The sequence below is a fragment of the Nematostella vectensis genome, chromosome 12 (genome assembly GCF_932526225.1).
Source record: "Nematostella vectensis chromosome 12, jaNemVect1.1, whole genome shotgun sequence".
NCBI classification, from domain to species: domain Eukaryota; kingdom Metazoa; phylum Cnidaria; class Anthozoa; order Actiniaria; family Edwardsiidae; genus Nematostella; species Nematostella vectensis.
The window spans coordinates 4,646,484-4,913,497 of NC_064045.1; the positions used below are offsets into that span (position 1 = coordinate 4,646,484).

The 267,014-nt window shown below is 40.6% G+C and overlaps 29 protein-coding genes and 5 long non-coding RNA genes across 45 annotated transcripts in view; 18 read left to right on the forward strand and 16 right to left on the reverse strand.

Annotated features, from left to right (window-relative positions):
* The first annotated feature begins 7,242 nt into the window (after positions 1-7,242).
* On the forward strand, positions 7,243-14,768 carry LOC5509635 (dual specificity mitogen-activated protein kinase kinase 6). Of its 2 annotated transcripts, XM_048720325.1 has the most exons (13): positions 7,243-7,306; positions 7,393-7,556; positions 8,817-8,886; positions 9,794-9,848; positions 10,539-10,652; positions 11,058-11,177; positions 11,790-11,909; positions 11,986-12,037; positions 12,250-12,377; positions 12,681-12,758; positions 12,990-13,129; positions 13,422-13,467; positions 13,770-14,768. In XM_048720325.1, the coding sequence occupies exons 2-13, from the start codon at positions 7,535-7,537 to the stop codon at positions 13,860-13,862; spliced, it is 1,038 nt and encodes a 345-aa protein (XP_048576282.1). In that variant the 5' UTR covers positions 7,243-7,306; positions 7,393-7,534; the 3' UTR covers positions 13,863-14,768. The 2 variants fall into 2 exon arrangements, with proteins under 2 accessions (XP_048576282.1, XP_048576281.1); XM_048720324.1 differs by having other exon boundaries at positions 7,250-7,556.
* Positions 14,769-15,574: 806 nt separating this feature from the next.
* Positions 15,575-19,147, reverse strand: LOC5509636 (tubulin alpha-8 chain). Its single transcript, XM_048720323.1, has 3 exons — positions 19,006-19,147; positions 16,820-16,968; positions 15,575-16,680 (listed from the first exon to the last, which is right to left on the reverse strand). The coding sequence occupies exons 1-3, from the start codon at positions 19,049-19,051 to the stop codon at positions 15,691-15,693; spliced, it is 1,185 nt and encodes a 394-aa protein (XP_048576280.1). The 5' UTR covers positions 19,052-19,147; the 3' UTR covers positions 15,575-15,690.
* A 998-nt stretch (positions 19,148-20,145) lies between these two features.
* LOC5499944 (dual specificity mitogen-activated protein kinase kinase 6) lies at positions 20,146-21,638 on the forward strand. Its single transcript, XM_001621430.3, has 5 exons — positions 20,146-20,151; positions 20,452-20,529; positions 20,761-20,900; positions 21,191-21,236; positions 21,546-21,638. The coding sequence occupies exons 1-5, from the start codon at positions 20,146-20,148 to the stop codon at positions 21,636-21,638; spliced, it is 363 nt and encodes a 120-aa protein (XP_001621480.3).
* Positions 21,639-23,474: 1,836 nt separating this feature from the next.
* On the reverse strand, positions 23,475-29,289 carry LOC5509656 (tubulin alpha-1A chain). Of its 3 annotated transcripts, none has more exons than XM_048720321.1 (4): positions 29,131-29,289; positions 28,743-28,965; positions 24,719-24,867; positions 23,475-24,579 (listed from the first exon to the last, which is right to left on the reverse strand). In XM_048720321.1, the coding sequence occupies exons 1-4, from the start codon at positions 29,131-29,133 to the stop codon at positions 23,596-23,598; spliced, it is 1,359 nt and encodes a 452-aa protein (XP_048576278.1). In that variant the 5' UTR covers positions 29,134-29,289; the 3' UTR covers positions 23,475-23,595. The 3 variants fall into 3 exon arrangements, with proteins under 3 accessions (XP_048576278.1, XP_048576279.1, XP_001630154.1); XM_048720322.1 differs by lacking the exon at positions 24,719-24,867 and adding an exon at positions 28,113-28,261; XM_001630104.3 differs by lacking the exons at positions 23,475-24,579; positions 24,719-24,867 and adding exons at positions 26,893-27,945; positions 28,113-28,261 and having other exon boundaries at positions 29,131-29,288.
* Positions 29,290-29,418: 129 nt separating this feature from the next.
* LOC5509637 (kelch-like protein diablo) lies at positions 29,419-33,900 on the forward strand. The gene is made up of 3 exons (XM_001630078.3): positions 29,419-30,486; positions 31,957-32,297; positions 32,665-33,900. The coding sequence occupies exons 1-3, from the start codon at positions 29,543-29,545 to the stop codon at positions 33,111-33,113; spliced, it is 1,734 nt and encodes a 577-aa protein (XP_001630128.2). The 5' UTR covers positions 29,419-29,542; the 3' UTR covers positions 33,114-33,900.
* A 6,614-nt stretch (positions 33,901-40,514) lies between these two features.
* On the forward strand, positions 40,515-42,886 carry LOC5509657 (tubulin alpha-1A chain). The gene is made up of 4 exons (XM_001630079.3): positions 40,515-40,675; positions 40,830-41,052; positions 41,473-41,621; positions 41,828-42,886. Exons 1-4 carry the CDS (start codon positions 40,673-40,675, stop codon positions 42,806-42,808), a joined length of 1,356 nt encoding a protein of 451 aa, XP_001630129.1. The 5' UTR covers positions 40,515-40,672; the 3' UTR covers positions 42,809-42,886.
* Positions 42,887-43,665: 779 nt separating this feature from the next.
* On the forward strand, positions 43,666-44,945 carry LOC125557596. The gene is made up of 2 exons (XR_007305333.1): positions 43,666-43,976; positions 44,432-44,945. It is a non-coding gene; the product is annotated as an uncharacterized LOC125557596 (long non-coding RNA).
* Positions 44,946-47,650: 2,705 nt separating this feature from the next.
* On the forward strand, positions 47,651-49,953 carry LOC5509638 (tubulin alpha-1A chain). Its single transcript, XM_001630080.3, has 4 exons — positions 47,651-47,806; positions 47,960-48,182; positions 48,525-48,673; positions 48,813-49,953. The coding sequence occupies exons 1-4, from the start codon at positions 47,804-47,806 to the stop codon at positions 49,791-49,793; spliced, it is 1,356 nt and encodes a 451-aa protein (XP_001630130.1). The 5' UTR covers positions 47,651-47,803; the 3' UTR covers positions 49,794-49,953.
* A 310-nt stretch (positions 49,954-50,263) lies between these two features.
* On the forward strand, positions 50,264-54,301 carry LOC5509639 (bifunctional arginine demethylase and lysyl-hydroxylase JMJD6). The gene is made up of 4 exons (XM_001630081.3): positions 50,264-50,974; positions 52,454-52,589; positions 53,346-53,475; positions 53,962-54,301. The coding sequence occupies exons 1-4, from the start codon at positions 50,358-50,360 to the stop codon at positions 54,045-54,047; spliced, it is 969 nt and encodes a 322-aa protein (XP_001630131.3). The 5' UTR covers positions 50,264-50,357; the 3' UTR covers positions 54,048-54,301.
* A 314-nt stretch (positions 54,302-54,615) lies between these two features.
* Positions 54,616-60,098, reverse strand: LOC5509658 (glucose-induced degradation protein 4 homolog). Its single transcript, XM_001630105.3, has 6 exons — positions 59,892-60,098; positions 59,749-59,808; positions 56,935-57,009; positions 56,410-56,442; positions 56,074-56,175; positions 54,616-55,665 (listed from the first exon to the last, which is right to left on the reverse strand). The coding sequence occupies exons 1-6, from the start codon at positions 60,033-60,035 to the stop codon at positions 55,471-55,473; spliced, it is 609 nt and encodes a 202-aa protein (XP_001630155.1). The 5' UTR covers positions 60,036-60,098; the 3' UTR covers positions 54,616-55,470.
* A 4,007-nt stretch (positions 60,099-64,105) lies between these two features.
* Positions 64,106-73,884, reverse strand: LOC5509659 (GTP-binding protein 1). Its single transcript, XM_048720326.1, has 13 exons — positions 73,623-73,884; positions 71,982-72,184; positions 71,159-71,267; positions 70,353-70,533; positions 69,345-69,553; positions 68,818-68,861; positions 68,422-68,517; positions 67,848-67,884; positions 66,628-66,829; positions 65,962-66,106; positions 65,579-65,761; positions 65,255-65,390; positions 64,106-64,722 (listed from the first exon to the last, which is right to left on the reverse strand). The coding sequence occupies exons 2-13, from the start codon at positions 72,147-72,149 to the stop codon at positions 64,418-64,420; spliced, it is 1,815 nt and encodes a 604-aa protein (XP_048576283.1). The 5' UTR covers positions 72,150-72,184; positions 73,623-73,884; the 3' UTR covers positions 64,106-64,417.
* A 235-nt stretch (positions 73,885-74,119) lies between these two features.
* Positions 74,120-75,485, forward strand: LOC5509641 (josephin-like protein). Its single transcript, XM_001630082.3, has 2 exons — positions 74,120-74,452; positions 75,010-75,485. The coding sequence occupies exons 1-2, from the start codon at positions 74,202-74,204 to the stop codon at positions 75,311-75,313; spliced, it is 555 nt and encodes a 184-aa protein (XP_001630132.3). The 5' UTR covers positions 74,120-74,201; the 3' UTR covers positions 75,314-75,485.
* A 1,045-nt stretch (positions 75,486-76,530) lies between these two features.
* LOC5509660 (kinesin-like protein KIF19) lies at positions 76,531-91,766 on the forward strand. Its single transcript, XM_048720026.1, has 22 exons — positions 76,531-76,914; positions 77,000-77,083; positions 77,681-77,791; positions 78,251-78,475; positions 78,882-79,004; positions 79,490-79,582; positions 79,747-79,854; positions 80,415-80,493; positions 81,175-81,233; positions 81,836-81,958; positions 82,258-82,408; positions 83,929-84,097; positions 85,591-85,799; positions 85,865-86,106; positions 87,138-87,369; positions 87,703-87,842; positions 87,999-88,050; positions 88,265-88,415; positions 88,783-89,215; positions 89,340-89,502; positions 90,504-90,734; positions 90,949-91,766. Exons 1-22 carry the CDS (start codon positions 76,876-76,878, stop codon positions 91,209-91,211), a joined length of 3,480 nt encoding a protein of 1,159 aa, XP_048575983.1. The 5' UTR covers positions 76,531-76,875; the 3' UTR covers positions 91,212-91,766.
* A 2,926-nt stretch (positions 91,767-94,692) lies between these two features.
* On the reverse strand, positions 94,693-100,788 carry LOC5509661 (protein BTN1). Its single transcript, XM_001630108.3, has 2 exons — positions 100,248-100,788; positions 94,693-95,806 (listed from the first exon to the last, which is right to left on the reverse strand). Exons 1-2 carry the CDS (start codon positions 100,696-100,698, stop codon positions 94,974-94,976), a joined length of 1,284 nt encoding a protein of 427 aa, XP_001630158.2. The 5' UTR covers positions 100,699-100,788; the 3' UTR covers positions 94,693-94,973.
* Positions 100,789-101,981: 1,193 nt separating this feature from the next.
* On the reverse strand, positions 101,982-113,633 carry LOC116616608 (protein BTN1). The gene is made up of 2 exons (XM_032378587.2): positions 113,010-113,633; positions 101,982-103,168 (listed from the first exon to the last, which is right to left on the reverse strand). Exons 1-2 carry the CDS (start codon positions 113,554-113,556, stop codon positions 102,357-102,359), a joined length of 1,359 nt encoding a protein of 452 aa, XP_032234478.1. The 5' UTR covers positions 113,557-113,633; the 3' UTR covers positions 101,982-102,356.
* Positions 113,634-114,583: 950 nt separating this feature from the next.
* Positions 114,584-123,206, reverse strand: LOC5509663 (PRKCA-binding protein). The gene is made up of 12 exons (XM_001630110.3): positions 123,071-123,206; positions 122,742-122,982; positions 121,505-121,661; positions 120,912-120,965; positions 120,765-120,827; positions 120,009-120,096; positions 119,596-119,674; positions 119,362-119,421; positions 119,193-119,243; positions 118,630-118,679; positions 117,795-117,889; positions 114,584-116,967 (listed from the first exon to the last, which is right to left on the reverse strand). The coding sequence occupies exons 1-12, from the start codon at positions 123,100-123,102 to the stop codon at positions 116,822-116,824; spliced, it is 1,116 nt and encodes a 371-aa protein (XP_001630160.1). The 5' UTR covers positions 123,103-123,206; the 3' UTR covers positions 114,584-116,821.
* Positions 123,207-123,255: 49 nt separating this feature from the next.
* Positions 123,256-133,233, forward strand: LOC5509664 (dynein regulatory complex subunit 3). The gene is made up of 11 exons (XM_048720194.1): positions 123,256-123,715; positions 124,053-124,169; positions 124,478-124,644; positions 124,749-125,015; positions 125,887-125,999; positions 126,244-126,418; positions 126,819-126,950; positions 128,399-128,469; positions 128,972-129,095; positions 132,010-132,087; positions 132,673-133,233. Exons 1-11 carry the CDS (start codon positions 123,556-123,558, stop codon positions 132,835-132,837), a joined length of 1,569 nt encoding a protein of 522 aa, XP_048576151.1. The 5' UTR covers positions 123,256-123,555; the 3' UTR covers positions 132,838-133,233.
* Positions 133,234-155,514: 22,281 nt separating this feature from the next.
* On the reverse strand, positions 155,515-160,493 carry LOC5509643 (potassium channel subfamily K member 16). 2 transcript variants are annotated; one of them, XM_001630112.3, is made up of 3 exons: positions 159,991-160,493; positions 158,877-159,070; positions 155,515-158,624 (listed from the first exon to the last, which is right to left on the reverse strand). In XM_001630112.3, the coding sequence occupies exons 1-3, from the start codon at positions 160,286-160,288 to the stop codon at positions 158,472-158,474; spliced, it is 645 nt and encodes a 214-aa protein (XP_001630162.3). In that variant the 5' UTR covers positions 160,289-160,493; the 3' UTR covers positions 155,515-158,471. The 2 variants fall into 2 exon arrangements, with proteins under 2 accessions (XP_001630162.3, XP_032234506.2); XM_032378615.2 differs by having other exon boundaries at positions 155,515-159,070.
* Positions 159,065-173,367, forward strand: LOC125557445. The gene is made up of 2 exons (XR_007305280.1): positions 159,065-159,259; positions 173,188-173,367. It is a non-coding gene; the product is annotated as an uncharacterized LOC125557445 (long non-coding RNA).
* On the reverse strand, positions 165,155-171,615 carry LOC5509644 (potassium channel subfamily K member 15). The gene is made up of 2 exons (XM_032378617.2): positions 171,256-171,615; positions 165,155-166,307 (listed from the first exon to the last, which is right to left on the reverse strand). The coding sequence occupies exons 1-2, from the start codon at positions 171,548-171,550 to the stop codon at positions 165,706-165,708; spliced, it is 897 nt and encodes a 298-aa protein (XP_032234508.1). The 5' UTR covers positions 171,551-171,615; the 3' UTR covers positions 165,155-165,705.
* LOC5509645 (potassium channel subfamily K member 3) lies at positions 171,903-177,040 on the reverse strand. The gene is made up of 2 exons (XM_048720059.1): positions 176,707-177,040; positions 171,903-173,605 (listed from the first exon to the last, which is right to left on the reverse strand). Exons 1-2 carry the CDS (start codon positions 176,999-177,001, stop codon positions 173,001-173,003), a joined length of 900 nt encoding a protein of 299 aa, XP_048576016.1. The 5' UTR covers positions 177,002-177,040; the 3' UTR covers positions 171,903-173,000.
* A 3,502-nt stretch (positions 177,041-180,542) lies between these two features.
* Positions 180,543-184,124, reverse strand: LOC116616611. 3 transcript variants are annotated; one of them, XM_048720291.1, is made up of 2 exons: positions 182,019-184,124; positions 180,543-181,248 (listed from the first exon to the last, which is right to left on the reverse strand). In XM_048720291.1, the coding sequence occupies exon 1, from the start codon at positions 183,419-183,421 to the stop codon at positions 182,465-182,467; it is 957 nt and encodes a 318-aa protein (XP_048576248.1). In that variant the 5' UTR covers positions 183,422-184,124; the 3' UTR covers positions 180,543-181,248; positions 182,019-182,464. The 3 variants fall into 3 exon arrangements, with proteins under 3 accessions (XP_048576248.1, XP_048576247.1, XP_048576246.1); XM_048720290.1 differs by having other exon boundaries at positions 180,543-181,626; XM_048720289.1 differs by having other exon boundaries at positions 180,543-181,684.
* Positions 184,125-184,887: 763 nt separating this feature from the next.
* Positions 184,888-195,505, reverse strand: LOC5509665 (ATP synthase mitochondrial F1 complex assembly factor 2). The gene is made up of 8 exons (XM_001630116.3): positions 195,269-195,505; positions 194,253-194,297; positions 193,848-193,993; positions 193,296-193,393; positions 192,944-193,024; positions 192,194-192,306; positions 186,244-186,359; positions 184,888-185,456 (listed from the first exon to the last, which is right to left on the reverse strand). Exons 1-8 carry the CDS (start codon positions 195,393-195,395, stop codon positions 185,343-185,345), a joined length of 840 nt encoding a protein of 279 aa, XP_001630166.3. The 5' UTR covers positions 195,396-195,505; the 3' UTR covers positions 184,888-185,342.
* Positions 185,548-189,091, forward strand: LOC125557449. The gene is made up of 2 exons (XR_007305282.1): positions 185,548-185,743; positions 188,090-189,091. It is a non-coding gene; the product is annotated as an uncharacterized LOC125557449 (long non-coding RNA).
* A 2,729-nt stretch (positions 195,506-198,234) lies between the features above and the next one.
* On the forward strand, positions 198,235-198,667 carry LOC125557588. Its single transcript, XR_007305329.1, has 2 exons — positions 198,235-198,359; positions 198,545-198,667. It is a non-coding gene; the product is annotated as an uncharacterized LOC125557588 (long non-coding RNA).
* A 2,414-nt stretch (positions 198,668-201,081) lies between these two features.
* LOC5508102 lies at positions 201,082-204,092 on the forward strand. Its single transcript, XM_048720210.1, has 2 exons — positions 201,082-201,893; positions 202,126-204,092. The coding sequence occupies exons 1-2, from the start codon at positions 201,497-201,499 to the stop codon at positions 203,085-203,087; spliced, it is 1,359 nt and encodes a 452-aa protein (XP_048576167.1). The 5' UTR covers positions 201,082-201,496; the 3' UTR covers positions 203,088-204,092.
* Positions 204,093-205,178: 1,086 nt separating this feature from the next.
* Positions 205,179-206,420, forward strand: LOC5509666 (potassium channel subfamily K member 15). The gene is made up of 2 exons (XM_032378595.2): positions 205,179-205,386; positions 205,784-206,420. The coding sequence occupies exons 1-2, from the start codon at positions 205,239-205,241 to the stop codon at positions 206,392-206,394; spliced, it is 759 nt and encodes a 252-aa protein (XP_032234486.2). The 5' UTR covers positions 205,179-205,238; the 3' UTR covers positions 206,395-206,420.
* Positions 206,421-209,261: 2,841 nt separating this feature from the next.
* LOC116616605 lies at positions 209,262-211,380 on the reverse strand. The gene is made up of 2 exons (XR_007305240.1): positions 211,279-211,380; positions 209,262-210,001 (listed from the first exon to the last, which is right to left on the reverse strand). It is a non-coding gene; the product is annotated as an uncharacterized LOC116616605 (long non-coding RNA).
* Positions 211,381-212,436: 1,056 nt separating this feature from the next.
* LOC5509648 (potassium channel subfamily K member 3) lies at positions 212,437-218,099 on the forward strand. Its single transcript, XM_032378585.2, has 2 exons — positions 212,437-212,520; positions 217,361-218,099. Exon 2 carries the CDS (start codon positions 217,489-217,491, stop codon positions 217,963-217,965), a length of 477 nt encoding a protein of 158 aa, XP_032234476.2. The 5' UTR covers positions 212,437-212,520; positions 217,361-217,488; the 3' UTR covers positions 217,966-218,099.
* A 1,494-nt stretch (positions 218,100-219,593) lies between these two features.
* LOC5509649 (dynactin subunit 5) lies at positions 219,594-222,294 on the reverse strand. Its single transcript, XM_001630117.3, has 6 exons — positions 222,136-222,294; positions 221,943-222,011; positions 221,724-221,842; positions 220,733-220,844; positions 220,115-220,217; positions 219,594-219,983 (listed from the first exon to the last, which is right to left on the reverse strand). Exons 1-6 carry the CDS (start codon positions 222,181-222,183, stop codon positions 219,853-219,855), a joined length of 582 nt encoding a protein of 193 aa, XP_001630167.1. The 5' UTR covers positions 222,184-222,294; the 3' UTR covers positions 219,594-219,852.
* A 203-nt stretch (positions 222,295-222,497) lies between these two features.
* On the forward strand, positions 222,498-227,628 carry LOC5509650 (programmed cell death protein 6). Its single transcript, XM_001630088.3, has 7 exons — positions 222,498-222,654; positions 223,582-223,737; positions 223,996-224,123; positions 224,734-224,808; positions 225,341-225,415; positions 225,518-225,686; positions 226,132-227,628. The coding sequence occupies exons 1-7, from the start codon at positions 222,604-222,606 to the stop codon at positions 226,171-226,173; spliced, it is 696 nt and encodes a 231-aa protein (XP_001630138.3). The 5' UTR covers positions 222,498-222,603; the 3' UTR covers positions 226,174-227,628.
* A 425-nt stretch (positions 227,629-228,053) lies between these two features.
* Positions 228,054-243,452, reverse strand: LOC116616607 (FAD-dependent oxidoreductase domain-containing protein 2). Of its 2 annotated transcripts, XM_048719876.1 has the most exons (23): positions 243,201-243,452; positions 242,648-242,719; positions 242,141-242,203; positions 241,463-241,578; positions 240,802-240,956; positions 239,740-239,797; positions 239,144-239,210; positions 238,662-238,728; positions 237,833-237,880; positions 237,393-237,451; positions 237,098-237,172; positions 236,873-236,931; positions 236,526-236,646; positions 235,563-235,634; positions 235,115-235,230; positions 234,867-234,912; positions 234,500-234,562; positions 233,485-233,557; positions 233,109-233,218; positions 231,801-231,885; positions 231,011-231,107; positions 230,488-230,542; positions 228,054-229,877 (listed from the first exon to the last, which is right to left on the reverse strand). In XM_048719876.1, the coding sequence occupies exons 1-23, from the start codon at positions 243,313-243,315 to the stop codon at positions 229,813-229,815; spliced, it is 1,857 nt and encodes a 618-aa protein (XP_048575833.1). In that variant the 5' UTR covers positions 243,316-243,452; the 3' UTR covers positions 228,054-229,812. The 2 variants fall into 2 exon arrangements, with proteins under 2 accessions (XP_048575833.1, XP_048575834.1); XM_048719877.1 differs by lacking the exon at positions 237,833-237,880.
* A 2,959-nt stretch (positions 243,453-246,411) lies between these two features.
* LOC5509668 (ubiquitin-conjugating enzyme E2 S) lies at positions 246,412-252,121 on the reverse strand. Its single transcript, XM_001630118.3, has 5 exons — positions 251,963-252,121; positions 251,722-251,872; positions 250,468-250,545; positions 249,239-249,351; positions 246,412-247,547 (listed from the first exon to the last, which is right to left on the reverse strand). Exons 1-5 carry the CDS (start codon positions 251,969-251,971, stop codon positions 247,284-247,286), a joined length of 615 nt encoding a protein of 204 aa, XP_001630168.1. The 5' UTR covers positions 251,972-252,121; the 3' UTR covers positions 246,412-247,283.
* A 221-nt stretch (positions 252,122-252,342) lies between these two features.
* The window catches only part of LOC116616629, a 36,851-nt gene continuing 22,179 nt past the window's right edge, over positions 252,343-267,014 (forward strand). For 4 of the 5 annotated variants that reach the window (XM_048719383.1, XM_048719386.1, XM_032378619.2 and 1 more), the window contains exons 1-8: positions 257,274-257,427; positions 261,030-261,410; positions 261,927-262,178; positions 263,836-263,875; positions 265,001-265,095; positions 265,410-265,647; positions 266,280-266,368; positions 267,013-267,014. The exon at positions 267,013-267,014 is cut by the window's right edge and continues 251 nt beyond it. In XM_048719383.1, the coding sequence (XP_048575340.1) occupies positions 261,060-261,410; positions 261,927-262,178; positions 263,836-263,875; positions 265,001-265,095; positions 265,410-265,647; positions 266,280-266,368; positions 267,013-267,014 (1,067 nt within the window). In that variant the 5' untranslated portion in view covers positions 257,274-257,427; positions 261,030-261,059. Of the gene's footprint in view, positions 252,434-257,273; positions 257,428-261,029; positions 261,411-261,926; positions 262,179-263,835; positions 263,876-265,000; positions 265,096-265,409; positions 265,648-266,279; positions 266,369-267,012 lie in introns of those variants that run through there. The other variant, XM_048719384.1, reaches the window with a different exon arrangement.

Below are 267,014 nucleotides of genomic sequence, written 5' to 3' on the forward strand. Positions count from 1 at the left end.
GTCTACTTTAATATCTATAGACGGTGTTATCAAACTACTTCAAAATGTTAACCCGAAGAAAGCTAATGGCCCTGATTTAATCCCCTGTAAAATTTTACAAGAAGCTGCCCATGAAATCGCCCCAGCTCTGACGTTCTTGTTCACACAATCTTTAGAGACCGGTACTCTCCCGAATGACTGGCTCAGTGCAAATGTGACCCCAGTGTTCAAAAAGGGAAATAAGAATATCCCTTCCAACTACCGTCCTATTTCACTGACTGCTGTACCTTGTAAAATACTTGAGCACATTATTTTCCATGACATAATGAATCATATTGATACCCATAATATCCTCGTCAAGTTCCAACATGGTTTTCGCAGGTTCTTTTCCTGTGAAACGCAATTAATAACCACCCTAGAGGATGTGGGGAAAGCTCTAGATCTCGGCAGACAAACTGATCTGATCATCATGGATTTTAGTAAAGCCTTTGATATTGTTCCCCACCAGCGGCTTATTTCCAAGCTCGATTTTTATGGAATTCGGGGTCTCCTAAAGACCTGGCTTACAACCTGGTTAACACATAGGGAACAATCCGTTCTTGTTGATGGAGTCTCATCTGCCCCTATAAGTGTGTCATCTGGTGTGCCCCAGGGGACCGTTCTCGGCCCACTGATGTTTTTACTCTACATAAATGACATCGGCAATGATTGTAAATCTTCTACCATAAGATTGTTTGCTGATGATACTCTTTTATACAGTGTCATCGAGGCAACTTCTGATGCACATCAGCTCCAGTCTGATCTTACCTCCATCGAGAAATGGGCAGAGAAATGGCTCATGTCCTTTAACCCAACAAAATGTTTTGTCATGAGAGTCACGAGAAATAGGGAACCTATAGTATTTAACTACACATTGATGAACCACATCCTTAAACCAGTTGAACACCATCCATACCTAGGCGTCGAGCTCTCGAACACACTTGACTGGAGCTGGCATATAAACAACAAAGTGTCCAAAGCCAACCAGACCTTAGGTTTTCTTAGGCGCAACCTAAGCAACTGCCCAGATAACATTAAGGAAGCTGCTTATAAATCGCTCGTTCTTCCGCACTTAGAGTATGCCAGCTCTGCCTGGGATCCATGGTTGAAGAAACACGTCAAACAGATTGAGAAGGTTCAAAGGAGGGCGGGTCGTTTTGTTAAAAATTGCTGGGATAGGACTTCTGGCACAGTCACAAACATCCTAAACGATTTGGAGTGGCCCCCTCTCTCTAAAAGGCGCCAGGATGCCAGGCTTACATTATTTTACAAGGCTGTTAACAAGAAATCAGCACTTGAGATACCAGACAATATTGATAGACGCACCCGCCAATTACGCAGCTCTCATCCAGATAAATTTATTGAGTTATGTCCAAGAACAGAAGCTTACAAGAACTCGTTTTTCTGTAGGACAATAAAAGAATGGAACAAGCTGCCCCGCCTTACACTGGATTCCACTAGTGCAGATATTTTTAGAGAACGAATAAAATTAAATTAAATCAATAAAATTATATTAATACCAATAATGCTGTTTAAACGATTTTTATCTTTTTACTTTATTTAATCTTTTTTTTATTCTGCCTTATTATTATTTTTATTCTGCCTTATTATTATTTGTATTATTATTTATTTTTTATTTATTATTATTATTATTATTATTATTATTATTATTATTATTATTATTATTATTATTATTATTATTTCTATTATTATTTTATTTTATGTTTTTTATTTTTTTATTTTTTTTTATTTATTTATTTTTTTTTTATTTTTTTAAATTAATTAATTTTTTTTAAATTTATTTTAGTTAATTAATTAATTAATGTATTTATTTATACAATTAATTTATATCCACAGTGATGGTAACCCCTTTGTGGATTAACAATGTAGATGTAGATGTAGATGTAGACATCTGGGCAGGCGAGTTTCTTCAATGTAAATATCGCTCAGTTGGACTCGAAGAAAATGTTACAAAAATTTTTGGTAAACTTAGATCAGCTAATTCCAGAAGAATATGCTGCAAAACCTGTAAACGGAAGATTAACTCGTTAGTCAAAAGAGAGAAAATTCTGATAAGGCATTGAATGGCTACTTTTATAATTCGTCGCGTGATATTTCTACCGAGGACGCCGTTTCGAATGCGGGCTTATTATCCCGCAGCGGATATACGCTTCACGCATGCTCTAGTCATTGTGGGCTCAAATAGTGGCCAGTAATTAATTAACGGAGCATGCGCGGACGGCGGTTTGATCAAACGAACTTGCGACCCATGGCAGAGGTATCTTTTCCTCGCAAACGCCAGCCCAGCGAAATACAGAGAAAAGAGGCCTCTGCTAGCAGGGAATTCTGAATTGAGATGTTTTTTTTTAAATAACTTAGCGAGCGCACCATTTCCATACGCACGTGGTAAAATTATCGAATGGTTTCATACTGGTCTGATTTGGTATAAAGAAATATCACCATACAGGTTTTATCACGAAAAAAGAAGCCTCTATCCATACAACAGGCTTTAGTTGGTAACTAGTTAATTCTCACTCACATAATGTATTTATGCTCAATTATTTCCCGCTATTTTTCGGTAAAACGATCTTCTCAAATGCTGACAATATCCTCTCTCGATCCATCTTTTCAAGTATTCTAATCAACTCTTTTTACCTAACCATGAAAGCAAGAAACTAGTTAAGGCTCTGGGATTAACTTCCCCAGTAAAAGTTTTCACTGCTGATTCGCAAATTATAAAACAAAAATCAATCATAAATCTGTGTTTACAAAACACAATTCTCTTCCAATTCCCTTTTAATGAAAAAGATACATCGAGAACTTTTAATACCCTTATATTCACATCGATATTGTGGTTATTAAGACAGGTATTTCACAAATAAAAGATTTCAAGTCTTTATAATGAAGTAAATCTTATTCCAGTGACAAGGGTTTCTTGAGCGACATGATTTCTGAACATTTGCGTGAAGAATTAAAGTTCATTCATCTGAAAATATTGTAAATCAAAGAAAATATAGGCCTTCTTGTATTAAAATACATAACATAGATTCTGAGAATGCCTAGGTATTCTATCTCACCGAATTGCAGAGAACAAGAACTTTTTAGGAGTCAGCACGATGCATCTTGAATGAACTCCAAATTCACCGTCTACACGACGTCTTCCCGTTCAATTATTTATATAACATTTAGATAACTGAACATTAGATAACTTAACAGATAACAGGACACCACCATATGAGTAGTATTGTGATCATGAGCCTTGAAGAGCAGCTAAAAGGATAAAAACAGGTAGCGAACGAAGTAAAGAAGTGCAGAGGGAAAAAAAATTGTTGTGAAATTGTACTAGCTCGTGGTGCCCATAACCAAATATGGCGCGACGAACCATGTATGGATGCTATGATTGACAAGCTCGCGCAATCTAAAAATAGCTTTCATGGACGACATCATGGGCCACGGGGATTCGTTCTCTTATATCTTGGTCTCTTGATACTTAGGTTCTGATAAAAAATGAAAAGTAGGCATTGGGAAGAAGTTTTAAGTCTAAGTTTTTCAGGTTGGGGGGGGGGGGGGTCCCTTCACGTTTCACGAGTTTCAAAAATCGGAAATCACGTTTAAAAGGTTCAATCTTTACTTGGAAATCATAATTTTTAAAGAGCTTCTAAGTGTTCGTTCGATGGATAGGACCAGTTTGATGCTGTGCGGCATGACCAAATTCTCCGCTACTCGCTACTATCTATCCGGTGATAAAGAGCCTGTTAACGTTGTTCTGAATACTGGTGTTTTTATCAAATATTTTGACAATATATAGATTTAGGCACTGGCTAAAAGCGGAGCCAGCATAAACACCTTTTGTGTTGACTGATCAAAGGTATTATTGGGGGATCTAGGATCCTGCTCTCTACTGAGATTTATTTATTGTACCAACCAAATGGATCCAGGCCTTATTCAATAATTTAAATTATGCAGTACATCAAAGTTAACAAACACAATTCCTGGTGTGAATATGGCTGTCAAAGTTGTCAAGAGTCTAATGGTAAATTCTTATGTCCCATCATAGAAGTTCCATTATGAATATCTTTTTTTACAAGCTTTGCCCTGCAGAAAATGTCATGGATGTAACAGCATTCCAAAGATTCAAAATAATATATTTAGACTGTTTAGATGCCATACTGTGATTTTTATGTATTGATTTAGTGGCAATTCTCTCCTTCATTGGACCGAATATTCAGAAAAATATCTGGAAATTAAAATCCAAAAATATATCTCCTTTCATGCATTACATATTGGTGCACCCCACTTTACCATATAGTGGCCTTGTTGTTGGTGGCCTACTCCCATGCGTACTTCCATTCTATTTAAAAATAGAAATTTGATATATGAAATGTTGGTATATGGCTCGTGTTTGACTCGTAAAGCAACACAACAATACAAGACAGTACTGTGCAGATGAATGGGTTCCATGTTGAGGTTTATTTGATGAAGCAAAGAAATATTCTCACAAAATATTTTGAAAAAAAATATAGGACCCTCCCTTAAGAGATGTGAAAAAAAATATGACCCTTCCTTTTAAGAGATCAAGAACCTCCCTTTAGACATACGGAAAAAAAATTAGGCCCCCCCCCCTCGGCTAAATAATGACACGTCTCTAATTACTGTGCTTGCTCAACATACGCAGGCTAACTAGTCAACCGGATATGTAACAAATTAGTCAACCGGATTTGTAACAAAAATCAACCGGATTTGTAACAACATTTAACAACCGGATTTGTAACAACCTAATGGATTTGTCATATCGTTTGAATACAAACTCAATTTATAACAAGGTGAAACATTCTGAGACTTCGTTGGTTCTAAAGTAGGTCGGGGGGGGGGGGGGGGGGGAATCGAGCGACGACGTCATCAAAATACCGTTCGGTGCATATCGTTTAGCAGATACATTGTTAGAAGGTCAAACTTGGTTGTCCTGTCCACGGAGGCATAAGGGGTGCACCCGTTGATTGTTGTTACAAATCCGGTTGTTGTTACATATCTGGTTGATTTTTGTTACAAATCCGGTTGTTGTTACATATCTGGTTGATTGTTGTTACAAACCCGGTTGTTGTTACATATTCCGTTGATTGTTACAAATCCGCGTGATACAACAGTAAATCGATGAATAAGTTTTCTCCACGCGAAAAGCCTGATTTTGAGATTTCGAGACATAGAAGAAAATAAAGATAAAAAATTTGGAGCAGCCCTTTTAACCGACATGTCCACTCCTATAAAAATTAGGTACTTTGAGCTGGGACAAAATATTCAAGGGAAAATGGTCAGCTGAATAGGTAAACAAATGGAAGCTCAAATTTCTTGCCTTCGGCCTGTAACCGCGATCTGTTCTTTGTGTATATTTAGTACAAAAGAAAATCCTATATGTGGGGAAGTTCTCGCAAAGCAATCGACAAAATTGGGAATTTTACCTTTCGACATAATGCCTAAAGGAGCATTCAGAGCATGCATCCATTTTGTCATTTCACTGTAGAGCCTAAGGGATCTTTTAAAGTTAAAACTAGGAAATTCTATAAAAGTGTCTTGAGTCCCTTAGGGGATTTAATGAATACTTTAATGAACATTACATCAGATGTTCCTGTGATACTGAAATTGATGTTCCTGTGATACCGAGATTGAAGCGTTTTTTTTTATTACATTTCGCTCTTCTTAATTGTAATGCTGTGTGATGGGTTGTGATGGTGTGTGATGGAGTATTATGGTGTGTGATGGAGTGTGATGCGGTGTGATGGTGTGTGATGGGTTGTGATGGAGTGTGAGGGGTTGTGATGGTGTGTGAGGGGTTGTGATGGAGTGTGAGGGGTTGTGATGGAGTGTGAGGGGTTGTGATGGAGTGTGAGGGGTTGTGATGGTGTGTGATGGGTTGTGATGGTGTGTGAGGGGTTATGATGGTGTGTGATGGGTTGTGATGGAGTGTGAGGGGTTGTGATGGTGTGTGATGGAGTGCGAGGGATTGTGATGGAGTGTCAGGGGTTGTGATAGAGTGTGAGGGGTTGTGATGGTGTGTGATGGAGTGTGATGGGTTGTGATGGAGTGTGAGGGGTTGTGATGGTGTGTGATGGAGTGTGAGGGGTTGTGATGGTGTGTGATGGGTTTTGATGGAGTGTGAGGGGTTGTGATGGTGTGTGAGGGGTTGTGATGGTGTGTGATGGAGTGTGAGGGGCTGTGATGGAGTGTGAGGGGTTGTTATGGTGTGTGATGGTGTGTGATGTAGTGTGATGGTGTTTGATGGAGTGTGAGGGGTTGTGATGGTGTGTGAGGGGTTGTGATGGTGTGTGAGGGGTTGTGATGGAATGCGATGGGTTGTGATGGAATGTGATTGGGTGTGATGGTTTGTGATGGGGTGTGATGGAGTGTGATTGGTTGTGGTAGGGTGTGATGGGGTATACTGTTGCATTTTCTGATGGCATTGATTCACTCGTACATCTGAGCAAACTATCTGAGCAAAGAAATTGTGAGCTGTGATGCATCACAAAAAACTATGCTTTTCCCAAAAAAATATATCGTGCATGGTATAAGGAAACAGACGCGCGCTTTCCATTGTTCTCTGGTCTGCTCGTTTATTTACCCCTTACTTGACAAGTTACTAGGGACAGTGATGATGGATCTATCCTACGTGTAGCCGCTGAGGATATTTCGCGAGTCAGCGGGTACACGTAGGCTATGATGGATCTGACCTTTTCAAAACAAATCCAACCACCAACATCCCCAGCTGGGACTGCTTTGGACTTGTCACACAGGAACGCGCCGCTGGGGGTCGAGTTATCTCACCATGTGGCGGCGGCGGCTACAAAGCGCGTTGTTTGAAAGGTCGCAAGTTCGTAGGGACAGAGCCCAGGGGGGGTTCTTTGGAATAAAAGGGGTAGGGGTGACCGTCGAAAACTTGGTTTAAAAAATAAAAGTACCTCGCTTTCTTAGACCCTTAAAAATACCATGTTTTATTTATTTTCGATAGGCTTTGCTTCAAAGATATCAGGTTGAAGTAGGGATACGTGCTTTATTCAACACTAACAAGACATCATTTAGGAGTCAAATTATCCTATAGCCCGTGAGTCACTGGCTTCCGGACTATTCTCGCTTATCAAAAGTACGAAACCATGATGATGGTCTTGCGCTTATTTAGTCCCCGCGGATTGTATCATCCGGGCTACCAGGCTACGGCGAACCGCTGACCAGTCTTTACCGCATTTTCCGCATTCCATCCATTTCGAACGATGAGTCGTTCGACAGGAAAAGAGGTGATGTAAGTTACGAAAAAAGACTATGATATGTAAAAATCACGGCGTTTATTGCTTCGTCTAAACTACTCACTATCACCCCCTTGTATAGGGGCATCTGATAGTTTGGAACTTCCGGCCTTTGGAGAATATTAACGCCGGGAAGCGAGATCAAATCAGCGTGTTGTCCCAACCAAGGGAGAAGTTATTTTTGTTAGAACTCCTTAAAACCCAGTTCTTCTTCTGTTGAAATAATGTCGGGATCACCAAAAGGCGGTAAGAACACCCACTGTTTTCGGTCTTTGAATGTTTCTGATTTGTAACGGGGTAATTTTGAAGACTTGTCGCCCACTTGTTTACTAGCGAACACCAAAATGAAAATCGTAAAACAGAACGAAATAGACTCAATTTGAAGTTTACTTTCTGTTTCATTCATTTTTCTAGCTGTAAAAAATTCCGGTCGTGTATTGTGTGGGTTTAGTTGGGTAGTTTCTGTCGTATTTTCTGTCCAGACTTTTAGTCAAACTAGTGTTTAACCTTGACACAAATTTGCGGAGCTCAGCTAGATCATAATAATTACCCAATTGGCGTGTAATTAATGATTGTACTTGATTATTCCTTGGTTTATAGCTAAATAAGACTCATCAAACTTCACCAATACTTTCTTCAAGACTTGATTTAATTTTTATAGATATAGTAATGGCTTTTTTAGCTATCCATGTTATTATTAATTGATATAATTGCTGAAAGAATTAGATTAAATCAAGAGGTCTCAAAAAGAAATTTTATTTCGATTTGCTGAAAAAGTTTTTAAAGCTCTCCCTCTAAATAAGCACTTCCTCCATGATACGCACCCCCCCTTCTCTGCTTGACATTAAACTCTTTTACTGTCGAATCTGTTGTATTGCGACACTACATTTTAAAAACATCAATTTGTTTTTGTCTGGGATTTTCCGTTATGTTTTATGTTCCGTTCTGGCTTTCTGTTGCGGCACTGTCTGGTTTTCGTCTAGAGGATAGCCAGGGAAGTGCACATAGCGAGACTTTGATTGGCTCAGAATGGTTTTACTGACAGAAAAGAAAACCAAAACAAACTGTATTTTGAAAACACTGGTTGTGATGAAACAGATTTGACAGTAAGCCCCTGATCCCAAACAAAACAAACTTGACTTTAGTACTCTTATTGTGTAAATCTTTATTTTATTATCTTGCATTAATACTCCCACATTACAAAAGAGGTCTAATTATTATCTCTTCTTCATATAAATGCAAAGCTCTTTAATAGGTGTTATTTCTACTTCTAACAAAGTGTCCCCTTTAATGAAAACCAAAGAAAATTGATAAGAGTAGAGTTATTATTTGCATAGTAGTGCAAGTGATTGGCAAATACTTTGATGAGAAATGTGTGTTTGATCACCAGGGAAAAAACACAAGAAAAACAGGTCAAAGAAAATTGATAAGAGTAGAGTTATTATTTGCATAGTAGTGCAAGTGATTGGCAAAGACTTTGATGAGAAATGTGTGTTTGATCACCAGGAAAAAAACACAAGAAAAACAGGCCAAAGTTTGACTTCTCCAAAGTTACAGCTCCTCCTCCTGTCCCACTGTGAGTAATAGCTCTTTGCACCAGGAGTATACCTGAACCCACTTTTCTTGTATTTTGTTCTCATTTTTTTTTTTTTTTGTCTTGTTGTTGTTGTTTTTTTCTGCAAGGTATGAAAAGTGAGGCCCTGCCTTGTTCTGTGAAGCCTAAATGCTGATTTAGACATCATGATTTAGTCGTAAAGACATGTCTTAGCCCTGATGACAGTGCTGAATAACGTATGCGCATGCGCGTGTTCTGGCGAAAACAAACAAAATCTCAGTGTTGAATCGTTTGAGTAAAGGTACGAAAGGCTCACTTCGGTCGCTGTTTTGACTTACTGTACAGCATTAAAACCATACTGTACAAAAGATGACAGATTTGTTTGATAATAAGGGAGTCATAAAAAAAAGAAAATTATAGCCTTAGGTTTTGTCTAGTTTTCTTAGCATTCGTCGAAATGTGACAGTTCGCCGGTAAAACGCTGCCATTTCTAAACAAAAAGGCTGGTTTAACCGTGCGGTACTGGAACTAGTCTTGCGTTTTTCAGCACTGTCAGCCCTGATTAACACATTACCGCTTTTGTAGTCGAGCATCCTAGCAGAGTCATAGGCTGATTTTCACTGTACAACTCAAGTTGTAGAAGTGTTGAATACAGCTAAATCTTGCTAGCTAAATCAGCCTTAACTTGATGAAATCTGAATCTGATATGAATCCAAAGGTTATAACTTTCTTCTGCAAGTGGCACACTGGTGCACACTGGTGTACATAATCAATTGCTTTAGTGATCTATGGCATAAGGAGTTTCAATTGAGCCAGACAAGGATTTCTGAATAAGAAGTGAAGACTGAAAGTGGGTCTTTTAAAACTTATCATTTGTGTATAAATGGAATACAAACGAAAAAGAACATGATATTTATCTATGGTTCAGGAATACCCCACCCAGGAATTTATCAGACAAGACTACCATTACTGTTGGGGGACAGGTTAGTGTGGATTTATATTCAGGGTTCAGAATAGTGGCCGGCTGCCGGCGATAGGCGGCTGTTCTCTGGTTTTTGCCAGCTCTTTTTTTCTGTATCCTCTTCTCATTTTTTAATATGCAGGCATTTTTCCCACCAAAATCCACAAAGCCGGCAAAATCTAGAAGATTAAAAAAATATTTTGAACCCTGATATTACTCCAATTATGTATATAAAGGACAAGACAGGAAGTTGAAATGCTTTATAGAAAATATTTTTTCACCATATAATGTTGACGCCATATCAAATGTGTATGTTAAGAGCACTAAGCTTAGAAATTGTTAAGAACTGGGTAAGTAGCTGCTTCTCCATGTGAGTAACATAAAAATACAAAACAAAATATTATTTTTGTGATATCATTACAATTGATTGACTAAAGAGTATTTGCAGTTTGAAAAATTGAAGTGGACCACTTAGAAATGCAAACAAGTGCATTAAGTGCCCCAATAAAGCTAATGTCCTGAAGGCATTTAGCTACTTCTTAGTAACTTCCCAACAAACATGAAAACTTAGTCCAATTTTTTTTTTACTTTCTTTTTATTTCCTGTATGGCTATAAATTCCTGATGCTTATTGGACCTTTTAAATGCAATGCTTTGATGATTATAGCTGCTAGTTTGACTGTCAAAATTGAAGAGATGTTATTTTTGTTTAGGAGTTCCACTGCCAGGCAGATGACCTTCAAGAGATCAGGGAACTAGGGCACGGTGCATATGGATATGTGTATGAGATGTTGCATGTTCCTACTTCGACTGTCATGGCTGTCAAGGCATGTTACTGTCATGCGGTCAAAAAGCTGACAGTTATTATGTTTTTCGAGGCATATTATTTTTGCTGATATGTTGAATTTTGACCGTTCATAAGGGTTCTTGTAAATATGTAAAAAAATCCAAAAAATAAAGAAAACTTAAGAGGGGTGGATTCAAGGGCCAACTTTGAAAAAAATGGAAAAAAATGATGATCTAAAATTATTTGAAGATATAAGAATAAAAGCTGTGAATATCATATTCTATGGTGTCGAATTCTGTCTACCAGTATATTTGGATGGTAATTTAAAAAAATGGATAGGGGGTTGTAACCTCCATCCATTTTTTCTCAATTTTTTTTTTCAATTTTACTACATTCCAAGAATTTCTTTATTCTTTGTCAGCTAACCAAATCCTATTCTTTACAGAAAATTCGAGCAAATGTCAATTCCACAGAACAGAAAAGACTGTTGATGGACCTTGACATTTCAATGCGTGTCAGTGATTACCCGTACACAGTCCATTTCTATGGAGCTTTATTTAGAGAGGTCAGTAGGTTTGAACTATTTCATATAGAATTTGTATTAGTTTGTCTTGCATTGTGCCTCAGGATCTTCTCATCATATAAAGTAATGCTCCAGGGTTCATATTTCAACATAGCATATTTTATTGGGGGAGGGGAGGGGGCAGAATATTTGGGAGGTTGATGATGAGTAGTCCATGGTCTTTAAACTTGATTTGTGATTTGTTGTTTTTGGGTATATAGTGATGTATGGTAATTTATTTATTTGGGAATAAATCCTTGGTAATTATTTTTTGTGGGTTGGTAATTACTTACCTGCCCCATTTATAGAAATTGATCGTCTGATACTGTAAACTAGACCACTTTACAAAGTTTGAAGTGTGCTGGAAAATGCAACAATAGCTGAGATTCTGTTTACTTCATGGGGTAGAATGTTTCCATGCTTGGCAGCCCTAAAAGCAAAGTTTTCTAGTTGTCAGAAGCTCTCCCTGTCATGTTTATAGCTCAGTACAGAACACTCTGGACTTCACCTTTTCAAGTTCTTGGCAGTGTGGTAGACCAAGAGAACATGCCCTCCCCCTTCTTTTAAATGTTACCTTTTGTTGGACTCTTTGTTTGACTGTTTATATTCTTTCAGGGAGATGTGTGGATATGCATGGAGCTTATGAAGACATCTTTGTATGATTTGTACAAACAAGTCTTTTCTAAACCAGACAGAAGAATTCCTGAAGAAGTTCTAGGAAAAATTGCAGTGTCTGTAAGTTTGTCTTTCATTTTTAACTGGTCAAACAATGCAAACCTGTTTTTCTAACCAAATGTATCTCTTGTTTCAGGTCGTTAGTGCTCTTGAGTACCTCCATTCTAATCTTAAAGTAATCCATAGAGGTATGGTTAGGTGAATTTTTATTAGCTTTTATTGATGCACTAGTATTATGTTGTTGGCTCTAAATTTTACCTCAAACAATAAAATGTTATTTATCTGATGTTGACACTCACTTAAGTTTCTTACATAATATCCAATGCCTTACTATTAGGCAGTAAATTTATAAAGAGAGGAGAATCTCATTGACCTTCTCACTTCTTTTGATGGCTGTTAGATGTTAAGCCCTCTAATATCCTTGTTGATGAGAGGGGGAATTTCAAACTCTGCGACTTTGGAATCAGTGGACAACTAGTGGACTCTCTTGCCAAGACGGTAGATGCTGGATGTAAACCGTATATGGCAGTAAGTATCTTGTGATTTGGATAGATCGAATTGTTCGAAGCTCCTTGTATATAAGCCAAGCTGTGCCAAAATGTTTTTGTAATTTCTGGAATATTTCATAGAAGAAAAACTAATATCTGAGGAATTAATGACAAAGACACAGAAGACTAGTTTAATTGCAGATAAGTTCCTAATTCATAACTTGCACCATTATGGTAAAATTGTACCACATAAATCAAAGAATTGTCTGTATTTATAGGAAAATAAACATTAAAATTTGAGCGATGTGATGCTATACATTGAGTTGCTGTTTTGTTGTTTTAGCCAGAGAGAATTAATCCTGACAGAGACATGAAGGGATACGACATCCGCTCTGACATCTGGAGCCTTGGAATCACAATGGTGAGGATATTTTGGTTATTATCTAAATCTATTAAACTTTGTAAACTTCCATAAACTTTGTGACAAAAGAGGGATTGCACCAAAAAGTTAAAAACATTTTATTTTTTCCCTTTTTAATGACATTTGTGTATATAGCACCCCTTTTATCATATCTTGAAACCCCTCTTGACAAAAAGGACAAACAATCATAGAAAAGTTATAAATCCCTCATGGTTTTCTATTGTCTTTTAGATTGAACTAGCTACAGGAAAATTTCCATACACTCAATGGAAAACACCCTTTGAACAGCTGAAACAAGTTGTCCATGAACCGTCTCCTTCATTACCTGAAGGGCCATTTTCATTGAACTTCAGGGATTTTGTCACAAAAAGGTAACAAGAGCTGCAAAGACCAAATAACATTTTTCAGTGTTTTGAAGAAGTATTGGGTTTAATATCAAAGAAAGATGGAGTTTTGTCAAAAATTAATAGTGAGCTTTGCCGACAGCTGGCCATCGTTTCTATTCTCGCACATATGCTCCATTTCTGATTCTGCCATAGCTCCCTTAATTGATTTAATACATGAGATGTGTTACCTTACCATATGGAGGGGGGGAGGGGGGTGTTTGCACCCCTTAGGTAGACTTTTTACATATCATTGATAATGATGTTTTCTATCTTCCAGTCTCATAAAGAACTACAAAGAAAGGCCAAATTATAATCAACTCCTGGTAAGCCAAATGTAACTATTTATGTGTTTGGAGCAGGAGGGTCTGTCCCTTACGGAATTGTAAAGTTCGAATATAGGTGCTAATGAGGCAATGGTGACTCCCAAGCTATGTGCTTAAAGAGTTCGGAGGGAGGCTAAGTGCAATCTGAGGGAGGCGTAATGGCTGTCCATTGGCTGTTGGAGGCAAAGGAGTAGTGTTTCTCTTATGGGGGGGCTGGGAAGGAAGGGAGGTTACGATTGACCCCCAGTTTATCAACCTAGAATAATTGTACCAATTCTTTATAATTTCTTATCTCTTTCCAGGAACATCCATTCATCAAGGTCCATATGGGTAGAAATGTTGATGTTGCTAGCTGGCTAGCCCCATTCCTCATTGAGCTCAAGCCTCCCAGTTGATGATACCACCTTCAATACATTTTCTTAGAGATTTTATAAAGATATCACATATCTACCCACCTCCTAACCTAAGGGACAAACCAATGGCATATTTTAGATATGGGGGGTGGGGGTGTGAAAGAGTCCCAGGTTGGCAGGGGGATGACTTTCCCTAACAAAGCTACATATTTTTAGGGGCATGGCCAGCCCAGCCCCCCCTTCTAGCAGGCAAATAAAAACAGTAAATGTGTCGGACATTTTCTAAGAAAACAGGAGAAAATGCCTTGAATGGGCCTTTTGGGTCCACTCCTGTTAAAAATTCTGGCTACATTGCTGTATGCTTGCACAAGTGCTATTACTTTGGGCCCTTTCATGGTCTGCTATCTCTTAAGGTAGTTGTTTATTGATAACACAACATCATTTTTTGCACTGTATTCCAACAGCATGATTTTAAGTCCTTTCTTACTATGCTTTGCTATGTACCACAGTCATTTTTTATCACTTAAAATTTATTTAAGTATGAGAATTTGTGATTTTTTTTTTGGGAAAAAGATATTTGTGGCCAGATTTCCTGTTTAAAGTAAAATATCCAATAGTCCACAACATTTCTTTCGTGTTCTATTTGCCTCAAGTGTTTAGATTTTCAACATTAATTTTTCAAGAACGTCTTTCTCTATGAATGGGTAAAGCTCATTTTTCATATATGAATTGCACAGATTAAAGTTGTACGTCTGTCTGTCTAATCTTCTTTCCTTAGGGGAAGGGTATTTTTGACATGATAAAGTTTTGTATAAACTATTTGTATTGTTTTGTAAACATAAGACTGAAATTGTAAATCTTTATTAGATGATGATAGTCTGAACACATTTTCATAGTTGACATTTTGTAGTGTGCGTATGTGAATAAAACTTATGAAGTTTTCTTTTATCAATGCCTTATTAGGTAGTGATCATAAAATACCCACGATTTGATATCCTTGGGGTTGCGAAGCTTGGAGCCTCTGGTACCCAGGGTGACTCAAGACACACTGGTCAAAATTTCAGAGCCCGCATGGCATTCATTGTACATACGTTTTTCAGTACCCCCCCTTCAAAATGTCAGAACTCAAAAAGGGTATTAAAGCCGCATTGTCACCAGTTTACTTCCGGTCGATTACGTAACAATATCTGATGATTTCTAACAGAAAAATATTTCAAAATATTGAAAGCAGTGTTTATTGGAAGTTTCTTTGAGGATGTGATTGTGATTGATGACAGCTGATGGCCTGTTTAATATCTCGGATTTTAATAGATTCTTTTGTCTTTTAACGGTTGAGGTTTCCGTCAGACCTCACGAAGTAAACTAGTGACAATGCGGCTTTAATGAGCACCCTTATTATTTGGGTATTTTCATGACTGTAGCCAGAGATCCTATGCTTTACTGGAGGTCCGCTTGAATGAGGGAAAATTCACCTTCCCCCAGCTCAAAATCCTGGCACTAGTTTATAGCCACTCTTTTGGAACCAGATACCCTAGGCACTTCCTGCTAGCAGAGGCCTCTTTTTTCTGAATTTCGCTTGGCTGGCGTCCGCAGCGAAATACAGAGAAAACAGGCCTCTGCTGGCAGGGAACCTAGGCACCTCACCTATCGGTATATCTTATCAGTCAAAACTTATTGAAGCTTTTAACAGTATACATGTAGTTGCATCTCTTTGCTAGCCCAAGAAGATGAATGCTAGATGAACAACACCAATCTTTCATTAGCCTTTTATTGTGATTGATAGAAAAGTAACAATGTGTTTGCTCAATTCTGTTTAAAAAAATCAATTTGGGTACGATTTACAATTTTGAGTTCATGAAATTCCTTGAAATTAGTATTCCTCTCCCTCCTCTTCTTCACCTTCCCCCTCAACACTGTCAACACCGACCTCGACCTCCTCGTAATCCTTCTCAAGAGCTGCCAGATCCTCACGAGCCTCAGAGAACTCTCCTTCCTCCATACCCTCACCCACATACCAGTGGACAAAGGCACGCTTTGCGTACATCAGATCGAACTTGTGATCCAGACGAGCCCAGGCCTCGGCAATGGCTGTGGTGTTGCTCAACATGCACACAGCACGCTGCACCTTGGCCAGGTCACCGCCAGGGACAACAGTAGGTGGCTGGTAGTTGATGCCGACCTTGAATCCAGTGGGGCACCAGTCAACGAACTGGATGGTTCTCTTGGTCTTGATTGTGGCAATGGCAGCATTGACATCCTTGGGGACGACATCACCACGGTAAAGCATACAGCAGGCCATGTACTTGCCGTGACGTGGATCACATTTCACCATCTGGTTGGCAGGCTCAAAGCAGGCATTGGTGATCTCAGCAACGCTCAGTTGCTCGTGGTAGGCCTTCTCAGCAGAGATGACTGGGGCATATGTGGCTAGAGGGAAGTGGATACGAGGGTAGGGCACCAAGTTGGTTTGGAACTCAGTCAGATCCACATTCAGGGCACCATCGAAGCGCAGGGAGGCAGTGATTGAGGACACAATCTGACCCATAAGACGGTTCAGGTTGGTGTAGGTGGGTCTCTCGATGTCCAGGTTACGGCGGCAGATGTCATAGATGGCCTCGTTGTCTACCATGAAGGCACAGTCAGAGTGCTCCAGGGTTGTGTGGGTGGTCAGGATGGAGTTGTAGGGCTCAACCACAGCGGTGGAGATCTGAGGAGCTGGGTAGATGGCAAACTCCAGCTTGGATTTCTTGCCGTAGTCAACAGACAGACGTTCCATCAAAAGTGAGGAGAATCCAGATCCCGTGCCACCACCGAAAGAATGGAAGATTAAAAAACCTTGGAGACCAGTACATTGATCGGCCTGAAATAACACAAAAACATGGTTAAAATTTGATTCACTAAAATCTGGTTACATTACCAAAAAAGTCACCATAGCTACAAGCGTCAACACAGCGTTTCAACAATGTGACGATACTTCTTTTCAAACAAAAGAATCTTACCAGTTTACGGATTCTGTCAAGCACCAGATCGATCAACTCTTTTCCGACAGTGTAATGTCCACGGGCATAGTTGTTAGCAGCATCCTCTTTGCCAGTGATAAGTTGCTCAGGGTGGAAAAGCTGGCGGTAAGTTCCAGTGCGAACCTCATCTGTAAGAGAGACAATTAATTCTCATCATTGGCAACACAAAAATATCGCTGGAAATTGTTATCGATAGGGTATGATATGTGTGTGTGTGTGGGGGGGGGGGGGGGGGAAACGGAAACAGTGATATCTATTTTCATCTAATACCCGTATAACCACGAGCGCTATCCCCTCATAACCCCTCACTTCGCTACATACGGAATACCTGCAAGACAGACAATCCAAGCCCCGCGAATACACATCTCGGGTATGTACACCCTCCTTCCCACACATCCTACATGCTAGCTAAGACACCCGCATTCTCTCCCCTTCCCGCTACATGCATAAGTTCCCACACTTATTTATCGTTCAATCCACCACATACAGCCACTAGCCAGGACCACCACATGCACCATTTTATCCACTACACACTCCCCCCTCCTAGCTCAGCCTCTATCCTTTTTTTCTCTTTACCTCATTCCCCTGCGCGCTACTTTTTACTTTTCAGACCAAGCCATGTACTCAGGCGAAGCCAGGCGATACACAGGTTTGACAATTACACGCACCACGCTTCACTAGAGGCATTACTAACGAGCGTGTAGGGGCGGGTGATGAGGGCCTTATCATTCGAAACACGTTTCATATACGAATCATCTCCCTAGTTTTTTCCCCTTTTACTCCCACCATCATCGCCGGTTTTCCCCTAGCTTTCCCCTAAGTCCCCCCGCTTTCATCTCTAGGTTCGTATATGACCAACCAATAGACCTCGCCTCCTGAAGAGAAGTCTTGGTTGGCGTTATATGCCTTTAGTTCTACATTTCGCAGAGCTCTTTGAAATGACCTACACACTTTTTTCTTATTGGTTTATTTTGTTATGTCCATTTTACATATACATGCCGGTTGTTTTCTTCGTGCCTTTGCCTTTTCCCCTTATCTCTTACCACCGATTATCGCTTCATCTGGGGAAAACTATCCTTCCTGTCTTGTTAACGTTTCAGCGTCATCTCCACTCTCACCACGCTCCCTTTGTCGCCTCCCGCGCCCCTACTTCATCTTCTTCTCGCCGTTTTACTAGCATCAATTTCCATTGTCCGCAATACACCCTTTCACCGCTACAGAATTTTTTATCTTTTCTAGGCGTTTTCGCAACACTCATTCGGTCTCTGTTGTTGTTTAATTTCGCCTGTCAGTCATACCATTTACACACTTCATTAGATACATACCTCCACGCATACCTCACCCTCCCCATTACCGCTCACCATCTCCTCCCCACAATCCAAACACTTTTCTTTCTCTTATCCTACACATTACTTTCCCACCCTACACACAACACACTTTCCCATAAACACTACACAGTCTTTTCACAATATCCCTGCTTATCATTCTGTTCACACTCACATTATCCCCCTTTATCAGATTTTATTAATGCCGCCATCACCCCTTCACATCCGCTACACAACACTAGCAACAAGCTTCCGATTTTAACTGTTTTAATCTCCACATAATACCATATTTACTAACCACCTTCTCTACTAAACAAAAAATACCCTTTATTCATAACTCTCATGTCGTTTTATTATCAACCCCATCTCTCATAACAACCTTAACCCGTAGTCTCATAACCCATAATCTTAACCACCCGAACATAACCTTACACAATAACTTCTCCGTTTATTACAATCGTTTAAGATTTGATTTACATTCTTTCCTGTAGAATGATTTTGTTCCGATACACAACTTTAAGCTGGTTTCCGCTTTGTTAATTGCTTCACTTACAATTTATTCATCGAGTCGGGCACGAGGCCACTCGAGTTTTAGCAAACAATTATCTCCGTTCCTATAACACATACGACCTCATTATGAATGGGGGAGATCTGTTAGATCTGTTTTACATTCTTTTCTGTAGAATGATTTTGTTCTTATACACAACTCCAAGCTAGTTTCTTCTTTGTGAATTGCTTTACTAACAGTTCACTCATCGGGTCAGGCACGGGGTCACTCGAGTTTAAACAAGCAATTATCCCCGTTCCTATAACACGTACGACCTCATTTAACACTCTAACCTTTTGCCATCGCTGTTAGAACCCTTTGTCTTTCATGTAACCCCATCAATACACATATTTTCCGTGCAAATTCGCATCATTCACGTGAACTAATCTATTTCATAGTAACACATCGGCTTGTGTCAAAGCTTTCGTTCGTTCTTAATTTGGTCGCATAATTAACTTACCTTATATGCATAAGTGCTACGTCACTTCCGTTCTATTCTTTACCCATAAAAGTTAGTTTCCTTTGTTTTCTTTAGTCTCATTATATTATTTCTTATAATATTTCTGCGCTACAATTTATTTTACAATTACTTTCGCTGTAACAGACACTATTCTATTATTTTTGGTGGATTTTTCGACACCTTTTGGACATATTTCCTGTTCATTTTTTACATCATTTAGACATTATATTCATACTCCATATTGTCATAGTAACGATCATGATATACTATTTCATACCTAATAGTTCCCACAACTACACCTACTCCACATCTCCCTCACCACCACTCTTACCTATACACCATACCAATTTTCCCCCCACCAACACAGCCATTAGCCATCTCCATACCACACCATATTATTACTAATTTTTTCTTTTTCACCTACCCACCACACACTACCACAACCTATTCTATAGTCCCACTTTATCTTTCCACCACCCTCCAACACCTACTAGTCCAACCTATCCACCTCCCCACCGTAATTACCTTACTACCATCTCCACTCCACATTACCTTACTAGCCATCCCTCACCATCACCCTCCAACATCACCATACCATACGATTACACCCACCTCACTACCACACCACTTTAGGCCCCTACGTCTTGGTACGAATACCCGATCCAAACCAAAAAAACACTAGTATTATGTTGTTGGCTCTAAATTTTACCTCAAACAATAAAATGTTATTTATCTGATGTTGACACTCACTTAAGTTTCTTACATAACATCCAATGCCTTACTATTAGGCAGTAAATTTATAAAGAGAGGAGAATCTCATTGACCTTCTCACTTCTTTTGATGGCTGTTAGATGTTAAGCCCTCTAATATCCTTGTTGATGAGAGTGGGAATTTCAAACTCTGCGACTTTGGAATCAGTGGACAACTAGTGGACTCTCTTGCCAAGACGGTAGATGCTGGATGTAAACCGTATATGGCAGTAAGTATCTTGTGATTTGGATAGATCGAATTGTTCGAAGCTCCTTGTATATAAGCCAAGCTGTGCCAAAATGTTTTTGTAATTTCTGGAATATTTCATAGAAGAAAAACTAATATCTGAGGAATTAATGACAAAGACACAGAAGACTAGTTTAATTGCAGATAAGTTCCTAATTCATAACTTGCACCATTATGGTAAAATTGTACCACATAAATCAAAGAATTGTCTGTATTTATAGGAAAATAAACATTAAAATTTGAGCGATGTGGTGCTATACATTGAGTTGCTGTTTTGTTTTAGCCAGAGAGAATTAATCCTGACAGAGACATGAAGGGATACGACATCCGCTCTGACATCTGGAGCCTTGGAATCACAATGGTGAGGATATTTTGGTTATTATCTAAATCTATTAAACTTTGTAAACTTCCATAAACTTTGTGACAAAAGAGGGATTGCACCAAAAAGTTAAAAACATTTTATTTTTTCCCTTTTTAATGACATTTGTGTATATAGCACCCCTTTTATCATATCTTGAAACCCCTCTTGACAAAAAGGACAAACAACCATAGAAAAGTTATAAATCCCTCATGGTTTTCTATTGTCTTTTAGATTGAACTAGCTACAGGAAAATTTCCATACACTCAATGGAAAACACCCTTTGAACAGCTGAAACAAGTTGTCCATGAACCATCTCCTTCATTACCTGAAGGGCCATTTTCATTGAACTTCAGGGATTTTGTCACAAAAAGGTAACAAGAGCTGCAAAGACCAAATAACATTTTTCAGTGTTTTGAAGAAGTATTGGGTTTAATATCAAAGAAAGATGGAGTTTTGTCAAAAATAAATAGTGAGCTTTGCCAACAGCTGGCCATCGTTTCTATTCTCGCACATATGCTCCATTTCTGATTCTGCCATAGCTCCCTTAATTGATTTAATACATGAGATGTGTTACCTTACCATATGGAGGGGGAAGGGGTGTTTGCACCCCTTAGGTAGACTTTTTACATATTGATAATGATGATGTTTTTCTATCTTCCAGTCTCATAAAGAACTACAAAGAAAGGCCAAATTATAATCAACTCCTGGTAAGCCAAATGTAACTATTTATGTGTTTGGAGCAGGAGGGTCTGTCCCTTACGGAATTGTAAAGTTCGAATATAGGTGCTAATGAGGCAATGGTGACTCCCAAGCTATGTGCTTAAAGAGTTCGGAGGGAGGCTAAGTGCAATCTGAGGGAGGCGTAATGGCTGTCCATTGGCTGTTGGAGGCAAAGGAGTAGTGTTTCTCTTATGGGGGGGCTGGGAAGGAAGGGAGGTTACGATTGACCCCCAGTTTATCAACCTAGAATAATTGTACCATCTTGCAGTTCTTTATAATTTCTTATCTCTTTCCAGGAACATCCATTCATCAAGGTCCATATGGGTAGAAATGTTGATGTTGCTAGCTGGCTAGCCCCATTCCTCATTGAGCTCAAGCCTCCCAGTTGATGATACCACCTTCAATACATTTTCTTAGAGATTTTATAAAGATATCACATATCTACCCACCTTCTAACCTTGACTCCTAAGGGACAAACCAATGGCATATTTAGATATGGGGGGCGGGGGGATGGGGGTGTGAAAGAGTCCCAGGTTGGCAGGGGGATGACTTTCCCTAACAAAGCTACATATTTTTAGGGGCATGGCCAACCCAGCCCCCCCTTCTAGCAGGCAAATGAAAACAGTAAATGTGTCGGACATTTTCTAAGAAAACAGGAGAAAATGCCTTGAATGGGCCTTTTGGGTCCCCTCCTGTTAAAAATTCTGGCTACATTGCTGTATGCTTGCACAAGTGCTGTTACTTTGGGCCCTTTCATGGTCTGCTATCTCTTAAGGTAGTTGTTTATTGATGACACAACATCATTTTTTGCACTGTATTCCAATAGCATGATTTTAAGTCCTTTCTTACTATGCTTTGCTATGTACCACAGTCATTTTTTTATCACTTAAAATTTATTTAAGTATGAGAATTTGTGATTTTCTTTTTGGGAAAAAGATATTTGTGGCCAGATTTCCTGTTTAAAGTAAAATATCCAACAGTCCACAACATTTCTTTCGTGTTCTATTTGCCTCAAGTGTTTAGATTTTCAACATAAATTTTCAAGAACGTCTTTCTCTATGGATGGGTAAAGCTCATTTTTCATATATGAATTGCACAGATTAAAGTTGTACGTCTGTCTGTCTAATCGTCTTTCCTTAGGGGAAGGGTATTTTTGACATGATAAAGTTTTGTATAAACTATTTGTATTGTTTTGTAAACATAAGACTGAAATTGTAAATCTTTATTAGATGATGATAGTCTGAACACATTTTCATAGTTGACATTTTGTAGTGTGCGTATGTGAATAAAACTTATGAAGTTTTCTTTTATCAATGCCTTATTAGGTAGTGATCATAAAATACCCACGATTTGATATCCTTGGGGTTGCGAAGCTTGGAGCCTCTGGTACCCAGGGTGACTCAAGACACACTGGTCAAAATTTCAGAGCCCGCATGGCATTCATTGTACATACGTTTTTCAGTAACCCCCCCCCCCCCCCTCCTTCAAAATGTCAGAACTAAAAAAGGGTATTAAAGCCGCATTGTCACCAGTTTACTTCCGGTCGATTACGTAACAATATCTGATGATTTTAACCGAAAAATATTCCAAAATATTGAAAGCAGTGTGTTTATTGGAAGTTTCTCTGAGGATGTGATTGATAACTTAGAGCTGATGGCCTGTTTAATATCTCGGATTTTAATAGATTCTTTTGTCTTTTAACGGTTGAGGTTTCCGTCGGACCTCACGAAGTTAACTGGTGACAATGCGGCTTTAATGAGCACCCTTATTATTTGGGTATTTTCATCACTGTAGCCAGGGGTTGAGATCCTCTGCTTTACTGGAGGTCCGCTTCCCTGCTAGCAGAGGCCTCTTTTCTCTGTATTTCGCTGGGCTGGAGTTCGAAATACAGAGAAAAGAGGCCTCTGCTAGCAGGGAAGAGGTCCGCTCGAATGAGGGAAAATTCCCCGTCCCCCAGCTCAAAATCCTGGCACTAGTTTATAGCCACACTCTTTTGGAACCAGATACCCAAGGCACTTCCTGCTAGCAGAGGCCTCTTCTCTGAATTTCGCTTGGCTGGCGTTCGCAGCGAAATACAGAGAAAACAGGCCTCTGCTGGCAGGGAACCTAGGCACCTCACCTATCAGTATATCTTATCAGTCAAAACTTATTGAAGCTTTTAACATTATACATGTAGTTGCATCTCTTTGCTAGCCCAATAAGATGAATGCTAGATGAACAACACCAATGTTTTATTAGCCTTTTATTGTGATTGATAGAAAAGTAACAATGTGTTTGCTCAATTCTGTTTAAAAAAAATCAATTTGGGTACGATTTACAATTTTGAGTTCATGAGATTCCTTGGAATTAGTATTCCTCTCCCTCCTCTTCTTCACCTTCACCCTCAACACTGTCAACACCGACCTCCTCGTAATCCTTCTCAAGAGCTGCCAGATCCTCACGAGCCTCAGAGAACTCTCCTTCCTCCATACCCTCACCCACATACCAGTGGACAAAGGCACGCTTGGCGTACATCAGATCAAACTTGTGATCCAGACGAGCCCAGGCCTCAGCAATGGCTGTGGTGTTGCTCAACATGCACACAGCACGCTGCACCTTGGCCAGGTCACCGCCAGGGACAACAGTAGGTGGCTGGTAGTTGATGCCGACCTTGAATCCAGTGGGGCACCAGTCAACGAACTGGATGGTTCTCTTGGTCTTGATTGTGGCAATGGCAGCATTGACATCCTTGGGGACAACATCACCACGGTAAAGCATACAGCAGGCCATGTACTTGCCGTGACGTGGATCACATTTCACCATCTGGTTAGCAGGCTCAAAACAGGCATTGGTGATCTCAGCAACACTAAGCTGCTCGTGGTAGGCCTTCTCAGCAGAGATGACTGGGGCATAGGTGGCTAGAGGGAAGTGGATACGAGGGTAGGGCACCAAGTTGGTCTGGAACTCAGTCAGATCCACATTCAGGGCACCATCGAAGCGCAGGGAGGCAGTGATGGAGGACACAATCTGACCCATAAGACGGTTCAGGTTGGTGTAGGTGGGTCTCTCTATGTCAAGGTTGCGACGGCAGATGTCATAGATGGCCTCGTTGTCTACCATGAAGGCACAGTCAGAGTGCTCCAGGGTTGTGTGGGTGGTCAGGATGGAGTTGTAGGGCTCAACCACAGCGGTGGAGATCTGAGGAGCTGGGTAGATGGCAAACTCCAGCTTGGATTTCTTGCCGTAGTCAACAGACAGACGTTCCATCAAAAGTGAGGAGAATCCAGATCCCGTGCCACCACCGAAAGAATGGAAGATCAAAAAACCTTGGAGACCAGTACATTGATCGGCCTGAAATAACACAAAAACATGGTTAAAATTTGATTCACTAAAATCTGGTTACATTACCAAAAAAGTCACCATAGCTACAAGCGTCAACACAGCGTTTCAACAATGTGACGATACTTCTTTTCAAACAAAAGAATCTTACCAGTTTACGGATTCTGTCAAGCACCAGATCGATCAACTCTTTTCCGACAGTGTAATGTCCACGGGCATAGTTGTTAGCAGCATCCTCTTTGCCAGTGATAAGTTGCTCAGGATGAAAAAGCTGGCGGTAAGTTCCAGTGCGAACCTCATCTGTAAGAGAGACAATTAATTCTCATCATTGGCAACACAAAAATATCGCTGGAAATTGTTATCGATAGGGTATGATATGTGTGTGTGTGTGTGTGGGGGGGGGGGGGGGGGGGGAGTACTAAGCCTGTGGTTGGGTATAGGAGTGTCACCAAGGGTCTAACCAAGACCCTTGAAAACATTTGAAATAACCTACACTAAACAATCTTCATACCCAGTCAAGAAGAAAAGACAAACGATTGCAGAAAACATGAATACCCCACAAACCATGGAATGCCGTCTTGTGTTTACATTTAATGTGAAAGCAAATATAATAAAATTGGAGCCATGTACTTGAGAGGCTTGAAATATATAGCCATTCTAGAACAGAAAAGATAAAAAACTACCCTATTAAGCGCAAATCACTTTCAAGTGAAAATATACTTTTCTGGGTATTCTTATATTTATTCAAACTGTCAGGCAAAGGATCCAATAATAGGCCAGGACAGGGCTGCTTGACCAACCTTTAGATCTGCACATGATACTGTGTTCAGGCTTGGATTAAACAACTTGCTGTGCCTTCCAAATATCTAAATATTTTTATTACACTGTTTTGAGTTTTATGAACCTTGCTTTGGATCCACATTGTTTGAATGGTTTGTTAGATCACATCGCCATGAGGCTTGGGTGGTTATTAATTGTTTTTTTGCATCTTAATCAAACGAGGTCAAGCGTGCCCCCTTATAACTGATTATTGAGTTCATTAGTCGAAATTTCATTTGAGTAATTGCCAAGAAGTTTCCATTCTTGAGACAAGTTTCCCACCTGAGAAATGTCTATTAGAGACCAAAATTGCACAAAACAATAACTTACCTCAGAAAGTAAAGGCTTTCCCGGGTCATAAACACAGGAAGGCATTTCTTGCCCCCAGTTTGAACATGACTTTGCATTAAGGTAATTCCCTTGAAATTGTTCTACAACCCAGAATTTTTCAAAACTTGGCATAAACAATATTGAAGTTAAGGGCTTTCAAAAAATGTAATTAAAAAATGGGGGTACCGACCTCGTTTTCACAACAGAGGGGCCTAGAGTTGACGCGTTTTTACTGATCGTGCAAGGAAAAATCCCAACAATTAGTTTTCAAAAATAGTGCCTATAGTCTTTAGAAAATTAAGTTCTGTTTGTCGAGCTGCCAAAATCACATCTTCTAAACGATAACCCGTAGTAGCTAATGTTCAAAACAAATCACATATTTAATAGATCCCACTAAGACATTGTTTTCGCCACTATTCATACGGTAAAAAGCGCCATTTTGAAGTATTTTTACAGCTTTTACTTTTTTTTCTTCTTTCAGTATATCATTTTTCCGTATATATTTAACTATTTGAGCAGATAAAAATGGGGGTAACCGACTTCGTTTTTCTGTCAAAGCGATTTTAAGTAAAAAATGCGGGCCGTTTGCTGTGTTTTCTTGTACAACTGTGACGCACGCGCGCACTTAATACCGGAAAATTCGAACAAACAGCGTGCGCCACTATGCGCAGTGCAATTGAGGGAATTACCTTAAAGGTTTGAAAACTTGTTTCAAGATTGGAAAATTTACAGTAAATGATCAAACAACCTGATTTGACTGACCAAAAGAAATAGTAGAGGATTTATTAGCTCAACTTATTTTCAAATCAGTCGCATTCAGGCAAGTTAACTGTGGTTTTTGTAATCAAAACTTATACAACTGTAAATGGGTAAGACAAAAGCAGTGTTCTGTGGTACTTCAAAAAGGATTTCCTTCTATGGGCCTTGCCAAATTATGATATGGTTACAAAATTCAGTAGAATCATACGATACAAAATTCGTTGTTTAGGTTCTAAGGGTTTTTTACTGTAGCTTTAAAAAATTTGGGAAAATAATTTGATGATAAAAAAGTTTTGGACTCTTTGGGTATGTGTGGTTTACACAGTTGGGGAAGAGTTTTTTTAGGAGATTGGGATCAGGATTCAGCTATAGTAGCTAAGTAGACAATGTCAGGGTTAAGTCAACACAGAACAGATAGGCGATTCATTCTATGTCTTTATTTCTTTAAATTTACAACAACAAATAAACAGAAAACAAAAGTCCAGGAGTCTAGTACTCCTCTCCCTCCTCTTCACCTTCACCCTCAACACTGTCAACACCGACCTCCTCGTAATCCTTCTCAAGAGCTGCCAGATCCTCACGAGCCTCAGAGAACTCTCCTTCCTCCATACCCTCACCCACATACCAGTGGACAAAGGCACGCTTGGCGTACATCAGATCAAACTTGTGATCCAGACGAGCCCAGGCCTCAGCGATGGCTGTGGTGTTGCTCAACATGCACACAGCACGCTGCACCTTGGCCAGGTCACCGCCAGGGACAACAGTAGGTGGCTGGTAGTTGATGCCGACCTTGAATCCAGTGGGGCACCAGTCAACGAACTGGATGGTTCTCTTGGTCTTGATGGTGGCAATGGCAGCATTGACATCCTTGGGGACGACATCACCACGGTAAAGCAGACAGCAGGCCATGTACTTGCCGTGACGTGGGTCACACTTCACCATCTGGTTGGCAGGCTCAAAGCAGGCATTGGTGATCTCAGCAACACTAAGCTGCTCGTGGTAGGCCTTCTCAGCAGAGATGACTGGGGCATAGGTAGCCAGAGGGAAGTGGATGCGAGGGTAGGGCACCAAGTTGGTCTGGAACTCAGTCAGATCCACATTCAGGGCACCATCGAAGCGCAGGGAGGCAGTGATGGAGGACACGATCTGGCCAATCAGGCGGTTCAGGTTGGTGTAGGTGGGTCTCTCTATGTCGAGGTTGCGACGGCAGATGTCATAGATGGCCTCGTTGTCTACCATGAAGGCACAGTCAGAGTGCTCCAGGGTTGTGTGGGTGGTCAGGATGGAGTTGTAGGGCTCGACCACAGCCGTAGAAACCTGAGGAGCTGGGTAGATGGCAAATTCCAGCTTGGATTTCTTGCCGTAGTCAACAGACAGACGTTCCATCAACAGTGAGGAGAATCCAGATCCCGTGCCACCACCAAAAGAATGGAAGATCAAGAAACCTTGAAGACCAGTACATTGATCAGCCTGAAATAACACAAAAACATGGTTGAAATTTGACTCACTAACATTTGGTTATATTACCACAAAAGTCACCATGGCTACAAGTCTACAAGTGTAACAGAGCGAGTTTTAACAACGTAACGATAATTCTGCATAAATCTTTAATAAGTTTTCAAACAAAAGAATCTTACCAGTTTACGGATTCTGTCAAGCACCAGATCGATCAACTCCTTTCCGACAGTGTAATGTCCACGGGCATAGTTGTTAGCAGCATCCTCTTTGCCAGTGATCAGTTGCTCAGGATGAAAAAGCTGGCGGTAAGTTCCAGTACGAACCTCATCTGTAAACGAACCACGCGAATTGAGGAGACGGACAACTCAATTATTTATGCCCTGGAGGCGTCACTCGCTCTGTTGATCCCAACAGACACGTAGCAACGAAAAAGTCTTGCTAGGAATATTCCAATGTTTTGGTCCAGTACTCGTAGAAAAAGGTTTTTGGAGTAGTTTTGGGGAAAGGTTTGTAGATTACCAATGTCGCAGCCAAATTCTTCCCTAGACTTGTGTTGCGAAACTTTGACTTTTTAGTTCAAAAACAGGAATGTTAGTTACAAGATACTTACCAACTACCTTATTCAGAGATAAAACCACTTATAAGGGGAATGGCCTTTTAAAGGATTTTGCGGCTTTTTTTTCTATTCTATCGCGTGGCAAAATTACAATTTACTTAACTTATTTCGCTGCGACTGCGAAACCACGCGGGGTGACTATTTATAATTTTACGAATCTTGCACCATAAAATTACTCTTATTGTTTATTTACCGACTACAGTTGGCTCCAAGTCGACAAAGACTGCTCTGGGGACGTGCTTTCCAGCGCCGGTCTCGCTGAAGAAAGTGTTGAACGAGTCATCGCCGCCACCGATCGTCTTGTCGCTCGGCATCTGGCCATCGGGCTGAATTCCGTGTTCCAAGCAGTACAACTCCCAACAGGCGTTGCCAATCTGCACACCGGCTTGTCCAACGTGGATAGAGATACACTCACGCTAGAAAGAAATCATAGAAGTTGAGTTTTTGTATGTGTAAAAAAGGCGGGAAGCGTGTCGGTTACAACGAAGACTGAGCAACCGCTTCGAACTCCCTCGCTTTTCTAGAATGAATTCCAATTTAACTGGAAGAAATTCTAAATAGACTTGTTCTTTAAAACCTACCATGTTGAATTGATAGTCTAAAAGAGGGCTTTTGTGGGAAGACGAAAGGAATTTCTCGTTTCACTCAACCGGAGTTACGTCAGTTTGGTCAAGTAAAGAACTGGCAAAAATACCAACGGGTTCGAACTTTATACCATTCAATGACACCCTCGTGATGCATACGAAATTGTGAACTCTGATTGGGTAAATTTTCAATTACGTCAGAAAATTTATTATCCCTTTTGTTAGGTTGGCATAACAACATTCAAAATATTGAAAGATGTCTTTCAAGAGGAAGTGGTTTGTTGATTGACAAGCATTCCTTCATGCGTTACGATAGCAACAAGCTCTCATACTCAGCCTCTCCGCGCCGCGTGCACATCAAATTCCTCGTCCCAGTTTCCCGCGATGAGCACGCAAAAGTATAAACAACATGGAACCTTCGGAAAAGGGGGTTGTTTTTGAGCAACCTAATGCTCCTACTGCCTCGGTTTTTGATGTTCCAACTCATTGTTGTCGGGTACTACAATTAATGAACGATCAACGAAAAGAAAGTACGAAGCTTTGCGATGTAGTACTTAGAATTGACGAGCAATCCTACGCCGGTCACAGAGCTGTGTTAGCGTCTTGCAGTGCATATTTCTATGCCATGTTCAATGGGGAATTAGCCGAAAGCAAGCAGAAAATTATCACTATGAAAGACATACTGCCTGATTACATGCAAGTCTTAGTTGAATTTGCCTACACCGGAAGAGTTGAAATCACCGTGGAAAATGTTCAGAATTTATTAGCTACTGCGTCTTTGCTACAGTTTCACGAAGTGAAGGATCTGTGTTGTCAGTTTTTGGAGTCCCAACTCGATCCATCGAACTGTCTAGGGATTCGAAAATTCACCGAATCTCATGGTTGCTGCAAGTTTTTAGAAGTGATCGATAAATATGTGCTTGAGAACTTTAAACAAGTCATGAAGTCAGAAGAGTATGCTCTTCTTCCAAGTGAGCTATTGGTGAAAGTGATTTCAAGTGACGATTTGAACATTATCGAAGAGGAAGAGGTTTTCGAAGCAGTAATGAACTGGATTCGGCACGATTTGAACACACGAGTCGCTAAACTTCCCTCCTTGATTCGCTATGTGAGAATGCCTTTGATCTCGAAACATTACTTGTTGAATCGCATCGACACTGATAGTTTGATTCGTTCCAATCTTACGTGTCGCGATCTGCTGGACGAAGCGAAGAACTATCATCTCCTGCCCGATCAAAGAGCGCGCTTCAGATCAGATCGCATGAGACCGAGAAAATCAATGATGGGGACTATGTTTGCGATCGGAGGCAAAGAAGCTGGGGAGACAATTTCCAATACAACTGAATGTTACAGGTATCCTTTCATGGTGGTTTATTCTATGTTGGGGTTATAATGTGAACAATGCGTGAGACACAAATTTGAAGACCCCTTGGCTTCTACCTGCGGAAGCTTTGATATTTCCGATTAGGATTTTAAAAGGGAATGGAATATCCAAAGAATAATACTCAGATGGCAGATAATGGTACATTGTTTGATTTTAAAAGCCGCATTGTTTAGCGATACTTTTATGTCACCGTTGTTGTGACATGTAAAGAGTAGCGATCATTGACCCCCTTCAATTTTTGGAGCCTTTGCTGCTTTTGTTTTGGCTTATGCATTTTTCCCAAAGTAGGGAATGTAATCAAAAGATAGTATTTCTGGTGTTCACTTTTACTGTCAAATCCGTTGTATCGCGACCCGCGTTTTCAAAACACAATTTGTTTTTGGTTTTCTGTTTCGTCAGTAAAACCATTCTGAGCCAATCAGAGTCTCGCTTTGTGCACTTCCCTGGCTATCCTGTGGACGAAAACCAGACAGTGTCGCGACAGAAAGCCAGGCAACTGCACTAGGCAAGAAATGGCAAGAATCTGATTGGCTTAGAATAATTTGACTGGCGGAAAGAAAATCCCAAAAGACAAAAACAAATCGATGTTTTGAAAACATGGGTCGCGAGGTGTGAACATTTTTTCAGGAGGGGGGGGGGGTGGAGACTCTCCAGAAAAAAAGATGGGGTGAATGCCATCTGCCATCCCTTAGGGGGTGTTGATGGATCTTTCTGATTCTGCTATCTCTTAGGGTAAAAAAAATCATCCAACTGCAACTGTTTAGGGGGTGTTTAATGGTTTTTCTGATCCTGAAATCCTCTAGGGTTGAAAATTGGGCATAAGGATTTCTATTGACCACATACAAAGTGCTATCCATCAGGGTTAAAATTGATTTTGCCAACAATCACCTCGTCTGTTTTTATCAGAGTCCCCTGCTGGGGGTAAATTACAGAGAGCTGTTAAGCCACATTGTCACCAGTTTACTTCCGGAGGTCCGACGGAAACCTCAACCGTTAAAAGACAAAAGAATCTATTAAAATCCGTGATATTAAACAGGCCATCAGCTCTAAATTATCAATCACATCCTCAAAGAAACTTTCAATAAACACACTGCTTTCGATATTTTGAAATATTTTTTTGCGTTTTCCGTTAAAAATCCCCGGAAATTGTTACGTAATCGACCGGAAGTAAAATGGTGACAATGCGGCTTTAATGATGCTGGCTTCACTTCACAAGCCAGAAGTCTCAGGTTTGAGTCTGGGTCAAGTCGGCTTAGGTTTTTTCTTCAGAGTTTTAAAAACCAATCTCTACTTTTGGGACTGTGAATTCTCATATTCTCTAATAAGGTCATTAAACTGGAGGTCCCCTCTCTAGTAACACAGACACTACTCATATTCTCCGTTTGTGATTATAGACTTAAATTTAAATACTTTCTACCCTCTTATGAAATTCCTGTTAGTCTTCAGACAAACACATGGCAGAGTTCTGCCCCTCTGATTGTACCACGACAACAACTTGGTGTTGGGAATATTGGCAACCGGCTGTATGCAGTAGGGGGCTCAAATGGTTATACACGACTGAGTACAGTGGAAATGTTCACACCAGAGTCAAACAAATGGACATACTGCAAATCACTGAACACCAGTCGTTCTGGAGTGGGGCTTGGTGTTCTCGGTGAGACACTTTATGCCCTCGGGGGCTATGATGGGAGGACATGTCTAAAGACTGTGGAGCGGTATGACCCGCAAGTGGATTGTTGGAGCAGTGTTGCCTCAACAACTGTAACAAGAAGCTTCCCAGGTAACCATCAGTTAAAAAAAAATACATTTTTGATCATATTGCAGTTACTGAGGCAGTGTGCTTTTGAAACAACATGCAGTGATGCACAAACTATATTGCATTTAAAGCCAATGTCTAGTAACCAATGAGAAAGCCCCAAAATGCCACAGCTTAAAATAGCAGACAAGAGAAACATGCATTTTATAATCTAAGATAAAAACAAGTTTATTGAAATTGAAAGTGAGATACCATTGGGTTTTATTTTTGGGGTCTTGTCTTGAATTTTCCTCTGTGAGAGGGAGGAGAATAATTAAAATAATAATTAAAATCATAGACAAATGTAAAAGTCTTTTTTTGTATTATGTATATATATGTTCTCTCTCTCTAGGTGTTGCTGAGCTTGGAGGACGCCTTTTTGTCATTGGTGGAAATGATGGAGCCTCATTTTTAAACTCTGTTGAGTGTTATGACCCCCTATCCAATAAATGGACCACTTTACCATCTATGTGTCGGCCAAGAGCAGGAATAGGTGCAGGTGCTATTGATGGATTACTGTTTGCTATTGGTGGGTTCGACGGTATGTTAAGATTAGACATTGTGGAAATGTTTGAGTCACGTATGAACACTTGGACCCAAGTTTCACCCTTGAAATCATGCCGAGATGGAGTTTGTGTTGCGGCCTATGGCTGCTGGATTTATGCAGTCGGTGGAATAGATGGGCCTTCATACCTGAACACGGTGGAGGCTTATGACCCCAAGACAGACTTGTGGGAAACTATGCCTTCAATGTCCAGATGCCGAGCAGCAGCTGGGGTTGTTGTGCTTCCTCCTATATGAGGACTATAAATTGAATAGTTATGCATGGGCCAGCTAGGGAGTGGCTTAAGCCTCCCCACAGGTTATGCAATATTTTTATATACCGTAATATTTTTTATCCCCAACACACACATTGTATAATTTTAGGGTGTGCTGTGACCCAATTCATATAGTATTTAACAAGCATAAAAGTAGACAGGGTGATTGTCCTGTCTTTTAGGATATAAAGTTCTACTCCTTAGTAGTTTTTTTTTTACCCCCATTTGTTTTTCATGGGGAACCCCCTTCCCCGGGGCTTTTGATCCTTTTCCTATTCGTTAACTAAGAAAAAGAGAGGTTTCAGATTTCTCAGGAAGAAAGAAAGAAATGTTATTCAAGTTGTAGACATTTTTATTGGTGAGGTAATTTGGTTTTGTTCACTCAATTTTGATAATAGCGGACTTGCACTAAGAGATCACGTGACTGTTTGTGTGGCAAACTAGCATGCACTCAGACTTTCAGAGGCAAAATAACAGCATCAAATAGCAACTTTTTCAGTGCTTATGAAAAGGCTAGAACTATTTTCTTTCAGAAAGGGTTTAGTTTCATTAAAAAATTTTTTTTTGTCATTCTTTGGTGTGACGGGCGCTGTTATTTCTGATTTTTTTGTTTGATTTTTTTTTCAATAAGTCCCCTATTAAGCTCGTAACTTTTAGTGTATGCAGGGAAATGAAATAAAATGCAGGTAACAATGTGTATTCTCCAATTAAAATGCATCGGGCAGTGTGACTGTCTGTCACCAAGAAATATAGATAAGATATCTTTTAAATTTTGTGCATTTACTTGTTCTGGCCGGTTTCCCTCTATTATGCCAGTAAGTATTTGGCTGTCCAATAAGTATTCTCCTTATTCTGTTACAAAAGCAGCCTTTTGCGACTTAGGGAAAGGTCATTATTTAACAGGGGGGAGGGCTGCTATGTTTGGGGGGAGGGCTCCTTTTTTTTTAGCGTTGATTTGGGAGAGGGCCTCAAATTTCGATACAGGGTTTAGGAGAGTGCTTTATTTTTTTAACACATTGACCCCTCAACCGGCCTGTACCGGCTTTGGGAAGTACCCACAACCCAAAAAATTCATAAATTCAAAATAAACACAACAAGACGAAGATACTCAGGCATCAGTCTAAGGGATAAATGGTCTTGCAGATATGCATCCAACCAAGGTGTTGGCATCTACTCTTAAGCCAAATAATAGCACAGGTTCTTTGACAAATCTCAAATCGAACAAGGAGAGAAAAGCAGAATCACCCCTCTCAATAAAACGCTCAAAATACCACACAAGGGAGAAAGATCAGCAAACACAGCTCAAGACACAAATAGATACCTTTATTCTGATCCTCCAGGTACATTTCCTTGGCCTCAAAACACAATGCCCATTCCTTGAAGGATTGTACAACCACGAAAATATGTTTACGTATTGCAAAGCATTCTGGGAGATCCAGGGGAAAATTCACGAGGGGAGGGCCAGTCAACACTCCTCTCCCCAAAGTCAGATGGTTTTTTATAAGTCTTTTCACCCCGAAGCCAAACAAATCAATTCCAGGTCATACAGACCCAGAATAGCAGTGTAAACAATTTTGGAATCAATTTGGTTTCAGAAAAGACACCATTTAGGAGAGCTGTGGTGATTCATTAGAAAATTATTATCTCATCCGGGCAAAGCCAAACAAGAAAAAATCATCATGAATCCACCTTTGCTTGCAAATATCCATAAGCAAAGCACTCAATTATGCCCCAAAAGACTTCATGATGTCCTGAGACACTCTCCTAATATGCTCATAGCTGTATTTTTGATGAAAAATACAAGCAACCATCAACTTGTGCTGGCTTCAGCACATCGACGAGGGATTAAAAGTGGGGACCGCAAAGCACTGTTGGAAAGCTTGGATACCGCTGACTAGGTGCAGCTGTGTTTGACTTTGACGGGCTGTATAAAACTCAGAATAGGGGGGGAGGTATCTGTTTTCAGTCTGTTTTTTGTAAATTCAGCTCCAAAAAAGCCAGGAGTCAATGGGTTAATCAACCACCCCTAGATTTTAATCAAAATAACTAGACCTTTTTAGACTTGTGCTGTGACATACACCAGTGGATTGGATCACATATATGCCATTTCTAGCAAGTGAATATCTTTAACCTAGAAAATAGAATTTTTTTTACTTGGACATGACTGGACTCATTGATAGGGATGATATGCATAGCTTTTTTAGAAAAAAATGCCCAAGAAAACATCAGATTCAGGCAAGGTTTTGTTATAAGATTACTTTGACGGTGAATATACAGGAAAAGTACCAAAAGTGGGTTGACACTGCTGCTTTGAATTTATAAAGGCAAATATTTTTATAGAATTTGGGCTCCCTGTGGTTTCCCTAATGGTTTTAACATAAGAATTATCTGTTAGAATATCAGCCATAACTTAAAGGAGGCTTGTTTGTATATCAAGCAGAATTTGCCTACACTGTTGTATGCACCTAAGCTTGCGAAAAATGCATTGTTCTCAGGCAGTGAGGCAAGCATGATTTTTAGGGTGTGTTGGTAAACACATTGACCCCTCAACCGGCCTGTACCGGCTTTGGGAAGTACCCACAACCCAAAAAATTCATAAATTCAAAATAAACACAACAAGACGAAGATACTCAGGCATCAGTCTAAGGGATAAATGGTCTTGCAGATATGCATCCAACCAAGGTGTTGGCATCTACTCTTAAGCCAAATAATAGCACAGGTTCTTTGACAAATCTCAAATCGAACAAGGAGAGAAAAGCAGAATCACCCCTCTCAATAAAACGCTCAAAATACCACACAAGGGAGAAAGATCAGCAAACACAGCTCAAGACACAAATAGATACCTTTATTCTGATCCTCCAGGTACATTTCCTTGGCCTCAAAACACAATGCCCATTCCTTGAAGGATTGTACAACCACGAAAATATGTTTACGTATTGCAAAGCATTCTGGGAGATCCAGGGGAAAATTCACGAGGGGAGGGCCAGTCAACACTCCTCTCCCCAAAGTCAGATGGTTTTTTATAAGTCTTTTCACCCCGAAGCCAAACAAATCAATTCCAGGTCATACAGACCCAGAATAGCAGTGTAAACAATTTTGGAATCAATTTGGTTTCAGAAAAGACACCATTTAGGAGAGCTGTGGTGATTCATTAGAAAATTATTATCTCATCCGGGCAAAGCCAAACAAGAAAAAATCATCATGAATCCACCTTTGCTTGCAAATATCCATAAGCAAAGCACTCAATTATGCCCCAAAAGACTTCATGATGTCCTGAGACACTCTCCTAAATATGCTCATAGCTGTATTTTTGATGAAAAAGGTATTCTGATCAATTTCCGTACCTCCTAAAAGTCTGGAATTTCAATTGTTTTCTGGAGAGAAACCCAGACCCCCTACAAAATAGAGAAATCAATGTGATGTGTATTAACATTCTATCACTGAATTTACGAATTTCGATTCATGTCAAAGTCCCCCCTAATAACTTTTTAGATTCTTGGTATGAGAAGATGTTTAAATAAGATTTCAGTTTGGAAGGAGCTAATAATGCTATTTTCTATTTAGGTTTTAACAACAATTAGCATATAATAGATTTGAAATAGGCAAAATTGTTATGAGGGATTATGCCCCCAGACCCCTTATACAATATTATTTACACCCCAAAAAGTGGGCTCTAATTCAACTGTTCTCCCGGCTTAGGTGGTGTTAAGGAAAGTTCTGCCGCCCCTTTATGGGAATGTATAAGTCAGTGCCCCAGCTGCAAATTTTTGGGCGTCCGGCCTAGGGGGGGTCACGATTTTTTGGGCTTGGATTTAAGGGGGGGACAAAATTTTTGAGCCCAGGGTTTTGCAAAATTGCCGCCCACCCCCCACCCCCCAGTAATTAATTACCATTCCCTTATATATAGTGTAAACTAAAATGTTTCTACATATTTTATTCACTTTTTAAAAAACAAATAATTGAGGTTTATGTTCCTAGGATGTAAGTTTGATTAAGCACGACGCAAGTTATTTTCCAATTGACCCTGGAATTCAAGGCCAAGAATGCGCAATTGCTTGATTACTAGGTCATGTTTGGAGTGCAAGTTTGAACTTTCATGAGCAGTTTTACAGATGATCCAATTTAAGCTTTTAAATATGTTCAAACTCTTACCTACCAAAGACTCGGTTTTATGCTCAAATTCGATCATCTGGAAAAAGGTATCATTACATCGAAATGCCTGTAACATTTATTGAAAAAACGCGGTCAACACCACAGGGAACCCAAACTCACAGAGTGTACTTCTTTTCTCATGAATTTCTTTTCACAATAATAAACTGTTAAAGATACCAATGGGTTCCCTTAATAATGCATGCTATCTTTCTCGGTTAAAAAAAATATTTACGTTTATTTAAGTTTACGCCGACCGACAATTTCCTAGTCTGCTTAGCAGCCGCTTTTAGTGTCTAAAATCGGATGCTAAGCAGACTAACGCTTTCCCTGACCGAATCTTCCATATCCACACCAATTCCTGGTGTGGATATGGCTGTCAAAGTTGTCAAGAGTCTAATGGTAAATTCTTATGTCCCATCATAGAAGTTCCATTATGAATATCTTTTTTTTAATAAAAACAATACTCCCACAAGCTTTGCTGTGCAGAAAATGTCATGGATGTAACAGCATTCCAAAGATTCAAAACAATATATTTAGACTGTTTAGATGCCATACTGTGATTTTTATGTATTGATTTAGTGGTGATTCTCTCCTTCATTGGACCGAATATTCAGAAAAATGTCTGGAAATTAAAATCCAAAAATATATCTCCTTTCATGCATTACATATTGGTGCACCCCACTTTACCATATAGTGGATTTGTTGTTGGTGGCCTACTCCCAAATGAATGCAATGAAGAAAAAAACAGATTGAAAATGCTAACTTCTAATTTCAAACCAAACCCTTTCATTGATCTATGTTTGGGGTAGAGAGGAATCAAAGAATATCAATTGACTAAAAAATAATCAACGGGAGAGGAGATATAAAGTGAATTGACTCAACTTGAAAGGTTTGGTGAAAAAAATATAACAGTAATGAAAATAATTTGATTGAGCATTTCTTGACATTTCCCCTTTCCCATTATCTTAACCCTTTCACCACCACAGGCCTCTAAAGAGGCCATGTCTTTGCTATCCAAGCTATGTGAACAGAATTCTATTATTGAAAAAGAACAAGGTTGTTGCTAGTGTTATAAAGTTTAAGTATCTTGCCCTAAAAAACCCTTCCCCTTAATAAAAGATCCATTAATGTACATTTGTAAAGCTACATTCTGACAAGCTTTGTTCTTGCGAAGAACAATGGATGAAACAGGATTTCAAAGATGGAATATAGTGTCAGACACAATTTTAGATAAGATGCAATGCTGAAGATTTAATGTACCATTTTAAGTGGTGATTTTCCATCCCCATGGGAATTAATATCTACAAATATACATCCAGTAATGCATTATATTTTGGTGTTTTGAGAAACCCTGGATCTAACTATTCCAATGAAATAAATCTAAACATCTAACATAAATGTAATGGGCAAGAGACTTGGAAAAAAAATCCTAAAGAGAAAATATAAGTGAAAGTAATAAATGAAAATTTCTAATTTAAAAATCAAATCTGTTCATTAATTTATTTTTGGTGTAGAGGGGAAATAGCAAAGAGCATCAATTGCATAAAAATAGTCAACAGGGAGAAGAAAAAGGAAGAAATATGACTCTTCCTTAAATGTTTGAAAAGAAAATATAATAACAATAATGTGATAATTATATTCAGCACTTTTCTCAAATATCCCATTATCTTTAGGTTGATAGAAAACTGTTTTCTTTACAGATTTATTATTTAAAAATCAAAAGTTTGTTTTTAGTTTTATATTATATAAGTATCTTGTTCTAAAAAAACCTATGAGTGTGTACTGCTGAATCACATAGTAATGAACTAGTCATTTGCGCCCCCCTCCCTTATGGTCCCACAGAAGTCAGGGGTTAATGTGGGGTTTTAGACCACTTTTTAACCAGAATATGTCAAGAGGGGTGGTGGTATTGACTGTTTTTGACTCTTAACTTGGAAACAGGCTTTTATTAAAGTTTAATCCCCGGGGACCATGAGTGTGGGGGTATCAAATGACTAGTGAATAAGAACATCCTACTGTTCTCTTCAAGACATGATTTTTAATTCTCATGTCTTCCAGTCTTTAGCATTCATCTTGGCCCTCAGGTAGTTCCTGGTTCATAAAAGAGTGAAAACAATTATTTATTATTTCTTTCAAAACAATCTTTTTATCAAGCCATTTATAATCTAACTAATTTTCCACAACTATTTGAAAAAAAAATAAACACATGAGATGCAGACAATAACAACAATACATATTGAAAATAGGGTTTTTTTTTTATCCTCAGTAAGGAAAATTTCTCTTGTAAGTTAAAAAAGCTGCTGTATCTTCTAAGGATATGTATCTTCTTAGGACTAAGAGCACAGGATATAAAGACAAGAAAGGTCTTCTTTAGCAATATTTGACAAATGCAACACGATATTGGTTAGCCTTTATGAAATATCTCAACACAATCAATTCCAGTTTTTGTTGTATTGTATTTTATTCAACACAATCAAGAATATAGATAAAACGAAGAATGTCAAAACAAAACCTGTTATGCTCAAATAATTTGATTACTAAGTTAAGTACTCGCATTCTCAAAGCATACAAAAAGGACAACAAAAAGCCTAATAACTGTCATATCCTCAATAGACAATACAAATCGTCGTCCGAAACTCACCTTGCATTGTTTTTTTTGGTCGCTTTCTTGTGGTTCTGTTCGCTTTTTAATGTGAACTGTTACTTGCTTAAATTTACTAGCTAAAACCAGATAAATCTTGGCGTGAATGAATGTTAGTAGATCTCCTCTAGTTGACTTAATCCTTAAGTCACAAAATTTGAAGCAAAATAAATAATCATCGCATAATCGACAAGAACTTTTTCCCTTGTTCCGTGCTTGTATTTAGTCGCCATTTTGGGGCCGAGTGGGGCCTGGGAGTCGCGCGGCTGACTGACTGGCTGGATGGCTGGCGAGTGACACCACAGGGTACCCGCGCGATGACCACAAAAACCAAGTCGCATACCTATACCATATTTCCATGCCTATGGGGCTACGCGCGCGGCCTGCGGCCGCACTTGGCTCCGCTATCACGCGTACTAGAATACAAGAGTGCTTGTGTTACCTGTGCTTCTGTTTTTGGGATTTTCCCTTCTAGTGGGCTTCCTGTAGAAATCATACGTCAATGTCAAAACTGTCAATTTTTTAAAACTCAGCAGCCAATCAGAGTTCGAGCTCCTAGTCAAAAACTTGTTTGAAACAGGTTTGAAAAGCATACGCAAGAGGCTACGACATCAATCACGAATCCCGCGTAACGACTGCACCTTTCAAGTAGGACTTCGCTTGCTGTGGACGTGACTTCAGCAGTTCTGCAAATTTCAAATTTTAACTTGAAAAATCTCTAAAAAATACTATATTCTAGTTAAGTCAAGATGGTAAGCGACAACTAATTCATTTGTAGTCGCTAAAAGTTCAATTTTGAGGAAGTTTCGAGAACTTTACAGAGAACAAAGAGAAGTAAAATCCGATGATGATAGCGACAGAGCTTTCAGAATCTCACCAGATATCCATTTTGCTTTTACTTTACAGCGTGAATGTATTTCAGTACATGTTGGACAAGCCGGTGTGCAGATTGGCAACGCCTGTTGGGAGTTGTACTGCCTCGAACACGGAATTCAGCCCGATGGCCAGATGCCGAGCGACAAGACGATCGGTGGCGGCGATGACTCGTTCAACACTTTCTTCAGCGAGACCGGCGCTGGAAAGCACGTTCCCAGAGCAGTCTTTGTCGACTTGGAGCCAACTGTAGTCGGTAAATACTCTTATTTTTGGTCGATATCATATTTAAAGAGTGGATAAGGCGAGACTTTATGTTTTGCAAACCAAACAACAAGCTTTTGACGAGAGCGACAATCAAAAGCAAAGCGTGTAGTATGACTTAGATTTCTTATCTCTTATCTTTTCCCTTCTTTCTGTTCATAAAGCAAAACAAATAAAACATTATGGAACTTATCATGGCTAGTAAGGTTAATTTATTTCTCTCTCAGATGAGGTTTGTGGGGTATTCATGTTTTCTGCAATCGTTTGTCTTTTCTTCTTGACCGGGTATGAAGATTTTTTAGTGTAGGTTATTTCAGATGTTTTGTTTTGTTTTGTTTTGTTTTGTTTCGATAACAATTTCCAGCATTATTTTTGTGTTGCCAATGATGAGAATTCATTGTCTCTCTTACAGATGAGGTTCGTACTGGAACTTACCGCCAGCTTTTTCATCCTGAGCAACTTATCACTGGCAAAGAGGATGCTGCTAACAACTATGCCCGTGGACATTACACCATTGGGAAGGAGATCGTCGATCTAGTTCTAGACCGGATAAGGAAACTGGTGAGCAAACTCTTTTTGAGGAGTAAATAAAAAAAATATTCACATTTATTTATTTGTTTGTTTGTTTGTTTGTTTGTTTGTTTGTTTGTTTGTTTGTTTGTTTGTTTGTTTATTTATTTATTTATTTATTTAATTATTTATTTATTTATTTATTTATTTATTTATTTATTTATTTATTTATTTATTTATTTATTTATTTATTTTAGGCCGATCAATGTACTGGTCTTCAAGGTTTCTTGATCTTCCATTCTTTTGGTGGTGGCACGGGATCTGGATTCTCCTCACTGTTGATGGAACGTCTGTCTGTTGACTACGGCAAGAAATCCAAGCTGGAGTTTGCCATCTACCCAGCTCCTCAGATCTCCACCGCTGTGGTTGAGCCCTACAACTCCATCCTGACCACCCACACAACCCTGGAGCACTCTGACTGTGCCTTCATGGTGGACAACGAGGCCATCTATGACATCTGCCGTCGCAACCTCGACATAGAGAGACCCACCTACACCAACCTGAACCGTCTTATGGGCCAGATCGTGTCCTCCATCACTGCCTCCCTGCGCTTCGATGGTGCCCTGAATGTGGATCTGACTGAGTTCCAGACCAACTTGGTGCCCTACCCTCGCATCCACTTCCCTCTGGCTACCTATGCCCCAGTCATCTCTGCTGAGAAGGCCTATCACGAGCAGCTGAGCGTTGCTGAGATCACCAATGCCTGTTTTGAGCCTGCTAACCAGATGGTGAAATGTGATCCACGTCACGGCAAGTACATGGCCTGCTGTATGCTTTACCGTGGTGATGTTGTCCCCAAGGATGTCAATGCTGCCATTGCCACCATCAAGACCAAAAGAACCATCCAGTTCGTTGACTGGTGCCCCACTGGATTCAAGGTCGGCATCAACTACCAGCCACCTACTGTTGTCCCTGGCGGTGACCTGGCCAAGGTGCAGCGTGCCGTGTGCATGTTGAGCAACACCACAGCCATCGCTGAGGCCTGGGCTCGTCTGGATCACAAGTTCGATCTGATGTACGCCAAGCGTGCCTTTGTCCACTGGTATGTGGGTGAGGGTATGGAGGAAGGAGAGTTCTCTGAGGCTCGTGAGGATCTGGCAGCCCTTGAGAAGGATTACGAGGAGGTCGGTGTTGACAGTGTTGAGGAGGAAGGCGAAGAGGAGGGAGAGGAATACTAAACTGTCTGAATTATCTTAACTTTTTAACTTTTCTGTAATATTTCTCCGAAAATGCAATAAAACAACTGAACCTTGAAATGTCTTGATCAGTGTCTATGCGTGTTTGTAAATAGGCAATAAGGGGCCGTAACAGACCTCGAAATGTTTTGATAAGTTGGAGGTGGACAGCCACGCCCCTACTTGCCATTTTGGAGTGTGGTAGACAAGGGGAGCAACGCCTAAAACATATAGCTCTCATTTACTCAATCCATAAATCGTAAACCGGTAGTCGCTCATCTATACCGACTTGCGACAAACGCCCTATAATGTAATGTCTAGTGCACACTAGCAAAAATATATTTTTCTCTTATGCCAAACAAGTTTTTTCTCTTATGCCAAGTACACACTAGCGAAATAACGACATTGGCGCGCGCACTCTTATCTTCGACATAGAGAGAAACATGTCATTATGTCCATGTCGTTATGTCGGGCTAAACATAGTGCGCGCGCCCATGTCGTTATGTCGATATGTCGCTAGTGTGCACTAGGCATAACAGGCAATCGACAAAATATACTAAAAACTGGTGGCTAACAACATGACGGAAAAAGGTTCCAATAAGCTCATTTTATAACAAATAAGGCTTCGAATTTCTCAAGTTTTTAGCGGGTAATAATAAACAAAATCTCAAGTGCGACCTTTTGATTGCGCATTATCTTCCCTGATGTGGCCTAGGAGGATACCCTACTCTGTACAAATCTCGAGAGAGGTGGCCTGCAGAACTTTGTACATATCTGTAAAGCCACTGGTGGCCACAGATCACAAATACAACTGAAGATCTGGTTCGCCTGGTTATACGATAGGTTCATAACTAATTGCTCGAGCGAGCGCAGCGAGCGAGAGCAACACTAATTTCGGTCATCGTGTCGATTTGGGTTTCCTGTGGAACAAACCGCCGCCATCTTGGAAACGAAATCTCACGTCCCCTCCCCTCATCGTCAATTAGTAGTCTATGCGTTGCCTTTCCAGCTTAGATTTGGACGGACTCTGTGAAAACCAAGATTTGGTCTACCTTTGGCAGTCCACGATTCACCAGCATTTTTCGCACTTGCCTTGTGTTTCCGATAATGGTTGAAAGCTCCGTCTTCGATTTATACCGCGAATACGATGGAGATATCCAAGAATTATTTGGTAAGTAAGACGACTTATGATCCGATGTTTTACGGGGTTTGCTTATCATGGCTTTCGAAGTTTGTCATTTGATAATAAAAGAACTCGGATAATCAAACTAGCGTCTCACCTAAGGGCCCTAAGGGCAAAGCGAAATGTTGAATACCTAACAGCCCAAATCCCATTGTCTGAGGATTGTACTGTAGTTTATAAATGCAACTGAGCGAAATAACTTTATAAAGGGAAGACAAACCAACCAAATTCTTAGAATGACGGGTAAATAATAAGCATTCAGTGAGATCTCTGTGTTATTTGATGAGACTTGTGTATAAAGGGAAATGTAAAATCAATCCGAATAATCTCGGCTCTGCCCCGCTTCTCGGCCCTTCTAATATCAGACATAAAATTGTTTTTTTTTTTTTTTTATTTGATACTGGGTTTGCAGTATTTTATATTCTGAGTCTATTTTTCCACAGCAATGTCCAGTCCAGAACTATAACTATGATTGCAAATTATTGCCCAAGAAATAAAACAAAGTTGATTGCTACAAGCCACAGAGGAGACACAGAGATTCTTTAGAAATCAGTGGGCTTCAGTGAATACTGCTGTGTACTTACATGCAGAAGCTATTGTTAGGGAGAAGCAGGAAATCATAAATTCTGTATAGTTCACTATATGTTAATACATGAGCAGTAATCTTTTCAGTAGCTATTATCATGGCCACCATTTAGACCAAAATAGCTTACTGGGTATGTACAGGCATGCAGCTCGGGGTGGACACACGGGTTGTGCCCCTCCCACTCAACCACCAAAAAGTAGTCTTTTTTTTAATATACTTACTTTCCATAATATCTATGACTGCACATCCCCTCCACAGCTAATTAGATTGCTTGTTATGGTTATCAGACTTCGCCTTTCCTTTTCTTGACATACAATGCCTTTAATTAAATAATTTCTTTTGTTTAAAAAATAAAGACTACAAACAATTTGTTTTTGTTCTATTTCTTTTATAAAACAAACAGAGAAACCATGAAACAAAGGGTTAATGATCAGCCAAGAAAGTGGCTGCAAAGAAAAGGGGGTCTTACATAAATCTGGCTTATGGAAAATGTGCAAACTGCCCCACACAAATCTAAAAGAATATAGATTTAACCCTTGCAATTGAATGACCAACCAATCTATGAGCTCGAGCACTTCACTTCTCCACGAGAACTTCTAGTATATTAATGACTATTGTGTATTATTGTTATTATTAGTCTCTATATTACTGTTGCTGACAACCTGTAATTCAGTAGAAGACTGTAATAGGTTATTAAAAAGGATTGATTGATTGACAAATATCTCGATTATTTAGGATAAAAAAAAACATAACAAAAACAAAATTCAAGTACCTTATTGGCTACGGATAGGATTCGCGCCTGTCGAGCCATTCTCTATTTCCTTGCTAAGAAAACTACTAAGAAAAATACGATTTTTGAGCAAACTTCCAAAGTCAAGGTTATTTAAACATGGATCTTTTGAGACAACCAAATCAAGGGTTCAAGCGACGCGTATTCGTCATGGATTTTATGTCTTGAACCATGCGCACGCATACCTATCAACTCTCCCGCATTAGGCGGGAGTCTCAAGATTTTGGACCCCTTTTCCCGCTCTCCCGCATTGAGCACCAAATCTCCCGCTTTTTAGCGATATTTTTATCGCTTCCGAAAAATTATTCTATAGAAAATCGTCATTTTGCTTATTTTCTATAAAAATATTTGAAACAATAATTCCCTTGTGTAGCGCATTATATCTAACGCCCTCGTGAGTGGATTTGTTCGCGAGAGCTTTGTATACGGCAAACGCAAGCAAGGCTAAACCCACCGTTCCCCCTAAAAAATGAAGATACCCCGACCCTTCCCCCCCAAAATTCTCAAGCCTTGAGATTTTAGGAGGTTGAGAGGTATGCGCATGTGTATTACGAAATCACTACCATGGTGACTGATCGAGACCCCAAGAGACCCAGTGCGCCCAAGTAGAACTCGATATATTTTTCACTCTGCGTCACAGCGAGCTGTGCGTGGCGGTGTTGGGGCAGGAATCTCTAGCTTAGCCGTTAAGCATTATCTGCCATAACGGTAATTCAGCGCATAATTCTTTTTGGTCGGGCACGTTTCGGCTAATGCGTCGGGCACTGTTCGCGCGCCTCGGGTTAGTAGCTCGGATTACGCAACGAAACTTGACCGGGTTTTTTTTATCAAACACTAGATGGAAATTCGTGGTTTGTTATTAGAATTTAGCCCAACAACTGGTCCTACCGCCCTTGCGCACGTCTGGATGTTATCAGTTATGTATGGTCTATATATATATATACGTTTACAGGAATATTATTATCCTGTGTACCAGAGACTCCAGACTTCTCTCGTCCAGTGACGCTCAGCCAAAATGCCGCGACAAAGGCTCTGGTACCCAGGGTAGAATACCAGGTGATCCAGGGCAAAAGGCATATTGTTTTCATCAAGCAACTTATTTATTTATTTATTTTTTGCACGCAGATTTATGTACAAGAGTTCCTTGGAGTATTTCCTTACAAGATTTTTGAGCATGGCCTTTGCCTGTTTGCAGCATTGTCATATCCATTTTATTGGTATGTTTTTGGCCTGGTGCGCGCATCCTCCTGTGTATGCGCATGGGTTTTGATTTCCATTTTATCGGTTTCTTATATTGTTCTGCTATAAAACAACTTATTTTGCCCTTTTATTGGAGCTCCGTCATTTGTCTCAGCTCTTCGCGCAACGCGCTAGTCTCATCGCCACAGAGTCCCGTACGTCATTGTTTCTTTTCTGATCCTTTGCGGAAAAAGAGCTGGAGACAGTACCAGCGCGCTTGGAGAGAATGGATCGGCAAGCCTTCTCCCTCATCATTCGCGCCTCGTTTCGTATCTCTTACTTCCCCCAACCCTTTGGGCTTCCTTCGTAGGCTAGGGCAAAAGCTATGCCGGCGGAGAAGGCTTTATTTCTCCTGTGAATACAGGAACTCAAAAAGCGCAAAGAAGTTCGAGCTCTCAATCCATTTTTCGGCCAAAACAGAGCTGAAACCCACCGAAAGAAGCTTGCTTCGCATAAGACGCAGGCTGAGGCTTTTAGTCTTCATTCCAAAAGTACTGTGTAAAAACAATGTGTTTAGATTTTTTATTTTCGATAGTGTATGTTGGCACAGTAGTAAGTTTACTTCTATTATTGTCCTATTTGGAGAACAAAACTATTGTTTATTTGTAAACACTTTTTCTCCTTGGTCACACACTATTTGCTATGTTGTGTATCGTAAACTTTGCCTGGTATTGTCACGCATGAGTAACGCGTTATCAGGCTACATTTGTTTACAATTTACCCCTTCTGTAACCATTTTATCGTTCTATAGTAATAAACACTAACAGTGCTGATAAAGTAAATACTACTAAAATGTTTGTTCCTGCTATAATAAATCATTTTGAAGAGCGCAATTGCAATTTGGTCCTTTTATTGAGTTATAAAAACGCGGGATTTTGTTCGCGCTGCTGTTTGCTCTAGACGGTAGAATGTAACCGGAAAATCAGGTTTTGAAATTCACTCTTCAAATTTCCATGACAACGTCAAGACGCTTCAATCCAAATATTTAGTGTCAGCTTGAATTAACCAATTAGAGCGTCGTAATAGTGGACAAAGAACAATTAGCATAACGAATCATATTTATACGCACCCAGTCACGAGGTGAGTCATTTCAGCTTGCGACCCAATACTGTAGAGAGATCGTAACTTCTACTACAGTTCGGAGCACTTCCATTACAGTTTATATCCAAATCTCCTTCGAAATCAACCAACTAATACAAAATGGTAAGTACATTTATAGTATGTTCTTTCTAAAAATGATCGACTTTAACTCTTTTTACAGCTCGAAATCACCCTTCTCCAGAAGTTCGTTGACGAGGCTCTCTCGCGCGCTTTTTTCGGTTACTTCCAATTCTTGACCATGAACGTTCTTTTTAGCGTGAGTGTATCTCTATCCACGTTGGACAAGCCGGTGTGCAGATTGGCAACGCCTGTTGGGAGTTGTACTGCCTCGAACACGGAATTCAGCCCGATGGCCAGATGCCGAGCGACAAGACGATCGGTGGCGGCGATGACTCGTTCAACACTTTCTTTAGCGAGACCGGCGCTGGAAAGCACGTCCCCAGAGCTGTCTTTGTTGATTTAGAGCCAACAGTAGTCGGTAAGTGAACAATAAGAGTAATTTTATGGTTCAACATCCGTTAAATTGATAGAATAGCGACCCCCACTGTTTCGCAATAGGTGACGAGCACGACGTTAACCAAGCGCAACGTCTGAAAAATGTTCGAATTACAAAATTCGAACCCTCTTCTTCAAGCTGATTGTTTTCCATGGGGAGATTTTACAAATTACATTATTGTAGGCCAGCAAAATGACCGTAACCGTGTTGCTATGTTATCTGTTTTAATCAACAAAAGATTTCGAAACTATGCATGCATAATTTTTTATGATTAGGTTTCAACTGGCGAATAATTCTAATGTCATCTTTTTATTCCTTCTACAGATGAGGTTCGCACTGGAACCTACCGCCAGCTTTTCCACCCTGAGCAACTTATCACTGGCAAAGAGGATGCTGCTAACAACTACGCCCGTGGACACTACACTGTCGGAAAAGAGTTGATCGATCTGGTGCTTGACAGAATCCGTAAACTGGTAAGATTCTTTTGTTTGAAAAGAAGTATCGTCACATTGTTGAAACGCTGTGTTGACGCTTGTAGCTATGGTGACTTTTTTGGTAATGTAACCAGATTTTATTGAATCAAATTTCAACCATGTTTTTGTGTTATTTCAGGCCGATCAATGTACTGGTCTTCAAGGTTTCTTGATCTTCCATTCTTTCGGTGGTGGCACGGGATCTGGATTCTCCTCACTGTTGATGGAACGTCTGTCTGTTGACTACGGCAAGAAATCCAAGCTGGAGTTTGCCATCTACCCAGCTCCTCAGATCTCCACCGCTGTGGTTGAGCCCTACAACTCCATCCTGACCACCCACACAACCCTGGAGCACTCTGACTGTGCCTTCATGGTAGACAACGAGGCCATCTATGACATCTGCCGTCGCAACCTGGACATAGAAAGACCCACCTACACCAACCTGAACCGCCTGATTGGCCAGATCGTGTCCTCCATCACTGCCTCCCTGCGCTTTGATGGTGCCCTGAATGTGGATCTGACTGAGTTCCAGACCAACTTGGTGCCCTACCCTCGTATCCACTTCCCTCTAGCCACCTATGCCCCAGTCATCTCTGCTGAGAAGGCCTACCACGAGCAACTGAGTGTTGCTGAGATCACCAATGCCTGCTTTGAGCCCGCCAACCAGATGGTGAAATGTGACCCACGTCATGGCAAGTACATGGCCTGCTGTCTGCTTTACCGTGGTGATGTTGTCCCCAAGGATGTCAATGCTGCCATTGCCACCATCAAGACCAAGAGAACCATCCAGTTCGTTGACTGGTGCCCCACTGGATTCAAGGTCGGCATCAACTACCAGCCACCTACTGTTGTCCCTGGCGGTGACCTGGCCAAGGTGCAGCGTGCCGTGTGCATGTTGAGTAACACCACAGCCATCGCTGAGGCCTGGGCTCGTCTGGATCACAAGTTTGATCTGATGTACGCCAAGCGTGCCTTTGTCCACTGGTATGTGGGTGAGGGTATGGAGGAAGGAGAGTTCTCAGAGGCTCGTGAGGATCTGGCAGCTCTTGAGAAGGATTACGAGGAGGTCGGTGTTGACAGTGTTGAGGAGGAGGGCGAAGAGGAGGGAGAGGAATACTAAATGATGGACATTAGTACAAATGAGCAGTTTTAGTTTTCAGCTGTAAGCTGTACACAAATGAAACATGTTGTGTTCAGCTTACTAGTCAAGCGTTTGATTTAGGCTAGACATAACTAGAATGTAATGTCGGTTCTGCATCAATAAATGACAAGTTCCTTAACATCTGTTTGCAATCATAACTTGAGACTGGTTGTCATACTGCATTTCACTTCTATTATCTTCCCTCAACTGAAAAGTCAAAATCCTCTTAGATATACAGGAAGCAAATATCCAGTTCCTACATTTAGACAATGTCATGCTCAAAATCAAAAGTCTTCCCCAAATGGCCTAATGATTTATCTAGGAGACAATATAAAAATACTGATTTATGATAATTATGCTCTGAGGTAGTTTCTTTTGTATAGCCGTTTTTGCGCCTTTGGCGTGGAAATCCAGGTGTCGTACCCACCCCTCCCTAGGTACGAAACTCTTGATAACAAGTGACCGAGGCTAACAAGTGCACACATCACATGTTTGTTCGCGAACTGTTGTCTGGTTTGAACGTGCACTGTATCGTGTGTGAAAATGAGCTCACAAAATCTCGACGAATTGACTAATCTCTTCAGCGAACTACGCAAAAAAGCCCGCAAAGAAGGAGAGGATGATGAAATTATTCGCAAGGAATTGTTAAACAGTGTAAAATCTAGTCGGGCGAGAAATTCCAAAGGTCTACTAGTAAAGTTTGTTGTGTTTTTTATCGTGCCTCTAATCCTTGGTGTGGGCAGCTATTATGGAGCTAAAGAATACATCAAACGATGGAAAGATGAAGGCCCTTGCCTGGTCGAGGTGAATGAGCTATTTGGCGAAATGACACGTAAACCGAGCGACTGTGCAATGATGTGTGAAGGACTCGAAGCTGTGCCGAAAGTATCGGGTTTGACAAGGGAAGAATTCATAGAGAAGTACGCATACAAAGGGAGGCCTGTTGTGGTTACCGATGCCGCCCAAAATTGGTCTGCCCTGGACACTTTTAACTTTACTTTTTTGAAGAAGCTCTACGACAGCAGTAAAAATTCTTACAAAATCACTGAAGAAGAGTGTCAATTTTTCCCCTACAAAACCGAGTTCTTGACGCTAAAGGATGCCTTCCACATGCCGAAAGAGCGGGCAGAATTCAAGGGAAAGCCTTGGTATATTGGCTGGTAGGTACAAAACGGCTCCAGAAAGCCTCTCGATAAATGTAGTCCTTAGCCTTTTTGTTTCTATAAAATGTTAGAGACAGTGAGGGTGGGCGGAAAACCAGCTGTATACTATCTCCGTATTTCCTCTAAAGCGGTGCTAAGCTCTTTATCTGTGAACTTTTATGCAGATATTTATCTAGGATTCGCGGTTTAAAGCTAAATTTAATACATTAAAGGGCAAATCTGTTGTTATAATGCCATATATTGGTGATTATATTTTGTCGAAACGCTGCATGAACCTCCGACTAAAATAGCATCCTTTCATTAGCATAATGCTGTTTAAGTGAAGTAAATCTCTTGACTCTCAATACAATTAGAGACTAGCTGCTTCCGATTAGATTGACGTTCTAGTCTAAATAAACTGAAAGTGTAGGAAATGCATATTTGTAGGGCCTTTCTTCAAGTGAAATGTTAAACATTAAAAATGGGAATCCAATCTAGACCCAACTTTGACCTAATTATGCCGAAATATGTAATCGATCCATTAAGCAAACACAATTGAAATGAAATTTGAATAAAGGATAGCATTAGAATGGGTTTTTTTTAGGAAAACAAAGAGAAAAGAATTATTCGGTATCATAACGTCTTGAAGGAAACAAAATTGGAGAAAACATGCTACTTAGACTCTAAATTGTATTAGAGGTTAAATTAACAATAAAGTTATTCAATGCATCACTGGTATACACCTGTTTCAAATAAGATTGCAGTATGAGAATCCATGTATCATAACTCATTGTACTTTATGATTACAAAATAAAAAAGCAAATTAGTTAAAATAATAACAAATCCAGGCTTCAAAGGTTCTAGCATTCTTGTCCATCTGAGCTTTCATATTGCTTTCATATACCTTGATTCAGCCCTTTTTATGCATCCCATAAAGCCTTGCAGGTTTCAAATATTAATTTTTTAGGCTGTCAACACGTATCCTTAAAAAATTGTTTCAGCAAACATTTTTTTTGCAGATGCAAAAATTTCTGCATCCACACATAGGGTATTCGAATCATTTTCAGCAGTCCACACGTATCTGGAAATTTATGAAAACCCAATTTTTTTTTTACAAATTTGGCTCTTGTCCACATGCATCAAGCGTAATTTTCTGCCACATCCAACAGAATGACGTAAGCGTATTCAAATTTTTTTGATATAACAGTCCACATGTATTCGTATTCGTGTCGGATAAAAAAAACACTGGAGAGCGTTTTTCAAAAAAAATTTCGGATACACCCGTAAATTACGTTGGATACGTGTGGACTGGATTCGTAATTTATATGTGTTTTCACAAGTTTGGAAAACACGTGGATGGGGCCTTAGTGCAGCCTTATTTGAAATAGCTGCATGTACTCTGATCTTGATATGAGATTTTCCATCTTGGACAATTTGGCATAGCTTGTCACCCTAAAAAAGTTTCACTGTTTACTAATCGGCCATTTGTTTATATAGGAGTAACTGTGACCCTGTGGTCCGTGAGAAGTTAAGACAGCATTACCAACGTCCATACTTCCTACCGGCAGAGTCAGAGACAAGTCAACAAGATTGGCTCTTCATGGGGGGCCCAGGACTCGGAGCACAGATCCATGTAAGTCTCGCCACAGGTAGCCCAAGCTCTTTCTTGGACTACCTGTGGTCTTGCTAAACTAAAACTATCCAGACAAATGAGTTCCTATCATAACAGGAGCCAGGTTAACTCTATCATACTGGAGTAGAATTGAGTAAACAGATTGATATTTTACCCTAAAGCTCTGTCTTACCTATTTCTTTTATCCTTTTTTCTTGCAACTCTTCTGGAAGAAAGAAAAAACAAGTTATCCATTTTTTTTACAACTTGCAATCTCTCTCTCAAGTTGCAAAAAGAGTGGAGTGCTCTCCTAATTTTCGCAGAAAAAAAAAGTTGAAGCAAAAACTGTTCACATGAAATGGCACTTGCAGGAAAATGCGAGAAGGGATTTTTCAAGCATGTAAATTATGTAGAATTTTATTTCTTAGTATTGTTCCCAACCCCTAACTATTTTACCTAAGGTAAATTAAAGCTGCATTGTTACCAGTTTACTTGCAGACATCGGATGGAAACCTCAACTGTTAAAAGACAATAAAATCTATTAGAATACTTGCTATTTAACAGGCCATCTGCTCTAAATGATCAATCATATCCTCAAAAAAACTTTCAATAGACACACTGCTTTCACAATTTTGAAATATTTTTCGCATTTTCGTTAAAAAATCATCTGACATTGTTATGTAATCCACTGGAAGTAAACTGGTGACAATGCGGCTTTAACAATCAGCTATATGAAGCATATAATTTGCAATGACCTGCAGCGTTTTGGCTTGACAGATTGATAGTGTTGAGCGTCCTTCATGGCAAGCACAGCTTTCTGGCACCAAGGTCTGGACACTTATCCCCCCGCCCGAATGCGAGCATGTCTGTCACTCCATGAAAGTTCCAATCAACAAAGGAGAAGTCAGTAAGTACAATAATAAACAAAGTCTCACATATAACTGGGTAATAGTATCTTTCTTTGAATTACACCTTTGTTTGGGAAGATCATCTCTTCCATTAACACCATATAGGTATAGCCAGAGGATCCTGGAACAAGTGACTTTTTGCCTGGAAACTATCTTTTTACTTTTGAAAATGATGCTGATTGGTTTAGTGAGTCAACTGAGTTTAAAATAATGGGAAAGGAATGCATGTCCTTATTAAGCAGCAGCCTTCACCAGAGCTCGATCGCTGCCTAGCATGGTGAGTCCAGAACGGCTTCAAGGGAGACTACCAAAAAGGAATAGCAGTTGTTGGAATTTTATACCCTGAAAGATACAGGCCTGAAGATAGGATGGTCATCCCCATCTGCTTCTTTAGGGGTCCCCATTTTTTCCCCGGCCTGCACACAGTACTTCCTGCAGTTCCAAAATCATAGTTACTTCTGCTAACTTTTATTTTTCTTCTTCAGTTGTTATTGACACAAACCAGTGGTTCCACAAGACGGAGGTCATGCCAGGAAACATCAGTATCACAATTGGTGCAGAATTTGACTGATGTTCTTTAAATCGAAATTATAATCAAGCCTTTCCCATAAAAGCTTGTGATTTGGATATTTTTGTAAATTTTCCACAAATAAAAGTAAAAGTAGTGTGATGGTATGGCATGTAAGTGTGGCTAAAATTGATATTTTTAACAAAATGCCATATTACCATCAAAAGATAGAAATTATATTCTTTTTTGTAAATTATTGCAATATTTATTGCCATAGAACTAAGTTGTGTAAACAATAAAATCTTGTATAAACAAGAGTTAAGATGTCATTTTTCTTTTTGAATACATTTTCCAGCAACAAGGCCTACCGTAATCCAGAAAAATGAAAACGATGAAACTAGGGGGGCAAGAATACAGGTTGGGAACCATAGCCTGAGATCACAGAGGATGGTGAATATTTATCACCCCTATTTTGTTAATGTTTTTGTATTGTGCCCCTATTAATTTTCTGATCTGATAAAGCTCTGTACAAAGCTATACCCTGCGAAACCATGGAAACAATTTTGGTACACAATTTGGGGGGCTTCTAAAAGTTTACTATTGAATTATTTCTCAAATAATCGTGGTACTCTTTAAAAAAACTCATATCATTTTATTCTATGCCTTGATGTTTCTCTCTTGATATAAAATACATTTTTACACTAAAAGCTAGCTGATTTTCTTCACTAGAAGATAGGTGCTCATAGATCCACTTGAAAAAGAATCAAAATACATAAATGTTATTATAGCTGAAGCAATAGAATTGAATCTTTTGCAATTAAAGCATTTTACTTGCTACAATGTCCTAATAATTTGACTTGACTCAATCAAATGCATGGTATGTAAAAAAACTGAGATCCATAATAATGCAATCCACTTAAATGCAGTAGTTTTACTTTTTTTCTAATTTTCATCAAACTTTCATTTCCTGGTGGTACATATCTAACATGAATTTTTGTTATAATGACAACTTATTCTGTTGTTAATATTTGCAATAAATGCAATATAGTTGTTTTCTTATTACAAGCCTAAGAATGCCAGGCCATTTTTTATTCTCTAAAAACACCGGACACAAGACAATAGACTAGTGACATCACTCGTACCATCAAAGCATTCCACCTGGTTTTTGAGTCCTACTTTCTGCTAGTTCTATTTTCGTTCTTTTGCAGGTGAGCTTTATCTATTTCAACCTGTGCCTTAAATATATTCATACATTTCTTTTAGTTGTTCTCTAACAGTATAATATTTGCAACCTAAATACAATTTTGTATTGTAATAATCAAACCACTAGAATTTCATATTCTCCACAGGTTGGTGATGCTTACATCCATTGTGTGAGGTTTAAATGAGTGTCCATTTTCTCATTTGATATTTGTGTGTGCAAAGGAAGCGACACCACTATTGGCCATCATCAATGGCATTTTAGGGATACTACGTGTAGCTTTCGTTATCTAAACTCATAGATGGGTTGACTGTGGTCAGGGACATGAGTCAAATTAAGGGACTGGAACCATTCTGAGCTGCGATGGTAGTAATACCCCTCAACTGTGGCTGCCGATTTTTGCAGACAGATGTAGTAGAACCCCGCAAAGGATGCCCCATTGATATCGCGGATCTTATGATCAGGGACCAGAAATTGTTCCTGTATATGAGAGAAAACACATCACATCAAATTCATCAGCATGATTAGTTTTAATTACAATTATCATCACTATCAACATCATAAGCTGACAAGGAACAATGAATTCTGTTTTTGTCGAAATCTTCTATTTTGTTAAAATCTGTGTAAAAATGTGTAAATATCAGACAGCAACTGGCTAAACTGTTAGCACCCAAAATATGCGTGGAACACTTGATCAATTCGGCTCTGCTTTATTGAATTATTCAAATGGATGTAGTGACCTTTTATGGGAGCTAAGGATGCCTTTTTGATCTAAACTGTTCCCTGAAGTCAGTGAATTCCTGCTCTGGACCCTACGCCATGCTTTTCTCTATCAAAGCCCTTCTCTCCCTGTTTCGCTCAATTAGTACTGCCCGAGGTTAAACTCACCTTCCATCTCATAAATACAAAGTCCAGGTTATCAAGCTGGCTGTAGTCAAAGGTGTCAGAATTGAACGTCTTGGCGAACTGGTAGAATGCTAAGAACTTGCTCTGTAAATGTTAATAGAATAAGATTATCCTAATAATATGGTAGTTGTTTAGGTAAAAAAAAAGAACAAGACTTGTAACTGAGATCTCTTTAAGAGGAATTTTTATTTGACTTTGATCCTAAACATGGTGCAAAGTTCTTGAAATACAAACAATGTGAAACTCTAGATTTACATGAAAATTTACATTAAGATCTAAAATAAAAAAGATTTTTTGGGTAAGTAAAATGTAACTCACCCAGTGCTTCTTGTCAACATCTTCATCTGCATCCTGAAAAAATTAAAAATAGAAAACACAATGTGTCAACTTTATAGCACAAATTATCATAAATAACAAATCATGTGACTTTATGGATGCCAACTTGCACACGCTCCACCTTTTAGTCGCAAAAAACAACAACAAAAACAAAAAGCAACTTATTGTTTACTTACGAATAAGGCAGACAGTGTCTTTACCCGAAAGGACTTTTTTCCTTCCTTTAAAACACATAATTTTGGTTGACTGGAGCAGGTTTTTTTTTGTGTATATCATGGCTTGAATTTAACACTCAAAAAGTCATGTAACTTTGGCCAGAGCCATTTTTCACAGTAATTCATGTAGATCTATTTTAGTGAAAGATAACAATCCATGATGACAATTACAACATCCCTGATAAATTGATTTTTTGCAGCATTAAAACATTAACCACAAGTAGGTTACACATTAACCAAGTAGGTTAGACCACAAGAAAATACCACAATGTGAGGTTGATAACCGACTTACCCATTTTCTTGTTAAGAATGGATGCTTCCTTCCTATGATTTCCCCATCAAAGTACGTTGTAAGGGTTGGATATTCCTAAGGGATAAAAGCATACTTTGAGCACTAACCATATCCACTCACTTAATGACAGAGATTTTCTTTCACTTCTCAAAATTCAGCTGTGCTTTTCTAGCAATGGTTTTTATTCAAGGGCAGCGACTGCTCAGATAAGCCAAGCACATTGCACCGTCTCAAGAACTTAGGCTAATGAAAGCTGATTTTATTGGTGAAAGATGACTGAGCTTAATATCCAATTCTCAAAGGGGCGACCCATGGAATCAACTTTCATTGTTACTTGGTGTTTCGGTTTGGCCTGCAAACGATCATCCAGGAACTTCCCCTTTTCAGGTGGGAAAATCAAATGGAGGGAAAACAATTTATGTGCACGTCATTTTTAGCATCGAAAACAAACGCCCGAATCAGGCGAGAAAAATAGAATAAATAGCAAATTTTGTAAAACAAAAATAGGCAAGCATGATTTTCCACCTACGGCACCTAATTAGCAACTTGAAGTGCTGATTTTAGCAAGAAAATGTTGCAATGGAAATTTCACTGTTAAAAAGCGGGAGAAAAGTCAAATTTTGGTAACAGAATTCTATCACAACTTTCGCATTAGTAACCAGGCTTTATCACAATATTGCGCATGCGTAGATAATTCTTCTTCTGGTTTGAGTTTCCAACTCTATAATCTTTGCGAAAAACGGATGCAACTTGATTTTTTTAGGCAGAGAAGATTCACCTAGTTGTGCTCTACAAAACTACGTATTGATTTTACGATATTTTAAAAATTAATGATATTTTAAAATAAGAGTTGAAAACTAAAAAGTAAAGATGTGCGAAAATTTTATTTTTTGGCAGAATCCAAAACGCATATGTAACTTTGTAGGCTCCCTCACAAATAATGTTAAGCTACATTTATCTTTGCAGATCCTTCAACAGCTAAGATTATAGACTTTTTCTACTGTGACGTCATCACATGACATCATCACCTGAAACATCAACAAAATTTGAATATTTATAAACAGTTTTTTCATGCCTAAATTTATTCAATTTCACAAATGTTTGGCAGATTTATAGCTCCTGGAAGTTTTCATATCAACAGCCCCAAGAGAAATATACCCTTGACAACACCCTTGAACATGAGCGTGCACTATAAAAATGATAGCTTCACCCCCTTTTTCGTAAGCTTTTGCGCAAAATGTCACCATTCACAACTGTACTTAATTGAGTGCATTTCTCTGAAACTGCCAGGAGAAACAAAGCGAAAAGTAAAGCCATACAACATAATACGACAACTTTAAAGTACAAAAGAACTATAAAGGCATATTTGGGAATGTGTTTGGAGTCAATTACCTACAAAAACATGAACAAAATTTGTCATTGAGAAATAAAACACAGTGCGAGCTCATTTGAGTTGAAAAATAAAATCTAAAATGGCGTCATTCAGGTGTGCAGAAGGACAAACAACAAATTTGCAAAATTCATCACCTCAAAACCTATCTAATCCCCCCTGATTTTTTGTTTTGTTATTAGAAAAGGCCAACAGATAGACTGTTTACTTAAATGACACGTTTTCGGTCAATCTTGAGCTCTATTATAGCTTTCTGGCTTCTCTCTATGGAGCTCTGCACTCAGTTAAGTCAAATAATGAATGAAAGCTTGCCTAAGGCAAGTCCCTTTTATAGCATGAGTTCATATTTAAAGCTATTTAAGGGTAGTGGATACATACTGTATCATGTGGCATTCTGTGTTGAAAACAGCTGAAAAAAAGTTTTTTATTCTATTATTCTGTATCAAAGCAATAATTCCAAAAAGCCAGGCACATTGTTTTTCGCTGGTATGTGCTGATTGATATTGTGCTGTCTAATGAATCAAAAATAGAAAATGGAAGTGGTTTATCATGGATTAAATGCCTAATACAGTCAATATCAAATTAATTCACTTGCTTATCAATATAAAAACAATTAATTATTATCTGCACTTATTCAGCTTTCCAGCAATCATAGTTTGCAGTGATATGCATGTCTTTGTGCTTAAACTACATACACTTAAATAGAACTTAGATAGAACCTCCATATAATGGATTTTCACTTTTTCACGCTGAATTGGATTTGTCGCGTCAGCGAAGTCAAGCAGGCGAAGGGAAATGGACAGTCAAGTGCCTCAGACCTGTCACTCAGACATTTATTTTCTTCAAATAGTGACTTTTCGATTTTTTCTATTAAAAAAGGGGGGGGGGTGAACATCCACCCAATCCACCCCCACTGTATGCGCCCCTGGTACAACACCAATTCAAATGTCAAGCTTCTGATGTGCCAATTCAAATACCATCATTTTTCGTTTTGTGCAACAGAAACTCAGCACATATTAAACTTTTACTACTCGCAACCTATTGAGCGTGACTTTCGATACAAATAGACAATTAGATTTGGCACGGCCAAATCGGCATGTATGAACCGGCCCTAAGTTACCTTACATACAATGTAACTTTAGTGTAGTGGTAAGTATACAGAATACAAACTTCTCCCACATACAACATGGAATTTAGAGAATTGTAACCCGGTTCAAACAGTATTATACCAAATTAACTTAAGCCCTTATAGAACGGGTAAACTGTTTATTTAGCTAAGACTAATACTATAAAAAGTAAGTTATCTAGGTAAGTTACCACAAACCATCTAAATCTGGCGGTTTTTAAAGGCGGTTATTTTACTAACACTACTCAGGTTTTACAACCTATTCATTCAATCATCGAGTATTCACATCCGTACTCACCTCAGTTAAGCCTTTAATTTTCAAGTAGCCGCATAGAAAAGCACTTTCTTCATCAACATGCTGTAAAGAAACCGGAAAAGTCAATCAAATACACAATTCACTACACGCTAAATCTACGACTTTTTATTTGATATCGAACGAACCTGTAATACAACTTCTACGTCGTAGCGGTTTCCCTTGCTCTTCTGGTGTCCTTGGAACCGCGACCCACTGTAGAGGAGTGACTGGGCGAGTCCTGGTTGTTTTGTGCTCGGTGGAAGGGGATTTGCGGCCACTTTTCCCGGCATTTTTAGGCCCCCTTTTACTTCTTTTCCTTACAAACTGACATTGCACCATTGCATCATGGGTAAGGTAAAGGTCACGTGACAGCTTCATTGGGCACACGCGACCGCGCAGCGAATGCAGAAATACATTTGTGGAAAAAATATTTGAAATAGAAATAAACCATGAACAAGTTGCTTTATTTCGATACTGAAATTGTGTCTTTAACCATTTTTGGCCAATGACCTTTGGAATTTTCTGATTCAGACTAGTATTTTCAAATTTGTTTTGTCATTTGCGACTCGGGTACCCTGTGGTTTTTGGAATATAGAAATATTGGAAAAATTATATTAATCAGGGGCAATTTGCTTTGTTTTGATATCCAAACATTGTCTTTAATCAACTTTGACCAATGGCCTTTTAGTTTTGGTATTGATTTAGACGTGTATTTTTTTTTCCGTTTTAACGACGCGGGTACCCTGTGGTTTTGTTACGAAATGGAAAAATCACATATTTCAAGATGTTCCACCAAAGGGATTTTTGGGGTCTTTTAGTATGTTAACTAGGTTGTATCACTTGCTCAAAGTCCGCTGAGAGAAATTCCATTGCAATAAGTTCCACCTGGGCCATAAAAATTTCATAGATTGACTGGACTACTTGAAATAAACAAGCTATAAAATAAAACGTGTAAAAAAAAGAAAAGAAAGGAAAATGTATAAAAAATATCGTCCATGTACAAGCTACGAAATTGAAGTGCCAGAGACCATACAGAGGCAAAGTTGCCAGAATGCCTCATGGTGTCTTGTACAAAATAGGGTTTGTTTCGGTGATACTAGTGATGGTCATGAAGATGGTGTTGATTATGATGTTGGATTATGATGATAATCATCATAATGATGGTGGTGACAATATGATGACGATGGTGATAATCATGATGGTCTTATGATTATGATGATGAAGATGAAGCTGGTGCTGGGTTATATTGATGGATTATGATAATGGTGATGTTTGTGGTTGTGAAACTACGACGACGACGGTGATGATAATGGAGATTGTTTTGACGATGATTAATGAAGATGATATCATAATTATGCATGTAGATCAAAATGTGGTGCGCTTGTTTGCATGGCCTGGGTGCTATTGCTTGCTATACACCCCCCCCCCCCCCCCCCCCCCCCGCATCAGTAAGAACCACAACATCTGTAAAAGTCATTTTTAATCTTTAATCTTTAATCTTTAATAGTTATACTCCTAAAAAACAGTTAAGACTATACTAGGAGTTGAAAAAGAAAATACAATATGTAAATACAAAAGAAAAATATAATAATAATAATTATCGGCCATCGGAAAAATAATTTAGGTTAAATTGAAAATGAAGCATAAATATATATTACTTGAAAATTATTGAAATTAGATATTTGATAAAATTAAATAATTAATTATATATACATGAAATTAAAATTATCATCAATAGAGTGAATGCCATAAATGCATGAAACAGCCAACCAACAAGAATCAACCCAAGCGCGAAACAAAGAATCTTTGCCTCACCCTTGAGCCAACTCCCGCTTTATTTGTTACACAATAACATCTCACCTATAACATCTAATATAGATTTCACTATTACTCAATTAACAAATCTCAGCCCCTTACTTCCTTTATTTACCATAGCAATGACATAAGCTCGGGTTCGGATTATTATACCCTGTCTGGACTCAGGTGATTTAAGGCATGGCTCTCGAGAATATACATAAACTGGCGTAATATTTATGTGAATTTACGTCATACGGCCCCTTTAAGGGTTTTAGGCATAAATGCATGAAACTTGTCAAGTAAGTTTGTCTTGTGAAACGGAACAAGAACTATGTATTTTGTAGGCCACGGAAACTAAGGTCACGTGACTTAAAAGGCGGCCATCTTGGGTTTTTTTTATAAATTGCTCCAGCCTCCAACCTTGAACTCACCAAATGCTACGAAAATTGTATTAATTTATAGGTATTAGCTGACTGCATAAGACTGCAACTAGAAAATTGGGATAAGCTTAGAAAAAAACTTGGTTTAAAAAAGAAGAAGAAAACACAAAATTTCGATTTTTTCTAAATTTACCCCGATTTTTAAATTGCAGCCATGTACTGACTGCTAATATCTACAAATTGGTACAATTTTCGTCGCATTTAGAGGCAGGAGCAAATTATAAAAAAATCCAAGATGGCCGCCTTTTAGTCACGTGACCTTGGTTTCCATGGTTACACGTCCCACAAGATAAACTCAACAAGTTTCATGCATTTTTGTTAAAACCCCATAAAGATACGTTATTTTGTGTGATTTTCCCGTATGAAAGATTCGAGAACCCGAATCTTCGATTCGAGCTGGATGTATACAATGTACATGGATGTAACATCCAGCTTTAACGCGCTCACAGCGATGCCGGTATCAAATGCTCTATTGCTCTTAACTCAACCGTGCCTAAAATTTGCTTCCCTGGTCCTAGCATCACGTTACTTTACCAGTTTACAACTAGCCATGAGAGCAAAGTGACCTGCACGCCATCCTAGTCCCTGCCTCCCTGGCGTTTCTTTGTGGGAGGCAGATAGACTTTGTTAATCCAACCAAGAGAAGGGAATAGGAGAAAAGTGGGAGAGTAGAGCTTTTCGCGGGGAGGGTTTCGGGCGAGGTCACATCATTTACCACAGGAAACTCAAAATACCACAGAAAACCCGAAAAGGCTAAATGTCTAGAATATTCTCATACCTTTAGGTACGTGTAGATAGGCTCTCCTTTCTCCCCCATTTAAGACCACTTTTCTAAGAATCGGAAACTTTGGCGAGAATCCGTTCCCTGGACTGACGTACATAAGCGCGGTACGCAGCTGCGCTGCGCTCCTCGCCGGCTCCTTGAATCCGATTTGATTAGACGGGAATGCAAGTACAATAAGTCCGCATTTACCTTCCTTGTTACCGGGAACTTCATCCATGAGCTTGTTTAGGTCATTGTACTGGTCGGCGAAACGTGAGAAAGTTGCCACATTCACCACGAGCACGACATGATCGCGGTAGACGTTCAGAGGATGAACCTTTGCGTCCAAGTCTTTAGACGTGTAGTTAGGCCATATCGGGAGAGATACAGGACGAACTCGCACGGCTTGAGGAATTGGAAATCACACCTGCAGTAAGAGGAAGCAAAAGGAAAATTCCCGACGCAACAAGGCTGAGCATATCTAAAAGCGTGCTTCCAAAGATTTTAAAAATGCAAGCTCTGGTAATATTTCTTGTATAAATTGGGATAGTTGTCCTCTCTGGGTCGAGGTCGACGTGTGGATAATTCTATTGGTGGAGGTTTGGAAAGTTGCGTCGATAATCAGGTCACGTGAGCGGGTGGGGGACACTTGTTTCATCGCATCAGCGTGCAACATGTCGGACGCAGTTGATCCCTACTGACCATACAACCGCAGGCTCTAGAAGCGATATTTAAGTATTCTAATACTATCTCAATAATATTGCAGCCATTTTGGGGAGAATTTGGTTGGTGTTTTTGTATATTGACATTTCCAATAATTATCACAAAATTAACACAAGCGACAATCTCTCGTCTTGTAGGTTCCATGTCTTTGGGAATGTCAATACTTATCTTTCAAGGCTTTTTTGTTACATTTTTAACATATTATGTCTTCCCTAGCATAGTCCTTGGAATTCTATTCAGGATTCCTGTGGATAGTTATTTGGTAAGAAGGGCTGGGACAGACGTCATCACCACAGGAAACCCGACAAAAAAAAACACCAAGGGCTAGAGTGGCACCAGGGCTGACTCTCTTCACTTTGGCGCCTGGGATCCAGAGGAAGGATAGCCCTTGTGATGCATTAATCCACCTACACGCACAACCATTTAAAATACCTTAAAAAGTTTTGGATTGGTTTGGCTATTTCTTCTCCGGTCCACGTGGAGATCCTAGGATGTGTTGGTGTAAACTGATAGGCTACACCCGTCTTTGCCCGCTCCTCCGAATGTATAATCAGTTCGTGCTTTCTCTTGGAGTTATAGCCCGATATTCCCCACACTCCTCCCCCTGCAGCCCTGCTTTTTGGTAAACGCTGCACACTCGAGTTTTTCCATAGGTTTATTTGATTTGGATATCATCTCTGTCTACTCCAACCTACCAGTTTGCTTCTCTGTTCCACAGTTTAGCGAGAAAATCGAAGGTAGAGAAAGTACCTGTCCGTTATAAAGATAACACGCAGACAACAAATGAAATAGGATATAATTTAATGAGAGCTTTGTTTCGGGCTCCCGGTGGCCACTGCGCTCATCTGCGCGATTGATTTACTCCGAGAAAATAACGTAATGGACGGTGGGGAAGAAAGGATTATCGCCCTACCGCCTTATCGCGTGATTACGGGAATATATCCAAGATTTACTTTTTCGTCCTCTGAGCGTCAGCGGTTGAACCAGACACATGCGCATTGGCGCCGTGTCTACCGGGCCCCCTGTGTTTGAGTTTGCCTGCGATCTGAGGGGGAGGGTGTGCGTCGGGGTCTATCCTAAGAATCGTCCCGACAGCCTTTGTTCGCCCTTCGCGGAAGATCATTCTTGAGTCGGGTTTGAGATATTCCGGCTGTTTGATGAAGCGGAATTTTACAACAGCTTTGTCCGCAGTACGTAGATGCTCCTTGCTCATTTCAACGATGGTTGCAGTTTGCCGCAGGGGACCGCAGTGGACTGGGAACAAAAATATACATATTTGTACAGGAAAATTTTAGAGGAAGGAATCATCAATCTCCACCCCCCATGCGTGCTCTAATATTCCACCATGGCCTGATATTCGTGTTTGTAGTTTGTTATAAGTGTTTGTGGTAGGATTCTCCTCAACCCCTCCCCCCCCTTTCTCGTTACCTGTTTCCTAGTATTTGAGGCTGATAGTTGTATGCTACCAAGCTCCCACACTACAACCCTGTTTGCTTGTGGACTCTGGTTGTGTGCATTGGACATGCAATGGGTATCAGGCGATATCCAGGATTGCCTGAGGGAGGGGGGGGGGGGGGTGCACAGTCATAGGTAAATGGAAAAAAAGTATTTGAAGATTCCTTTATAAGAAATGACCCACTTTTTGGCCGCCAAGGGTGGTGTGCGCGCACCCCCCTATTTACGCACCTGGGTATTGGCAGCTTGTGTCTGTATAGTAGCGTCTCTACCACCTCACACCTCAAAAGGTTCAAGCCCATCCTATTCCCCTGCTTGCTCTGGTACTTACTCATTGCCTGGTATTTGCAGCTAATGGTTGTAGGGTGGTGAAGAATGAGTACTTCCGCTTCGAACTCCCAGCAAGCCTGAGGTTTCAGTCTCTTGTCCAGCATCACCATTCCTTTACGGATCTGAGAACGCTTGATCTAAACAACAAAACATCGAGGAACAAATATATTACCCTAAAAGTACAATATTCAAAAGATCATAATTTAAAATAAAGTACAGTGGTATCATTGTCAAGCAGTCACCTGAAACTTGGCCATGGGTACATCGTCAACCACAGGGATCCTGAAATAACACAGGAATCCCAATTACAGGGTCGTAAGTTTACCTTCTTGAGTGAGAACGAGGCTGTCTGTCCTCCCCGCACTTCCTTGACGGGCATTCGCTTGCGGTGAATACTTCTGATGGCGACCGGCTGAAACTGACCGAGAGGATCTGGGCCGAGCAGCAGAGTGTCGTTCAGTCGGATGATTCCTTTCATGCATGTCCCAGAGATCACAGTGCCGACGCCCTGCCAAGAGCAAACGAAAAACTCTCGAGTGAGCCACGGTCATTCATAGTAACAGTAATGCTTCATGTGAGAGTATGCGAGACAAGTGAACAAAAGGCAATTTATTGTAATACGAATTGGTACCGAGGCATTCATGAGAGGTTACTAAAACACAACAAGTGACATTTTCCCGCCAAAACCACAGGATGCCCGGGTCTTACCGGTACAGAGTAGGTGTCGTCTATCTGGAATTCCGTCGGCTCCTCGTCTTTACTCTCCACTCGGACACTCAACAGATTAAGGAACATCTTCAGTAGGTCTAGATTCTCCCCGGTCACGTTGGACACTTGGAAGATCGGACACACCCTTCGATAAAGAAACATACGATCATCAAAATATTTAAACCCCACACAACATTCAATTTGATCAAACTTGCAAGGGCGCTAGAAACAGAGGCACGTCGGGGAGTAACGCGGATTATGCAACGTAAGATGACCGGGTTTTCTAGTCAAACACGGAAAGCGCCTCGCAAACAAGGCACAATTCATTCGTGGTTTATTATCAGAATATAACCTAACAGCTCCGATCCTACCGCCCTTGTTTGTGTTTGTAATAGGCGAATTGCACTAAAAAAATCACGCGGCAAACTCGCGCGCGCTTATGTTAGAAAGTTTCTTTGTCAGAAAGGGCTTATTCTTACTGAAGTATCCTTTTTTTTATCGCTCTCTGGGGTAAAGGGCGCTGTCCTTTCTTTTTTCTTTTTGCTTTAATTGGCAACTCAAAAGCATGTGATTTCTTAGAGCAAGCCGCCTCTCGAGCTCTGTTGCTTCCCTAGGTTGTCGAATTATCGGGGAGTTCAGTGTGGTGAACTTAAAGTCTTGGATTACCTTTCTGATATAAAGTTAGTGGCCGAGACCACCACGTCGTCTTTGTTCTGAACCACGACTGGGATCTTACGGCAGCCAGGTGACTTGAGAATACGAGCAAGGAGCTTCATTGTCTCTTGTAGTACATTTGGTGGGCACATGTCTATTTTTGTGACGACCACAAACACTGGTACATTCAGGGCGAGAGCGAGGCCAAGGTGCTCTAAAGGAGAGATGAGATGGTTAACAATGGTAAATACAGGGTGAGGGCGAGACCAAGGTGCTCTAAAGGAGAGATGAGATGGTTAACAATGGTAAATACAGGGTGAGGGCGAGACCAAGGTGCTCTAAAGGAGAGATGAGATGGTTAAGAATGGTAAATACAGGGTTCGACCAAGGGGCTCTAGAAAGGGAAGCACAAAGCCTTTATCAAAACCCTAGTACATTCATGGGCGGGAGCTAGGTGCTCTATAGCAGCGATACAAAGTTCTTATTAAAACTCAGTGTGTGTGTGTGTGTGGGGGGGGGGGGGATGGGGTCTGTTGGATGAAAGTAAATATAGAATGGGAATTGGGGATTTGCGCTAAGATATCACGTGACTGTTTGGGTGGCCAACTAGCGCGTACTCAGTCTTTTAGAGGCAAAATAACAGCAACAAAAATCAACTTTAAAACTTATGGAAAAAAGCCAGAATCCTTTCTTTCCTGAAAAGGTTTAGTTTCATTTAAAATTTTATTTTTTTGTCCTTCTCTGGTGTGACGGGTGCAGTAATTTCTGATTTTTTTGTTTGATTGTTTTGTTTTTCATTTGCCACCCAGAAAGGTCACGTGATCTCTTAGCCCGAGTCCCCTATTGCTTAAAAGCGGTAGTATGGTTTTCTTATAAACTGTTTGTAAGCAGGGCCATGACAGTTAGTGGGCCCCTGGGGGCATGTGCCCCCTCCCAAATATTTTTAAAAATTATAAGGAAATGACCAGTAGGTCATTATCCAATATTTCGAGACTGCTACAGGAGTTGTGAAAAAAGTGCACTAATGGCCAATTATAGAGATAAAACTCCTAGATGGTGGTGGGATATGGGATACAGGCGTGTTCCTAGGATTGGCCAAGGGCAGTCATAGGTATCATATAGATAAAGCATAGTATTTGAAGATTCCTTAATAAGAAATGACCCACTTTTTGTCCGCCAAGGAGGGGTGGTGCGCACGCACCACCCTGTGTACGTGCATGGGGTATTTTTACCTTTGGTCATGCCAATGATTCCAGCATTAGAGCCTACCTATTAACCAATAACAATACAGCATGATGTCGAAGTAAGGGAGACAAACAAAGATGGTACACAGATTGAAACAACAATGAAAACTTCATTGAATGATCATGAATGACTTTATAGTGATGTAAACAGACTCTACATCCCAACAATTCTCATATAAGAAAGAAATACAATAAGAAGCAGACCTGGGATTTCTACCAGAGTGAAGCTGAGAGGGGATTTAAAATACATATAAGTGGAGGTAAATTTGAGGTACTATTTTATACTTTTTTTGCTTTTTTACCAAGCACAAACAAAATTAACAACCTATGATGAAACATAAAAGCTGTTTTTGAAAACTGTCAGCTTTCCTGACAGCATTTACTTAGGAAAGTGTGGAAATGTTACATAATTTCCAAAATTTATTCAAAAGGAGAGGTACCTCTTGGTCTTCCATTAATTATTTATTAAATAATAATTAGATTAATTAATTAAATTAATGAAATTTAATTATATTTATTTATTATTTATTTATCAATTAAATAGTGAGAGCACTATACTCACCATAAGCATGGCAAAGTCTGGTACGTGACCGGTCATACCAAATATGGTTGTCTTAAGGTATCTCTCGTGGCCGGCAAGGTCAATGAATGTAATGACCTGAAGTGATAAAAAATGGATTCAGTGACATGCTAGGGAAAGCTGTTTCCTTATATTACTGAAAATCCAGGAGATTTTAGGCTTCAAAGACGTGTTCTATTCTTAGTAGGCTTAAAATGCAAAGTTGTTTCAATTTGAAGGCCAAAACCCAGATTATCTGGGGCAATTGATTGGTATTTGGTCTTTTTCACAACACATAAAACAAAAACAAGCATATAGAAATGATCTGTCATTTCATTCTTTTAATTCTTACAGTGGCTACCTTTTAAATTCCCTCAGGTTGTTGAGAACAAAATTTACCTTGGAAGATTCTTTACATATCTTGGCCCAGTCAACATTTGCCCCTGATGTCAACACAATAATATCAATCATGCAAACTTGATATCAACAAAACATCTTCTGAAATACACAAAACTAGTCAGGACTGCATAAAAGGGTAAAACAATGAGGAAATAAATCAAACATAGGTTGGATTTTTATGTGAAACTTCTGAAAATAAAGTAGAAAATGTTTTAAGGCATCCTTTTTAATCTCTGGATCTAATAAAAGCTGGTCCGTGCTTTAAACATTGGCAAACTGCAACTTATTGTTCATTAATTTCATAATTTCTATATAGTATCTCTGGCTGTAACACGTGAAAAATATATAAATAAAAATCTTGTTGTTTCCTTTTAGCATTAACCCCTCTATCAGTTCCTCCAATGAAAGCAAACACAGTGCTCATTTATTCCCCTTCTTAATTCCTTGCTAATTGCAGGGTTGCAACACATAAAAACAAACAAATAAACAACAAAAGTTGAATGTTGACGAGTGTTGTGTCATCTCACCATGCTGTTCTGCCTTGTTGACAACTTGTCCAGTGTTATCAAACCCAAGGATGTCATTGCCCACACTGCTCGTTCTCCCTGACTCCATTTCATGCTTGTGTCTGAACAGCCTCTGACGAGCAGTGCCACGCCCATTGTCGAGCTCCCCATGCGTCAGTACTCCTAGTAGGGTGCTTTTTCCTGCATCGACATTACCCACAACAGCCACCCTACCAGGGAAATATACAAGAGTAAAGAAAGTTTAAAAAATTTTATCCATGACTTCTAGCCAGGACCAACCTGTAGATACTAGTGCTGCAGGTATGATCTTGTTTAATGACTTAACCAAGGAGCCAGAAAGACTGTACCCATAACTGTCCATCTCTGCAGCTAAAACAATGAGGCAAACAAAAAGGCTTAATGCCTTTTTTTTATTATTTTGTGATTTTGCTGCCAGCAATCAAAGTTTTTACCCCAGTATATATTCAATATTTTCTGGTCTTATTTATTCACATCTGCCTGTTAGATTTATGTGGTCTAAAGCTTTAAGCATGGGAATTAGGATACTTTGTCAGCGATTTCTTTATAAAATAAACAAAATAAATTCCCAGTTTGGGTTATGTCGGATACTGAACTCAGCAAATAAAATATTTCCAACCTTATAATCCAAAATGTCTCCTGCCTTCTGAGATAGCGAAATCCTTTTAGTTGCCTCTTGTTATATTTTCTATTTCTCTGGTCTAAAAACCCTAGCAATCGTTGTTTTCAAGTCTCAAACAATGGTACTGTGTAACCATAGCCTCTTTAGTGTTGGTGACAAGCCCGAGTCCTCTCCGAACCCAACTTCATATCTAGGTTCTATATAAAATAAGAAGGGAGTGAAACAACGCTCGATTCCATTGTTCAAAACCTGCCTAGTTACGGCCAAGTTTGTGATGTTGGTATGAGACATGATTGATTGACAGCTCACCTTCTAGATACAAAGTTATATACTGACTGCTTTTCTACCCTAGCCCCATAAAACTGTACCTGACTTCCATAAAGTCGTTCTCATCCATCCGCACTCTCACAAGGTACTCCCCCACTGTCCCTAGCTCTGCCGTCTTTTCCCTTAGCAGCATGGCATCCGCATTACAGGCCTCTGCAAGGGTCTTAAGGGTGGCAACTGATGCATGAAGATCCTCAGGGTCTAGACCGCTACTAGTGCCATCTGTTGGGGTGGGCAAATCTCATTTCAGTAGGACATCATATTTGAACACTTCTAACAGGCTAGAAAGAACATTGTTTTTAAAAAGGTTCAAGTGGGGTGGGTGTATGCAAAAACACCACTGAAAATGACAGGTGGTAAACCATCCAATCCATTTCCATTCACTCATTCCCACCCACGCATTCCCACATAGCTGTCAACCCAACTTGGACAGAAATCTTGTGAAATCAGGTGAAATACAGTAAATATGTAAAAAAACAAAACAAGGTAGACAATGTGGGTGAATACAGATAAATGCATGAACATTCTAAAAAAATTGGCTTGTGATGAGGTTTAAAATCTTGTGACACCAGCATAATCCAGGTGAGTTGACAGCTATGACTCGACCGTGTCTCGTTGCATACTTTATTGTTCATGACATGCTATGACATCATCTGTGCATGTATTAGAGGACAGATGCATGCAAAAATTAGATCTATTTGTTAATTTTAAGCTCTGGGTCCACTGCTTTCTACCTTAGTTTATATGAGAGTTTCCGGATATTATCCTTGGTTTATATGAGATAAAAGATACTCGTCACCTCATGCAGCCATTTCTGGATTACGCTGGCCTATTATAACAGACTTACCACCTACGCCAACCTCATATATTGTCTCCCCATGCCCTATGCTCAAGCGCTGCTTCAGTCTGCTCAGGAGAACATCAAACCCAAGCTCATCTGGGCTGACAAGAGCAAGCTGCCAATGGAAGAAGATGAGACTAAGTATAGTGGAACCTGGCTAACAGCAAAGGAATGTTTGCTAGGACAGAATGTTGAATAAAGAACATCTACGAATAGAATGATTAAATCCATTTCTATATTTGTTACTTCAACAAATATGTCACATATCTATTTTCCACGGGTCACATATCTTTTCTCCATAAATATATGCCAGATATGTATCAAAATTCTGATATAGGGTATATTTCCCTGACAGATATGTCACATTAAGTTGCAACCTCTGAAAATCTCAAGGCTTGAGAATTTATTGGGGGAAGGGGTGGGGTATATTCATTTTTTGGGGGAGGGGTGGGTTCGGAATTCCCTTGCTGGCTTTTGCCATATAGAAGGCTCTTGTGCACAAATCCACAAGGGTTTTAGATAAATTGCTCTCGTAAGGGAATTTTTTTTAATTATTCAAATAGAAAATGGACAAAAGGTGGATTGCTAAAAAGCGGTAGATCTGGTGCTCAATGTGGGAGGGAGGGTCTAAAATCTTGAGACTCCCGCCTTATGCGGGAGAGTTGACAGGTATGTAAGACATATGTGGCATATACCACTACCACATATTTCTGTTTAGTAAGGGCCCACCCATCCCCTTCTCCTCTGAGGTCCCAAAGTCTGATGGCTCTCTCGGTATCAAGTAATTCTTCCAGATAATAAATATTAGACACTTAAATAGCTAGCATACCCGAGGATCTCCCAGATCATGCTGCCCATTGACGTCCTCCTCCTCAAACAGTTCATTATCTGTATCAGGCGCAAAGAGGTTTGTTGCGCCATTAGTGGTCGCGCTGGGATCATGCACTGTCGAAGGAAGTTTTTCCTGAACATTGATGTTTTCTGTTGCTGCACTCATGATGGATGGCAATCTTTGTTTTTCAAAGAAAATATCTGTAAAAAATTACAAATAAAAAAATAAAACAGCTGCTGTTGTTGGTTATGGTTATCATTATTTACAGCAATCTCCATGTTGGTCAATGAGAGTAGATGGCTTTAAATCTACGGAAGCTGTAACTTAATTTCTAAGCAAGACTTCACAGAATTTTTAAATGGTTTTTAAAAATGTTTAGTGTAAATTTATAGAGAACTCTTAATTCAAAATGTGCTTGTCATATCTATGTAGGTTTTAAGGATTGGGGTTGTTTTTGATTGAAAGGTTGCTATCAAAGGCCTTACATACATATTATCTTGTAGAACATTTTTTGTAAATAATTTTTAGATTTTAAAATAGCATATTATTTGTACATTACGCAATTCAGCTATTTGGTTGCCATGTAATTATTACTAAACAATCTATCTATCTATCCATCTATTTATCTTACAGCATCAAGCTTAATGCCTCAACTTCACTTCTTTGTAAGCATGTACACTATTGCCTCCTCTTACAAGAATCACAAACCTTTGGCAGATCTAAATCACAGTTAAAATGGAACAAACAGCCCAAAACAAGCAAAAACAAAATAAAATATTCTTATGTACCTAAACTATGAAAAAAGGTAGAAAGCTGAGCAACAGAATAATTACGCAAATAAATTAAGAAAGATTTATACAAACCTCTAAGATTCTCCTCTCTATTTAAAATATTCATCAAACATTAAACTCTATTTTGAATATCGTCATACTAATCACATACTGATATTAAGTCTTAGCTATGTTTAATGTTTGTTTATATACTTGCTCAAATTACAAAGGATTGCATCAGTTGGTATGTGAGAGGGACTGAACACTAGGCCTGGCCTTATTAGCCATCATTGCATCATTGACCAGCCCACTTGTTCCCATGGTAACCAAAGAAAAATACCCAGACCAGTCGCTGTATACAAGCACTGAATGCTCCAAAACAACCGAATATTGTAATTCAGACACAGCGAAGTGGGGAAACAACTAGCTCAACACACAACAAAACAAAAATTTAATCCCAAACTCTGTGGTGAGAGACAAAGGCACTACATAATGGCGCTCTACCAACTGCAACACCCCCTCCCCCCCTTAAAATTAAACTTAAATCAGCAGCTAGAACATCACAAGACATTCATATCTCATGGCTTCTATATGGCTTCTATTATACTAAGCAATTGGTAAACATATGAACCCTTGAAGCAAATTCTGATATGGTGCTGCCTTAATATTAGTTTACGCTTAACATAGAAGAAATTACACAGAGATTTGAATTATTATTTTTTTTTCAGACAATAGAATTAGCATGTTTTTAAACAGCTTATAAAAGTATACTTATCGTAGCTTGGTTAAATATCGTGTCATAAGTACCACACCTAGCAAAACTTGTAAGCATACGCCAAATACAAAGAAAATAAGTTAGAACGCTTACTTCGGCAATTTAGAACACGTCCATTGATGCTCGCGTCCCGGATCTGCGCGGGAGGACAAAGAGGCGATCTCTTTAGCTTGTATGTGGGCTTCTAACGATTATAAATGGTCACCAATACACACCATGTAGCCAGAGAAGCTAATGCAACTTGGCGGGCTGTGATGTAATAGCCAAATCCAAACAAAAACAAAACAATTTCCTCGGTAATTTCAACAAGATTTCATCACTTCAGCTTTTTTGAGCCTAGCGGGCGCGGGGGAGCCTGGGGACTAATTACCCCTTGTTTCCAGTCTCTCGAGGTTAGAGATGGATATTCGATTTTCGGCCTTCAAATTTGCGCATTTATCAGTTCAGATACGACTGAGTTATCCGATAACGCTCTTAAAAAATAATGGAACACATCTCTGGTTTAAAATTTTCTGGTCTTTGTTAAAAGTTTAAATTAATTTCGCGCGGCCCCAACTCACAGCGTACAAAATTTGTCAGCGGTTTTCAATCTACAATGACATAGCAAGAAATCTTTTGAGCGGGTATTTTCTGGCATATTTTATTTGGATGTTCCTGCTGATTTGAATTGTTATGGAGAATGGTTCAATTTATCACGAGAAACAAAACCTTATGTTGTGCGCCGTCCATGCGCTGAACAACCTTTTCCAAGACCCCAATGCGTTTAGCAAAAGAAGTCTTGATGATATTTGCTATTTACTTGACCCAAACTCCACTATCAATGCCCACAAGAATCCTTTGGGCCTCGGGAACTATGACGTCAATGTTGTCATGGCAGCTGTCAATCAAAAGGGTTGCGAAGCTGTCTGGTTTGATAGAAGGATGTAAGTAGTTATTGAATTTGGGTGAGAGGGTAGAGCTGGGGAACAATACAAGGAACATTCAGTGTGGTAAAGGGGGTTATAGATCACATTTCATTGACTGAAAAATGTCCTTTTAAATTGTTATATCACATTTCACAGACGTCGAAATGGACAACTTCATGTTTCTCGAAAAATGGCCTGGCCAAATCTCATTTCACGAAAGTACCCTTCACCACCCTGAACATTAAGATAATGGTACAGCCATGCCCCTAATGGTCATTTACTTATAATTTTAGAAAAAAAAGACTGGGAAAGGAAAGTAGTGACCGTGATCTCTATTTGGTTAAAAAAAATCACGGGCCCATTCAGAACATAGAGGATAAGGACATAGGCCCCTTAGCAAGGGAGAAGAGATGTGATTCAAATACAGCCAAAACATAAACATGGCCTCTGTATGACTCCATGTGATAGGTTTCTGAAAAGTCCCCAAGCTTTATATCTTATTAAGCTCCTGAAAATGCATTTATATAGGTTCATACATATGTATAATTTCCTGGGTCTCCATCTGTTTTTCATAGGAATCCTGATTGTCTTGATTTAGACAACATCTTCGGCTTCATAATCAACACACCATCTGGTATGAATATAGCTGGGATTGGCCTTCCTATCAAACGGCCCCATTGGTATGGAGTAAGAAAGATTGGAACATGTTACTATAACCTGGATTCTAAACTTCCCTGCCCCAAGGATCTTGGAGATAATAATCAGATGATCCATTTCTTGAATGTCCTGTTGGCAACAGAGGAAAAGGCTCAGGTCCTGATTGTTGTAGAGAAAAAAATCTTTGAGAGCAGAAATTGGAAAAAAAGTCAGGGAGAATAGTTATTTTGAGTATGCAAATTTTAAATATACAAATATGTAGCCTAAAGATCAGAGAGATTTCATTATTTTTTACCATCCTTGTTAAAGAATGCTTATTTGCTTTGCCTTAATTTGTTATTGTCTACAATTGATAATACAACAGTATGTCTGTTAGGCAACGTCCGGAAAATTACCTGATGAAAGTGGACTTTTTTTAAACTCCATATTACATATTGACATCGTTACTGCAGCAGCGGCAGCAGAACAGTCCCAAAAGCTGGGGGGGGGGGGGGGGAGTGGCTGGAGGGCTGGAGGGAGAGGTTTAAGTTGGCAAGGGGGGATGGCTGGGGAGGGGGTACCTGGGTTTGACATAGAATACAGATAAAAATGATACATACAGTTAAAAAAAACATTTTAGTATTTCTTTTTTCAAGCAATCGATATATACATGTAACACTACTTTGGAACATGTTCAAACAAAAGGTTCATGCAAAAAATACATCCCCTCAGAAAAGTGTGTGTTTTTGTGGCCCCCATGAACTTGCCTGTCTACTGCCCCTGGGATGTCCGACCACATACTTTATATGTATAAAATCCAGGGTATAATATTGCAGTCATAAATACCCATATGGCCTAAACACCAGCACAAATATCAAAGTCAAATACTTGAGCATGGAATTTATGAAAGGAGTGACTACCAGTCTGTGATATTTATATGACCTATATAATTTTTAGTTCAGAGTTGTCTCGGCTGCTATGGCAACTGGAGAATACCCTTGACTGCTAATACATCTTCTATAGACTTAAAGCCGCATTGTCAACAGTTTACTATGTTATATTGGATATAAATGAATAGAAATTGATGCCATCTGCTTCAAAGGCCAATTGATAAATAACACCTTTATTCATTTTCTAACCACAACTACAATAGATCCTGATTAAGTTATGATATTTGGTGTATGTACACTTTTATTAAAACCTGGAAATTCAAAAAAAAATCCTATAAATATCGCTTCCTTAAATAACTGAAACTTAAAATAATCTTATTTTTCCCAAGAAATATTTACATTTAACGCTATTGATAATTAAAATCAATAACTGAAAAGCAAAATTTTTTCTTGTTTGGAACACGCGGCGCGCGTATGGCGCGCGGCTTGTTTGACCAAGGGAAAATGTTAGACTGTTGCTATGGAAACCACGCTATTATCCTTGGGTCGATTTGCGCACGCGCGCGCCAAAGATTCGATCGAACAGTTTGTTTTTCAGAGATTTGGCCTGCATCATTATTACTCAGATTTGAAGAGACATGTAATTACGCTTTGATCCTTGGATCCCGAGTGTGGCTTTTTGGCAAAATGTGACATGGGGTTGCCACTCTAGTGAAGAAATTTCCCTCTGGGCGACAATACCAAACAGCAAAGGCTGTTTAAAAAGAAAGGTTGTCTTCACGATGAAGACGGAAGCTCATTGGAGGCTGCTGATGGCCGTCCTAGTTCTTCAGTCAATAAACTCCAAAGATATACTAAAGCAAACTTCGGATCAGCTGAAATCAGCGTTTAATAGTATAAAACTCTGCGTCTGAGATGCCAGACAAGGAAGCCAGTCAAGTGCAGAGTTTAGTGGTTCGTATACTTTTCGAAGTCGAAATTGGTGTGTGTATGTTTGGCAAAGTTTATTGGCGCATTTTGATCTCGATATTTCTTCTAGGTTGCACTACGTGTAAGACCAATCAATGCCACGGAGCTGAATGTTTTAGGGTCCAGCGAAATCATTCACTGTTTGGACGAAAATGTAAGTTTTTAATTTCGTTAGCGCCGATGTGTGACAATGGTTCTAGACGCAGTGTGAACTATTTGCCTGTGGTCTTGTTTACTCAACTCTCGGGTATCGAGAACAAACCGTGGCCGTATATATGCGAAATGAAATTTTCATTATAAAAAGTAAATATTGCTGGCATTACTTTTATACTGATTTGCCTCAAACACAGAGATAAAGCTAGAAAATAATCGGGGTTTGTACCATTGTTTATCAAGATTTCGCACATTGTTTCGTATTGAAGTATGAGAAGTTCTCTTATACGCTAAGTGTCATTTCTCCTTTCCGGACTTGTTTCGAATTAACAGCTCATCTAGGAAGTTGCTGGCGATGCGAACAGCCCTATTTTTCGGCGACATACAAGTGTGATAAAAAGAATCCAAAGCATGATTTGGCGAATCTTCAATAAGAAAGGACACATTTTTTTTGGCTAATGCATAACCTAAGCCCCCATCTTGAAAAGCTATACCCTCCAGTGTCGAAGAAAAAGTTAAAAAAAAAACAAACATATCCAAACCAGACAACAGCATGACATGGATTCAAGTAAGAAAATCATATTTACTTATTTTTCAGCTTGTTGTCTTGCGAGACCCCAATGAAGATACAGATGATATCCTGAGGGTGAACCGGTCACGTGAGAAGCAGTATGTGTTTGATCATGCATTCGGGCCTACTGCCAGCCAGGTATTCATTATAAAAAGTAGGGGATCGAGGTGGGGGAGAAGGCTACAGACTTAATTTTTTAAAGAATTCTTATACAAGAGGAAAGTAAAATTCATGGCTTTTTCTCCAGTCATATGTTTTATGAAGGGGTGTGAAAATGACAAGAAATTGAGCAGACAAAAAAAAAAATAAGATAAGGTATCATATAAAATAGGACAGATAGGTATCATATGGAAAAGCATAGTATTTGAAGATTCCTAAATAAGATATGACTTACTTTTTGGCCGCCAAAGGAATGGGGTTGCATACACACCCTGTGCACCCCCTGTGTATGTGTCTGTAGACAAGGCATCTGCGATATCAGTTTACATAAAAAGGGCTGTTATCTTAGTCCGAAGATGTAGTTATGATCCTTATCTTAAATACTTGAGAAAGCTTATAAACCATGTCTGCCATATGTCTGTGATTTGTCATCTTTAGGTGGAAGTGTTTAGCAAGACCACTAAGCCACTGATTGATGGCGTCGTATCTGGCTACAATGCCACAGTGTTTGCATATGGCGCTACTGGTGCAGGAAAGACCTACACCATGCTTGGGACGGACAGTGAGATAGGGATCATGGGCTTGACCCTCAACAATCTTTTCTCCCAGATGGATGAGACGAATGATGACATGGCTTACAAAGTGACAATGTCATATTTAGAGGTACATCTCATATATTAAGTAATTATTAATTATATTGATATATTTTTTAAAGTAATGATTAATTATTAATAATTTGAAATGCTGTTAAGTTAGTCCAAAGCAGAACGATTCCTTAAGGGCATGGAGAGCGAAGGGTGTGGGTGGGAAAGGGGGGGAAACCCCTCCCCCCATCCACATACACAAGAGTCTCCTTCCACTCTCTCTACCATTTCTTCTGGGTACTCTGCGGATTAAGATTTCCAAGTGGTTCAGTGGCTTATGTGATTTAAAAAAAATTACTCTATCCTAAGGTTATATTTCTGTTATCTATTCTTAAGCATTTTGACTTTTTTGATACGTGATAAAGATGATGATAAGTTATGAGTTGTGTAACTTCTTTAGACTCATGGCAGTTGTTTGTTTATAGATTTATAACGAGATGATACGTGACTTGCTCAACCCATCATCAGGATACCTTGAACTCAGGGAGGATGGTAAAGGTGTTAACGTTGCAGGGATTTCCGAGGTGGAGGCAAAGACAACAAGCGAGGTAAGATATGGTGATGCCCTATATTCTACATGACAGCTTTAATGATGATAATACCTATGATAGTGATGATGATGAGATGATTTTACCCCAACACCCTGCGAGGTGGCGACATTTGGTTTATTCACACCGGGGGGGGGGGAGGGGGACAAGGGTGATCGTCCCACCTTTTAGGGTATAAAATTTAACCAATCTCTATTCCTAAGGGGGTGTTTAATTGTTTTTCGATAAAATTGACTAATTTCTATTCCTAAGGGGATGTTTAATGGCTTTTTCCTATTTTGCTATATCTCTTAAGGTTTAAAATTCCTTTGGCCAAACCCGATTTGTTATCTCTTAAGTGTCGGAATTCTGTTGACTACACCCAAAGTGCCATCCTTTAGGGGTTAGATCCATTTTGCCACGATCACCCCTGTCTGGTTTCATCGTAGCCTCCCCCCCTGGAAATTCATATTTCCACTGACAACTTGGGTATTTTCCTATAACAGGTATTAGGGATGTTACACATGGGAAACAAACAAAGAACATCAGAACCAACGGCTGCCAACAAGACGTCATCCAGATCACATGCTATATTACAGGTATGTATAGGGAGTCCTGCCGAGTCAAAAGAGGCAATCTCACAAGATAGCCAAGATTTGGGGTGGGGAGGTTGTAAACAACTCTGTGTGGGCTTTAACAGCATGAGACCAAATGCAGTTCTTGGCATTTGTTTTTTTTCTTAATTACTCGTTTTGATGTGCAGGTGACAGTAACTCAAGAAAGCCGAGTGAAGAACATCATCCGCGAGATGAGAGTAGGCAAGCTGTTCATGATTGATTTGGCCGGCTCTGAGAGAGCCGCACAAACAAAGGTCTGTACTGCAATCTTGCTTGATAATGGTTATCATGATGGGATTTTTTTTTTCGCAGTAAAGAAAATCTTTTTAATATTAAAAATCATGAGGGTGAAGATTGTTCTGATGTTGATGGTGAAGGTGATGATTATTGTGATGTTGATGTTTATGATGATGATGATGATGGTGGTGGTGGTTATGATGGTGAAGTTGTTGATGATTGTGATGGTGATGGTGAAGGCGAAATCTGACCTCCCATTTTTAATAATATTGCAGTACCTCCACGGCCAGTTATTATCGGATCTAGCTACAAAAAAAGTTTGACTATCAGGTTTATTATTAATGTACCTAGAATAGTATGACTTAGAATAGTTTTGTCTACTAATTGCAAGATTTTGCGAACCGAAATGGACTTACCGCTGTTGTGGGGGTTGCGAACACACCCCCTGCACCCCCCCCCCCCCCCCTGGGTATGCTCCTGTCATAATAAAGATAAGGATTGTCATTGCTGATTGCGGTATGGCGATGATGATAAATGATAATAATGATGATTATGATGGCTGTAATTTTCTATTCAGAACCGCGGCAAGAGAATGATTGAGGGGGCTCACATTAACCGCTCTCTTCTTGCTCTGGGGAACTGCATCAATGCTCTAAGTAAGTAATGTGAGATTTTATGGTAACCGAATAGCTCAGCTACATACACAAAGGCTATCTACCTATTTTCTATCATGACTATTTCCATTCTATTCCCTGACAGACTTGTTGCAAGTGATATCTAAAAAGATATATGTGCCCATACCATTCCACCCAACAAATTCAGGCTATCCATAGATACATAACGTAAATTGAATTATGTCATGAAGAGCATCGTGGAGTAAAGCTTTATTTTTTTTTCTCTGGGAAAAAAATGCTCTGTGAATAAGGTAATGGTGTCACTTTTTCTAATATAGCCACATTGGCACCAACATAATTTTGTTTACTCCTACCCGGGGGTGGGGGGGGGGGGGGTGGGGGTCTAATTACCACAATACCGCAGCAAAAATTGGAAATATTGCATACCGCACAGAAGGACGAAGGACGACTGCAACACCGCCGTTTAAAAAGCAAAATCTTGCATCTTGCAATGTTTTGAAATACCCCCACCACAACATGTTTTTTTGTGCTTTTACCGCAATCTCTTACAAAAAAGGGCCAATACCACAAGACCCAACGTCCCCACACTACTCACCCTGGCCTTTCTACCAGCCTCAAACAGTGCCCACAATAAAAGAAGTCTGACGTAGTCTACTTTTGAAGTTCACAGGATTTAAAGTATATCATCATATTTTTGTTTAGGTGAAAACAGAGGACACTATGTGAACTATCGAGACAGCAAACTCACTCGTTTACTCAAGGTAACATTATTCACTTCTGTACATAAGTTCAAATAATTGCGTTTATCATCAGGATTGGCTGAGGGGGTGCACCGTAAAAGGTATCATATGGAATAAAGGATACAGGCCCGTTACCCACGGTTTTTCTTGGAGGGGTGCGACATACGAAAAAGTGGGCCTTATTTTCCGGAGGGTGGGGGTGGGGGTTGAAACCTGAGTGTCTCTGATAAAAATCTGACCGCCAAATAAAATAGCAAAAATAGATTTTTTTACGCCTTGCAGTATCTCCACGGGACGTTTATTGTCGGATTTGGCTAAACACCAGAGTGATCTAGCTTATGCTTTAATATAGTTTTGTCTACAAATAGCACGTCTATTGAGAACCAAAAGTGGACCTTCGGCCGTTGTGTGTGTGTGTGTGTGGGGGGGGACCCCTCCCTGGGTACGGGCATGGGATAGTATTTTACAATCCTTTAAAAAGGGGGGTTGGCAGGCGCCCCCTGTGAACGCGCCTGATGCTGCCTGCACATGACCGGTTTCTCCACCACTTTATCATATGATAGTTCAGTGGTACAGGCATCGCTTCTAAAGCAAGAGAGCAACTCTTTACTTCCTTTACTCAGGACTCCCTTGGTGGAAATTGCCACACAGTGATGATTGCGCATGTCAGCCCAGCGAGCCGGATGTTTGAGGAGAGTCGTAATACCCTTCTGTACGCTGATAGAGCAAAGAGCATCAAAACTAAGGTACTAGTCATTAGAAGCTTAAACATTTTGCAAAGTGCTGACAGGTCGTGTTATAGTGGTGGATGTATTGTGTTATTCCAGAATTTTTTTTTCCTCAGGGTTCCTTACCTGAAACTTTATTTACTCATGGGAACTTGCCAAAATGATTGTGGAATAACGGGTTTTTCAGTCTCCTCCCCTCTCCCTGAAAATCCGCATTGAAAAACCCCCAACCACTCAGAATTTTCAGTCCCCCGTTTTCATTACACCTGAAGGATATAGGTACAGAGCCAACAGTTTCCATTACGCGCCTGTTACAGGTCAAAAGAAATCAATTTAATGTGTCGTACCACATCGCTCAATACACAAACATTATCGCGGATCTGCGCAAAGAGATTTTCCGCCTCAAGACCAAGATAGCAGACCAAGATATCAACGAGTTGACGGAGGGCAAAGCTGCCTCTAAGCGAAGTACGTATAGCTACCCTACCTTTTTTTTTGTGCTACATCCGAACGACATGACGGAAAAACATGACGTGACGCTTCAAATAAGCCCATTTCACATCGAATAAGACGGAGAATTTCTCTGAGTACTTATTAACTTATAGCAAACAAAATATCAAGTGCGACCTTTTTTAAATTGATGCGAATTTTTGTAAAGGGTCGTTGAAATTTGAGTTTTTCTTCCCTGAACTGATACACAGGGCAATGATGATCAATGAAAAATTATCTTAAAAAGCCAAAATCTGGTTATGTGCACTTCGGCCTCACGTTATTTGTGTTTTGAAAATCAGTCCGTAATACAAGGAACCTTTAGCCATTAAGAAATTTTGTCTTCTCTCTTTCTGGAATTGCGCGTTTTCCAGTTTTTTCCGTCATGTCCATCCGAACACGTTTGAAAGAAATTATACCGTCTAAGCATGGAGTTTACTGTCGAATTCGTTGTATCGCGACCCGCGTTTTCGAAATACGATTTGTTATGGTTTTCTGTTCCGTCAGTAAAACCATTCTGAGCCAATCAATATCTCGCTTTGTGCACTTCCCTGGCTATTCTTGGGACGAAATCCAGACAGTGTCGCGACAGAAAGCCAGGCAACTGCACTAGATGAGAGATGGCAAGAATCTGATTGGCTAAGAATAATTTCACTGGCGGAACAGAAAATCCCAAAAGACAAAAGCAATTCAATGTTTTGGAAATCGGGTTCGCGATACAACGGATTCGACAGTAAAGGTTTTTTTGTGGCACTGATGCTTTGGTTTTATTTCAATATTGAATATCAGTTAATTTGGGATATATCATTAACCATTCAGATTTTTTTATTATTATAGGGTGGGTTGAGTTTTCCAGCTTTGGCCTTTTAGTGATTCAAGTCCGCTCCTGAAATATGCATTACATTTGCGTTTATTTCCTCTCGCCCTGTAAAAGATTTGTCACTATAAGTGAGTCTAGCTAATCCGGTCTTTTAGGCTTAAACTTTCAAGGCTTGAGCGTGAACATTTGTAACAGCGCAAAATGTATGCGTGGGGTTATTTCTTTTTGACATTTTTACTGGACAGAGCAAAAAAAAAGGCATGAAATTTTCCAATTCTCAATGTATAAGCTCAAGATTCCGCATAAGGAGTTTCTCTGACCAAAAGCTTAATTCCAAATTTTAAAAAAATTTAGAAGGTATGAAATTTAGATATAAGCGAGCAAAGTTGGCTTCATTTCTGAACAGAGCCTAACTTCTCCCAAAAAAACGGGGAGAATTCATACTTTGAGCATTTGAAAATTGCACTTCAAACCTCATTCTCGAAGACGAATCCATAAGAAAAAATACTTTTTGATATTTGGTTTACATAACATAAGGAATCTCTATGCAAAAATTTAAGCTTACCGAAGTTAACCAGACCTTATTTTGGGAAACTTGCCATTTTTTGCTCTGTCTTTTTACTGTATGGTCACTCATTTTTTGTCATGCCCTGATCCACCCTTTCCTCCTATTCATCAGAGTCGTCCAGAAGGAAAGATAAGGACCACGCCGAGATGACCAAACTACGCAGCGAACTTGTCAGTACTTTCCGGGAACAGATGGAAATCAGACGCAAACTGATGGACCTGGAGGATACGGCCATGCAGATAGCACTAGACACGAACCGCTATATGCTGAGTATTGACGAGTAAGAAATAACACCTGGTTATATAGGCCATGCAGATAGAACTAGACACCAACCGCTATATGCTGACTATTGATGTGTAATAGCATCTGGTTATATAGGCCATGCAGATAGAACTAGACACCAACCGCTATATGCTGAGTATTGACGAGTAAGTAATAACACCTGGTTATATAGGCCATGCAGATAGAACTAGACATGAACCGCTATATGCTGACTATTGACGAGTAAGAAATAACACCTGGTTATATAGGCCATGCAGATAGAAATAGACACCAACCGCTATATGCTGAGTATTGACGAGTAAGTAATAACACCTGGTTATATAGGCCATGCAGATAGAAATAGACACCAACCGCTATATGCTGAGTATTGACGAGTAAGTAATAACACGTGGTTAAATAGGCCATGCAGATAGAAATAGACACCAACCGCTATATGCTGAGTATTGACGAGTAAGTAATAACACGTGGTTAAATAGGCCATGCAGATAGAAATAGACACCAACCGCTATATGCTGAGTATTGACGAGTAAGTAATAACACATGGTTAAATAGGCCATGCAGATAGAAATAGACACCAACCGCTATATGCTGAGTAGTGACGAGTAAGTAATAACACCTGGTTATATAGGCCATGCAGATAGAACTAGACATGAACCGCTATATGCTGACTATTGACGAGTAAGAAATAGCACCTGGTTATATAGGCCATGCAGATAGCACTAGACACGAACCGCTATATGCTGACTATTGATGAGTAAGTAATAACACCTGGTTATATAGGCCATGCAGATAGAACTAGACACCAACCGCTATATGCTGAGTATTGATGTGTAATAGCATCTGGTTATACAAGGGCGGATCTATGGGTGGGCCGAACAACCCCCTCCCCTCCCCCCTTAAAAATAGCAAAAAATATAAGGAAGTCCACGGAAGAACAATGAATCCGCCCCCTGTCTTGAAACTCTTGCTTCGCCCCCCCCCTTTTTAAAACTCCTGGATCCGCCACTGTCATATAGACCATGCAGATTAAACTGGATACGTGTCACAAGAAGACAGATCAGACAGACTAAGGGACCGAAAGACAGACAGGCATATATAGCATGACGTGATGACATTGAGAATTAATATAGAGATACGCAGATAGACAGCACAAAAGCAAGGACAAACCATTAAAGCCGCATTGTCACCAGTTTACTTCCGGAGGTCCGACGGAAACCTCAACCGTTAAAAGACAAAAAAATCTATTTTAATCCGATATATATACCAGGCCATCCGTTCTTAATTATCAATCACATCCTCAAAGAAACTTCTGAGACACACTGCTTTCAATATTTTGAAATTTTGAAATTATTTTCGTTTTTTTCCTTTAAAAATCATCGGAGATTTTTTACGTAATCGACGGGAAGTAAACTGGTGACAATGCGGCTTTATGGCCAGACAGACGCACGGACGGTGTTTTGGACTGATACAACATCCTCTCTTTCCCTATAGGTGGGACCAGGAGAAAGCTCGGCGATCTGTCAAGAACGCTGGTTTACAGAGGGAAAAACAGGAGAGACTGGGGCTAGAAAGTAGCAGTGGCGATACCACAGGCTCTCCAGACTCCCTGGCCTCGTCAAGCCCGCTTGACAAGAACGGAAAGGCTGTGTGGAAAAAAGGGAATGCTGGGAAGAATGGATGGAACGGAGATAGTAACGATGGTAGGTTACAGCCCCCAAATCGAAAGTATATATGATAAATATTAATCCATAATTCGAATCCACAGGGATAGAAGAAGATGGGAGCTTGGAAGATGTTGAAATCAAAGACATCGGAAACGAAAAGAGTACCGAGCGCCAACCGATGAATTCCGAGCCGTTATTGAACGGAGACGGGTTCCATTCGACAGCTGAACCAGAGGAAGTGACGTTCGCTCGTGAAGAGATCAATAATTTGATAACGGAAGAGAAACGCGTGTCGGAGCTCAAGGCGGGGCTTCAAGCTCAGTTACAAGAAACTAGACAAGAGGTCAGTAATGGGTAGCCTGTGGTGAAATCATCTAGGTATGTTGCTGAACAAGCTCGTGCGACACGAGGTCAGTAATGGGTAGCCTGTGGTGAAATCATCTAGGTATGTTGCTGAACAAGCTCGTGCGACACGAGGTCAGTAATGGGTAGCCTGTGGTGAAATCATCTAGGTATGTTGCTGAACAAGCTCGTGCGACACGAGGTCAGTTATGGGTAGCCTGTTGTGAAATCATCTAGGTATGTTGCTGAACAAGCTCGTGCGACACGAGGTCAGTAATGGGTAGCCTGTGGTGAAATCATCTAGGTATGTTGCTGAACAAGCTCGTGCGACACGAGGTCAGTAATGGGTAGCCTGTGGTGAAATCATCTAGGTATGTTGCTGAACAAGCTCGTGCGACACGAGGTCAGTAATGGGTAGCCTGTGGTGAAATCATCTAGGTATGTTGCTGAACAAGCTCGTGCGACACTAACCTCTGCCACTAGTTGTCCTATCTATGTAACCAAGAGACAGAGAGAAGCAACATTGAAACCTACCAGAAATATTTTTTTGCTAGATCAACTAGAATCTGAAACTTATTAGCTGGTAGAATAGACCTGTCTTACATTGCTCTCCCTTCTTTCAAATCTGAACTATATAACTACTATTTTGCGGGTTAGAACCAATTACACTCCGGACAATCCTCGATCTTTAGATGTCCCAATTGTGCTGCATGTAATTTATATTTCATGGCCGTAGCAGGGGGTGGGGCACTGGGGGCACGTGCCCCCCCCCCAATATTTTAAAAAAAATTATAAGGAAATGACCAAAGGGCGTGTTTGTGCCCCCCAATATTTTCTCAATGTTTCTGTAATCTGCCCCCCCCCCCCACCCAATATTTTGGAGGCCTGCTACGTATTTTCGTAGTAATTTCTTTGCGTGTGTGTATATTATTGTAACTGAGCCCGCGGTAATTGGCATTGCCCCTGTCATTCTCTTATTCCTGTATATGGCAAAGCTAATAAAAAAATATTTTCCTTATCGCTTGTCAACAGGTTGAAAGACTTGAGGAACTTCTCCCCCAGAAGATCAGTAGCGAAGAGAACCGGGAGATCCTGGGTCTGATTTGCAAGGTGCACGAGCTCGAGATCAGTAACGCCGAGCTGCAATCCCAGTCCCTTCTACGGGAGAACTTGCTACGGTACAAGGACTTAGAGGTCAGCAAGCACGAGTCACGGCAGAGATTGTGTGACGAGATCATTCGACTACAACGTCACGTCATCACCGGTAAGGGAATCTGTTACCAGTAGATTGATACCCAAAATTATATGGTATTACTTTGAAGGACTACAGACAAGCTATGGAAATTACCAGGTGGTCTTCGTTGGCGTAGGGAAATCAGGAAGATAGATCAATGTTTCGCGTGACCACATGTCTTGCGTGACCTTATGTTTTTCGTGACTGGTGTCCTTTATCGCGTGACCTCATGTCTTGCATGACCTCGTGTTTTGCGTGGATACTCGCTCATGTCCTGCGTTACCTCATGTCTTGTGTGACCTCATGCTTGCGTTACCTCATGTCTTGTGTGTCCTCATGCTTGCGTAACCCGATGTCTTGCAGATGCGCAGATCAACTGCCCCGCGGAGCTCGACTCGCTCTTCGAGGTCTACATGCAGCAAATGGACGCCGACGACCGGGAAAGCCTGGGACGAGAAGGAACCCAGACCTCTCTCAGCGGCTCCACGGTCAGCTTAAACAAGGTAGCCCATCGCTAACAAATTTGAAATAAAAGATAGGATTTATCTTGGGACGCATCCTTATCTATAAAAACGTTATATTTTAAGTGACCATCTGAAAAAGTTTTTTTGATACCACGCGACATATTTTTATATTGTGTATTTATTTTTGGTTTATAGGCCGCAGTGCTTGCTGGGATAAACCGACGAATGATCTCACGTGAAAACTTATGTAAGTGAGGGTCAGGACCGAACGCATTCCGATAATAAACCGAGGTGTGCCGATGGTGAAACGAATGTACATCGATTAAGGCTTCTTAGTTTAACACTTAGTTTAACAATTTGTTTAAAAACCTTCGGAAATGAAATCATCCCAAGTTCATAATGTTATGTTTTTGGCGTTCTTTAAGTTTTTTTTAACTCACTAGGCATTTCCTTCTTGACAGTTACGTTCAGCAGTAAGCTATCACCGCTGACCGAAGAAACGCCGTCGCGGCTGGTCTCGCTGCAGAACTCGCCTGTCAAGATGATGCGCTCCACACTCTCGGCCCAGACCCTCGCCGAAAACCCCATACCCGAGAGTACCAACACAACAAGGTCCCATGAGCAATTATTCTCGGCTAAGATAATTTTGTACCCGTCCTAATTGACTTAGTGTCTATCTAATTGATATTGGTTTCGATCTAGATCAATTTTGATCTCGTTTTGATTTTATCTTGATATTATTTTACATGGATTTTGATATTGATCTTAATGTTGTTAATTTTGGTTTTGATTTCAATATCGATTGATACAACTTTCAGTCAATTTCTATTTCGATTAGTTCGACTGAATTGATCATGACCTTCTGGTCTACAAATTACACTCAGGTTGTCTATTCAACTTCCTGTTCGGAGACCTAGCAGTCCTTGTGGACGCCTTATTTCTCACTAAACTTACCTCACTTATATGTTCCTTTTCATAGAGCCCTCGCCCCTCCCCCAAGTCCTAGGCCACGCCCACAGTCCCGCACCTACTCCCCTGATGACATCAGTCTTACCCTTCAAAGCCCCACCCCACCCCTGACGGACACCAAGTCCCCTCGGACTCCAGAGGAACCGGCCCCACTTCCCACGCGGCCACAGACGCCGATTTTCTCGAAGACGCAGAAGATCGCTGACATAGCAGCTCGCAGGCGCATGATAATGGACAAGGGCGTATCCTCTAGACGCGCGAGCCTGGTGACTAATGAGGAGGCTCCACCCTCTAAGGCATCCTCGCTAACGTCGGTGCGAGAGTCACGTGACCGGGATCGGCCAATAGCGTCGAATTCCGATTCCAACGTGGTGGCAAGCAGAAAAGCGACCAATGACGTTAAGGCTTCGCTGAGTCTAGGTGACCTCTCCGTGATTGACAAGGTGGGCGGAGAGAGAGAGAGAGAGGAAGAAAAGAGAGAGAAAGAGGAAAAGAGAGAGAGAGAGAATAAAATAATAAACATTTGGCTCTGATTACTAATCTCCCTTTTCCGTTTATCGTTTTCAGCGGAGTGTCGATGGTGGCTCGGTGGAGTCTGTACCGCTGACCACTCGGCGAAAGCGCGTCACCAAAAATAATCACGTGATTGACCGTGCAAAGCATTACACACCGCCACGATCCCATAAGCGACTGCGGTCCGCGTCCCTGGACGAGACAAAGCCGATCAGAGGTAAACACGATTCTCTATTACAACCTTACGTGACACGTGACCCGTCGCTTCCCACCTTACGTGACACGTGACTCGTCGCTTCCCACCTTACGTGACTCGTCGCTTCCCACCTCACGTGACACGTGACTCGTCGCTTCCCACCTTACGTGACACGTGACTCGTCGCTTCCCACCTTACATGACACGTGACTCGTCGCTTCCCACCTTACATGACACGTGACTTGTTGCTTCCTACCTTGCGTGACACGTGACTCGTCGCTTCCCACCTTGCGTGACATGCCCTTGCGCTATAACTAACGTGAAATGTCTCTTGTTTCCCTTCAACTTACGTGACTGGGAAATTTTATGTGTTTATCTAACCGTCCCAAGTGTGTGACATGCTGACTACGTAACTATTCCCTTTTTCGGTTAGCCGGTCACTTGTTTCCCTTGCTGACTTAGGTGACAACTTACGTGACTTAACCGTTTTGAGGTTTGCGTGACCTGTCACTTTTTTCCCTTGCTGACTTAGGTGACAACTTACGTGACTTATCCGTTTTGAGGTTTGCGTGACCTGTCACTTGTTTCAACTGCTGACTTACGTGACATTACCGTATGAGGTTTGCGTGACCTGTCACTTGTTTCCCTTGCTGACTTACGTGACATTACTGTATGAAGTTTGCGTGACCTGTCACTTGTTTCCCTTGCTGACTTACGTGACATTACCGTATGAAGTTTGCGTGACCTGTCACTTGTTTCCTTTGCTGACTTAGGTGACAACTTACGTGACTTTACCGTTTTGAGGTTTGCGTGACCTGTCACTTGTTTCCCTTGCTGACTTACGTGACATTACCGTTTGAGGTTTGCGTGACCTGTCACTTGTTTCCCCTGCTGACTTACGTGACATTAGCGTTTGAGGTTTGCATGACCTGTCACTTGTTTCCCTTGCTGACTTAGGTGACAACTTACGTGCTGTGCCGTCTGAGGTTTGCGTGACATGTAACGTGTTTTTAACCATTTCAGGGAGGCCGCGGCGCACTCGTAAAGAAGAGCTTCAAGAGGCAGCGCGTCGAGGCACGGGCCAGTACCAGACCTCTCACGGCCGCGCCATATCCTTAGAGGGACGTAATCCAGCCCCCCGTAGAGTAAAGCGCTCACGTGTCCCCAAGCCCCCACCGGTACAACCAACCGAGTTGCACCGGGGCTTGGGCCGAGGGCGAGATTCTACGAAACAACGGGACAGCGATATTGAAGGTGAATAGAAATGGGACTCTATTTACTTGAGTTTGCTGTTATCCATTTTTTATGATAAAAGTTATGTATTAGAGGTCTGAAAAGGATGTGACTCAACTATTCGTATATGTCAAACACGCGAAATTATAGGGAGAAAGTATTTTCTGTTTTCTTATTTTAATTAAAGCATAATCAAACGACTCACATCACGCAAAACTGTTTTCTCGTTTCCTAGGCGACCTGTTGTCATTCACAAGCAACCCGACTCCACCTGCGACCGTCCACCAGTACAACACGCATGGCAAAGGGCTTACTATTCAAAGGAGACAACGCGTGCCCTCAGAGCTCGCGGGCTCAGACTCGAACCAGTCCACCCCTCGACTGAAGCCGCGAAGAGCTCAACCGCAAAACACAGGGAACGCGACCATTAACGAGTTGACAATAAGTGGGTTTGCCGTAAGACCCTCAAAACAGTTCGCCGGGGTGAGAAAGTTCTAGAGACGACTGGTGTCAATCAAGTAGTAAATGACGTGCTCCAGGTCCTTTGATCTGTAGTGATAACTTGGGCACCCTGTGGCCATTACATTACCTGCATTCGGTCACGTGATAAAGATGCTTTATTTTGACTCTTCAGCGAAGGACTATGAAGTCACGTGACAATTTCCCTTATTTAAACGTGTACCCGGGCACCCTTCGGCGACAATACGATCTTATGTAGACGTGTTACAAGAGTGTTTTAATCCTAAAGCAAGAACAGATTTAATAACAAGTTATCATGGTAACCATGAACTTTATTTATAAGTAGCGCCAGAATACATCTTCCCCAGATACAGCGTGATACCATAGCGTCCGCAGATGTATACCGTTACTGCCGCATATATGGACCATTGAATCCGCAGGGAGGGGGTATTTAGTCCTGTTGTATTTGTACTCCCCGTCACTCAGCCCTTCGGGAATATTACGCTTTTTGTAGTCCAATTCAGAGGTGCTACTGCGTTACAGAAGCAAATTGTACAGAAATATTTCAAGTAGTAAAAAGATGCTTAATGTTTAGTCTGCTCTTAAATGCTGGCATGCGCCGTTTTCCAGATTATGGGGAACATGTGACATACGGAAGACCCACGGAGCAAATAAAAGAAATAACCGAGGCTTGCCCTCCTGAACAAAGGTTTCTGGCTACGGCTAGTGTAAGCCTGGTACGCGGAAAGAGAGTTTCTGGAAAACCCCCCTTTTGGTGGAAGGTGATGAACCTATCGTGGCTAATATTATAAATCTAGCAGACCTCGAAATATTAGGGGTACAGCCACGCCCTTACTGGTCATTTTCTTATCATTTGTCAGGGGCGGATCTAGAAGTATAAGAGGGGCCGAAGCAAAAGCTTCAAGAAAGGGGGGGCGCACTCATTGTTCTTCCGTGGATTTCCTTTTCCTCCAATTTTTGTTACTTTTAAGCCAAATGTCTGAAAATAGGGGGGGGGGGGGGCGGAGCCCGCTCGGTTAACCCCTAGATCCGCCCCTGTTTGTCAAAAAATATTGGGGGGAGGACGTACCCCAAGCGTCCCATCCCCTGCTACGGCCCTGCGTAGAGATGCCACGATCGAGATGAGGCACTCAACTTTCGCTATTTGATTAATATATTATTTAAACCACGCCTTTCGCGTGTCCTGAATGGCTTAAAATTATTATCAATGTTCAATAGGCATGTTGATAAATCGAGATGTGTAAAAATTGCTTTAAAATTATCAGAAAAACGAGAACTTTGGACCTTTAATTTCATTTCATGGACCATTAATTTCATTCAAGTAGATTCAGTTGTCACTAAAATGTACATTTCATTTGTCTTGATTTATACAATTTATTACGGCAGTAGAAACTCTGTTACACAAGTCTTTTCCCAATATTTTTTCCCCCTCGAGATATCACCCTGAGGGGACGGAGCGCACCAGTAGCGGATCTAGGGGGAGGGTTTAGGGGCCTTTGGGCTTAGTAACAAAAACATTACCCCTTCCCCCCTTTGTCACTGAGTCTAACCCCCCCCCCCCCCCCCCCCCATTAGCGCAAAGCTAGATCTGCCCCTGCACACGCAGAGTCCTCAATTTGCGTCGAGTAATTTTGGCGAAAACTAGTCTGAACAATAAACACGACCAGCTTCATTAGATCGCCGACAAATAACATACATAAAACTAAAGGTAGTAGTCGAGCTTTTGTAACACTTTAAAACATGCCTCATAAACGAAAGTTCTGGGCCCCTGAAACTTCGAAGGAAGAGAAGAAAACTTTAAAGGAAAGCGTTGCTAGGGCTACCAGAAACTCGACAAATCGTGCCGTGGTCGTGCCAATAAAGACCTTTAAAAAACATTTCTCTTTCGAGGTTGATTTCTCGAATGTTCAGAGCCTGGATACAATTAAGTTAGTGAGTGAGTTGAAAATAGTGTGATAGCTATTCAATCTTTATATGGAAAACATGCAACATTATGTAAAGCTTCATGACGTCATGCTCTAGCCTCCTCCGCAGGCATCTCAAAGACCAGAAAAAGAAAAAAAAAGGTTTGGGTTTCCTGTGGCAAAAAAAAAGCGGAAGAAAACTCCTTCTCCCTCTCCTCGCCCCATTCCCTCTCTACTTCTCCTTAGTCTCCCTCCTCCGCAATTTCACCACAGGTAACCAATTCTTTCCGTCCTTTTCATTATGAGTTGCCTGCGGAGGAGGCTAATAATGCTCAATGTTGGTTAGTCTGCTATTCTTCTTCTATTGTACCCAAATATTTCTCTGTAGACTTTCGATTTTCTCCCCGTGCTTTAGATTTGTTGGGTGTATTGCTAGGTATAGAGCCCCTGTTAAACTATTTCAAAGAACGTTGTCAGTGCAAACGGCGGATGGTAAATTGTTGAGTGACAAAACACCTAAAGATGCTTATACCAATAAGGATCATTGCTCGCAAACATAAAGGTTAAATACGAGGTTCCGCTAAAAAAGGGAAAGCTCCTCTCACCCGATACTGCTAGCGTTGCGTTGCTCTGATTATAATTGCAAATTCGAGCCCGGGGTCGGGAGGAGCTTTCCTTTTTATAGTAAAACCCCATTTTTAAATGAGCTCCTATCGCATTTGAGACGACAGAGCCAAAAAATGGCATGAAATTTTCCAATTCTCAATATATAAGCTCAAGATTCCGCATACAAGGAGTTCCTCTGACCAAAAGCTTTATTCCAAATTTTAAAGAAATTAGATATAAAATTTAGATATTTGCGAGCAAAGCCCGACTTCTCCCTAAACACGAGAATTCATACTTTGAACATTTGAAAATTGCACTTCAAGCATCATATCTCGAAGACGAATCCATAAGAAAAAACACTTTTTGATATGTTGGTTTACATAACACAAGGAACCTGTATGCAATAATTCAAGCTTACAGAAGTTAACGAGAACATATTTTGGGATAACTTGCCATTTTTTTGCTCTGTCATTTGAGTTAGCAATCGCATGATTTGATAGCTCGGGACCGTTCGAAGGTGACTCGGAATACTCGATAAAGTTCGAATCCTTTAGTAGCTCGGGACCGTTCGGAGGTGACTCGGCAAATACTCGATAAAGTTCGAATCCTTTAGTAGCTCGGGACCGTTCGGAGGTGACTCGGCAAATACTTGATAAAGTTCGAATCCTTTAGTAGCTCGGGACCGTTCGGAGTTGACTCGGCAAATACTCGATAAAGTTCGAATCCTTTAGTAGCTCGGGACCGTTCGGAGGTGACTCGGCAAATACTCGATAAAGTTCGAATCCTTTAGTAGCTCGGGACCGTTCGGAGGTGACTCGGCAAATACTCGATAAAGTTCGAATCCTTTAGTAGCTCGGGACTGTTCGGAGGTGACTCGGCAAATACTCGATAAAGGTCGAACCTTTAGTAGCTCGGGACCGTTCGGAGGTGACTCGGCAAATACTCGATAAAATTCGAATCCTTTAGTAGCAGTATGAGGAGGCACTGACGACAACAACAAATTTAGTTAATTTTTACCAAAATAAATTACAATACAGAGGTTACATACAGTTAATTACAATTCTAATATGTATACAATACACGCGATTAATATATTTTTTTGAGAAATAGGTGACATTCGGGAGAGACTCGCTGAACAGAACAATTTGGAATTCGGAAACGGGTCGGCATCATTTGGAAGTCGGCAAAAACTTTCCATAGTAAGTGGGACGAGGTGACGTTCGGGAACGATTCGCGAACACTCGGACCGGACGTGACTCAGTCTTTTGTTCTAATATTTTCGTAGTAAGCACGACGATGTGGCATTCCAACCGTGTAATGACCTGGTGAAACAATACCCAGTGTCCTCCACGGTCGCAGCACAGTGTTCCTGCAACACTCTTTCTACCCATAATCCCATAAGAGCTGCAATAACAATCCCCAGAGTCAACGCGAATGTCAAAAAAGCGCGGGAAAACTCGCGATATCGAGGCTGCATATCTTTTCCCGCCACTGCAAACGTGTTTAAATAAAGCGCGCCTTCTGTCGCTCCGGTAACGATGACGAAAAGCATGATAATCCCAATGTGAGGTACGAATCGGTACCAGCTTGCGAGGATCAGAAAAATAAGATTAAAACTTAAAATAGAGGAGAGGATCCAAGTGTGCTTAGTGACCACCGAACAGCTCGGTTTCACCGACAGAATCGCGAGTCCGTATGACCGTCCGAACAGCTCAGCAAACCAAAACGCGAACGTGTAGTACTGGAAATGGTCGCGAGGATCGAACCGAGTGTTCTTGAATGCGAGCGTCGTGACAACAGCTTGCATTATCAGGTAATCCGCGAAAAGTCCGATTGTCAGAGGTACCGCGAGATGCAACGAGTCTTTGGCCGCCTTGAACTTTTCTGTCCAGGTTAACTTCGGGTGAATTTCCTGGTCATTTTCCTGGTCACCATCCTGACTGCTTGGTGGGGAGTCCCCAATACGTGTGTACTCGACTTCCTCGCTGACTCTTTTCCTGGCATTCCTGTTGATCATCCACGCCAGCAAGGGGTAGACCGGTACGAGTACCAGTAGAAGCAGAAGGGCTGTTTTAGGATTCAGGCAGCAAACCGTAGTTACAACTGAAAAAGAGATAAAAGTTAGGCCACTCCTAAACCGTTTCCACGCTGGGTTCCAGAGCTTCCCGCATCGCCGTAAACCCGTAATGCACTAGTCATTTGAAACCCTCACCCCCATGGTCCCGGGGAAGTGTGGGTTAACGAGAATCTGTCCCGAGTGGGTGGGGGAATTCACAGTTTTTGACTCTAAGACTTATCCCCACCGTGGGGGTTTGGGACAAGTGAAGTGTCACAAATATCATGTTAGTTTCTGGCTTGAGACTCTTTTTCTTCTGAAGCAAGCAATTCCATGTATCAGCATGTGGCATGCTGCACGGTGACATGTGCAAAAACGAATATTAAAAAAAATTCGTAATTGGTACAAATGTACTCGCTGAAGTGTACTGGCTCGCTGAAGTGTACTGGTACTACGCTTTTCGAACGGACTGAACTTCGCCGTCAATTTTTCGGGTCCAAATTTTTAATATATATCTAACTTTTTTTCTCTTCCACATATTTTTTTCTAACTTTCACATAGGCTGTATCACCACATATTGAACTGATCCTGGTGGTGTCATCAAAAAGCTAACGCTCAATTTCAGTCTCAAATAAGTGTAAAACCTGTGGTCTGACCACGCATTCCGAGGCTCTCGCTGAGGCAAATTTTGCGGTACAAATCATGGAAATAAACCGTGTTCCAGATGGATTCACGGGGCGGCGCTAATATGTAGAGTAGAAACATCCAAGATGGATCGTGTGGAGTGGAAAAACCGCCGATCGAGCGGTTATTTTTCGAAAACATTCGGTTGTAGTGTCGGTGTTCGAACATATCAGCCTGTAGCCTTTCCCACTGGTTAGAGGGAGACATCTTCGACCAACTTTTAGGCTTCCAAATCATCAAATAACAACAGGACGGGTTAAGTTAAGACTTTTATTACACGTATAACAAGTATTTTATTACGTAAAGAACCGTTGTAGAAACCTGGGGCCGGTTGCACAAAGCCTGGATAAGTTATCCGCCGGATAGGCGCTAACCGCCGGATAAAATTTCTATCCAGCGGATAGTTATCCGACAAAATAGCGTTGCAGCGTTGCAGCGTCCGCTGAATAGCCGTCATTTGCCACTAAATGGCTTCCCGTTTCCATGGTAAATATGCAAAGCGCGTGCTGTTTTTCCTTCAAACAAAATGGCGACCGTTGAAAAAGTTGCTAAAAGTGCCAGAAAAAAAAAAGTTTATCGAGGCAAAGTGCATGTAAATCATGGAATGATCACAGGGGATAGTGTTTAGCTTCTTCCTGTCTTTGGGAGTCACATTTCTCCACAGAACGGACAATATAGTTTGATTGCAGTCCTGCCAAAGCTGCATGTAAGTTCGTAGTTCATTGTAAGTTTACCAACGGTAAAAATCGTCGTTTGCATGTGTTTGAACTTTCACTGCGTCTAAAATTAATCTAAATTCTGACAACAAATTTTGAAAGCAAGACGCCATTTTGTTTTTCTTTACATTTATTCGGTGGATAAATTTATCCGACCTCTATCATCCGGATAACTTTTAACCGCTGGATAACTTTTATTCGGGCTTTGTGCAACCGAATCACGCCACTCGGATAAGTTCTATCCGCTGGATAAGGATTTAACCGGTGGATAAGACTTATCCAGGCTTTGTGCAACCGGCTCTATATGCTATATTTTTCCATGTGAAAAAGAGCTTTACAGCCAATCAGGATACAGTATAGCCTTTATCACTTGTGCGAAATATAACCAATCAGCGCAAGCGATTTAGTTGTTCAGCCAATCAGGCGTTGCACTTCAATAGCTTCTCAGACAGATCTGGCAGTTTTATGTTTTGTGGCACGTTTCCTCGGCGAAAATGGAGGAAAATAGATTTGCTGCCGTCGATTACTCAATCGAAAAATTTGTCTCGGAGCAGGAAAAGAAAAATACAGTTAGCATACAGTTAGTTATACGAGCAATAAAAAGCTCACAGCATAGAAAGTGCTTTGTACGGGATTTTATTCACGAGTGGCTTGTGGCTAAACACTCACTCGAAGACTCGCTCGTTCGTGTTTAGCCACAAGCCACTCGTGTGTTGTGCGACTATTCTACAACATTCTCATAAATGAATATTCTAGAAATCCTAGTTTCTCACCGGATCTCAATATTGACCTTTTATCACCTTTTCACCTTTCATTCTGAATACTAAGTATGCACCTGCTAGTCATACAGGTCATGCGCAGTGTGACCTATGCCAAAACCAGTTTAGCGTTTACCTTAGATAAACATTTACTTTACAGACATTTCGAACAAGCCAAACGAATCCCTCAGCCTTATGATTCTGTAATATTTTATATAATCATTATTTCTAGCCAATTGATTGTTATTCTATCATCGACGGATTCTTACTATAGCATACCTGCCAGCCCCCAGACTTGAAAAACCGGGAGATTATTTTAGGGGGGGAGGGGAGGGGAGGGGTGCGGGATGAGGGGGGGGGGGGGGTGGGGTAGTGGGATTAGCAAATCACAGAGTTTTGCTCGAAGATGTGTGTGTTCTTTTGTTCTCTTATTGTTATTGGGTACCCTATCGTAAAGCGAAAGAAAAGATGATAGGTAAAATAAGTCTGTTTCCAGAAATTCATTCAACTTTGTAACAAATATTCTGAATAATATATTCAAACGATATTACGCTTGTACAATCTCAGTTTATATTTATTTGATAAAATATGATAAAATGGTGAAAACTTTGATCGAAATTTTTGCGATGTTCCCTTTCGAAATTACTTGTGTTGCAATTACTTTTGAGTAAAACACTAGATTGACTGGACTAATGGTTCGATGTCAAGAACGTCAATTTCAACTACTTTTTGGAGGCCAGAAATTTATTGCATCGTATCCTAACCACAGAGCGCCTAAAAATTCTCTCTGATGAGCCTTGAAGTTTGTGACCGGCTTTACAACGCCAACTTACAAACTCGCGCGAAAGCGGCTCCAAAGTATGAGCCAATTTATCAACAATTCGCACGAAAATATGGTCAAACTTGATTGGTGGATACGTGCAAGCATTTCAGTATTGCGGTAGTAGTCCTGTGGTCTACAAGAAACGCCTGAAAACGTCATAACTTGAATACAAACTATAAGAATTGCATAACTTTGTGGCTAAAATCCAACTTTTACTTCAACAAAAACAACTCGACTGATTAAAATTTGGTCATAAAGCGGGAGATTTAAGGTAAAACCGGGAGACCGGGAGATTTGATAAAAAACCGGGAGAGTTGGCAGGTATGCTATAGTTATCCTCAATTGTGAAATTGTTCTGTTCCCTTAGATCAACATTTATTTGCAATTCTTTCATCACCTCTCTTAGAGCAGTCAAACCAGTTAGTACCGAATGATTAATTAGTCAGTATAAATAGGAGTTCACTGTAAAACATAGGCACTTGTAATAACGACAGCTTGCTGCGGAGGCTATCGAGTAAGTTCTGTTGGCTTCGTGAAGACAATCCCTAGTCAAGGAAGAGGTCTAGTAAGGATTCCCTTCTATCAGCCTCGCCTTCTGAGAATCGTCTGATCGTTACCTCCTAGAACGAGCTTGAGTACCTCCCTGCTCGCTAAAAAGAGCTTGGCCTTACAATAAACGCTACTGTGAACCAGCAACCAGCCGTCGTATTGTGACCTCCCGCATGCACTTTAAGCTAGTTCACCCCTGACAACACGTGAATAAAATCCCGTGCGTCGCACTTTCTATGAAGTAAACTATATATACTTTTATTTATCACTATTTTCAGAAACTCTGTGATGATTTTCAAGCAATTTCGCGAGTTATCGGAAACCCTCTTACGAAGCCATATAAACACTCTATTTCATCTCATTCATCATAAAAACAAAAATACTTATAATGTACTTGAGCTGCCCGCGGAGCGACCTTAAGAAAAAAATTCATTTTTAGAGCAAGATTTGTAATGTTACAGAAATGCTTCAGTGATCCCCGGACAATAGTGAATTACGCACAATAACTGCGCGTAGTGGCCAATACCAAGCACACTTTTTTTGAAAGTCATATTATTTGTCTGCAAAACTTGCAAGTGCAATGATTGTTCATTATTGATTATTCTACTGGTGTTACTTTCCACAACACGCTGCAGTTAATGGTTTCACTAAAACTGCATAATTTCATACCCCAATAATTATTGTTTTTCATACCCAAATGGCCATTGTTTGTATGCTTGATGCATACATGCGTTTTTAAATTTAAATACAGAACTAGAGCAAGATCCGCACTATGCAAATCCCTGAATAATTATAAAAATGAAAAAATGCGAAACTCCCCTACTCTTTGGATTAAAAAATACCATTTATTTGAAAGTTAAGGTGGCAGGAATAACCCGAAAAAATCATTCATGGGTAATTATCATGGCGAAGATTTCACGACGTATCCCAATAAATAATCTAGCTATCATGATCTTACCCGTAAAGTAACCTGTCCCTAGAACAGCTCCGACACCGGTACCACACGTGAATGAGTGAATAGTGAGGTCTCCGTGCAGCGAAGTTGCGGAAAGAAATCCAATTTCTGCCGTTCCCATTCCTAGTGAGGCAACGACCACGCCAACAAGACGAACCGACGGTCTCTTCGTCAAAGAAACGACAATTATTGCAATCCCCCAGAAAAGTCCAGCCATACAGGCCTTCATCATTAAACTAGTTTTGTCCACAAGAAAGGGGAAGAACATTGAAAGCACTACGTAAGGAAGGATTAGACAGGTTACGATTGACGAAGTCGGGATGCTGGTCGCTGCAAGAATGTCTTGAGCGGCGATTATTGTCGACGTGTAGAACACGTATGTTACAACAGCAAAGCCAAGGAAGCCTCCGATTCCTATGAAAGATTTGCTTGACTGTTTGGCTTTTCCTGCCATGGTTTAGACCCAGAATGGGGTGATCTAGTGACTCGGTTTATCTTTGGTGTCCTTAGTGCAATAAGGTATTATTGCCGAACAATGGTTATTGAGGCGCAACAGTATACATTAGGGGGGGGGGGGGGGGGGGGAGGGGAGGGGGAGGTGACGAAAAAAAAATCCTTTCCGCAGTCCGTGCCAGAGGCTTATAAGTGTCTTATAATTTTCCCTTCTAGAGAAAAGACATGCTAGGGTTAACACTCGCGCAATCATCGTACGATTAGAATATCATAGTGAAGCTGGCGGACAACTAATACCACTGGGGGCCTTGAAGGAGACTAGCTAGCTTTATTATGGTAATTAGAATAAACATTAAATGATGAAAGCAATTTTGCTTTTTAGCTTTTCGACAAGCAGACGCGGGAAAATTTTACATGTGCGCTGCAGCTGGAACTAAGATTATTTGCGAGGGCTTAAGGTTTACAGAAAAATTCTTGCCGCCCGCGTCCAAAAGATATGCAATCACGCCATACAACGAAAGATTTGCCGTACAGGCCCGCAAAATTATTACGGGATCATTTGCGCGCCTGTTATGTTGTTGTTGTTGTTGTTTTTTTTTTTTTTTTTTTTTGGGGGGGGGGGGTGGTAATTTTTGGGCCAGGGATCATTTGCGGGCCTGTACAGCGCTCGGAAACCATTTCACCGAACTAAGAATAGCTCTGATTATAAAAAGCATCATTTTTATCCATATGCGAAAAGATTCGTATTAGACATTTATATCTAAAAAATTAAACAACAACAAGTATGATGGTGAACTCTGGGTTTCGTTTCTTAACTCTTTAATTTATCAAAATATAGCTTCAAAGCCTATATTTTAAGAATAGAAGAAAATAATAAATGAGAACGCGCGCACTCCACCTTGGCGAAAAAGAGTGTCATTTCTTAAAAAGGAATCTTCAAATACTATGCTTTTTTCCAGATGCTACCTATGAATGCGCACCCCCCCTCCCATTCCCTCCCCTTCCCTCCCCTTTCCTCCCCTCGGCCAATCCTGGGAACGCGCCTGGGATAAATGGTCTTGAAGATATGTACCCAGCCAATGTAATTGCAAATACCCTCCACCCAAAATGATAGATCTGGTTTTAAGTGATAACGGCAGAATGTCATTGATTGCTTTGATAGTCAAAACGATTAATAAGGCGTGTGCATCGGGCGCCTCCTATGATTTTGACTCGACCACGTTGCATTTGTGCTCTCGTAATTCACTGAATTTCAGCTGCAAGGAAGGCGAGTAAAACACACACTTTCTATTCTCCCCTTACTTTTATTACTATCCCATTCATGTATTCTGAAGTATTTACATTGTTTTATGTCTCTCGACAAAAACCAGATTGTTAAAGTCACACAACAAACAAAATGCGGCGAATTAAACAGATCCCTATGGCTTGCTTGCCCGATATGTGGGTATTGCTCTTGGTTGCCTGTAAAGCATCACGTTACAGCTTTCTCCCGATTTTGAAAGAGAACTTGCCATTTGATTCATTTAAAAATCTCAAGATGACATTCTTTGAAGGTTTGCATTATTGTCTTACACCATTAGATCAAAGGCTCCTGAAATGAGTCCTCTTATCGCAATTGTTTTATTATTATTTTTTTTCTAAAGTCTATTCTTAGTTCTCCTAGTTGATGCAGGACACGCTGGCGTTCCATCCATGCATTGACCGCGTAAAACAATACTCAGTCTCTTTGATCATGTGATTGCAGTGTTCCTGTAAAGCAGGTTCTAGCCACAAGCCGGTAAAACCTGCTAACACTACTCCGCCTTGCAACGCCGTTGTCAAAAAAGCGCGCGAAAATTCCTTATATCGCGGGCGCATGTTTTTTCCCGCTACCGCAAATGTGTTAAGGTAGAGCGCACCCTCGCTCGCGCCAGTCACAAAACACAGCAAGACCACTATTACATAGCTAGGTAAGAACCTATACACGCTGCATAGTATAAGAAAAAACAGGTTTCCAGAAATTATTGCTGATAGAATCCACGTCTTATCCGTCACGACTTCCCAGTCGGGTTTTCCCCAGGATAGGACAAGTCCGTATGATCTACCAAGCAATTCTCCTATCCAGAACCCAAGCGTGTAGTATTGGTAATGATCTCTCGGGTCGAAAGGAGAATTTGGAAAAGCTATCGTCGTGACAACGGCCTGCATGGTGGCGTAGTCTGCGAAAAGACCAATCAGAAGAGGGACGGCTAGATGCATGTTGCACTTTGACGCTTGGACTTTCTCGCTCCACGTGAGTGTGGCGTGACGGTCCTCCTGATTGGTGGGATCTTCACCGATGCGTGAGTACTCCACGTTATTGCCACGTGCACTAGGCGTGGGCTGGTGCGTGTAGTGATTGACGAACCAGGCGATGACGGGGTATAGAGGTAGGATCAGTAGCAGCATGAGCTGTGCGGAGCTGGGATGCATACAGAAAAAGGTCGTCATCGCTACAAACAAGAAATGAATAGAATATATGAGTTTCGACTGAAGGCTAATCGAAGAGTATTATCTAAGAGAAAATGGTTTGGTGTTTCGCGCAGTCGATAGTGGTATAAAAAATATTGCAGTACGATTTGTCCTTTTTGGTGTGTCTGTACAATGCGCGCTGTCTATGTCTATGTCTTTTACTCATTTTTTACTCTTGATTCCGGAATGAGAATGATTGGAATAGAAAAAGCGCGCGCGTTTATCCCGCGTTCTTATTCCGGAATGGAATGAAGGCCATTCCACCAATTCTGCTACCTGTAGCAGAATGACTCAAACACCATTCTGAAAATTCTCTACCAACCATTCCCATTCCAAAATTATAGGAAAAAAACGCGCCCTTAGTATAACTAGACCCAGTGTACGCTGTCATGGTATAGTTAGACCCAGTGGACGCTGTCATGGTATAGTTAGACCCAGTGGACGCTGTCATGGTATAGTTAGACCCAGTGGACGCTGTCATGGTATAGTTAGACCCAATGTACGCTGTCACGGTATAGTTAGACCCAGTGTACGCTGTCACGGTATAGTTAGACCCAGTGTGCGCTGTCATGGTATAGTTAGACCCAGTGTACGCTGTCATGGTATAGTTAGAACCAGTGTGCGCTGTCATGATATAGTTAGACCCAGTGTACGCTGTCATGGTATAGTTAGACCCAGTGTACGCTGTCATGGTATAGTTAGACCCAGTGCGCGCTGTCATGGTATAGTTAGACCCAGTGTGCGCTGTCATGATATAGCTAGACCCAGTGTGCGTTGTCATGGTATAGTTAGACCCAGTGTACGCTGTCATGGCATAGTTAGATCTATAGTGTACGCCGTCATGATATAGTTAGACACAGTGTACGCTGTCATGGTATAGTTATACCCAGTGTGCGCTGTCATGGTATAGTTAGACCCAGTGCGCGCTGTCATGGTATAGTTAGACCCAGTGTACGCTGTCATTGTATAGTTATACCCAGTGTGCGCTGTCATGGTATTCCTAGACCCAGTGCGTGCTGTCATGGTATAGTTAGACCCAGTGCGCGCTGTCATGGTATAGCTAGACCCAGTGTGCGTTGTCATGGTATAGTTAGACCCAGTGTACGCTGTCATGGCATAGTTAGATCTATAGTGTACGCCGTCATGATATAGTTATACCCAGTGTGCGCTGTCATGGTATAGTTAGACCCAGTGCGCGCTGTCATGGTATAGTTAGACCCAGTGTACGCTGTCATTGTATAGTTATACCCAGTGTGCGCTGTCATGGTATTCCTAGACCCAGTGTACGCTGTCATGGTATAGTTAAACCCAGTGTACGCTGTCATGATATAGTTATACCCAGTGTGCGCTGTCATAGTATAGTTATACCCAGTGTGCGCTGTCATGGTATAACTAGACCCAGTGTACGCTGTCATGGTATAGTTAGACCCAGTGTACGCTGTCATGGTAAAGTTAGACCCAGTGTACGCTGTCATGGTATAGTTAGACCCAGTATACGCTGCCATGGTATAGTTAGACCAAGTGTGCGCTGTCATGGTATAGTAAGACCCAGTGTACGCTGTCACGGTAAAGTTAGACCCAGTGTACGCTGTCATGGTATAGTTATACCCAGTGTACGCTGTCATGGTATAGTTAGACACAGTGTACGCTGTCATGGTATAGTTAGACACAGTGTGCGCTGTCACGGTATAGTTATACCCTGTGTACGCTGTCATGGTATAGTTATACCCAGTGTGCGCTGTCATGGTATAGCTATACACAGTGTACGCTGTCATGGTATAGTTATACCCTGTGTACGCTGTCATGGTATAGTTATACCCAGTGTGCCCTGTCATGATATAGTTAGACCCAGTGTACGCTGTCATGGTATAGCTAGACTCAGTGTACGCTGTCACGGTATAGTTAGACCCAGTGTACACTGTCATGGTATAGTTAGACCCAGTGTACGCTGTCATGGTATAGCTAGGCTCAGTGTACGCTGTCATGGTATAGTTAGACCCAGTGTACGCTGTCATGGTATAGTTATACCCAGTGCGCGCTGTCATGGTATAGTTAGACCCAGTGTACGCTGTCATGGTATAGTTAGCCACAGTGCGCGCTGTCATGGTATGGATAGACCCAGTTTTCGCTGTCATGGTATAGCTAGACCCAGTGTACGCTGTTATTGTATAGTAAGACCCAGTGTACGCTGTCATGGTATAGCTAGACTCAGTGTACGCTGTCACGGTATAGTTAGACCCAGTGTACACTGTCATGGTATAGTTAGACCCAGTGTGCGCTGTCATGGTATAGTTAGACCCAGTGTACGCTGTCATGGTATAGTTAGACCCAGTGTACGCTGTCATGGTATAGTTAGACCCAGTTTACGCTGTCATGGTATAGTTAGACCCAGTGTGCGCTGTCATGGTATAGTTAGACCCAGTTTACGCTGTTATTGTATAGTAAGACCCAGTGTACGCTGTCATGGTATAGCTAGACTCAGTATACGCTGTCATGGTATAGTTAGACCCAGTGTACGCTGTCATGGTATAGTTATACCCAGTGTGCGCTGTCATGGTATAGCTAGACTCAGTGTACGCTGTCATGGTATAGTTAGACCCAGTATACGCTGTCATGGTATAGTTAGACCCAGTGTACGCTGTCATGGTATAGTTAGACCCAGTATACGCTGTCATGGTATAACTAGACCCAGTGCGCGCTGTCATTGTATAGTTAGACACAGTGTGCGCTGTCATGGTATTATTATACCCAGTGTGCGCTGTCATGGTATAACTAGACCCAGTGTACGCTGTCATGATATAGTTATACCCAGTGTGCGCTGTCATAGTATAGTTATACCCAGTGTGCGCTGTCATGGTATAACTAGACCCAGTGTACGCTGTCATGGTATAGTTAGACCCAGTGTACGCTGTCATGGTATAGTTATACCCAGTGTACGCTGTCATGGTATAGTTAGACACAGTGTACGCTGTCATGGTATAGTTAGACACAGTGTGCGCTGTCACGGTATAGTTATACCCTGTGTACGCTGTCATGGTATAGTTATACCCAGTGTGCGCTGTCATGGTATAGCTATACACAGTGTACGCTGTCATGGTATAGTTATACCCTGTGTACGCTGTCATGGTATAGTTATACCCAGTGTGCCCTGTCATGATATAGTTAGACCCAGTGTACGCTGTCATGGTATAGCTAGACTCAGTGTACGCTGTCACGGTATAGTTAGACCCAGTGTACACTGTCATGGTATAGTTAGACCCAGTGTACGCTGTCATGGTATAGCTAGGCTCAGTGTACGCTGTCATGGTATAGTTAGACCCAGTGTACGCTGTCATGGTATAGTTATACCCAGTGCGCGCTGTCATGGTATAGTTAGACCCAGTGTACGCTGTCATGGTATAGTTAGCCACAGTGCGCGCTGTCATGGTATGGATAGACCCAGTTTTCGCTGTCATGGTATAGCTAGACCCAGTGTACGCTGTTATTGTATAGTAAGACCCAGTGTACGCTGTCATGGTATAGCTAGACTCAGTGTACGCTGTCACGGTATAGTTAGACCCAGTGTACACTGTCATGGTATAGTTAGACCCAGTGTGCGCTGTCATGGTATAGTTAGACCCAGTGTACGCTGTCATGGTATAGTTAGACCCAGTGTACGCTGTCATGGTATAGTTAGACCCAGTTTACGCTGTCATGGTATAGTTAGACCCAGTGTGCGCTGTCATGGTATAGTTAGACCCAGTTTACGCTGTTATTGTATAGTAAGACCCAGTGTACGCTGTCATGGTATAGCTAGACTCAGTATACGCTGTAATGGTATAGTTAGACCCAGTGTACGCTGTCATGGTATAGTTATACCCAGTGTGCGCTGTCATGGTATAGCTAGACTCAGTGTACGCTGTCATGGTATAGTTAGACCCAGTATACGCTGTCATGGTATAGTTAGACCCAGTGTACGCTGTCATGGTATAGTTAGACCCAGTATACGCTGTCATGGTATAACTAGACCCAGTGCGCGCTGTCATGGTATAGTTAGACACAGTGTGCGCTGTCATGGTATTATTATACCCAGTGTGCGCTGTCATGGTATAACTAGACCCAGTGTACGCTGTCATGATATAGTTAAACCCAGTGTACGCTGTCATGGTATAGTTAGACCCAGTGTACGCTGTCATGGTATAGCTAGACTCAGTATACGCTGTCATGGTATAGTTAGACCCAGTGTACGCTGTCATGGTATAGTTATACCCAGTGTGCGCTGTCATGGTATAGTTAGACCCAGTGTACGCTGTCATGGTATAGTAAGCCGAGTGTAAGCTGTCATGGTATAGCTAGACTCAGTATACGCTGTCATGGTAAAGTTAGACCCAGTGTACGCTGTCATGGTATAGTTAGACCCAGTATACGCTGTCATGGTATAACTAGACCCAGTGCGCGCTGTCATGGTATAGTTAGACCCAGTGTACGCTGTCATGGTATAGTTAGACCCAGTGTACGCTGTCATGGTATAGTTAGACCCAGTTTACGCTGTCATGGTATAGTTAGACCCAGTGTGCGCTGTCATGGTATAGTTAGACCCAGTTTACGCTGTTATTGTATAGTAAGACCCAGTGTACGCTGTCATGGTATAGCTAGACTCAGTATACGCTGTCATGGTATAGTTAGACCCAGTGTACGCTGTCATGGTATAGTTATACCCAGTGTGCGCTGTCATGGTATAGCTAGACTCAGTGTACGCTGTCATGGTATAGTTAGACCCAGTATACGCTGTCATGGTATAGTTAGACCCAGTGTACGCTGTCATGGTATAGTTAGACCCAGTATACGCTGTCATGGTATAACTAGACCCAGTGCGCGCTGTCATTGTATAGTTAGACACAGTGTGCGCTGTCATGGTATTATTATACCCAGTGTGCGCTGTCATGGTATAACTAGACCCAGTGTACGCTGTCATGATATAGTTATACCCAGTGTGCGCTGTCATAGTATAGTTATACCCAGTGTGCGCTGTCATGGTATAACTAGACCCAGTGTACGCTGTCATGGTATAGTTAGACCCAGTGTACGCTGTCATGGTATAGTTATACCCAGTGTACGCTGTCATGGTATAGTTAGACACAGTGTACGCTGTCATGGTATAGTTAGACACAGTGTGCGCTGTCACGGTATAGTTATACCCTGTGTACGCTGTCATGGTATAGTTATACCCAGTGTGCGCTGTCATGGTATAGCTATACACAGTGTACGCTGTCATGGTATAGTTATACCCTGTGTACGCTGTCATGGTATAGTTATACCCAGTGTGCCCTGTCATGATATAGTTAGACCCAGTGTACGCTGTCATGGTATAGCTAGACTCAGTGTACGCTGTCACGGTATAGTTAGACCCAGTGTACACTGTCATGGTATAGTTAGACCCAGTGTACGCTGTCATGGTATAGCTAGGCTCAGTGTACGCTGTCATGGTATAGTTAGACCCAGTGTACGCTGTCATGGTATAGTTATACCCAGTGCGCGCTGTCATGGTATAGTTAGACCCAGTGTACGCTGTCATGGTATAGTTAGCCACAGTGCGCGCTGTCATGGTATGGATAGACCCAGTTTTCGCTGTCATGGTATAGCTAGACCCAGTGTACGCTGTTATTGTATAGTAAGACCCAGTGTACGCTGTCATGGTATAGCTAGACTCAGTGTACGCTGTCACGGTATAGTTAGACCCAGTGTACACTGTCATGGTATAGTTAGACCCAGTGTGCGCTGTCATGGTATAGTTAGACCCAGTGTACGCTGTCATGGTATAGTTAGACCCAGTGTACGCTGTCATGGTATAGTTAGACCCAGTTTACGCTGTCATGGTATAGTTAGACCCAGTGTGCGCTGTCATGGTATAGTTAGACCCAGTTTACGCTGTTATTGTATAGTAAGACCCAGTGTACGCTGTCATGGTATAGCTAGACTCAGTATACGCTGTAATGGTATAGTTAGACCCAGTGTACGCTGTCATGGTATAGTTATACCCAGTGTGCGCTGTCATGGTATAGCTAGACTCAGTGTACGCTGTCATGGTATAGTTAGACCCAGTATACGCTGTCATGGTATAGTTAGACCCAGTGTACGCTGTCATGGTATAGTTAGACCCAGTATACGCTGTCATGGTATAACTAGACCCAGTGCGCGCTGTCATGGTATAGTTAGACACAGTGTGCGCTGTCATGGTATTATTATACCCAGTGTGCGCTGTCATGGTATAACTAGACCCAGTGTACGCTGTCATGATATAGTTAAACCCAGTGTACGCTGTCATGGTATAGTTAGACCCAGTGTACGCTGTCATGGTATAGCTAGACTCAGTATACGCTGTCATGGTATAGTTAGACCCAGTGTACGCTGTCATGGTATAGTTATACCCAGTGTGCGCTGTCATGGTATAGTTAGACCCAGTGTACGCTGTCATGGTATAGTAAGCCGAGTGTAAGCTGTCATGGTATAGCTAGACTCAGTATACGCTGTCATGGTAAAGTTAGACCCAGTGTACGCTGTCATGGTATAGTTAGACCCAGTATACGCTGTCATGGTATAACTAGACCCAGTGCGCGCTGTCATGGTATAGTTAGACACAGTGTGCGCTGTCATGGTATAGTTAGACCTAGTGTACGCCGTCATGGTATAACTAGACCCAGTGTACGCCGTCATGGTATAGTTAAACCCAGTGTACGCTGTCATGGTATAGTTAGACACAGTGTGCGCTGTCATGGTATAGTTAGACCTAGTGTACGCCGTCATGGTATAACTAGACCCAGTGTACGCCGTCATGGTATAGTTAGACCCAGTGTACGCTGTCATGGTATAGTTATACCCAGTGTGCGCTGTCATGGTATAGCTAGACTCAGTATACCCTGTCATGGTATAGTTAGACCCAGTGTACGCTGTCATGGTATAGTTAAACCCAGTGTACGCTGTCATGGTATAGTTAGACCCAGTGTACGCTGTCATGGTATAGTTAGACCCAGTTTACGCTGTCATGGTATAGTTAGACCCAGTGTGCGCTGTCATGGTATAGTTAGACCCAGTTTACGCTGTTATTGTATAGTAAGACCCAGTGTACGCTGTCATGGTATAGCTAGACTCAGTATACGCTGTAATGGTATAGTTAGACCCAGTGTACGCTGTCATGGTATAGTTATACCCAGTGTGCGCTGTCATGGTATAGCTAGACTCAGTGTACGCTGTCATGGTATAGTTAGACCCAGTATACGCTGTCATGGTATAGTTAGACCCAGTGTACGCTGTCATGGTATAGTTAGACCCAGTATACGCTGTCATGGTATAACTAGACCCAGTGCGCGCTGTCATGGTATAGTTAGACACAGTGTGCGCTGTCATGGTATTATTATACCCAGTGTGCGCTGTCATGGTATAACTAGACCCAGTGTACGCTGTCATGATATAGTTAAACCCAGTGTACGCTGTCATGGTATAGTTAGACCCAGTGTACGCTGTCATGGTATAGCTAGACTCAGTATACGCTGTCATGGTATAGTTAGACCCAGTGTACGCTGTCATGGTATAGTTATACCCAGTGTGCGCTGTCATGGTATAGTTAGACCCAGTGTACGCTGTCATGGTATAGTAAGCCGAGTGTAAGCTGTCATGGTATAGCTAGACTCAGTATACGCTGTCATGGTAAAGTTAGACCCAGTGTACGCTGTCATGGTATAGTTAGACCCAGTATACGCTGTCATGGTATAACTAGACCCAGTGCGCGCTGTCATGGTATAGTTAGACACAGTGTGCGCTGTCATGGTATAGTTAGACCTAGTGTACGCCGTCATGGTATAACTAGACCCAGTGTACGCCGTCATGGTATAGTTAAACCCAGTGTACGCTGTCATGGTATAGTTAGACACAGTGTGCGCTGTCATGGTATAGTTAGACCTAGTGTACGCCGTCATGGTATAACTAGACCCAGTGTACGCCGTCATGGTATAGTTAGACCCAGTGTACGCTGTCATGGTATAGTTATACCCAGTGTGCGCTGTCATGGTATAGCTAGACTCAGTATACCCTGTCATGGTATAGTTAGACCCAGTGTACGCTGTCATGGTATAGTTAGACCCAGTGTACGCTGTCATGGTATAGTTAGACCCAGTATACGCTGTCATGGTATAACTAGACCCAGTGCGCGCTGTCATGGTATAGTTAGACCCAGTATACGCTGTCATGGTATAGTTAGACCCAGTGTACGCTGTCATGGTATAGTTAGACCCAGTATACGCTGTCATGGTATAACTAGACCCAGTGCGCGCTGTCATGGTATAGTTAGACACAGTGTGCGCTGTCATGGTATTATTATACCCAGTGTGCGCTGTCATGGTATTATTATACCCAGTGTGCGCTGTCATGGTATAACTAGACCCAGTGTACGCTGTCATGGTATAGTTAGACCCAGTGTACGCTGTCATGGTAAAGTTAGACCCAGTGTACGCTGTCATGGTATAGTTAGACCCAGTATACGCTGTCATGGTATAACTAGACCCAGTGCGCGCTGTCATGGTATAGTTAGACACAGTGTGCGCTGTCATGGTATAGTTAGACCCAGTGTACGCCGTCATGGTATAGTTAGACCCAGTGTACGCTGTCATGGTATAGCTAGACACAGTGTACGCTGTCATGGTATAGTAAGACCCAGTGTGCCCTGTCATGATATAGTTAGACCCAGTGTACGCTGTCATGGTATAGTAAGACCCAGTACGCGCTGTCATGGTATAGTTAGACCCAGTGTACGCTGTCATGGTATAGTTAGACACAGTGCGCGCTTTCATGGTATAGATAGACCCAGTTTGCGCTGTCATGGTATAGCTAGACCCAGTGTACGCTGTCATGGCATAATTAGACCCAGTGTACGCTGTCATGGTATAGTTAGACCCAGTGTGCGCTGTCACGGTATAGTTAGACCCAGTGTACGCTGTCATGGTATAGCTATACACAGTGTACGCTGTCATGGTATAGTAAGACCCAGTGTGCCCTGTCATGATATAGTTAGACCCAGTGTACGCTGTCACGGTATAGTTAGACCCAGTGTACGCTGTCATGGTATAGTTAGACCCAGTGTGCCCTGTCATGATATAGCTAGACCCAGTGTACGCTGTCATGGTATAGTTAGACCCAGTGTACGCTGTCATGGTATAGTTAGACCCAGTGTGCCCTGTCATGATATAGTTAGACCCAGTGTACGCTGTCATGGTATAGTAAGACCCAGTGCGCGCTGTCATGGTATAGTTAGACCCAGTGTACGCTGTCATGGTATAGTTAAACACAGTGCGCGCTGTCATGGTATGGATAGACCCAGTTTTCGCTGTCATGGTATAGCTAGACCCAGTGTCATGGTATAGTTAGACCCAGTGTACGCTGTCATGGCAAATTAGACCCAGTGTACGCTGTCATGGTATAGTAGAGACCCAGTGTGCGCTGTCATGGTATAGTTAGACCCAGTGTGCGCTGTCATGGCAAATTAGACCCAGTGTACGCTGTCATGGTATAGTAGAGACCCAGTGTGCGCTGTCATGGTATAGTTAGACCCAGTGTGCGCTGTCACGGTATAGTTAGACCCAGTGTACACTGTCATGGTATAGTTAGACCCAGTGTGCGCTGACACGGTATAGTTAGACCCAGTGTGCGCTGTCACGGTATAGTTAGACCCAGTGTGCGCTGTCATGGTATAGTTAGACCCAGTGTGCGCTGTCATGATATAGCTAGATACAGTGTGCGCTGTAGTCGTAGAGTAAGACCCCGTGTACGCTGTAAAACTAATCAACATCTCACCTGTATAAAATGCCGGGCCAAGTATAGCCCCTAGTCCAGTCCCACTAGTAAACGAATAAATTGCCAAATCCTGATGCAGAGAAGTCGCAGAGAGGAACCCTATCTCCGCCGTCGCCATTCCGAGAGAAGCAACTACGACGCCAATAAGCCTCAACCCTGGTGTTTTAATTAAGGCTATAAGTAAAATCGCAAGCGCGAAGAGTCCGAGTGAAGCAAGCGCCTTAGTCATGAGTGGGACCTTGTCGATGTAGTAAGGGACGAATAGGGTAAGCACGAAGTAGGGGAGATTCAGGCAGATGATGGTAGCGGAGGTCGGTATAGTTGTCCTTGCAAGTACATCTTCGGCGCTTGTGATTATGGTGGTGTAGAGGACATATGTGACTAATGCTATGCCTAGAAAGCCGCCAATTTCAATCAAGTCTTTGCGGGATTCATTCGCTTTTTCTTCCTTCTCTGCATCCGCTTCGTCCACCTCCACCGGTTCCTTATTCTGTTCCGGTTCAACCGGCGGGTCTGTTGGTCCAAACTCGTCGTCGAATTCGTCCATTTTGTGGGGGGATTCGGAATTCGCTGAAGGAATTTTCCTCCTGATGCTCAAAGAGCCAGGTTCATGAATAAATAACTCTTCTATTCAAGCACCTTGCCTCATAATTTGCATTTTCATTATCGATTATTGAAATAGTTATTTGATTCGCTGAGCCCGTGTTCCTCGCTGGGTGAAAATACAGGTGCAGATTTCCCCTTTTGTATAATAACCAAGACAAAATAACGAAATAATCAGAATAGTCGAAAATTAAGAAGAAACACGAAAATGTTATTCCTTCTCTTATTTGATCGCCATAAAATCGATATAATATTTCTTTGCTATCTGAAGCTTGCCAAAATCTGATTGTTTCGCATTTTTCAAGTGGATGTGTAAAAACAGTTTACGTTCAAGGATCTCAATTGTGATTATTCACCAGATTAGATTCATTCCTCCTATAGTAAACAAATAATATTTTGGGGACATCTCCTTGAAAGGGCAAAAGATCAACACTTTTAAGCTCAATTTTTTAGTGGGTTTTACTTCCGTCATTATATTGCAGACGCAAGTTACTCTAGATATTTGAATACCATGGAAGATATCTTTACGTTTAACAAGCACAGCCCACTTAAAAGAGTATCGATCCACTTCCAAAAGGTGTTTGACGTACACAATAGTGGCTCCTTTTTGCTTAACACGGAAAATCTATGCACCTTAACGAGTTCTTTACACTTTTTCTAAATATCATTTTTCAAGACAACCACTGTTGTGCTCATTTAATTTCTTTATCTTGTTAGAAATAATGTTCACAGAGGCTAAGTTCAAACATCGTATTATACATGAACCGTATTCAATGCAAATAAATCAAGTCGATTGTTACATATTCATTTGCACGCATTTGCATTGAATACGGCGGATAATACGACGTTTGAACTTAGCCAGAGATAATTGAAAAAAAAATAATGTTTGAAATGTAATATTTTTCATATTTTCAATTCACACACAATTCATTTATCTTAAAGAAAAATAGAAATAGTTCTACGACAACTACTTGTTTGAAGTTAATTTAATTAAGTCTTTATAATTATGTTTACAGAGGAACTGGTCTAAATAAATAAATGCCTTTCACTTTATTTCACAATTCATATTTCAATGTTTCCTTTATCTATACTGTACACGAAACATTATTTTTGTTTAAAACTTTAACTTCTCGTGCCTTTTGCTTCTCGCTAATCTATTACAAATATTTCCATAATATAAGTTGCTTTCTTAAAGACTGTCTAAGAAACTATTTTAGTTACCACCACATTTGGTAAAATGATTCTCGTGGAAACATCCGTTTTGAATATTTCATACACAAGAAGAATTCCAGAATCCCAGAGATTCATCACAAGATTTTGCCGATACCACTAATGGATTATCTCTTTCTGTGGGAAATTGTGTTTGATACATTCTGAATAAATTACTAGACTGTGTTGTGCTTCCTCTAGTATTCACATTCTTCGTGCTCACTATCGAATCCGTTGTATCGCGACGCCGCATTTTCAAAACATCGATTTGTTTTTGTCTTTTGGGATTTTTTGTTCCGCCAGTCAAATTATTCTAAGCCAATCAGATTCTTGCCATCTGTCGCCAGTGCAGTTGCCTGGCTTTCTGTCGCGACACTGTCTGGTTTTCGTCCAGAGGATAGCCAGGGAAGTGTACAAAGCGAGACTCTGATTGGCTCAGAATGGTTTTACTGACGGAACAGAAAACCAAAACAAATCGTGTTTTGAAAACGCGGGTCGCGATACAACGGATTCGACAGTAAACTATTTGACTAATTATTTCATCCTTAAAGAAATGGTGAACGTCTGTTACATGTAAGTTGCTATGCTGCATTCACATTAAAAAAAGAAATCGCGAACGTCTGTTTCTGTTCCTTGCTATGCTGCATTCACGCTGGGACGGAAACATGTCCAGAGAGACTGCTGAAAACCGCGACTGGTTACAGTACCGCGCGGTTAAACTAGCCTTTTTGTTTTGAAATGGCGGCGTTTTACCGGCGAACTGTCACATTTCGACGAATGCTAAGAAAACTAGACCAAACCTAAGGCTATAATTTTCTTTATAACTCCCTCTTTATCAAACAAACCGGTCAAATTTCGTACAGTATGGTTTTAATGCTGTACAGTTAGTCAAAACAACGACTGAAGTCATCCTTCGTACCTTTACTCGAACGATTCAACACTACGATGTGTTTGTTTTTGCCAGAGCACGCGCATGCGCATACGTTATTCAGCCCTGGCGTTCAGAGATCATTTTGACTAACACGACTTCTTTGGAAAGTTGCCAAAGTATTTGCTTTTTGTCACATTCTAGATACCGATGTGGAAATTCTTCCTCATTTTTTCATAGTGTGGGGAAAAAGACAAAGACATGGAAAGGAAATAATGCGAATATCCCTACGCCATTCGAGTTTTGTGCACAACACACTTTGCTTTGCATTGTAAAGATGTCTGTATCTCCGTTCTTCCGCCATGCAACCCACGTCTACAAAGTCTATTAAGGCATCGGGTTACTTAGACTTCGCGACTCCTACACGCTATATGACACGGGTTCTATTGTGTTTTGGGTTCGAGGTTGCTAGTCGGAAAAACATATAACCCTAAAAAGGCAAATGGACGTTTCCACTCCTTACTACTTGTTCCTTTAATAGCAAGGCGAAGAAAAGTACAGGAGGAGTTACGCGCTTGAAGTAAACTAGCCTTTTGAGAAGTAAGCGGGGAGTGATAAGGAAAAAAAATGAACCGTTCCGTTCCTTCTTTCTTTCCGTTCCGTTCTGTTCACACGCGAGGTAAGAATCTTATGTCTTTGCGACTATCTTCGTCTCGGCCTTTCCACTAGTGAAAACAGGCCTAAAGCCGACGATTTTGGAACCCATAGGGATATGGAGAGTTTGCAGATAGTTTGTCAGAGAATTAGGAGAGTTTACATAGGGATATGAAGAGTTTTCTTGGAAACTCTTATTGATGCGTTAAATATTTTGATTTCCAATAGCTAAATCGCCTTCTGATATCCCACAATCAAAATCCTTGAAGCGTTTTCATAGGGCCATCAATTACGCCGTTTCTCAGCAAGCCGCCAATCAAAAAGAAAGCATTATATGGTATTCCGCTAGTTTGAATGGCGGAAGTCAGCGGTTGGAGATTGTTGTCGAGAGCTCGCAGAATAATTGAAAATGGCTGTAAATACACGAGAAACATACCCGTTCCCCACCCTATCTATTTGCTAAGTATACTGTACGTCCCTATTTAAGGGTGTTGCCCAGTGCTCCTCTAGTGAGGTCAACCTCGATCGGAAACACGTTGGCTTCCTTCAGTATGCCATACGCGTCGTCATGGTAACCGGCAACCGCTGACACGAATCGTTGGAGTTGGAAGACGATATCTTGCACTAAAAGATCGGGATAGTTGGGGAAAAAAATCATTAAGATAAAAATTATATAAAAATGATGTATGAAGTTAGTAAGAAAATGGTGGCTTACGTGACAAGCATGAATGATATTAGCAGGATGAGCAGGCGTGTACACAGGATTGGCTGAGAGGGGGGGGGCACAGTCATAGGTATCATATGAAAAAAAGGATGGTATTTCACGATCCTTTAATAAGGAATGAAATACTTTTAGGTAGGCAAGGAGTGTGTGCGCACACCCTGTGCTCGGGATTGTTCAGTGTCCCAGGATCAGTTGGGAGACTTTTGGAGATCGTTTCAGGTCCAGGGATCACTTCAAGTCCTGTACAGGATAATGATGGTAGTGATGATGATGATAGTTTGGGTGATGATGTTGATGAAAGTGATGATTATGACATCATCATGACGATGGTAATGATATTGTCATTGTGGTAGTGGTGTTGATGATTATGATTTTGGTGGTAGCGATGATGACCTTGATGTTGATGATGATTTGGTGACAGTGATGATGATGTCATCATCATGATGATGGTAATGATGCTGTCATTGTGGTAGTGGTGTTGATGATTATGATTATGATTATGATTATGGTGGTAGTGGTGATAATCTTGATGTTTATGATGACGTGGTGACAGTGATGATGATGACATCATCATGATGATGGTAATGATGCTGTCATTGTGGTAGTGGTGTTGATGATTATGATTATGGTGCCAGTGATGATGCTCTTGATGTTGATGATGACGTGGTGCCAGTGATGATGATTACGGCATCATGATGGTCATGATATCGTGATAATACAGACTCACCATGTTTCTGGTCAAGTAGTTCAAGCTTCACCAGCACATCTGACCTCAATTTGGCAAACTTCTCCCGGGCCAGCTGTCTACAGCGCAGCACAACTCTGAAAGCAACACAAATACATCAACCTTGCAAACTCAGTCTCCCCTTGTCCTCTCCACTTGATTACAACTAGCCTGGTCCCATGGCTTCTATTGGCCGAGCAACATTTCAGTTAATAACATCACTTTTGATTTGCCACTTGAGAGCTGCAATACAGCCGTCCGGTAGAACTGATCGCTTCAATAACTTTATTACTAACAGCTTTGTCAACTAATGTTTTGTAATGCTGGCCTTCCACATAATTCAGTTGTATTATTACTGCAAGTGGTCGAATAAACTATTATTATTATCATTATCATTATTATAAATTGACTTGTCTAGGGGTTACTATGGTGCACGGTTGAGGTGTCTATGGCACAGGGAAACTGTTTCAGCATGAAATTAGTTGAGTACAGTACGAATTCACACATATCTCACTGCAACTGAGATTATTTACTTAAACTAAGCCAGGTTTTGGTAGATTCTCAAAGCACAAAAGTAAATTTAACATGATATTTTGTCACTCCGGAACCCACACAAAGTCTAATCTGTGAAAAATGTGTTGTTTACCGCAACAGCAAAATTCATCTTTTAAAACAAGCAATCTAATAACAGTTATAATTATTTGTCTCTACCAATCTTATAAAAATATTCAAATTTGAACAGTTTTAACTTTAAAAAGGCACAACTTTTGCCTTTGGGGATGGGTTAAAAAAATAGCCTTAAGCGATTTCAACTGTTTTGAGAAGTACAAACACCAACCTGTAATCATAGTTTCCAGTCTCCACTCTGTACAAGGATTCATGCAAAGCCTGGTTACATAGGAGAAATATTACTCTAATGAAAAAAATATTACTCTAATAAAAAACATTTAAAAAAACAACAACAAAAAAAAACTGTAAATAGAGGAAGTGAATAAGACCAGCTTGAATTATTTGTAGTCATCCACTCTCGCCCAGGGGCGGCAGAGTGGTCCCAATAGTGGGGGGAGGGGTGGGTAGTGGTTTCAGGGAGAGGGGTAGGTGGTGGTTTCAAATTCTTAAGCGCACTTCCGCCGCCCCTCTTGCCTAGGAACATCTCATCTACAGGAGATTCTAAAGGATACTTTCTACATGCAACACACAGGAATAAAATAATCAGTCACCTCCCTTCCCTTCCTACTGTAGCTTCCAACTACAAGCTCAAAATGTTCCTCCATAATAGCTTAATCTAAAAGTATTGTAGTGAAAGTGGGTGACAACAACATCATTTTGTTAAAGCTAACATTTGCTTGCATCCAGTTCTTCTTATTACATGTTAGGTGTATTGCCAACAATTGAACTTACAGCATAAGCGTATTCCTCATCATCCATCTCCTTCACTTTCAGACAGTAAGACTGTAAAAAAAATCAATCAAAATAGCATTTTATCGGGGTTGAATGTACATAAAAAAGTTCAAGGGTTTCAAAACGTCATACAAAACAACTAAGAATCCAGGGTTTCAACACAACTTACTAGATATTCAAATTTGGCATCAGCATACTTTCTGATTGTAAGCCTTGTGTCAGGGATTGCCTGAAATCACGAAAAAATTGCACAACTTAAATAAAAAGGCCTGCTATCTTGGCTTTCTGCTGTTTAGATTAACAAAGTGAGAAGTGGGATCACAAAAGCATCAGCTCACCAAGATTCTGTTCCAGAGGCAAGCTACGTTGGCTGAAACAATGCTTGCAGAGAAACCCAACTCACCTTTGACAAATATGTATTCAAGTCACTGAGAGTGGGTTTTACTTTTTTGAGGAAATCCATTCCATGTCTATCAAATTGCCTGAAATGTAATTGAACATTAAGGTTTTAATGATTCAAACGAGAAAAGAAGTAGTTTATTTATATATATATATATATATATATATATATATATATATATATATATTCAAATTAGTGTTGTTAATTATGCATTTACTCTATAGGAATGGGTGTGGACAGGTAACAGCAATGTTACCTTAGTGACAAAGCTTAGTGATTTGATGATGGAAAAGATAGCAATTTCAAGGGCTTTTGCAAACACAGCAATATTACCTTTAGTGACAAAGCTCTTCATTTGAGACAAAGTAGGGGCACAGTGGATGATGTAGCAATTTCAAGGGCTTTTGTAAACATACCTGTGAGCCTCACTAAAAATGGCAAAGGCTTCGCTTGCATTTGGCTGGAGCTCTCTGACACCAATAGAAGCAAAGATATCCCCTAATTCTAAACAAAAAACATAAATGAAACATCAGCAAAGATATTTCCTAATTCTAAAAAAAAACGAAAAGGAATGAAACATCAGCTTCCTTAGACAGTCAAAGACACACAGTCAAGTAAAACGTGTTTATAAAGGCATATTGTAATTCAGCTGGCTTTAAAGAAGGTTGATCAAGTTCTCCTTTGTTGTTGAACTGAAAATGTGTAGTTCCAGAAAATATCCATACCCCCTATTGAGGGGATTGGACATTCCAGGGGGGGTCAGACACCCAGGAATTTCCAAAGGGAAGGGGGGAAAAAATGCTATTTTTCCTTAACAGTTACAGTATTTATCTTTTTCTAGGGGGTTGGGAATTCCAGAGGGGTACCTCCTACCATCTCAATAGGGGGGAATGGATATTTTCTGGAACTACACAATAGAACAGTTTAATTGCAAGGAAACTTCAAAATAACAATCCACAATTGAAGTCTGCTACGTTATTAAAGATGTTTAATAGAAAGTTTCTTAGTTACTTGCTTGAATTAGCCAATGGAAATGGATTCTTTGTGTGACTCAGCAATGAGAAGCAGAATAAAATGGAGGCGAACTGGCCTTCTTTAACCTTATTTCAATCCAGCAAAAATTGCTGGCAGTCAACACTTAGAAATAACCCTGACTTCTGGGTACACTTTACCTTTGTGTGTTTGTGATAACTGGTAGAAGCTGTGGAGGTACTGCCGGGCGTGGTCTAACAGGCCTGGGAAACATAATGATAAACATTTAGGGTAGTGCTTTAAGAGATGTTTTAAATAAGATGTTTAAGTTCTACTGATCATGGTACCTTTGTAGACATTCGCATTCTGCTCCAGCTCATCAAGTTTCTTCACGAGGCCATCTGTAAAAATCAACAAAGTCATCATCTGGGGATTGTGGACAATGAGTCAATGAGGGCACAAATGAATGGTCACATGATATGACTATAAACCAATAATGGCCAAGGTAATTATCACATGATATGACAATAAACCAATAAGAGCCAAGGTAATTATCACATGATATGACAATAAACCAATAAGGGCCAAGGTAATTATCACATGATATGACAATAAACTAATAAGGGCCAAGGTAATAGTCACTTGATATGACAATGAGCCAATAAGAGCGAAGGAAATTATCACATGATGTGACAATAAACCAATAAGGGCACAAGTCATTTCAAGTTTAATTGTGGCATGTGGCCTCTCTCTGACTGGAGATAAAATTTTGAAATGATATTGGGTAAGGTATGGTATGATATTTAGGTAAGGTATGCCCTACAGTTTGGAAAAAGGCAGGACTCACAAGATTTGTTCTCTCTTCCAAATGTTATGGTATTTTTCGGTCATTTGATGACAAGGGTAAGTAAAAGACTTAAAGTGGTAGACTTTGCCTCACCATTGCACAAAATAGCACGACTGAGCCCAAGAGCGTCCGCTGTAGAGGAACTCATGCCCTCCACCATTCGATGCTTCATCTTCTTCATGACTATGTCCAGTGTCTTGCCTTCCTTGGGGTCCGCATGGAGCTTAACATAGTTGATTATCACTTCTTCCTGGAATTTTAAAATTCAACACACAAAATCACAACAGGGATAAACTTCAAAAACAAAGTCAAATTCATTTGAAATGACGTAATGATTACTATGGTTGAATAACTGTCAACCCCCAAAATTCTTGAGAGTATTTTTGGGGGAGGGGTGGCGTATATATATTATTCACTATTGCGCTATGCAAGGGAATTATTGTTTTAATGACTTTGATAGAAAATAGGCAAAATATTGATTATCTGTAGAATTACTTTTTGGAAGCAATATAAATCTGGTGCTCAATGCGGAGAGGGAGAAGGGGTCCAAAATCTTGAGACTCCAACCTAATGAGGGGGAGTTAGCAGGTACAGTGGGTGTAAGATATTTATTAAACAGGGGTGGTTAGGGGCCTCCCTGTATGATTCACAAGTTCCTAAAATACCCAAGTGATCATGTTTCACAAGCTTATCTAGTGTACACTCAACATAAAACAATCCTTACCCAGAATCATGATTCACAGATTGTTAAGGCGTAGATATTAAATCATGCTGATCACATTCTGCCATTCATGAATCACTGCGATGGCAGCATTCATTATCCCATTTTTCAATTTACCCTTTCACAATTCATTAGAAATGAAAAAAAGCATCCACAAGTTGAAATAATAACAATAACCTGCGCCACCCTTTATTTAATGCTGCTCAAATACTTTATGCTCTAGCCAATTGAATCTGATATTTCATTTCAGGTTGAAACGTGTGAACAACAACACAAAACAAAAGCAAGATTTTTCAAACTATGATCTACAGGTATTACTTCAGTAATCATTGCAAGTTAAAGCACACAAAGATTATACTTTGTTTACTAGGTATATATAAATTGTCGTTGTTCCTTTTAACACAAAAGGACGAGACTTTGTCAAAAGCAATCTATCTATAAATATTTTATAAACAATGATCATCGGATCAATGAACTATAACATCTGTAATGATTTAAGATAACCTCCATAGATAATAGGATGTAAAACAAATAGGATACTGCGTGTTAATCTTTTGAGCCATAAAAGTCGAGAAAACGGGAGAGAAATTAGTGCCAATCCCAACCAACCTTGACAGCCTGTATCGCGCGAGCCACGTCGACTTTTGTCTTCCCTCGTAAAGATTTTCCATTTACTCCAACAATTTCGTCTCCCGCTTGAAGAGTACCATCTTTAGACGCTGGTGTGTTATCGAAGACTTGTACGACATAAAGGCATGGACACAGTGGGGCCCCACCACCTATACTGATACCAATTAAATTTTGTTTATCTTTGATAAGAGTAACCGAGCCGGGCTTTCCTTGAAGACCTCTGCCAGAAATAGAAAAAATCACAATTGTCACCCAAATGATCGTTACATAATTAACACCAACTGTACCAGGTAGTATTTAACACTGACCTAGGGTCTATTTCGTACTCGTATTCCATCATTTTGCGTGAATATTTTGGCTCTAAACCAGAGGAATTCCTCAAAGAGTTTGTATTTGATTTTGTGTCCCAGAGCCTGCGAAAGGTCACAGCGGTCCTCTTAAGTGCGCATGCGAAATAGTGATAATAGACCCAGATCTCTATCTTTTCTCGGTCAAAGCGCAAACCATTTCATTTTTCACGCTTAGCACATTTTATTAATATCGAGCAAGTTTAAAAGTCATCTCATGTATTCAACTCTCGTCTTTATTCTTGATTTCGATATTTTTTATGATTTAAAACGCCTGCATGTGTGTGTGACAGCGTTAATTCCCCCCACCTAGTGCCCAGGCTTCGGTTTCCATCACGGTCGTGTCGTCTGGGACAACAAATGAACTTGACAACGACTTCTTGTACAAGGAAAACCTTTTTAAATCTCTTTTATTTATGGGTCGTTTCGGATAAAAAAAAAACACCATGAGCCGGCTATACGACACTATAGAGCCGTCGGTTATCGACGAGCACATGCTAAAGCAAGCTGTTGAAGAACAAGGGCCAAAAGGGGAAGCTGGTCGCATCGCGAAGCAAGAAGGAATAGACTTTGAAAATGTCCTGGCGCTGAGACTTGATTTTAAAAGTAAGTTGCAGTTGCTGTTATATTTAATCAGAACAACTAGATATTACACCCGGTATTTTTACATTTTCCTTCATACGCTGTTATGAATAACGATTTGTGTTTCATTTAAAAATACTTAAATTTGACTTAAAAATTTACATCCATTTTCTAACATTTTAAACTTACTATAAAATCGTGTTCTTTTTTCAATACACCAAAAACTGGAAATCGACTCTGCCAAATTTTCGTCTTTAATAAGACTTCTTCAGGGCAGACTCAATGATGTATTGTATTCATTGTTCTGGTACGAGATTGCGACAGTTTGGGCTTTTTGATTCTATTTGTGTTCTTTTTTCAGATATACTGAAGATCGATAATCTTTGGAGCTTTGTAAATCTCACCACACTACAGCTTGATAATAACATCATTGAGAAGATCGAAGGTCTGGATATGCTGGTGAATCTTCAGTGGCTGGGTAAGTTTTAGTCTTTTACAGACATCACTACACATGTGCTGCACTTGTACAAGCGGTGAGGGGACTGAGGCTATGACTCATTCACAGTAGAAACAAAATAACAAGATTATCATATTAGTAACACCAATGGTGTGACAACTCTTTGTGGGATAACACAGCTGTTTGAGTGTATGTTTGAGTGTATGTTTGCCCAATATAGAGATTATCCACAAATCTGGCCCAACCCTGGCTATGCTAGCTATGCTATAAAGTGTGTGTTCTTACAGTATTTAAGGATATTCCTAAAATCTTTGTTTTCTATGTTTCAGATTTGTCATTTAACAATATAGAGGTAATAGAGGGATTGGACAAGCTGACAAAATTAAAAGACCTTACCCTCTACAATAACAGAATTACGAAAATTGAAAACATGGATAGTCTCACTAATCTGCATGTGTTTTCCATTGGCAACAACAGCCTCAAGCAATTGGATAATGTGAGTCTAATATACTCTTAAAAAATTCTGGGCCTCTTATCTACACCTTTTATTAAATAATATACATCTTTTAGTTTAAATAATGAATTGTATTTTCTTGACAGGTGATATATTTGAGGCGGTTCAAAAATCTAAGGACACTCAACCTCAGCTTTAACCCGTTCTGTGAAGACTCCAAATACAAGGAATACGTCATTGCGCATCTGCCAGATCTAGTATACCTAGACTTCCGCCTGATAGACGAGACTGCAAGAGAAGCAGCCACCGAAAGGTATAAGTACTCAATAGAAGAGATGGTACATGATGAAACAGTGGCCCAAAAGAAACAAGACGAGGAGGAGGCTAGAAATAAAGAGAGACTGCTACATAAGGTAATGGCTAGGGGCGTGGCCTGGGTCGTCAAGGGGCCTTAGGGGGTTCAACCAAACCCCTGTTCTAGCAGCCCAAAATATAGTGAATGTTATGTTAAGAACATTAATTAAAACATTAATTAAAGAACCCTTTGAGCCCCGTCCTATTGAAAACTGTGACTAAATCCCTGCTGTCTTAAACAAACAATTTTTAATGATATACTTTGAAACCACTAGTTTATGGTCCCTGTTAGAAATGACGGAAAAACCTGGAAAACGCTCAATTACAGATAGAGAGAGTGAACACAATTTCTTACAATGGCTAACGGTTCCTTGTATTACGGACTGATTTTCAAAACACAAATAACATGAGGCCGAAGTGCACATAACCAGATTTTTGCTTTTTAAGATAATTTTTCCTTTTATCATCAATTTCAATGACACTTTAAAAAAAGTTGCATCAATTTAAAAAAAGTCGCACTTGATATTTTGTTTGCTAAAAGTTACCAAGTACTCAGAGAAATTCTCTGCCATATTCGATGTGAAATGGGCTTATTTGAAGCATCTTGTCATGTTTTTCCATCATGTCTCCCTGTTATAAAATGTTATGGTCACAGGGTACTTTGAGAGATGGGAAAAGGCATCAAACCCTTTACATGTTTTACAGTATGTTTTAACAAATTGATAATAAGATAATTTTGTTATAAGGTATGTTGAAATAAGTTATTTCTAGATAGGTATTACAATCAAACTTTTATTTCCTTCAAACCCAGGATAGGTTTTTTAATTGTGTAAAAGGATGCAAGAGCTGAAATGAAAACTAACAACCTGCCTTTGGTACAGAGGATCCGACAAAAATATGGCATGAATTAAAATCCTTCTCTTCCCACAGGCTGCATATGTGGACGAGCTCAATGGCCGTGCCCTGTATGAGTCCATGTTTAGCGAAGATCCTGAAGTCAACAAGATGTCCATTCTTCCTGGAATGGAAGACATCCTCAAAAAATATCCTTTTCAAAGTCTAAGAATTTCAATTTTTAGAAGCCAAGTGTATCATAATCTCAAATTTGAATTTAGTTTGTTTGGGTTAAAAAACAAAATTCTAGTTTGGAGATCAGAAAATGAATGTTTTTAACTAAAAGCTTAGTTTCTAAAAAATGCATGGCATTTATTACAAATTGAAGGAATAAGCTGTGAAAGATATTTCTTGTCCTGCATTCAGTAACTTTTTTTCCTTAACTCTGTATACCTTCCAAGATAAATTCACTGCTGTTTGCCTGGAAATCTTTGAGTTTGGTCTAAAGGAGAGCAAGAAACGTAAAGAAGAGGTGGACTCATTTTTCCAGTGTCTAAATGAGGCCAAGACTGACAACAAGTCAGAGGGCGTCAAGCACATCCAAAAATACATTGACTTCAAGAAGAAGGTAAAGCAAGTGTCTATAGTGTCATGTGTCTATGACTAGAAAGACTAAGATGTAGAAAACTAGGGGGTATTCATAGGCATGCTGAAATCAGGAAAATGAATTAACGCAGGATGAAATGAAAGCTGTGCTTGAAACATCAGCAATTCATTGCAATTTTATTGGTTATGAATGTCACTTTCTGGCTATATCTAAAGTTGGGTTGACCCCTTGTGTCACTTATGGCTCATTGGTGAATATGCTTTTCCCTTGAAATATTTTTGTATAAAACGTAAAATTTATCTTTAATACAAACCCTGGGGGTGGTTAATGTACCCTACAGTAGGACACTGTCCAGGCCACGCCCCTTGTGGGTTTTCAACTCCATACCCCCTGATGTCTACTATTTTGTTTGTTTTCCCAGGCATTCCTGGATTACTCAAATACAACAGACACTGCGGTCCTGGAAACCATGATGAAAGAGATACAAGAAGAGATTACTAAGCTGTGGGACACACTGATGGGGCTGGAGATGCAACTAGTCGACCAGCTAGAGGTACATCAGTACAGCATTCCCAGGGAATGAGGTATTTTTTTTGGTGGGGGGGGGGGGGTGCTGAACAGTTGGATAAAGGATGCACTATTGGGCCTGGAGATACAGCTAGTCGACCTGTTAAAGGGACATCAAGACAGCTTGCCTTGGGAGGGGGGGTGGGGAGGATAAAGGATGCACTATTGGGCCTTAAGATACAGCTAGTTGACCTGTTAAAGGGACATCAAGACAGCTTGCCTTGGGAGGGGGGGGGGGAGGATAAAGGATGCACTATTGGGCCTGGAGATACAGCTAGTTGACCTGTTAAAGGGACATCAAGACAGCTTGCCTTGGGAGGGGGGTGGGGAGGATAAAGGATGCACTATTGGGCCTGGAGATACAGCTAGTTGACCTGTTAAAGAGACATCAAGACAGCTTGCCTTGGGAGGGGGGGTGGGGAGGATAAAGGATGCACTATTGGGCCTTAAGATACAGCTAGTTGACCTGTTAAAGGGACATCAAGACAGCTTGCCTTGGGAGAGGGGGGGGAGGATAAAGGATGCACTATTGGGCCTTAAGATACAGCTAGTTGACCTGTTAAAGGGACATCAAGACAGCTTGCCTTGGGAGAGGGGGGGGAGGATAAAGGATGCACTATTGGGCCTTAAGATACAGCTAGTTGACCTGTTAAAGGGACATCAAGACAGCTTGCCTTGGGAGAGGGGGGGGAGGATAAAGGATGCACTATTGGGCCTTAAGATACAGCTAGTTGACCTGTTAAAGGGACATCAAGACAGCTTGCCTTGGGAGGGGGGGTGAGGAGGATGAAGGATACACTATTGGGCCTTAAGATACAGCTAGTTGACCTGTTAAAGGGACATCAAGACAGCTTGCCTTGGGAGGGGGGGTGGGGAGGATAAAGGATGCACTATTGGGCCTTAAGATACAGCTAGTCGACCTGTAAAAGGGACATCAAGACAGCTTGCCTTGGGAGGGGGGGTGGGGAGGATAAAGGATGCACTATTGGGCCTTAAGATACAGCTAGTCGACCTGTTAAAGAGACATCAAGACAGCTTGCCTTGGGAGGGGGGGGTGGGGAGGATAAAGGATGCACTATTGGGCCTTAAGATACAGCTAGTTGACCTGCTAGAGGTACATCAATACAGCTTGCCTAGGGAATGAGGTATTGGGGGGGGGGGGGGGGGGGGGCAAAAAGAAGAATAAAGGATATACTACCAAGCCTTGAGATGCAACAAGTTGACCAGTTTGATATAAAACAGCTTGCCCAGGGAACTAGGTGTTAAGGGGGGGGGGGGTGGTTGTGGTTAGGTTAAAAGGAAGTGTGAAGAATGCACTATTGGGCTTTATGATGTAACATCAATTATACTAGAGGAGCGTTTGTGTTTTGGGGTGACGTGAAGCTAATCTGTGCATCTTTGTTGGTCATAATGTGTTTTTTTTCTGTAATAAAGGACACAATTAAGGATTTTGAGCGCAGCATGGCAGACATGGTCACGTCCTTCGTTGAGAATGTGCAGGGACTATATCCTTTTATATTCCATAAGCTACCTTAATTAATTTCAGGAGAGTACTTACAAAACAACCATTTAGCACATGTGCCGCAGAGGAGCTGGCCCTGTGGTACAATCATTAGCAAGGGTTTTATTAAGGCCTGGCGGCCGGCGGAACTGCCAGCTACTATTTCTCAAGCGCTGTCGATTAAAATTTTGTTTGGACTAATATAATAAAATAACTTCCACCCACTACTTTACAATCTGCACTGCCTACACTGAAAATTAATGAAACCCCTGGTTAGTTTAGTCAACCAATCAATTAACAACCAGCGCTTTCATCAATTCACATCTTAGAGGTCCTAGATCGGCCAAGTCTTGCAATCCATACAAAAATAGTCGTTGTTAATACTGATCGTCTCTCTGTCCTTTTCTGTTGATAGCATATATGTTTTAAGGTATTTGATAGAGTAAACACTTCTTACTCTTTGATACTTCATGATCAATTGTGTGACATTCCTTGACTTATGTCACGATGACGCAGTTGCGTGACCTGGAGAATATTCATAACGAGAGGGTGTCTGACATCGCGGTGGTCACGCTAGAGAAGCTGATGAAGAACGAGCTGGAAGAGGACTTACCTGACGACCTCAGAATGGTACGGCGATTGCTATTGGACGGATTTTTAGTACGCATTTTCCTATTGGTTGCCCTGATTTTTTTATTATTATTATTCACCATATACTTTGATGCTTCTGATTGGTATGATAAGTTGTTCATTGCCCAATAGCCCGAACCTACTCTATCCCTAATGATCCCGCACATATCCCGTACGTGTCCCGCAATTATCCCGCACATATCCCGTACGTGCCTTTCACACAATGATCCCGCACATATCCCGTACCTTTTCCACAATGATCCCGCACATATCCCGTACCTTTTCCTCAATGATCACGCACATATCCCGTACCTTTTCCTCAATGATCACGCACATATCCCGTTCTTTTCCCACAATAATCCCACACATATCCCGTACCTTTTCCACAATGATCCGGCACATATCCCGTACCTTTCCCACAATGATCCCGCACATATCCCGTACCTTTCCCACAATGATCCCGTACCTTTTCCACAATGATCCCGTACCTTTTCCACAATGATCCCGCACATATCCTGTACTTTTCCCACAATGATCCGGCACATATCCCGTTCCTTTCCCACAATGATCACGCACATATCCCGTACCTTTCCCACAATGATCTCACACATATCCCGTACCTTTCCCACAATGATCCCACACATATCCCGTACCTTTCCCACAATGATCCCACACATATCCCGTACCTTTCCCACAATGATCCCACACATATCCCGTACCTTTTCCACAATGATCCCGCACATATCCCGTTCCTTTCCCACAATGATCCCGCACATATTCCGTACCTTTTCCACAATGATCACGCACATATCCCGTACCTTTCCCACAATGATCCCGCACATATCCCGTACCTTTTCCTCAATGATCACGCACATATCCCGTTCCTTTCCCACAATGATCCCGCACATATCCCGTACTTTTTCCACAATGATCCCGCACATATCCCGTACCTTTTCCACAAATGATCACGCACATATCCCGTACCTTTCCCACAATGATCACGCACATATCCCGTACCTTTCCCACAATGATCCCGCACATATCCCGTACCTTTTCCACAATGATCCCGCACATATCCCTTACCTTTTCCACAATGATCACGCACATATCCTGTACCTTTCCCACAATGATCCGGCACATATCCCGTACCTTTTCCACAATGATCCCGCACATATCCCGTTCCTTTCCCACAATGATCCCGCACATATCCCGTACCTTTCCCACAATGATCCCGCACATATCCCGTACCTTTCCCACAATGATCCCGCACATATCCCGTACCTTTTCCACAATGATCCCGCACATATCCCGTACCTTTTCCACAATGATCACGCACATATCCCGTACCTTTTCCACAATGATCCCGCACATATCCCGTACCTTTTCCACAATGAGCACGCACATATCCTGTACTTTTCCCACAATGATCCGGCACATATCCCGTTCCTTTCCCACAATGATCCCGCACATATCCCGTACCTTTCCCACAATGATCCCACATATCCCGTACCTTTCCCACAAAGGTCCCGCACATAACCCTTCCTTTCCTACAATTATCCCGCACATATACTGTACCCTTCCCACAATTATTCCGCATATATTCCGTGCCTTTCACACAATGACCCCGCACATATCCCGTGCCTTTCACACAATGATCCTGCACATATCCCGTACTTTTCCCACAATGATCACGCACATATCCCGTACCTTTCCCCCAATGATCACGCACATAACCCTTCCTTTCCTAAAATTATCCCGCACATATCCCGTACCTTTCCCACAATGATCCTGCCCACATCCCGTACCTATCACGCAATTATCCCGCACATATCCCTTACCTCTCCCGCACATAACAGCAGCTTCCTAAAGTTAGTGTAGATCAGCTTCGCGTAGTCAATGATATGATATTTTCAAAGTCACCGGTCAAGAATCTTGGGGTGTGGATAGATTCAAATCTTTCAATGTCGGACCATATCACAAAAACCTGCTCTACTGCCTTTTATCACATGTATAATATAAGAAGAATTAGACCATACTTAACTAGAGGTGACACAGAAACGCTTATTAATGCTCTTGTCACAAGCCGTCTAGATTACTGTAATAGTTTACTGCATGGTAGCCCTGGCTACCTTTTGCAAAAATTGCAGCGCGTGCAAAATGCTGCTGCTAGAGTTATATTTCGAGAGAGTAAGTTTTGCCACATAACACCGGTACTTATAAGCCTTCATTGGTTGCCGGTTGTTTACCGAATTAGATTTTATTGATAACCTTTAAGGCCATACATGGCAATTCGCCCGGTTATATCAAGGATTTTATTAACGTTTCTAACAACAGAACTTATAGTCTCAGATCAAATAATAACATGACCCTGAGATGCACCATTAAGTCAATAAATTCTTATGGTGATCGTGCATTTCCCGTCGCCGCACCCCGATTGTGGAATAGTCTTCCGGATGAAGTAAGGTGCACTAGTTCTCTAGGTAGTTTTAAAAAGGCACTTAAGACGTTTTTATTTAAAGAAGCGTTTAATTTATAATCAATATATATATATATTCCTTTTATTTTTATCATAGGTCTATTGTAATTACATTATTCATAGTTTTATCGTAATATTATTATAGTTTGGCATTTGTTACTAGTTTTATTTACTCGATGTAATGCGCAGTTCAAAATTTTTATATTGATAATTGTGCAATATAAATGCGATAAATTATTAATTATCCCGCACATATCCCGTACCTTTCCCACAATGATCCCGCACATATCCCGTACCTTTCCCACAATGATCCTGCCCATATCCCGTACCTGTCCCGCACATATCCCGTACCTGTCCCGCACATATCCCGTACCTGTCCCGCACATATCCCGTACCTTTCCCCCATTCATCCCAGCTCACATTCCATTGTTGTTTCAGCTTTTCGTGGACAAAGACACAATCATGAATGCTGTCAGCGCCTCCCATGACACTCACCTTCTTAAGATCGACAACAAGGTAGCCACTTTATTCCCTATGATCGTTCGATTTAGCCAGTCACTATGATCACATGTTCGATTTTAGCCAATCACTATGATCACATGCTCGATTTAGCCAGTCAATGATCACATGTTCGATTTTAGCCAGTCACTATGATCACATGTTCGATTTTAGCCAGTCACTATGATCACATGCTCGATTTAGCCAGTCAATGATCACATGTTCGATTTTAGCCAATCACTATGATCACATGTTCGATTTAGCCAGTCAATGATCACATGTTCGATTTTAGCCAATCACTATGATCACATGCTCGATTTAGCCAGTCAATGATCACATGTTCGATTTTAGCCAGTCACTATGATCACATGTTCGATTTAGCCAGACACTATGATCACGGATTAGAATAAGCCAATTACTATGATCACATGTTCAATAGAGCCAATCACTACGGTCACAAGCTCAATTAAGCCAATCACTATGATCACATATTCCATTAAGCCAATTACTATGATCACACATTCCATTAAGCCAATTACTATGATTACTTTGTTCTATTGAGCCAATCACAACTTATCACGAGTTCTATTTTGCCCGCTACAGGAAGACGATATCGTGACGCGTGCGAACACCACGATGCAAACCTTGATCGAGAACATCCACAGCGACGAAATCAAGCGGAACCGCGACCGCGTGGCCGAAATCAACAACCTGATCGATCACTTTCGGGACGAGGCCGAGAGCTATGAGATGAGCGGGCCTATATAGACCCGCGGGAACACCCTTGAGTGGCGGGATCACTCGCGGTTAACGGGATTCTAGAACGAGGAGGTTGATAGCAGAAAAGTAATCTTTGGCATTTTGGTCGTGTTGGTTTAGGCGTTTTTTTTAAAAATAAAACGCGTCTGTTAGGATGATGTGTAAATATGTTCATATGCGAACTTTGTATTAAACACTTATGTTACTATATAGTCTTTTATGTCAGTGACTTGTTTTACAAATGTTTCATATTTATTCTTGCTAACGTTTGTCAGGAGCTCAATCTTTCACTAAGGTCTAATTTAGAAACTTTTTTTCATGTACCAAATGCAAATGCTGGCAAATGAAACAATACGATTGTTCTATGAAAAGAATGAAAAGAACGGCGTTTGTGCTAGGCCTAAATGTTTCTTTTCGTTTTCTTCTCTTACGTCCGTTCCCTCCATTCCAAAATTGCCTTAAAGAATGTCCTTCAGTCACTCCTTTGTTTTTGTGTACAATTGGTAGAAGAAAATGACAGACGGAGACATCAATTCTTCCTAGAGTTTGCCGCGTGCTACCGTTGCCATACCGACAAAATATCGAAGGTAAGCCAATAAAAATAAGGGAAACGCAGTGGTCGCCGCGCAAATGGAGAAGGGGGGATGAACTTGTGGGAATTGGCCTTCACTACATGACAGCCCCCCCTCCTCCCCCTTGATTCATTTTCACTTATAAGCCCCCTCTTTAAATTCGCTGCATGGCCCATGGAACTTATATTAAGCTGGTTGAAATGAATTCGACAGGCCAATCAACGTGGTAAAGGATATGCTTTATTGTCACCTTTAAAGGTCACTGTGACCTTTGGAAGCGCTCGCAAAGTATGATGGATCTTCGAGCATGATGGCTAGTGCGCATGCTCTGCATGGCAAAACCTATATTTAGACAGCACGATTTAGTTGTATGCGACATCAGCATATACGACTCCGCTACCACCTCCATACTCGTCTACGAAAGTCGTAGTGTCTAATTTAGGGCTAAGACTTGTCGTGTGCGACCGCACACGGCTGAATCGTGCTACTGTCTTAATCAGCCTTTAGGATTCACGCATGCTAATTCGCAAGCACTCAAAATTTTATCGTCACTTTTTATCCTCACGTCTCAGGGGCCAAGGTAGCACGCTATATAGTATACTATAAGTTAGCCCTCACAATTACGTCCACGTCATAGCTTCTAACATTCCCGCTGAATACTAACCCTAACACTAACCTGCTTACCGGCCGGCTCTCCAGTGGGTTTATTTGGAGATGATTGCTTTAGAAACACTTCAGGCTTCCTATGTCGTGCAAAGTCACAACAGGAAGCCTGAGCTTCTAAAACAGGGATTTCCGAAAGCTAGCTAGCTAGCCGCTATGGGAGACTTTGCCTCCATAGTTTCTTATCCACCAACTTAGCCGGGGCAGTAAAGGGGCGTGTCTTGTCACGCGGCGTTGTCTTGGCAACTGTCATTTCTTGCGTGCACTTCTCATTTGTACGTGACCCCGACCGCGACCTGAACTCGGCACAAAACGCTTCCTCGTCTCGAGTATCACCAAGGTATCTCTGCATGCCTTGAAGTTCCTCTCTCTTCAATCTTGCGGCTCGGTATCTTTCTAGATCGGCTGATAACCTTTTCTTCTTTCTTTCGTACTCGGTTCGCACTCTGTTTTGTTCTATCTCTAAGCATTTGTTCTGTCTAATAAGCTCTCTACTATGTGTTAGATTCTTGCCTGAAATAATGCGCGTTGTTTTGTCGGGTAATAGACTTCGGGTTAGTTCTCTTCTGCTCTCCATGGTTTATATCACTCTTCCACTTTGTCACCTTAACCCTCTTACTTGTTTGTTCAATTTTTAGTGTTCCTAAGATGTCTGAGATAGTTGACCCGGTGCAGTAGATGGCCCAGGCGCATCCTCTATACCATTACTAATCTTGCTCAGCTTGGCGTATCGTCTATTTGTTTTGCCCCGCTCTTCTTGAACTTTCAATGTAGTGCTCTTCTGTAGACAAACAACACACGAATACATTTGATGCTCCAATGCGCTGACCTGTTTTACTCACAACTCATATGTACAGCAAACTATAGACTTTACTCTGCGTGTGACCGCACACGATAGCGATATGGAACAACACCCTGTCGCCATAAGTGAGTAATAACGAGAAAGGCAGATGAGAACGCCTGGAGCTGATAGAGCACGGGTAACCCTAGCTCATAGGGGTCCAGGGGGTGGAAATACAGTAAACATACAGGGGGGAAAAATGCCTTGAAATGTGTATGAAATTGTGAAAATGATGCTGGAACTTACACTGTGCTTAGCAGTTTAATTGTTGGTGTCGTTAGTGGCCTGGTGGAGTATAGTTATTGAGTCAAATGTCGCCCCGGCGTCCCTCCGCGAGGGTAATGGTACGTCTTCTAGTCTTATATTCCATCGTTCTTGTTTACCCAGATAAACGATAATCTCATAATAAAGCCTCAATAGAAGTCGATCGTTGAATAAATCAAGAGAAAAGAGGAGGAGGAATTATGCGCGCTTTCTGGTATACTGAATTGAGTTTGAAAACCACTATATATCTACTATATTGCGCAGGTGCGCAGTCATAAAAATCATAATGAAAAAGCATAGTATTTGAAGAGTCCTTAAAAAGGAATGACCCATTTTTAGGATGCCAATGGGTGGGGGGGGGGGAGGGTACGCGCCTGTGTACAAGGGTTTATTTCTCTTGTGGTAACCAGGGAATATCCCAGCAACAGGGCTAGGTAGTGGGTTATCAGGAAAGATGCATAGTGTCTTGTAGGCATTTCTCAGATTGTCAGACATATCACATTATCTGCAAAATACACCCCGAAACGATAAACCCCCCATCAACTAAGGTCTGGAGCCAGGGCTTTTTAAAACGGTTATTGGGGGAGGGGGGGGGGGGGGGATTAAGACTTGTGAATTTTAAAAGGTCCAATACATACATTTCTTCTAAAATTTCAGTCGCAGTGCTAGAGCTCAGGACCTCACCGCAGCCCCTAGATGTTTCTTTCTCGATATAGTACAGGTACATACATTCCAAATAAATTTACCGACGGGTTAGGGCTCGTCAGGTGCATCTTCATTCCATGACATCCGCCTTTTGCCTGGGGCTATAGCCCCCGGTGACACGTGCTTAATCCAATATAAACCTGCCCAAGGCAAAAGATGACACCTCCAATCAAACAATCTTGCCGTTTTTCAAACTCTTCCTCGGCTAATTTTTTATTAGGACATTACTAACCATATTTGGGTGTCACTTACCATATTTTGGAGTCATTAACCATATTTGGGAGTCACTTACCATATTTGGGAGTCACTTACCATATTTGGGAGTCACTTACCATATTTGGGAGTCACTTACCATATTTGGGAGTCACTTACCATATTTGGAAGTCACTTACCATATTTGGAAGTCACTTACCATATTTGGAAGTCACTTACCATATTTGGGGGTCACTTACAATATTTGGGTATCATTTTAGCATATTTGGGAGTGGGAGGGCCATCATGTTCACTCGCGGGCTTGTGAGCACCAGCTAGCAATCTGTATCAAAAAGTCGAGCGTGCGAGCATAACGCATAGTTTATCTGGCTTAACTTTAGAATATCCGTCCATCAAGTTTTTATGTCTGAAACTCTGCAGCCAAGCTGTTTAAATCAAGTCCGCTGTTTAGAATCGTCGAAATCCCTATTTAAGAGTACAATTCAATCGCCATCAGTCACACTACAGTGTTTATATTGCGGAGGGGGTGGTCTTTACGAAGAATGGGTTGCAACACACTGCTTGGAGGACAGAGATTTTAATATTGACTTTGGGGAGGGTTTAAAGAGCATTGTCCTAGCCTCCCAACCCCTCCCCCCCATCAAACATGGCACTCGTAGAAAACTGCTAGACGTGACACGAATGGTTATTTTTCTTTTTACAAAGTACCCAAACACTTTTTCAGAACAATCACTGTAAGAAGGGTGCACTTATTTTGTTCTTGTGTACTGAATGGTTGTTTTAAGGAAGGTTTCTAACGTTTAAATTTACACGCTCTCCACATACTCTGCAGTAGTTGCCCACTATATTCAGATTTTACGAGTGAACTGATGCCCTATTTAATCAGGCTCCTATGTATATTCCACATACACTGGCCATGGTTGTTCACACTTTTTGAAATTTAAGATAGAACTGATGATCATAATAAGTAGTTTTCCATGTACACGCTTAATAATACACTCCAAACTTTAACACAACATATTCAGGTTTTTACGAATGACTTTTTGCCCGTTGTAGGCAGGTTCTCATGTATAACCGATCCGTACATTGACCACTGTTGTTCACTGTATACAGGTTTTACAAATGTCCTTCGCTATTACTCTGCAATCTTAAATACCTACAATCCTTTAAGTCTTTCGTCAGCTGATTTATATCAACATCCAATTTCTCATCTTTCCTACTTTTCAAACCTCTGCCTAATTGTGAGCTGGCTAAACTAGGTAGTACCACGGGCGGCAGGATCTCGCTAAGTGGTCTCTCCTTCCCCTCCCTCCCCTCCTTAGGAGTCTTGTCGTCGCCCTTGGAGTGTTGGATCTTGTCCCATAAATGGTGCCTTGTTGGACTCTTCTCTGACTTCTTCAAATAGAACGGCATCTCGGAGTACACCCTGCATGGCGATTTAGGCGGTACTAAGCGATTAATACCATTGTGTTTAGGGCGACCGTTCTCACCCCCTCCCCCATTGGAATGACTCTTTGAACGCTCCCGTCTCTCCGGCGCTAGTATATTATCCTCGCTCAACAACCCTGTGATATCACCTGTACTAGCGCTGCGGTTAAAAGAGCTTTTTGGCATCAATTTGTGATCACTTTCTCGCCTTTTGGCATCGACTTTAGATATCCAAATATCCGGTAGTTTATTCTGTGGTGGTGGGGTTTCACATCCATGGGTATTCCTAGGCCTCTTATCACTATACAACTCGCTGTGCATCCAGTTATTCGAGAGTCGCTCTCGGGTCTCTAATAACGGTTTGTCGTTAAGCTGCAAGCACAGCTTTGGTATTGATCCCGCACTTAATGACTTCCTTCTCCCCTCGGCCCTCAAGCGCGCGAATGATTCTTCGTCCTCGTCTGAGTTCTCCTCACTGCGTGTCGCCCCATCGTGCGATTCAACGCGCGCGAAATTTCTCCGAGTTCGCTTGAGCTCTTCGCTTATACTTCTCTTCGCTTTCTCCACATTCTTGCAAAATTGCTGCAGCTGTTTATCCTGTATGGCGTTTCTCGTGTGGATCGATTTGGCAACGTTTGATGAAAACAGCGAAGACGTTCTTCTATCCATCAAACACAACCTCTCTCTACCCATAAGTGCACCACTACAAAGCGCTTTCTTGAATAATTAATCTATCGCGTATAAGTGAACTGTTTTCTGTACAACACACCGCGCGGCCGATGTCAGGCTTTATAAGCCCGGGCCCATCGTTGACAGGTGGATTTGATAACTGATATCCCAAGCGTCCTCTCGACGACGTTATATTTCCGATTGGAGATCAAAACAAAAACCGTTTTGCCCGGGTCGTGCTCTTTCGCGCGCATTTCCTTCTTACATACATACCCCAGTGTTTCACTTCAAATACTCTATTCCAGCCAAAGACCCTATGACCTACAGACTCTCTAAATTCCTAGAAACCATTTGCTTCTTAATCGTGATGTCCTGCATCCTGCGCTCAAATATTTTGTTTGCGTTTTCGATTTGTCACGGGCAAGCATACAAATGATATAACCTTTCAGCATTTGCCCTCAGGGCATCAACAAATATTTCTACTCCTGATGTAGAGATAGCCTTCTTTCTCACTGTTTGGGTGGCAAAGTTAGTAAATCGTAGGTCGTACTAATTAAACCAGATTAAATCTCCCACGCATTTCAAAACTCATTTTCGCATTACGAAAACCCATATGGATCCCTCTTCAAATACAAGTTTCAACACTTCATTTTATTGTTTGATAATTGCCTATTTGAAGCCCATTTAGCATGATAACCAAGGGACTATGCCTCTTATCTCTTATCTCTTATCCATCTAACCCTCGTACATGCTATACTTGCAATATCAAGGGTACTTTCAAAACCTTTAGCAGTCGTTTTATGATGAATGTTGCGGTGTGCCACGTGATATCGCTTGCTTTGTGCGCGTGCGCACTTCACGAGAGGCAATTAGCGTCATCCGATGGGAGTATATGAATCCCCTGCAGATCCCCTCTCCTCCCCCCCCAACCCCCCCCCCCCCCCCCCCCCCCCCCGCCCTCCTCTCCGGGGCAGAGTCTGCTGGCTAGCTAGAACAAAATGCATACAACAATAAAAAAATCATGCACGTCTGGGAAACAATAAAAAAAACATGCACGACTGAAACCATCCCCCCCTTCACTTTTCTAATGGTCCGTCTCTTAGCGAGTAGCTGTGTTCGGGATAAATCCCCTTAACATTCTCTGTCGGCTGTGAGCTTAACAGTGGCGGTTTATAGGAGGCCCGTACCCAGGGGGGGGGGGATGCAGGGGGTGCGAACGGCCAAAAGTTCTCAATGGATGTGCTATTTGTAGTTTGTAGACAGAACTCAAAATCTTAAACAATGTCACTCTGGTATGTAGCCAAATTCGACAATAAACGTCCCGTGGAGACACTGCAAAGGCAAGAAATAAAAAAATCCCTTTCTAAAGTTTGAGCCCCGGGGTTTGAGCAGTTGAAGTAACGCGGAATCCCTCAACTGCTTAAACGTTAGAAATACCGCTTATTCTGAAAAAATACACACCACAAAGCAATGAGACTTTACTGTGACCTTTATTCTAGGATATAAGACAATTATAGGAGAATTACAGGAGGTGATCAATCGTGAACATATTCGAGCTAGTTAACTGGGATTGACTGGAGACTGACTGAGATGTTGGTAAGCCTGTGGTCTCCTTAGGCGCGCACTCAGCTTTAGACCTTTGATACGCCCCTGCCTTCAGGTCGCTGCTTTAATATGGAATCTTACAAGCGCGCACCTCAGTGCCGAATTCTCGGGGATGAAAGCACATATGTTATGGAGTGAAATCTCAGGGGTGAGGCGTGGCCCTCGTAGACAATTTTCCTTGTTAGGTTAGAATTTAATCGCCTGGAATTATACATTTTTCTTCCTTGTGATTAATTTTCTTGTCTATAATCGATAAAAGTCTATAGATTGTTAACTTGTCACATGGGATAAACTGGCATTCTATCGCGTGATTCTTCGCCAGTATTAACCTTTCCTGTATTTCTTTTGTTTATCATATGATGACTTCCAGTTTTCTTTAATGTGTACGTGATGTTTTTCTTCAGGCGTTCACCGTCTTTTAAGACTTGTTCATCGTCTTTTAAGACTTGTTTATATTTTAAGAATTGTTGCAATCTCATTCCTTTGTTCTTGCGTCGAGTGAGAACCATCATTTAATGTTTTATATCCCATAAATGATTTTCTATTCTGGCCTTCAACAGTCTCCGTCAACCGCCATTGTGCCATCCTAGCAAAGTACCAAATGCGGAAAAGCACCCATTTTCATCGGCGGATTTTGGGAAGCAAATGCGATATTTTCGATTGAATTTGGTAAATAAAGTATCAAACTTTATTTTAGATGGTTATTTCGAGATTTTAGTACATTATGTGACTTCCAATAATAAATTAAAACAATAAACAAATGTGTGACTGTCAAGGACTCGTTCACGTTCTTTATCTCATGGAATCTTCTAGTTCTCTTTCCTGTGTACGTGATTTATTTCCCGGGGCGGTAATGTATCATCAAGAAAGCTGTTCTATAAACAAGCCCTTGATAAATGCCCCATCCGCGTCAGTACCGCGCGCTCATCACGAACGTCTTACACTATGCGTACTTCAGGCAGAGTTCTCAGGGAGTAGGGTTACCATTTGACGTGATTTGCGCACGCGAATGGAAGCTTTTAATAAGCATCAGATAAATGATTTATGTAAGTTTGTGGAAGTGGAGTGGAATTACAAAATAGCGTGATACGGTGTCTGATACAGCACGATTTATTTGTATGCGACACCTCTACATCTCGAGTCGTAGAGTGTAAATCAGTCTACGACTCCGCTAAGATGCTCGACAACGAAAGTCGTATTGTGTAATTCAGTGCTAAGACATGTCGTAGGCAGGTCGCATACGACTAAATCGTGATGTCTTAATCAGCCTTTAAGGTTGTTGACAATCAAAATGTCGTTACAAACAATAACGCGAAGCACGATTTTCTTGACAGCGCCCCTCTCACTAAACAGGAATGTGTGAGGCTGACCTAGACAGGATTTAAAAACCACCCAGATACATATAGACATTTGCAAAGGCTTCATGTCGATATTTTGTGTGAAATGATAGGTTTTGCTTACAAGGTTAAGCTGTATTTCTCACATGTCTGGGAATTGGCGACTGTTTGAAGTACGGATTGCATTCAGGTCAATTCGGGACCGACCATTTGAAAGGGAGGTACTGATTTTTTTTTTCGCGTCCAGTTGCTTTGCTCGAGTTCTATCTGAAATATCTCTAAGAAGAGATCGCTTGCCGCAACCTACCCCTTAGATATCAAATGGCGCATTTTCGGTTATGGGCTGTAGAAAGGGATTACTATGAATTTGTAGGCCCTTTCTAGTTTCTATTACAAGGTTAAGCTATTTCCCTAAAAAGTGTCTGAGAATTAATGGATCTTTAGCAAAGGAGCGATCATAGGTCAAATGGGGTGCCGCAAAAATGATAAAAAAATCTTACTTTACCGTTCTAGCGGCTCTACACGAGGAATTGAAAATAAATTGTACGAACAATGAATGCTCTTTATCGGAGAATGACAATCACTTGATAGGTATGTATATGTATGATACGCACCGTGAAACCCCTTCCAGAGAATACGCTCCGCGCGCATCAAGTCTCGTGCTTTTATAACTTTTAAGATTAAAATCTTTTAAACCAGCCTTTCCAGAGAAAATCTTTTCAACCAGCCCCTTCCAGAGAGTACGCTCCGTGCGCATCAAGTCTCGTGCTTTTATAACTTAATCTTTTAAACCAGCCTTTCCAGAGAGTACGCTCCGCGCGCATCAAGTCTCGTGCTTTTATAACTTTTAAGATTAACATTTTAAACCGGCCTTTTCTTGATCTCCCTTTTCGTGCCTTCGCTTGCTAAACCGATTTGAATCTTTATCGGATCTTCTGGATTAGATGCGATGAGTCCTAGGCAAAACAGAGGCAAACGCCACGCACACTCTTGCAACTTTGATACGATGCACTTTTTAGTGCTTTTTGTCCCCGCATTATTTATATCGACTTTAATTGACAAGTCATGAGTTTTCACTTTTCGATTTGGAAAACTTTTTATTATATAAAAACATAAACGATTGCGGAACACTTCACAAATACAAATACGCAGACAAATGTGATCATTTTTGCGTGCCCAAAAGATGGTTTGAAACCACATGCTCTCTATATTACTTTTAGGAGACTTTAGAAATATGCAACTTAATTTTTTTCCTGAATTTGAGCATATAATATACAGTATATCACTATGGATTTATCTTCCACAAGGCCTCTTCAGGGATTAGATGGCATCAAGAACAAACCGGAAAAACTCATCTTTGTGGTTGTGGTTGGATTAATGTTTTTACTTAAGGGGGACTTCCAACCTTGAATTGCGAAAACCAATAACGAAAAGCCACGTTTTACTATAATGTGGATGTTTAAGCGAATGGGTAGTTGTTGAGAAATGGGAATAATGATGGTAAAATCTTATCCGAATTATATGCGCAATCAATATAGCAAGTTTTTTTTATCGTCCCCTGGATAGCGACGCCCGATTAATGTTCAATCAAATATATAACCTCCTGTCTCTCTCACAAAGAGCTGTCGTAAGTGACAGAAGATACAAACCAAACAAATCCACTTGAAGACTTTGTACATCATCATTATAAAAAAACACGAAAACAGGGTGTCATGGAGTTCATAGCATTGTCTGGGTTCCAGTGGTTAACTAAAGAAAAAAACATGAATACAACGAGGCCCCTTCAAACACATCTATCCAACAAAAAAGCAAAAGACATATTTTTACGAAATGCTCTTCAGGAACGAAGACTCTCTGAAGCGACCAAAGAAGTGGACAAATCCAAACAGAAGATGAAATCAGAAATCACGAAAGCCAAGAAACAGCTCGAGAAAAAGATAGGGAAAAGAACGGAGGTAATTATATCTGATAATGAACTGCGAAGCCATAGTTTTGGGTCATTTTTTAAGGAGCAAAACTCAGATTCTCTTTTACCTCATAAACCGCGCACGATTTCAGAATCTGGCTCTCATTCATCTGAAAGAAGCCCTAGGCTTCTACGAAGATCGACTTTGGCTAACTGTGCTGTCAGACCCCCATCTGAGCTACGACGGCAAGTGATTTTATCACAAACTCGTGAAAAAGGAGCAAGTGCTTCAAATTATACAAAGGAAAATCTTAAAGAAAATGCAACAAAGACTGACTCAGCATTACGACGAAGCGACCCTGCCATTCCTGTTATTCTTATCGAGGGGGACAAATCCAAGGAAAGGGATGAAAAACCGACCAGGAAAACTTCTTTTGAACGTAGCCTTAGTACCGGGGATCTTCAGAGCCTTGTTCGACCAACTCAAGGTGAATATACCTCGCTTTTCCCGCTGCACAACAGAAGACGAACAAGCAGCGCCAGTAGTGCACAAGCGGACGAAGTCATTGACAGTCTTAACCAGTGTGTTTGTAATTTCTTGCAAGTAGCTTCCCCCCAGCTTCGACCAAGGCGAAAGGTGTACTCAGAAGAACCGTTCTATTTGAAGAAGTCCCGTCCTTCGAGTCTGATTCTACCGGGTCAACAACCACCGAAAGGTCTCCATAATGGAGATGACTTAGTAAACAATACGGGTGATATGATTAAGGAAAAGCCACTGAAAGAATTGTTACCGCCAATTGTGTTACCGAGTATTTATCAATCCGAGGAGGCAAGGAAGAAATGTGAAAAAGGGAATGAAAAGAACCGGCAAATTGCGAGGAAAAAGGCCCGACCAAGGAGCGCAGAGATAGATGTTGATAGACTTGTAGGCCAGCTAAAGGACTGTAGATATTTGAGGTTGAAATCCGAAAAATAGATGCGGACTTGAATAACTTGATTCCCAACAACAACAATCTGATTTATACCTAAAATGATAATAATAAACATAATATTGTTTCTTGTGGCTCTCATTTTCTACATCTACAAAGAACTAAATCAAGTTGGGTGGAAATTATTACAATTTATGCAAAAGTTCTAACCGTCAATGAGCTGTTTGGTTCAAGTCACTCATTGACAGAGATTGGGCTACCTGTGTTTTAAGTGCCGCGGGTGATTATATAATAAATATTTTCAATGGAGGAAATATTTCCACGCTGAAGAAAACGTAATGACTTTTCCTTGTCACCTGTGCACTGCGCTAAATCTTAACTTGAAACCCAAAGTTTATAATAACCTGGATAAATATTGGGGAATTAAAGAAAACTGCGGTGCAAACGATGCCAAAATGAAACGCATGTTGTAAAAAGAACAACAACAAAAACAGCGTCGAAAATAATATGATATATTTATTGAGCCAATTGCATTACAGACTAAATTAAAAAGAGAATAACAACAACAAACAAGTGTCAAAAAAAAAATATATATGTATATTGAGCCTGTTGCATTATAAACTAAATTGCCCTGAATTCGAGTTCAGTCAGAAACATTACATTGATACTTAACAATGACAAAAGTACTAGATCTCTGAGTGTTGGCTACAAACTGACGGTCGGGCAGTGCTCTAGGAGAGAGTGGCGAGGCAGGGTTCGCAATAACCGACCCTAAAGTTGGTAACGATCTTGCACAGTTCCGCTCTTTCCTCTCGCGCATTGAGGTAAAATTGGTTCGTTGGTCGCGTCTTGGGGAAGGAAAAATGATCTTAAATGCCGACTCGATTAGTAAATCTAAATATAGCCCTGCTAGCCGGCTCTCATTCAGATTCGGGATTATTTGGAAATGTTTTGTTTTTACATATTGGGAGGGTGTACCCCAGCGCACTTCGGCCTTGCGCGCTCCACAGAACTCCCAATATTCGATGGCAACACATTTCCGAATAAGCCTGATTGAGAGCCGGCTAGCAGGCTAGTCTAAATAGAGTGGGAGAGCGGCGTACGCAGGAGAAGCGTACTCTAAACTGAACGAATGACCCTACCAAGCAGGTCCGTCTGACTCAAACCACTCTTTTTCAACACTCAAGATACTTAACGCGTAGAGACGCCTGTGACTGTAAACGTCGTCTTGATTTTAAGAATACGTCAGGCGATCAAGTGAAACGCAGCTGCTGTCATGGACAAAAGAATTTAAATTACGAGCCCTGACTTGAAAGGGAGAGAAAAGGAGATGAGAAGGACAAAGGGGGAAGAGGGGAGTAAAGTACAGAGATATTCAGAGATAACATACAGGCAAAGCTTTGAGAAGAGAACAAGATGTAAATATCACGCACAGAGGAACAAAGTTAAATAAAGACAAAGTGGAGATAAACTACTTCAACCCCCACACAAGCCACCAAATAATATCAACAGTCTCGCTGACGAACGAGTACCTTGGTGGAGGCTGGTCCATTTCCACAGGTAGACCAACTAGAGTATTTACCGAATCTAATATGGCAGACAGTTTGGGAATAAGGGATGGAATCTGAGAAGGAACAGCCATTTTCATCGCGCTCATTGCCAAATCTGAGCGTGTGACGCCTCTCATATATCTCCCAACTGAATTATTCAAGCAGGTTTTCCTGGCAACTTCGGGAAATAGCAGTATGACGATCTGGAAATTTAATTAGCTGCCCTGGAATGTTATGTTATTTCACCAGTGTTGTTAGGCAATTTTACATTTTCCACTTTCTAATAGTAAGCTTTTTTATGAAATAGGTATGGGTATACATCTGTGGACGTAGTAAAGTTTCTATTACAGCTGTATGAATAGATGGACATCTTCAGATCGTCTGTACCCAGACCTCTGGTCTGCACTCCTCTGTGTACGTACACAGTACACAGGGTGCCCAAACAAGTGTCTAACCAAGGGCTGACTCTGTACTTTATTATCTTTTAGTAATAATTTTTTTTCACTTGATTCTAAAATAGCCAATGCTCCCTTTAACTTCCTAAAGAGCGAGACAAGAGTTTCTAAGCCAATAAAACCTGAAAAATGCCTGAAACCAAAAGATTATATCGCAAATCCAAAGCTCTTCAACTAAATAACTAGAAGCTCCATGACAAATCTCTATTCCTCGGCTCCCAGCAGGCGCGTACCCAGGATTGGATGTTGGTGATGGTGGGGCGGGGGGGGGGGGGGGGGGGGGGGGCAGTCATGGCTATCATATGGACGAAGCACAGTATTTAAAGAGTCCTTAATAAGAAGTGACCGCTTTTTGGCCGCCAAGGGGGGGGGACGGGGAGGGGTGCGCGCACCCCCTGTGTACGCGCCTTCCCAGTGGATTTAACACATTGACCCCTGAACCGGCCTGTACCGGCTTTGGGAAGTACCCACAACCCAAAAAATTCATAAATTCAAAATAAACACAACAAGATGAAGATACTCAGGCATCAGTCTAAGGGATAAATGGTCTTGCAGATATGCATCCAACCAAGGTGTTGGCATCTACTCTTAAGCCAAATAATAGCACAGGTTCTTTGACAAATCTCAAATCGAACAAGGAAAGAAAAGCAGAATCACCCCTCTCAATAAAACGCTCAAAATACCACACAAGGGAGAGAGATCAGCAAACACAGCTCAAGACACAAATAGATACCTTTATTCTGATCCTCCAGGTACATTTCCTTGGCCTCAAAACACAATGCCCATTCCTTGAAGGATTGTACAACCACGAAAATATGTTTACGTATTGCAAAGCATTCTGGGAGATACAGGGGAAAATTCACGAGGGGAGGGCCAGTCAACACTCCTCTCCCCAAAGTCAGATGGTTTTTTATAAGTCTTTTCACCCCAAAGCCAAACAAATCAATTCCAGGCCATACAGACCCAGAATAGCAGTGTAAACAATTTTGGAATCAATTTGGTTTCAGAAAAGACAGCATTTAGGAGAGCTGTGGTGATTCATTAGAAAATTATTTTCTCATCCGGGCAAAGCCAAACAAGAAAAAATCATCATGAATCCACCTTTGCTTGCAAATATCCATAAGCAAAGCACTCAATTATGCCCCAAAAGACTTCATGATGTCCTGAGACACTCCCCTAATATGCTCATAGCTGTATTTTTGATGAAAAATACAAGCAACCATCAACTTGTGCTGGCTTCAGCACATCGACGAGGGATTAAAAGTGGGGACCGCAAAGCACTGTTGGAAAGCTTGGATACCGCTGACTAGGTGCAGCTGTGTTTGACTTTGACGGGCTGTATAAAACTCAGAATAGGGGGGGAGGTATCTGTTTTCAGTCTGTTTTTTGTAAATTCAGCTCCAAAAAAGCCAGGAGTCAATGGGTTAATGAACACAAAGCGTAAGCATATTTACGCTCGAAGATTTAGGGATTTTTGCTTTTTCTCAATTGCAAACCCGAATTGTAAAGTACAATTTTACAGTTTATAAGTTCGTGAAGTCTGTCTTGTCTAGCTTTGTCTCTTTGTCTCGGTCAGCTGTCGCGAGCACCTTTCTCGGCCGTCAATAAAGTGGTCAATCTCCTATCAAAGAATATTTAACCTGCGCAGTTCCCGTAAGTTAATCCTCTCTAGCGCATTGAATTTAACAGAAATGAAAGGGAAAATATGTTAAAGCCATAAAAATTGCAGATTGATAAGTAATAGATCCAAAAAGGTAGAGCCAATTGCCCGAGGATCGAACCTCCTAATATCAGATGAAACGAGAGAAAAAATATTGATAATACTTCCAGACATACGCTGAATCGTTGTATGGCAGCATAAAGCTTCACGGCTAGGCTGAAGATTTCGGCCCCAGCACCGCTATCTGGCGATTTGTACAACACAAACGAACATGGGGATACAATAACCAGGATCCCATCCCTGTCTTAGTCGGTTACGCCACATGAGATGTAGACTGAAAAAAATCGGGGTCTTTTTCACGCTTGCGTCTCCTGGGAATTAGCTTGTCGCTATCAGTGTGATAATTTCGTCAACATACACGAGCCTTAAGCATTTTATGTTAGTCGTGCACGGGCATATAACATCTTCGTATTGGCGCGAATGCGCACAAATACCAATTTTTATGACCTCCCCTGGACTAATATCAAACAAGAAATTGTTAAGCAAAAACCCGTAACAAAGATTCATGTCATTTATAACCAGCATTATAAACAGTTAGACATCAATCATAACTTGTGTTATGATGAGTATTGTTGACCACTTTTTAAAATCATCATCCTGCATCATTGTTTAAAAACAAGAAAAAGAATCAATATCGGGCCTTAACTTGCGCCTATTCCATTCTCAATGACCAAGGATGTGGGGGGGGGGGGGGGGGGGGCGTTCTAATGTCGTCTCTGAAACATGAGTTAAAGTGGCCAATCCTTTTAAACTATCATACAAAAATGACAGGCCAATGATTAATGATTTTGTTTTTAATTTTCTCGATACCACTTGTGTAACAGATCTTTCAATACCGGCAAAGAAATGCACAATTCCACAACAGCGCACAGAAGGAAACCATCCACCTTGGTGAGAAGGAAGTTTACCAACCAACAGAACCGAACCCCTGGGCTAGATCCACTTGAGTCATTGAGACATTCAATCCATCCTCCATTAAATAACCTCATTCTATTGCTAAAGCTTAAAATAATCTATAGATAATCTATAACGATATTAATATAAGTACAATGTTTCTCAATTTTCAAGACGAAACTAAAACACAGTTAAGGGCTCAACCGGGAGCGGAATGTTTAAAATAAAGGATTGGCTAAGCTAGGAGACATGAAGCGTGCGGCATGTTTCCTTAGCCACCTTGAAAATCATTGTAGCGCGCGTCAAATCTTGTAGCAGTGATAAAGTTTCTCGGATAGTTGAGAAATATTTTCGTGTCGCGCTCTACAAAGTTTGTCGCGCAATTCATGGTTTGGTAGTGGCTGAACTAGGAAACATTTAGGAGACACATGTCGCGCTCGACATATTGCCTAGTTTAGCCAGGCCTTATAAAATGAAACTTTTCTTCTTTCTTTCTTTTTCCTTGTTTATCACACCACACCACACTGGAAACCCAACTTTAAATTCCAAGCGACGAGGGAAATAACTTTTTTCTTGTGTGCGATTTCGTGATCAATCATTCTTTTCCTTATGAAATTTTTTGAAGATCTTAAGAGCAAAGGCACTTTAAAGACAAAAGGGGTCTTTCGATCAAGTGTTCTGTTGCATTGTTCTATATCTAACCCTCTCCGCTTTCAGACCAAGTTTAAAGTGTATTGTTACCGAGCGTAGCCTTGGCCACAAGAGTACCATTGCCCTAATTTTGAAACCAAGAGAACATGTGCTTTTGAGGAAAGGTCGTCAGCTAATGATGTGCAAAATTTCATAAGGATTGGCGGTAGAGGGGGTGCGCGTCCCTTGTATGTGCAAACCCCCCTCGAGATACAGTGAGTGAGCTTTGATGTAAAATAAACATGACTTCAGACGCGTACACAGGGGGTGGGCAGGGTGCGCGCGCACCTCCCGTGGCGGCCAAAATGTAGGAATCTTCAAATACTGTGCTTTTTTTCATTTGATACCTATGACTGCGCGACGTAATTGTGTAATTGTTGCAGTCAGCCCCCAAATACCGAATAAAACCAAAAATGCCGCTTGTTCACCCCTCTATTTTCAAAATCCCGCGTGCAATAGAATAACTTAGAATTACAAAAGTTTTCGTTTAGCATTCAAAACTTTTATTATATCCTTCATCTTGAACGCGTCACAGTCGCCTACGCTGACGTTAAGACAGACTCGAATTCATGTCACTGTTTTATTTGTTGTAAATACCTTTCTAAATTGTAGACATCGTTTCACGTACATGATTTATGGTAGGTAAAGGTCAGACGGAAAGACAAACTCCCTACCGTGTAACAGCGATAAGCTAATGGATGTGATGTGAAAAATGGAAGCCCATTCTTATCAGACAGTATAGTCACGTAGATATAAGATTTTCCTCCCTATTAAAAAAAACGGGAGAGTAGTATAAAGGTTGGTCTTCGTTTTTGCAAAAGAACAACATTATAACATCAAGCCGCTTTTTTCAGGGTTTGCTGAAAGATAGGTGCTGGAAATTATGGTACAAAAAAAAAAGGATTTGCCGGTTCTTCAATAAATAGACAGCCTTCTGGTGATAATGATGTCGTATGTGGTGTTGGATGGACGGGAGGGGAGGGGAGGGGGTTAATGTTCTCAAATATTTGACTTCGGAAACGGCTTCCTTAGTCGCATCTTGGTATATGGCGTTTAAAAATAGAAATGTTGATCGTGAAAAGTATCGAACGGATAACAACTGTGTATCCTCAGCATCAAATCATAAATAATCGGTTATTGTAAAATCCACACCATTGGTATGCGATAAAAATGACAGAAAATGAAATATTGTTTTAAGCAGCACTTCACGTTTAAGTGGACCTGTATAACGTCTGTCTAGCACTGGTCCACATTAATATTGTGCGCATCGATCATAGCTCAAAAACTGCATTAACAACTGACTCTTATTGATATCTATGACGCAGATTTTTAAAAGAAGTAAGAAGTTACAAATCTGGCATATAGGGGGAGGGGAAGCTGAGCGCTAAAATGCTTGACGATTCCTAGGGGGGAGGGGTAGATAGGGGCAGAAATGTTGACTACCCTCTATCCTAGCCTTTGTTTTAAAAGGATCCTGAGAGTGTAGATGGGGCACAGTCATTCAGCCATTTTAGCAGGAATGAGACTTTACCCTTCAGGGATGGGAACTTGAACAGAATTAAGGGGAAACACCAAGAATAAAGGGATCCCCAACCCACCCCCCCATCCCTTTAGGTCTATGTGTTTACATACACCCTCCCCTCCCTCCCCCAGCTAATCACTCACATCTGGCTAAAGTTCTAAGTTCTAAGGAATGGGGTATTTAGTAGAATTTCTACAGCACGTTTTTTCCGACACGTGTTTAACCTATAAGACCCTCTCAAGATTGACTCGACAATTTTCTTACAAAAATATGGAACATGATCTTTCCCTAAACAGAGTGGTTCTGACCTTGCGTGAGCTTGGGGGCTGTCGCTTGTAATAAGAGCTGTTCCTGCTGGGAAATACAGCACAAAATAGCTGTCATAGGCGCTGTTTAAATTAATGGGTATGTGCGGTGAACGAGGTAACCTAAAGATGGACAAAACGAGAAGGGAGCTTACACGAAGTTTAGTGTCCACAAAAACGGCCCGGTCGATATTAAGCAAGAACTCGATCCAGGAGATGAAATTTTCACGCGATTGCAAAAGTTTAGAAATGGCGTCGCAAGGTTTCAGAGGTGAACATTTACGCGCCAAGCGACAGATGCAGAAAAAGTTAGAGAGGCATATGCAAGAAACTCTTGATCGTGAAGACATCAAGCGATTGCAGAAGTTTATCGGAGATAAACAGGACGAACAGGAGTTTTATAACCTTTTCTCGTCAGGAAAACGGAAGTCGACAGGCTCTTCTCAGTTGCTAAGGGGCGGAAAATCAATTTTGAGTTTACAAAACAGGAATTGTACAAGAAGAGCGTCGACATCTTTGGGAATACGCGGAATAAAAGAAGAAGAAATTGAGGGTAATGGGGAAGAAAATGGATTAAGGACAACTAAGGAGGAATCGATGGTAGCTAAATGTTCCAACGGACGGCGCCGAAGAGGCGGGCTAGCCCTGTCCGAGGAACAAATTCTCGGACAACAGGAAGGAGAAGGCTTAGACAAAGAGGTTCAAGAAGAACAGAGTTTAAATGCGTGGAATGTTCAAACGAGTTCTTATCCGATTGATCTGTATGAGAGGTTTAACGAACTGAGGGCAAAAGACGATCACGAAATCACTGGAAATGTTACACATGACAAAACTTTAGTCTGTGGAAAAGCAGAAGGAGAATCAACAAAAAGTAACTTTGCGCTGGCGCAATGTTCCGAGAAAAGTAGCGAGGTCTTATTGGAAGCTGGTGCTCCCGATTGTTCGGAGATTAATACAGAAATGAATGAGGAAGGCAAAGCAATTTTCTCGCGTACTGAAGCAACCTCGGTTCAAAACAAGTCCAGCAATTTAACAATTTCTCGACTGTCAGAGCACCTCAGGGCTACAAGCATGACCGGCAGAGAGATTTCAGGACCACTCCACAGGAAACTATCCACAACAGATAGACAGTGTTTACTTGGAATACCACCGAGTGTTCGTAGAAGGATTTCAGACGCAAGTTGGACGAGTGAAGGAGGGGTCATAAACGACAGCGGGTCTCGAAGTCGCCGCGGGAGCGTTTTGCAAAAATCTAATAGCTGCCCGAACGGGCTGGTCGTACCATACTCGGAGGAGCCATTTTATCTTGTGACAAAGCGTCGAAGGTCAAGACGAATGACGAATTGGCAGCGAAATGAGATCGATTTAGAGACCCTAAAACATCTCGAGGAACTTCACAAAAGAGCTTGTGAAAACATTGACGAGAATAACAACGACGAAGAAGAACCCGCGCCTGCGCTCTCTGAGATCCTTCCCCCAATTATCCTCCCGCGGATTTATACACAACAGCGTGCGAAGGAAATGAAGAAGGAAGTCAAGATAGCCCCGAAACCGATTCCCGGCGATAGGACTGCCAGTAGGGCAAGTAGTCATACACAGATAGATGTGAATAAGCTCACCAAGAATTTGAAGGAGTGTAGGTACCTGAGGATTCGTAACATGCAGGCTACTCCTTCTAAATACGTATGAAAACATGCTGTAGACATTGCCGTAAAGCCTAAACAGGAGACAGGAGGGTTCCCGCCCCCCCCCCCCCCACCCCCCCCCCCCAAAGTTTTTCCTAAAATTAAAAGGAAATGACCAGTAGGGGCGTGGCTATGCATGGCACCAGTTTTCTTAATGTCCCTTACAACGAACCATCCATCTCCCGCCCCTCCTTTAAGGCTCTGGTTGGTTACCTGAGGAGTCATAACAAAGCCTAATTTGGCTACTATAACTTGTGACTCGACCCGGCTTGACTCTTCAGGATCTTTTGGGTGGTTTTGGGTGATTTATAATAAAGTGCACGGTTATGGTGCTGTAGTGTTGGGATGAGGTGGAGGTATTACAGTATTGCATCAATAACAGCGAAGTAGTAGAACTAAGTGCATGTGAATTACGAGGCTAGAAAAGTTTCGAAATTGAATTAATTTATTGGATTGTTATTATTAAAACACGTATCTTGCCCGACTCTGCGATTACTTTGACTTTATATTTTTCCTAAGCTATACCATTAATTATCAAGATTCTTTTCTTAAAAAAAGTTGTGCAGTTGATGTAAAATACCCAGCTGTTGAACTGGCGCGTCTCAAGAGAAGTCGTGTGAATGGTAATCAATGGTAAGCAGGTATAAATAGAAATGTATGAAAATACTTCTTCGCTGTCCAAAATCCATCAACAGACGACCTTCGAAAGCCACAAACCGCTAGGCTGCTCCATAGGAAAACCCTTCCCCCAACCTCGTTCCCAGGGCCCTCGACACGCTGAAAAACGCAAGACTAGTTCCAGTACCTCGCGGTTAAACCAGCCTTTTTGTTTTGAAATGGCGGCGATTTACCGGCAAACTGTCACATTTTGACGAATGCTAAGAAAACTAGACCAAACTTAAGGCTACAATTTTCTGTCATCTGTCATCTTTTGTACTACAGTATGGTTTTAATGCTGTACAGTTTGTCAAAACAACGACAGAAGTCAGCAGCTTTCGTACCTTTGCTCGAACGACGATTCAACACCCAGGGCCCTTTCCCTTTCCTGTCATTTGGGTCGGCGGGAAAACGCACGGCGCATGCGCGTCCTGTCATTCGGGCCGGCGGGAAAGGGAGAGGACCCTGACAACGAGGTTGTCCTCTCCCCCCACCCTTGGCCACCAAAAAGTACATTTGATACCTCTATGAAATGAACCTCGGGCGCAAATTGTCTGCGCCCCCTGTTCTACCGCCTGGGTTTCCCAGCATTTATGGGTTTATTTATCAGGCTTATTTTGGGTAATCTGGTCAAGTGTTTTGTCGAAAGACAAACATATTGTTAAAAGACAAGCTATTTGGGCTCGCTGAAGCAAAACGGGATTTTTTTTTGGGGGGAGGGGTAGGAATCATGAATTACGGACCAATCAAGAAAACTGGTCACGAGTCATAGAATGAATTTTCTAAATGGCATTTCTAAAATGTATAATAAACAAAAGTCGAAAATTAAATGTTTAATTAGGACACTGTTCTCGGGTCATGTATACTAAATATTTGGGATCAGAAGGCAGAAAACCTTTATTGTGTAGTTCCAGAAAATATCCATACCCCCAATGGAGGGGTTTGGAAATTGCGGGGGTGGGGGGTTCAAACGCCCAGGAATTTCGGGAGGGTAGGTGGGGGAGGAGGGGAGGGTAAAATGCCCTTTTTACTTTACAGTTACTCGGAGAAGATATCGTTTAAAATTTCAAATCGTGAATCTTGAATCTTTAATACGGCCAAAGAACACGCAAAAAAGTAAACATAAACACACCACTAGACTACACAAGTCTTTTCAACCAGTAGTTTTTTTTATTTTTCACTAATTTTGTTTTTCGCCCTATGTTTACCGTAAAATCAATAGGGACAAATAAAGAGCTTGGGCTACCTGTGGGAGGAGGGGGGTGGACTCTCCTGATAAGTAGACGGGGTTGATCTTCCTATACCAACTGTTATCTCTTCTTAGGCAGGGTTGTTTAACGGCTTTTCAGATTTATCTTTTAGGAGACCACACCCAATTTGCTAGGGGGTAAGAATTAGGGGTCAAAATTTATGTTGACCACGATTTTGCCGACCGGATCACCCCCGTTTGTTTTTGTCCCCACTTCCCCCCTTCCACTTCCCCCCCCCCCCCCCCCGGTTCCCTTGGTGGGAAAGTGTAAGAGGATTTACAATGGATATACCACCGTGTATGTTTTGAAAAATACGCCTATCCAAGTAGCTCGCTATAAGCTTATAAGAGCTCCAGAGCTCCAGATTCCAACCAGTAACTATGTTCAATTGAAACCCGCGCAAACTAGGCGCATGCGCACTAACAAATAGGGGACTTGTTCTAAGAGATCACGTGACCTGGGTGGCAAATTCAAAACAAAATAATAATAAAAAATCAGAAATGACTGCGCCCGTCACACCGGAGAACGGCGTAAAAGCACAATCTAAATGAAACTAAACCCTTTCTGCAAAAAAGGAATTCTGACTTTTTTCGTAAGCGCTAAGTAAGTTGCTTTTTGTTGCTGTTATTTTTCCTCTTCTGAACGCGCGCGCTAGTTTGCCACCCAAACAGTCACGTGATCTCTTAGCGCAAATCCCATATTGAGCACATGTGCATTTGACGGATGGATTGCGTGACATATTGTTCTTTCAAAGGTTAACGACGCGCGAGAAAGACAATGTCATAACAGACGTGTATTCACGTCAAGAAAGAAGTGGCTACAATGATATCTCTAATTTCATTGTAATTATGTTGTAATTCAGTGTATTTTACATCCTTTTACTTGATCCTTTTTTAGAAGGATTTCGAGTATACTCTTTGCGTTACACGCACTTCTTCTAGTTTTTGTATTAACAGGACAAAACAACAGTGTCCTTTAAACGTATTGTTTTCAGCTGAAGTGTCTCACAGACAGCAAATGGCCTACAGTGTAGGATACCATATCGAGTCGAATATCAAGAATCAGAATCACGGGTCCACTCCAATTATGGGTTACCCGAGTGTTGTCACATGGAATCCATACTAATTCAAACTTTGAATTTGTTTGTTTTCCTAGGTTTTACCCGCAAATACCTACAGTCTTTTAGGTTTCTCGTCAAGCCACTCATATCAATGTCTATTCGCTCTCCAGGCTTTCTCCAGTTGTTGCGATCAACATGTTTCATTTCGTCTATAACTAGCTGGGTCTGGTAAATACTTGGCAAAACCATCGGAGGTAGAAGCTCACATAGCGGCCGCTCTTTTTTTAAGTCGCTAAAACTACTATGCTTTGCATCAGACTTCGAATCAGCTATTTGTTTGAAACCCAAATTAGACAAATCCGGCGCAGACGAACTCATCTCTCGACTCATTGCAAGCAAAGGTTTGAGCGTTGTTTGTTCCTGTGATATGAATTCCTTTTGTGGAATTTTCGCGTTTGGGACTTCTAAGGAGTATTTGATATCTTCATCCATTCTTGATGTGACCCTTCGAGATATCCTAGGCGAAGGCCCGCAAAGGCTAACACTTCTAGCTCGTGGTTTCTTTGTCTGTGGAGGCGGGGGATGTGGGACTAGTTTATCCTCTTTTACGCTAACGCTTGTGTCAATATTGAAAATATCTCCCGCGCTATAACTACGGTAAACTTTTTGCGCGTGTGCGGGCTTCTTAAGGGGTGCATTCTTAGGCTTGGTTACACGAATCTTTGGAAGGCTTTCTTGACTGTTCTCTCGATTTATAAGCTCCCTGATCTGTGTTTCTTTGACCAAGGAATGCTTTCTAATCCAGCCTGCTATTCGTTCTTGTTTGGTATTTCCAAGTGGGTCATTGCGGGCTGGTTGAACTCTAGCGCGTGGACGCGGGCGAATCGAACTTGGCTTGATAATGACATTGTCTCCTTTAAAATGCTCCTTCAATGACTTCAAAAGCCTGCTTTGATTCTCATCTTTGACTATAATGGTACGAAGGCTCGTTTTTTCTTCATTTCGCTCGTCGAATTCCAACGAATCTTGACTCTCGGTGGAAAATCTGTCACAGTCTTCCTGCATTTTAGCGGCAATTGAGATTGAACTCTTGTTCTCCACACGGTGTTTTAGTGTCTGGTTTGCGTAAATCAAGTCTGGAGAGATTTTTGTAATACTTCAGCTCAGGAACAAAGTAATAATGACAATTTCACGTGTTTACTTGCACTGGAATATCCGATTTGAATACTTCCTGTAATTACTATATCACATGGTGAGCTTTTAGCGCATTTTAAACACGTAGCCCGCTTATAACATCACGCACGTACAGCCCCTTAGAATCACACACAAACCCTTTTGGAAGATTTCAACATTCATAATCACCAAAACACTTTAGAACCAAAAGGATTTCGAACACGTGCAGACATTCTTCTCTCTAATTTCTTCAGCGAGTCTCGTGCGTGGTGCAAGTCTTGCATGCGTCGGGAGAAGATCTTTTATAAGTCCGAGTTTTGCGATAAGGGGCTTACAAGCTTAGTAAAGAGCCAGGAATGCGACAAGTTGTGCGAGAGGATCGGGAGTGCATGAAACCTAGTTATTAATTTGGGTATTTGCATAGCAGTCTGCTAATGGGGTCGCAGAGGTTTGGCGATGACATGTCAAGCACTTGACAATTTTTCACATTGTGGAATTGATTTTTACCGAAAATGCTCCGGAGTTGTCAATGGCAATTAATAGTGCTGGATTATCCTTTCATCGGGGTGTAGGCAAAAACCACGCGAACCGAAGCACCTCATAAGAAGGTATCCTTAATCTCTGATCTCTACCAGCCACCACTTTGTAATCGAGCAAATAACCAAGTTTTCCTGCAATGAAGGCGTTTACCCTGTCTTTTTTTTAACGAAAAACTCGAGCGATCGCTCAAAATCATTCCCAGCAAAATACAAAGAAAAGAGGCCTCTGTTTCTGCTAGCAGGGTACAATTGGTACAATAACGTAAAAAAATAATTTTTCCTAGATGGTCAATTTGAAATTTCTTCAAATAATTTATCTGAATGAAAATAATAACATATGTATGGCTGACAAAAATAAATTTGAGACCCCTGTGGTATGTAAGCTAATAAGCGCGAGGAAGACCCCTCCCCTTTTTTATTCTCTTTTTATTTGCCACAGGAAGCCCAAATCTTGTGTGTCATAGGGGCTAACGCGATCCATACCCCGGGTCTGTGGGTAGGCTAGTGGGTAGGTAGTGCCCAATAAGCACAGGGAGCCGATAACGCCACATAGTACAATACCTCACATTAATCAACAATATATCTCGCCATAGTGTTATAACAACGCAAAATGCCGTTCGCAACAAAATTTGGCTCTACCATTTCTCTCTCTATTACTTAGCTGTAGGGATAAAGTGATTTACATGTGGGTAAACTTTCTTTTTTTCGGTTATTCCTGTTGAATTCCAGTAATCTCGTAGAACCACTTAAAACAAATTTTAGCCTTTAGAAAGAAGACACGTTAATTTGTTTGCATTTATATTCAAATGATACAGGATAATCAACAGTGGCGTGGCTTGGAAACTAGTACTTTAGGAAGCGTTTAAAAAAGGTCATATTTTCTTAAATTTCTCTATTATGCATCATATGTAAAATCAATACAATAAAGAATATTATCCGTGGCCTCTATTTTGATATAGGGTGTGTTCAAGATAATTTCAATGTCCCACATGAGAAGGGTTGTGCTGACGTCTACAATTTGGAGTCTATCGAGACAGCGTCATCTGTCTGAGAAGCCACGTGTTTCACTCGTTCCCAATACCCACTCAACTCGTCTTGTGACGCCTCGAAATCCTTCTCGCCCCGCGGGACCGTCCCGCGTTGGCAGCAACAAAACCTGCGACACTGAAAAGAACGCAAATCTGACTTTTCGCCATACGTGGCCACAGCATCCAATAAAGCCGACATGAAACATAACCCGAGTAACAGACTCATGACATCAGAAGTAGCAGGAATAAGATCCCCGAAACCGACCGTTGTCAAGGTGATAAACCAAGCGTACACTGATTGAAGGAATGTCCAATTTTCGCGAGTGCATGAGAAAAAAGAGGCAATTAAGAGGTAAAGAATAGCGACGGTTATGTCGCCCAAGCAGACCTTTCCTTCAAGACCTTTCACTTCCGTTCGCTTGAGGCATCTCGTCTCGATCAGTATGATGAGTTTCTTGATGTAGTGGTTATAGTGGTTGCCCATGGATTTAAGCGTTAACAGGGTCAAAGGGATTCCAACTAACGCGTAGAAGATGGTGAAGAGTTGGCCACCTGGAGTCTTCGGCGTCAAGTTTCCATAACCTAGGGAATAATTATCTATTTAACAAAATATCACTCTCATTAGTGCGTGCGTGTGACATCCAAAAATCCAGTGATGACGTCACCTGTAATCCAGGCTTTAGCTGCAATAAGCTGGAATAAACTAACAAGGGGTCCTTCTATAATATAAATGTACTTTTTCCCGGAATTAAACCCTTCAAAGGAAGTGAGGTAAGGTATTATTTTTCTGCTCATTTTTTAGCTCGTTTTTTTCTTAGGAATGAGCTTTCTAGCAAATAATTGCTCAAATTGTTTTCTAGAAATTCTGGAATTCGTTATGGATGAAATATCAAATATGCAAAGGAATGTTTTTTAGTCATCAAGATACTGAATGATTTGCGCATGTTTACAAGGGTTTTTTTTGCTTCAGGGGTCTTGTATACTTTTTTTTGTTTTCATTCAATTGCCGTTTTTAATTTATGTTAAAAATGCAGCTACCGCCAATTTTTTGAATTCTATTTGAAGGAGAAAAAAGCTAATTATGAAAAATAACAGCTAATCTTTTAGTGCATTCGACACGAATTTGTAGATAAAATCTTTAAAATAATTTCCCTAAAGTTGAGTTGAACACAAACAAAACTTAAGCAAACATTTCGAGAAATATTTACGTTAAAGTGATAATCAGTCGATGAAATATGCATATACTGAAAATAAATGGATACTTTTTGCTACCTCTCTCAAAAGATACATATTTTATCTGAGAATAAATATTTTTCGTTTATATAGTAGGTAAAGTAATAAGCTCAGTAGTTGAATAGTAGTTGAGCACATTTTGGCTAACTGATTTTCTGAATAACAAAATTAAACAATAGCAATGATATGATCAACAAAAAAGATAATCCAAGTCTATCCTTGCATTTCTTTAATTAATATATATATATAAATATATACTTTCAACTTACCAATAGTCGTCAACAGATGTGTAGCGAAGGTCAACCCTTTAAATACATCCCAGTTATTTCTTTGACTCGATAACGCCGTCATACTTGATATGTTAAATATCATGGCGAGGAAGTCTTCCTCTTTCATCTTGAATCGCTGGGTTGCGTTTATTTGGAGAAGACGAAGAATCTCTTTTCCATCGGTAGTTTTCCCGCCATTATTCTCCCTCTCGAGAGTCATAAATATCGCTGCACCAATCCACAGATAGCAAATGAAAAGCAAAATTCTTATCATGAAAACCCTTGATTCTCCTCTCATTGCTAAAACAGGAAGGATCTATACTCAGTTTGATTAGTTTTTGTCACTTTTTGAAGCTTATCTTATAAACGAGTTGTTTTGAAATGTGTGCCTGACCCGAATTGAGCAGGATTTAGCGAATTTTAGTACTTTCAAGCTATTCAGTTTCATTTGGCATCCCGTGTATTTGTTACACAACTTCCCTATATCTATGTTAATAAATGAAAACACCTGTTAAGGGATATTCTAGACCTCCTGGTAACGGTAGTCAAGCAGAGTAAGACGGCGTAAAGGGCATAAAACGGATCTGTTCCGCAAAATACCTGTTCCCGCAGCCCGTTTTTTTTTTTGCTTGGCTGGAAGATCTTAGACCCTTCGGTTGCTGGGAAAAAAATCGTCCCGAATGGTTCTGCTGGTTTTTGAAGTCGAACTAGTTGTGTTGGGAATAATAAAGGCGCTGGTCGTATGCTTGAGAAAAAAAATAGTCCGGATCGGTTTTACGGTCAATTATTCAGTGCTAAAATCCTAACCAATGCTGGCTGGGGAAAAAAGGAATGGTCCCTCGCCTGGGAAAATGGAACAGATAATGTTTTCCCAGCAACTTTTTAAATGAATATTTTCGGAATCAGAACATATTTAAAGGATGCAATATGAGAAATATGCTATTTTAACTCGTTGTATGCCCTTGATTACGTAAATATATAATACGTTTGAACAGTTAGCTTTGCAAGCTCGACATACAGCAAGATTTCAAGTTTTCACGTGAAGCTAGCTGAAGTGATATTACTTGGATTATAGTTCGATAAGTTGACAAACACCTGCAGGCTGTGGCAATCAATGGCTGTCGTTTTTCTAAATGGTCTTAAAGAGCATGGGGCGAGCGCGCGGGAGACCTGTGATATTCTAAAACGCTACGGACTAGGCTCCATTTCCTAGATGGCTGCCAGCAAAATCGAATTAATCACGATTTCCTGCAAGTTTACGTGGAAATTCTCGACTTAGTTCTAGAGCGACATAGTCTACTTTGAAGCCGTTTGCGTTTGTCAGTCGCGCGGACGGCTGCAAAGGAGATTAAGACAGAAAAAAAAAGCAAAAAAAAAAAAATGATTGGACTCCCAAATATTGTATGTAATGCCTAATAAGGAAATGGCCGAGCAAGCTACAAAACGACAGTTTTTAAAACAAGATTGACTGATAGCGTAGATGCAGAATTAAGATCAGAAAATGTAAGCTGTGAGGAAAATAAATCACCTCCCTCAAATCTGACTGTAGATTTGCTACAGTTGCAATAGTCTGGATCCGCCACTGGAAGTCCGATTTTCCAAGAAACTATCTGCGACTGAAAGACCCAGGCAATCGACTTCAGGGACACCGTTGGTTTTGTTTTATAATTTGAAATATTTTATCATTTCGGAAAATGCTATTATTCAAAGACAATATAATTATAGATAATATTGATTATGGTATATTTTGTAGATTTCACATTGATTTATATTAAATCAAGTGGATTTAGTTCGTTATAAATCTAATTAGCAATTATTTTTTGTTACACTAATAAATATTGGTCACAAAAGTCGACGCTGAATGTTACTGAAACGTGTAGTTCATAGAAATTTTTAAATCTTATTGATCAAATTTGAAATTTGTGCCCTTGTACAAGTATTTTCAAATCCTTTTTCTTTTCACCATGAGAAAAGAGCAAAATTCTCCTTAAACACGAAACCGCGCTATAAAAGGGTAAGGACCGCCCACAATCGACACCTTTTGAATTCGAATCAGAGGTAAAGATGGCCGGTGGTAACGGAACTCGAAGCGGGAAAATAAATTTCTTCGATTTGCTTATATATCGTACAATTCAGAGGCGAAAATAAAACATATTTAGAAACTTAAAGTAGACTTATACATCACATATGAAATCTAGAAGCACAAGAGGAGCTGATTCTCGCAAAAATCTGACCAAGATTTGTGTTGAATTCGAATTACGCGCCGATTTCTCCGGGTCATTCATGAATCGTCCTTGTCTCCGCCATGTTTACGAGCCCAAAATATCTTTACAGCCGCTACACAGTATAGAACATGCGTGCAACAGTCCCTCGGGATTCGGGTTGACCTATTGAAGAATTTCGGGACGTTATTCACTGATTTTCTGAAACAACTGACCTATACGGAATGCGCTACACGAGAGGCGAGTTGTCGAGTTACGATGCCTCTACTGACAATCTTTAGCAGTTAACAGCAAGAATAGCAATGGAAACGAGAAATTAAGTCCTACAGTATAGCAATTTTGCTGAAGATATTAAAATTATTTCGCTTTTAAATCGTCTGTTTACAACTTAGAATCTGCAACGTGACTTGCGCAACGGTAGTATAATTATCAATCGCGGCTTGTACCGTGCGATTTGCTCATCCTTTTATTAAGTGGTTAGAAAAACTTTTTTTACAAAAGCTTTGTTATATTACAGGTTTACTTTCAAAGGAGGAATTCTGCAGGGGTAGCTTATAGGCTAAAATGTAGATATTTTAGCTGCCAGTGTGAGATTGCGAGACTGAGATCGCGTAACAGCGCGTGTAATTGTAATTCAACATATACAGGTTTTCATTGTCATTCTGCGGTATGTGAAACACTTTTGAATATTCCTAGTAGAGTTTATGCTATGAATTGTTGTAATTTGAAATAATTCAAGCAGGGTAGGGAAAAAGTCTTCCTCTCTATTCGCATTGTTATTCATAGCGCTACCGGGAGCTGTTGTCAGTTCGGAGGGTGAATGACAACTGAAGGTGACAAACGCCTGGCACAGGCTCTTTTATAGCGCGGTTTCGTGTTTAAAGCCGCATTGTCACCAGTTTACTTCCGGAGGTCCGACGGAAACCTCAACCGTTAAAAGACAAAACAATCTATTAGAATCCGAGATATTTAACAGGCCATCCGCTCTAAATTATTAATCACATCCTCAAAGAAACTTCCAATTGACACACTGGTTTCAATATTTTGAAATATTTTTCGCGTTTTCCGTTAAAAATCATCGGATATTGTTAGGTAATCCACCGGAAGTAAACTGGTGACAATAACTGGTGACAATAACAGTTTTTTTGTCCGCTAGACATGCATTCCAAACATCAGCTGTAACTTTTAGCGTAGTTTACCGCTACTCTGTGATTGGTTCATTTCGATCCGCGACTAAGTCAAGCGAAGGCAAGTTACACTGTGGATAAGCTAGTGTGTGGATGAGTTTCTACCTTTCTCAGTGGACATTTATAGCCAAATTCGTTGTTGCGCGACCTCCCAGGATCGGGAATTGCTTACTTCGTTTGGGAATAGCGCATAGTCAATCAAACCAAACAATCAAAACCAGGCAAACCGCCCTCAAAGCTTGTGTCTGACTACGCGCTCTACCCAAACGAGACAAGGATTTTGCGCCGAGGTCGCGCAACAACGAATTTGGCTGTAAGTGACCTTTTTTTTAGGGGAGGTCTGAGCTAAGGGCGCATTTTTTTTTTACTCGTGATTCCAGAATGAGAATGATTAGAATAGAAAAAGCGCGTGTTCGTTTATCCCACGTTCCTATTCCGGAATGGAATGAAGGCCATCCCCATTGTGCTACCTGTAGTAGCATGACCCGAATGCTTTCTAAACATTCTCTATAATCTATTCCCATTCCAGAATGACAGTAAAATTAACGCGCCCTAAGTTCTTGTATAACGAGATAAACATTTGACCATAGGCAAAAGTAGTTTGTTTATCATTTTTTGGTGCAATACTGCTTGTAAACGGGAATCAGTGTCTCCTGTTTTTTTATGCGTGGACAGAAAGTATCAGAACTTTTAAATATGGATATGAATGCCAATATATATAACCTCTGATTGCGTGCGCCGTACGGGAATATATATAACCTCTGATTGCGTGCGCCGTACGAGAACTGATGAACCCGAGAAACTCATGCTCAAGGGCAATGTAACAATTGAAGAATTCGAGGCTCCATAAGGTTATACGTACGGCTCATCCAAACGAAGACAATACTATATTTATACATCTATTTTAATTAAGGTTTCACCCGCAAATCAATGTATTGTAACTCGAAATGGTTCATGGGTAACGTATAAATGGCTGAATCCTAGTCTCTGAACGCTATGTGATCGTCTAGGGGTCGATAAACAAGAATGTTAAAGCTTTATAAACGTGTGTTTGTTTTTATTTACGCTTAAAATACCATTTATTAGATACCCATGAAGCACTGCGGGCTACGACACATAGATTCTCCGAGTGCAACCTTATTTGAAATAGGTGTACATAAGGTTATACGTACGGCTCATCCAAACGAAGACAATACTATATTTATACATCTATTTTAATTAAGGTTTCACCCGCAAATCAATGTATTGTAACTCGAAATGGTTCATGGGTAACGTATAAATGGCTGAATCCTAGTCTCTGAACGCTATGTGATCGTCTAGGGGTCAATAAACAAGAATGTTAAAGCTTTATAAACGTGTGTTTGTTTTTATTTACGCTTAAAATACCATTTATTAGATACCCATGAAGCACTGCGGGCTACGACACATAGATTCTCCGAGTGCAACCTTATTTGAAATAGGTGTATACAGTGTTTTGAGAGTTTCTTAACGCAAAATGTAGTTCTTTTTCTTTCTGAGCGGACAGTGTGGGATTAGTTATCTGTCCTCCTGGTGCCGTGTGGCACATAGGGCCTTCACAGTGCTTTTCCACTTTTCCCTGTCTGCTGCTTTTGACCGCACCTCGTCCCAGTTCCTCCACCCCGCCTCGCCTCTCTCCCTTTCCACAGTCCTTCGCCATGTTGTTTTGGGTCTTCCCTGTTTCCTTCTGCCTTCTGGTGTCCAAGTTAATGCTACGCTGCAGTCATTTTCTCTTCCTTGTCTCAACACGTGTCCGATCATTTTCCATCGCCGTCTCTTCACTTCACTGCTCAATTGATGTACTCCAGTTCTACTCTGTACCTCTTCATTCGTTACATGGTCTTCCCAACTAATTTTCAATATCCTTCTCAAACACTTCTGTTGGAATACATCTAGCAATTTATCATCTTTTTTGTTCATTCAGTGTGGGATACATATCAAGAAAATTGAGCCCGTTTTTGGCAAACGCGGTCACTTCCATAATGTTTAAGGTGAGCGTACCCCAGGGGCTTCGTAAACTTTATGACTTTTAACCAGAAGAGAAAAACAGTTACTGTGACCATCTTTAGTTAGTTGAGAAGGTCCCTGGAAAGAAACTAAGTTTTCTCGGTACCAGACCCCCAAAACGACAACGTTTTCTTCATATGTACGGACCACTTATTAAACAATGAGCGCCTTAGCTTAGTTGCTGTAAAAAAAGGCCAATCGGCAAAGGAGATATAGGGTGTTTATATAGGGTGTGTTCAAGATAATTTCTATGTCCCACATGAGAAGGGTTGTGCTAAAGTCTACAATCTAGAGTCTATCGAGACAGCGTCATCTGTCTGAGAAGCCACGTGTTTCCCTCGTTCCCAATACCCACTCAACTCGTCTTGCGACGCCTCGAAATCCTTCTTGTCCCGCGGGACCGTCCCGCGTTGGCAGCAACAAAACCCGCGACACTGAAGAGAACGCAGATCTGACTTTTCGCCATACGTGGCCACGGCATCCAGTAAAGCCGACATGAAACATAACCCGAGTAACAGATTCAAGGTTTCAGTCGAAGTAGCAGGAATAAGATCCCCGAAACCGACCGTTGTCAAGGTTATAAACCAAGCGTACACTGATTGGAGGAAAGTCCAATTTTGGGTAGTGCATGATAAAATAGAGGCAATAAAGAGGTAAAGAATAGCGACGGTTATGTCGCCCAAGCAGACCTTTCCTTCAAGACCTTTCACTTCCGTTCGCTTGAGGCATCTCGTCTCGATCAGTATGATGAGTTTCTTGATGTAGTGGTTATAGTGGTTGCCCATGGCTTTTAGCGTTAACAGAGTCAAAGGGATTCCAACTAACGCGTAGAAGATGGTGAAGAGTTGACCACCTGGAGTCTTTGGCGTCAAGCTCCCATAACCTGGGGAAAATGGTTGATCAATAGCGTCGTTGGGGTGCATCAAGGGCTGTGATATAGGTACTATGAGGGAGCCCATCACTAGGAGCGTTCAACTGTGATATAGGTACTATGAGTGAGCCTATCACTAGAAGCGCACAACTGTGATATAGGTACTATGAGTGAGTCCATCACTAGAAGCGCACAACTGTGATATAGGTACTATGAGTGAGCCCATCACTAGGAGCGTACAACTGTGATATAGGTACTATGAGTGTACCCATCACTAGGAGCGTACAACTGTGATATAGGTACTATGAGTGAGCCCATCACTAGGAGCGTACAACTGTGATATGGGTACTATGAGTGAACCCATCACTAGGAGCGTACAGCTGTGATATAGGTACTATGAGTGAGCCCATCACTAGGAGCGTACAACTGTGATATGGGTACTATGAGTGAACCCATCACTAGGAGCGTACAGCTGTGATATAGGTACTATGAGTGAGCCCATCACTAGGAGTGTACAACTGTGATATAGGTACTATGAGTGAGCCCATCACTAGGAGCGTACAACTGTGATATTGGTACTATGAGTGAGCCCATCACTAGGAGCGTACAACTGTGATATAGGTAGTATGAGTGAGGCCATCACTAGGAGTGTACAACTGTGATATAGGTACTATGAGTGAGCCCATCACTAGGAGCGTACAACTGTTATATAGGTACTATGAGTGAGCCCATCACTAGGAGCGTACAACTGTGATATAGGTACTATGAGTGAGCCCATCACTAGGGGCGTACAACTGTGATATAGGTACTATGAGTGAGCCAGTCACTAGGAGTGTACAACTGTGATATAGGTACTATGAGTGAGGCCATCACTAGAAACGTACAACTGTTATATAGGTACTATGAGTGAGCCCATCACTAGGAGCGTACAACTGTGATATAGGTACTATGAGTGAGCCCATCACTAGGAGCGTACAACTGTGATATAGGTACCATGAGTGAGCCCATCACTAGGAGCGTACAACTGTGATATAGGTACTATGAGTGAGGCCATCACTAGGAGCGTACAACTGTGATATAGGTACTATGAGTGAGCCCATCACTAGGAGCGTACAACTGTGATATAGGTACTATGAGTGAGCCCATCACTAGGAGCGTACAACTGTGATATAGGTACTATGAGTGAGCCTATCACTAGGAGCGTACAACTGTGATATAGGTACTACGAGTGAGCCCATAACAAGGAGCGTACAACTGTGATATAGGTACTATGAGTGAGCCTATCACTAGGAGCGTACAACTGTGATATAGGTACTATGAGTGAGCCCATCACTAGGAGCGTACAACTGTGATATAGATATTATGAGTGAGCCTATCACTAGGAGCGTACAACTGTGATATAGGTATTATGAGTGAGCCTATCACTAGGAGCGTACAACTGTGATATAGGTATTATGAGTGAGCCCATCACTAGGAGCGTACAACTGTGATATAGGTACTATGAGTGAGCCCATCACTAGGAGTATACAACTGTGATATAGGTACTATGAGTGAGCCCATCGCTAGGAGTGTACAACTGTGACATAGGTACTATGAGTTAGCCCATCACTAGGGGCGTACAACTGTGATATAGGTACTATGAGTGAGCCCATCACTAGGAGCGTACAACTGTGATATAGGTACTATGAATGAGCCCATCTCTAGGAGCGTACAACTGTGATATAGGTACTATGAGTGAGCCCATCACTAGGAGCGTACAACTGTGATATAGGTACTATGAGTGAGGCCATCACTAGGAGCGTACAACTGTGATATAGGTACTATGAGTGAGCCCATCACTAGGAGCGTACAACTGTGATATAGGTACTATGAGTGAGCCCATCACTAGGAGCGTACAACTGTGATATAGGTACTATGAGTGAGCCTATCACTAGGAGCGTACAACTGTGATATAGGTACTACGAGTGAGCCCATAACAAGGAGCGTACAACTGTGATATAGGTACTATGAGTGAGCCTATCACTAGGAGCGTACAACTGTGATATAGGTACTATGAGTGAGCCCATCACTAGGAGCGTACAACTGTGATATAGATATTATGAGTGAGCCTATCACTAGGAGCGTACAACTGTGATATAGGTATTATGAGTGAGCCTATCACTAGGAGCGTACAACTGTGATATAGGTATTATGAGTGAGCCCATCACTAGGAGCGTACAACTGTGATATAGGTACTATGAGTGAGCCCATCACTAGGAGTATACAACTGTGATATAGGTACTATGAGTGAGCCCATCGCTAGGAGTGTACAACTGTGACATAGGTACTATGAGTTAGCCCATCACTAGGGGCGTACAACTGTGATATAGGTACTATGAGTGAGCCCATCACTAGGAGCGTACAACTGTGATATAGGTACTATGAATGAGCCCATCTCTAGGAGCGTACAACTGTGATATAGGTACTATGAGTGAGCCCATCACTAGGAGCGTACAACTGTGATATAGATACTATGAGTGAGCCCATCACTAGGAGCGTACAACTGTGATATAGGTACTATGAATGAGCCCATCTCTAGGAGCGTACAACTGTGATATAGGTACTATGAGTGAGCCCATCACTAGGAGCGTACAACTGTGATATAGATACTATGAGTGAGCCCATCACTAGGAGTGTACAACTGTGATATAGTTACTATGAGTGAGCCCATCACTAGGAGCGTACAACTGTGATATAGGTACTATGAGTGAGCCCATCACTAGGAGCGTACAACTGTGATATAGGTACTATGAGTGAACCCATCACTAGGAGCGTACAACTGTGATATAGGTACTATGAGTTAGCCCATCACTAGGAGCGTACAACTGTGATATAGGTACTATGAGTGAGGCCATCACTAGGAGCGTACAACTGTTATATAGGTACTATGAGTGAGCCCATAACTAGGAGCATACAACTATGATATAGGTACTGTGAGTGAGCCTATCACTAGGAGCGTACAACTGTGATATAGTTACTATGAGTGAGCCTATCACTAGGAGTGTACAACTGTGATATAGGTACTATGAGTGAGCCCATCACTAGGGGCGTACAACTGTGATATAGGTACTATGAGTGAGCCCATCACTAGGGGCGTACAACTGTGATATAGGTACTATGAGTGAGCCCATCACTAGGAGCGTACAACTGTGATATAGATACTATGAGTGAGCCCATCACTAGGAGTGTACAACTGTGATATAGTTACTATGAGTGAGCCTATCACTAGGAGCGTGCAACTGTGATATAGGTACTATGAATGAGCCCATCACTAGGAGCGTACAACTGTGATATAGGTACTATGAGTGAACCCATTACTAGGAACGTACAACTGTGATATAGGTACTACGATTAAGCCCATCACTAGGAGCGTACAACTGTGATATAGGTACTAAAAATTAGCCCATCACTAGGAACGTACATTTGTTGTATAAGTACATCATATGAGTTAGCCTTTTCACAGTATTTGTCTGTCTTAAAAAAATGACGGGGAGCCAGTAAAATTGAGTTACGATTCCTCTGAATAAATTACCTGTCTCACACATGGCGCATATAAAGGCAAAGTAAAAAAATTCAATTGAAACAGATTGGAATAGCAAGTTTTAATTTATCGAAAAATATTGACCTGATAGGTATGCTCATCATATTTTTTTGAGTCAAAGTCGGGCTTCAGGTATTTTTAGGGGGCATCTGAGAGCAAATAGTATTTTTTTTTATTAGAAATGGGGCTCACAAAAAGAGGCATTTAAGACTTTGTTATACAATCCGTAAAATACTTTTAGGTGACATGTTTGCTCCGAGGGTGTTTTTTAGAGTAGCAATTTTTGGTATTCAGGTGTTTTTAGGTGTATTTTTCGAATCTCCCGTCGAGCATCCCTTTTACCCTGAAGAAGCTACGGGGTAAAAAGACTCTTTCAAGACAATGATCCACTTAATGTGCGCTCCTAGATATTAGCTTTCTGGGTGCAATGAGCATTAGCAGGTGTTTGTAGTGCTGCAGTATGCTATTACCGTATTTACTCGAATAAGGGTCCCGGCGCTTATTAAATTTTTCGACTCTCAGACGGGGCGTTTATTTAAAAGGACGAGCTTCGCACAATTATCAGTTTTATGACAGTTTCTCTGTCTCTATTCAAGCTTGGAGTAGGTTTGTTTAATAAACTTTCTTCAATGAAAAATTTCCCTCCTTCTTGTCCAGAGTCTATTTGCTCCAGCGCGAAAGAATTTATTTTGAATATGAACAGCAACAGATTATGATATTTACTAGGGAAAGGGGGGAGGGGGGGCGCTTATTCGGGGTAGGCGCTTATTCGAGTAAATACGGTGTCTTCAGAATAAAAATTGGCACTCAAAACCTGAAACTTTTGGTGAAATTGGGGCACTGGGAGAACGTGCCCCCCCCCCCCCCCCAATATTTTCAAAAATTATAAGGAAATGACCAGGGCGTGGCTGTGCCCCCTCCAATATTTTCTTAATTTTTCTGTATTGCCCCACTCCCCCAATATTTCAAGGCCTGCTACGGCCCTGATATTGTTGGTTGTCAGAATATTGCCATCGTAATCAGCACCATAATGTTGCTGCCTAGGCTCAAATTTTATGAAATTCTTCATCCGCTCCTTGAAGCCGCTTTATACGAAATGAGATAACCCTTTTTCCGAACAGTATATCGTATTCGTTGGGTGTTTTTTTCCTTTTTTTGTTTTTTCTTCTTCTTTTATACACATAGAGATAAGACAACATAAACACTTAATACTTTTGAGATTAAATATGTAAACGTGTACAGTGTTTTAAAAGAAATTGTTGGGACAGGATATGTGACATATCCATATTGTGACATGGTTTAAATTTTATTTAAAGGAGAGGATTTTTATTAAGAATATATTATTTGTAGTACTGTATGTACTTATTTTCACAAACTTACCAATAGTAGTCAGTAAATGTGTAGCAAATGCAACTCCTTGAAATATGCTCCAATTGTTGGCTTGTGTTGCTGACATTGCACTAGATATGTTAGATAACATAGCGAGAAAGTCTTCCTCTTTCATCTTGAATTGCTGGGTTGCGTTTATTTGAAGAAAACGCAGAATTTCTTTTGCATCGGTAGTTTTCCCGCCATTTTTGTGGCTCTCGAGAGCCATGAATATCGCTGCACCAATCCACAGATAACAAAGAAAAAGAGCTATTCTTATCAGGAAAACCTTGGTTTCCTGTCTCATTGCTAGATCGAAAAGTCCTGAGTTATATTTGACAAGTCCTAGCTACTTTAAAAGCCTACTACTACTACTTACACAATGAATTATTCAAACTATTTAATTAGCAGAATTAAAAAAAACAGACTACCAGGAGCTTTACTCTATACTATTAATACAGTCTGTCCTTAAATACATTGATAAAATTCACACAAAAAAACCCTTAGGCATTTTTTGCTAAATGACTGTAGTACTCCTTCTCATTTTGTCAGTGTTCCATACTAAATGTTATCCCCCTTACAACTGCGCGAAACAAACGATTCTGTTGGTTTTGGAAAAAAAAAACACGCATTGGCAATTTAACTACAAACAAACGTAGAGAGTCGTATAAATGCATTATATATCATAAGTACTATACACATTGAGATTTATTGACTTTTTAAACTATATTGCACTTTCTTTTCACCTTGAAAAGACCTTGACGAGATAACAGTTTCCGCTAGACATACACATTCTACACATTTGCCATACATTCAGCGTGCACCAAGCTACACTGTACTGTGATTGGTTGATTTCGATCCTCGACTAAGTAAAGCTCGAGGACATTTTCAACTGTAAGTATGCAGTGAATATCACTCTAAAACCGCCCTAAGAAAAGCTATATTTTAACTCTTAACTTTTGACAAGGAACATGTACTTTCGAAGAACTTTGGCCACTTGCTACTTTGGCCAATGTTATGCTCCTAAATTTAGGAGCGTCGTAAAATTGCTTTTCCCGTTTTGCAGATTGACCTCTCATAAATCATACCTTAGAATTCATAAGAATTTGATCATTAAATATTAACGCCTTCTTGTGCTTGTCCATTAATAATTGATTAAGATCGTTGTTCAATTTGGGTATTTTCGCTGGAATGACTATAGGTAAAAGGAAATGTCAAAATGGGAAATGGACTTTATGACATTTCCTTTTTCTTGTGGTCAGTCGAGCAAGAATTCGCCAGCAATGCTAGCCGGTGCTGGCGCAGTTTGCACGGGGCTTAATGAAGACAGGCGCGTAAAACGAATTGCAGATGGCGGGTGCCAAATCATTGATATTATATGCAAAACGATAATAATTAACATTCCTTTAATAAAATATGACCCGATTTTAGGCGGTAGAAAAGGGGGGGAGCACCCCGTAGCTTATCCACTGGTAGAATTAAATTGAACTTCTGTGCTTATGTGCTCTCGTGTAATCTGCAAATCTACAAATACCTCACACCCCTGGTGGCTTCCTTGACAGTAAAGTAAAGCAATCAAACTCAATAAAGATGCGAAAACGCACAATTTTTTCTGACATTCCATGAAATTCATTAGCCAACCAAGCGACAAACCAAAGAAATACTTGATTGCACATCGCACATCAGCATGGTTCTCGGTAACTAGGAAAACCTACTGTCTGAGAGGCGGGTATGTACAGTTAACTGTTAAAACTCTACTAAAACTCTACTACTTGGACTTGTTCATCCGTTTGACAAGCCACGTGCTTCACTGGTTCCCAGTACCCGTTGAGCTTTTGCCGAGGAGCCTCATCCTCCTCTTTAGCTTGCGGGACCGTCCCGCGGTTACGACAACAGATCCCGCGGCACTTCAACGCCTTATTAAAGTCAGTTTTCTCTGCATAGATAGCCACAGCATCCAGCAACCCCGACATGAAACACAACCCAAGCATCAGTTCCATCGTGTTTGTCATTTGCTGAATAGGAATCAGATCTCCGAAGCCAACCGTTGTCATGGTGATAAACCAAGCGTACATGGACTGGGTAAGAGTCCAATTGTGCTGCACGCACGAAACCGCTGACGCAAGAAAAAGGTAAATGATAGCGACGGTTATGTCGCCCAAGCAGACCTTCCCTTCGAGACCTTTCACTTCCGTACGCTTGAGGCATTTCGTCTCGATTAGTATGATAAGTTTCTTGATGTAGTAGTTGTAGAATAGGCCCATTGCTCTTAGCATCATTAGAGTAAGGGGGATGCCAAATAGGCCGTAGAAAATACTGAAAATTTGTCCTGCTTCGGTTTTTGGCGTCAAATTCCCATAGCCTGAAAATAAACCGTGAAACATTCACGTTTATAATTCACAAAAGACATATGAGCCACTATCTGATCTGAGAAAAAAAACGGTTACACCATAATCATATAAATTCGATCTCTTTCGGGATTATTGAGAAGCATAAAGTGCCAGATTAAGGCTAAGTTCAAACGTCGTGTTATCCATTAGCCATGCATTTGCATTGAATACGGCTCATGGATAATACGACGTTTGAACTTAGCCTAACTTATTTTCAACTTCACAGTAACTTTTTTTACGCCTTAAATTGATAAAAGACACCATATAAAGACAATACAAGACATCAATAAAAGACATCATATACGAGAGTTAATAATAAAACATGTAAAAAAAATATTCACATTTATGTTACAAGGTTTTTGTGAGACAGCACCAACATTGCCGACGAAGAAATTGCTGGCGCTTTTGTATACACCTTTCTTATAAGAACGTCCAGGCTGAGATTTCACCAAATTTTAAGAACATGCTAGGAACATGCAGAGGCTGAGAGCGCAGAATTTTTTTTTCTTTTATAGTCCTGATGCGTTCTACAATGCAGAATCGAAGTGTGTTTATAGTTACCTTATATTGCTATTGATCATTGGTGTAATTCTCTTCCCAATAATTTAGTATGAGTATTATATTCTTATATAAACTAAAATTTTCGTTAAGAACATATTCCGAGCCTTAAAATGTCCCAAAAATAAGACGGCCGACAGTTCTTAAAAGCTCATAAAAAATAATAATCATACCCAATGAATCATCTAAAGAATTGAACAAATTCGAACAAATCCATTCTGCATTTTAGAAGGAATCAGACTAACAAAGCTATATTTTTCTGCTATCTGAGCCTCGGCATGTTCTTAGCATGTTCTTAAAATTTGGTGAAATCCCAGGCTGGACGTTCTTATAATAAATCGTGTATTCGCGCGCGTGTTAAGTTTTTTCCGTCCAAAAACGTGCGCTTCTCGGATAGTTCATAGGTCCGACGCGCACACGAATATCCAATCAGGAAGCAGCAAAAAGAAGCCAGCGAAGTGCAACCCAAATGTCCCACAAAAGTCTCACAAATTGTACAACATGTCTGCAAGTTATTTTCCAAGAAAGGAAGGCCATACATGACTCAGACATTAAAATAAGTAGGGAGCAACACCTAGACATTACGAGTTCTAAAATTAAGCATCTTGTTTTTATATTAAACTCAGGCAATTTTTCCCATGGAGCAAGGTGTACAATACTCGATCTTGTCCCTGAGCATCTGGCTAGTGTACTGCTAGAAACAATTGGAAGGTGACTTAAAACAAAATAGTTCTGGGTAGAACTCCAATCACAGTTCCGGAGACAATTATGATCACAGTTGTGGGAACAACTGATAATACAACTTATACCGCAGTACCACTCTGGTTGTGTTAATCAAATAACGCCTATATTTTCATTTATCATGTTAACAGTACTATTTAATCAATGTACAATCAACTGGCTTCTTTGAGTTAGTTAAAATATAAAACTATGTAATAATGCAAAACGGACAAATAAAGTCTTGTTCAGGATTTTTATACATCTCAATGTCCTCTGTTGACATACCTAGACATTCTCCATGATACCATTCGTCGCAGTTATCGCAACAAACCATAAAGCGTTCATCCTCAGGCTGTCTGCCTAGCAAAAAAAACTTCAAGTTCGTCTTCGTCATCATCGTCTGAGGCACCCCATTCACATAGCACGACATCGTCATCTTCCAAACTATTAGTACTATTGTCCTCACCTTGCACCTGCCTGTTTTGTTTACTTGCATCTGGGACTATTGACATTGCAATGTGTGCGGCTATAAGGTGTTCTTTGTCCTTTTTCTTCATCTTATGGGTCCTGTTTGAGAGACTATGATGGTTCAGGTATTTGTCGAGCTCAAATACCTTTAGAGAAGATAACCGTCTCTGTTCATATAGATCTTTCTAGTTATAATCATTATAATTTTTCTCTTCTCGTGCCACTTTTCTTTCTGCTTCTTCTCTTAGTCGCTTGGTTTAAATCAACTCTCGATGTTCCAGATGAAGGATATAATTTCGAAGAAGATTCTCTGGAACTATGTACTTTGTAGAAAATTCCTTTATTTTGACTTCATCTGATGATATTATTTCCTTTTCCTTGAAAAGCTTTCTTAGCTGGGCACGGGGTTGAAAGTCGTCAACAGGTCGTGGATTTCCGTTATCATCATTTACTTGCGCGTCGCATGCAGATCGATAATGAAAACCGGGCTTTGTATAATCGGGGTATGGGCGTGGAACGTGAGCAGTCCTGGGGCCAGTCCATTTTGTGCAAAAATCACAAAGGTCCCCCTGTTCTTAGCCTGTGTACACCCGCTAAACGCAAGCTTTAAAATAATGGAACTATTTCCGTCTGCACGCAGGCTACCTGTTCTTCACAAGCTCCTTTCACGTAGGCTATATACAGTTCCCCACTCTGAAAGTGTAGATGACAGAAGTTCTCTAGTTTGCTATAGTATCCATGGCCAGGCAATTTAAGCTTCCCAGATTCGGATTTGGTAGGAATATATTTATCCATATACTCATTGTCCCTATGGAAACGTATCCACTACAAGATACACTACAAGATATAAAACCATTTGGTGCTGGTTCACCGTCCACTCGGTCAGTCAACTCAACAGCAGCTCTCCATGCATTCTTCTTTGCTCTTTTTTTCTCCAGTTTTTTGTACTCCTGTAGTGAAAGTGCCTCGATTTCTTCTGCTTCAAGTCCTTCGAAGCGTTTATGATATTCCCAGTTGGGAGTTACAAGGGCTTCCCCAATAGACGCGTTCGTGCGTTCAGCCTTACATTAGAGAACATAATACCCAGCAAACGGCACGAAAAATGATCGAGCTCTCCCTTACCCGGCATTTTGTTTCAATTAAAAATTCTAATCAAAATTTTATTCTTCCCTTGCGTAGTTGGCATTGGCTCAATAAACCCATTTACCTTTTCCATCCCCTACTTTTAAGACTTTCATTGACTACAAGAAATAAATTTACAAGCATTTAATTGATGAATTAAATATTCTGTTATGTAAGAGTATTTATCGCGGATTTTTTTACTTACCAATAGTGGTTAATAGATGAGTCGCAAATGTGACACCATGAAATATACCCCAGTTATTTGTTTGGCTTGCCGATATTGTACGAGATATGTCGGACACCATTTCGAGGAAGTCTTCTTCGTTCATTTTGAATCGCTGCGTTGTATTTAGTTGGCGTAGACGAAGAATGTCTTTTCCATCGATAGTTTTCGCGCCACTTCTGTCGCTTTCGAGGGCCATAAATACTGCAGCACCAGCCCACAGATATATAAAGAACAGAGCAGTTCTTATTAAGAAAACTTTGGTGTCTTTTCTCATCGCTTAATTAAAAAAATTCCTAACACTGGAATGCGCGCGAGAACATGTAACGAGACTTGTTTAGCGTATTCTAAAACGTGCCTTTTATAAAAAACATCACAGTTCTGCTCTTAGCGGGCTCCTAGAGTCTAACGTTGTCATAAAATCATAATGCCCGAGATGAAAACCATGGCTCTACTTGCAATGTCTTTATTCTCAGACAAAAGATCGTTCTTTTATTTTTTTTTATTTTAGATACCTATTCCCATAGCTACTTTATCCATTCACAACAAACCAAAAATTATGTAAAAAAATTCTATTCAAGCTGATCCAAGCACCTGCCCTTGAAACTATAACCATATGGGTGTTTATCACCTCTCACCAATGTACTACTGGTTAGTTTTGAGAAAAAATAAAGAGTGGAAACAACCCCCCCCCCCCCTACCCATACTTATTACAGGTTCCAGACGTTTCGGTCAAGATCAACTAGCGATAGAGGCATCGTTGTGAACATAAGAGTGTATGGAAAAAAGAAGCACAGAGAAGAGCATTCATTATACATTTTATTTCTAACTCGCAAAGAAATTAAACCGATGTGAAAAACATCTCAGCATTTAAAAGTCTTCAGAGCAAAATGAAACAATGGGACTCGCTACTGTAGCCACCAATGGGGAGTGTTACGAAACTTAGCCAATCAGCATGCGAGAATCACAGTTGATTGACACGAGCTATATAAGTAGGAGGATTAAGTCATGCTCTGATGTGCTCTCAAGTAATTCTTTGCCTGGCTAGTTGGGTAGTGAAGTAGTCATGTCAGTCAATTTCTCGCATCCTATTATGTTTAAATTATTTTATTTCAAAAAACTGTCAAGGTGGTCACGGTAGCCCACGTCGCTAGCGTGTGTGTGATGTCCTTTGGTAATATATAGTATTAGGCACTGCCTAAGAGCGGAGCCGGTGTTAAACCTCTTTTTTGTTGACTTATTGAGGTCGTCTAGGTAGATCTAGGTGTCCAGGATGGTTTCTCCTAACCTTAAGAATGGTATTACAGTCCTTTATTGCACCCCCCCCCCCCCCCCAATTTGATCCTAGCCTTTTTCAACAATATTAATTATGCAGTACATTTAAGATAACAAACACGAACCCTGGTGTGAAACCGATTGTTGCAGATGCTCAATAACCTAGTCAATGTTTTCAAGAACAATTTTAGGATTCAAGGGTCTTTGTCGCAGATACCTGCACTGTGAGAGAGCCGCGTCAAGCAGAAGGTTGTCAGTAGGATGAGGACCTGTGGCAGGATCATGCAGTGACCGCTCTTTGTCTCCGGATGATACACTGCTGCACGAACTGGGGCGACTTGACAGCGGCCTGCTGCGACCTTGTTCTTCTTGTTTGTAAATGGGTGGTAAAACTAACGGTGGCAGCACCTCCAGAAGTTTGATGTCTCCAAGTTCTATGGGTTTCACACGTTCTTCTGCGGATTTAGTTTCCTCATCCGCTGGAGGGCTATTCTCAGAAGTGCGCACATTTTCGCGTTGAGTAGGCTTCTCCGAGTAGAAAGTCACTTTGGGTCCTGCATCTTCGCCTTTATCTTTTCTTAAGTCTTGTGATGGAGTAACTAAATCCGTAAGAGACCGGGATCTATTTTCTGCTGGCTCGCCATTTTCCCTTTCCCAAGCATCTAATTTCGGCCGAACCACGTCAGAGAGAGAGCGTATTCTATATTCAATTTGTTTTTTATTGGTCAATTCTTCGTTGCTAGCACTTTTTTGTTTGTTTTCCCTCGGCCTAATATAAGACATGTCTGTGACGTCAATATTTCTGCGTGAAAAGTTCTCATTGATCACAGGGGATACGTTTCTTAGCGAGTGGTCCCGCGGGATATCCGAAACGGAGGGTAATCTAAGAAGGTCCTGCACTGTGGTTCTCCTGTTGTAATTCAACACTGGTCTGCATTCAGGAGCTTGTGAATCCGGCTTACGATTATCATCTAGTAGAACAGCTCCTCTGATATTTGAGTCGCTTTTTGATATTCGCTTTTCTGTGTAAGTTGTCACAAACAGCGCTTCGCAACTCTTAGAAAACTCCCGTTTTTCGGCCATCGAGAGACCACGAGAAAGGTGAATTCTTGGCGTGCCCCAATATTTGATGAGGAATTGTTCTCTAGCGTAATGATGCTGCGCTATCGTAGACGCCTTTTCTCTCTCAAGGCGTTGAGTCAGATTTTTAAGACGGTACTTTTCAGCTGCGTTTCTTGCCAATAATTGTTTTGCTTGTCCTCTGGAAATGCATCTTTCCTGATCGGAAAGATCCCTCACTTCGGTGTTGTCCCTGTCCATAAAAAATCACAACAGTTTTGAGTTGAAAGAAGATGGTTTTGGGGCTATAAACATTTGGATCTAGTGGTGTTGAAGCCTGACGCATCTTGGACAAAAGGACTCTGACGCAAATGAAGCATAATGCATTGGAAATACACCCGTGTTTTTCAAAAAACAAACGTCAGTGCAAACGACAGAAGACCAATGTCAAATGGTAGTTCTACAACCGAAAGTTGCTTAGTGAAAGGTGATTAACAAATTTCCGCGATACTAGGACCATGCATCAATGACCTTAAAAGAGTAATCGTACAATTCATACAATGTTTTGTGCATTTGGGAGAAATAAATATAGATCATTGTTCTTTTCGACGTTTGCTGTTTGCGCTGACATTGTTTTGAAATGATGTACACGCCGTTTGCATGTAGGCTATGGTCGGAATGTGCCTTGGGTGAGGTGGAAAGCTTGACAATGCTGATGGAATCATATTACGTGTCCCAAAATAAGGTCTGGTTAACTTCGGTAAGCTTGAATTTTTCCATAGAGGTTCCTTGTGTTAGGTAAACCAACATATCAAAAAGAGTTTTCTTGTAATGGATTCGTCTTCGAGATATGAGGCTTGAAGTGCAATTTTCAAATGTTTAAAGTATGAATTCTCCTCGTTTTTAGGGAGAAGTCGCGCTCTGATCAGAAATTAAGACAACTTTGCTAGCTAATATCTAAATTTCATATCTTCTAAATTTCTTAAAAACTTGGAATTAAGCTTTTGGCCAGAGGAACTACTTGTATGCGGAATCTTGAGCTTATATATTGAGAATTGGAAAACAACTCAACAAACAAACAATCAATTAAAGATAAACAACCGAACGACGAGGTGCGCATACACCTATTTGAAACGTCAGTTTTGATTGGGATTCGTAACACCACCCAAGAAATAAATTACTTCTCGCCATGGGAGCAAATCCTTCTGATAGGCAGATGTCAATCAAATCATCACTCAATAAAAGAAGCGACTGCATCACAATTCTAAAAGATAAAGCCAAGCATGCCATGTTCCCGCTCAATACTGAGTCAATAAAAGAATCCCTTCTTCAAGGCTAGTTCCCATGTGATCGTCTTCGAACGCAGGCGATCATGACATGTGCGATTATATGGAAACTTATTTTGCGATCGAGTGCGATTTTGTGCGATCCTGATCGTAATCAGTAAATGCGCGAAACTTTTAAGTAATAAAATAATTCGTTAATGTGTTCTACGGATCTTTTTTTTAATCAATGCATCTCATATTCTAAGTATTCCAAAGTATGTAAGCCCCTAATTCCCGGATTTCTCCAAGGAAGTGCCATGCCATGCTGGAAAACCCTTTTCCCGCCATCTTGACTCGTGAACAGAGCGGTATTTTCGTGGAACGAGATTTGACCATTTTTCACCTTACGAGAAACGTAAAATCGTCCATTTCGATGTCCGTGAAACGTGATTTAAAGATTTAAAAAGTCACTTTTCGTTCTGTGAAACGTGAAAAGCCATTTAGCCCGGTTCGTGAAGACTGATCCATACCCCCTTTACCAGCCTGCATGAAGGCTTTCCCGATAAAACTCCTTATAAATTACCTCCTTGAACTAGCGAAGGAAAAGAAGGATGTGTTGGCGTAATAATGTATACATGCCGAAGAATATTAGCATGAACGAGACTCAACCGGAGCACGAAAACGGAACGGTTTTTTTTATCTAGTGACGCTGAACATGTCACAATAGCGTACGCTCCTGAGTCTCTGTTTTCTTATCCGTCTACCTTTTCTTTGCTAGCAAGCCGGCCTTAGGGAGAAGCCATCAGAAACCTGTTAGATTAGGGAGAAACCATCATGGAGAAACCCTTAGGAAGAAGCCACCAGAAACCTGTTAGATTAGGGAGAAACATCAGGGAGAAACCCTTAGGGAGAAGCCATCAGAAACCTGTTAGATTAGGGAGAAACCATCAGGGAGAAACCCTTAGGGAGAAGCCATTAGAAACCTGTTAGATTAGGGAGAAACCCTTAGGGAAAAGCCATCAGAAATCTGTTAGATTAGGGAGAAACCATCAGGGAGAAACCCTTAGGGAGAAACCATTAGAAACCTGTTAGATTAGGGAGAAACCATCAGGGAGAAACCCTTAGGGAGAAGCCATGAGAAACCTGTTAGATTAGGGAGAAACCCTTTGGGAGAAACCACCAGAAATCTGTTAGATTAGGGAGAAACCATCAGGGAGAAACCCTTAGGGAGAAGCCATGAGAAACCTGTTAGATTAGGGAGAAACCATCATGGAGAAACCCTTAGGGAGAAGCCATCAGAAATCTGTTAGATTAGGGAGAAACCATCAGGGAGAAACCCTTAGGGAGAAGCCATGAGAAACCTGTTAGATTAGGGAGAAACCATCAGGGAGAAACCCTTAGGGAGAAGCCATGAGAAACCTGTTAGATTAGGGAGGAACCATCAGGGAGAAACCCTTAGGGAAAAGCCATCAGAAACCTGTTAGATTAGGGAGAAACCATCAGGGAGAAACCCTTAGGGAGAAGCCATCAGAAATCTGTTAGATTAGGGAGAAACCATCAGGGAGGAACCCTTAGGGAGAAACCATTAGAAACCTGTTAGATTAGGGAGAAACCATCAGGGAGAAACCCTTAGGGAGAAGCCACCAGAAACCTGTTAGATTAGGGAGAAACCCTTAGGGAGAAGCCATTAGAAACCTGTTAGATTAGGGAGAAACCATCAGGGAGAAACCCTTAGGGAGAAGCCATTAGAAACCTGTTAGATTAGGGAGAAACCCTTAGGGAGAAACCCTTAGGGAGAAGCCATTAGAAACCTGTTAGATTAGGGAGAAACCCTTAGGGAGAAACCATGAGAAACCTGTTAGATTAGGGAGAAGCCATGAGAAACCTGTTAGATTAGAGAGAAACCATCAGGGATAAATCCTTAGGGAGAAACCATGAGAAACCTGTTAGATTAGGGAGTAACATCAGGGAGAAACCCTTAGGGAGAATAGATTTTTCTTTCCTTAATGCGATTGCCTGGTTTGCCTTGTTATTGTAAGCTTTTCCGAGCCATTTAATTCACGTACATCCTCAGCGTAGTCTAACTAGCCATTCCTCTTTGCCTCCTTTAAAGTATCTTCATCACACGCTTTGCCATTACTCTACCCAATCGGCCACTGGCGCAAATACCGGCAGTCAGACAGCGTGCTGTCCAGTCCATCAGAGGACTTGTGCTCACTAGGCAACGGCTGTTTCCCTAGTACTCTGCGAGTGATTCCAGGATTCCTGGAAATGTCTGGCATTGGTATACCGCCACCAGTTCTGGACTTACTGGACTTCGGCTTGAGGCGCCTTGCTTCTTGCTGGTAAATTGGAGGTAGTGTTATTGGGGGTAGAATGTCAGAGAGAGACCTCGGCCGCGTCCCTATATCGCCATTTCCTTCGTTATTCCCTGTCCCTAGCTCCTCAACACTGGAGCTTTGACTTGTGCCCTCACTAGAAAAGAAACTTCCACTGCGCAAGCGCGATATATTCTCCGCGCTAGAAAACTTCCTCCCACATTCATCGCCTTCACATTGTGACGCTAAATCTCCAAGCGAGAAAACCCGCGGGACACTCGCGGGCGTACACGAGGGACGTGTCACGAACACTCGAAGATGATCTTCGGCTACGGGATTTCTGCGGGAATCAGGAATCTTCCGTGATCTGTGATCGTGGTCGTGCGAACCAGAGCGAGATCTTCCACGATCGGTTCCAAGTCCATGAGCTCCACCGGGGTCGCTTCTATAAATTTGTTTATCTGGATCTTCTCTTATAAACATCGGGTCCCAACTAGAGCTGCGATCTCGTGAAATTTTTCGAGATGGCGTTCCTCCCTTTTCATACTCCACAGCCCGATTTCCATATTTCTTAAAGAATAATTTCTGCGCGTAGGAAATTTGCGATGCCTTTGCAGCTTTTTCTTTGTCTAAATGTCGTGTAAGCTTTTTTAGGTTCTGTTTCTCGCCAGCGTTTCTTGTCATAAACATCTTCGCTTGACCTTTAGACACTCGTCGCTCTGCATCAGTCGCCGTGAAGTCGATCCGTTTGAGAATCCCATCGTTGTTGTTCTTATCCATTTTAAAAGCTTTTATAAACTCATCAAATCTCAATTAAAATACCCGGTTGCTTTAGATCCGTGCGAAATGGTCAACCAGACTTGCTTGTTTGAATGTGAAAATTGTTTGCACAATCTCTGCGCACCGCAAGAATGCTTGAATGTGTTTCTTGCGTATTGTTTTTTCAGCACTGCAATCACACAGACATCAAGGTTCAAAAGTCTTCTCAGCTTAGAAATTTTCCGAACACTTCCCCGCAACTCTGAAAGCAACAGGATCTACATCATGTTTTGTTGAGCAGATTAAACTGCACTTGCCGTAACTTGATGTTTCGAAAGTCTGTAAACTGAAACTTTTGCACACAGCAGGCGAGATTTAAGTGGATTTTTTCTAAGCTGCTCAAGGAATAATAGTCTTTTTCGGGAATTAGAATTCAATTCCCCAAACGGAAGCCGAAATGAACGAATCTGATAGGGACAGATGACAATCAAATGATGTCAGACAATGTTTGCATCAACTTTCAACTTTCCATTAATAAAAAAACATTATTGCATTCCATTTTGAATTTTTGTAGTTGACAGTTTCAGGGACTGAATACAGTTGTGAAGAGCGAGACATTTTTAGTAACAACAAGGCCCAACAATAATTTAGTTGGGAAAAGTTGTAGAACAAAAAGGCGACAATTGAATATGATAGCATCAACATCGGAAACATTCGCGAACAGACAAAATACCACAACGGAGGCTTCCCTCAGTACAATAACTTGAGTTATCCAATATTAACTAAACATAATATAGGGTATATGATGTATGCATCTTAAAAATATATTGCGAAAGATGGGATATTTCAGAATTTGAATTCCGTATTTCTGTTTCGTGTTATTTTCTAATGATATCCAAACATTTGCTGATTCACAAATGAGCGAGGAAGGAATGTAAACAGAATTTCACACAAGGGAATTGTGTTAGTACGACCATCGGTAAATACTCGAATATAATCCTCATCTTGAAAGAAGAGATTAGTAAGGTGATAACTAGATTTATTAGGATTGATTTTTAGACCTGAAAACGATTTATCTTCCCTCAAACGATAATAGTTTTTTTAACAGTAAAGACGATCAAATACTCCGGTCTCCAGTTTAAACTAGATACAGAAAACCACAGAGATTTATGACAATAAAACCACAGAGATTAATGACAACAATAAAACAGCACCCGCTTGGGTAGACTTTCTCAAAGTCGTTAAAAAAATTCGAGGTTTAGGAGCCACGCTCGGTCGCTTCGCAACCTCATTTAATCTCGCTTCGCTCGCTGATCTAATCTCTCTTCGCTCGATTACTGACTCCGAGATCGACATGGAGCAAGTCTTCCCCTTGGGCGCGAAAAAGGGGGGGTCATTTCTTATTGAAGGATCGTCGTCACTCCCCCACCCCACCCCCCACCCCTTCGCCGCCTAAAATGTCATTTCTATAATAAGAAGTCTTATAATAAAATTACCAAATTTAATCAGCGGTGGAAACGGATGCTTTCTCACACTAGGTATCACGCTAGGTTGTCAAAATGGCGTTTAACAGGCTCTTTAATGGAACTGCTTGCTAAAGTTTGCATGTTACAGAGCGGTAGAGACTTCAATTGCCAAGTAAAATAATTCAAACGCTCCGCAATTTGTTATTAAATGCGCTATATTCTGTTAGGAAAAAGTTAAGCAAATGCTTATTTCGACGTGTCCGGTAAAGACGGGATGAATAACGGTCTCTGGACTGTGATCTGTTTTCAGCTGTACACAGGCCATGTCCTGCACATTTGTAAGTGTCCGGTATAGACAGGTTAAATAGTGGTCTTTGTACCGTGATCTGTTAAGAGTTGCCCAGCTAGACAGGTCGTAAAACTGTGTAAGTGTCCGGTATAGGCAGGTTGAATGATGACCTTTTTATCGTGATCTGCTATGAGTTGCCCCGTATACAGAGGTGATAGAATAACGCCGCTGCAGCAAGACGACACCGCAGTTCCATGAGATCGACATCGTGAGCCCACTCTACACTTCCCCAGCGGCCAATCTGAAAACACAACCACGTGATCAGTTATGACCATGAACTTGAGCCTGCAGTGCTTAGCAAGCAGCCTGTCACATCACATGATCACCAGGAATGTAACTGATTACATGGAGGTAGGGTCTTCTTAGGGGAAGACATAACCCGTTATCTCTCTTATTTTCCTGTGGTAAGTCTCAGTGACTAGCGTGGTTTTAGCAACGCAAAGTTAAGCAAAGCGACAACTACAAAGCGGAAAGCCAAAACGGAAAGACAACATGTCAACTATCCGCCATCTTGTGTGTTATCGTTCGGTAGGTACTACCAAGCCCAACATTGTCCCCCATCCCCTAGTGCTCCTGTTTGGTTCACGACCACCCCCCCCCCCTGGTTGCTCACGACCCCGGGTTGGTGGGTGACCGTCCTCCATGTTAACAGGTCCTTAGTATTTGCTACTTGATAGACACAACGATAAAATATCACGTGGTCAAAGTAAGTTTACACATCGCAGGATTTTCATACCACGTGATCGATGCGTGGTAGTCATAGCATGTGATTAGTGCAAGATTTTCACATCACGTGACCAATGGAAGGTTTCCACATCACGTGACCTTCGCAAGGTTGCAATATAACGTTACCAGGGTAAGACTGTTACATCACGTGACAAGTACGAGGCCTTCACGAGGTCGTTATATCACGTGACCAGGGTAAGGCTGTTACATCACGTGACAAGTACGAGGTCGTTATATCACGTGACCAGGGTAAGGCTGTTACATCACGTGACAAGTACGAGGTCGCGACGTGTATTACGTACCTGGAATTCAAGCTCGAGTCTTGTGAGGTATGCGGCCTTCTCAACGGTTACGTGGTTGTCTAACAGGGCCATACTCGTGATAAAAGACTTGGACGTGTCAACAGCGTACTCGAGACCTGTCGTCAGAGAACAACGCGACATGAGCGATATCAGGGTCCACATAGTTACAGGCAAAACGTGTATTGTTATCTTCACTTTATTTAATGCGCGACCTATTTGTACAAATATATTCACCGGCGTAGCCAGGATTTTCAACAGGAGGGGGCCCAAAATACCCTCCCAATACATTTCTCCTAGATAATACTTATACCTTTACTATATTTTTGGCTGCTAGAAGGGGGTGCACGGCCCCCCTTGGCTACCCCCCTGGCTACCCCCCTGATATTAGTGCGCAGTGCATGTTGACATCTAAAGCACAGCGTGGAAGGCCTACGGGCGGCCTCTCGTGTCAATGACTGTGGAAGATGGTTCCACAGGAAGCTATATTTATGTGTCAGTTCTGGCGTGTGGGATGGCGTAGAACTCGGTGTTTTGTGTGCGGGCGCGAGATGGTTATAGGTTTGTTTAAGAGTCTTTTAAAAATCACTACGCCGGTTAGGTCAATTAGGGATTGTATTAGTTTAGCCGGAACTTTTAAATCAGGTTTTCACTGTGTCTTTTGTTCCATCAGCAGTTGTTATTCATATCACTATAGCTTAGTCCCCGGCGCTCTTTTTGGGATCCCTGTGGTAAGCCGTAAGTAGAAAGAAGCTGGAAAGATCCAACCACCAGGAGAGGAGATTGTCGGGATGGGGTTTCGAGTGACGTTACATCATCAACCACAGATAACCCGAGAAACCACAGGAAACCCATGAATAGGCTACATTCTATACAGTCCTAGCACTGCGTACAGCTGCAACCATCGGATTTGGGTGACGTCACATCATCAACCACAGGTAACCCGAGAAACCACAGGAAACCCATGAATAGGCTACATTCTATACAGTCCAAGTACTGCGCACAGCTGCAACCATCGGATTTGGGTGACGTCACATCATCAACCACAGGTAACCCGAGAAACCACAGGAAACCCATGAATAGGCTACATTCTATACAGTCCAAGTACTGCGCACAGCTGCAACCATCGGATTTGGGTGACGTCACATCATCAACCACAGGTAACCCGAGAAACCACAGGAAACCCATGAATAGGCTACATTCTAGCTGCAACCATCGGTTGTACATACGGCCTCCTGTACCTCTGACATCCACACACAACTCGCACCACGGCGAGACGATACTCGTTCACTCTAAACAAGTATATGACCGGGTCCAGTAACGGGCTCAACCCGAAAATCAGGTTGGCCAAAAAGTGCGCAACACCTTGAGGCGGCCCACTCGTCACGGCCTGGGCAGCAGTGGCCAAAAGTGGTAACCATGTCAACAATGACGTTATTGTTACCAATAGCAACGTCTTGGCAAGTCGGCGTTCTTTTTGGATAGCTGTGTCGGGACCGACATTTTGCTGTTGAGGTAGTGGTTGTTGTTGTCGCTGCTCTTGCGGAAGTGGTTGTTGTTGTCGTTGTCGTTGCTGTTGCTTTTGCGGTAGTGGTTGTTGTTGTCGTTGCTCTTGCGGAAGTGGTTGTTGTTGTCGTTGCTGTTGCTGTTGCGGTAGTAGTTGTTGTTGTCGTTGCTCTTGCGGAAGTGGTTGTTGTTGTCGTTGCTGTTGCGGTAGTGGTTGTTGTCGCTGCTGTTGTGGATGTGGTTGTTGTTGTCGTTGCTTCTGTTGCTGCTGCTGCTGATGTTGATGGTTGTTATTATTACGATACTGATTATGATGTATACAATGCTGTTTCTTCACTTTTAGGAATATGGTCGCGTAAGACACAGCCATCACAGCAAGGCACATCAAGCCCCAACATGCGAACACGCTTTCTCCTAAAATTAGGTCCAAAAAAGCCAGACCAATCAGAACTCCACTCAGAAACCATGTGACCACACTGCTGATGTAATACATCCGGGGATGTATCTGTCGATGACGTAATGGCCAGACAGTGGCGAACATTCGATCAAGAGAAATGAGCATCAGGGTTGTCAAGTGGGCGGAGGTCAAAAACCCGATCATGACAACGATCTTCTCCGTTTGGTCTCCGAGGAGATAACTTCGTGGGACCTCGGGCGACGAGAGCGGTAGGATGACCTTCCTAAGATACTCGGCAAACATAGGCGCAAGGACAGAGCCGAAAAGGAAGTTCGATATAGCCAGGTTAAGGATGAAGTAAGTGTTTCGTTTGCGAAGATGCTCATTAATGATGAAGGCCAGAATAATAAGGGCATTTGTGGTGGCAGCGGCGATGCAGATGATGTAGGTTGCGGCGTACGTAAAGATTTGGAAGCTTTTAGGGGGCAGGTAGTAAACGTCAGTTTGGTTCATGGTGCGTCCGGTTTAACGAGGTATATAACAACGCTTTGTTTCACGCAAGGACTGTTTGGAATATCCAGGTTGCTATGAAGTTGGGCGAAACACTTGCTTGATTAAACAAGGTGGATTACGACAGTGACGAATGATTTTAGACAATAGTTGTCCAGGATATTCAGGTCCCTTGAAGGTAAATGTCGCCTGGTTAAGCGAGGTGGATAACGAAATAAATGTCTGCCTCGATTCACGTCGCTGGTGACCGACAGAAGCTCCTGATAATTTCTCTTGTAAAAATGTACTCAGTAAGAACCTAGAAAATTATTGGCAATGTTGATACTAAGTTGATACTGAAGACGATTAAGGTGCCTCTATGGCAACTCTATCTACAAAGAGACGGGGAATCTATGTTGCTTGCTATCCTAATGACCATATTAAAAACTGTTCTTTGTGGCAGTGTTGCTTGCGTCGACAGTTTTAAGGGCAAACTCTTATAAAAAATCAATATAGGCGCCTTCTTCGGATTAAAGTCCTCCTGGAGACGAATCCTAGATTCCTATAACTGATTCGGGTCCATTTATGCTGTTCCCATTTAACTGGTGCTCAAGACTGTAGGCGTTTCCCTTGGTTAAGCCAACAAGGACTTTGCACGAAAAACGCAAGTGTTTCAATGTTAATCTTTGGTCTGCCAATCAATTTTCAGGTGGTCAATTAATTGCTACCAACTTTCCGGTATTAAGAGATTAACTTTCAACTTTCTGCTGTTGAGATATCAGTAAAACAGAGTTTGTCGCTCGACAAAGGTGAAAACCAAGTTATGGCGATTTTTTGGTCTATCATTCAGCCTCTGAAGTAGTCAGATTCTTCCAGCAATTCGGTGTTTAGCATTAACAGGTGAGGGCTCGATCAAGGCAAAGAACAAATTAGGTCGATCTGATGTCTAACATTCAATTCTTGAACAGGCCATGTAACTTCTATCTCGTTCAGTAAGTCCCTGAACAGGCCTTGTAGCTTCTATCGTACTCAGTAAGTCCTTGAACAGGCCTTGTAGCTTTTATCGTGCTCAGCAAGTCCCTGAACAGGCCTTGTAGCTCCTATCGTACTCAGTAAGTCCTTGAACGTGCCTTGTAGCTTCTATCGTGTTCAGCAACACGACAGGTGTGTCGCTTGAAAGGCAACAAACAAGTTATATCAATTGGTGATCCTCAATTTGTTAGCTAACCCTGTCTGCAATGACGCTATTATGGGCGACATTAAATTGGAGACTGTATTGTTTGAGAATTGCATATTAACGAGGACGATACATGGAGATTCCCAATTTAGAATTTCTATATAAATTGAATCTGGCAGCGGAACAAACTTTTCAGCTGGTTGCCCCAAATCAGTATCGCTGTTATTTTGATTTTGATTAAAATTGGTGGAACAAATCTTGTTTTGAATTTATTATGGTTTCCAGCGTGGAATCAGGTAATATTTTTTTAATGTCGAGAGAACATCTCACAGACAACTGATTTCGCAGCTGGATGGCAAAAATACATACAAAAATTGAAAAAGCTTCGTATTGACATTCATGAATAATCACTTTATCCAATGATCATCAAAGTAAAATCCGTCCCACTCTAAGTATTATTTCATATATAAAAAAAAAAAAAAAAAAATAAAAGAAGGCAACTTCTTTTAATGTAAGAAAAAAAATTAAAGTAATACATTTTCCCATTCTCAGATAAAATCGCGCACCAATGTAACATCTCCTGAGTAACAAAAAGCCGGAACCAGGCACAAATAACTGCAAAGACCTTATTTGCCTAACGGTAGAATTACCCACTCGCTGTTGACAAACGCAAATAACTTGAAGGGGTTATGATATGAAGGCGTTATGAAATAGTGATCGAAGCCTGTACAAGCCTGAAACTATAGTATTCTTTTTCTATGCCATCCTAGTCTGGGGTATAGGGGGATAATTTTTCGGAGCATAATAAAAAGTCATATAGATAGACAATGGCATATCGATGTTGACAAAAAATTACTGATATTTTTTATCCTTCCCTTATTTTTGCTGAGACATAACTGATAGCAATTCCATGTTTTTGTATGCGAGAGACCAGGTTATTCGTAGGTCAAAACAACCTTTCCTGATTTAAACTGAAAAAAGATGACATCTGCACACGAAAATGAGTCAATCCACTATCAACGATCCAAAAATAGCTTTAGCAAACAGAGGCCGCTCTGTTCACGTACTGTGATCTAGCGCAAATGACAACTCGTACCTGCTATACTGTATCTATCTCAGTCGCTATATCTATCTCATTTGCTATCCATCTCAGTCGCTGTATCCATCTCATTTGCTATCTATCTCAGTCGCTGTATCCATCTCATTTGCTATCTATCCCAGTCGCTATATCTATCTAAGTTGTTATATCCATCCCAGTCACTAAACACATTGGTTGCTATCCATTGCTATTTACCTCTATTGTTTTCCATCTATGTTACTATCTATTTCTGTTGTTTTCCATCTAAGTTGTGATCTATCTCTGTTGTTTTCCATCTAAGTTGCTATCCATCTTTGTTGTTCTCCATATAAATTGCTATCTATCTTTGTTGTTTTCCATCTAAGTTGCTATCTATCTCTGTTGTTTTCCATATAAGTTGCTATCTATCTTTGTTGTTTTCCATCTAAGTTGCTATCCATCTTTGTTGTTCTCCATATAAGTTGCTATCTGTCTTTGTTGTTTTCCATCTAAGTTGCTATCTACCTCTATTGTTTTCCATCTATGTTACTATCTATTTCTGTTGTTTTCCATCTAAGTTGTGATCTATCTCTGTTGTTTTCCATCTAAGTTGCTATCTATCTTTGTTGTTTTCCATCTAAGTTGCTATCTACCTCTATTGTTTTCCATCTATGTTACTATCTATTTCTGTTGTTTTCCATCTAAGTTGTGATCTATCTCTGTTGTTTTCCATCTAAGTTGCTATCTATCTTTGTTGTTTTCCATCTAAGTTGCTATCTACCTCTATTGTTTTCCATCTATGTTACTATCTATCTCTGTTGTTTTCCATCTAAGTTGTGATCTATCTCTGTTGTTTTCCATCTAAGTTGCTATCTATCTTTGTTGTTTTCCATCTAAGTTGCTATCTACCTCTATTGTTTTCCATCTATGTTACTATCTATCTCTGTTGTTTTCCATCTAAGTAGCGATCTATATTTGTTGTTCTATATCTAAGTTACTATCTATCTTTGTTGTTTTCCATCTAAGTTACTATCTATCTCTGTTGTTCTCCATCAAAGTTGCTATCTATCTCTGTTATTCTCCATCAAAGTTGCTATCTTTCTCTCTGTTGTTCTCCATCTATGTTGCTATCTCTCTCTGTTGTTTTCCATCTAAGTTGCTATCTATGTTGTTATCCTATTACGTTGCCATCTATCTCTGTTGTTCTCCATCTAACAGTGTTTTTTTTTCTGGTAAGGGTTAAAACCTTCTTGTCATCAACAACATTAACCCTATCAATTTTACAACAAATAAATGTTTTTTTTCTGGCTATTTACCACTCTCTCACCTGTCATAGCCCAGTGATTGACAGATGTCAACTCATACTTGAGCTTGTTGACATCTCCTGGTTCTAGAGGTGTGGCTAGTAGACCCTCACAACTCGGGACAGACACTCCAAACCTGCAATAAACCAGAGGGTAGGGGGTAGGGAACGCTTAGCAACTGTAACAAGAACAAAGATAACCCAGTCAAAAGTTTTGGTTCAGTTTTCTTTAGAATTGTAAAGTCAACTTGTAATTTCGGCACTGTGAGTTTCAAGTTATGATAGATAAAATTGATGGGGTCTGATCATGCTTAACTGTATATATTGGGGGGGGGGGGGGGTAAAAACTGTTGGGAATGAATCTTTAGTGGCAGTCCTCACACCCCAGAGGCGTAGCCAGGATTGTAAACAGGAGGGGGCCCTAAAAGGCGCTTTCAAGGCATTTTCTCCTGTATTTTAGATAATGTCTGATACATTTACTGTATTTTTTGGCTGCTAGAAGGTGGGGCCCTGGCCCCTGGGCCACCCCCCCTGGCTACGCCCCTGCACCCCAACTCACACTCCTATTTACACTGAGATAACCAACAGTTCCGGGGGGGGGGGGACTCTGATAAAAAACAGACGGGGGTGATCATCTGCAAAATCGATTTTTTACCCTAAGGGATGGCACTTTGGGCGTAGTCAACAGAAATTCTTACCCCTAAGAGATAGTAAATTGGGTGTGGTTGAAGGAATTTTTACCCTAAGAGATAGCAGAATTGGAGAAAAACGTACCTTGAAGAGAACCAGGATATGAGAGGTCCCCACTCGGTCTTTTGTAATTCCACTAAGTTGTCTGGGTCAGAGGCAGGGAAACTAGAGAGAAAAAATGCAACATTTATAAATTTCTTGAACAGTGGTATCTCTACACTGCCATTTTTCAATTATCACTCTTAGAAATGCACTTGTATGCTTTGTCCTGCGTTTAATAGATACTGGTGCAACTATCCGACCAACAACTACTATATATAGTTAATATTCCAGTCACCCCGTCAGACAGCATAGACTGCGCTTTGCTGGTCATTGCTGGAAAAGCCAAGCTAGCTCAAAAGAGTAAGCAAGTAGTTACTCTAAGAAGTACATATACCGAACTGTGTCAGAGTAAAGGTATTCTAAAATATCTTCAATTCTTTGATCCTTAGAGCATTCCGATGGCTTGTCAATCACGGTGTTGGCAAGGCTTGTCTGGAAGAGAAAATAAATCTGTTAGTAAAATAAATATATAGATTTAAGCGTTGCCTAAAGGTGGAGCCAGCACATGGCTTTTAAAATAATAATAATATAATGTATAGCCTTCACACAATAGTGTCAGGACTAATCTGATTCAATGGCGAGGAACAATAACAGGGATAATACAGTTCAATACAAGGGAAGTATAGTGAATCACCTCTGGGACTGTGCCGAGTAGCTTTTTGATAGGGGTTGGCCACAATTTTTTTTTCTATTAAAAAATTTTTAAATTTAGTTCCTGAAGGTGGCATAAACCCTCTATCATCAGTGTCCTTTTCAAGTGGCTTGTCTTGTACACAAACACTGTAAATATATCACATGTCTGTCTGCCCGCCTGTCCATCTGTCTGTCTGTCCGTCTGTCTGTCTGTCCGTCTGTCTGTTCATCCCTGCCTGCTTACTATACTTACCAAATGCATACTTGCTGGCTTTATACTGCCTGCCTGCATGTTCCACTCAGACGCCATGGCAACAGCTAATTTTTGGTTTGGTACTACCAACAAATTCCTGGCCGGAGTTTTTACTTTTCGGTTATCAACTGTGATCTGGAATCCACCTACACACAATATATAAGATATAAAAAGTGAAATCAATCTTTGACAAAAAAAGTATTAACATCTTTCATCCCATTCAGGATGAGCACACTAGAAAATTAACTTATTATTCAACATTGATTTTTAATTTCTGACATGACCAAACACATTTCCTCTGAGTCTGCATCAATGTACCAATTAACAGCAATACTAGAAACAGCAAAATATATATTGGTGGAGGTTAAAAGAATTTACAGTAGTTCATGATATTTTAGTTATTACCTTCAGTCTCCTCAACCCCTGCAGACTTGTAGAACCTTTTCCTTTCTTAAGAAATAATAATAAGTTAGTGCTTCACATTATTACTTTGGGTTCTACTGTTTGCTTCATGGTCCTTACCGCGAACTGATCATCGAGGGTGGTTGTTAGAACAAATATTCATATTAAAGTACTTGTAGCTTCAAACTCTTAATTTCTGGGTTTATACCAATATATCAGTAGTTAGGACTTGAAAACAAACCATACCAAGTTTTATTGCCATAGGACGGGTTTTTGTGGGGTTTTGGCGGCATTTAAATGTAAATAATATCGCACTCTTGAGCGAAAAGTGACCCCAACTTTTGAAAGCGCCAGGCGTTCCCTGTTGATTCAGGAATCCTTGACCTTGTTTTATCCGTTACCAGAGCAATATCATTATTTTTTCTTATTCGATATGATCATCTGTATAATTAAAAATAAATGATTGACGTCCACGAACTGACCAAAACCACTGTTAGAATGTCAAGGCGAAGGGTCGCGATGTTGAGAATCACTATAACATCACAGACGTCTTTAAAGTGAAATTAGTCATTTATTAGCTACTCGATTAGAAAATTTCGTGCACATTTTAGCTAGATGCACAACCACTGTTTTCACTGTGCGCGGGATTGTTTTATGGGGTCAACTTGTGAAAAGGGAAAGCTGTTTTTAAATGCTTGTATCTTTGCCCGTGGTAAAAAAAAATATTTTTTCTTATATCATATGAAAACTCTTTACCTAGTTTTCATCCCAGGATAAGTATAAATATAAAAATTAAAAGATACTGGAGTTTGATGCTAGGGGTACTTTAAGAAGATCAGGTTAACCAATACAAACTCTGTAAAATAGACCTTAAAATAAAATAGGCCTGGGCTACCCATGTAGGAACCCGTCAATATCGAACCAACGTATTGATGTCCACAAAAATAGAAGATTAGATTCGGCACGACATAAGCGCGACGGATAGTTGCTAACACGAGCATTTACTGTACGGCACTCACCCCGAAACGAAGCCATTTGGCGTGAGCACAACACTCGTCTCCAACTAGTCCGTGAGAAAACAATCATGTCCGGGACTCCTCCATCAAACCCGATAACCATTGTTTTCATGCATCTTCTTGTAAACATTTTGCCTTAAAACAGAATAGCGAAATAGGAAGAAATGTCATTAAGTAACAAGGTTTGCAGGGACCTTGTTATTCGTCCGCCATTTTGAGATAAGTGACCAGGCCTGAGTAATGTTACACAGGTAGCCCATAGATGAGGTACTGTCTACGGATTCTTTCCGATTAAAAAATCGCATATAGACCAAATATCCCGTTTCACGGATTTTAACGTTTAAAATCACGGTTCACGCAAGAGAAATCCGTAAATTTACAGGGTTGCACGAACCGGCTCCGTTCGGATATCCTGCGTAGCGGCTGAGGGATGGGGGAGAGGGGGCGAGAGAAAAAAAAAAAGCGAGCTCGCGTTCGGACAGTCCAGGATTAGACGCAGGAAAAATCATAAAACCTGTATCTGAGATACTATCATTTCCCTTGACACACATTATAAGCTTGTGGATGGATAAGGCCATTCTATTTTCTGGTCGCCTGGTAAGAATAAGAAGCCCGGATATCTCCAATTCCTGAAACCGATCATCCAAAAACCAACTATTATCCAACCATCCACCAAATGCGGCGTTTGAAAGGGCAAATAAATTAAAAGTTAAAATGAGACAACTGCTTTAAGGACTGCTGCAGTGGTCCCTTTGGCAACCAGCAGGAAAATTACAGTCGTTGTGGTTTTACAATGCTTTTTTTCCATCCTACAAACTATCATTGGATATACTCTAAAATTTATTACAACAAGCCCGTAGAATCACCTACTATGGTAGAATGCAATACAATTTTATGAAATTTATTTGAACCTTTTCCGATTTCGATATCTTTTGTCATTAACAAAATCCTTAAGTTAGTTTACTTCGTCGTTTCATAATAAACTTCAACCTCGTTTGGTATAAAACGCATGCTGCCAACCAAGCAGGCGCTGCCACTGTTACAACCAGTGGGTCTCGCAAATGAGTGGGGCCTAGCGTAAGATGCTTGCTTCGTATTTGCCATGTCAGCGATAAACAAGTCGTAGCCCCACCCAAATGTAGGGCCAAATTTATCGCTGTCATAAATAGCGTAGCTGTCGATGTTTAATGCAAGCCTCTCCGGTTCATAGCCTCGTGGATTGTAAGGTGTAAAGAAAAGCCTTGCTGGACCTTATATACCTTTGTCATGTTCAGATAGCTAGATTTCCCCCTTATTGGAAATCTGGTTTATGTCCTGGCCCCACTTATTGTTTAACTGTTATAAACACACCAAGAACAAAGTTTATATGCTTCACTCACTGCGTCAGGGTTGATCCGAATAGCCGCCGAAAATGTCCTTGTCGACCCGCATGATGGTGACGGTAGGTCCTTTATTGTTGCACCTTTCGTGAAAGGTCTTCGCCTCCCAGCCATTCTTGCTGGCGGTGTAGCACTTTGTCCACCAGCTGGCTTGGGACTGTTGAACTGGTCTCAGGAGCAAGTACAGACCGTTGAGGTACTCCACTTTATCCCCTATGCTGGTTGACGACTCCAGTCCTCCTGTCAGGTTACAAATTAAAGGAAACTCGGTCACGGAATTGATATTGTGATGTGATGTGTTATTTTCAATGCACATCCTTTTAATATGAATCAGCGAAACGATTTTAGAATCCTTAAAAGAAGAGATTAAATCATCTTACCTCGCTTTTGCTGTCGAAGATTGGCTTTGTGCTGAAGTTTGCAGGTTTATACTTTACACTGCCCAAATCATTATCACACTGTCAGTTTCAGGGAGTTATATTTACTCCACTCAGAGAGTAAAAACTACTCTTTGCGGTGGAGTACTTTTAAAGGAGTAATTTGAACTCCTTTATTGGAGTAAAAACTACTCCACTGAGGAGTAATTTTTTTGTTTACTCCCTTAACGGAGTAAGTTTTACTCTGCTGAGAATTAGTATCGAATGTTTATTAAAAAAAGAGTAATTTTCACTCTTGTTGGTCAAATAATGGAGTAAAAAGTACTCTTTTCTGGGAGTAATTTGAGCAGAGTGAAAACTACTCCAACTATCTGAAGTGAAAAGAGTTATTTTTACTCCAGATGGTCAAGAAATGGAGTAAAAAAGTACTCCTTTTAGGGGGTAGGTTTTGAAGAGTAAAAACTACTCCAGCCATCTCGTGTTGAAAGAGTAGTTTTTACTCCAGCTGTATCTTTTTAGAGCAGTAACAAACCACTCCAAATATATAAAATAAAGGGAGTTGTTTTTTTACTCTGAATTAGCTGAATTTAAGAAGGAAAACGATAGTCTTTATTATATAAGACAAAAGATAAAAATAATAATTTATCGTATCATTGGTATTGAGACAAAAAACTCTACCCTGTGCCTAGGAGTTTCCTAAGATTTCCTAAGTTCGATCAAAACAACAAAATATGATTAAACTTCCTAAAAATTCCTAGGATTTCCTAGTATAAGCAGTAGACCAGAAAATGGAAATAATTTGGATAAGAAAATCTTAGGAAGAAGATTTGAAGTTCTACAATTTAGGAACTCTTAGGAAATTCTTAGGAAACCCTAAAAGAACATTTTCAATACAAGAACAGGCCTCACCATACTTGCATATATTGTCAGCTATACTACAACAATAAGAAATGTAATCAAAGACAGGCTTGGACTCGAACATAAGTTTTATGTGGTGTACTTTCAAAATTCGCTCAGAATAATTAGTACTGCATTTAAAAGAAAGATAAGTAGGGTGATAATTGTATAAAATTCTTAGATCCGATTTGAACATTATAAAATCATATATATTGTTTCTAATAGAAATGCTACTTGAGATTATAAAAAAACGAAGTCCCGCTTTGCAGATAGAAGACGGCTCACCAGGGCTCGTAAAACCAAAATGTACCGCAAAATCATAACGGTCGAACGGAAGCCATTATCATAACCTCCAAACAGATAGCCGTTTATTCCCGTCTTTTCTACGCGTAATCCACCTTTTTTGAGGATTTGATGGCAGAACATGGATTGAAGTTAAAGGTTAGTGTGTAATGGGCTTTATAATGTGATAGGTTCAATACTAAATGTGATTTTTGCGACCAACTTCAGCATCAAATCATCGTTCGTGAGCGGATTTCTCGAACTAGACTGATATGTTTTGTGATTCTTTGTTATCTTCCAAAGCAATACTACCTTCTTATGTGTTTCTCTTATTATCTTCGCAGGACATTATGATAGAGATAGTAAAATGTGCTCGAGTTGAAAGCCAGAAAAGAAAGAAGTTTGAGGTATAAGGAATGTATCAATGCGTAAATCGCAAGAAACGAATAAAAACTTTGTAAACTTAAGTTATTCACTAATCACTGTACTTACATCTAAAGCGCCTATGCTTTATAAACTATTACTTGAAGCACAAAATTGAATAACTTAGCTTAGTAAAAACCTAGTAATCAGTCTTGCACCTAAAATTTGTCCAGATATTTATTTTGAATATCTAATGTTACTGTAGTTGGTTTTTGTCCGAATACTCTGATCACAGTAAACCCTGCATATGAAGAACCTAGTTATCTTTTCAAGCTAGCCTACCAGGTTCAAATTTAAATGGTGCATATAGAGACATTAGGCTTCTAGCTTCTTATCTGAATATACAAAGATGGAGGAGGAGGCAATTCTTTTGGAAAACCGTAATGACGCCAAAAAGGGTAATGTTCAAAAGCTGTTAAAGTTGTTATAGAAAAATAATATTGTGTTATGTTTGTTTCAGCTTTGTTATGTTGGGACACTTGTTAGTAATTTTGTCCAGGATACCTTATGTCAAATGACTATTATTTTTCAAACATTTTTTCAACTTATATTTTTGTTATTTTTTAAACTGAATTGTTTAATTAAATGATTTGTCAAATTCATAATAACGTCTTTTCCTTGGTGTTTCTAAATTACTCTACTTTCTCCAGCATTAACCCCTGAAGTAGGTGGAGTTTAAACGGCCATTTTGTAAAAACAGGGGGGAGGGGGTTGAAATCATCCCTTTAGTTACCCAATTAGTAGGGGGAAATAACAAAATAGGGAGTAAAAATTGACTCCCATTTTGAGGGTGAATTGTACTCTTTTAATGGAGTAACTACAAGCAACCTAGTAAATTACTCCACTTAGCTACCCCCTAAAGTGGGTAAAATCTACTCTCCTGAGAGAGTAGGAAAAAAAGGAGTAAAAAATAACTCCATTTTGAGGGTAAATTGTACTCCTTTAATGGAGTAATAGCAAGCAACCTAGTAAATCACTCCCTTTAGTTACTCCCCTACAGGGGTAAAATCTACTCCCTTGAGAGAGTAGAAAAAAGGGAGTCATTTTGTACCTCGGTTTTTTACTCCCCTTTTGGAGTTAAAACTACTCTCTGAAACTAACAGTGCATAATCTGCATTTTAAAGGATTTTTATAGCGCCAATGCATATTATTATTGATAAAAGGATTATAACATTTTTTTAATTATCAGGGTTTTCACAAGATCGTAGCAAACCAGTTTATACTTATCATTAAATAATGGTTGAGCGAAAATTAGAGAAAAAAATGAAAAATGTAAAAACTATATGATATGAAAGCCCGGTTTTTGACAAAGCTTATAAGCAATCAATTTTAGACCATCTCAAAATTCCTTACACAGAGACAAATCACTTAACAACGAAAAATTACCATAAACTATTTCTCCCCTACAGCTTGAAGAAAAAAGTTCCCATGGATTACAAATGTTTACGAAATGTAAGAGAAAATTTACCATAACATATTAGCAGCTCTTTTTATGTTCGATAAAATTATTGATTACTGATTATTTGGATTATATCGTTCCCATTTTAATTTGAGAAAATAATTCGATAAAGTATGATGAAATATACAAGTATACGGCAATGGATACTATGGACAATTCAACTTTTGACAACATGTGAGCAAGATTGTTTTTCTCTCTTCTTAAGCCCATTTGTAATGCCGAATTTCTTCCTGTAAAAATGCGATGATTTTTTTATTACTAGACAAACATTCAGTCGAATGCACCATTTTCATCAAGTAGAGGCTTAGCAATTTTTTAAAATGGCGTCCCTAATTTGAAAAGGTCTTAATTTTTGTTGAGCTATAAATCAACGCAAGATTGAAAAAGTATGTTGCACATCTCTGTGAAATATAGTAGTTGCGCTGACGTTTTGAGCGTTTGCCCTTCTTTTGTTCTGTTAACAATATAAGCGATACTTTGTTATTCTTATTTTGATGATATTTTTAAATTATTTTAAATAAACATTTTCTTCAAGCCCTGAAAAGCTTAGCAACCGGTCTGAACCGCTACTCTTGGCTTAGGTTGACAGGAACATTTATGAAAGTAAGTGTTCCTAGAAACCTCGCATTTCACGCGAATTTGTATTAAAACCTGCAGGCGTTTCTGTGTGTTTTTATGGTGAAGAAATATGAAGATATTTTTTTGACGTATTAACTGCGCAAAGAAGAAGCGCCCTATTAAGAACGTTTTTTTATAAGAATTTCCAGAATATGCCAAGGTGAGATACAGCCCCCCCCCCCCCCCCCCCCCCACCCACAGCAAACGCAGGTGCAACCGTTATCATGGAATATGGGCTTTGAAGCCATTGGAAATTCAATTTAAATTTTACTCACTCTGCCCCTTAGGGCAGTTGTCTTGCTGTTTCCATGACCACACAGTGAGAACTTGTAAGGTTTCTCTTGTCATTCATTGTCCCATTGTCTGACCAAGAAAGCATGTTAAGGCGGGGGTCTACCTGAAACTCACTACAGACATCAAAAAAAATTTTTTTCGATAAATATCATATTCGGCTATTCCTTTATCAATTCAATGTTGTCTTACAACTGTCCTGACTCTTTTTCGATAAGCCCGAGCGCTTTTAAAAAGTTGTGTCAAGTTTGAAGATCACGTTGCCATGGCAACGATTACTGTTTCTTTTGAATTCGGCGCATTTTTTCTACTCCAATGGGGCCCAATCGCCATACAAATCTCCTCAAATCTCTCTTGAAACAACTGTCCAGCGGTTGACAGCAAAATACACAACTATTATGGGATATATATGTGCAAAATCCAGCAAAACTTCTAAACTTATCGAACCGCGATCCTCAAAGCTATATACAACTCATATCAACTCTTTAAAAGACCTTGAAAAATAATGGTCGGAGAAAAAGACTCTTCGACGTACCGAAAGAAAAGAAAACGCGTGTTTTACGGCAAGCAAAAACAGGAGCTGAACCGCTCAGACAGAGATGAAAGCTCTCAAACAACTCGTGGCCTCGTCGAAGAACCAGGACCCTCACACTCTCGATCGGCAGATTATACTCCAGATCACAGTGAACAAGCTCCAGCAAGTGCTTCTAGAAAGAAGCTTAGCGACCATGGCTACAATGAAAGCTTTGACGGAGAGTTTTCTTCGGACGATCAAAGCCTTTCAAAATTTGACTCAGACCACGAGGAGGTATCTGGTGATGATGCTGAAGCCTGCGAATATCGAGTCGTGGACTTGGGATGCCTCTCTTCATATCTTTCCGATGTTCATAGATGCGAAGAAGGTGAGTATTTTGAAAAATAACATCATTTTGTTTTCGCTGATAAACTCAATATAGTGATTTAGTTTATATGATTGGTCTCAGATTTGGAAATTACTATATACACAGAATACGTGACCTTATGATTTCTTGAACTCAGCGGGACTGTAAGACTCATATTATAAGTAACAATTATTCTGTTTGAATCAATGGCTGATTCATTAGCTAGCGATTCTAAGTGTTTGTTTTATTGCAGGTAAACTTGAAATAAAAGAAACTACTTCAGCAAGGGCAGGGCTGAAATCCTCTTTCGAGGTTAAGTGCAGTTCCTGTCATGAAACTGAAACTCTGACAACATCAAGTCAAATCCACCAAAGAGGCAAGTCTTTCGATGTCAACCGGCGAGTAGTGTACCACTCCCTGGAAAGTGGAAATGGATATGAGGGACTTGCTTCATTTTGCAGAGTCATGAATATGCCATGCGTTAGCAAAGCAGCATATTACAAACAATTGGACATAATTGTCAATGCTCAGGAAGAGGAGGGAAGACGTGAAATGTGTTCGGCCGCAAAAAGACTGCGTCAGAAGCTGATGGGAGATGATGGCAAGGAGTTTGAGCTTCTTGACGTGGCTGTCAGTTTTGATGGAACCTGGGCCAAGAGAGGCTTCACATCACTCACTGGAGTGGTTTTTGCTATTTCTATAGACACTGGAGAGGTCCTAGACTACCATGTCCTCTCCAAACAATGCCAGACATGTACCATAAACAGAGGCAAAATTTCTGATGATGGAAAGTTTGAGGATTGGATACTAGAACATGTGGCTTCAGGTGCATGTGACATAAACTTTGTTGGAAGTTCTCCTGCCATGGAGGCAGAGGGTGCTGTTGTGCTCTGGAGTAGATCCATGGAACGCTACAACATCAGGTACAAGTGGATGATTTGCGATGGGGACAGTAAATCACACAACTCTGTCCAAGACATTTACGATGAATGTAGGGTGGAAAAATTAGACTGTGTGGGGCACGTGCAAAAAAGGATGGGAAAGCGGTTGCTCCAGTTGAAGAGTAGGAGAAAAGGGAAGCTAGATGATGGCCATACGATTGGTGGCCGTGGCCGCCTCACAGAGGCCAAGATAAAAAAAACTCCAAAAGGAGTATGGTCTGGCAATTCGCCAGAACACTGTGCAAGATACCAATCCCACAGAAAGAGACATTGATGTGGCAGTATATGCGATGAAAAAGAATATAATTGCATCTCTACACCACAATATTGGGGTGCCAGATCTTCAAAAACAGCATCGCTACTGCCCAAAAGGGGCAAATTCCTGGTGTAAGTTCCAACAGGACGAAGCCACCGGTACCTCCAGTTACGACTCAGCAGACTGCTTACCTGAGGTTTTTCTAGAGGTACTGCGGCCAGTATACATGAGCTTGAGTGAGACTGATTTACTGAAGAGATGTGTTCGTGGAAAGACACAGAACCCTAACGAATGTATTAATTCGTTGGTTTGGGCCCGATGCCCAAAACACAAGCACCATGGCCCAAAGGTGGTGCGATTTGCAGCAGCATCTGCTGTCTGCCATTTTCATGGGGGGGCTGCTAGTAGGGAGAAAGTGATGGAGAGTCTTTTGATTCCTGCTGGCAGCCATACAAAGCAGGGATCAGAAAGCGGGTGCAGAAAGCAGACAGGCAAGTGTCTGAAAAGGCAAAGAAGAAAAGACAGGCCACCCAGATGCGCAGAGTACGCAGGGAGGAGGCTCTAAGGAGTGCTGAGGGTGTTACTTACGAGTCTGGAGCATTTTAGCTAAAATATTTTCAAGAACATTGCTTATATGATAAGAAACAGCGTTTTTGTGATTATTGTCAACTTTAAAGGCATTTTCCCGAATTTTTGCTTTTCGGGCTTCAAGAAAAGATATCTCTTCAAGAATTTGTTCAATTGACCTCAAACTTTCAGCATTGATAGATATAACTGAGGTGATTAAAATGAGTTGAGGGATTTCCTCTTTAATTTTTTAAAAGAAAGTTATGGACTGATGAAGTCAATTTTCCTATTATGCAAATTTAAATGACTTCTATTGGCTTATTTTTTGGAATTCCAAAATTTCCTCAACTCATTTTAATTATTAGTGTTCTAGCAATAGTACAATGAAGAAAAATCGAAATTCCATTCAATCTGCAAGGAGTTATTTTTTCTTAAATAAAAACTCTCCTTACTCAACATGTGTCTTTTTGAAAGCCTGGTATCAAATTACATTGTCATATTTCACGGAATAAAATATAAAATCAGAATCGTCATCTCATAACCTTTCCAATGATATATGGTTTGCTATAGTTATGATGAAAACTTTGACAGTTGTGATTTTTTTTGCAACACCACTCAATTTGCTATGAGTTCAGGTAGACCCCCGCCTTAATACTCTCGCCCGCTCACAAGTATATATTTTATCCATTTCGACTTGTCTTTATGGGTTGTTGTCTTGTAAAACTAATCAGTTTATTGTTAAAAAATGTTAGTGTTTTTCAATAGCTTGTGTTGTTTTGGGTTAAATATTTGCCAACCTTGTATAATAATTCAGGTATATAGGTGCGACTTCATAATCTTTATTATGTTCATATAGCATGCAAATTAATAACATATCCAGATATTAATTCTCTGTCGGATAAAATACGCCACAGAGCAGAAATGGGACGGCATCTATGGAAATCGTTGATTATAAGAATGGGATTATTTTTCTCATACGGACTTTTAGGGGCACTGGTTTTCAAACAGATCGAGAAGGGTGAAGAAAAAAACAAAACAGTGGCTGAAAGGCAAGCATTAATTCTATTTATAGTTTCTAATGCAAACAATTCGACAAACATTTACTTTCTCGTACATCTTCAGTTCAAAGAAACATTTAACACTAACACGACTAGTGTAAATGCGCGTTCTCTTTGGTTTTAAAAAAATTGTAGAGAAAATATTCATGAATGAAAAGCGATCTTAAAGATCGCTTTTCACGTCACGACTCTTGTATATTGAACTTTAAAAGATTGAAGTCTTCTCGTATTTACATAACGGCTTCCTTGAAAATCCAGGGATGTATCACATTAACCTTTAACAGCATCTCTCACAACAGGAAAAGAGCATAAAAACTCGACTTTTCCACATTTATTGGGAAGTCTATGTAAGTCTTAATTAATTTTTAAATATGTTTTTTAACTCCTTAAAATGCAGCAAAAAAAACATTATTTGGGCGTAGACACAATTCCCTACGGCTAAATTTCACCAAAAAAGTGCTCATCGAGTGCTCATCGTGTCTTATATTGTCAAACTTTTCAATTCCTCATCGTTGAAAGGTTACTGGCCGGGTTGCGATTCAAGATGGCGGAGGAAACGAACATAACAGCAAACGCTACACAGTTTGATTATTTCGTGAGAGAAGCCGCGTGGGCAATGGCAATCAAACAAAAAAGAGACTGGGACTTTCTTGGCGCATGCGCGTTCACATTCGCCGCCCTTCTGACTGTTGGTAAGAAAATGAGAAAAGTAAGGGGGTGGGGTGGGAGGTTACAAACAATCTTTTTCTTGTTTTGCCTGTAAGTCTTGTTAGGGACTTTGGAGCGATTTATCTCTTATTCATATTTTTTGCATAAGCAAAAGAGGTAAAAGAACTCCCCTAAAAATATCCGGGTTAATGGTTGATTGTAAGTATTGGACATGTCATACTTGAGGGTCTTGGCACTGTGCCCCAACCCCCTCCCCACTTTCCCCCTCCCCCCGTTCCCCTAATCCACAACACAGGAAACTAAAAATGGAACCGTAATTTACGGTAAACACCCACAGTCTCCATCCTTTTTTAGTGTACCCCCTTCTTTGATACCCCTTTTTAGTGGTTTTCAATATCTTATTTACCACTTTCACATCAGGATATGGCGACATCACACCCGAAACACCAATAGGGCGTGGTCTAACCATCATCTACTGCCTGGTCGGCCTCCCCCTGTCCGTCATGGCCCTAAAAACTGGTGGAGAAGCCGTGGTTCATCTCATCAGCTTAACAGAAGCTTTCTTCTATTCTCGCACCTGTGGAACCCCACCCTCACCCCATTCGCTAAGGCGTTGCCTGGCAACTAGCGTGATCCTTGTGGCGGTCTACCTGTGTTTAATGGCAGGGCTGGGGATGTATCTAGAAGAGTGGTCGTTCCTGGACAGTTTTTACGCTTGGTTTATAACTTTTTCCACCATTGGGTTTGGTGATCTGGTACCGTTGGAGAGTTTTAGACAACGTGCGACGTCAGATGCAGATATTCTTTTTGCTGGAATAGCTATAACCCTTCCGTACTTAATTGGTTTTTGTCTCGTGTCCTGTGTGATAAATCTGCTTGTCGAAGTGTCAGAGAAAGGCCTTTGTGGTGCCATCTTTAGTAAGCGAACTTGTCACAACATTGATGGTGTTGATGAAGAAGCGGGCAGGTCTGATGGCGATAGTATTGAAATGCAGGTGCCTATGAGCTATAGTCGGAGATGCAGTATTTGAGGGAAACATTAATAAAAGACAACCTGGAATGACACCAAATGACGTGTGTTACTAAGATAGTTTTAGTTTTTTGTAGTCCCTAGCGGAAACATAGAGTTAGCATTGTAGTCTCGTCTGCAAAGATGTTTTTGTAGGAAACTCCCCTACGTCAGCTCTATCATATTAATTAATATTTGTGAAAGGCTCAGCACAGAGGAATTCCCACGGTACTCCAAAATGTTTCTTCCCAGCTGTCCCAAAGATTTTAATCTACCACACCCTCAATAAACAGGACTCAATTAGGCAAGTGCAGCCAGAACCACCCCGAGCCGAGCCTTATAAAAGGGGCCTGGACGCTCTGTGTAATTCACTCATAACTTCATCTACTCATCAACTTCACTCATCACTTCATCTACTCATCACTTCACTCATCACTTCATCTACTCATCACTTCACTCATCACTTCATCTACTCATCACTTCACTCATCACTTCATCTACTCATCACTTCACTCATCACTTCTTCTACTCATCACTTTATACTCACTACTTCAATCACCACACTTCTTCTCAAGTAAAGCAGTGCCAACAAAGATCCTAGTACTTGGGGTACATCTTGTTACACGTGGTGCATCCCAACTCCCTAATAACGTCCAAAAAAAAAAGCCGCAAAATCGACGGAGATCTAACCCAAAGAATCGACGAAGACATAACCCAAAGGATGGAAATGGTTCGGTTTCTCGTTGTGCCTTTTTTTTAGGTCACCATTTTTCCCCACAAAACTGTTGTCACTTCCATAGGAAAGGTGATTTTCTCTGAAATAACACCATAAAAAGGCAATAGTAAAAGTTTGTCACATGTAATAAATTTGATTAACTTTTTAACCACGATTTTTTTAGAAAAAAAAAATATCAATAGTTTTTTTTTAAATATTACGATCACTTGAACTTCCAATAATCCGAAATGTCGAATACAACAAAATTGTGGTAAGCGCAATTCCGCGAAACATATTTATCTGCCTCCTGTCTTTCTCTCAATGCTAAGCATTGATCAAACGGAGATGAGAGTTGATAAGAAAGAGTCGGTGAGAGTTCCGAGTTTTAACTTCATTACCGTTTGACTATTGAGGATAATGTAAGCTAATCCTATATATGTCCGAGTTTTTTTATGACCTTCAAACAAATGAATGAGAGGATGAATTGCTCTCCATTCGACTACTAGCGCTTATTATTCTGTTGCCTTTAAATGAATAATTATATTACCTTTAAATGAATATCACTTAGATTAATTCAAAATTCACCAGAGCCTTAATATACTTGTATATTTAAGTATGTCTGTCATAGACGTTTCTACGGGCGGTAACTCGAAAAATATTAAAAAAAGTTTAATATTTACACCAAGCGATAAAAAATCACCTGATATACCGACTTATTTACCAGCCTTACCCATACAAACCGTTAATAAATTATTCAAACTCAATATTCAGTTTATTTAGTAGATGTATACGAAAAGGAACTCCTCAAACAACTCTCCGTACTTTTCATTATGAAAACTTTATGGAAAACCTGGCTTATACGGGTTAGTTTATTCTATTCCTATGGTTTTTTTGGAGCTTTGGTTTTTCACCTTGTCGAAAAAAGAGAGGAAAAATTTGCGTCCGAGGCTGAACGGTAAGTTTTAAATTTGATTTTTGTTATTTGATAACAAAAATTAATCTCGCTATCACTTTTATTAGTAAAGCCTGTGTGAAGGCCACCAGTTAAGCCCATGAAAATCCAGAATTTTTAATGTAAATATTGTTTATTGTTAGTTACTATATTTTTCAATCATGAAAATATGCGATTCTATTATTAAAATATGTGAGTTTTTTTAATGGAAGGTTGTTGGAAGAATTAAGATTAAAGATTGAAAACGGGACAAACATTTCAGCGAACCGAACACAGTTTGATGAGTTTGTGAATGAAATTTCTCGAGCTGTTGACATCAGAAGAAGAAGAGATTGGGATTTTAAAGGAGCATATGAATTCACTTTCGCCGCACTTTTCACAGTAGGTAAGAAATCCCTGACAGGTGCAATGCAGTTTTTAAAGGCTCTGAGTCCAAAATATTTTACAGCTCTATTAATTGTTCAGGCATGAAATATCTATGGATAATAAAATTTATCAAAATTACCATAACAACCGTTTCACGAATTTTGGAAGTTACTCAAGGGAATCTAAATTCTTTTCGCGAAGGAAAACCAGTTAAATGAGTGGCGCCTTCAGTCCCCTAGACAAAAAAAAACCTTGTTTCTAAAAGTTTCTAAAAATGTCAAGTGTCAGGCGCCTGCCGTAGAAATATTCATGCTTTTGGTTTTCGCGCTTGAGTATGAAAAATTTGTCGAATTTTCGCTGACGGTTTGTTTTTCATCTGCGAAAACCTTGCTAGAACCATTTTCCAGTTGCCTGAAAAAAAAGACTGTTATTATTAAAAATATTGAAATGTGATAAAGACAAAGACGAAAATTGTTGGTGGGATTACGCATAATTACGCGGGAAAACATTAACGCTCTTGTAGCTCTTCGCTCATTTTTAAACTGTCCAATGATCACGGCTCTTTTTTCACAGGCTTCGGCAACATTACGCCCCAGACCCCAACAGGACGTGCTTTGACCATTGTCTACTGTCTGGTGGGCCTTCCCCTGTCCGCTTTGGCTACCAAAAGTGGGGGCGATGTTGTCATTCACCTCGTGTGCCTAGCCGAGACGTTCATCCTCCGTCGGCTCCACGGTAACCCTGTGTCGCCCCACCGTTTGAGGCTTAGCCTGGTGATTGGCGTGACCCTTGTGGCGGTCTTCCTGTGTCTTATGGCAGGGATTGGGATGTACCTGGACAATCGGACCTTCCTGGACAGTTTTTACGCTTGGTTTATCACTTTTACTACCATCGGCTTTGGTGATTTTGTCCCTCTTGAGGATTACATTAAAAATGAAACGACTTGGAGATCGGCATTTGTTTGTATTTTTCTAGCTGTTCCCTACTTTACTGGATTTTGCCTTCTGGCCTGTCTGGTAAATTTGCTGGTATTATGTTCGGAGAAAGGCTACAGAAATGTCATCTGTGGTAAAGAAACTGTAGGGATTGAGTGCGAGAAGCCCCGAGAAGGTCAACAAAGCATTTCCAGGTGTTTCAAACCATGTATAACATACTCTCGACGATGCAGTGTTTGAGTTAGCCTGAGTACCAGGCCCTCTAGGTTGTGTCCAGGTCTCAAGACTGGGCACAAGGAACAGTGTTCACCAGGCCACATTCATATTCTGAGTGTACGCTTGCAGCGTACTTGTAAATTTTCAGGCACATAGCTAGGTGTGGCCCCAGGGTAGGTACACCACACTTGACCAAATGTCCTAATGAAGAATTACCAACAGCCTGCTTTTTGCATACGATATACATGCATACACATCATTCCGCTTGGCAAATACTGGCTATGTATCTGATATAGACTAGATTCTAACTAGCGCTACCTGCTGACTGGCTTATCTTGTTTTGCTGTGCTGTCGTCTTTCAGGGGGAGAAAGTGTTGGTAGTAGTTTCTTGTTATGTCTGTCATGATTTCTTGCATGCACTCAGGCAGCTCAGCAGTAAATACCCCTGGGAAACAACACAACAGTTATTACACATCCCATAATTCGGTTGTTTCTAGAGTTCTTCTAATAACTTGTCTCACAATATTGAATAAAAACAATAACAAAAGTGACTTAGGGTTAGGGCTGATCACAAGTATTTCCTGCAATTGTGTAAATATTAAGCTCTTGGGAATGCAAAGACAGACAGACAAAAATATAGCTGGGCAGGTGGGTGGGAAGGCAGGCACACTTGTAATGGTACTCAATAATGGTTAGGGAGAACACTTCTCCACGTTACTGTAAAGCCCCATCTACACTAACAATTTTTAGTTAACAATTTATACGTGATAATTTTTATTTGCTAGTGTAGATGGAGCAAAGTTGCCAATTTTTCTCGGCAATTTAAAATTGTCACACATGAAAAATTGCTTGTGTAGATGCCAACAAATATAGTTGTTAACTAAAAGTTGTTAGTGTAGATGGGGCTTTAAACTGACTTCAGGTGATCCATTCAGCTGCTGCTAAAGGACAGCGCGTTGGTTTTATTTTAATTATATTCTAATCATGTTTCAGTAGTCAGTTAACATCTTTTTTCGTAAAAAACGAACCAAGAAAAAGTCAGTTCAACATCAAATTCGCGAAATTAAATCCCCTGCGCGAACACAATTTTTTACTGAGATCACAAAATTTCAAAATTTAAGATAAAAAAAGGAGAATAAAGAAGCTGACTGATAAGACTTAGAGCTGTTGTGGTCTATTAGCTATTATTTACCGAGTGCACAGGTCCGTTGGACATACAGTCGAATGACGAAATATTGTCATCAACCGGCATCACGACTACGCGACAAGCACGCATTTAAGCCAGGTAAGCATGGTTTAAACCATAGAGTGCCTAGCTGCATATATTAGCCACCGCTACCGCGTCTACACACAGATAGATGGAAGCAGGCCCGTACCCAGGATTTTTCTTGGGGGGAAGGGGGGAAGGAAGTTGCGAAAACCCAAAAATTGAACTTAATTCTCCGGGGGTGCAGGGGGGGGGGGGGGGGCAAAAGGGATTTTTTTACTCCTTTGCAATATCCTCACCGGACGATTATTGTCGGATTTGACTTAATACCAGAGTGATCTACCTTATGCTTTATAGTTTTGTCTACAAATAGCACGTTTATTGACAACCGAAAGTGGACCTTCGGCTGTTGTGGTTAAGGGGGGTTCATTCGCACCCCTTGCAGCCCACCCCCCTGGGTACGGGCCTGGGATAGACAGACAAACAGATGGATCGACAAATTGGGCGGGGCATACCTGGAGAACCTGAAAACAGTGTGAAAGGTGGAACAACTGTCTCTGGCGGCAACAAGGTGTTATCATCTATGGCACAGCAATCCTTCAGAACACTACGACGACCCTGCAAGGTAGGCAAAACGTGGTGCTAAGCGTGACTTCAGGCCATTTATTTTAGAAATGCCGATAATCGAACTTCCAATAATCCGAAATGTCGAATACAACTAAATTGTGGTAAGTGCAATTCCGCGAAACATATTTATCCGGCTCCTGTCTTTCTTTCAATGCTAAGCATTGATCAAACGGAGATGAGAGTTGATAACAAAGAGTTGGTCGGTTTCAACTTCATATAACCGTTATATGTCCTATACCTATATATGTCCGCGTTACTTTTATAACCTGCCAACAAATGGGTGAGAGGATGAATTGCTCTCCATTCGAATACTGGCGCTTATTAATCTATTGCCTTTAAATAAATATCACATTAGATTAATTCAAAATTCACCAGAGCCTTTGAAAACTTAAATATTTGAGTCAAAGACGTTTCTCGGGCGACTACTCGAAAAATATTAATTTTATATTAATTCTATAAATTAATATTTACACCAAGTAATATGAAAAAAATCACCTGATGTTTTGACTTATTTACCAGCCTTATATACAAACCGTTAATAAATTATTCAAACTCAATATTGTATTTTAGTTTGTTTAGTAGATGTGTACGAACCGGAACTCTCTGAAAAACTCTTTGTTATTTTCGTTATGAAAACTTTATGGAAAACCTGGCTCATAAGGATTGGTTTATTCTATTCCTATGGTTTCCTTGGAGCTTTGGTTTTTCACCTTGTCGAAAAAAGAGAGGAAAAGAATGCGTCCGTAGCTGAAAGGTGATCTTAAATACGAACGTTATAAATTTGTTTAGTAAGGACAGTGAGACATGGGAAGTCCACCATTTTTCTTTAAGCCCACGAAAAATCCAGATTTTTTTTTAATGTAAATATTGTTACTACTGGTTACTATATTTTTCAATCATGAAAATATGCGATTCTATTATTAAAAATTTTGTTTTTTCTCAATGGAAGGTTGCTGGAAGAATTGAGATCAAAGATTGAAAACGCGACAAACATTTCAGCGAACCGAACACAGTTCGATGAGTTTGTGGATGAACTGATGAAGTTTCTCGAGCTGTGGACCTCAGGAAAAGAAGAGACTGGGATTTTACAGGAGCATACGAATTCACTTTCGCCGTACTTTTCACAGTCGGTAAGTAACTAACAGGTGCAATGCAGTTATTAAAGGCTCTGGGTCCGAATTATTTTACTGCCACAAAAAAATAAATAAATACAATTCAAATGAAATCTGAAATCTTTTACTACCGAAGAAAATAACTTTAAATGTACTATGTTTATTACAGTAGATTCCCAAAAGAGACGGCTCAATTTATTGTTCAGGCATGAAATATCTATGGATAATATAATCAAATTTACCAAACGATATTCTGATATTGAAAATAAGACCATAACTAACAGTTTCACGCATTTTTTTAAACAGAATTTCGCAGATTACTAAAGGGAACAATCTAAACTCTTTTCGAGAAGGAAAACCAGTTCAATGTTCTTAAAATGTCGACTAAGTCCTGGACTATCAGCCGCGTTCACAGCGCTTGCCGTCGACTATATATACTTTTCGTTTTCGCACTTGGTTATGCAAAATTAGTCTAATTTTCGCTGAGTTTTTTTTTTTTTTTTTCATCTGCGAAAACCTTGTTAAAACTTTTTTTCTGTTACCTGAAATACATTCGAAGCCCTCTGAGCAACCGCTCTCGTAAGCGACCAGCTCCGATAACACCACGATCGAGAATCACCGATTGAATTGTCACACAAACTCTGTAATTCTTAGCTCTCGACCAACTAATCGGTGCGACCAGCTCCGTTTACGACCAAAATTTTAAACCACCAACTGAGATTTTATTTTATTTTTAAGCTCTCGTAAGCGACCACAATAATTTTTGGCTTTGCAACATCAGTCAACACTGATAAAAATCATATCCAATGCATGCTGAAATCACGGGAATTAGGATCACTTGTCAGCGATTTCTTAATAAAATAACCAAAAATGCACTCCCAATTTGTATTGAATATTGTATTCAGCGAATAAAATATATCTAACCTTTGTGCGAAATGTCTCCTGCCTCCCGGTTCAGCAAAATCCTTTTTCTTTATATTTCTATTTCTCTTGTCTCAAAACAGGTAGCCCAGGCTCACGGCGAGTGTAGGTTTTTTACAGAGTTTGTATGAGCGTACAGAGTTTGTATGAGCGAACAAATCTCGTTGAAATAAATATGCTGATTTGAAAATAAAACAGTAGCCTGACGTTGCTGCTACTCAAACCCGCCATTATTTGCCATTTTAAGCTGTTTTAGCCGCTGCGAATTTTTCCCGTCGCCCTTTGTATATAAACTTAGACAAGGTTGCAAACTCCGACAACCGCCAAATTCCAAAGTGCTCAACAAAAATCCACCGATCCTTTCAAAATCCAGACTCGCACGGCAAAATAAACCCCGCAGAATCATAGCACACATACTCATCTTTCCAACCATACCTTTTAATAGTCTATTCGTCCCCGTTTTGCCGTTTGAGCGGCGAGAATCTTTCTTTTGAATTTGAAAATATTCGTTATAGCTACGCTCGATGGGCCGTTCGTGGAGAAAAAGACATTACACGCCACAGGCTTACCAACCTCACAGTCAGTCTCCAGTCAATCCCAGTAACTAGCTCGAATATTTTCACGATTGATCACCTCCTGAAATTGTCCTATAATTGTCTTATATCCTAGAATAAAGGTCACAATAAACTCTCATTGCCTTGTGATGTGTATTTATTCAGAATAAGCGGTATTTCTAACGTTTGAGCAGTTGAGGGTTCCACGTTATCATTTTAAAGTTCCGCGTTTATCATTTTAAAGTTCCGCGTTTATCATTTTAACGTTCCGCGTTTATCATTTTAACGTCCGCTAAAGGCAATAGTCGCACGCGTATCAAGAAGGCACGGGACTATTCTCATTTCTCTGCAGATAACTTTAAAAAGGACGTTGCTGATGTTAATTGGGACGCCCTGATCCATAACACTGAGAATGATGATAGCAAAAGCTTTTCAAAGTTCTTCAAGAGGCTTAATCGAATCATTAATAAACATGCGCCCGTTAAAACCATATCTAAACGCAGATCCAAAGAACTGCGTAAACCATGGATATCGAAGGGAATAAAAAAATCTATTAAAACAAAGAATAAGCTCTATTTATCAGGCGACACCCAGAATTATAAATACTATAGAAACAAATTAAGTACGCTGATAAGAATAAGTAAAAAGGAATATTATATGGATTATTTTGAGAATAATGTGACAAACATGAAAAAAACTTGGAAAGGAATAAACCTTGTTCTATCACGAAATTCTAAATCATCAACCTGTCTAACAAAAATAAAAGATCCTGAAAAAACAACAACATGACGAAGAATCCTTCCAAAATCTCAGATGTCTTAAACAAACATTTCGCGTCTATTGGTCGAAAACTAGCCGGTAAACTTCCTTCCACAAAACAGAATTTTCGCAGTTTTCTATCGAAATCTTTGTCACCTCAGTCTTCGTTTTTATTTAGTCCCGTAACAGACACCGAAGTACGATTAGAAATCCTATCAATGCCAATTGATAAATCTCATGGCCATTACTCATGCCCAACACCTTTACTTAAAGAGGTCAGTGACATCGTTAGCCACCCTCTTGCAGCAATAATGTCTGTCTCTCAGGGAATCTATCCTGATAAATTAAAGCTGGCAAAAATCATTCCAATTTTCAAATCTGATGATGCAGATGACCCAAATAATTATAGACCTATCTCACTTTTATCAAACTTCAATAGGATATTTGAGAAACTGATGTACGCACGAAGGATCCCTTTTATTGAGACACATGATTTATTGTATAAAGCTCAATACTGCCATCTTAGATATAGTTAACGCAATACAAACTAACATGGACAAAGGATTCTTCTCGTGTGGAATCTTTATTGATCTGAAAAAAGCATTTGATACTGTTAATCATGATATTCTATTGAAGAAACTTCAACACTATGGCTTTCGCGGAATAATATCGGACTGGTTTGCATCGTACTTAAGACTGTAAGAAATCGAAGACAGACTACAGAGCTGAATGGTTTTGTTTCTGAACAAAATTATGTAGACTGTGAAGTGCCCCAGAGGTCTATATTGGGCCCACTGCTCTTCTTGATATACGTCAATGATATTCAGTACTCGTCGACTAAATTGAGCTTTTTCCTCTTTGCCGATGACACTAATATTTTATACGCCGACAAAAACTTAAACTCTCTAGAGACTGTCATAAATAATGAACTTAATAATGTATATGAATGGTTAACAGCTAACAAACTGACTTTAAATATTAAAAAATCGAATTGTGTTATATTTCGCCCTTACCAAAAACTGCTTCCTTTTAAACCAAAATAAAGATATTCGATAATGATAAAAAATCTAGATCGAGCCTTGAGTGTAAGAATTTTGTCAAGTATCTCGGAATGCTTCTTGATGAGAATCTCTCCTTTAAAAATCATATAAATCAAATAACTAAAATAAGCAAAACAGTTGGACTTATCGCAAAAATTAGACATTTTCTTCCACGCAAAGTACTTTTACAAATATACAAGTCCTTAATTGAGCCATATATATCTTACGCAATGTCAGTTTGGGGATCCCGCTCTTCCTTGATGCAGATATTCTACCAATAAATTTTCTTTATATCGAAAATATATGCAACCTAATGCATGATGTTCGAAATTGTATAGCACCTAAGAACATTGTCGAACTTTTCACAGATACTAAAAAAGTTCATTCATATAACACTAGATCATCGACATCTAATAATTTCTATATCAAACATGCAAAACTCCAGCTCCAATACAAATCATTTTCCAGGCTTGGCGCAAGGCTATGGAATGAGCTACCAGCTTCCCTAGAAGAAAATGGCAAAAAAGCATTCAAAACGAAATTACATAAAAAAACTCCTTGAAGTCTTATAAGCAAAGCTATTCAAATTCGATAGGCCAATTTCAACGTAGGATGTTGTTTTATGACTAATGAACAACTTTTATATATTCCTCCAACAGACATTGCTCTCTCCAGGAAAACTAAAATCCTCCCATTGTGTACCTGTTCGTCTTGCTCGTCCTGTGTTTGTTATTTCTGAAATCATTGTAACTATTATTGTAACTATTATTTAAGCTGAACCCGCCTAGATTAGCCTGTTCTATTAGCGGGTGAGCACAGAAAAGAAACAATAATGTATTTATGTACAATAAAGTTGAAAGTTGAAGTTGAAAGTTACTATATACTTATAAAAAGAACGCTATTTGTCACCAGATACATGCTGTCGGTAAAGCGACGCGCTGATTGGTTAATACAAGCCACGCTGTCAAATTGAATTCGAATGTTGCATCCACGGATTCCTCTATCGTTTCTCGGCTGCCGAAAGGTGTAAAAACTTAGCCTTTTCGGGAAGAAAGGGTTTGTTTGGGAGGCCGAAAATCACTGGGAACATGGAGATATTTATATTCTACCGCACTGTGGTAGTTGATTTTCAAGATTTTACTCGTACTCCAATTCTGGCCGCTTGATCTGATCGCATGTCTCGAAAGCCTGCCTGCCTGTACCAGCCTGCTTTCTTTGTAGATGATTTCAGTCAAATTTTCTCATTAAAATCAAGCAATAAACCAAAATATTACAGCGTTGTTATTATCGCTATAACTTTTAGATTCCATTTTAATCAAGCCCCCGTAAGCGACCAACACCTATCAAGTTTTTGACGCCCAGTGACCAGCTCCGTTAACGACCATAATTTTCAGTCCCCAAGGTAGTGGTCGCTTACGAGAGCTTCAGCTGTTAAAGACTTTTATTATTAAAATATTGAAATGTGAAAAGATAAAGGCATACCCAAACTGTTGGTGGGATTAAGCGGGAAAACATTCACGCTCTTGTAGTTCTTCGCTCATTTTAAAATCCCGTCCAATGATCACGGTTCATTTTTTTTCACAGGCTACGGCAACATTACGCCCCAGACTCCAACAGGGCGTGCTTTGACCATCCTCTATTGCCTGGTGGGCCTTCCATTATCCGCTTTGGCTACCAAAAGTGGCGGCGATGTTGTCATCCACCTAGTGCGCATGTTCGTGACTTTCATCTCCCGCCTGGTCTTCCGTACCCCTGTGTCGCGCCACCCTTTGAGGCGATGCCTGTTGATTGGTGTGGCCCTTGTGACGGTCTTCCTGTGTATAATGGCAGTGGTGGGGATGCACCTGGACAATTGGATCTTCCTGGACAGTTTTTACGCTTGGTTTATCGCTTTTACTACCATCGGTTTTGGTGATTTTGTCCCTCTTGAGAATTACATGCAAAGGGAACAGGGGAGTTTGAGATCGGCGTTTGTTGGTGTTTTTCTAGCTTTTCCCTACTTTACTGGCTTTTGCGTTCTGGCCTGTCTGGTAAATTTGCTGGTATTATGTTCGGAGAAAGGCTACAGAAATGTCATCTGTGGTAAAGAAACTGTAGAGATTGAGTGCGAGAAGCCCCGAGAAGGTCAACAAAGCATTTCCAGGTGTTTCAAACCATGTATAACATACTCTCGACGATGCAGTGTTTGAGTTAGCCTGAGTACCAGGCCCTCTAGGTTGTGTCCAGGTCTCAAGACTGGGCACAAGGAACAGTCTTCACCAGGCCACATTCATATTCTGAGTGTACGCTTGCAGCACGCTCCCTGTGTTTTGAGACGACGACGAGAGCGACGAGAACTCTGAGTCGGAGTTTTATCGTGCCGACGAGATTTAAGAGGAAAACAACATGGCAAGCCGGCGAGCGCCACCGATAGCCAAAAAGTACAAATCTATTTATGTAGGACACACAAATGAATAAATAACAGGGTATACAGAGAGCCGAAAGAGTCTCTTTAATAAATGAAATATTTCCATCAAATTATAAAGCATAAAGCCTTTCTCGTCACTTCAGAAGTTTTTCTATGCATACAGTAGAGTTTTCACCCAAACTCGGCCGGGTAGTGTGGGGTAGGGTAGGGGGGGGGGGGTAGTGTGGGGTAGGGTAGGGGGGGGGGTAGTGTGGGGTAGGGTAGGGGGGGTAGTGTGGGGTAGGGTAGGGGGTAGTGTTGGGTAGGGTAGGGGGTAGTGTGGGGTAGGGTAGGGGGGTAGTGTGGGGTAGGGTAGGGGGTAGTGTGGGGTAGGGTAGGGGGTAGTGTGGGGTAGGGTAGGGGGTAGTGTGGGGTAGGGTAGGGGGGTAGTGTGGGGTAGGGTAGGGGGGTAGTGTGGGGTAGGGTAGGGGGTAGGGTAGGGGGTAGTGTGGGGTAGGGTAGGGGGGTAGTGTGGGGTAGGGTAGGGGGGTAGTGTGGGGTAGGGTAGGGGGTAGGGTAGGGGGTAGTGTGGGGTAGGGTAGGGGGGTAGTGTGGGGTAGGGTAGGGGGGTAGTGTGGGGTAGGGTAGGGGGTAATGTGGGGTAGGGTAGGGGGGTAGTGTGGGGTAGGGTAGGGGGTAGTGTGGGGTAGGGTAGGGGGTAGTGTGGGGTAGGGTAGGGGGTAGTGTGGGGTAGGGTAGGGGGGTAGTGTGGGGTAGGGTAGGGAGGGTAGTGTGGGTAGGGTATGGGGGGTAGTGTGGGGTAGGGTAGGGGGGGAGTGTGGGGTAGGGGGTAGTGTGGGGTAGGGTAGGGGGGAGTGTGGGGTAGGGTAGGGGGGTAGTGTGCAGGGTAGTTGTTACAGGGGGGGTGTAAGGCTGATAAAGGGTAAGGTGGGCAAGCTGAGGGTGAGAGTAGCGAGTAACAATAAAAAAAAGAAAACAACAAAGGGCCAAAGAAATGTGCAAATAAATGTACAATGTATGACAATAATAATGAATGTATAGAATTCTGGTATTTGATAGAATCATATTATACAAAAATGTAAAGCAGAGTTACTCAACACAATAATATCATGGTGAGTTGAAACACAGTTTTCATCCACTCTATGAAGAAAAAAATCAAATCACATCTAATACCTGAAACATTGCATGTACAATAAATTTGTAACTACTAGAAACAGTAGAAACTATTAGAAACAAACTCTAATGTTGTTGAATGCTGCAAAGTGGGTATTGTGCATTATTCTACATGACATCTCTTTGCTACCCTCCCCATTCTGCTGTCATCCTTGAACAGTACATCCCCTCGCCCCCCTCATGGCAGCCGGATAATGGGTCATTCTTTTAAGGATCTTTAAATGCTATTATTTTTTCATAAAATACCTATGACTGCGCACCTCCCTCTCATCAAATCCTGGCTGTGTGCTTTCTAGATATGATCCCCAAACAACAACTAGTAATTTTCAGGCACATTGCTAGGAGTGGCCCCAGGGTAGGTACACCACACTTGACCAAATGTCCTAATGAAGAATTACCAACAGCCTGCTTTTTGCATACGATATACATGCATACACATCATTCCGCTTGGCAAATACTGGCTTTGTATCTGATATAGACTAGATTCTAACTAGCGCTACCTACTGACTGGCTTATCTTGTTTTGCTGTGCTGTCGTCTTTCAGGGGGAGAAAGTGTTGATAGTAGTTTCTTGTTATGTCTGTCATGATTTCTTGCATGCACTCAGGCAGCTCAGCAGTAAATACCCCTGGGAAACAACACAACAGTTATTACACACCCCATAAATCGGTTGTTTCTAGATTTCTTCTAATAACACACACACAAGGACAGATTGGCAGACAGACAAACAGATGGATTGATGAATGGGGTGTGGCATACCTGGAGAACCTGAAAACAGTGTAAAAGGTGGGACGACTGTCTCTGGTGGTAACACTGTGTTATCAGCTATGGCACAGCAATCCTTCAGAACACTACGACGACCCTACAAGGTAGGCGAACCATTGTTTGTAATCAAACCTGTGAACACTACATCAATTTTAGTGCATTTACATGCTGACAATGAAGTACAGTGTAAAGTTCATACCTGCTAAGAACATGTACAGTATAGGGTACTTAGTGTCAAATGTAAACAAGAAGGGACAAAAAGTAAGAAAAGCTATACACCCTACTACTAAGCTACCCTAAAAATACCACAGAAGCAAAAACCACCCCCAAAAATACCAAAATGCAGATTTAAATATCCAATTGTATAACAAAATCTCAAATGACAAATTGTCAAATGTTTTGTTTGGAAGTGAAAAGTATTAAATAATCTGAGAAAGTTTGCCTTGTAGTGCTTCTTTCTGCAAATCTCTAAAAAAATTTCTAATAGAGAAGCCTATTTTCCCTCAGATAACCCCTAAAAATACTTGAGGCCCCATTTTGGCCCCTAAAAATGTGACAAGGAACCCTATCAGGCCGACATGGGACAACCCCCTCCTCAACTATATTACTTACGATGACACAATTTTTGCCAATGTGGACAAATGAGCCGATCTGAGCAGCATTAACAACACAGTCCTCTTCAATCATCACATGGTCTCCAATGTGAAGTGGAAAAAATGCCACCCTAAAATAAAAACAAACATCACCAGAGATCCCGAATCTTATTTCACACTATAAACATATTTTAAAAAGTATTGCAAATTTCTGAATTCTAAAAAAAATGTACATATTACTTTGTCCTAGTCACACCCTTTAAATGATGCTCTGAAAAATACTGGAATTGAAGCCTTTCCTTGTAAGCAGGGGGGATATTAAGCTCTAAGCTCTTGTGCTATAATCACATTACTGTCAAATCTGTTGTATCGTGACATTGCATTTTCAAAACATCAATTTGTTTATGTCTTTTGGGGATTTCTGTTTCGCCAGTCAAATTATTCTAAGCCAATCAGATTCTTGCTAATTCTCGGACAGTGCAGTCGCCTGGCTTTTTGTTGCAACACTGTCTGGTTTTCGTCTAGAGGATAGCCAGGGAAGTGCACAAATCCAGACTCTTTGGTACAGAATGGTGTTACTGACGGAAAAGAAAAACAAATCATGTTTCAAAAATGCGGGTCGCGATAAAATGGTTTCGACAGTAAAACATACAAACATTTGCAAGAAAAGACCAATCACCATCCATTCTTGAAGTTTCTCATTACTTAAGCAATGCAAACTTGTTACTTCAGTTCACTTCGTTTTATTTATATTTGCAACCTCATGCGATATCATGCGCACAGTTGTTCAAGGACAGATAGATTTGCCCACTAAAAATTATTGCGGCTTTGGATTTTTCTGCGTCTGAAAATACATTTATGGCTGGCTTTTTCCAATAGTTGAGTGTGAATGATGGCCTGATTGACAGCTTGCTTTACCCAAAAGAAATGGATGACTTGTTACTATCAAAATATAGTCAAGCATAAATAATGGGTTGAGTGGGAATCTTTAAGACTGTGACAATAAGTACCCTTTACTGAATTTCTTGAAGGGGGGTCTAATGACACTCCGTTTGCTGATGACACACTGCCGTCCAATTCTCACATTAGCCAGGTCCCCACGAATAATACAATCTGACTGGATAATAGTCTGAATACAAAAGACAATTTTAAAACTCGTCAATAAAAGTACAAAAGGTGCACAGTTCATAATTACAAAGAGTAAGATCACAAAAAAATAATGAACCCACCTTTCCGTTTAGCACGATATTCTGGCTTCCACATAACACTGATTGACGACTGACCTTATTTCCAGAGGCCTATAAAATTAAACCACGAGCTTTTTTCGTTTTTCAAGGAACTCAAATCATATGGCGACAAAAGCACATAGGTTTCATAAAGACTTCAAATTTAAGCCCATAAATTCCACTATCTACATCTTACCGTCTCTATGTACTCTGCTTTGTTATAATGAGTATCTGTTTGCTCCATGTTGGATGGGTTTAAAGGATAAAAAAAGCCTAAAATTCACCAACTAAGGCAGGTCTTTTTCTCTAGCACCCATGAACTGCCGGGCTGGATAGTAAATAGAATACTGGTTACCAGGTTTTCCTCGGTCACCACAAAAATCCGTAAAAATGTTAACAAAACAACAAAGACTCCATTGGTTATTCTGAGATATAAAGTAGAAAATTTTTGCAACTTTGTTATTGTTTTTTTTTTAGATTTCACTTGTATTTTTGTTGTTTAAAGTATTTTTTGTGTGGTTATCTTATTGGGTTTCCTATGGATTAGACACTAGTCTCCGCTCGTTTGGGCGTGAAACCGAGTCACGGAAGAAAGCTTCGATTTCGGCGTACTGGAATAGACTTGTATTTTGTTGTGTTTTTTTTCGGGATAAATCTCACAGAAATGTCGTGGAATAACCCACACGGGAATCCGCCATCCTACAATCCTGGATATGTAAGTAAGACTTCTATAAATTATGGGAAATTTTTGTTTCATTAAATGGTAAACATGCGCTGTGGCACGCTATTACTTACATCAGTCTTAATTTGACTTCCAAATATAATTCGACTTGAAGTAAGAAACTATCAACTAGGACTACTCCAAGTCTAAATAAACACTAAACTGCATGAAAAAGGCATTAGATCTCGATTGAAATTGGGTTTTATTTGGCATTGGGTTAAATCTACCATGACGTATATAACTGTTGTGCTTAGATCGGATATTTGGGTGATGTCAGTTGACAATCATAAGTCTACCAATCTATGATATGCATTGTATACCACGAAAATATTGACATGTCATTTTAGAGTCAGCAGTCTTTGTAAAGATGCCTGGTTTCCTTATTGAACTGGTTTACTACTTTCGTTTATTATTGATTTGTTAGCAACTGAGCCTTCTAATGTCGAGATCACTGCAACAAGCTTGTCAATTTAAAACTAACCTGCCCAGTATGTCAGTCTTCTTATACAGTGCATATTTAACTCTTATTATACAGCCTCAGTATCAGGTGAACAATGCAATACCAGTGAGATCACAGAAAGGGTATTGTTATATTTTAGTCATGAGATTCTCTCTGGTGTGATACCCTGTTGTATCAATGTGTTCTCACTCCACCTGTGTAGCAGGACTATTCCAGCTATAACTCACTGCCTGGTATTATTAGCACTGGTTTAGAACATTATCTGTTCTACGCTCCTGATAGGGTGGTAAACTGGGTTATCAACGGCTCTAACTTTCTACCTTGTGATAATAGCACTAATTTAGGTCATTATATGTTTCATCCTACTGATAGGGCAGTTAATAGGGTTATCAACAGATCTAACTTCTACCTTGTGTTAATAGCACTAATTTAGTACATCATCTGTTCTACCCTCCTCATAGGGGGGTCATCAGGGTTATGGACAACAGCCACATGGATATGGTGGTCAGCAATACGGACAGTATGGCCCACCACCCTCGGCATATCCTGGCCAATTTAGTGCTCCAACTGGAGGCCCGCCGCCTGGTGTAGACCCATCCCTTTGGCAATGGTTTCAGGTATAATAGGGAGGTGTGAATAAGGGGTCTCCAAATCTGCTAACCTGCCCATTTTTTTTTTGTAAATCGGCTGATGCACACAATGTTTTGCTTCAATCTGAATATGCAACGCATGAAATATAAAAACAATTAATTATAAGAAATCATTAATGTGTTTTTTTACCTAGTCAAGAATCTGCAAAATCCTCAGTCATGATAGAGAAACCGAAAAATGATGTTCAATTTACAGCTGTAAATAGATGTAACTTTTTCATATAGGCAGTTGATCAAGATCGCACTGGAAAGATCACAGCCTCTGAACTTAGAGCAGCACTTGTGAATTCCAACTGGTCACAATTTAATGAGGAGACATGTCGCACGATGATTGGGATGTTTGACAAAGATGGGTGAGAGCATGTAACCGGTTTGCAGGAATTACTCCAGTGATTGAGCTTTATTTGGATGTAAAGGAGCAAGAAAGAGAATGACAGAAGGGAGAGGGTTGTCCAGTTTGCACAGCAGCAAGAACAAAACGAAATTGCAAAGTTATATTTTTGCAGCTTTTTAAAATTCAGGAAATTAATGTTTGCTTTGGTTGGATGATAAAAAAACACGTTAATCTAAAAAGGGAGGTGTTTTTATTTGGATGTAAAGGAGCAAGAAAGAGGATGACAGAAGGGAGAGGGTTGTCCAGTTTGCACAGCAGCAAGAACAAAACGAAATTGCAAATTGCAAAGTTATATTTTTTGCAGCTTTTTCAAAATTCAGGAAATTCATGTTTGCTTTGGTTGGATGATAAAAAAAAACACGTTAATCTATAAAGGGAGGTGTTTTTCAAAAGTATAGGGTTCTTGGCTGGTTTTCTTGCTATACACTCTTCTTCGCATGTTGCATTTCTCAGATAAAGGCACACTTATTTACAAATTGGTGCCTCCCTCTTGTCTTGAGTTTTATTGCTTTCCTATTAGTGTAAACCTGGATTGTTGTAGAATGAGTGATAAGTCTTTCCTTCCACAGGTCTGGGACTATCGATATCTATGAATTCGCAGCACTTTGGCAATACATTCAGCAATGGAAAAACTGCTTTGATAGGTGTGAACTGTAATATTTTATTATTTTAAATTGGATTTATTATCCAAAGTTCTTATGGGTATCATTTGGGGAGTTCTTTTGATAGAGCAGTAAACAGTGGTGTAAATAGTTGCTGTAGAGGGAGACGATACCATTCGTTAATTTAGATTTATTTTAATTAATAGATATTTGAAAAATATTTATATACATATCCTGAGGTCATCCTTTCATATTTCATTGTTCTCACTCACGTGTGGGTTCTTTTAAATGGGTATTCGCAAAATGTCTTTTCTCTCACTCTCAACTCTGTGATGCTAGGACTATTCATATTACTTAAAGCAAAATAAAATATTGATTTCGACCGTGTCAGTTGAATCGCTGTGAAAGCTTAAGTGAGGCTTTCATGACACCGTCAGTCCACAAATGTTCTCAAAAGGTCTGCCATAAACCCCTTTTTAGGCAAAATAATCACGTTTGAATACACATACGGAACACATACACGGCCGCACCAGCTCAACCTTGCAATTATTAACTCTTTTATTTGTATTTCCAGTTTTGACCGTGATAGATCAGGAACAATAGATGCAGGAGAGCTAAACACCGCGTTCTCCACCTTTGGATATCGACTGTAAGCTAGTTGCTCTTTATTTTTAATATAGAGAAAACGCTATTCGATAATTGTAGCATTGTAACCATTATATTTAAATTGGAACTCATTTTATTCTTTCAGATCACCACAGTTTTGTAATCTTTGTGTTCAAAAGTTTGACCGGTCGGATCGCAACACCATGAAATTCGATGATTTTATCCAGTGCTGTGTTATGCTTAAGTCCCTGACAGACGCCTTCAGGAAATACGACGTACAACAATCTGGCCAAGTCACCATAAGTTATGAACAGGTATCAACATTAAAGCGTAAAATAAAAGAAACAAAAGATATGCCATGAAAAAAATATATACAAATTTACAATGCGACGCGCGCTATCGTGACAACTTTTAGGGAACATAGTAATAAGCCAATAATCGCGATAACATCTAACATCTATAATATAAGCTGGGCATCATCACACTATCAAACCAGCGTAGCGAAGGAATGCTTTCAACTCATCGAAAAGCAACGAAATCCTGCTAGTTATACGGACTTCTGGGCCGGGTTTCAAAAAGAATGTAAACGCTTAACCCAGGGGGAATGTTTAATGGCAAAATTTTGTGTTGGCGGCCACGATAGCGCGAGTTGCACTGACTGGCAAACTCGCGCGCGCTCCGGCATTAAGCGGCAAAATAACAGCAAAAACGATTTGATTCAGGCCAACTTTTCACTAAAGCATTTTTTTCTTTTTGCAGTTCCTGGAGATGGTCCTCGGTCACACACTAACCGGTCTTTAACACGATGCTATCGAGTTTGAATAGAATATACTTTGAAAGTAGCGTGTACCCGCCCGCAATCAGAGCTCTGCTGGTCGGAGCTACATAGCTTAGCACATATAACAACGAATCAAACTACAAGTACAAGAACAGGGAACCAAATACAAGCGGTAAAAGGCAATTGTTCCGAACGAGCGGTGTTCATAGAATATATCATGCTGATTCTCATGCCTTTCCTTAGAAGCGGCATCGTCAACAGTTTACTTCCGGTCGATTGCGTAACAATATCCGATGATTTTTAACGGAAACGCGAAATATATTTCCAAATTGTGAAAGCATTGTGTCTATTGGAAGTTTCTTTAAGGGTGTGATTGATAATTTAGAGCGAATAGTCTGTTAAATATTGCAGATTCTAATAGATCGATTGAGGTTTCCGTCGGGCCTCTGTAAGACAGAAATGCTGGAATTGCGAGGAGTGGATAACCTACGTGTATCCGCAGATTCGCGAATAATATCCTCTCGTGTGAGTCAGCGGCTACACGTAGGCTACGGAGTGAAGCCCCGTTCAGGCAGCATCAGCATTAGAAAGCATTGCCGGCGAGGCTTCGCTCAGTTCCCGGCAAGGCTTCGTTCAGTTGCCGGCAAGGCTTCGCTCAGTTGCGAACGACTTCCCAGCACCTCCCCAACATGCCGCAGTCTCGTACCCAGACGACGCGTGATGCATTATGGGGACGCTGGAGAAGCACCCGGTGCATGGTGGACAGGATGCGGTTTGAGGGGTTGGAATTGGCCATTCCAGCTATGAGCATGCGCGCGCACTCACCATGGGAACCCACCTCAACTACCGGCATGCAGCGCGCACTTCGTTTGATGTAAGCTTAAAAAAGCGCGAGCTGCATTCTGTATGCGCGCGCAAACTTATAGCTCGAATGGCATATTCGCTTGAAGGCTGTTCTTTCCAGAAATACTTCCGATGTTTGCACGAGGCTTACGCAATTTAAGGTATCCAATTTTGCTCGACGTTGTCGTCTGTTGACGATTTCTTCAAACTGTCAGGTTAAGAATGTTGTCAATGTAATGTTAGCCTTGCATCTATGCGCTATTTCCACAGTGTTATCCCTGCGAAGTAATTCAATAAATTATTACTATCAAGACAGCATAGATTGATTAAGGTGTCATGGTAACAACTGTGTATTTGTCAGACTTTCTGCTCGTTTTAACAGAAAACTTGAAGCTAAACACCCACGTTAAATTGCGGTAATTTGGCAGAGAAAAAGCTGCAAATATTTGGAAGACGCCTATAAACAAAACGCCCCTTTTGTTTACTTATGGTAATAAGTGAAATTTTGTTTTTTTCCGAGAGGGGACTCGGTCGAATTGAGAGCGCAAAAAGCAGGAATGTTGAAGCTATTAGGGTGTCTTGTAAAATTCATAAAAAAATGTTTTAACCAAAGAAAAAAGGATTTCGACCCCGCACTCATGAAATAACTTATTAGTACAAAGTTGTTTGAAACTGAGATTCCTCCTTTAAGAAAGGCGAGAGTCTTACAGCTGTATACATGCCTAAGAAATATTTTGAACATTTTCCCAAACTCTTCTGTAAGAATCAAGTGTCCTCAAATGCAAATAAAATACAAATTATTGTGACATAAATTAGACACAGTGTCCTCTTTTGTCCTAGGGCCGTGTCGTCCTAGGTTGTGCGCGTACTCTTCCTTAGCCAATTAAAAGAGGGTAATTTCTTATTGAAAGATCGTCCAAAACTATCATTTTTCCTTCTGCATATATTCTACATTTCATGTTACATATAACCCCCCCTCAGTAGATCCTGGTTTTGCTCTTTACCGAGATCAAAATCTGCGTGTGTGAGCAACTTCCATACTGCTGCTATACTCAAACCGTCGAAATATTCGCGCTTTATTTAATAGTTTAAAAAGATACAAGGCGTGAAAAGGTTTTGCGCTTCAATGTCACAACATTTTATAAAACAGGTCTTGGCAACAAACAATTTTCCTGTCTTGTCCCTATTACAGCCTAGGCTTTGGGGACGAGGAGGGATTGGATCCTTTGTGACGTCAGAACTCTTAACCACCACAGGAATACCAGTCAAACTCCAGGGACTAGGCCGCCCTTGTGACCAAAAACAGTGTTTGGCTAAAGCTCAGTCTTAGCTTGAGCAAATAAATCCCATGCCTCCCCCTCTGTGGCAAATTTAAAGAGGACCTCACGCGCCCAGTATCGCTTTATCCTTCTGTCCAAAACTAACGCCACGATTGCAGTCACACACAGGTTCAGCATAAGAAATGCAAAGTTCACCCAGAAGGCAACGTCCTCGATAACCATGAAGCGCTTCAGTCTTGCGTAGATGAACGAAAGCAAATAGGAAAGGATAATATTTGTCAAAATGGCGGCCGCGCCAACCACAACAGAATCGAAGACGATGAAAGAATAGTGATACATAGGGTGCGCGGCGCGGAAATTTTCCTCGATGTAGCCAAATGTTTCGTCCATTTTAACCAAGTAAATTCTAGCTTGTCCGTTAATGGTGAAAATATATCTTTGAAAATATTTGTCGTGTTAAGTCCTGCATGAAATTTTCCCGCAATCACTTCTTCCCAAAAAAGTTTTTAGCAGGTACTTCCGTCTGAGCGAAGTCTGTTGCTCACGACGTTTTTCTTTTCGAAGCGTTTTTCATGTCATTATAACGCTCTCCTGGATATCATATACATTTTAGCCCACGCTTAGTGACAATAATTATTCCCCTCCGGCCAAATGGAGCTTTTAAATGCCTGTCGGTTTACGAAATGGTAATTCTGGGACATGATGTTAATCGTTTAAATTCAACTAAACGCATTGTTCGCTATCTTCTGCGGTTTTGACATTTGGTGTCGATTCGTTGTTTCTGTCGGGTTCACAAAATATTTATCTAACCAGCTGTTTAATAAGCCATTTCCAGTGGATTTCGAATTCTAGGGAGATTCATTTTCTTGCTTGTTCATACCTGTGATATTCTCGGCAGGTGACCAAGGATTCTTAAAAAAACATCAGTTTTATTTACTGTTTTCAATAGACTTGATTTTATCCATGAAAATATTTTTCAAAATATATTTAAAAATATATATATAAAATGATTTGTATTTGAAATTTTTTATTGACATTATTTTCTAACATTTATATACATTTGACATTCTTTTTTTGTTCGCCTAATTTTGCTAATGAAGAACCGCTGGCCAAAAGAATAACAATAAAATACTTATGGGGGAGGGGGAGGTGAATCGAAGTAGGTGGTAGGGGGTGGAGCGGGCTCTATTTATTTCTTTGCCTTTTATGACATCTGTAAACCCGAATGCTGTCTTATAAACACACTTATGTTTATTTAATTTAAAAATGGATGATTATGCTAGAATAGTTAAAAAAGCAGACGCAAATACAAATATCTAAAACCTGTAGAATAAAAATACATAAAAACTAAAACTAAAAAAACGCTAAAAGTTCACAACGAGAGAAAACAATGTGTTTCCATCTCGGTCCTTTCTTATATGCCTCTAGTTCTATTGCAACACAAAATCCTCAAAAACTGTAATCTGTTGGACTGTAAAAATGCTGGCAAACCACACGTAAAATGATCACGTGACTTCGCATCACGTGGTTTGGCTGGGTTCACATCAGAAGCCCACGGCGTTTTGCCTTCAATACAACATTCTCAGCTCCCACCAGCATTTGACCTGAAAATCAGATATAAGATTTATGAACAAAGGTCGGTATATGTTATGCTCAAAGATTAATATTTCTATCAGAGATAAGATCATAGTCATAGATATAAGTTGCGCAGAATAAATACTCTCTAGGCAAGCAAATGAAAAGAATATAACCAAAACCCAACCACATGATTTTACATTTTATTTTATTTTTACTTTCTTCCATGTTTTTGTTTGTATTTATTGAGTGTTTACTTGTGAGCCGAAGATGCATAAACAGTTTAGTTTGCGTATGAAAAACTCACCCCTCGGCCTCCAAAACGGCATCCTTCCGGACCCAGAGCGACGAGTAGACCATAGAAGCGAGAGTACGCGGGAAGACGAAAGAAAGAGGGGAAAAAGATGTCTTCGCGCGTACTCTCGCTTCGGTGTCCGCGTCGCCCTGGGTCCTAGAGGACCCCCTCATCTCGCAATCAAATCCTTGCTAATCGCTTGCTATCTGCAACTCGTCCCCCCCCTCTTTCCTGTTTAAGTTGTCCAAATAAGACTGAGCGAGCTAGAGTTTTTAAGGAAAGAATTGTTTATGCTCAACCCCCTGGCCTTTGTGACGCCCCTACTATCTGCGCTTTTGGCTCACCTTTGAGGTACTGCTGTTCACACCCTTCAGGTACCGAAGTGTGCGTCATCGCCATCTGCAATACCAAGAAACACTGCATTACAATTCGACATTGCGCCGTCATAGGAAAAAAGGATAGAATTTGACGATCCTTTAATAAAAAGGGCCTGTTTTCCTTTGATTTGATTTCTAACCCTAGTAATAAATCGAAACTTTAATAACTATACCATCCTCTATTTCAAAATAATTCATTCTTCATAGCCGTAGCAGGCGTCTAACGATTCGAGGGGCACAATAAAGAAACATCGAGAAAACAATGGGGAACACAGCCACGTCCCTACTGGTCATTTCCTTATAATTTTTGGAAGGATTTGGGGGGGGGGGGACGTGCCCCCAGTGCCCCACCCCCTGCTACGACCCTGTTATTATCCTTTCGAGGATCGCATTATCTTGACTCAGTCAATACGCAAACGCATAGCTTGATGAATTCGGAAATCTTTCTTTTGCTATAACCCACTAAATGCCATGTACTGTCGTGTGTTACCTTGAAGCACGACTGGGCGAAGAAGAGCCTGAGGTCCCTGTGTTGGATCTTCTCAAGGAACCGGCGAAGAAGCAAATAGTGGGCTATGGGGGCGTCCCTTGGGGTAAATAAATAAATAAATAAATAAATAAATAAATAAATAAATAAATAAATAAATAAATAAATAAATAAATAAATAAATAAATAAATAAATAAATAAATAAATAAATAAATAAATAAATAAATAAATAAATAAATAAATCAATAAATCAATAAATAAATAAATAAATAAATAAATAAATAAATAATGAATGAATGAATGGATGAATGGATGAATGGATGAATAAATGAATAAATGAATGAATGAATGAATGAATGAATGGATGGATGAATGAATGAATGGATGAATGAATGAAGAGAGTAGAGGCCTGGTTATTCCGCCCCCCTGTTTACTTGATGCCTCTGTCGTTTTGGCGGGCGCAGTCATTTCTGATTTTTTGTTTGATTATTTTGTTTTGAATTTGCCACCTAGAAAGGTCACGTGATCTCTTAGCGCAGGTCCCGTATTCGTTCAGTATAAGCCGGGTATTGGGATAGCAGTAGTTGTGTTTGTATATCTGTGCTCTACCCATACTCTACCAACTATCGCACATTTATGCCTCCCCTACACCCTAGACTACACTCGTAGGTGTCATGTTACAAAACCCGCTTTCAGCCAACAACGTTGTTGAAGATCTTCTTAACAAGAAATAAAACGTATAAACATACAAGTGAATCAATTAATTTTTTGTGCTATATGACATTTCCTTACCAGAGAGTGAGGAAGTCTTCCACCATTACATGCATGTCATCTGGGCGGGGCAGCTCGTAGTGATTATCTGCGTCTTTCGGCGCCACTGATGAAAGAGTTTATGGATACGTAATACGATGAATAAGATGGCGGGAAGCTACTGGGCACTCAACACTCCAACACCCCTCCCCCTCAATACCCCCTACCCTCATACTGATAGGAGAGGTTATGGATACGTAATAGGATGAATAAGATGACGGAACGCTACTAGGCACTTAACACTCCAACACACTCCTCCCTCAATACCCCCTTCCCTCCCACTGATAGGAGAGTTTATGGATACGTAATACGATGAATAAGATGACGGGACGCTACTGGGCAATCAACACCCTTCCCCCTCAATACCCCCTACCCTCCCACTCATGGGAGAGGTTATGGATACGTAATCGTTAAAGTGTAACGATTCACAAGCTGCGGGACGCCTCTGGGCACTCGACACCCCTCCCTCTCCCAACCCCCTCCCCTCCCACTGATAAAAGAGTTCACGGATACTTAATACGATGAACAGGCTGAGGAGACGCTGCTGGCGTCCGACACCCCTCCCCCCTCTATTCCCCCTACCCTCTCACTGATGGGAGCGGGTTATGATTACGTCATTCTAAATGGCGGCCTTTCCAATAGATGACTTGCGCTTAGAGATCACGTGACTGTTTTGGTGGCAAAAGCGCGCGCTCAGGCTTTTAGCAGCAAAAATAACAAAAAGTAATTTATTCAGCGCTCACGAAAAAAGCCAGAATTCTTTTTAGAAAGGGTTTAGTTTCATTTAAAGATTCTATTTTTTTCGTCGTTGTCGTTTTGACGGGCGCAGTCTTTTCTGATTTTGTTTGTTTGTTATTTTGTTTTGAATTTGCCACCCAGAAAAGTCACGTGATCTCTTAGCGCAAGTCCCTATTCCTTCGGTATAGGCCGGGTATTGGGGTAGCCGTAGCTGTGTTTGTATATCTGTGCTAGTAAGACGGCTAACAGTGTGTGTATTGGGGTAATAGCGTGTGTACGTGTTGCAATATACTTGTGGTATGTGATTTGATGGGATTCCTGTGGTAATAATATGTGTGTGGATACCCGCCTCTGGAAGCGATAGTAAAGTGATAACTTGTGCGTGTTTGGGGGATACCTGTGGTATCAAGTTGGCTACTTGTGGATGTGTTTGTATACCTGTCATTGCGACAAGCTACTTGTGATTTTAGGATACCAGTGGATGCGTTGGGATGCCTGTGTGTTCGATAACTGTGGTAGCAAGTGGGCTACCTCGCTGATGTGTTGGGATACCTGTGGGAGGCGTCTTGTAGAAGTACAGCACAGGGTGTAGGAAATTCGAGTGATGTGCAACACTCGGGACTCCTGCTGCCGCGGCTCTGTTTCCTCTGAACACGTCTTTTCTGTGTAGGGAAAAAATCGAGCAAAAATACTCACGCGGAGATAAAATAATGCGCTTTATAATGACGGGCTGACAACCTATCAGTAGAAAGAAAAGTAGAAAGATAATCTGAATACATTCAGATCAGCCTAACTTTGTTCCTCGCCCGAACCACGCAAATACATGGACTTTGGCATACACTTTCTTTTTATGTTTCTGATAATAGAATGTGTATAACCTCATTGATAACAGAGATAAGAATTAAGGGCGGGCCTAAATTATACTCACCCTGGTCCTGAATAGTCCTTGCCGTACTCCATGTTTATAACCAACATCGGACCAGCAGCGGATCCGCTATATTCTGGTAATGATCAGGACATTATTAAAAGAGGGCGATGGGTTAATGGTGATGATGGATGAGGGGTTGATTGTGATAGCGATGACGATGATGATGACGAGGAAGATGATGTAGGAGATGATGTGGAAGATCATGATGGCGATGATGATGGTGGTGGTGGTGATAGTTATGATGATGGCGATGATGCTGGTGGTGGTGGTGGTAGTGATGATGATGGCTATGATGCTGGTGGTGGTGGTGGTAGTTATGATGATGGCTATGATGCTGCTGGTGGTGGTGGTAGTGATGATGATGGCTATGATGCTGCTGGTGGTGGTGGTAGTGATCATGATGGCGATGATGCTGCTGGTGGTGGTGGTAGTGATGATGATGGCTATGATGCTGCTGGTGGTGGTGGTAGTGATCATGATGGCTATGATGCTGGTGGTGGTGGTGGTAGTGATGATGATGGCTATGATGCTGCTGGTGGTGGTGGTAGTGATCATGATGGCTATGATGCTGTTGGTGATGGTGGTAGTGATGATGATGGCTATGATGCTGCTGGTGGTGGTGGTAGTGATGATGATGGCGATGATGCTGGTGGTGGTGGTGGTAGTGATCATGATGGCGATGATGCTGCTGGTGGTGGTGGTAGTGATGATGATGGCTATGATGCTGCTGGTGGTGGTGGTAGTGATGATGATGGCGATGATGGTGGTGGTAGTTATGATGATGGCGATGATGGTGGTGGTGGTGATGATGATGATTATGATGGTGATGATGATGGTGGTGGTGGTAAAGATGATAGTGGTGATGATTATGATGATAACGATAGTGATGGCGATGATGTTGCTCGCTATGCCAGTGATGGCTGATCGGTCGATTTATTTATCATCGAATAGATGCAGGGAGTGGCTGTTCAATCTCCCGAGCATTACATTGCATTGTTCCATGCGCCCTACTCACCTTCAAACTTGTGAATGAGTCTGATCGGAAATTCCTCGTAGTACTCAACCGTGTTGTCAGGGCCTGAACACGTGATTAAACGGAATATAATGGTATATCATACCGACACTACGACCACAATGGCATAATAATCATCATTATTATCATCATCGTCATCATCCACGTGTCCATATAATAATCCATAAGCAACTAACAGCTTCATCTTTACAACCAACATAGTCACCTCTCCAAGAATGCCAGTAAAAACCATCATAATTTTTTTTCATCATCGTAATAGTCACCATCATCATCAACGTGATCGTGAACATAGTTATCATTTTATTATCATCAACATAATTATAGTTATCATAGCCATCACCCTACTCACGGAATATCATGACTTCTCCGAGAATGCCGAACATCTGGTAAATACCCTATGCGAACAACATACATTATTACATTCTATTAGTACGTGACGGAGTACCTAATGGCAAAGTGACAAAATGCTAAATCTTTTATCATGGAAAAGTCACACGCTCACATAGCTAAACCTCCAAATACAAACATTAGGAAACTGGAACTGCAAAATGGGATCTAAACTTTTTTAGTTACAATAAGTAGTATCAAGTGACCTACCGATGCTTCGTTGATTCGTCTGAGTATGACGCCCATGAGTTCGGTCAGCGGTAGCTTGGTGTGAGGCCACGTGACGTTGTGGTTTCGCTGCTCGAGTATGCGGTGTAGAGTACGAGCTGAGAGAAGACATGACGTCACACGGGGATGCATGAAAGAGTGGGGGGGTCCGCCTTTTTTATATAAGTCAACCGTCCCCATCCGCTTGTAACGGGGTGTCACGCTATACCTTTGTGTAGTTTGCCACGCTATACCTTTGTGTAATGTGTAACGCTATGCCTTTGTGTAGAGTGTCACGCTTTACCTTGGTGTAGAGTGTCACAATATACCTTTGTGTAGAGTGTCACCCTATGCCTTTGTGTAGAGTGTCACGCTTTACCTTTGTGTAGAGTGTCACGCTATACCTTTTGTAGTGTGTCACGCTAAACCTTAGTGTGAATTACGTATGTACCTGTGTAACGGAATCCGTGGATGAATCCCCCAGCGGACTTGCGGAAATCCACTGCATGGGTCACAACTCCAGCTAGCAATAAAAACATAAATTGAACACATTGCAGGAGTTAAAGCCGCATTGTCACCAGTTTACTTCCGGAGGTCCGACGGAAGTAAAAACTCAACCGTTAAAAGACAAAAGAATCTATTCGAATCCGAAATATTTAACAGGCCATCCGCTCTTAATTAGCAGTCACATCCTCAAAGAAACTTCCAAAAGACACACTGCTTTCTATATTTTGAAATATTTTTCGTGTTTTCCGTTAAAAATCATCGGATATTCTTACGTAATCGACCGGAAGTAAACCGGTGACAATGTGGCTTTAACAGGTTACAGAAAGGAGTATTGTCAATTATTAGGAAGAAACAGCTAAAAAACAAAAGAAAAAGGTTAAAGGTGGTCATTTAAGTCTGATGACGATGACTTCCAAAAATGACACTCAACTGGCATGTAAATAGTATTTCTACGACAGTTGTAGTATTATGCTTGTCTGGAAATCCTGTTTCATGTATGGGAACCCTATGCACATCTGGGACCTGGAAGAATCCACCATCCTGACTTAAGTTGACTTTAAAGGGGCAGAGTCATGGTTAGAGCTTTGCAATAGCTCTCCGACCCGGACAAAATGAATTCCTGTCAAATTCTAATATTGACTTATGAGCCTTTGGTACATGTGGGAGACTTAAATTCAAAGGAAATGACCACAAACTTTAAATAAACATAGTTTTTAATAAAATATTGCATATTATTTTTAAAGGGCATTGACAGCTTAAAGTTCAACTGTTTGTAGACAATTGAAAGCCTACAATAATCACTGACTCCAGACATGCGCAGTACCATGACGCTGTCCCTTTAATATAATGTTTACCCGGCCAGCTACACTCCATATGATAAGATATAACTGAGTAGAATGGAACTTACTAAAGTACATCCGAGGCACCCTAGTGGACTCGTAGTTGGGTTTCATGGATGGAAACTTGCGCATGTACATTCCATGACACTGTCTGGGTTGAGATGTGTTGTCAAACACCGAAAAGTCAAACTAAGAGTAAAAAAACACATAATAGCTTCATACCTCAAATCCCGTGACACAATGAGTAAGTGTGTGACAAGGGTTTTGTGAAGCTCGTGCATCTGATTAGGCGCACACGAGAGTGCGTGACAATAGTAGGTGACATAATAATAGCGTAGGGGAAAGATGACGCATGACTAAGAGTGTGTGACAGGGGTACGTGACACATGTGTGACGAAGGTTGTGTGACAGATACCTTAAAGCCCATGCATCTGATGACGCGGTCATATGGCTCACGAATAGCGAAATTGTCCGCTAAAAAAGATGACAAACTCGTCAATATTCACGTTAATTGATGCGCACCTTTCCACTTTCACCCCAGCCGCTAGCCCATCACCCTTCTGCGGAAGCGGACACCGCTCAGCCCTGTTCACCTCGCTCTTGAACTCTTACACCTCGCATATGATTTTTGTGTCCTTACCTCCTTTTCCAATCGCTGTGTCCACGTATAGCTTTCCTTTGGACTTTTTAATTTCAATAATTTCAACTGGTACTTCTGAGAATAGAAAAGGATAAGAAACAACGCATTCAGCCTAGTCTCAGTTTAGATCCTACAAGGATCGCTCTGCAGTTTATTGTCGATGAGATTTATCTGGGGCAAACTGGCTTTTGCTGGAAAACTAGCCCAAGAAACCAGGGACAAAGCTGCCTCTTCCAAAAAAAAAAATAACGTATAGTAAAGCTTTTCTCTCCTGATCAGTCTTGTGCGCATTTACCTAGTAGGCCGTCAAGCGATTTCAGCTGATATGTATCTAGTACTTCGTTGTTCACTGCCCTATAAAAATGTCAAAACAGATTAATGAATTTTACTCTCGTTGATTTACCCATACATCAAGTTAGTGATGACCTTAAAGAATGGTGATGGTGGTGGTGGTCGTGACGGTGGTGGTCGTGGCGGTGGTGTGGCGGTGGTGGTGGCGGTGGTGGTGGTGGTGGTGGTGGTGGTGGTGGTGGTGGTGATGGTGATGGTGATGGTGATGACGGTGGTGGTGGTGATGATTGTGATGGTGATGGTGATGGTGCGAGATAAGCTTATGGTGGTGATGTCATTATCAATGATGATGATGAAGATGTTGATGATGGTGATGGTGATGAAAACGATGTTTGAGTATGGTTATGGTAGATAGGGGGTATCCACGGCTGCTTCTCTTTTTACCTCAGGTCCCCTACGTAGTGAGTCTCCCAGGAGAGACGAAGGCGAGACCTTACGAGAAAACAAGATATTCAAAACTGTCAGGCCCTTTTATCGTACCTTTGAAGTATACCTCTCCAACTTTCGAGAAATAAAATCGCCTGATACCCGGGCTAGCCACGAAGAAACTACCCAAGTTTGGAGGTACAGCTCCGAAAGGAAAGTGGTGTTCGAGAAATAAAATCGCCTGATACTCGGGCTAGCCACGAAGAAACTACCCAAGTTTGGAGGTACAGCTCCGAAAGGAAAGTGGTGTTATTCTTGTTGAGGGATGGGACGGATAAGGGAGGAGATATAACCACTTGTACAGAAGAGTTTTATTCTATTTCCTCGTGAGATCCAGGCGAGTACACAGGATTGGCTGAGGGGGTACGCAGTCATGGTATCATTTGGAAAATGCATAGTATTTTCCTTAATAAGAAATGACCCACTTTTTTGCCGCCAAGGGGGGGGGGGGGGGGGTGCGCACCCCCCTGTGTACGCGTCTGAGATCGAAGGAGATCATCCAATTGTCCGTTTTCTAGAATTTCTAGGTTTTTGCAGGTCATGGGTTGTTTACAGCCTTCTAAGAAATATTTGCACATTGTTTACCAAACAATAGCGGCTTTAATGAGGTTGTTGGCTTCAGGCTTTATCGTAACAACAACAACAACAACAACAACAACAACAACGTTGACGACGATATCGACGACGATAATGATGATAATAAAAACAATTAGAAATATTTCTAAGGATATCTAGAAAACAGTCCATTCTATCCTACTTAGTTATCAAGCGAACTGTTTTGAATTACCTTGCAAACATATGTATGTGGTTTGTCGAACCGAGAATGGAAGCCGCAGTCTCGAAAGCTGAGTTGCCTGCAAAATACCAAACATGTCCGGCATGGCTTAACCCAAAGGGAATTTTCAAATTAAAAACTGGGGTTGGACGCAAATTTCTTTATCCCGTGACTTCCGACTATCGCGACTTTCCTTTCCCTTTTCAAATTTTATATCACGTGACTCATCTCTTCCAATTATCAGCACGGTTTATCACGTGACTCACCTCTGCCAATGATCAGCACGGTTTATCACGTGACTCACCTCTGCCAGTAATCAGCACGGTTTATCACGTGACTCACCTCTGCCAATGATCAGCACGGTTTATCACGTGACTCACCTCTGCCAATGATCAGCACGGTTTATCACGTGACTCACCTCTTTCAATGATCTGCACTGTTTATCACGTGACTTACCTCTGCCAATGATCTGCACTGTTAATCACGTGACTCACCTCTGCCAATGATCAGCACGGTTTGACCTTCGAAATCTTTTGGGTTGGTAGAGATGTCATTGTAACTCTAAACAAACAAAGCAATGTGACTATCACAGGAATAAAGTATAAAGAGAAGACATGGATAAAGTAATAGCATTGAAGCTACACTCTTTTTATATATAAGAACGTCTTATATTTAGTTGAGGCCTTATGAGTTGAACGTCTTATTCTTAGTTTCGGAGCATTTATGTTCTTAACGATGTTCTTAAATTTTAGTGTATATAATAATATAATACCCAATGAATTATTAGGAAGAGAATTACACTTTGGTTTTGATTTTGTATTTTAGAACGCAACATGACTAAGAAAATATATTTTTTTCTACTATATGAGCCTTGCCAAGTTCTTAGCATGTTCTAAAATTTGGTGAAATCTAAGGCTGGACGTTCTTATAAAAAAGGTTTTCATAAAAAAAGAGTTCCATAGATAAGCTATAGCCATGACAGGTTGCAGTCCCCATTTTCCTTTCCCACTGCGATCCAGGTTCCCAGTCTAAAATGGGCGAATACCATTAGCATTTAAAAAGATCCTTTCAAGAAACTGACTTTACTAACCTCTGTGTGCTCTACGCCCTTAAAATTTTCCGGGAGGTTTTCAGTAGCCAGCCCAGTACTGTGGGGTATAAAATACGACATAAATAATATGTATTATCTAAAAATATATTCCTCCGTCACCGCCAATCCTTCTGGCAAAGAGTTGATCCTTTCCATTACCACTTCCTTCTTTCCGACACCAATCACAGTACCCTCTATTCACACATACATTTCCATAGTTTGAAGCCGCGTGCAATCTGCGCCAACACCTGCCAGATTTGCTGGCGAGTTTTCGCTTGACTGACTACAGGACAAAGGAAATGTCAAAATGGGAAATGAACTTTCTTGTGGTCAGTCGGGCAAGGACTTGTAATCAATACGTGTGTGTGCTTAAGGGTACGTTGATTGGGCTCACCGACTCCACTCATATACACCTTACCCTCTCCCTCCCTCCCTAATATGTGTTCCTCATTCTCAAGTTAGTACACGTGTGTTGACTGCTAATAGACCCTATTCTCCTACTTTTTATCTTAGTCCCTATGATCTGTCTTATTCAAGAGGACAAGCGTATGCTTTAAGTGCCCCTGTAAAACCGCATTTTCGTTATTTTTCATTAATATTGGAAGGCACGTAATGCGCTAAAATCTCTAAATAACCATCTGCAAACAAAGTTTAATACTTTATTTACCAAATTCAATCGAAAATATCGCATTAGCTTCCCCAAATCAGCCGATGGAAATGGATGCTTTTTGCACTTGGTACTTTGCTCATGCTCGCGAATCCAGCGTACCCAGCGTACTTTGCGGGCGCTCATAAAGGTGGTAGTGACCTTTGGAAGCGCCCGCAAAGTACGCTGGATCCTCGAGCATGTACTTTGCTAGGATGTTAAAATGGCGACTGACAGAAGATGTTTAGTGTGTTGATCGGCCTTTACCCATTGCATCTTCATCAACAACCTTCCCATTTTATTTCCCTTTCTATGATACCCCCCCCCCCCTTACACCTTTACCCTATTACCACGCTCCAGCCTCCAGCCAATATTCCTTCGATATCAAACCCCCTGATAACCCCCTTCTAACCTACCTCATAATCAAGTTAGTACACGTATGCTTGACAGCGTTCTGATCGTACAGATAAAACGGGTCTTCAGCTCGTGTCCCCCTCGAGATCTTGGTAATGTTCGTATTGTACTGAACATTGAGCTTGAGTTTCTTGGCGTAGTCATTTAGGTACTTCACCTAGGATGGGACCAAAACGGAATTTTTGATATATGACATTTCATGGGTGGGGGGAGTGTAAACCGTGGGAGGGTTGAGGAGATCCCAGAAAATATATACTTAGAGCAAAATATATCCTATCTATATTTAAATTCAATAACATCAGGGCCGTAGCAGGGGGTGGGCACTGGGCACGTGCCCCCCAAAAATTCAAGGAAATGACAAGTAGGGGCGTGGCTGTGCCCCCATTGTTTTCTTAATGTTTCTGTATTGTGCCCCCCCAATAATTCGAGGCCTGCTACGGCTATGAACTATTCACTTTAAAGCCCCACTTACACGAGCAAACTTAGTTGACAACTCATTATTGATCGTGTAGATAGGGCAGCCAATAGTTATTTGTTGTCATCTACACGAGCAAATAAGAATTGTCATATCAATGTCAACTAAAGAAAAGTCTACGACGGGGCACACGATATTTTTTTCGGCAATGCTAGAAGAATCGCTTATCACTCGCTATCGAGACTCACCAGGTTGTCGGCTGGCGGGTAAAACTCATCCGAGTACTCTCGAAACAAGAGCGACTCGTCATCACTGATCAGCGAATTCCAATCGTGGCGGAGATTGAACTCTTTATTCGAGCGACCTGAAGTGACGGCCATGAAACGTTGAAATACAACAAAATATTCCTCAATACTCGAATTAGTCTTGGGGATTTTTTATCGTTATACCGAAAAAATAATACTTGTTTACGGAATAAAATCGTCTAGATTGTGATGCTTGTGTAATGATGATGTCGATGTGATAACGCTGTTGTTCCAAGTGGTAATATTTATTTTGATAATAATGACTATAATGTTGTTAAAGATGACGACAATGCTATTGTTGTACTTGATCTGTTGATGGTGATTTGGTTGTTCGTTATGATAAGGCGTGTACCCTGGAGTTTGCTGGGGGGGGGGGGGGGGGTGCGTAGTCATACTTATTATATGGAAAAGAGGAAAATTTGACGATATGTCAATAAGAAATGGCTGCATACCCTGCGCATGCGCAATGATGATGACGATGTTACTGGTGCAATCTCTTTCCCAGAACCCACGTACCTTGGGCTCTGGGAACTAGATTGTTACTGGTGATGTTGATGATGATGATGTTGTAGATTATGCTGATTATTATACACAATTTGAATGAAAAACCAGAAAACTAGCCTGTAAATCGCTTGTTGATGGAGATTAGTTTCCTATGGCGTGGATATTTCCGAAAGAACGACCCTGGAAAAATGAAATCAAAATAAATGATGCCATTAAAAGATAAGCCCAAGCTATTTTAACGACCACCACGAACAGTTAGGCCCTGAACAAGCGTCGTACTTTCCATGAGCCGTATTCAATGCAAATGCATGCAAATGAAGACAAAACAATGCATCTGGCTCATTTGCATTGATTTGCATTAAATACGGCTCATGGAAAGTACCGCATTTTAACTAGGCCTTAGGAACTTTTACCGCCTATAGCGTTTGTCCATTTCCGTTTAAACATTATATATATAGCATATGAACAATTCTATAAATGATATGCGCAAATGCAACCTCTCGCATGTACACCTTTTTAATTAAATTTTACAGGAAAACCGGCTCCTGTAGGAACATTTAATGATATTATCGGTTCGTTTTGCACTGTGGTCTGTAACCCAAAAGTGTTTTAACAGATGCGTACCGGCCAACCCGTCACGTTCGTAGATAACGTAGTCCCTTCCTGCTCGCTCGAAAAAGAAACCCAACTGCAAGCCTGCAAAAACATAGAAGGGTATAAACACACAAATCTCTACCAGCTTACCGCGTCAATAACGATTAAGAATAACAAAGGGAAGAAGATTTTAACCGTCCCTCAGTAGTTGGTTAGTATTCATTGTCGATATGGATGCTTAAAGATTTAATAACATCGCGGACAACCGACCATTTAAATTATAGTAGCGTCTTTTTTTCATTTCGCCTCGGGGCTTATTCCGCCTTTTGCGCCTTCCTCGTAGTAGAATCTACTTCGTTTTCCACAATGAAAGAAGACCTTGCATATTCCTTAGTTGAACAAACATAAACAATCCAGCGTAGAATTATTTCTTCGTTCTTTTCTTTTCTTGTCCACCTCCTCTGGTGGGAAAGAAACTATCACTCTAATTCTACGTTGGTCTTTTTCAAATTAATACATTGAGGGTACAGGACAAGTCAATAGGAAGACAGGACAAGTCAACTTTTAGTCTTCCTTTACACACCTCCGGGCCCTGCTCCTACAATACAGTACTCATGAAAATCATCCGCAACAATCACTTGAAATAATCCAGTAACAGCAAGAATGAAAACGTCGGCAAGAAACCCCGTCCTTCTCATCTTGGGAACACGGCGATTACTGACGGGCTGAAACCTTCCTAACCAATTTCAGGGTCTCGACCCGTGTTTGCATATGACATATATGATTTCTATTGTCATGCACCAGGATCTGAAGCCGGCATTCCGCTGTTCCCTTTGTTATAGCGGATCTGCTATGTAAAGTCATGCAACGGTGTCCCTATTGTTTGATTGCTGTAACGGTAATTATGTGCACACCGCTATTTTTAATATTTTAATATTTAAAAATATTAAAGCCGCATTATCACCAGTTCACTTCTGGAGGTCCTGTACAGGACCCGAAATGATCCCAGGACCCGAAACGATCCCAGGACCCGAAATGATCCCCAAAAGTACCCCAACTGATCCTCGGACCCGAAACGATACCGAGGAGTCCCCGAAATCAACCCCAAGGAATTACGGTAATGGACAAAGGGAAAGCAGAAGAAATACTTGCAATTCTTGAAGCATAATAAAGGGTTAACAGCGACTCGGTTTCTAAACAACGTGACTTAAAAATATTAAATTCCAACACAATACTTTTATTTATTACATTGCCCGGCGTTAAACCCATAAACAGAGTCCAAAACAAATACACAACTTTAAATTGCTACTGTAAGGAATATAGCATAAACATAGCACAGCTTTGCTCAGATCAACCAAACTTTTGACCTTCCATCACACTCTTAACATTTTGCGGTTCCGACACATGACTCCGACACTATAAATCTCATTTCCGGTAAACATCACCCCTAAAAATTAATATTCATCTGACAACCAAACATGTATTTCACCACGAAATCCTTGTTCACACGAGCGAATATTCACCGACACATTTTAGGCAGCCGGTTTGGCCGAGAAGATGGAATGACAAAAGCACACTGAGTAATACACTCGAACAACCCTTCTACTACCGATGCAAAATATTAAGAAGATGTGAAAGCAATATTATGTGAGTTTTGAATTTCCTCATGTAGTCGTGCGTACACCCCGGCATGATCTCATGATATGATAGGTCTTTCATTTACCGGAAACAAACATACCAAAAAATAACTTTAAAACTTTTCGCTTCCTATGTAAAGCAGCATGTCCCATCTGTAAAGACTATCTTTTATGGCTTGTTATGTAAAAATGATTTATCCACGCCGGGCTCCTCAAATTACTATCACAGGAATTGTTAGTTGACCCCAATTTCTGACTCAACCACTGTATTTTCCCCGCAGTCGTATATAAAAATCTTAATACTATAGTTTTAGTTAATGTAAATTTCCTTTTAATAACACAAACAAAGCTAAATGTTTCATATGTTTTTAAAACTGAAAGCCAATCCTTACACATTCCTTTAGTTGTCCATTACTGTAATTCCTTGGGGTTCATTTCGGGGACTCTTGGGGATTGTTTCGGGTCCCGGGATCAGTTGGGGTACTTTTGGGGATCACTTCGGGTCCTGGGATCGTTTCGGGTCCTGGGATCATTTCGGGTCCTGTACAGTCCGACGGAAACCTCAACCGTTAAAGACAAAAGAATCTATTAGAATCCGTGATATTTAACATGCCATCCGCTCTAAATTATCAATCACATCCTCGAAAAAACTTGCAATATACACACTGCTTTCAATATTTTGAAATATTTTTCGCGTTTTCCGTTAAAAATCATCGGAGATTGTAACGTAATCGACCGGAAGTAAACTGGTGACAAAGCGGCTTTAATTTCATTAACCTTCACATAAGCACCGGCAAATGGGAAAGAGGAACAGACTGGTACAGACGATGGCAGCACAAGAGATCGAGACGGGGCAGAAGATAGGCTTGCTCCAAGTCGACGTCAGAGTCAGTAATCGAGCGAAGCGGGATTAAATCAGCGAGCGAAGCGAGGCTAGCGAAATGAGATGAGGTCGCGAAGCCTCAATTTTTTTTAACGACTTTGAGAAAGTCTAGGCATAAGAGGACACTGGTTGTCATTTAAGCATCAATATTTTATCCCCTTCCAAATTAGATTTCCCTTTTTTTTTTGCGAAGAATAGCAGCAAACCAACGATTGACTCTGATAAATCAACTTTAGGACACTAGCTACAAGACTATGTCCCTTTGCTGGATTCCTGTGACATGAATCCCGAATCTCCGGAGAGCCGGCTAGCAGGCTACTGGCCCGACTGATGCCGAATGTTTGTATAGCTATAGTGTTCTTACTCAAAGTTATTTCTGCTATTTATTTTTACCCCGACAATTCGAACGTGTTGAAAAAGGCGAAGGTGGCGAAAGTTTTACAGCAGAGAATTAAAAACTGGCGGGTTATCTGTCGTCCAAGATGTCCGGACACCTCCCTGCTCTAGTCCACTAGTAGGCGTTTGTTGGTGTTTCCGCGACGAAAATCCGCCCGCTTTCCCGTGTTTGGGCGCCATCATGGGAAGGAGATTCTTTCGTCTCCTCCCCCCCCCCCCCCAGCTTTTGCTCTCGCATCCAGCTCGCGCGCGGCCAAAACTCCATAGTATTTTTTCCTTCCACATATCTGTGTTATATCATAACTTGACAGGAACGGGTATTCAGTGATCGTGGAAACTACCAAAACAAAAGCTGCAAAAGATAAACGAAAAAGTCTAACTCGGGGTATACGGTAACGAATTTAAGCGCCATGAAAGTGCAAGCAGAAGGCACATTATTTTGAAATTTCACACTTTTAGGAGGCTCGGAAATCGATCAGATAGATGCCTTTTTTAATGAGGGATTCACTTAATATCACAATGATAATGTACGCATGGCCCTCAACAGAAACAAAATAAATAAAAGCTATTTACAAACCTGTTTATAGCAAAATCTTTGACGAAACTATTTACAATAACAATCCTTTGCTGATTTATAAACTTATTTACAGAGTTGTGATGTATTCTCTTAGTTTTACTGCGATGACCCGAATTAGCGCCTTCCTTTAAAAAAGCGCCCCCACCCCCTAAAATTATCCCAAAAAAGCACCATTTGAATGATGTTAACCTTCATTTTTAGCAAGCTTGAGTTGACATTCTCACATTGGTGGGGTGATCAATAATTCAAGCCTCCCTTTTTAGGCCCCCCATATTGAAATAACAAAAGCAAATACTTTATATCCAGTCTTCATTTTTATTATAGCTGCGAGAAAAAAACTTTCCCACAGAATAGCAAAAACCTCTTGCACCACGTATTATATGGTGTATGTGGTCATTGAGGTAAACATTTCATAAAGTACAGTTCTTCTACTGCAGAGTTATCACAAAAATGCGACACAATTGTAAATGCTGACTGCCAACTACAGGCGAGTTGTCAAAAATATAATTCTAAGAATGTTGTGTCACTGTACATGTTACTTTGTGTGAATTCTATAGTGTTACAGGAGTTTGCCCTTAGTCACAGTAAGGACCTTAGTCACTCTGTATACCAATAATAATTACCTGACCTCCAAAGCAGGAGAGGATACATTGATGCCATATAATTCAGACGAGGCTCATGTTCAAGTTTCCCTTCAAGCGCGCCCAGAATTCAATTTTTTTTTCTAGTTTAAGAACAGAGATCTTTCTTTACTTTTGATGTGCATTACTATGACATACAAACTCTTCGATGTATACTCTTTTGCCATCATTTTCTCTCCTTATCTTGGATATCCACTATCGCTTACGTTGGGTAATATATACACTCTGCTATTATATTACATTAACTTCGAATTTCATGTTTTATCGCCTTTTTAAAGCGACATGTTAAAAATTTCAAAGATCATACCAATAAATGTCCCAGCAAAAAAGCAAGTGCGAGAAAGCATCCATTGCCAACGGCTGATTATTAAATGTTTTTAAGATGGTTCTTTCGAAATAATATATCTTCCAATTTTGAATGCAAACAATAACAAAGGCGTGACAGATGGGGTCTTTTTTAGTGACTGAAGGCAAACTCCTAATTCATGGCAATCCATCGCTTTATATATAACGGAGACACTAGTTTTCCCTGTCATAATCTCTTCAATGCTCTTTTCTTGTCTTTCTTTTTCTTATCACACATTTTCTCATTGACTGCAACTCTTTTCTTTCCTGGCAAGCTCTCCTGTTGCCCTTCAGAAATGTTATTGGAGCTCGATGCTGACAACTTTGCATGGATTTCGGTGAACATCTTCGCGCGTTTGGAGTAGTCGTCATATCTTTCTAGTAGAAGTTTGCCGGCTTCTTCGTTTAGTGCTGACTCGGGGTTTGGGACGATGAGCAGACACTTGACAGTCTAATGAAGATAAAAAAAAACAAATATTTTGTAAACTACCGTAAATGATCGTAATTTCCACAGATAGGAGGCGTATTAGAGAGAGGCGTTCTTTACAAACAATAACGATATAACAAACCCAAATGCAGTGGGGTTCTAATCTCAGCCAGGATCACATTAGATTATAGCCTGCGTGGCAAGCGTTTCTTAACATTATGCAAGTCTCACCCAGTAGAAGCCAAGATCAGACTAAGCAAGAAGGCAATTTAATTTGATTAATATTACCGGAATTCCTATGTGTTTTTTTTAGCTGGGAGGGAGGGTAGGGGGGAAGACTTAAATAGACGGGGGTGTTTATTAGAGGGGTGTTCAATACAAACTTGTAAGCGTAGTGGGGTTCTAATCTCAGCCAGGATCACATTAGATTATAGCCTGCGTAGCAAGCGTTTCTTGACATTGAGCAAGTCTCACCCAGTAAAAGCCAAGCTCAGACTAAGCAAGAAATCAATTGAATTTGATTAATATTACCGGAATTCCTATGTCGTTTGAATTTTTAGCTGGGAGGGAGAGTAGGGGGGGGGGGGGGGGGGAAGTGTTTATTAGAGGGGCATTCAATACAAACTTGTAAGGGAACCCAGAGCGTCGTGGGGATTGGGGACAGAGGAAGCATGCAAGACTCGCTGTCACCCTGGGTCCAAGAGGATGTTACGTCCCTTTGATTGAAGTTAGTAGAGCGAAGCTTGAAGAAAGGATCCCAGGTTTAGATTCCTTATCCAAAAAAGACTAGAGCCATGGATAGAGTCAACTCACTTGCGATACAAATTCAAGTCAAGGCATACCATTAATCATCTAAGAAACGCCCAGGGTGATTATTAAATTTGGATGGCCCGAGGGAGGGGGTGAGGTGGGGTGGGGTGTATTTAATAGATAGAAGGCGTTTATTAGAGAGGGGCGTTCTTTACAAACTAAACCCAAGTGCAGCAGGGTTCTAGTCTCAGACAGGATCACGTTAAATTATAGCCTGCGTAGCCAATGTTTCTTGACATTTAGCAAGTCTCTCCCAGTAGATGTCATGTGTTTTTAAGCTGGGAGGTAGAGTGGGAGGGGTGGGGGGCGTTAAATAGAGGGGGGTATTTGTTAGAGAGGGTTGTTTATAAAAAAACTTGTAATTCTAGGGGGGACATTTATTAGATAGGAGGTTTTCTTTAGATAGTGGGCATTTATTAGATCATCAGTAATCTTCTCTTAATGTTTCTGTATTGTGCCCCTCCAATCGTAGGTGGCCTGCAATGAACCTCAATTAAAATAATGTATTTAATCTATTTTTTGTGTGTGTGATAAAAGATTCCTTATTTAAAGCTGCATTGTCACCAGTTTACTTCCGGAGGTCCGACCGAAACCTCAACCGTTAAAAGACAAAAGAATCTATTAAAATCCAAGATATTTAACAGGCCATCAGCTCTAAATTATCAATCACATCCTCAGAGAAACTTCCAATAAACACACTGCTTTCAATATTTTGAAATATTTTTCGCGTTTTCCGTTAAAAATAATCGGAGATTGTTATGTAATCTACCGGAAGTAAACTGGTGACAATGCGGCTTTAATGCTCTAAGCCATCAAATGATTTTCAGCCCAGCAATTTTACCACTAATGGATTTCTTTTGAGGGGTGCGTCTGACATTTAACAGAAAAGTGCTTTCTATGCTTACCAGTAAGACCTGCTTAATTCCTAAGTCTGGCTTCCAGTCTTTCTTTAATGTGTTGACACAGATCTCACCATTCTTTGCAACATTTGGATGGAAGATCTTGGTAAGAAAAAACCCTGAAGAGATGAATAAAATCACCATCAGAAAAGCTGCCATGGTAACCTGTTAAGGGGTTTTACGTACAAAAAAACCTCCCCCCTCCCCCTGCAGAGGCCAAAGTTTTCAAAGAAGACCTTAGCAATCTGTAAATCACAGTGTCTCCAGTGTTTTCACAAAATAGGCTGTTGTTAGATGTGTGAACAGACAGGCTGGAAAGTTATGTTGATGTTGGTCATACATGCGAGTAACATAAGGCTGTACATGAAAATTGCAGCTGCCGAGAACAACTTTTGTCTCCATCATTCCTCAGTTTTGTATTTGTAACAAAAAAAAGGCCAGCTGGAATTCATCTCTGGTTCCAGAGATGATGGATTTTAATTCAGATAGGATTGAACAGTAAGTAAAAGTACAGAGAAGAAAGATAGCATTGTTTTCTTTTTTTTTGAGGCTGAATACACATCTACCAAAACATCAACACAAAGGTTGCATCCTATTGGCTTTTCCATGAGCCTTAAAATAGCTGATGTGTGAAACCATGTGCCTTACTGTCAAATCCGTTGTATCACGATATGCGTTTTCAAAACACGATTTGTTTTGGTTTTCTGTTCTGTCAGTAAAACCATTCTGAGCCAATCAGAGTCTCGCTTTGTGCACTTCCCTGGCTATCCTCTGGGCAAAAACCAGACAGTGTCGCAACAAAAGACCAGGCAACTACACTTGGCTAGAGATGGCAAGAATCTGATTGGCTTAGCAAAATTTGTCTGGTGGAACAGAAAATCCCAAAAGACAAAAACAAATCGATATTTTGAGAATGCGTCATTTATTAGACTTTTGTAGAGGCCAAAAGTTATCATTATCCTGTGTGAGTAGGGGATAATTTATTTAAAGCACTACCTTGTAATCATGGGTTCAATGTGGAACCAGGGAGGGGTGGCTTGGTGGCCTGTGCAATGTGGTAATAAGCTAAAATTATTGAATGCTTCGATATATCACACGACTCACTTTCTTTGTGTATGTAGAATGTCTAATGTGCCAGATGGGCATTGAAAGTGTCTTTTAGGTGGACAAGCTATTCAGGATCAGCTGTACATCTTGATTTTTTTTTAAATTTGGGTTAACATTTTTTATGTTACCTTTTGGCGGTGCAGCAGGGAAATCTTTTCCTAAAACTAGTTTGATTTTAAATATTCCTCCTTCATATGGTGTGCCAGCTGAAAAAAAAAATACACAACCAACATTCAGTAATACAGATTTTTAAAAATTTGGTTCCTCATCATCAATATCTTGAATCCTTGAATGTTTGAATTTAAATAGATAACATTAACATGATTAAGTTTGATTTGCTGTATGCTCAACAGAGATCAAACAGGGACTCTGATTTGGACCTAGCTTTCAGCCATCTTTCCTAGCTTAACAAGAACTCTTCACCTTTCTCCTTGTTAGTAGAAAAATAGTTATTGAAGAATTTAATTGTTATTTTGCTTGTCTATGATTCTTCAGTGAGCCATGTATATGCATCAATAACAATACTTTTTAAAAGTTTTATAAAAAACTGTAAAAGAGGTTACATCATGTCATTTCAACCCACCATCTTTGGCTATAATGCCCACCTACTAAAACTATCTTTTTGTCTTTGCATTCTGCTATAGTGCTAGTGCAACAGGGCAGAGCTGGAACAGAAGACTAATAGCCTAATTTAGGGTTTAAATCATCATTCCATGGAGAACAGGCCAGTGTCTAAATCATTTGAAGTACTCATATTTTTCCTAATAATTCTCTATTTTTATTATTTTTATTATTATTATTATTATTATTATTATTATTATTATTATTATTATTATTATTATTATTATTATCTCTATCCCTCCCTTGAGTTTGTTTTTAGTTTCCACAAAATGGTTATAAACAAAGGTGTGATCAGCATTCATATATAAATATATCATATTTATATATTTTTATAATATATAAAGAAAATGGCATCTCTAAAAAGAAATATAAGTTGTCTGTAGAAAAAGATTAAAATGAAAGCCTTAAAAGTCTTGGTGACATGTTCTTGAATAATATAAATGTATGATAAAAATATAAAATAACCATAGCAAAGCGGTGGTTGCCCCTAGGGTATTACTGAGCTCAATACTGTATACAGGGGTAAGTAAATCCGTTATGAATGACTACAACTGGGAAACAAAAGATTGGGAGTAAAATCTCAAACTTAAGACATAAAGATCACTTTGTGGTATTCTAAAGTCAAATATGAACATACACAACGGCTAGGGAAATGGTTTTGAAATCAACAAACCAAATTAAGGGCAAAAAAGAGTTAGTATTTTCATTTGCCCAAACATTTTGTAAGCAAAGTGGTTATTAAAAACTCTGTTGTTACATACTAGGTCCCTCGATTGATGCTTGGATGTCTGTAATGTCTTCATCATTAGAAAATACTTTTATTCCTTCGGGTGGATCGTTCGTCAGTCCGTGTATTTCTCTTGCAACTTGCTTGATTATTTGAGGAGAGAAATTCTCGACATTCGAACTTGTCTAAAGGAAAAACAACAACAGACAAATTGATTAGCAATAAAAATCTATATCTTCGTTAAAACATCAGGCTTATCAAATTCTTTTACTAACTGTAGCCATTCTTGAAGCTTGCTGTATGGTTTAAATGGAGATCGGACGATAAAAAGGCGCGATTTTAGGGGTAACTTTCGCTTTGGTTCAAGCAAGACTCCAAAAGCTCTCCAACGATTTACGTTTGTAATGGAAGATGAAGGAAGCGGCCAATCAGAGCGCGAAAAGATGCCTGGGTTCAAGTGGACTCGGCATGTCATACACAGCTAACCCATGAACGAGCTTATAAGTATTACATACTAAGTACAACAAAAGTTCTCATCGTGTGCCCAAAAAAACGCACTGGGAAAAGGATACAAATTGTAAAATCTGTTGTAATAGTGTTGAAGAAATAAGAATCGAACATAAAATCATTCTCTATTTTCTTCTTCAAATATTTGGGATACCTGTGGACTGGCCAGTACTCTAAAGATGGCGGATTAATTGAAAGGCATCTCAAAGGAGCGCAAACAACCACGGCATGTTGACGAGGTAGGAATTGCTGAATTTTTCTTTTACCATTGCCTAAGAATAGAATAGGGATTTTAGGTATTTTTGACAGCACGTAAGTAAAATAACCTAATACGAAACAAACACAAATAACGACGAAGGCTGATAAAAAATAAGATTATGGTAAACATGAACCTAGTTTTATACAGGATACCAGAGCATACCTGTCAACTCTCCCGCATTAGGCGGGAGTCTCAAGATTTTGGACCCCTTCTCCCGCTCTCCCGCGTTGAGCACCAAATCTCCCGCTTTTTATCAATTTTTATCTCTTTTAATTAGAATGATCCTTTTAAAGAAATAGGCCTTTGACTTATTTTCTATCAGTAATGAAAAATAATAATCCCTTTTGAAGCACCATTCATCGAACATGCATGCGAGTGTACGGAAAGCCATTTTTCTTGCTTTAGCTTGTGAGCCCCCTGTGCGGGTATACCCCACCCCTCCCTCGAAATATTTTTATACCCTGCCCCTTCCCCCCAAAGAAAACTCTCAAGCTTGAGATTTTCTGGGGTTGACAGGTATGCCAGATGCACCCAGGGTATTCAGCGAAGCTGCGCCCTGTATTACTTGATTATACAAATTCACTCTATATTTTCATCAAGAAGATAGAGGCAATATTTATATAGCCGTGATTTTCATTTTATATGCATAACTTATTTCATATGTTTTTATATCCTTTCAAATTATTGAGAATACATTTCTTGCTTGGATAGTCTGCTGACAGTCATTTGAAAACCCCATTCCCATGGTCCAGGAAGGAAGGAAGGGAGGAGGATTTTTTTATTTTACTTTTAAAATACCCCCACCCCGTACACTAAATTCAAATGCCCCTAACTTTTGGTACAAACAATACAACTACATGACATTTTAGACAACAAGATATTTTTATCCACAGAGTTGGGAAAGTCAAAGATTGAAAAACTGACAATTCCTTCTACCTCCTCGGGACAGATTCTCTTTAAAAGTGCTCTCAACCCCCAGATTAACCCCACTTTTCCCGGGACTATAGGGGTGGGGGCTCAAATGGGTAGTGCATTAGTGCCACACATGCCCTTCCCTCGGGCTTTTGGGAAGGCCTGCCCCTGCCCCTTTTTCAGACATTTGGCTTCAAAATAACAAGAATTATAAGAAAATATGGAAGAACAATAAGTCTGGCTCCCCCTTTCTTGAAACTTTTTGCTTCGGCCCAACCTTTTTTTAACTTCTGGATCCACCCCTGCTTTGCAAAACAATAAGGAAATGGTATATTTATTGGCAGGGTTTAGATGCATTAGGGTGCCATTACCTATTTATCTTAACTGATTATTTTACTTTTATTTATTTTACTACTTTATTTCTGGAACATAGTGTTCAACATAGGTTGTCAATCTGGATCTAGAAATCTTATCTTTGTTGTCAATCTGAGTAAACTTTTTGATTTAAGATGTTGCTCTTCAGAAAAAAATAACAAACTAATGAATGCCAATCAGATACCTAAAGGGCGAGCCACAGCACAGATTATTTATATTCCTTTATATGAAATCGAAGTGGTTTACTTTAACTTATCTAACTTCCTGTCCATGTTTATGTTTGCGGAGTGAACCTGTGAACATACTCTTAACCCTTATACTATAGATAACTCAGTAGAACCGAATGAATTCGCATTCGTACTTCCGTTCGATCGTGTTTGAAAAATATTTGAACATAATATTATATTTTATATATTTTATCAAAAGTATATTATGAAGGACTACAGTTGGGAACAGCGGCGGGGGGGGGGGGGGGGGGGGGGTGGGGTTAATACCAAGACAAACAAATGTCCGAATTATTAGCGGGCTAACCGAGAAGAAATACATTAAAGAATGTATTAAGGAAAACCAATAATAGTTACCCGTTCGGTTAGAGTTCTAAAAGATGTCTAATAAATAATATCGACGCAGACCAAAGTTTGTCCGAGCTAGCGTAGCCTGATTTATGAGACGACACGCAATCGTTCCGTATAACTACCTTTCCCTTAGAAAAAATGAAACGAACGATCAAGTGCCTTCTGATAGATCAGGCTACGCTATCGGGAAGCTCAGGTTATAGGGGTTCTTCTCTAATTGCAATGCATATAACGCTTGGGAAGAACATTTGGTTTCCACGACAATACATAATGTAGCGATAAAGGACAGTTCTGGTTCCCATGGTTTTCCTGGGAGATGTTGTTATAAGACAGACAAAGGGAATCTAGCATCATGATATATGCGCGGTGCAAAATTTTTATTGTAAATGCAAAAGATAAATATTTGCAAAGCTGTGAACGAAAAAAGACGCAATAAATATCTTTAGCTCGAATAAAAAGATATATGACACTTCATCTTGCTCACAAAATAAGTGCGAATAGTATCAACTTACTAGCCAAGTTTCTACATCATTGCATGATGAACGACGTTGAACTTTTACCTGAAATTTTTTTCTCTTTTCCTTAGTCTAGAGAGTGGTAAGCCGTCGTTGCGAGATTTATATTTAGACAACTTTGTCTTATTGAATTCTCGTCGCCTTAGATAATTGAAAAAAATATCTTATTGACAATAACGGTTATAGCGAATGGAATACCTCCTTTTAGATGCTTTAAAATGATGAAAAGGGTCTTCAAGTCTAAAATACACTTAGATTAAATTATTATGAAATTATGATTATAAAATTAATATTTATTTTCTTTACTCCTTGAATAGTCGCCAGTTTGCCTTAAATTCTTATTCAGTCGAATTTGCCTATATTTTATATTTGTTCATTATCGTTTGATGCTAAGGGTAAGGTCTTGTTCGCCTCGAAAAAACGAATTATGTTGGATTTAAAGCCACGATATAAACGTTTAGAAATTTTCCGTCAAAAGAAATGCAATCTTTATAAACAAGAAACATTTCCAGTGAGGCTGAATAACAGTTTGCATAGATAGTCTATGTTGCCTTTATATGTATGCATTTATTTTGCGTAATATAGCTTTCCCTTTCCGACAAAAGAATAGGTTATCCTTTAGAAAAAAAAACCTTTTCCGATTTTGCCCAGTTGTTAAAATAAACTGTGCAAATGTCAATCTATAAGCGATCTCTCAATTCATATCGTCAAATTTTCCTCCGTTATTTACCCCAATTGCTCCGAATTCGACTGAACCAGTAAAAAGAAACCTGGTTTATATCTTATTTCGAAACTATAAGCCTGCTCTGTAGATACCACATACCACCTTTGCTTTAAAACTGCCGACTATCTGGAGTACAAAGACTGGAAGATGAAATACATTGACTGAGAACTCGGCTAGCAATAGGGCTAAAGGCTATGGCCTAGCGGAAGTAACTAACTAGTTGGTTTAAGTCCCGAGTTTTATGACTGTCACTGAAGCGTTTTCATTGGCTAATGGTTGACCCCATGAATTGTGAGGTAAATGCGAAGCGACTCAATAGTCTGATAGTTTACGAGCATATAAAATACTCCCTTGATAACTCATTGCTCTCACAACACCGTGTCTCGAAAGCGTGTGTTTTTGCGCCAATCGTATTCTATGCTCAATCAAATGTCTTTCGATCATTTTAACACCCGTTTTCTGTGCAACCATGTCCGCCGGTGACTGGTGCTCTGCCGATGAAAGAAATAGCTCTCTAAATAATTCATACGGTATTTTTGTCAAAAATTTGAATAGGCAGAACGGCGAAGTTTTTAATGTCGATATTGTAGTCGTAGTAACAGGGAAAATACTAAAACTGGTGATAAACGTTTCGCTCGATTTTGACATGCGTTTAGCTGCCAAGTTTTATTTTCTCTCTCTCTCATACGTATTGTTATCAATCATAATAGAAGACTTCGGCAGACAAGCGTATGGACTAGATTTTCACCACCAACTATAGAAGTAATTATTATTTCTTTTTTTTGTATCATTTTATTTACCTCAAGGAACGCCTCTTGTATTAAAGGCTCTCGCTTGTTTTATCAAAAAAAATCATTTTGTAATAATTTCCTTTGTGGGTCGTGGTGTTTTCGACTGCGATTCTGAAACCGCTGTGAAAAGTTGGGGAATACGGCTTACGAAAACTTCGAGCTTCCAGAAGGAATAAGCCAATCATTAAATGATAACAGTACTCAGGAAATTCAACTGCAACTGAACACCAATAATTTCACTCAACACCTCGATTTCGCGACATTATAATCCAAGAAATAACAACAGCATTTTACGCCGAGCCCAAATACAATAGCTTTTCCCAAACAGAATCAGCTCAGTTTCGCTAAACTTTCAGTCCTGATTGCTTTGTTTCCGTTTAGCTCTCCACGACTCCCTAGTGTGTGTATTTACAAGAGGTTACGAATTATAAAGAGTTTAGAATCATTCAATTGGAACGCGGACTTTCGCTTTGGATATTACACAATCGCATATTAACACTCTACTGTAATACTCCAAATACTAAAATAGATGCGACAGATTCATCCCGATAGAAATGAGATTTCAAGGAAGGTGTTTTAGAAGCGAAAGGGATAAAACTTTGAGGGCGTTCCGAAATCCGCATCAACCAATAATAGATCATGGGTTACACACACACGAGTACAAGAGGTTTCGAATTACAACCCCAAACGCAAGCATCCAAGTTTTGAGTAATAAAAGGCCTTAGAATTGCGAATTCTAAACTGGGTAGAGTGACCTTGTTTAGGTGACCTATGAAAGCGAGACAAAATGAACCGTGTTTCCACTAGTTGTCCTATCAGAATAGCGGCGCAATCAAGAGATCTCGAAGTGTAGTTATGGGTATTGTGATGTAAATTAGACAGGCCCTTGACGCGCGACGCCTAGCTCTGACACACAACTTTCGCCGATTATTGCTTGCACATGCGCAATGCGATACCACTCACAAGGCGAAATAAGACGGTTGCCGAAGTAGGAAATCAAGTTGCGAATTAGGGCTATTTAATCGCGTCGCTGGTCCCCAAAGTACGTCCACAAGTGTAGCAGGCGATTGCAAGAGTACTAGGTTTGTATTGAGTGTATTTGTGGCGGGTTCGTGGCGTGTTTGTACAGGGAATTTTAAACGACATTGCGGAGTTGGTTCGTGGCGCTCTGCTGACATCTGAGAAGGCGTGCTAGACACTGCAAGCGATATGAGTGGTCGAGCCATCTTGAACATGCAGTTCGCGATAGATTCAGCGCTTTCTTCAATTTTGTTTGCTAATCAACTCTCTACCTACTACCGATGCGCTCCACGCTTCCGCAGGAATGATATTTTAGCGCTTTAGGGTATTTATTTGCGTGAATGATATTTCGTCGTTTTTTGTGCACGGTATTTTGCATGTGATGAATTCCATCATACAATTACAATATCAATTGATGGGGCATATTCCCCTCCAAGTGTAACAGCTACACAAACTTACGTGAGAATTTATTTTCTTCACCCTTAATCCTACTCCCATGGCCTGCCTCTAACGGCGGGTGCTTCTTGTAGAGTTTAGCTGGATTTCGGTTGCGCTGCTGGTCTATTTGCCTCAGGTCACTTTGAAATCGAAAATGAGCGATTCCTTGTTATGTTGGAATCTTATCAAGTTTTCGCTTACAGAATACAGCTCCGTTAATAACCGCATCGGATTCACCAGCTGCAAGTATTGGCCATGATTGTATCATTTACTGGTCCGCCAGAAAGCCATTTGGCTGCACGCGGGCCCTAATTTATATTCGTGAAGTTCGACTCGCTCATTTTGCTTGTGTAGTAGATGTTATTTTTATGAAGAGATGGACATATCTCGAGACCTAGTTGCCAAACTAAAACCTTAAAGAAGTTTACTTCGACTAGATTCTGAAGTAACCTGCCTAATTTTGGTTAAATAGTGGTTTTCTGCGGCTGATTCGGGGACATTTCGAACGCGTGTTTTCGAAGGCCACGCTCCACTGAACAGTGAAATGAATAAATTTGCTAGCGACACAACTCGCTTGGACGTGTGACAAGTTACAAAGACCAGAGCCATACGCTTCACTCCTAAACACAAAATCTATTTTCCCATACTTCTAAACTACCCTATCTACAATTCGTTGAGTTTAATCAATGCGGAAAAATCCTCATTTTACCGCCCGTACAACTCCGAGTTTTAGACTTGTATGCCTACATTAATATTCATGAGGATTTAGTATTTCAAAATAATTGCCCGATGTTGAATTGTTTGAACCGCTGCTTTTTGTAATAATAGCTAGATCGACGGGTTAAATATATGCGTGAAACGAGCTTTGTTGAGTTAAGTGCTTGACTTATTTAAAACCTTCGAGATTTACTTCTGCGCTAACTTTTGGAGCGAGTTTTCCGTACCATCTGTCAAAGCTTTCTATATGTTCAATAAGCCGTATTGTCGTTTTAGCCGTGTTTCATCACAGCTACAAGACGCGAAAACTGGCACAAAATTTAAAACATTTTGCCAAAATCAGCTTTGCGATTCTTAGCCTGTGCTCTGCCCTAATTCTTTGTAGATGCATGGGATCCGATGCATGTTCGTATGGGATTAGACTGTAGATTCTATGGTATTCATTTCTTTCGACGAGACTCAACATATGCTAGAATCTTTTTGATTGGTTGACAAGGCGGTCGTTTGGACTTGTGCTAACCTTCATAGTGACCCCGAGAATATTTGTTATCTCTGATGTCCAACGCCTCTTATAAAAGCGTACGAATAAAGACCTCTTTGGCGACAAATTAACTGCAAATCACGGTTTAAACGGGCTTTCCCGCAAATTTTTCAACTTTATTTTTATGTATTCAACGAGAAAAAATTTTAGCCTTTCTCTTTAAAAATTAACTCTAAAAATAAACGTCTTAATAAAATAAAAGACATCCGGTTCGATATTTCGAACATTACAATATTTCTTCTCGATAATTTTGGGAAATTAAATTCGTTCCCTTTTGGTAAAGTTACAAATGCAAATTCTGATTGTTTTATTCTTTTTAAGACCTGTTTAAACGAATTGCACATTCCTGTCTTTATAGAAGGTCTGTTTTATTTATTTATTTTGTGTAAAAAGAAATGTTTAATGATTTGATATATCAGTAATTCACAATTGCATTCACATGTTTTCCCTCAATAATTTGCTTAGAATCTGTTTAAACATTATTCCTTTTTTCATTCAAGGAAAACGTGTTGAAGTTTCAGGGATGGACCCAGGCCTAAAGTTGACTGATTCCAAATGGTCACGGACCAATCAAGGGAAGGGGGGGGGGGTATAGGGGCATGCCCAACAGGAAATTTATGAAATTACGTGTTTGAAACATGCAATTTGCCGAATTTTTAGGAAAGCATTTGGCATTTTAGGGATTTATTCAGTCAGATTATAAATTCAAGGTTAAGTTTCACAAGTGCTGTATTATGGTCATTTAAAACTGAGTGACTTCATTCAGTCAGATAATAAATACACTATTCCTACCTAAATCAACCAAGTTTGTGTTCTTGAAAGTGTGGCGAGGCAAGTACCAGTTTGTCTCTTCGAATACCCCTTGGCAATTTTCAAATGGTGTGATTGTAATATATATAAAAAAACAACCTCACCTTGCATTAATACGTAGCTTGTGCCACACAGACAGCAACTCGTGTCAATAATTGACTCTATGACCTCTCAATTCTAAGCAATTTTACGGTGCATTATCCCATCTAGTTGCTGATCTATTGGCACTTCTCCCCTTTGCATGTTTCTCCTAGATTCATCCGTTAGGGGCACCGAAAATTCGTGTACTGGTCAATTTTACTCGTGTGGTATCTTATGATAATGTTGAAAGAACAAGTGGCTATTTCACCAGCCTATTTACCTTACTAAAAAAACGGCCGAAAATCTTCCCAAATAAAACAAGGGTAAACAGAAATGCCATTAATATACTAAGAATACACAAAAGGATAACACTCCTCCTTTCGGCAGACAGGCTCTCCACAAGAAACGTCTGCATTTTGTGAAGCTATGCTTTGCTTTTCAAGATTTTGGTTCGAGAGATGTGTACAAGAGATCACACGCTAAAGCAAGCAAAGACCTACTTTCTCAGGGGTAGCATTGGTATTTTATTGTCAACTGATTCCAAAGTGATTCACACGTTATAGCAACCAATCAAAAAAGAGCTTGAGTGATTCCGTGTGGACCGGATTCACTGAAATCAGTTGAATCAGCCTGAATCCATCCCTGAAGGTTCCTACAGTGCAAAAAAATATGCTATTCTTATCAGTTCACATTCCATTTCACTTAAAACATCCTAAGTATCACTATCATAGAGGGCAGTGGAGGTGTTCTATGCTTTATTATGCCAAGAAGCCAAACTAGCTGCCACAAGTTTTCTGTCTGAATTATGTTTTTAGGCTTAACTTCTCAGCCTCAAGAAGGCAGACAAACTTTTCTTTTGCTCCTACGAAGGGATGATAATGCTCGAAACATTAGTGCAACTAATCTGTTTCACAGAGGCGTTTAACATACCTTTTCAACCTTGTGGTGATTTATACCTTGTTTTCACCACGCCTACGCAGACCATCTAGATTTTCTACAGCTTGCCTGAAGTCTTTCTAGTTAAACCAGACAAACTAGTAGCCACAGATTTTTTAACTTTTTGAATCTTGTTTTTAGGCTTGACTTGTCAGCCTCAAAAAGGCAGCCATGGCAGAAGTGCCTGACCTGCCATCTGCTGCAGCTCATATGCATGAAATGCACAATGAAATAAACCCCTGTGCTGTAGGAAATACAGATGTACCCATGCTTATTGAGGAAGAAAAGACCTCAGAGCAGAAGCAAAAGTTCTCAACTAAAACAGTGGAGAATATTGTCAAACATGGGGAAGCCACATCCACTGAAAAGGCTACCAGGGGTGTTGCTGCCCTAGAAGAATGTGATGGCCAAGAAGCTTCTGATGAAGATGAGTTCAAAAGTGATGGGCTGGAAGAGTGCGAGGAGGATGACAGTGACGGCCATGATGATTCCTTAAAAGAAGTTGTTGAAGACTTGGAAATTGTAAGTCAAATTTCTCAAATCCAAATTATGCCTTATTGGGCAGAGTAAACATATCCATGTTTGTAAACATGTAAGTTAGTGTCTTTCCTTTTTGACATATCTTTTTACTTTACTTACTTGGCAACATGTTCAATGATTTTTAGGTCAAATTCCCCATCAAAAAGTAAAAAAAAAAACAAACAAACAAATAAAGATGTAATAAACATGATTGGGATTTGGATTTTATGTGTCTAAATGACATCACCATAGAGTTTAAAAATCTTGAATGGTTTATTAATGTATTCCTCTGCTAAAACATTACTACTTTGGATTGAAAGTGATAAATCACTAGTTTTATGCCCAACTTGACCAAGCAACTGTGTAACCTAAATAAAAATGGGGCATTGTAAAACATTATTACTCTATATAATTTCCATTTCAATGTACACTTTTTTTCATATGCATTCTATGACACCCATTCTCATCAAATCCTGATATGTTTAGTTTAGCGTTTAGCTTATTACCTTTAATTTACAGGACATATCTAATCCTAATACTCCAAGCAGTAGAGATGACTCTGGTATGGTAGAAGATGTTGAATCAAAGGATAATGAAGATGGCACGGAGGGAAAGACAGATGACCAGAAACCTATCCGGATGAGAGTTCTTAACATGTCTGATCTTGGCTGCTGTGAATATTGTGGAGGGCCTGTGAAGAAGAGAAAACTAGCCTCCCCGCTCAGAAGGTTTTGTTCTAAAGTTTGTGCCAAAGCTTTCAAAAGGCCTAAGGTAAAGAATCATTGTTATGTGTGAAATCCATCAACAGCACTTATAGGTGTTAATTTGATCTGCTTGTGGTAACAATGGCAACAGAGTTACTGCTCCATGCTGGAACCACTGTTATTACTGATAGTAATAAAATTATTACTGATTAGAGCCCCTTACATGCACAAACAGCAGGCCTGTACCCAGGAGGGGTGCAGAGGGTGCGTTCTTACTTCCCCACAACGGCAGAAAGTCCACTTTTGGTTTGCAATAGGCCAGGGCTTCTGGAATTACGCGAAAAACCCCCTCAAAATTACGCAGAAATCTTTGCTAAATTAGGCGGAAAATCAATCATTACGCGCTAAATTATGTGGGATTTTGCAATACATTTTTCTTTAAAAATAAAAAATTTTACGTGATTCTTTACTGAATTTCGCGCTAAATTACACGGAATATCAACTGTTACGCCCAAACTACACTTTGTACCGAAGAAAAGCACGATATAACTTGAAAAGGTTATTTTTTTGCGTGAAAATATCTTAGGCAAGATTTCATTGGCTCCTAGCCACAAGCCAATTAAAAAAGGTATTTTATTATTAGTCCTTGGCCTTCGCGGTTAAGCAAAGAATGCCCAGTCATTTTATTTGTTTTCGAAATTCAGTTCGAAATATTGCGCTCTTACGAAGTATATCTCTTTTTTTACTAGAAATAGAGGTTATAACCCTAAAAGAACACATCAGCTGTGCAATTAAATGTTTTGTCTTTCAAAACTAAGCCAAATTGCGTGGGATTACTCGGAAATTTGTGGATTACGCGGAAAAAGCCAGAAGCCCTGATAGGCATGCTATTTGTAGACAAAACAAACAAATTGAGCAAAAATAATTGAGCTAATTCAATCAAAAAATAAATCTAGATCACTCTGGTATGTCATTACTCTATAAGTCTGACGTTTTTGGAGCCAAATCTGATAAAAAATATCCCGTGGAGATACTGCAGTGGTCTAAGAGGGAGTTTTGTTCTAGCAATTCTGCTCCTGTAAGATATAACTACCCATGCTCTTACCAGCTTTGTCACTTGATCCCAAAAAATTTTCAGACTCTTAAAATGCTGCTACATGCTGTCAGTTAAACCTTGATTGATAAATCCAGTTATGTTTTGAATTTAGAGATTTTTTACAGGAGGTATTTAAAATTGACAGCTTTTTACAGGAGTTTATTAAACTGACAGTTTATTTGCATGAGGGATGTAGCATCTGATATGGTCTAACCTCTCAAGAAGTTTAAAATCCTAAATTTGCTCTGGCTCAAGTTCTAGGGGCAGATCTATTTTTTTTAATCTTTGTCATAAAAGGTTTGACCTTTTTAATCAGGATGGAATTCAGGGAACTAAATCTGAAAAGTTTTTTTTTTTAATTGGTAGATAAAGTGTTATTGTTGTATTTGTCATTAAAAAGGTTAAACTATAAGGGGGTTAAGGGGTGTAATGAAAAAATGTTGTTTTTCTATTCTCCAAACAATTCCATTCCCAAAATCCTCTGATATTATGATGCACTTTTTTGCTGGTGTGGTTTTTCACATCACATTTTACTTACTTTTGATGTTATTATCTCCCTCCCAGTGCATCTGCTAATACCTTTGTACCACATTCATCCCCCATCAAAAGATCCTTTTTTTGTTTTTAGAAAAGAGATGATGGAAGTGGACAGGAGTCTGGGGAGTCTGGTATGAAACATCTTAACATGAACAACTTTGAAACTGTTGTAGGTAGAGAGTTATATCTCAGGGGGTGTTGTCAACATGAACAACTTTGAAACTGTTGTAGGTAGAGAGTTATATCTCAGGGTTTGTTGTCGACATGAACAACTTTGAAACTGTCATAGGTAGAGGGTTATATCTCAGGGGGTGTTGTCGACATGAACAACTTTGAAACTGTTGTAGGTAGAGGGTTATATCTTAGGGGGTGTTGTCGACATGAACAACATTGAAACTGTTGTAGGTGCAGGGATGATGCTACATGTTTTGAGGTCATAGCTACTTTGGGGGGTCAGTACACAGCTCTTACAAGCTGCAATTTGATTGGGCAAATGAACAATATCCGCACCTTGACACAAAGAACGAGAAGAATAGAGACAAAAGAACTCTTTTGTAGAACAAAGATGATAGGAGACAAAGCAGCTGTGACTTACTCACTTTGGAGACACATCTATTTTAACTTTGTTCAAAAGCAAATAGGAAAAGAAAAGCAAATAGCATTTGTTGCCGGGATAAAGGTGTCAGCGATTCCCTCTAATGCCCAACCCTTACCCTTGTTGCCAACAAATTGTTTTTTTCTGATATATTCACATGATGAAAACTTTTATTACCCATCAACTTCAATTGCATTGACATGAGGCGAGCAAAGCTTGCATAGATATTTTTTGAGCCAGTGTATATAGCTGATAGCATTGGAGGCTATAATGATTTCCTGTCATCTTTATATCTTATTTTGTGAGTCAAATAATTGTCCATACCTTCAAACAAAGACTATTTAGGTTGTAAATTCGAGATTGCACAATATCAAATGGAAACATTCAAATGAATGTGCATTGTTTCTTAAACTGCAAAATGCAGAAATTTTGATTTTTTCTTTTATATTATTCAGGTTTTTCTTAGTTATCATAGCAATTCAAAACCATCCATCAATATATGGAAATATGGAAAGTGTGATGTTTTAGATTTTCTTGCCAAAAAAGAAAATATATTATTTAACTCTGGATTCAATCCCATTTTGCAAGGCAAAGATAATTAGCAATAAATAGAAATCAAGGGTTATATTATGGACTTTAATTCTGACCAAACTGTCTCTAGGTGCTGGTAAATCTGAGCCAACCTTCAAGATGACCTGGTCAAAGTACCTCAAAGCCATCAATGTAAAAGCTGCCCCCGACAACTGCTTCAAACATGTAAGTGATGAGTGTATAGGCACATTCCTAGAAATGATGTTATGTTTATTAGTCATTCTTATGTTGTTTTATGGGGAATGGGTCAAGTTGATAAGCGAGTAGCATGCATGGCATGTCCCCCCTTATGCTGAATGATAATTTATTTTATGTTTGATACACGTAGGGAGTTATCCAATCCCCTCAGAGAGCTCATTAGGATATGCTCAACAACACTTTACATTAGTACATTACATCTTTTGTAAAAAGCAGTTTTCCAATCAAGCGATAGTATACTCCTGAGAATTTGCCAGTGACACCTCTTATGATTTTTTCAGACAACCCTAGATGTCCCAGGTTTAAAACCAGGCATGAAATTAGAGGCAGTTGATCGGAACAACCCTCCCTCGTTTTGTGTGGCCACTGTGATCCGTTGCAGTGGGCACCGAGTGTGTATCAGATATGACGGGTATGGTGCCGACAGCAGTAATGACATCTGGTGCAACTTCCAAGCGGATGAACTGCACCCCATAGGCTGGTGTGCTCAGAATGGCTACCCTCTACAGCCTCCCAAGGGTAAGAGTGGGGAGGGGGTTCGATGGGGGGAAGGAGGGATGGTCAGTGGGGGAGGTGAGGTTTTTATTAGCAGATCCAATTATTTTTTGCACGAATATATCTTAGGCGAGTTTTCATTGGCTCCTAGCCACCAACCAATTAAAAAAGGTATTTTATTATCAGTCCTAGGTCTAAGCGATTAAGCAAAGAACGCCTAGTTATTTTATTTGTTTTCGAAATTAAGTTTGACATATCACACTCTTATGAAGAATCTGTCTTTTTTTACGAGAAATTGAGGTAAAAACCCTAAAAGAACACATCAGCTGTGCACTTAAATGTTTTGTTTTTCAAAATTTAGCCAAATTACAAGGATTACGCGGAAATTTGCGGATTATGCGGAGAAAGCAATCATATGACATATGATATATGAATGATAAGCGTATGTGAAAATAACCCACCCAGAGTCAGTGGTGACAAGATTTAACATTCGAAAGAATCATATTTCTATAAGATGGAGGAACTTAAGCAAAGATCCAGCACAGTCCAGTGATGTACACTGCATACCGTAGAATCTTATTTATGGACATTCTTATAAATAATTCTCTGTGCCCTTCTTTATGGCTGAAATTTGTGTGACGTCTGTATTTCTACAGGCGTAGGAAGCAACCTGGAGGACTGGCGAACCTTCCTCACACAAACATTGACCGGAGCTCTTGCAGCACCACAAGATCTCTTCAAGAAGGTACTGTGAGAGCATAATGTCACGCCATAATGACATGGAGCCACAGTGTGATGTCACACCTTGAGGTCACGCCATGTCATGCCATGGTGTGACTGCACGAGGTCACTCCAGGATGTAACACTGTGGTGTTACATCATGAAGTCACAGTATGATGTCATGCCATGAGGTCACGCCCAAATACCATGCCCTGAGGTCATAGCATGATTTCACTGTCACACCATGAGGTTACTGAAAGATGTCATGCAATGAGGTCATGCCAAAATACCATGCCCTGAGGTCATAGCATGATTTCACTGTCACAACATGATGCTATTGTATGATTTCACTCAATATCATATCATGTTATTATGTCATGTAATTATGTCATGTAATTATGTCATGTTATTATGTCATGTAATTATGTCACACCATGATGTCATCCAGTGGCGTCACAGCTATCAAACCATTATATAAAAAATATATAGAGAGAAATAAGATGTCACAGCTTTAACTTGCTATTATGTGCAGTTGAACTTGGTTGAATTACAGAGCAATAAAATTAAACAGTTGTGTTATGCATTCATTGAAGTGTGTCCTGGTTGGATGGTTGAATGGGTATGGTTTCCTTATACGATATCATGACCAGTTTCTTTTGGTGCTCTCAGGC

Excerpts from the sequence above, each read along its gene's own strand:
- LOC5509660 (XM_048720026.1), top strand. The coding sequence starts at position 76,876 with ATGCCAGACAAGGAAGCCAGTCAAGTGCAGAGTTTAGTG. Across the intron at positions 76,915-76,999 it reads GTCAAGTGCAGAGTTTAGTG|GTTGCACTACGTGTAAGACC; the intron begins GTTCGTATACTT and ends TATTTCTTCTAG. Across the intron at positions 77,084-77,680 it reads TTCACTGTTTGGACGAAAAT|CTTGTTGTCTTGCGAGACCC; the intron begins GTAAGTTTTTAA and ends CTTATTTTTCAG.
- LOC5509666 (XM_032378595.2), top strand. The coding sequence starts at position 205,239 with ATGGCGGAGGAAACGAACATAACAGCAAACGCTACACAGTTTGATTAT. Across the intron at positions 205,387-205,783 it reads CGCCGCCCTTCTGACTGTTG|GATATGGCGACATCACACCC; the intron begins GTAAGAAAATGA and ends CTTTCACATCAG.
- LOC116616607 (XM_048719876.1), bottom strand. The coding sequence starts at position 243,315 with ATGAGAAGGACGGGGTTTCTTGCCGACGTTTTCATTCTTGCTGTTACT. Across the intron at positions 237,173-237,392 it reads ATCGCTTGACGGCCTACTAG|AAGTACCAGTTGAAATTATT; the intron begins GTAAATGCGCAC and ends TTCTATTCTCAG. Across the intron at positions 236,932-237,097 it reads CACAGCGATTGGAAAAGGAG|CGGACAATTTCGCTATTCGT; the intron begins GTAAGGACACAA and ends CATCTTTTTTAG.
- LOC5509649 (XM_001630117.3), bottom strand. The coding sequence starts at position 222,183 with ATGGAGCAAACAGATACTCATTATAACAAAGCAGAGTACATAGAGACG. Across the intron at positions 221,843-221,942 it reads ATATCGTGCTAAACGGAAAG|ACTATTATCCAGTCAGATTG; the intron begins GTGGGTTCATTA and ends TTTTGTATTCAG. Across the intron at positions 220,845-221,723 it reads TTCAAGAAATTCAGTAAAGG|GGTGGCATTTTTTCCACTTC; the intron begins GTACTTATTGTC and ends TTTTTATTTTAG.
- LOC5509639 (XM_001630081.3), top strand. The coding sequence starts at position 50,358 with ATGAGCTCACAAAATCTCGACGAATTGACTAATCTCTTCAGCGAACTA. Across the intron at positions 50,975-52,453 it reads AAGCCTTGGTATATTGGCTG|GAGTAACTGTGACCCTGTGG; the intron begins GTAGGTACAAAA and ends TTGTTTATATAG. Across the intron at positions 52,590-53,345 it reads GACTCGGAGCACAGATCCAT|ATTGATAGTGTTGAGCGTCC; the intron begins GTAAGTCTCGCC and ends TTGGCTTGACAG.
- LOC5509663 (XM_001630110.3), bottom strand. The coding sequence starts at position 123,102 with ATGATGGAATACGAGTACGAAATAGACCCTAG. Across the intron at positions 120,097-120,764 it reads GTTATCACAAACACACAAAG|AATTAGGGGATATCTTTGCT; the intron begins GTAAAGTGTACC and ends TTTTTTGTTTAG. Across the intron at positions 119,422-119,595 it reads TGAATACATATTTGTCAAAG|GCAATCCCTGACACAAGGCT; the intron begins GTGAGTTGGGTT and ends TCGTGATTTCAG.
- LOC5509641 (XM_001630082.3), top strand. The coding sequence starts at position 74,202 with ATGGAGAATGGTTCAATTTATCACGAGAAACAAAACCTTATGTTGTGC. Across the intron at positions 74,453-75,009 it reads GTCTGGTTTGATAGAAGGAT|GAATCCTGATTGTCTTGATT; the intron begins GTAAGTAGTTAT and ends TGTTTTTCATAG.
- LOC5509657 (XM_001630079.3), top strand. Across the intron at positions 41,053-41,472 it reads CTTGGAGCCAACTGTAGTCG|ATGAGGTTCGTACTGGAACT; the intron begins GTAAATACTCTT and ends TCTCTCTTACAG. Across the intron at positions 41,622-41,827 it reads TAGACCGGATAAGGAAACTG|GCCGATCAATGTACTGGTCT; the intron begins GTGAGCAAACTC and ends TATTTATTTTAG.
- LOC5509637 (XM_001630078.3), top strand. The coding sequence starts at position 29,543 with ATGGAACCTTCGGAAAAGGGGGTTGTTTTTGAGCAACCTAATGCTCCT. Across the intron at positions 30,487-31,956 it reads AATACAACTGAATGTTACAG|TCTTCAGACAAACACATGGC; the intron begins GTATCCTTTCAT and ends AATTCCTGTTAG. Across the intron at positions 32,298-32,664 it reads TGTAACAAGAAGCTTCCCAG|GTGTTGCTGAGCTTGGAGGA; the intron begins GTAACCATCAGT and ends CTCTCTCTCTAG.
- LOC5509643 (XM_032378615.2), bottom strand. The coding sequence starts at position 160,288 with ATGAGAGGAGAATCAAGGGTTTTCATGATAAGAATTTTGCTTTTCATT. Across the intron at positions 159,071-159,990 it reads ACATCTGTTGACGACTATTG|GTTATGGAAACTTGACGCCG; the intron begins GTAAGTTGAAAG and ends ATTATTCCCTAG.
- LOC5509658 (XM_001630105.3), bottom strand. The coding sequence starts at position 60,035 with ATGCCGGGAAAAGTGGCCGCAAATCCCCTTCCACCGAGCACAAAACAA. Across the intron at positions 59,809-59,891 it reads ACGTAGAAGTTGTATTACAG|CATGTTGATGAAGAAAGTGC; the intron begins GTTCGTTCGATA and ends GTTTCTTTACAG. Across the intron at positions 55,666-56,073 it reads TTGTATTTATGAGATGGAAG|GAACAATTTCTGGTCCCTGA; the intron begins GTGAGTTTAACC and ends TCTCATATACAG.
- LOC5509635 (XM_048720325.1), top strand. The coding sequence starts at position 7,535 with ATGTCGGGATCACCAAAAGGCG. Across the intron at positions 12,759-12,989 it reads GGAGCCTTGGAATCACAATG|ATTGAACTAGCTACAGGAAA; the intron begins GTGAGGATATTT and ends ATTGTCTTTTAG. Across the intron at positions 13,130-13,421 it reads AGGGATTTTGTCACAAAAAG|TCTCATAAAGAACTACAAAG; the intron begins GTAACAAGAGCT and ends TCTATCTTCCAG.
- LOC5509668 (XM_001630118.3), bottom strand. Across the intron at positions 250,546-251,721 it reads AGCATCAATCGAGGGACCTA|CTGGCACACCATATGAAGGA; the intron begins GTATGTAACAAC and ends TTTTTTTTTCAG. Across the intron at positions 249,352-250,467 it reads CCCTGCTGCACCGCCAAAAG|GGTTTTTTCTTACCAAGATC; the intron begins GTAACATAAAAA and ends TCATCTCTTCAG.
- LOC5509661 (XM_001630108.3), bottom strand. The coding sequence starts at position 100,698 with ATGGCAGGAAAAGCCAAACAGTCAAGCAAATCTTTCATAGGAATCGGA. Across the intron at positions 95,807-100,247 it reads AGGGACAGGTTACTTTACGG|TTGTAACTACGGTTTGCTGC; the intron begins GTAAGATCATGA and ends TCTCTTTTTCAG.
- LOC5509665 (XM_001630116.3), bottom strand. The coding sequence starts at position 195,395 with ATGTTTACAAGAAGATGCATGAAAACAATGGTTATCGGGTTTGATGGA. Across the intron at positions 193,994-194,252 it reads AGGGGTTGAGGAGACTGAAG|GTGGATTCCAGATCACAGTT; the intron begins GTAATAACTAAA and ends TATTGTGTGTAG. Across the intron at positions 186,360-192,193 it reads CAATCACTGGGCTATGACAG|GTCTCGAGTACGCTGTTGAC; the intron begins GTGAGAGAGTGG and ends CTCTGACGACAG.
- LOC5509636 (XM_048720323.1), bottom strand. The coding sequence starts at position 19,051 with ATGGGGTTACATGAAAGACAAAGGGTTCTAACAGCGATGGCAAAAG. Across the intron at positions 16,969-19,005 it reads TCTAACAGCGATGGCAAAAG|ATGAGGTTCGCACTGGAACT; the intron begins GTTAGAGTGTTA and ends TCTCTCTTACAG. Across the intron at positions 16,681-16,819 it reads TTGACAGAATCCGTAAACTG|GCCGATCAATGTACTGGTCT; the intron begins GTAAGATTCTTT and ends GTGTTATTTCAG.
- LOC116616611 (XM_048720291.1), bottom strand. The coding sequence starts at position 183,421 with ATGGATAAGAACAACAACGATGGGATTCTCAAACGGATCGACTTCACG.
- LOC5509644 (XM_032378617.2), bottom strand. The coding sequence starts at position 171,550 with ATGAGACAGGAAACCAAGGTTTTCCTGATAAGAATAGCTCTTTTTCTT. Across the intron at positions 166,308-171,255 it reads ACATTTACTGACTACTATTG|GTTATGGGAGCTTGACGCCA; the intron begins GTAAGTTTGTGA and ends CATTTTCCCCAG.
- LOC116616608 (XM_032378587.2), bottom strand. The coding sequence starts at position 113,556 with ATGGACGAATTCGACGACGAGTTTGGACCAACAGACCCGCCGGTTGAA. Across the intron at positions 103,169-113,009 it reads TGGCCCGGCATTTTATACAG|CGATGACGACCTTTTTCTGT; the intron begins GTGAGATGTTGA and ends TCTTGTTTGTAG.
- LOC5508102 (XM_048720210.1), top strand. The coding sequence starts at position 201,497 with ATGGTCGGAGAAAAAGACTCTTCGACGTACCGAAAGAAAAGAAAACGC. Across the intron at positions 201,894-202,125 it reads TGTTCATAGATGCGAAGAAG|GTAAACTTGAAATAAAAGAA; the intron begins GTGAGTATTTTG and ends GTTTTATTGCAG.
- LOC5509659 (XM_048720326.1), bottom strand. The coding sequence starts at position 72,149 with ATGAGTGCAGCAACAGAAAACATCAATGTTCAGGAAAAACTTCCTTCG. Across the intron at positions 65,762-65,961 it reads ACGACACCTACTCTGTACCG|GGCGTCGGCACTGTGATCTC; the intron begins GTAAGACCCGGG and ends TGCTCTTGGCAG. Across the intron at positions 64,723-65,254 it reads CTGCAAATACCAGGCAATGA|TCCACTGCGGTCCCCTGCGG; the intron begins GTAAGTACCAGA and ends TTTTGTTCCCAG.
- LOC5509656 (XM_048720321.1), bottom strand. Across the intron at positions 24,868-28,742 it reads CTTGGAGCCAACTGTAGTCG|ATGAGGTTCGCACTGGAACT; the intron begins GTAAATAAACAA and ends TCTCTCTTACAG. Across the intron at positions 24,580-24,718 it reads TTGACAGAATCCGTAAACTG|GCCGATCAATGTACTGGTCT; the intron begins GTAAGATTCTTT and ends GTGTTATTTCAG.
- LOC5499944 (XM_001621430.3), top strand. Across the intron at positions 20,530-20,760 it reads GGAGCCTTGGAATCACAATG|ATTGAACTAGCTACAGGAAA; the intron begins GTGAGGATATTT and ends ATTGTCTTTTAG. Across the intron at positions 20,901-21,190 it reads AGGGATTTTGTCACAAAAAG|TCTCATAAAGAACTACAAAG; the intron begins GTAACAAGAGCT and ends TCTATCTTCCAG.
- LOC5509648 (XM_032378585.2), top strand. The coding sequence starts at position 217,489 with ATGTTCGTGACTTTCATCTCCCGCCTGGTCTTCCGTACCCCTGTGTCG.
- LOC5509645 (XM_048720059.1), bottom strand. The coding sequence starts at position 177,001 with ATGAGAAAAGACACCAAAGTTTTCTTAATAAGAACTGCTCTGTTCTTT. Across the intron at positions 173,606-176,706 it reads TCATCTATTAACCACTATTG|GCTATGGGAATTTGACGCCA; the intron begins GTAAGTAAAAAA and ends GTTTATTTTCAG.
- LOC5509664 (XM_048720194.1), top strand. The coding sequence starts at position 123,556 with ATGAGCCGGCTATACGACACTATAGAGCCGTCGGTTATCGACGAGCAC. Across the intron at positions 123,716-124,052 it reads GCTGAGACTTGATTTTAAAA|ATATACTGAAGATCGATAAT; the intron begins GTAAGTTGCAGT and ends TTCTTTTTTCAG. Across the intron at positions 124,645-124,748 it reads GCCTCAAGCAATTGGATAAT|GTGATATATTTGAGGCGGTT; the intron begins GTGAGTCTAATA and ends TTTTCTTGACAG.
- LOC5509650 (XM_001630088.3), top strand. The coding sequence starts at position 222,604 with ATGTCGTGGAATAACCCACACGGGAATCCGCCATCCTACAATCCTGGA. Across the intron at positions 222,655-223,581 it reads CATCCTACAATCCTGGATAT|GGGGGTCATCAGGGTTATGG; the intron begins GTAAGTAAGACT and ends CCCTCCTCATAG. Across the intron at positions 225,416-225,517 it reads TCCACCTTTGGATATCGACT|ATCACCACAGTTTTGTAATC; the intron begins GTAAGCTAGTTG and ends TTATTCTTTCAG.
- LOC5509638 (XM_001630080.3), top strand. Across the intron at positions 48,183-48,524 it reads TTTAGAGCCAACAGTAGTCG|ATGAGGTTCGCACTGGAACC; the intron begins GTAAGTGAACAA and ends TTCCTTCTACAG. Across the intron at positions 48,674-48,812 it reads TTGACAGAATCCGTAAACTG|GCCGATCAATGTACTGGTCT; the intron begins GTAAGATTCTTT and ends GTGTTATTTCAG.